This window comes from Watersipora subatra, chromosome 1, assembly GCF_963576615.1.
Source record: "Watersipora subatra chromosome 1, tzWatSuba1.1, whole genome shotgun sequence".
Classification (NCBI taxonomy): Eukaryota; Metazoa; Bryozoa; class Gymnolaemata; order Cheilostomatida; family Watersiporidae; genus Watersipora; species Watersipora subatra.
The window spans coordinates 4,064,672-4,295,956 of record NC_088708.1 but is presented as its reverse complement, the minus strand read 5'-3'; the positions used below and the strand labels follow the sequence as shown (position 1 = coordinate 4,295,956).

The 231,285-nt window shown below is 37.5% G+C and overlaps 10 protein-coding genes and 1 long non-coding RNA gene across 17 annotated transcripts in view; 6 read left to right on the top strand and 5 right to left on the bottom strand.

The window, feature by feature from the left end:
* Positions 1–16,269: 16,269 nt before the first annotated feature.
* On the top strand, positions 16,270–32,628 carry LOC137405293 (uncharacterized). The gene is made up of 4 exons (XR_010979749.1): positions 16,270–16,331; positions 17,317–17,447; positions 22,066–22,224; positions 32,553–32,628. It is a non-coding gene; the product is annotated as an uncharacterized lncRNA (long non-coding RNA).
* Positions 32,623–50,782, top strand: LOC137405285 (uncharacterized). The gene is made up of 9 exons (XM_068091516.1): positions 32,623–32,820; positions 33,044–33,238; positions 39,787–39,970; positions 40,175–40,387; positions 42,009–42,315; positions 45,054–45,221; positions 48,760–48,893; positions 48,983–49,137; positions 49,218–50,782. Exons 3-9 carry the CDS (start codon positions 39,877–39,879, stop codon positions 50,388–50,390), a joined length of 2,244 nt encoding a protein of 747 aa, XP_067947617.1. The 5' UTR covers positions 32,623–32,820; positions 33,044–33,238; positions 39,787–39,876; the 3' UTR covers positions 50,391–50,782.
* A 9,168-nt stretch (positions 50,783–59,950) lies between these two features.
* On the bottom strand, positions 59,951–80,798 carry LOC137404733 (uncharacterized). 3 transcript variants are annotated; one of them, XR_010979742.1, is made up of 6 exons: positions 79,984–80,798; positions 79,607–79,790; positions 79,326–79,497; positions 79,043–79,061; positions 77,565–77,702; positions 76,234–77,383 (listed from the first exon to the last, which is right to left on the bottom strand). XR_010979742.1 is itself a non-coding variant. In XM_068090967.1 (5 exons), exons 1-5 carry the CDS (start codon positions 80,260–80,262, stop codon positions 59,984–59,986), a joined length of 819 nt encoding a protein of 272 aa, XP_067947068.1. In that variant the 5' UTR covers positions 80,263–80,798; the 3' UTR covers positions 59,951–59,983. The 3 variants fall into 3 exon arrangements, 2 of the variants coding, with proteins under 2 accessions (XP_067947068.1, XP_067947073.1); XM_068090967.1 differs by lacking the exons at positions 76,234–77,383; positions 79,043–79,061 and adding an exon at positions 59,951–60,029; XM_068090972.1 differs by lacking the exon at positions 79,043–79,061.
* Positions 60,780–64,779, top strand: LOC137410590 (uncharacterized). The gene is made up of 2 exons (XM_068096034.1): positions 60,780–61,651; positions 62,751–64,779. Exons 1-2 carry the CDS (start codon positions 60,780–60,782, stop codon positions 64,777–64,779), a joined length of 2,901 nt encoding a protein of 966 aa, XP_067952135.1.
* A 490-nt stretch (positions 80,799–81,288) lies between the features above and the next one.
* On the bottom strand, positions 81,289–84,848 carry LOC137406571 (uncharacterized). Of its 2 annotated transcripts, none has more exons than XM_068093175.1 (5): positions 84,580–84,848; positions 84,076–84,240; positions 83,174–83,227; positions 82,737–82,900; positions 81,289–81,921 (listed from the first exon to the last, which is right to left on the bottom strand). In XM_068093175.1, exons 1-4 carry the CDS (start codon positions 84,655–84,657, stop codon positions 82,781–82,783), a joined length of 417 nt encoding a protein of 138 aa, XP_067949276.1. In that variant the 5' UTR covers positions 84,658–84,848; the 3' UTR covers positions 81,289–81,921; positions 82,737–82,780. The 2 variants fall into 2 exon arrangements, with proteins under 2 accessions (XP_067949276.1, XP_067949268.1); XM_068093167.1 differs by having other exon boundaries at positions 83,174–83,233; positions 84,580–84,841.
* A 10,308-nt stretch (positions 84,849–95,156) lies between these two features.
* Positions 95,157–115,819, top strand: LOC137385756 (protein EFR3 homolog B-like). 3 transcript variants are annotated; one of them, XM_068072295.1, is made up of 19 exons: positions 95,157–95,299; positions 95,396–95,472; positions 95,686–95,813; positions 95,992–96,142; positions 98,035–98,150; positions 99,687–99,827; positions 101,157–101,273; positions 101,434–101,512; positions 102,755–102,890; positions 103,412–103,540; positions 105,282–105,372; positions 106,313–106,543; positions 106,718–106,955; positions 109,511–109,639; positions 110,515–110,588; positions 112,089–112,261; positions 112,770–112,864; positions 114,092–114,256; positions 115,674–115,819. In XM_068072295.1, the coding sequence occupies exons 1-19, from the start codon at positions 95,287–95,289 to the stop codon at positions 115,788–115,790; spliced, it is 2,400 nt and encodes a 799-aa protein (XP_067928396.1). In that variant the 5' UTR covers positions 95,157–95,286; the 3' UTR covers positions 115,791–115,819. The 3 variants fall into 3 exon arrangements, with proteins under 3 accessions (XP_067928396.1, XP_067928397.1, XP_067928395.1); XM_068072296.1 differs by having other exon boundaries at positions 101,154–101,273; positions 112,089–112,201; XM_068072294.1 differs by having other exon boundaries at positions 101,154–101,273.
* A 485-nt stretch (positions 115,820–116,304) lies between these two features.
* LOC137385757 (uncharacterized) lies at positions 116,305–126,015 on the bottom strand. The gene is made up of 8 exons (XM_068072297.1): positions 125,584–126,015; positions 125,279–125,367; positions 124,773–124,936; positions 124,083–124,139; positions 123,625–123,803; positions 118,921–119,062; positions 117,033–117,092; positions 116,305–116,742 (listed from the first exon to the last, which is right to left on the bottom strand). The coding sequence occupies exons 1-8, from the start codon at positions 126,013–126,015 to the stop codon at positions 116,312–116,314; spliced, it is 1,554 nt and encodes a 517-aa protein (XP_067928398.1). The 3' UTR covers positions 116,305–116,311.
* Positions 126,016–133,252: 7,237 nt separating this feature from the next.
* On the top strand, positions 133,253–157,251 carry LOC137385996 (ATP-dependent translocase ABCB1-like). Its single transcript, XM_068072638.1, has 22 exons — positions 133,253–133,311; positions 133,589–133,760; positions 135,153–135,324; positions 135,590–135,714; positions 137,343–137,535; positions 137,902–138,015; positions 140,079–140,189; positions 140,305–140,430; positions 146,430–146,633; positions 147,416–147,586; positions 148,127–148,346; positions 149,751–149,896; positions 151,774–151,920; positions 152,059–152,325; positions 152,929–153,132; positions 153,402–153,502; positions 154,531–154,689; positions 154,772–154,928; positions 155,029–155,226; positions 155,493–155,699; positions 156,104–156,250; positions 156,377–157,251. The coding sequence occupies exons 1-22, from the start codon at positions 133,272–133,274 to the stop codon at positions 156,575–156,577; spliced, it is 3,582 nt and encodes a 1,193-aa protein (XP_067928739.1). The 5' UTR covers positions 133,253–133,271; the 3' UTR covers positions 156,578–157,251.
* A 156-nt stretch (positions 157,252–157,407) lies between these two features.
* On the bottom strand, positions 157,408–187,446 carry LOC137385994 (cGMP-dependent protein kinase 1-like). The gene is made up of 14 exons (XM_068072637.1): positions 187,175–187,446; positions 177,277–177,443; positions 176,559–176,672; positions 173,906–174,011; positions 171,482–171,623; positions 166,637–166,731; positions 165,121–165,264; positions 164,780–164,873; positions 163,172–163,311; positions 161,462–161,693; positions 161,094–161,257; positions 160,769–160,891; positions 159,571–159,700; positions 157,408–157,650 (listed from the first exon to the last, which is right to left on the bottom strand). The coding sequence occupies exons 1-14, from the start codon at positions 187,444–187,446 to the stop codon at positions 157,552–157,554; spliced, it is 2,022 nt and encodes a 673-aa protein (XP_067928738.1). The 3' UTR covers positions 157,408–157,551.
* Positions 187,447–210,916: 23,470 nt separating this feature from the next.
* On the top strand, positions 210,917–229,843 carry LOC137393579 (ras-related protein Rab-37-like). Of its 2 annotated transcripts, XR_010978304.1 has the most exons (9): positions 210,917–211,191; positions 213,064–213,174; positions 213,288–213,329; positions 215,550–215,616; positions 217,638–217,690; positions 218,860–218,982; positions 220,666–220,742; positions 228,486–229,440; positions 229,684–229,843. XR_010978304.1 is itself a non-coding variant. In XM_068080205.1 (8 exons), exons 1-8 carry the CDS (start codon positions 211,081–211,083, stop codon positions 228,595–228,597), a joined length of 696 nt encoding a protein of 231 aa, XP_067936306.1. In that variant the 5' UTR covers positions 210,917–211,080; the 3' UTR covers positions 228,598–229,649. The 2 variants fall into 2 exon arrangements, 1 of the variants encoding a protein (XP_067936306.1); XM_068080205.1 differs by lacking the exon at positions 229,684–229,843 and having other exon boundaries at positions 228,486–229,649.
* A 905-nt stretch (positions 229,844–230,748) lies between these two features.
* Positions 230,749–231,285, bottom strand: part of LOC137406869 (uncharacterized) — a 3,976-nt gene continuing 3,439 nt past the window's right edge. Inside the window, exon 2 of the mRNA XM_068093475.1 lies at positions 230,749–231,285. This exon is cut by the window's right edge and continues 1,015 nt beyond it. Within this exon, the coding sequence (XP_067949576.1) occupies positions 231,222–231,285 (64 nt within the window). The 3' untranslated portion in view covers positions 230,749–231,221.

The window sequence follows — 231,285 nt, the reverse complement described above, 5'->3', positions numbered from 1 at the left end:
TTTTAACTACCTCTCATATTAAGCTTGTGACATCTTCCTATAACTTAAAGATCACCTATACCGAAATGACAGCAATGCTCATAGACTAGTGATTAGTGAACACAAAAATTCCCTAGCCATCTGGAAGATCATGAGCAAACCTAACATCACCTGAATATTTGTTTGTTTCAGCCACCTTAATGGTGATGTCAAGCACAATGCTGGTTACTATCTGAGCAGATGATTCATGTTTTGACTAATAACTGAGTTGACAAATACCATATCATCATTGTAATAAGGAGTTGCAATGCCTAGTTTTTAGTAAGGGTGAATTTGCTAGTTTGGGGAGTTGTTACATCAATGAGCCATTTTTTGCAAATGTTTTTCAATCCTTGACAACACCCTTTTGAGGTTGCTAAAGTGGCTCTCAATTACACCAATGCCTGTAGAACAACACGTTCTTTTACAGAATTGTATTACTTAGCGTGGGTCCTGCTAGCTCCACTGGTCTTCTAAGCATGGCAACTTAAGATCTGCTGCTAGTCATCAAATAATATGTTAAAAAATATTATCTCATCTCTCTTCGCTTGAAAGGATTTTTATTGTGAACAATCCGATGAACCTTACCCACACCATATATATTTTTTCAAACACTAGAATGATGGAACAAAATGAACAATTTTTGCTTCACCACTTAATAAATTGAGTATTAAACTGTACGTTGTATTCGCATTTATAATGGTTTCCCATTTTTGTGTTGCTAGAGACAGTCAAAACAGAGGCCACTATTTATACGTGAATTGGAAATACTGGGATATTAGTCAAGTGAATGTACGAAACTAGTTCAACAATAATTATGATATGTATTTGGTAAAACGATTATAAAATTACACGATATCCACTCGGCGAAGAAGATATCAAAATTAAGAATTATACTGAAACTCCTACGATACCCATTCGAATAGTCGCCAAGTTGCTTTAAAGTTTAGATGAGTTTTGTCGCATGGCAGAGAACGCATTAGGCTGCTATTTTTCGACCAACAACTAGGGAAGGTATAAACATGGGCGCCACAACAGTTGTGAGAATCCCGTGTACTAATGTGGCCATGACTTCAGATTAAGGATTGCTGCAGTTTTATTTGAAAATTATTTGCATGTGCAGTACATGTAGTTTAACATCTTGTAGGCGCAAAGTCGAAGGAACTGAGGCTGATAAACTCCGAACCTCGAACGGGCGGCTACCAAATACCGCGTGCATTTGTTTGTTGGAGGCTACAGTACAAGTGTGCGCTTATTAGAGGAGTGTTTTTTGGTACTATATATACGTACATATATTTGTGTGTAGCTTAATTTCTGGTATCGCCTTTCGCTTATGCTATAACTAGCAGAAATAAATGACATTTATTAAATGTATATGTCAAAGTGAAAAGAGAAAGCCAAAAACGTGGTATGCTGATGATTACATTGTAAAAGTGAGCTTCTGAAAATCGGTTGATAATCCATTGCGGAGACGTTGTGGTTTTTTGTTGTACGTACTTGAGCACATACTTAAACTGGTCTAGTTTTAATCGGGATTTGTCCCATGTATATTTTAGGTCATGAAACGTCAAGCCAAATAGAGTACTATTTTTTTTAGTTGGAAGGCTAGGGTCGTGTGAGATATTAGCTAGATGTTGAAAAGTTATTTCATAATGTTAGTGTCCTAATGAAGCATGAGTGTAAGTGATAATGAGTGTTTCATTGGTGGATTGCATGTTTGTATGGGTGTTGACGATTTGTTGTGGAAAAAGCTGGTTTCGATCACTGACTCATGGTGGTATTTACTGAACAGCTTAGACATGCGTCTTGGCGATGCTGTGAAAGAGGTAGCAGGTTTAGGATTTTTGTGATACTGCTAGTGCTAATCTTTTGATCCGTGCGTGTTATACCGCATATTAGACAGTGCAACACATCTCTGCACTGTCTTAGAGTATTGCATCTGTTTTTTTTGCTGAGTTTCAGCACAGAAATTAATTGTAGCACTGGTCTAATAAGCTGTTGCTAATCTCCGGCTTAACTGTGACATACACATGCGTGTATCACTGGTCTTGTCACAAAGTCTATCCCAGAATAGACTGCTTTCCTTGCAATATTCTGAATGGGGTCAAACCATGTTAGTTTCCTGCTAAGTGCAACTCCCAATTACTCAGTTGCCTTAATTTTAGATATTTCTGTATTTTGTATGGTGTATGTATTTTCAGTGCTGCATAGCTTCTGACTGAGCATGAGATGCTGACATTTGACTTGGTAGAATTTCATGTCCCATTTTTATTTCTAGTTTTTCAGTTTGTTAATATCGCTTTGCAGTTAGATGGTGTTATTGGCTGTATATAATAGTGTCAGCAGTAAACAGATGTACATTAAATGGTTGGTGTGCTGGAAAATCATTTATGTAGAAGAGGCAAAGAGCAGGGCCAATGATAGGTTCTGTTCTGGCTTATTATTAGGGCCATTCCATGGGGACTGGTCCAATGTGTGTGCTGACCCGTCACAGATATGATTAAAACTAATCCTATGTGAAAGAGCATGTTCAACTTGGTGGGAATCCAAATTTTTTAGTCTCTAAACATTTCGTGGCGCTGCCAGCATCACCCCAAAGTTTGTCGTTCAGGAGGGGCGACTCCGAATCTGATTATTTTATGTTTTTCGATAACAAATATCTCGAAAACTTTATCTTCTAAAGATCTGAATTTTTAGTTATGTCTTCTTCCACATGTGATCTATCATTTTCATTTAAAAACTTGTCTGTCGGAGGCTGTCATTTGGGGTCAGAGGTCGCTAAAGTAGGTCAGCGGGCCCTATTTTTGGCCGTTTTTTAGATTTAAGTTATTTTAGCGTCACGTAAAACTCGCATTTGTTTTTATTTTTTGGCAATGTAACTTTTGATATATGCTTATTAATGTATTTTCTACATAAAAATAATTTATATTTGTCAGATTTCATCCTCGTGTGGGTGTGGACGGGACAAATCCAACATGGCTGTCGTCGGCAGCGATGGAAAAGGGTGACGGAAACCACTGAAAATCACAGAGATAGCGTGAAAAATTATATAATAAAATAATGTTTTATACATATTTCACATGCGCTGATTCCAAATCTTGTCTCAAAATCTATGATATTCTGCTAGAAAATAGGTTGATAGCACAATGAATTGAAGACACTTATATATAAAAAAAAACATTTTCAGTCAAAACACACATTGATCGTAAAATATGCAGAAACTGTATTTCTAGTTTAGATATTTGCAAAGACAACGTCGAAGAAGAGTATTGCTCTCAAAACTCAAAGGAACTGATAGAATCTAATGTCGGAGAACTAAATACATCTTTAGAATCTTTAACAACACCCATTAAAACGAGTCAAGTTTTAAAGTTACCTCTGAAAAGAAAGGCAGAATATGCTGAAAGGAAAGCAGAAAAAATTAGAAAAAATCTAGAGAGTGTAATAAAAAGATCTATTGGTGTAGCGGCTGCCAGCGAAAAACCTAAAGAAGATCCTTTTGCGGACCTTATGGAGGATATCAGAGAGAAGTTGAAAATAAGCACACGTAGGGAGCAAGTTTCTTTGTTAACACTTTTGCCCCTTTCCTGGCCAAGAGATCAGATTAGCAAAGATTTCAATGTGTCCGAAAGGCAAGTCAAAGAAGCAAGAGAGCTAAACCGAACCAAAGGCATCTTAGCCACACCCCAATCCACCAAAAAAGGTAATAAAGGTTTAGCGGCTAACATAAAAGCTGATGTAGAAAACTTCTACAAAAACAGTGAATTTGTTCGTTTGATGCCTGGAGCAAAACAGGTCTCAACACATACAAGCTCTGATGGTACTAGAGAATATGAACCGCAACGCCTGATTTTATGCAATCTTACTGAGTTGTATAACCATTTCTGCCAACAAAACCCCATCAGTGGTAACCAGATAAAGCTTTCAAAATTTTGCGAACTTAGGCCAAAGTTTTACAAAACTGCCAGTACAAATGGTACTCATTCCGTTTGTGTGTGTACCATTCACCAAAACTTTCGTTTCATGGTTGAAAAGGTGCCGGAACTGAATCACTACACGGATGTTTTTGATATGCTGGTTTGTGATCGTAAGCAGGCAAACTGTATGTTGAGAAAGTGTGAGAATTGTCCAGGTCAAGCAAACATTGAAAATCGCCTTTCTGAGCTGTTTGACAAAGCTGACTATGAAGGAGACGATGAAATCACATATAGCCAGTGGGTTACTACTGACCGGTCAAACATTGTGAAACACTGTCCAACTGTCTCCGAATTTATCGACACAATGTGCCAAAAAATTGTTGAACTAAGTGCCCACCATTACATAAAAGAGGAGCAGTCTGCATTTCTCCAGAACCTGAAACAAAATCTTCAGACTACGGAAATCATCATACAGATGGATTTCGCGGAGAATTACTCCTTTATTGTACAAGACGCCTCCCAATCGTTCCACTGGAACAATCTCCAGGCCACACTACATCCTATAGTAGTATATTACAAATCAACCGAGAGAAAACTTTTACACATATCTTACTGTTATGTAAGTGATTATTTGCATCACAACCATTTAGCTGTCTATACGATGCTCAAAGATTTCCTTCCTCGACTGAGACGTATACTGCCAAATCTTATGATGATACACTACTTCACAGATGGCTGCACAGGCCAATATAAGTCATACAAAGCCTTTTGTAATTTGATGTTTCACACCGAGGATTTTCAGGTGCTGGCCAAATGGCACTACTATGCAACATCGCATGGAAAGTCTGCCTGCGATGGTGTAGGGGTCGTCATTAAATACCAGGCATGTCGAGCAAGCGTGCAGCGAACTTCGGAACATTTTATTACTACGCCTCAAGATCTATATAACTTTGCGAAATCAAACATTACGAAAGTGCTAACTTTATGGTTTGATGAGACAGATATCGACAAAGTGCGTTTACTCCAAGAACAACGATTTGAAACAGATGGCGTCCCTGTACCTGGATCCCGTAGCCATCATCGTTTCGACAGAACAGAGAGAACCCTTATAGGCAGGCGTACATCTAATGGTGAAGTATCTATCAGTATAGATTATGGCAAAACCTTTACAGGAAATTTGCTGACAGGGCTAATTCAGACTCGGCTAATTGCATTGGCGGAAATTAAACCAGGGGATTACCTTGCCTACAAATATGAAAAGGACTGGTACATTGGATCTGTGATAGATATAGACATGAAAGAAGAGGATGTAAAAATTAACTCTCTCTTACCTCATGGACCAGCCAAGGTATTCAAATACCCATTACGACCAGATGAACTGTATGTTCCAGTTCAACATATCTTGATGCGGGTAAATCTTGAGACAGCTAACCACCGCCAATACACCTTGAGTCAACATTTATGGGAAGAAATCGCTCAGCTATTAGCATGATGTCATTGTGAGTTAAAACTGGTATATGTTCAAGCAGTTACTAACTATGCTCCAAATGTGATGACTGTCACATAAATAGTAATTGTGAATTCAATGTCTATGCAGATACACTGGACCGGACAGGGCAGCCTTATTGTGTTGAAATCGGCCTTGAATGTTTTTTTTTATATAAAAGTGTCTTCAATTCATTGTGCTATTAACCTATTTTCTAGCAGAATATCATAGATTTTGAGACAAGATTTGGAATCAGCGCATGTGAAATATGTATAAAACATTATTTTAATATATAATTTTTCATGCTATCTCTGTGATTTTTAGTGGTTTCCGTCACCCTTTTCCATCGCTGCCGATGACAGCCATGTTGGATTTGTCTCGCCCACACCCACACGAGGATGAAATCTGACAAATATAAATTATTTTTATGTAGAAAATACATTAATAAGCATATATCAAAAGTTACATTGCCAAAAAATGAAAAAAAATTCGGGTTTTACGTGACGCTAAAATAGCTTAAATCTACAAAACTTGCCAAAAATAGGGCCATCTGACCTATTTTAGCGACCTCTGACCCCAAATGACAGCCTCCGACAGACAAGTTTTTAAATGATAATGATAGATCACATGTGTAAGAAGACATAACTAAAAATTCAGACTTTTAGAAGATATAGTTTTCGAGATATTTGTTATCAAAAACCTAAAAAAGTTCGATTTGGAGTTGCCCCTCCTGAACGGCAAACTTTGGGGTGATACCGGCAGCGCCATGAAATGTTTAGAGACTAAAAAATTTGGATTCCCACCAAGTTTGACATGCTCTTTCACATAGGATTAGTTTTAATCATATCTGTGACGGGTCAGCACACACATTGGACCAGTCCCCATGAAATGGCCCATTATTGATTATTTTTGTTATTCATTTTTCATTATCACTACTGAGTGATAAATACTGTTGAATAAATCTTGAAAATCTTTCCCGAGAACGTGAAAGAAGGGGAGGCGAAACAGCTGGAAACCTTGCTATGTCAATTTATTAAAACGCAGAAATTACATGAAACGTATTCTGTACACTGTGCTAACTAAATATCTCCTTATTGTGCTGTGCTGTCTAATATCACAAAAAATATTGTCTATTGGCTTCACATAATTATTTTTGCTAGGTAATGGTAAAAAGGTTGTGTTTTATGGAGGCCCACAAAAATAAGTACTTAAATTGCGTATCAATATCACGCAACCACATATATGGTACCTTATCTCTATTGTGCTATAAAATGAACCAGCTTAATCAGCCAGAGGGTACCTGTACCTGTTGTTGCCAAAAATGCGAGAACATCAAGTTAACCCTTTCACAGGCAAGTTTTTGGGCTATTTGAGACGCCCGGGGCAAATTAATTTTTCAAAAATCAATTTAAAAAAATCCTTGATACACTCTTATTTATATTGTAAACGTGTATTATGTGTTTATGATACAGGTAAATACAAATAAACGTGTTTCAAGTCACTTCTTCTCATAATTATTTCTCTAGCTATGGTACTTTTGGAAGCATTTGCCCTTACAGAAGCCTGATTAGTATATAAATTTCTGATAGTAGTCCAGGCACTAGCATCATTGCTACCTCCATGAGTATGAAAACTGTTACTAGCTTCTTCATCACTTTCACTCTCAGATTCCGACGCAAAATCACTCCAGTCACAATCTGAACCAGATTCACTGTCACTATTAGTTCTGGCTACTAACTCTAAAGAGCTATCGCAATCAGCTGATATCATCTTATTACTGCTAGCACTAACACTACTACTCCTTGCAGCATCGTAATCTGATCATGTGACCCATACTTCCTGATAAATGGCACGAACAGTTTCTGCAGCATTTTTCGATTATCACAGGTGACCAACAGACCCGTCATGTTTATCAGACAATGATATGTACTCATTCGAGCTAAAGTTAAAAATTAAACGAATTTTCACGGTAGATTACAAGATATCAGTGCTGAAAGTGACAGCATTACAATGACAATAAAATAGACTCGTAAGAACAATAGATATGGTTTTATTGAGTGCGTGAAGTATATTTGTGAAAATATTTTGCGAAATATTAAAGGTTGACTTGCAGCAATATTCACATTACAGTTATTTGGTACCAAAAGATTCACCATGTCTTAGTCTGCTGTGTTGTAGATGCAAAGTATGTGGAAATGTGATTACAAGCTATTAAAAGCTCAAAAACGAAAAGTTAATCGCAGCCATCATGAAAACGTCGTAGATCGGAATCTCTTTCCAAAACGGCTTAGATGGGGTGTAGTTGAACACGAATGCTTCTGTTTACACTTTCGTACAACCTCATTCGTCGAAATATTTTCACAAATATACTTCACGCATTCAATAAAACTATGTCTATTGTCCTTATGCGTCGATTTCATCATCATTGTAATGCTGTCACTTTGAGCGCTGATATCTCAAAACCTACCGTAAAAATTTGTTTAATTTTTTAACCTTGGCTCGAAGGATTGCATATCATCCTCTGATAAACATGTCGAACCTGTTGGTCTCTTGTGTTAGTAGAAAAATGCTGCAAAAATTATTCAGGCTCTTTGGCAGGAAGTATGGGTCACATGATCAGATTTGGACTAGACGATTAGACCAAGCCAAAACAAAACTGTAAAGTAGCGAGCATCTATATTAGATACAGGCTTTTCGGTTAAACCCGAAGTGTTTGTCATAAACTAGTGCTACAAGACGTCTTACATCGAGTCTTTTCTTGGCCTTTCAATTCATGTGATAACATCACGTGTCAAAACAATAACCAAAATGTTTGAGAAAGTTGTCAAAATAAGGAGCTTCCACACTACGCGTTTTCGTGATGGCTGCGATTAACTGTTCATTTTTATGCTTTTAAGAGCTTGTAATCACATTTCCACATACTTTGCATCTACAACACAGCAGGGTAAGACATGGTGAATCTTTTGATACCAAATAACTGTAATGTGAATTTTGTTGCAAGTAAACCTTTAAATATTACCAAATTTTTTTTTGCAAATTTCATGGAAAACAACACCTTCACTCAAAAGGATCAAACCTTGTACCTTCAATAGCAACAATTATCATTGTTAATTGCTCCCTGATCTCAAATCAAAAAGAAACTTTGGAACTCAAGCCAGTAATTAATACATATTGCTTCCGAGCACTAAATGTCTTGCCCGTACTAATATTAAAGGTTCTGTTGTGATTGTGCCTGTAACATTTAGTTTCGGGCCCTAAAACAGTTGTTTTGATGTACGAGCGAGTGTCAATTTGTTGCATCACCATGCAGATTTTTTGTCCTATTCACAACTAAAAATGGTTTCTTGCTCAACTATGTTGAGCCAAACAAGCACAGTTTTTTTAGCAAATGTACGAATCGCTTGACGTAATATTCAGGTCAGGCTGTATGAACCAGCTATTGGTCAGGGGCGGATCTAGGAAAAAGTGTGTAGAGCAAAATTTGTGTAATATATCTAGGGTGGGAGGGGGTGCGCGGGGCCACCCCTTGCCTGGCCCGCACTAGTGGAACTTTTTGAAATTTAGGCATCTTAGAATGAAGGAGAGGTGTGTTTGAGCCCAAAAAGTGTAATCATTTGTTTGCAGCAAACAACAAGTTTAGAAATATAAATTGACATTAGATATGATTAATTAAATTGGTGTTTCATAATGTTTATTATACTATGTATATCGAAATTACATGTAGACGGAAAGTTAACAAACAATTGTGCAATAAAATAAAATCAAGACAAAATCAATCACGAAACCTCAAAAGCTATTTGGTTGGGCTTTGCAGAAATAAGCCATAACTTCTGCAAACTACCATGAAAAATGTTTTGTAGTATTAGCTACACAACGATGTTCTTATAAAACAGACTTAGTAGGGCATACTTTTTGGAATTGTGGTTTTATTGTTGAAAGAAATAATCCAAAGTTCGTTTTTGGCCTTTCTTCTGAGACATTTTGCTTTTAAAATTGCTTATAGCACTTCTTTAAAAAAATTGTGGTTCAATTGGGGATGTCTATTAGGACCACCCTCATTTGTTTATAAGCTAAACAAATTCAGGTCAAGGTTATTTAAACTTGATCGTTATAACGAGGCCTACTAGGCCGTTTTTGTTTGTTTCTTCCTGAAGCAAGTTCTCAGTGAAATGTAATTCACTCAATTCTTGATGGATTTTAAATCTTTTTTTAATTTTTTTTGCCATATTCAGGGTGGTGCATTTGCACCATAAGCATCACCCTGTTGGTAATATATCTAATCCAGTACCACCTGTCCATGGGTCAGGCCGACGACGATTAAACTGTCAACCCCCGTATAAATGGGGAGGTTGAACTGGACACCCTTACAGAAGCAAAAACAACCCCTGTAGAAGTCATGCGTTATACCAGTGATGCACTGTGGCGGCATTAAAGAACGAGGATAAACAAACCTATAAATCAGTTAGCCGCTGCATCAGGATGGAAATGCTAGCATATCTCGATCTGTTTTTGTCCACTGGATACCATATACTTCCTGTCGAGAGAGTGAATCTGTTCTAGCGAAAGACAGAAATTCCTTGAACATTCGCATGCAGTTCTATAGTGTAAAAGGTAAATGTAACAATATCTGCAAGCCACAACTATAGACAGTCTTAATTGCCATGACTGATTGAGAGAAACGAATTGCTTCCAACCTGCCTCAATCCAGCTGGTCGTAGGTCAAAAAAGAGAGCTTTACACGCAGACGGTGGAACTCTACATTACCCTGCAGCTCTAAATTGCAGCTGATCGAGTGAGTCATTAGGGTCTGCAAAAAAGCAAAAATGTGATGCCCTTTTACTCGAGCATGTAAAAGTTTTCTCCATCAGTCCTGCAAATTTTGTTGAGATTCGTCAAGCGATGAGACTTAATTGCTTACCTTCTCATTGACGCGCTGACACAGCCCTGTGCGAAACTGCAGTGATGAGAAATTTATGGCGTTAGGCTCTGCTTGTGCCTTTAGAAAAGCTTTGCTGTGTGATTATAGTTGGCTTACCACTCCATTTTGCTCATGAACGCATGTTCATTGCATTCAGATGCCATGTTATGTCAACTGAAATTTTAAAATCAGCCAGCTAAGTAACCAGATAGCTTCATCTGGCATTGGTTATCCCCTTTTTGCCAAGAATCATCCATGTTTTTCTATAACGCAGTAGAAGTGCCACAGCATTGTGACCCCTTGCTGATTTGTCATAAATTGTTGCACTGTTGAAACCGGCGGTGGCACAGGGCTTCGGAACAAATATAATCATAACCTTTATCACTGCTTTCATTACATGATCATATTTCAGATTTTTTGCACAAAGCATCTCTTTATGAACAATACAGTGGAGTCAGTACAGTGGAGTTTGATAGCTTAGCTTCTCTTTTCACTAACTTTATTATAGACAATGGTCAATAATCCCCTTCTCCTACCTCTCATGACAGTGTGCCATCCGTAATCATCTCAGTGAATTCATTCCACTGTTTTTCATCTCATTTATTGTAGAACAATTAGATCTGTTCTTCTTGTTTGATCCTTCATACTCTGAAGATTGAAAAGCTCTGCATTCGCTTTCATGGCATTGTTCATTCCCCTTAAATGTCTGTAGCTGATCTGTGTCATATGTGTCTATGCTCTTATGCAGGCCAATGAAAAACAAGTCACATTTTGCTAATTTTGTGTCAGACTTTTAATATCTAATGAAATTTCTTGAATTCTTCATAGTATTACAAGCTAGACAAACATTAGCAAAATCTTCCTTGTTCTCAAGACCAAGTTTCTCCACAATTTTCGTACACAGTCTTTAAAAATTTCACCCTTAGTAAAAGGTTTGCTGTGTTTGCTGATCGTCATAGCTATCTTGTTGCTCACTTTTCTGGCCTTTTTAGTTGATTCAGAGGCTCTTGTAAAAATGGCTGATGTGCTATTAAAGCGGTTTCCTGTTGGTTTAATTTTTCACTGCGATCATCCCAAGTTAGCTTGTTGTAATTAGCAGATTTTGCCATGTAGTGCCTCTTAATATGTAATTCCTTAAAGGTTGACTTGCAACAAAATTTTCATTACAGTTATTTGGTGTCAAAAGGTTAATCATGTCTTACTCTGCTGTGTTACGCGGCCGGCCGTATGTTGGAATCCCTTCATTTTGATGATACAGTTATTGTTTTGACATGTGATGTCATTTAGTGAAATGAAAGGCCAATAATAGTTTAGGACCAAACACTTGGGTTCTAACTTCTACCGGAAGACTCTTATCAAACATAGATGTTCGCTATTTTACAGGTTTGTTTCAGCTTGGTATGATCATCTAGTCATAATCTGATCATGTGACCCATCTTTTCCGTCAAATGGGGCGAACAGTTTCTGCAGCATTTTCCGACCATCACAGGTGACCAACAGACTCGTCATGTTTATTAGAGGATGATATGCACTAATTCGAGCTAAAGTTAAAAAATTATACAAATTTTCACAGAGGTATTTTGAGATATCAGTGCTCAAAATGACAGCATTACGATGATAATGAAATAGACGCGTAAGGACAATAGACATGGTTTAATGAATACGTGAAGTTTATTTGTGAAAATATTTCGATGAATGAGGTTGCATGAAAGCGTAAACAGAAGCACATCGTGTTCAACTACGTCACATTTGAGCCATTTTGGAAAGGGATTCCAACCTATGAGGTTTTTGTGATGGCTGCGATTAACTGTTCATTTTTGAGCTTTTAAGAGCTTGTAATCAGATTTCCACATATTTTGAACTTACAACACAGCAGAGTAAAACATGGTAAACCTTTTGATACCAAATAACCAATGTAAATTTTGATGCCAGTCAACCTTTAAAAACAGCTAGTCTCTTGGCACATTTAACCGACACCATTTGTTGCGTATTTCAATGGAAAGATAACTTCATGTTTTGTTCTGGAAACGGCGGCCCTCCTGTCAAATTCCCCTTTTTCTCAGCTGGTTGGAAATAATATCATAAGGCTATAGATCATTGCAGTCACAGAGCTTCTGCCATCTAGTGGTGAAATGTACACATTTCTTATTCTGTGTGGTTAACAATGTTGTTGGCGTGCATGTTGTTAATGTCTTATTAGAAATTTGAATCAAGCTGGCTTTTACGTAATGATTATGTAATGATTATGTAATGATTATGTAATGATTATGTAATGATTACGTAATGGTTACGTAATGGTTACGTAATGGCTGTGTAGCAGTTATATAACAATGATCATCCATTCTGGTGAACACAGTTGCTGCTAAAAGCTGGTTCACACTATTGCGGTGTTGATGCCACAATACTTTGGGGATTGTCGATGATAACTATGTTCACACTATCTCAAACCCATCCGCGTTGGCATCCGGAAATACTCCAAGGCGTAGTGTTATTATTTATCTTTTTATATGTTCGCAAAGAAACCTCTTTGTTTTCGCGCGCTGGAATAAAAAACTAGTCTCGCCGTGACTATCATGAACGGATATGAATGAATCACGCTATCCTCGACCGCGAATTACCATCGCCGAAATGGTTCATATTAAAAAGGCAGTCGTCGATGCTCGGCGAAGTGTCGGGAAAGTTTGACAGCTGCAAACATTCCCGATGGGTCTGCGATGCTCTGTTGATGCCCTTGGTTCACAGTTCACATATTCGACGATAAACGCCGAAAGGAAAACGCTCACTAATGGCGATATGGCGTGAACCAGCCTTACCTGATGTTTAAACATTTATAATAAACTTTTTCTGTATGACAGCTACATATCTGACTTGACACTGATGGAATAATCACATAACATTGTGTCATAGGCAAGATCAAATACTAATTATATTATTACTAAACAATGACTAATTATACAACAGAAATTGCAGGCTCCAACCTCAAATATCCAAAGCATTAGATCATGAAAAATATGCATGAGGGATAGTCTCAATGGATATCAAATTTTGAGAGGTTTCGTTTAGCATCTGGCTTCAAGTCAACTCATTAACCTATAAATTTGGTGAAGTAGCTAAAAAACTTTATTCTCAACTAATTATTGCCAAACCTACAATTAATGAAGCCAAAGAAAAACCTCAACTGCCGTATGAATGAACAGTTCAGGCTTTACAGAATTATTTCAATCCGACTAGCAATACATTATATTACATTGCACCGCTGTTCTGCTAAACAGTTGTGGACAGAAAATTAAGTATTCGGCTGAGGAGCTTAAAGCACATAAATTACATAATTTTTTTATTGTATATTTCAATACATCAGTCTTGGCTTTCGAATGAGCTATTGTTTGCTATGGTGAGACAGACATTGGTTGGTGTTTATAAGATTTCCCCAGAGCTCTACCGCAAAAATGTTTTTTGGCATAGGCTCGGAAATTGTGACGTCACAATTTTCTTATGCGGTGTTGTGTGCTCTTACCGCCTATTTTATTGCTTACCGCTTATATTTATCAACTTCGATAATGACGCTAGTGTCAGGCGAAGATAGGACAACTCCAGAGAACCAATGAAGATGACGAAGGAATCAGCGTCATTAGTTCTCTATGTACAGATTATTTCTATGATAAATAACTCGGATTCCAAGCACCATACTATGTTTTCCCGATGATATTATGCACTAGCCCTCTCATTTTATTGTGATGTTGAGGGTCGCGCCTGAGACTAATTAGTTTCAAGCATTGCGTGATCTCGCGAAAATGCGATTGACATGTAGTCCTAGGGCCACGAAAGCGCAGGTCACAATTTAATCGATGTGATTTCATTACCTTTATCAACGACAGTACATTTATTGAAGTATAATTAATTAACCCAGAACATGTGTTTGTATTGGTCGGGCGTTAGCACGATCCCCGGCATTGTTGATTATCTAAAATCCTAGTTTATTATTAGCACTCTCTTGGTTTAACAGCACCGATTGTCACAGAAAAGCGCAGCCTCAATAGCAGCGAAAGGGATCGACTACCTAAGGCTAAATAATAATTGTGACATCACATTTTGAAAACCTGAACCAAGTGTCTTTTTTTGCAGGACATACTTTTGACACCCTGTTTTTCATAGTTCTATTATTCTTTGTCTATTGAATATAGTCTCATTCGAAAGCCAAGACTCTGATGTATTGAAATATATAATAAAAAATTATGTAATTTATGTGCTTTAAAAAAACTATGAGTTAGCAGGAAAATGTGAATTTTCGAACGAGTTATTTAAAACTATGATAAAGATGTGTCTGTTGGCATCTAAGTCAGACAAGAGCTACAACTCGATCCCATTGCTACTGTCGACTACATTAAGACAAAGTTAAGAATGAAAGAGACTATCTTGAATCATCTATGTAAGAAATAAATGGAAAAAAGTTTATTGGTGCTGTAGCAAACGATTAACGAACTGCAAGTTTTATGGAAAATCTCATACCTTGCGATGATTTGGAGCATATGACAAATGATGCGCAGTATGCAAATAATTCAATCATTTCACAAAAAGCAAAATGTGTTATGCCAGAAAAGCCCGTGACATTGAAAGTGAAGATGCTTCTCGGCAATGGTCAAATGTTTATGCAGGTGACCTGAGTTTTTTGCGTTTAGATTCATTGCATGTTTGTGATAATGAAGCTTTTGCTGTTGGGTCAAAGTGGTTGGCTGATCTGCAACTGAACAACCAAAGTTTCAAAGGCTCATACTAGGCCTATCATCTCAGCAATGTGTAAATCGCAAACAGAATGTTGACCAAATAAATGGACCAACCTTTTACCCAACACTCTTTCTGCTCTTTCAGTTGGAATTGCAGTTTCATTGAGGATTTTTTGGCATTAGTAACTCCTGAATGCCACCCTGTCAATTTCTTAGCACATTACCTGAATTGCTATTCAATATAACATTTGCTTCACTAACATTGTCTTTTGTTAACAGAGGCTATGAACGGATGAAAATTTAAATATGGACCACAAATGGACTCCTTACCAGATTTAGGTCATACTTTTGCTAGTGTGTATGCATTCCATTAATCAAATGAATCATGTTTTGCAACCAATCATCTATACAGAACAGTAAATAGATGTGTATTCTGAAATCAGATGTCTGAAAATCTTAAATAGCCAGTTAATCAATGTATTCTTTGCGCAATGCACAATAACAGCGATCTAAAATGGTATACCCGACAGTTCACAAAATCTAGTACATGTAGTCATGGGGCATTTTGCATTCATCTACACAATCTATTTGCCAACATTTGACTGCTTCATGAATTTTTAATTGGATTGTTTTGAGGAGGTAATCAAAAAACTTAAGAGATATTTGCCAGATACCAAATTACTGCTGTTGCATCGTCCAATTCACTTTCCAAAGGTTTTGTTTTTTGGTGAAGAATAAAGTTTTCAATACACAATTAGCTTTACTAGTCACTATTTGTGTAATGAGAAGACAAATAAACCCTTCAAATGGTAAAACTATATTAAGGGTATCCAAATAAATCTTTGTCCTGGAATTAGCACACAGAAGCACACCGATATGTAGGAAAGAGTATTTTTGAGAAAACCCTGTATAAGTACATCAAACAAAAATAGGGAGGCAGGAGGGAAGGAGAGGGAAAAGTAACAAGCCTGCACCAATAGCGATGAACTATCAAAGTAGGGAGGCGGGAGGGAAGGAGAGAGAAAAGTAACAAGCCTACACCAATAGCGATGAACAAAAAGTGACTAGTAAAACTTCGCATAAACATCACATGCTTAATCCATCATCTAGCATTTTCGCTTTTAGTTTTCTCATGGGCATTAATAGTGAAGGTTGAGGCCTTACCATCGGTTCATCTATTTGTCATTTTTGATTTTCATTCACGTTTGTTTTGTAGGCTGTTACGGTAGAGTCAGGCTAGAACTGTTAGTTCACTTCAAAGTTAAAGTGAGGTAAATTTCTCGCCTCCGATATTGCTTAGCTTGGCCTTACTCTGTATTCTCAAGGGTTGTTTAACTCAGTCTAGCCCTGGTTGACAAAATAATTTTATTTCTTCAAGTGTTTTTTTTCAGAATTTTTGGTGAGTGTTATGCACTTATAATGTGTCTGCCTAGCTTGCAGGCAAATAAGTCAGTCAGGAAAACGTTTTGAAACCCAACTCAAAAATTCATTTTGAAGCATTCCTGCCTTGATTTGAATTAAGCACTGAAAATTTTTTGCAATTTACTTCCACATTGGCACTCCCAATTTTTTTGGTTCTGATATCTGTATCAGAACAACGATCTGTATCACCAATGTGATTTCGCAATCGTTCAATTTGGTGAAACACGTAAGTTATTGAATGACTTCCTTTTTTAAACTTAGCATTAACCTCGAGAGTGTATCTGGTTATATACATGTATATAGTGCACAAGTTGCAGAAGATTCAACTGTATACTTATTATCTCCTGGTTTGAATCGGCCACTAAATACACTGATTTTTTAGTTAAAGATGAATACACTACATTGTAGAAAACCTCCCAAGGGAATTCACATTCATCATCTCTTTTATATGATAAAAAGTGGTTCACAGGCTTTCTCAACAATGATCAAATGGTGTCCTTCTCTGACATTTTTTGTGGTTGACCACAACATGCGTAGCCTTTGCTCAGTCAGCAAATTTACCACATTATGATATTTATTGTTTATATAGGTCTGGAGAAAGTTTTACACTAAATGTTCAATAGTCTGTGAGAGTGACATGAGGTTACGTAGCCAATCATGGTGGATGGGTATAAAGCCACCAGAGATGTATGATCGATCATTTGCTAATTTGTTGGATGGATAAATGTTTTCATGGCCCACAACTATTCATGGCCACTAACAATTCACCACAACTACCTTTTTCTTTAACCTCACAAACTATCAAAGTAAAATACAATTATAAATTTCTTTTAGTCTAGAGAACATAACCAAGTTCACGCAAACACAGCAGAGTATTAGAACAGTAACAACAAGTTCCCTCTATTAAATACTTTCTGTGAGCAACCTCATTGGCATTGATATGCATCTTCTACTTCGGCATTCAGGTATGTATCCACAAAAGTTAACTGATCAGTTCTATTGGTAAAAGTTTAATCTACTTCACTCAAACTTCTATATCAATTAGCCCTGTTGCAACCTCGTTGTAGCTGATTGCTGCTCTCACTAAATAAAGTACGAGTATAATGGATTTAAATAGTGACGCCCAAGTAATGACTATCATCCATGTAGTCAATACGAATCTAATTGTTGTTAACAAACTGCATAAAAGGTGTTGCAGTTAACTGGAGAACAACCGCAAGAAAAATTTGCTTTGTCACTCAGGGAGAAATTCACTTTATTTTGGCCACATTGTGTAAAGAATGTTACATATTAGTTTTGAAAATTTTCTAGAAATCAAATAGTTGGAAACATTGTTCCCAATGCCAAAGGAGACATCTCTCTTTGTATATATTTGTCAATGTTTGTCGTCTGTCTGTCCAGCTATAGCTATTAAAATCTTGGACATAACATTTTGCATTCCACTGGACTTGAACTCACGAAGAATGCAACCACAGGTTTACAATCCAATTCTCTATCCACAAGACTACAAAAGCTCTTACAATTTATTGCTCTTACTATACCTATATGCTATACACCCTTTCCTCGATTGCAAATGACGTATGATTGAAATTCTTTCAACTCTATGAAAAGCGATGCTGTTTCGAGTTATCGTGAACTTCTATTTCCGGTTTTTTGTAAGGTTCAATTGCTAAAACGCGGTCAAGGCTGATTCTTTTCACGCGGACAATTGTATTATCTCAATAGGATTAGCCTCTACATTCTCTCTCGGTTCGGTCAGACAAAGACAGTACGATATCTCATTTTTACATTTGTACCAGTATCGAGAGGTACTAGTATCGTCGTATTCAAAGTATTGATGGATAGCTTCTGCTGAAACAGTGACCTTTTTTATATACACACACAAACATTTCAATGCACGAATTGTTATTATTAATTCAACATAATCAGAATTTTTATTTTGTTTTCTCAGTGCATATTAATTGTATCATTACTAAATCATCTTTTATTGTGATCGCAGCAAAACAGACCTAATTTAGCTATTACTTGCTAATTATTTCACATTTACATTCAATCACTTTTATAGTTTTATTGTTTCTTAATTTATTTGATTTGCACAAAACATTTTTCTCATGATATGAAGTTTGAAAGTTATAGTTATTTGAAAACCTTCACAGTTGTTTTATTTTTTTCAAATTCAACTGCACCAAACACTTTTCTCATGATATGAATTTGGAAAGTCAGAATGGTAACTGTTGTTATATGTTGAATAAAAATAAATTTTTTGTGCAAAGACTTTTTTATTACCCGGGCACCGCCGATCATTCAACTAGTATGTGCTAAAGGTGAGTCAGAATTGCTCGGACGACTACTACCTCTACCTAGGACGACTACTACCTCTACCTAGTACGACTACTACCTCTACCTAGTACGACTACTACCTCTACCTAGGACGACTACTACCTCTACCTAGGACGACTACTACCTCTACCTAGTACGACTACTACCTCTACCTAGTACGACTACTACCTCTATCTAGTACGACTACTACCTCTACCTAGTACGACTACTACTGGCATAACGATGCCTCATCATCACACTCCAAAAGCCATCTCCAACTTCTAAAATTTGGTCAATGTCTTAACAGCATTTTTCAAGTACAATCAAACCTCGTCTCATGCCCAATCATATCCACATACAAATATTTTAACATATAGCATGAAATTTGACCAAATGTTGTGTTCGCGTGTAAAACAATTGGCAACATGTGACATTCAAATATTCTTGAAACTACAAACTCTTGGAAGAGACATTAAAAATCTTGTAAAAGTTTAAGAGTTTAAATTTTTAGTGTCACCTTTAGTTTCTTATATAGTTTGTATAATGCAATTATTTTAAGGTTTTACGTGATTACTTGGTATTATCTTTGTTGCCTCCAGAATGAATTGAACAAAATAACAATACAGTGAATCCCGAGCCATACAACATTAATTCATTCCGGCGTTGGCATCGTAAGACGAGAATGTCGTATAGAGAGGTTTAGAAACCCATAGTAATTATCTAATGTAAACATCTCTTGGTAAAAAACATAAAAAATTTTACATAAATACTCTACTTTAAATACTCTACTAAAAATTAGTAATAAAGTAGTATACTAACCTTATTAATTTTAATTAACTTTTAGTTAACCTAGTAACTCTAACTTAGTTGCAATGGTAATCATTTCTTCTTCCTTTAAAGTCGTTATCAAACTTATGGCCCATGGCTAACGGATTGAAGTTATATATGTAGTTATACAGTTATAAACGTATAATGAATTAAAGTTCATAGGAAATATTACACATATATATTAAACGCTAAAACGCGCAATGAGTAAACTTCCACTTACGCTTCCTTTTCACCAGTTCTTGTTTCCCTCACGCGATATCATTTAATAAACACGAAGAATGCCGAACTGAGAGGAAGGGTGAGGATCGTATCTACTTTATGCGTTGCGGGAGGGATTTCAGTGAATAGCCTGTCAGCATCTTAGTCATTTTGAAGTATTCGGCACACCGACTGCCAAATTTGAATTTCAAGAGAATATTTTGTTGATATCACATGGCAAAAAAATGTCATTTGGTGGAGACATTGTGTTCCGTATCAAAAGGCCAAAAACACCATATATCAGGAACATAGTAATTGGGGCGAACTGTATAAGCTTATAGGAATATTGACTGTATCATATATGGTGTCGACATACAAAGGCAATATTTTAACAGATTGGTATTTATGTAAAATTTGACTGTGCATAGGCTATTCACTTTACAATTAAAATTATACCGTGATCATGCCAAAACAGAGTGTGCTTCATTAAAGTAAACTTGCATTAGTGTTGAAAGGTCTGCATGATACTACTTTGCTAGATTTTTAAAGATATCAGTTTTTATACAATGTAATAGATTTCATCTGCAGCTAGGAGGCCAACGCTATGAAAAGTTGTTTTTGAATTTTACACTTGATTGGTTAGCTTGTCAGCGTATTGAAATGTAATTATTTCTGTTTTTCCTTGTTGCGTTTGCTAGGCTTATTCTTATTTTTAAAAAGGCGATACAAATGGCCATATCTGCGCCATTATCTTGTGCACAACTATGAAACTTCTTATGCCATTTTTCATGGCTAAACTTCACAATTATTTCAAATCCCAAGAAAAAACTAAAATCTTCAGTTGTTGAGCAATGATTAACATGTGTAAATAAGTTCTCATTATTTATAGCGACTATACAGTGCCTCAAGGGAATAACCAAAGTAAAAGTTGGTAGGCACAGAAATTAGCTAAAATCTTTGAGCCGACTATCACTAACCCACACATTCCCATACTCATTGTCTTCTTAGGTCAATCTCTAGCAGGCGTATAGATTTCGGAACGCCGATCTTTTGTCTCATGAGAGACAGCCTGACTAATAATTTATTAGAAGATGTATACTGCAGATGTTTGACACCCAAACTTGTTTGGTAATGGTATAAAAGTATGTTGAATGCATCAAACACACATAATGATTATGTAGTTTAATCTAGTTTCCTGATATTAATGCAAATCAATCTGTTGCCTTCATGCCTTACTGATAACCTCATGATTTGTCCCGCTATTTTGGTTGAACCGCAAAGCTACCAATTTCAACAAGCTTTTTTACTGTGACAGTTTTTTATCAGCGAATTTCTGTTTACTACTGTATTAAATTTTGTTTTATGCAAATTTTTAGATAGTTGACAAATCTAGCAACCATATAAAACTGCTAACTGTAATGTTGGTAACATTTGGGATTTTTTATGAACTTTATAGAAGGCATTTTAAAGATGCGTCAGAGATGTTTGGAATAAACCCACTGCAAGCTTTCTTATAAAAATCTTGCCCATAGTGAATTCCGCCTCATTTTGTTACGTGAATTTTTGTGGCTTGAATGAGACTAAAACTACTCTTAACTGTTTGATTTTTTTCTCCAGTAGGATAGTTTACTAGACAGGCTTTTTATGTATGTTTTCATCGCCATTACAAACAAGTAACGCACATTTGGCAACTTTTAAGCATGCCACAGAGACAACAGTATTTTCAATAATACAAGCCTACAGATATATATCGGCTTTGTCTTTACATTTTATTGAGTTTTTCACTACAGAAATAAGAGCTTTTTCATTATATATTCTTATTTTGTAACTTAAGACTACACGGCGTGCCATACGCCACAACCAAACATCAAATATCTCTGGGGCATGACAGCCATAACTAAAGCAAGCACCAAATGTTAGTATTTATTATGTTTAAAGCTAAACGCTAAGTTACATTCAAAAGCATTCTGTTTTTGTCATCAACTGTCTTGGTATGAGCATTCATAGTTTGACTGCCTCAGGCTACGCATTTGTTATACACATACAATATGTAATTCCAGTGAAGACTGACATGAACTGGTGAGTAGTGGGTAAATTGAATGCCTCAAAACCGCTCATCAGATTGGCTAATGTTCTCTCTTTGTATTTTTCACTTTATGCTAACCCGAGTAAACAAATTCGTTACAGCATTTTTGTTTCCAATACAGGACTATCATCAAATGTTTTTACTAACTGTAGAGTGACTCGGCGCGCTATGCCTCCCAAAAGACGTAAATTGATAGGAGAGAGGGTGGAGTTTGATTGGGAGTTGCTTGATGATATTTATCTACCTGCAATATTTCGCAACGAAACAAAGTATATCTCTGTTCGAATAGTGGAACTCAAGCTATTATCTAGGTATGTGCTGTAAAGTTGCTTTAGTCTTTCAGTACTTATATTGCTATAATATATTCAATCATTAGTAATATTATTATACCATCAATCATTACACATATTGCTATTATACCATCGATCATTACTAATATAACTATTATTATGTCTTCAATCATTACTAATATTATTATATCAACAATCATTACTAATATTACTATTATATCTTCAATCAGTAGTGATATTAATGTTATATTTTCATTCATCACTAATATTACTATTATATATTTAATCATTACTTATATTACTATTATATCTTCAATCATTACTAATATTATTATATCTTCAATCATTATTAATAATCCTATTATAATAAAATGTATAATAATTTTAATAATACATAAATTTATGGTACCATACATAGATACCATAAAACCTCTAATTGAACGCCACCTTCAATTGACCGCCACCCTGAGAGAAGAGTTGTAAAATAGACCGCCACTCTCCAATTGAACGCCACCTCCATTTGACTGCCACTTTGACTTTATTTGATCCTTACGACTCCATAATATCAACTGATTAGTAGAGAAGTGTCCACAAAATCGTATTAATAATGAATCTATATATATATTTCTCAAAGTATGTTTTATGTCGTATGTCTGTCTGCATTCTGGCTATAGCTATTATTAGAATAGCCTAGCTGAGCAACAATGCTGGCGCAATGTCATTTCCTACCGGCATTTGAAGCTTACTAACTAGGTTAGTGGAATTTTCCATTGGCAATGTGCCAGGCCACTTGGCAATGGCCTGCCACTTGCTGGAGAGTTGCCTGCCAGCAAGTGGTAAGCAAATCTCATCACTTCTCATTGTTTATAAGCTGATTTTTAATACCCGGGCAATGTTGAGAGGCACAGCTAGTAGGATCATACATGTCAATAACAATTCTCGTTGTCCAATTCCGAAGATTTTCGTTTTTCTCGTTAAAACTTTGAAAGCAACACCATAGAAATAATCAATAACTTTCTTAGGCTAGTGGTAGCTCTCTGTCTAACACGGCCTTTTTAATTCAAAGTAGCTTACATATATGAAAAACGGCTTAAATTTGCGATGAAATAAAATAGAAATAACTACTAACTCGATGCTCATAACTCCGCTTCTATTGCACATATAAAGCTAGTTTTAGCTGCAAACTGTAGCAAACATATCAATGAGTGCAATGAGCTTTTATTCAAGAACGTTAAATAAAGTTATAAAATAAAAATATGTTTTCAAATTTAGAAAGAAATAAAAATTGAAAATGCCAGCAAATTGCAAAGAAGGACACAGGCTATAAGTTAGACAGGACATTGAGACAATGACTCCAAACACTGCAATTCTTATTCGCTGTCAAGCATGTGCTAAAAAAATGAAACTACATCCCAAATCTCCTATCAAGACAGCCATGTTGCAAACCTGATAATGAAGATAATCGATTTGTACATGAGATAGAAATCATTATTACATCTACTAGTATATCATTTTTAGCTAGTGAATTTCGTTTATAATAGGTCAAAACTCAACAATCAGAAAGCATTACCTTCAGACAAGTTAAACACCTCATCATCCTTGCTATCTGGTGCGAGACAAACCTCAAACCCTACTGACAAGCCAAGACCAATTTTATAGTTGGTAATGACATTGTCTCACAGACAGAAAATCGTGATACCAATCAGGGAAACGAACCAAATTCTAAAACGCATACACACTAGACATCTTGAAATTCAAAAGTGTTGCAAACGATCTCGCTAATCTGTTTGGTGGACGAGAATTACTCAAGATATCATGGAGAAAATAAAGAGCTGCAGAATCTGCCAAACTAACCTAAAGAGCGACGCAAACTCCTGAAATCTACAGCATTTCCTAATAGACCATGGCAGCCACTGGGACCTAGGCAGTAAGTAGGAACTGATCTCTTCAACTGCAATAATAGATACTACATCATCATTGTGGATTGCCCACTTCTCAAAATACATGAAATTCTCTATTCTCCACCATATGCCCAGTTTTGCAATTGTCAATTCTCTCATCTATATTCACATTACGAGCCATTCCAGAGACTGTAATATTAGACAATGGACTTTGTTACACAAGACAGGATTTGTTAAAAAATACTGTTTTCAGAGTTCAAGACAAGCTCTACATAACAACCACATGCTAACAGAGAGAAGTGTACAGATTGTAAAAAATCTTACCGATAAGTCACCCAAAACTTTACAGAACTTTATCTTGTACTCTCCTACCACAAACCTCCCATACATAATAGATACTCTCATCAAACTAGCCATGGGAAGACTACTTCGAACTAATTTACTTGCAGATCCACAGACTCTAATATCATACATCCCAAATAAAGATCTCATCAGTCATCACTGAACATGAACATAGAATGAAAGCTGCATTCCATAACCGCCATGAAACTTAGGAGTTACCTGACATGAACAGAAAACCTCCTAGGCTGATCACGTATCATCAACACTAATAATGGAACCTTATGGATAAACTTGCATTTATTAACTGTAATGCCTAGCCCTACGAAAAAGTGAGACACTTTTCCACAGCTGGTAATAGTCAAATCTTTCGCAAATTCAACTCCAGTAAGTGGTCTAACGAAAACACCAACCGACAGCTATCAATTGTCTCGTGTTCCCCACCCTCGTATAAGACTGAACTATGGCTATCTGACATCAGTATCAGATGTCATGGATTGTTATTTCTTAATAAGCAAGACATGCTACATTATGCTTAATATTTAAACTTTTATCTTTGATAATAGTGAACATGTAATAACTTGTTTATGTTTTATAGTTGCATATGTGCAAGCTCTCGTTCGTTTGATTTGGATCACTCACTCTTTGCTCAGTTATGCTACAGACAGTACATTAATGGGAAAACAGTCCGAACCTACACAAGTCCCAATCTCGACAGAGGTTGGTTCGAATGTAAACCAAGGTTGGTCTGAATATCGACAATTTATGCTATACTGTACACCACCAATATCACGGTGATAAAAAATTTTTACACCACCAAACTAGAAATAGCCTCCAGTGGTTATCTGATGAAGTATACAGGCATAAGCTAAACGACTTGGCATCTGATGAAAGGCATAGCATGCCTTTGCATAATCATTATCATTATGGTGATACTAAAATTGTAAATGAACTGCTCAAAATCGGAAATTGAGAAAATCGAATACAAGAAAATAATACAACTATAGACTAAGACTATAAACTTCCATAAATAAAATAATAATTCAAAAATATAATAATTCAAAAATATAATAATTCAAAAATGTAATAATTATAATATTAGTAAATTTACTTATTATGATAAGATTGGGACCAACCGCTGTCGAGATTGGACCAACCGTTGTCGATATACAAACTCGTCGAGCTTCAAACCCGTCGAGGCTCGGACTATAATCCCATGAATAAACTTCTATCTTAATAATCCATGTTATCTTCAAAATACATATGGCATCAAATAAAGATTTCATTGTTCCCACAGAATACTAACAGTTGCTAATATTTCTGTGTGTCAATCAAAAATCTCTACAAGATGGAAGAGAATGACCAACAACAGATTCAGCAGAAAGTATTTATCCAAAAATTTTATCCTCCCAAGATGCCATTTGTGATAGATAATCCAACCAAATCATACACACCTTAAAACCTCTAATTGAACGCCATGACGCTTTATTTTTCAAACCTTCCTCTACAGTGGCGGTCAATTGGAGGCGGCGTTCAAATAGAGGCTGGCGGTCTTATTTTTGAACTGGCTCATCAGAATTTTTGGAAAATAAGTTTAGCCCTATTACGGGCTAAGCAAATGTCGCCTATATTCGGCCCTCTTTTTCCGGTGGAGCGATGTTAAACATTTTGAATGCAATAAATCTGCTAATTTACCTCTAACTTGTCGAACATCTCTTAATAAATGTGTATCAGGAAACCAAGAAATATCTTTACCAGTTAATATCTATTGCTTGCAATTGACCTGCGATGACATTATTGACTGTCTCCCAGTTGAAGATGGTTATTAGCAGTTTGTGGTCTGTTTCAATGGTCACATCTATGTGGTCCAGAATATGCATATCAAAATTAGAGCATGCCCACACAATAGTTAGTGTTTCTAGCTCAATGGGTGACCACCTGTATTCTTTGTCAGTGGTGCTCTTCAACCTACCCGCAATCAAATGAACTGATCCATCCTCCTATACTTGTAACAAGGCTCTTCCTAGTCTCTCATTAAATGCATCAGTCATTATTATGATTTGTTTTATATGCCATACCATCCTAAGCAAGAAGTTTCAGAGAGTTCAGACTTGATATCATGTTTAGCTGTAGGTGTTACAGAGATGTGATATAGAGATGCTAGCAGAATAGAGGGCTAGGCAGGAAGAGAACGAACATACAGATACACTCATTTATTTCCTCGGTAAAAAGATTGAAGACAGTTTTAAAAAATGGTACTCTTACATTCCATATTATTGTCTAATTGCTTCTTGACGATCGGTAGCCGAAGCTGGAACATCTCGTACAGTCCATTTAACGTGATGGGCTGCGCACCATCCCGAGGCTGAATCGTATACAGCTCAGCAACATTTGACAGAAAACAACAAAAAGCTCATTACGGAACTTGAAAAACTTGACAATACTGCATTCTAAGCCATGCACTTATTTAGTGTTAAAATAAAAATAATAACTACAGATAACAACTAGAGATACTGTGAAGGACCCCACACAACCGGCCTTTTGGCTGGACACCCGGCTGGACACTCGACAGGCTGGTCTCAGCCCCACCTGGCCGGCAAGAAGACAGCTTGGCCCTACCGTGTCGAGGGGAAAGATAATCGACCGAACTGGGAGAACGATTGGCCAGGCACCGACCGGCACCAGCGAAACCAGCTGGCTTCCGGGAAGAAGAGGACGAAGCTACTGCTATAAAAGAGAGCTGTCCAGACTCAAGAGAGCAAAGCACAGAAAAGTCTTAACTCGGACAGTTGTGTGTACTTGCTGCATGCTGTATACTGTACTCACATATTTGCTCAAATATATTTATTTCATTACTCGGCCAATCGTCTGGTTTCAAGTGGGAAAGTAACAGGTCTCTGGGGTTCCTTTACAACCCCATAGGCATGTTTACTTAACAGGTTTGATTTCTGATTGTCAACTACATAGATTTTCTTATGTATGGTTTGGTTGATGACTGAGTCTAACTTTTGTCTGGCATTTCACTGGTAATATCATGCCACTTGGACCATTCAGTTTCTTGTCTGATGGTTGTAACTGCTCCACATTACTTGAGTAGGACTGTCTATCACAAATGGCAACCTCTGTGCCAATGCCTGGTTGGAAGATAATATGATCAGAATAATCATTGAATCTGACATTTAGCTTGGCTTCCCATACCTTGTTTTTTTGGTTGAGACTTCACTCAAGATTATGTTGCCAGCATTCATATCATCATCATATGAGATCTTCATACCATTCGCAGAAACATCAATATACTTTTTTCGTAATGCTCTTTTTTTTACGTGATCCGCATTTAGATGGTCTGCACAATTCACTTAGTGTGTTTGTGCCTTCATATCTACTGCATTTGGAGTGTGGTTTGCTCTTTGGCTTAGATGATGTTTTTCACTTTTAGGTTTTAGTTGGCTGTGTTGTGACACCACGTGTTTCACCATTCCTTTGGTCGGACATACAATCGTCTTTTTAGCTGCCTTGTACCATCTGCTGATCTAGGCTGCGTTGTCACGAATTGAATCTGTTTCTTGTTGCTTAGTTGATCATCATCTACCCTAACTACAGTTTGGTCCCAAATTAGGTTTTCGCGTAGTGCACCATCATCACGCTACATATGTTCACCCTATCTGTAGATATTGTTGATGAAGATATCCATACTTTTGCCATTCTGTATCAGTCTGTTAACTTTGCTATCTCAATTATGATGTTTGTACAAATGCCAAAGTGTGCATCAAATGTTTGCAACATGTGGGAATTTGAAAGGATATTTTTAGATAGTATATTTTTAACCTAACCTGTTCACTGAGGGCGCCTGTGAATTTATTTATCTGTTCTCATTTTGGCAGTTCACCTATTTTGTTAGCGTCCTCACATCTTGCCCGTCGTGCTCGTAATCTGGTTAATTTGCCTTTATCTGAAAATTTAAAGTTATTGGGAGGATCAGTTTTGGAATAAGTGCTCTGTGTTGAATCTGTTGCTGGTCATTCTCTTCCATCTTGTAGAGTTATTTGACTGACACATAGAAAGATTAGCAAACTGGTAGTGTTAGCTTTCTGTGGAAATTGTGCAACTTTCAGCTGACACCATATGCATGCATTTTAACAATAATCTGGATGATTGTGATAGAAGTTTATTCACGTGCTGTATGTAGCGCAACTGAACAAAGAGTGAGTGATCTAAAACAAACAAAAGAGGCTTTTTCATATGCAACTATAAAGCATAAACAAGTTATTACATGTTCACTCTTATCACAGATAGAAGGACAAATATAAAGCGTAATAGCACTACTAATATTATATTACTATCATACCTGTCTTCAATTTTTTATTAATATTATGTCTGTAATCATTACTAGTATTATAATAATAATATTAGTAATGATTGAAGATTGTAGTAATATTAATAATGGTTGAAGATGTAATAGTAATAATTGTTTAAGATATTATATTAATATTAGTGTTGATTGAAAATATGATACTAAATACTATTATATTTTCAATCATTATTAATATTAGTAATTATTGAAGATAAAGTAATATAAGTAGTGATTGAAGGTATAATAATATTAGTAATGGTATAAATATATAATAGTAATATTACTAATGATGGAACATTTAAATCATTACTAGCATCACTATTATGTCTTCAATTGCTACTCTCACCATATCGTCAACTGTTTTTAATCATGGTATGATCCAACTTGCCTGCTATTAACACTGTTTTCTTTCAATGCTCTCTCTATTTTACATGTGTTACTTATATTTACTCTTATTATTACTCTTTTTAAACTCTCTCTTTTATTTCTACCTTTTTTTCTATTTTTAGTTCTTTCTCTATTTTCCTATATTTCTCTCTGTTTCTCACTTTCTCCTGATATTGCTATTGTATGTTATACATGTATATCTATTTGTATAGCTACTGAATGGTTATCTCTCTTATGTAGATTCAATTTGAATATTTTTAAAGTAAGATGTTCTCCTTATTGTATTAAGAGTTTGAGCATTGAATCCCTAAATATTGTAGTGTCACAGTTTTAATGTATAATCATTGAACAGATCACAAATAAATCCCTTTATCGCTAAGCGCTGTGAGTTGTTTTCAGGTTTTCTAGAACACAGTTAACTCATCGCTAGGCAGCTATTTAAGTATCATATGACACGCTGGTGTTTGGTTATCTATTAATCAGCATGATCATTTTAGCAGAATGACTGCTCGTTTTATTGCTTTCAAAGTAGGCAGTAAACAATAGGCTTTCAAAACATCCTAGTGTCAAGCTCCCTGTACAGATGATCGTATTGTCATTAGGTTTGATTGGAGCATGAAAGTATAAACATTTATATACTTGGTTAGTAGTGATCAATAATGAGCAGGTTTACCCATCTCCATCATTACCACCCCATCATAGCATCATTAGGTCATAGTAAAAATCAACAGCAAGACTCTAAGCTCAGGATAATGCAGCGAACTGAACAACCAGATGTTCAACATACTGAGCTGGTTGATGACCTTAGTAGCAGTTGGTCTGTTTGAGTGTCATCATTCCTAGTGACTCGTATAGAATGTTTAAAGGTTGACTTGCAACAAAATTCACATTACAGTTATTTGGTATCAAAAAATTCACCATGTCTTACTCTGTTGTAGGTGCCATATATGTGGAAATGTGATTACAAGCTCTTAAAAGCTCAAAGACGAAAAGCCGCCGTAGATTGGAATCCGTTTATTTCTCTGACGTAGTCATCACAGTTTGATTATCGTCTTGTCACAAGATGTTCTCACGTGATTTGAAAGGCCAATAAAAGGCTCAATATAAAACTTATCGTAGCGCTAGTTTATGACAAACACTTCGGGTTTTACCGAAGACCACGTATCAAATATAGATGCTCGCTACTTTACAGTTTGGTTTCGGCTTGATCAAATCGTCAAGTCGTAATCTGATCATGTGACCCAATACTTCGCAAATAATTTTTGCAGCACTTTTCGATTATTACAGGTGATCAACAGGCTCGTCATGATTGTCAGACAATGATATGTACTCCTTCGAGCTAAGGTTAAAAATTTAAATGAATTTTTACGGTAAGTTATAAGATATCAGTGCTAAAAGTGACAGCATTACAATGACGATAAAACAAACGCGTAAAAACAATACAGTCATACTTCAACTTACGAGCTTAATGCGTTCCGAGACTGAGCTCGTATGTCAATTTACTCGCATGTTGGTGCAATTTATTTATATATAGAACAATTAAATATATATTGATTGGTTTCCATACTCTAAAAAAAGGCAAATAAAACACTCAAAACAAGATGTTGTAACAGAAAGAACATGTTGGCTATTGTCCTTACGTACTACATGCTTTCAAAAAGCAACAAATAAAAAATAATGCAAGGAAATGTGATTAATTAAAATGTAAAATTAAATACATACAATAGCAGTTAACACTCGCATTTGCCAGGGAGGGAGATATAAGTTATCCTTCGTTACAACAGTTGACTTTGATAAATTTAGATTTTATCAAAGTGTTAAAAGACAAACTTAGAAGCAAACCTAAAAGCAAACTTTCATTTTCAACTAAACGTAATTAAAATTTCTTCGGCGCTCATAGTTTGAAATTTCTCACTGGTTAGCGAGAAATCTTTCCTTTTTTTCGCTTTCACGACTAGCCGGCCGTTTTAAGATAAACCTATCTAAGGACGTTTGCCTTTGTCGCCCTTGCAACATGTTGCGATTAGGACGAACACAGGTGTCGTCACAAATGGTTAACACACGATCACTAGCCAACTTGTCCGAATGTCTATTAAACAGTTTGGATAGATAGCGCCGGCCTTTTCACATTGCATCGTTTCAGTTACGCTGTCACCGGCCAATTGTTTGTCCAATGCCATCAGCGGTCGTGAAGATCGCTGCACCGTTTAGAAACTATGGCTAGTCCTTTTGCGAACTAAATGCCCTGAATATAATCCTTCTGTTTGATAATTATGAATGTATTTTTGTCATATTGCCGAGCTATCTGAATCACGCATACACATTTCGCATATTTTTCAATACTTTTCCGTTTAATATCGACTGTTATCATTTGCTTTTTCTTTGTATTATCTTTCATTTTACTGGCAAACTTTCGGTCTACGCACAGTACTTTTAATTCACATAATTCTGCACAGAAAATCGTGCACAAAAAAACACGGTACAACAGTATAACCTGAGCAGTTGAAAAATACAGAGTGATGCTGTTCTAATAAAACACCTCCGACATACTTGGCAACTCACTCAAGTGCTCGTATCTCAAACATGGCTCGTATGTTAGTGCTAAAACTTGCTAGAAAGCTGGCTCGTATCTTAAGTTTCTCGTACGTTGGAGCACTCGTAAGTTGAAGTATTACTGTAGACATGGTTTTATCGAATGTGTGAAGTATATTTGTGAAAATATTTCGACGAATAAGGTTGCATGAAAGTGTAAACAGAAACCATCTACCACAACTACGTCACATTTGAGCCGTTTTGGAAAGAGAATCCAAACTACGGCGGTCTAGTGTGGCTGCGATTAACTGTTCGTTTTTTAGCTTTTAAGAGCTTGTAATCACATTCCCACATAATTTGCACCTACAACACAACAGAGTAAGACATGGTGAATCTTTTGATATCAAATAACTGCAATATGAATTTTGTTGCAAGTCAACCTTTATTAAGGTACATGATATTAAGATTACCGGTTTTATGGTTTTGGATGTCAAACAAGTCCAGACAGTTATTATTATGACGACAATGATCTCCAACAAGATATCAATAGGTTGTGCGTTTCTTTTTACTCAACAATGAATTATAGAAACCAAGTCTAGTCTTCATCTATTCAAATAGCCAGTAGTGATGCTTAAAGACTTGTTGACTAACAACCACCAGCTATTTATATCGTATGTATTATATCATTATTTACTATTTTTAATGCTACATGCAATTTGTCTTGGGGAAAAACAGCAGTTTACTCCCTTTACTGTTTACATCTGTTATGTAGAAAGCAGCTGCAGTGCAATTAAATTCTTCAATCTTGTGGACAAGATGAACTTGAAGTTGTTTTTCAGGTTTCCTAAAACCATTCCTAGTGAACTCAAAGCTATCAAGAAATGTGTCAGTCTTTATCTCACTGCGAAAGAAGCCGCAGTTTTAAATGAAATCAATCTAAAGCTGTGCAAAGGTGAATATGGAAAAGATCATTTTACCACTGATGATATTATCGTACAGCTGGATGAGTTCAGACAATTCTTTGAGCTCGTTAGCGACACCATCATCTCTAAAACTGCCACCGAACTGGGACTAACCAAAGGAGGATGGCTACAAATCAACAATACTGTAAGCTAGGTCATATATACACATGTACATTTTTCAACTTATTAAGTTTGTGTATCGGAGTTGTGATGTCTCATTGTACCAGTGTATACTGTTGACAAACTAATTGTACAGTTATGTCTCATTGTGTTAGTGCACATTGTGTACAGTTTAAGTGTGTGGTGATGTCTCATGGTGCCAGTATACAGGTACACCATCTCATAAACACAATAAGGCAACATTGCAGGTTTGCCCGTATGTGTGGGTCAACGATATTAAGCACCTGCCCCACGAAGTCGTCTGTCTTGCTGCTGAACTTGTTGAGGAAGATGATACACTATCGAAGTCAACAGTTACAAAATCTCAGTTAGCGGACCTAAATGATTTATGTAAGGACATTTCTAAAGCCTTTACCTTTGATGAAGATACTAAATTACTATCGGTAAGAACCCTGTTTATTTAAGACATATTTAGGTGTGTGTGACGATTGGCTAGCGTTTTTTAGGGTTCAAGTTATTAATAATGGTGACAATTTTGTGAATAGGTCTATTATGACAGTTTTTTACAAATGTGAAAGAGCATGCTTGATGGAGGTTCTAGGCCACTTTAAAAATTTAAATTAAATCTGCCAATCAGAACATATCTGGTTAGTCCAAGCTTCAGAGAATCAGCAGCCTGACTGTGTGACTTTTCGATACTACTAACTGATAGTGATAGCATTATCAGTTACTGTAGTAACAACTCTCACTCATTGATAGTGATAGCATTATCAGTTACTGTAGTAACAACTCTCACTGATTGATAGTGATAGCGTTATCAGATACTGTAGTAACAACTGTCAACTCAGTGATACTCTCACTCAGTGATACTCTCACTCATTGATAGTGATAGCATTATCAGTTACTGTAGTAACAACTCTCACTCATTGATAGTGATAGCGTTATCAGATACTTTAGTAACAACTGTCAACTCAGTGATACTCTCACTCAGTGATAGTGATAGCGGTATCAGATACTGTAGTAACAACTATCAACTCATTGATAGTGATAGCAATATCAGGTACTGTAGTAACAACTATCAACTCATTGATAGCGGTATCTGATACTGTAGTAACAACTCTCACTCATTGATAGTGATAGCGGTATCAGATACTGTTGTAACAACTCTCACTCATTGATAGTGATAGCAATATCAGGTACTGTAGTAACAACTCTCACTCATTGATAGTGATAGCAATATCAGGTACTGTAGTAACAACTATCAACTCATTGATAGTGATAGCGGTATCAGATACTGTAGTAACAACTGTCAACTCATTGATAGTGATAGCATTATTAGATACTGTAGTAACAACTCTCACTCATTGACAGTGATAGCAATATCAGGTACTGTAGTAACAACTATCAACTCATTGATAGCGGTATCAGATACTGTAGTAACAACTGTCAACTCATTGATAGTGATAGCGGTATCAGATACTGTAGTAACAACTTTCACTCATTGATAGTGATAGCAATATCAGGTACTGTAGTAACAACTCTCACTCATTGATAGTGATAGCAATATCAGGTACTGTAGTAACAACTATCAACTCATTGATAGCGGTATCAGATACTGTAGTAACAACTCTCGCTCATTGATAGTGATAGCGGTATCATATACTGTAGTAACAACTATCAACTCATTGATAGTAATAGCAATATCAGGTACTGTAGTAACAACTGTCAACTCAGTGATAGCAGTATCAGATACTGTAGTAACAACTATCAACTCATTGATAGTAATAGCAATATCAGGTACTGTAGTAACCACTGTCACTCATTGATAGTGATAGTGTGGTGGATTTTACCGTGCCATTTTCACTGTTTCCCACAAGCCGAGTAATCACGAAGACCGAGTTGTTATCTGAGCATACAATGTATATTTACATAATAAATATAGTTGTATTGATATAACAATGTCATGCATACATAAATATTACACACTATAAAGATAAAGTGTCTCTCGTATGCAGGGAGCTGCGCTGCTGTGCCTGCCTCTCCATCGTGTCTGTTCTTTTATCTGCTTCGTTCTTGTTGGCTCCGCCCACTTGGGGTTTCGTTTCCCGCCGTATGTTTGGTGGCTACGTGACCCGCGTTACTCCTGCCTTATTGCCAGTCTAGCCTTCGGGCGAGAGGAGAAGGCCTGGCCCGGCCTGTCACTTGGCCATCACGCTGGCACCGGCTCTGCTTGCGATGCGTTTCCCTCACACTCTCCCCCCAAGGACTGGCCATGGGGCCATCCAACCGACGCCGGAGGGAGAGAGTATTTGGGCCCAGAGCCGGTGCTGTCGAGCCTCTTCTTCCCACTGGGAGATCGTGTCCTCCAGGAACAGGGCATCCTGGCCTCGATGTCGGGCACCCCTAACGAGGCCTCGAGCCCATATGGCCATCCGATGCCAACGGCGACCATCCTCTTGTAACCGGTCGCAGTCGCCCTCTCGCAGTCGCCGGAGCTCCTCCTCGAACCGCTCTCCCAACAGGTTCCGAAGTCGGTCCGCTCTGGTGGGTAGGGTTGGCACCGGCGGAGAGTTCTCCTTTTCCTTATAGAGGCGGGAAGGCCATCTGTCTGTGGGTCCAACCTTCTCTTCCCTAGGTGCGGGCCGCTTTCGTCCTGGCTTCTTTCGTCATGGCTCCTCCCGGGGGTAGTTGTTTTCTGCCCGAATGGTCGAGGCCTTGGCCGGCCTTTCGGGTGGGGTGAGTGTGGGCCAACACTCCCACATGGGCAGGTCTGCCGGCCATCCGCGGAGGGGCAAGAAAGGGTGCCAGCGGGGTCTGTCCACCAGGTAGATGGTGCTTCGGCATTCACCGCCTCCGGAGGTCCTCCTGTGTGACATCAGCTGGTCGCGTGACACATGCTGACGTCGGCAGGGGCACACAAAAACAGTGAAGTGTTGCATGACATGCTGCTGAATCCTCTGCGTGCTTGTCTCGACCTGGCAGAGGTTACAGGTCCCAGGTGCCGAAATGGCGGCCCGTGTCTTCTCCCAAGTGGTCCCATCCACGAAAAATTCGGTCCTTACAATTGGCTTCCTGCTGGGCTTGGGCGATGCCTGCGATTGATTAGACTTGGTCTCTAAAATGTAAGAGACCCAAGCCGTCTCGGCCGCCTCAATCTCGGCCACCCAATCCAGTCTCTCGAGTACATCCTTGGTAGACGCTGTCGAGTCGGTCATGGCCGAGTTACCGGTGTCATCCCGGCCGTTGGAGATAGATTTGAAACCAACTAGCCCCGCGAGTCGAGATTGGCCGATGACTGACAGAGTGTCAACCAGGTGTGACTCAACTCGAGCAGAGCTCGAGGAGGCAGCCTGGCCAGAGCACTCCGTCATTCGGTCGCTGGTGGCACCTACTTCTCAGAGGCAGTTTGGCTCGAGAGTGCAAACTCTTTTTCCTCTGGGGCCAGCAAGTCCACCAGCCTCGCTTCCTTGTCGCTTTCCATGAGTTTGGCTAGGTAAGGCTCGGTAGATAGCAAACTAGCGAGCTCACCTGTTCCAGCCATGTCGATAAGAGTGTTCGTAGTGGTAGTAGTGCAGAGATCCTGGAGACTGTCTGTGTAGCTGCAGGGTGTAAGCGTAACTGACCCGTTTTACTCTCCTCCTGGCTCCTCTACACGCCTGTTTGCTGTCTGAAGGCAGGCTCGGATTGACTACTAATCAGCCACGCCCACTCGCCATACCTGTCCGGTGGCCCAGTAGCTCGTGCCGGTCGGGGGTTATGTCGTACGGGCTCCCTAGACTCCTCCCCATGGTGAGCTGGGGAAGGGCTCTCAGTCTGGGCTGGGTTGGTTGGCAGATCTGCTAACTCCTCACTAATCGACTCTTCTGTGGTCAGCTCCCTTTGTTCCGAGTTACCATCAGCTATTATCCCTTGAATGGTTTGGAGTAGCCTGCTTCCGAGCCAACTCTGACTGGCTTTCCTTTTTACTGCCTTTTGTCCTTTGCTGTGCGATTTCTTCTGCTTGCCTTTTTGCCAGCTCTAGCTGGCAGTCCCTTTCCTGCCTTTTTGCACGAGCCCCTTTCATGTTTGGGACGCGTCGCGGCTCTAGTGTAGCTGGTGCTTGGCCTAGCTTTTCCTCGCAGGCATAGTAAGGCTTGAGCCGGCCCTCATTTTGGATAGAGGACTGGCCCTGTCTCTCGGTCAAATAGGTATGGTTTGCCCAAGCCTTTATGATTTTAAAAGGGCCCACGTATTTGGCCTGTAATTTGGGGTTTTCTACCCTTCGTCGGCGCTTGTTCCGAAGCCACACCCACTCTCCTGGTGCGTATAGGGGTGGCTCTTCCTGGTCCTGTCTCACCGCCTGTTGGGCCTCCTTCAGTATCTCATGAGCCGCTTCTAACCTCTTCTTTGTTTCCTGCACGTACTGGTGGGAAGGCCGCTCCTCCAGCGGAGGCAGGTTGATTTCCAACTGGTCAGGGAGGCGGAACTCTCGGCCGAACATCAGTAGGTTTGCTGTTTCGCCTGTAACAGAGTGTGACGTACTCCTGTAGGCCCGCATCAGCTGGGGCAGCAGTCTGTCCCACTCCTGTCCTTGTGTTAGCAGAAGCGCTCGTAGCGAGTCTCCCAGTTGCCGGTTGTTTCTCTCCACAATGCCGTTAGCTTGAGGGTGGTACGGTGTGGTGCCTATTTTTTCCACTCGCCATAGCAGGCACAGTTCTTCCATCAGTTGGCTCTCGAACTGTGCCCCTTGGTCCGTATGTATTTGCTCTGGCAAGCCCATGTAGCAAAATACTCGCTCGTCCAGCGCATTGGCAACTACAGGCGCCATGGCATCCGGGAGGGCCAGTGCATCCTGCCACCAAGTGAAATGGTCTGTTAGCACCAGGATCCACTGGTTCCCTTTCGGTGTCTCCGGGATTGGTCCAACCAGGTCAACTGTCACCTTTTGCCAGGGGCGACCTGCGTATAATCTCTGCCGGGTACCTGCTCCCTTGTTGCCACTGTGCTTAGCCGCCTAGCAGACCTCACAGCACCTGACCATTCTCACCATAGCCGTCATACTTGGCCAATACCAGGCCAGTTGGAGCCGGCTGACCGTTCTTCCCACCCTAGAGTGGGCCAGGGTGTGAGTCTGCCAAACGGCTGTTTCTCGGATCGGTGGGGGTCAGACCGAGCACCACCTTGGCTGGCTGTGTGGAGCAGTACGTGTCTCCAGTACCTCGTTCTGCAGCCGGAGGAATGGGCGAATGCGGTGTAGCTGCAGCAGTTCGAATCTGCTCGATTCCAATTGCTCGGGAGTTATTCCGTCGCCTGCTGCATAGAGAGGTACATGGAGGCCACTGGTCCACGTCCGGCAGCCTGCATGCGTGTCAATTTTCCTGTGGCGGTTTCTCTGGTGCTTATCCGAGCCGCCCCACAATGTTTCGGGGGGCCTCGAGCTGGACCTCGATGCCTTTAGGGGCAGAGGCGGGCTCGAACGACTGGCCGTTTCACACGCGCGGTCCCGGCGACTCTCGGGTCAAGACTTGGGTTCTTTCCTGGTTGGTTCTCCAAGGCCAACTCCCTGTGGGTTGGTCCTCCATCCCGTAACTCAATCAGCTCGCACTGTCAACAATCTTTGCAGGTCTGTTGGCTGAGCCCATCTGCGTTGTCGTGTCGAAGGCCGGCCCTGTGTTCCAGAGTAAACTGGAATTCAGCAAAGATCTCCAACCATCTGGCCACCTGGTTGGAAGGCTCCTTGCGTCGCCAGAGCCATTGGAGGGATGCATGATCTGTACGGAGGAAAAACTGGCGCCCATAGAGTTAAAACCGGAAGTGCTTTACGGCCCTCACTACGGCGAGCAGTTCCCTTCGAGTCACACAGTAATTCCGCTCCGCCGGATTCAGTGTCTTGCTGAAATATGCGATGACTCGCTCAACTCCCCCCTTGTACCTGGGACAACACTGCACCTACTCCGCAATTACTAGCGTCCGTGTCCAGTATATACGGCTGCGTTGGGTCTGAGTAACCAAGTACGGGGGCTGAGGACAGCGCCTCCTTCAGCTTGTCGAAGGCCTCTTGCTCCTTCTGGCCTCAAGACCAGGCCTCCCCCTTGCTGGTGAGTTGGTTCAACAGACGGGCTGTGTCAGTGAAGTCGGGCACGTACTGCCGGTAGTACCCCACGGTACCCAGGAAGCCTTGTAGCTCACGGAGACCCCTGGGAATGGCCCAAGAGTATGCCTGTTGTTGGGAATCGGCTGCGTGTATCAGCACGGTCGGCCAAGAGCAGGGAATAACCTCTCGGTAATTTCTTCTTATTTCGAGGTCTTCACCAATCCGGTGTGTCCGAGCGATGCTACAGTAAAGTCGGCAGCCGGATCCGGTGTGCTTTTTCCGTTCGAGTGCTAGCTAACCCCGGTGTGCTCGATCGATGCTTATAAGCCAGGTCGGCAGCCGAGATCAGGTTTGCTCCTCGTAGTGCTTACTCGGTTGTTGTGGATTTGGGCTAAGTATCCTACCGCTGCCACCAGTGTGGGGGATTTTACCATGCCACTTTCACTGTTTCCCACAAGCCGAGTAATCACGAAGACCGAGTTGTTATTTGAGCATACAATGTATATTTACATAATAAATATAGTTGTATTAATATAACAACGTCATGCATACATAAATATTACACAGTATAAGGATAAAGTGTCTCTCGTATGCAGGGAGCTGCGCTGCTCTGCCTGCCTCTCCATCGCGTCTGTTCTTTTATCTGCTTCGTTCTTGTTGGCTTCGCCCACTTGCGGTTTCGCTTCCCGCCGTATGTTTGGTGGCTACGTGACCCGCGTTACTCCTGCCTTATCGCTGGCCCAGCCTCCGTGCAAGAGGGGGAGGCCTGGCCCGGCCTGTCACTTGGCCGTCACGCTGGCACCGGCTCTGCTCGCGATGTGTTTCCCTCACAATAGCAATATCAGGTACTGCACTAACTACTATCAACTCATTGTAAAGGAACTATGGTTATCAACAGGTATTATTGACTCATTTCAGCTTGTTCAGCTGAAGCTAGAAGCAGACCCTGTGTTAATTGAGTTGCCTCCAGACAAGCCATTTGATCACGCCACTTATGTAGATCTGACAATGGACAAGGCTAGCATATACCAGCTCAAGGCTCGCTCCAAGCAGCTCATGTCGGAGTACTACAATTCAGTCGCTATGGAAAAAATCATCAACGGTGATGTCATATATTTATTCATTTTTTGTGTTATACTTTATGTTCTGTGTTCTTGCAACTCTTTAGACCTTTTTCGCAGCTCTATTAGATAAGGTTTTGCTAGTACTTCAGTTATTAGTATTTATTACTCGTTATACTTGCAAAGTGCGGTTATGCATAAAGATTCAATCATGATTCAGTCAATACATTTCTCATGTTTTACAGAGAGGCCCCCTTCAGCTAATTCGTTGACTCCGAAGAAAAGCAAGAAGAAGTCTAGCCCACGTGTTACTGCCTCAGCTAAGCAATCGCTATCTACTGATAAAGAGGTTTTGTATAGCTGTCCCAGTTCATCTGCCTCCACCATAAAGGTTTCAGATTTGGAGTCACAACCTCCATGTTCAACGAGGCTGCCTGTGGCTGAACAGACTTTTTGTGGTATGTTTGCTATTAGAAGTCTCATCATTTGTCATCTTCTCTGTAACAAATCTTGTTTGTAGTGGATTACGCAGCTAGTATGACACCTTCATAGCTATATGTTAAGGCCTGGCTACACCCATAGAGTAGGCCCCTTATGGGTCATATTACATGCCGCTATGTGAGAAATAAATTACATGTTACTATGCAGCGAACGCATTACATGCAGCTATGTAAAAATGAATTGCATGCAGCTATGTAACAAATGCATTACATGTTGCTATGTAACAAATGCATTACATGCAGCTATGTAACAAATGCATTACATGTTGCTACGTAACAAATGTATTACATGCCGCTATGTGAGAAATGCCTTACATGTTGCTGTGTAGCGAACGCATTACATGCTGCTATGTAACAAATATATTACATGCTGCTATGTAACAAATATATTACATGCTGCTATGTAACAAATATATTACATGCTGTTATGTAACAAATATATTACATGCTGCTATGTAACAAATATATTACATGCTGCTATGTAACAAATATATTACATGCTGCTATGTAACAAATATATTACATGCTGCTATGTAACAAATATATTACATGCTGCTATGTAACAAATATATTACATGCTGCTATGTAACAATTATATTACATGCTGCTATGTAACAATTATATTACATGCTGCTATGTAACAAATATAAAATCTTAATCAATAAAGTAATAATTGTGGATAAGATTGTTATCATTATCTTTAAGTTGGAAAGAGTAAAGTAAAAATAAAGAGCATATGCTCAGATAAGAATAGGAAGAGGTGATACAGATATTTGGTATGTTTTATTCTTAGATTAGTGGAAGTTTGAAATAACTTGGCTTATATAAAAAAATTTCATTCATCTTGAAACTTGTGAAATGGCAACATTTTATGAAAATTCGAATGCCTTTTCTTGAAAGTTACTTTAGTTGTATAGTCACATTTTGGCTGGAATTTTACTCTGCTAAAGAAAGAGTAAGTAGAAGAGTTACTTGAAAGAGGTACTTGAAAGAGGTGCTTGAAAGAGGTGCTTGAAAGAGGTACTTGAAAGAGGTGCTTGAAAGAGGTACTTGAAAGAGGTGCTTGAAAGAGGTGCTTGAAAGAGGTACTTGAAAGAGGTACTTGAAAGAGGTACTTGAAAGAGGTGCTTGAAAGAGGTACTTGAAAGAGGTGCTTGAAAGAGGTATTTGAAAGAGGTACTTGAAAGAGGTACTTGAAAGAGGTGCTTGAAAGAGGTACTTGAAAGAGGTGCTTGAAAGACTTCATTATAGCTAAATGACTAGTTTATATGACATCTATTTTATGACTCTTGAATGAAGCTATCGTGCTTCGATTCTCAGGCATACTTGTCTAGCTCTTTGATCCAAAGTTTTTAGCTGAAAGTGTATGAAAACAACCTGAAATATTTTTCTATCACATTCAGTCGGGTATTTGACTCAATCGCGGTGAAAGAATAGATCATTAACATGTATTTTATAAAGCAAATGTCCTTTGGTGCCAGACAATCAATTGAATGTATTCTACAGTTATTGCATGAATTATGGGTAAACTAATATATAGGTGAAACTTGCAGCTAGTTGAATACTTTCTGTCACTTAGCATCCGACCTCCCAGTCACAGAGTCTCGCGACAGTGACAGCTGCACAACAGTATCAGCTGTTTCCACAGAGCCATCAGAGCCAGTCATACCCGCTGTGCCAGTCATACCCGCTGAGCCAGTCATACCCGCTGAGCAAGTCATACCCGCTGAGCCAGTCAGACCCGCTGTGCCAGTCATACCCGCTGTGCCAGTCATACCCGCTGTGCCAGCTCGTGTTGACCACAGACGCGATGATGCCACAAGAAACAAGCATAATCAAGACTCAAGGAAAGCAAAGAAAAGCTGCTATACATTTAGTTCTGATAAGTAAGCCAAATATCTACTATCACTGCTCAGTCTTTGAAATTAGCTTAATGCTGTCCGACACGAGAAATAGAAATTTACAAATTTTACATCAACAATTCTTTCCTATTTTTATTGTCATAAGAAGTTTAATTAATTTAAAGTTCATTCAAATGCTGTCAACTTCATACTTTGTTGCTTTTTACACATTACTTCCCAGAATCAAAATATGTAGCGAAAAATTTCAACAAATGAGCTGTTTTCATAATTATAATGCAACGACAAATTGAGTTTTCAAAATAGTTGAATACAGCAAGGTAAAGCAGCAAACTAAAAGTTAATTAGTCATCAACTTTGCTGGCTTTGAAAAAAATTTAATTGCAGTATCATATTGACTGTAATTATACTTAGCACAAAATGATTTTATTTTCGTAAGTAATGCAAACCTAAAAATAATAACTCATGTCATACACATGCATACACCTGTCATACACCTTTCATACACCTGCCCAGCTTTTCATGGGCAAGCATTCAGCTAATATTAATTTTTCAGTAAAAAGGTTCGCGATTAAAATAAAGTTGTTTTATTTTGGCATAGATTTTGGTGCTGCTACACTTCCTGTAAATCCTGGAAACGATCTCAAATTAGTGTCTGCTTTGGCAGGTTGTGTGATAGTGTGACAATAATTACAGGTATCTTGTAAGTTTAGCCAGAATAAATCTCAAACTCCGTTTATCAGATACGACACAAAGCTCCATCCGATAAACATTTCATAAAATTAAACAGTTGCCAGTTAATTACAGAATAAATACAATATTAGTAGATAGTTGTTATATAATGCGCATCTCACACCAACAACGGATTAAAAATACTATATAATATATGTGTGGATACGAGTGGATAGGTTACGCGTTCCAGAATACGTTGCCTTTTTAATGTCTTAATGTTTAATTCATCAGATGATATCCTCGTAGTCTTTATATCTGGACAAAGCAACACTCTTTAGATAAATACGTAATTACTTTTATTTTCACAACACAGAATTTTCTTGCCAATGATCTTCTTTTGCTTTGTGACCACTTCTGTTGCTTGCCTTATTGGTGCAGAACATTTGCTCCATGAATGATTTTGGCCGTGTAGCGCCTCTTCTTATGCGGAATGGGACTTTTCGGCGCAGAAAATTTGGTGCATGACATTCTGGAGTAACGATTTCTGGCGCTGGTCGTTTTGGTGCAGAAATTTAGACGCTGGTTAAAACTGCAGAATTTAACAATATTTCGTTGTGAGTTATTACAACAAATTTTAAGCAAAGGAAAAAAGAAAAACTTTTACATACTTGACAGATGTAGTTCATGAGATCCTTCAATCGAATTGGGTGATGTGAACGTAAGCACTCACATAATTAACAAAATACTGATTTTATGTGAACAGATAGATTAATGAAATAAACCAACATGGCCACGAATCACCAGCTGCATCATATGAAGCTGCCCACATTAAATGTGCAATAAAACACCTATTGAAATACTGAACGAGTAAAATACGCCGAACGGTTCGGCATATTTTACTGTTCTATGCTATTTCTAAATGCTATACGGTTCGGTCTGAACCAAAATAAAATTTTAGTTTATTTTTTTATTATGTATTTTTTATGTATGTCTATTCGTATGTATGAAGTTTCATGAATAAAATAATGATTTATGCATTTTCATGTTATTATCATCGTGTTATTTACATGTATTTACTTGATATAAGCATAAATAATTTCTTCAGAATAAAAATAGCTAATGCTAAAAAGTTTGGAGCCTACAAGGCCTGCACCAGAATGTCAGCCCTAATAAATCTCGCGCCAGAAAGTCCTTGACCGCTACTTATGACACACGGACTCCACCTGTTTGGACTCTAATGAGCCCAAACAGGTGGAGTCTGTTGCTGCGTTTGCTGTTGTTGCTGTTGTTGCTTTCTAGTTGCTGCGTCAGCAACTAGAAAGGGATTAAGCTCAGAGCTCGTGAGGAGTTTTGCTATAGCCGTATACCATCGTTTGGCAAACTTCACATTCTTGCAAATGCTGCGATGATGATGATGATGATGATATGGAGACAATATAATTGTCCGCGTGAGAAAAATTGGCATTGACCCTAGATATAGTAATTGACGCTTACGACAAATATTTCTTAACAGGGGCATTGTAGCACTTGGCCACATTGGTAAAATAATCAGCGTGCGCTATAGCTATATCTATAGCCGGAATGACAGACAGATCCACAAACATACTTTGAGAAATATATAATGTAGATTATTGAAAATGTTTATCATTGTTTCAGCTCTGAAATAAATTGAACATTAGATTGCGTTGTTATAAGAGTGCAGTTGAGCTTTTACTGTGTTACTATTTCTATATCCATATGGTACTATCATTATCATACAACAAGAACAATAAATCTTGAAGTAATTGTACTCAAGTTACTCATTCGATGATATTAGTTTCATTATTTGGCATTGACACACCTCAGTATAGATACACTTCAGTATAGACACTTCAGTGTAGACACACTTCAGAATAGACACACTTCAGTATTTCAGCCGGTTTCAGGCAAATAGAACACAACCGGGCTTCTGATGATTCTACTAGAATAATTTTCTCAGGTGTCAGGAATATGAATTATAAATCTTTTATTAAGTAGTCATAGTTTCTAGTCATGTATGTAATACCCTGCATACTTGTTTCTATTTTATAAGCCTGATGTCTTTTTCTTGATAGGAGCGATATCTGCATCGTAGATAAAAAAATATTGGATGCAACCTACTGGCATAAGCTTATGCTGCCATTTTGCCAGTCGCTGCCACTAGGATCAAAAGTTGACCTGGCTGTCATGAGTCTAATCGATGCATGCATGAGAATACAGAAAAAAGTCAAGGCGCTTTTTCAGTAAGTTGAACCAGAGAGCCTAACTATCGTACATCTTGATCTCCATACGGTTGATTGGTGGAGCTGGTTAACCTTTGTTTGTAGTGCTGTCTGGTAACTTATTTCATGCTGGCTTTATCTGTTCATCTACTATCAAATGTATGGTTATGATTAGAGTTGCCCCGATTTTAGTATCCGGTATTTGTGCCGATACGGGTATTAAGTATCTGAATCGGCCGATCTTTTCTTAAAAAATCTGAAACTTCAAATACTTTTTACATATCAACTATTTAGCAGAAAATAGTATGTTAGCCTGTAACACTAATGAAGATCATCAGCCGCAAATTCCTTATTCTTACCTAATGAATTCCGGGTCTGCCACACTATTTATTTCATGTCTATAGCCTGATCAACATCAACACAGCTGAGGAACCTTTTTGCTTTAGTCAGTATATGATCACCAAGTGTGGCATTTCTCAATTACAACGATTGGCTTTATTGCAGCTAATCACGAACAAGATAACAAAGAAGGAAAACAAAAATGCAGTGTAATATTTCTATTTACTAACATTAAGAAAGTAATTTAAAGGTTATCTACCTCTCTCTTGATCCTGTGATACATAGCTTGTTTTTTGGGTTCTCATTTGGTTGTGTTGTGAATGTAATTTGTTTCTCTTGTCTTATATTTATTTATTTACACATTAACTTTCGAAGTTTGTCTAAATAATTATGGTCCTACAAATCATTTTATGAGCTAGTTCTGCTGTGTTGACTGAAAATGGACTGTTTTGTTACGACATGCGCGGTATGTCAGTATGTGAATATATGTCTCTTTTCCATAAATAAATACAAACAAATAAATACATTAATATTTATATTTTCTATAATAAAATGAACAATTACCGTAAAACCTCTAATTTAATGCCATGGCGCTTTATTTTTCAATCCTTCACCTATGGTGGCAGGCAATTGGAGGTGGCGTTCAAATAGAGGTGGCGTTCAATTAGAGGTTTTACTGTATCTATGCAACACAAAAGATCTGAATCGGATTATTTTTCAATAAAAAATGGTATCTGAATCGGCTGGTGAGTTTAGAATTGGGTCATCTCTAGTTATGATGTTAACAGATTTTGACACGTCACTGTTGTCATCTATTCGCCTATCTTAGTCTTCATTGACTCTGGTATTTTTTGAAAGGTGCATTTAGTCAAGTTTTAAGTTACAGCATCAAATCGTCTTCCAAAACACTAGCATGACATTCTTTGTTGGAAGGCAAAACCCTTTCAATGGAGAATATGTCTAATATTTATACATTCCTTCGTGTTATAAATATATGCACGATATGGGGCAATTTATGCGAAATTTTGAAAAGAGATCACTACACAGGTAGAATTATTCTGTATACAGGCGTGAAAATTGAGGACAGGTATATTGTGTCATTAACACTAATAATAATTTGTTATATGTAGTACTCCTTTACAGGTAGTTCTTGCCTTAGAACTGTTGGCATCATCTGCTGAGTTTCGGTAGATTATGAAATACTAGGTAAACAAATTAGTAAAGTATTAGCTGTTCGTAAATGTATTTTAAAACAGTTGAAATGTTTTGTATTCATTCTAAGTTGGCGGCACGATTTAACCCGGTGTTCACATTTGTTAAGTGGGTCAATCAAAACATTCTTTGCTGGCATTGTAGGACAGGCGTGCACGTAACATGCTGAGTTTTATACGCGAGTCGAGTCGCTATTTGCTATCCCGTCTTGCATTGAGACTGCTCAAAAAAGACTTCTAAATCTTGTTGTTATGCAATGCGTAGGAAGCAGTCAACTGTGATTCTTATTTTGAAAATGGAATAATTATGTGGCGTTGAAAATAGTAGTGCATAGCCTCATTGTAGATCTCATGCGATCTCTAGAACTTTTATATGAAAACACAGATTTTGAGATTTAGACTTCAAATAATTCAAATCTGACAATGATTTTGAAGAGAAATTTCATAATGCAGGTGACAGCTCTAATGCTGAATATGTTCCAATTCGGTTGATAAAAAGCTGATTAAGAATGAAGTGAAAATCTCAGCAATTTTGTTTAAAAAAGTCTAGTTTCAAGAAATATTTTGTAGAAATTATTGTGGTATTTTTAGCTGTGATTGTTATAAGGGTCCAAGTAATCCTAGATGTGTGCAAATATTTTCTCCACCTCGTGAATTTTATCTGTCGACTCTTTGAGTATAGAACTTGGAAATTTGCCAGCTTTGGACTGTTTTGTGTGGCTACCAGAATTCAATCGCTACAGTTGGTCTAAAAGACAGCAAGTTTAACTTTCTGTTGTTGAAGTTTTTTAAACGTCTAAAGGTTTATGGTATGGGAGCATCTCTCAGCCATTAGTTTTTATAGCTCTTCACTATTCTACTGATGCTCATGACTTCAGTCTGATGTGCACTATGTCGGCGGCCATTGTGAACCAATCATCTCTTCTAAGTAATTAACATCAAGTTTAGTTGCTATTCTGGTACTCAGCTTGCTACTTACCATGTACTGTGTATATATACAGTAAGTAATATTTGACTCTCTTAAGGTTGTTACTTATCATGTATATACAATTGTCTTTGACTCTCATAAGGTTGTTAGTTATCATGTATATACAAATGGTTTTTGACTCTCATAAGGTTGTTACTTAAATACGACGTACTTAAAAATGTTCAAATACAAAGCTATTTGGACATTTCTAATGGTGCAAAAATCCTTTTCTTACAAAACTAGAAATTTTTGCAATAGCTGATGTCCTGAATCAAGCAAAGACAAAGCTCAAATATACAGCAATAAGAAAGTGTTTTATTTGTTTTGTACAGCTAATATGTTTCATTTGAAATAATTAGAGCAATACAAGAAAATTCTTATGAAAGAAATGGATGATGTTTCAGTTTTTGAGAGGCCAATTGAACGCAGGTTTGAGGAGCAGCTTGTAGTGAAATGGGTTAGCAATCGTGGTTTTACTCCGCATAAAACTAACTGTTAGTTTGTAAAAAGACGAACTCAGTTACAATACACCGTTAAATACAGTTAACACCTTATCGAGGTCATTTTACATGAATAAACCAAGATTAGTTTGTTGCAATTGTCTCTTTTTATTTGGCTTTTTAATCTTGTTAAGACGGCATTGAAATATGTGACAGTTTGATGTTGATATGGTTTTTACATTTCTATCACTGCTATAGTAATTATGTACAAAGATGTCCCAGCTTCCGCGGCAAACTGTGCTAATCTGTTTTGGGCTCAGGCACTGGAGGGCAGTAGGGTAGCCAGTTCAGTCAGTTGATCACCCCATAGATAACAAGTCATTCTCTCAGATAGGTCTCTCTCAGCTACACCAAGCTTTCTCTGTTGGTACTTTATTACTATGAGACAAAGTCATCTTTATGGGTTCACAGTTAGAAGCGTAGAGATACGAGCGTAGAGTATTAGAGTGTAGAGTACGAGAATAATTCTCTCTGCCCCTGGAACAAGTAAACAAGTATAGACATTACTAGACTCGGTGGTAAATTGTCCTGGTTCTTTACAGATGCAGCCAGGATATGATGAACAGAGACCTATTACACTCTAAGCCTGGTTTTAAAGAAGCCTTGGTTATTGTTTTTGACGCAACTTCATCAAGTTTCCAATTCTGGAATGCAGATGCACATAAAGTTTCTCTGTGTGAGTGATTTTTCATCATCCCACTGCATATGGTTTTTTACAACTATTTGTGTAACCATATGTTAGTCAGCAAACTTGTCATTTTTTAGTGGCGGCCGATATTATCAACACGGCACTGGTTAAGGCTGTCTGTTCAGACCACCCTCAATCATTTAAGAATTCACCAGATGTAGTCCATTACATAATCTCTGGAGTATTCGGTGCCCGTACCCAGAGTGGTGCTGCCAACTTCAGGTTTTTGCAGGTAGTGTATCCACACCTTCTTAACTGCCACTCTAACATCGCATCATCCTACATATCAATGTCTGGCATTACTTTTTGCAGGAGATAATGTCAATCGCCTGCATAGCTGCTGGAAAATCAGATCACCGTGTGCTTACTGCATATGATCTGGCTAGTGCACGATTCCAGTCACTAACTCAAACACTGACAAAATGGAGCGAAGTTGTCTCTGTTGAACCAAAGGAGATATCAGAAGAGGAATTTGTGTTTACTACTTATCAACTTTATGACAAAGTCTACAATGTTGCACCATTTCGGGCATTTGGCCCACAATTCCATGGTTTTATAAGGAAATCAAACATACAAAACTCAGGCGCAGCAAATCAGGCACAGGCTACCTCTGCGTCGCAATTGGTACAAGGCGAAGTTCAACAAGTGTCATCCGCTCAATCGCAATACCTCCCGCCAGTTACTCATTCTATCCATAGGTCGGCGACTCCACCGGTTCGAGCCATGTCTCCTCTAAGACAGCCCAATGTAACAACCGCTCTGTCCATTGTTTCTGCTCCAACTATACAGCCAGTCGTTTTACCTACAATGCAGCTGTTGACAGTTCCTTCTCCCATGGTTTTCGCTCCAGCTGTACAGCAACCTTCTGTTGTAGCTAGCGCATACGCTAATCTACCATCCTATGCAACTCTTCCTCAATATCAAACTGTGGCCTCTGAGGTCACTAGACCTAGTCAGCCTGTTTATCATTCATTGCCAAACGCTAACTGGCAGGGTCAGACAGCGTTACAGCAAGCGCCTTTACAAACAAGTTCTAACTGGCAGGGTCAGACAGCGTTACAGCAAGCACCTTTACAAACAAGTTCTATGCATCATGTTACACACGACAGTCAAACATTTCCATTAAGAACGATGAATACTGGAGCTGAAGTTGCCCTTCCAGCTCAGCGAGTCAGCTCATCAGTTTTTTGTGATGGCGTCACTCTTACGCGGCTCTTTGGTAAAAAAATACCTGCTTATAAAAATTGTTTGGATACTTGGGTACTTGTGGAAGATGTTCAAAAGACATACTTTCCAAGAATTAGTATCGGTCATTTTGTGGAAACTCTTATACGAATGTGTGTAAGCAGTTGTTTTCTCACTGAAGATGTGAGCAGAGCATTCAAACAGCATTACAACATGACTTACGAGGAAGAGTTTGAGGTGAACAAGATGATGTCCATCGCTGCTGCAACACAGATTTGCAACTCATTGCTTCAGCAATGAGTTTTTTTAGATGTTGTATTTAATTTTTGTATAAAATCATTACTTGGCTCTTTGTAAACATGTACAGTTATCTAGTCATATCCAGGATATAGATTTTGTCTCAAAGGTTCTTACACTGATAGCTGCTTATTTAATAGCTATTACCAACCCTGCATAGTTGTAATTAATAACGCAACTGCTCCGTATTAAACCTAGTTTTATATATTTCACAGCCTGATTTATAGGGCCTGCATATTTTTCAGCCGGTGTTCACATTTTCCTAAGATCTGCACTTCTGAGACTAAGGTAAGACTACTATATCGAACAGATCAACAAACTTAATAAGCCTCAAGAAGTTTAGAGCGCTGGTTTTACTCAATTGATTGAAGCTAGTTATGAAAATAGATCAAATTCCTGCTGCTTCAAGTGTTTTTTGAACCTTTGTATTGCGCCGTTGGAGAGACAGAAAGTTGGAATATCCTCTTGTTGCAGCTGACTTGGGTTAACTCTGTGTATGCTTTATGTAAGAGCAGTCTACCTTCTCTGGTGCTACAAATTTCAGCTAGCTCTTTAGATCTTGCTCTAATCCATATCATTTGTACAAGTCTATTTTTTCTTCCATACCAGAAGGATGTTAAAGTTACCAAGTTGAACAGCTCTACATTTAAATCAACACGAGACTTATTAGTCTTGGCCCGTAACCACATGCTTTTTACATTTTTAAGAGTTATTTAGATACAAGGAGTTTAGGGATTAGGTTGTAGATTACCAATATAGTGGACAAGAATGGTATAAGATGAAGTAGTCTGACTTCCCAGACACAAGTGTGAGATGTAGGCTGTAACAAATATTCAAAAAGAAAAGTGGTGCGAACAGGTTATAGAATACAAATTGGTTGGCAATGGAGTAGCGGATTCAGGTCAGAGCTAGTGGGTTTGCAAAGCAATTGCTGGATCATATTGGCTGCCATCAAACTGGGTTTCTAACATCATTGAAAAACTTACTCTTAAAAAGCACATGGGGAGTCGGTATGAATGCTATGTGTCCAATATATAACGAAAGAGCTTCACATTTTTTTCTGATTTCATATTTACATAACATGCAATTTATGTTAAAATAAAATTCAAGGATGTCAAAATTACATTAAGCTGGTTACGGTATCTTGACAGTTATTCTGAATATGATTGAACATTGGCTAAAGGATTTTACACACTAACTTAGCTCAAACTTAGCTAACTGTCTCAAAAACTGCAGGCGTAAGATGGTTTGAAACTGCATTCACACGTTTAAAGAATTGCAAATACCGAAATATAATGAGATAGCTCGCAGCATTTGTATCATAACTGAAATAAAGTGTTTGTCGTAATGTAGGCTATCATTAATATCATCGCTGAAATGGAATGTTTCTAGTAATGTATCGTAGCTAAAATAGAGTGTTTCTAGTAATGCAGACTGCCCCAACTGTGTATGTGCTAGCTGAAATGATTGATAAGCGAAACATTTTTGTGTTGCCACAAAAACATCTTCAAACTTAAGCCATTATTCACATACTTTAGAGAATAGAGAAACATCTCAGAAATGCTTGAAAATGGAGGCACTCCAACTGTGCCTTAAAATGTCTGCTTGTGAATTATAGGTCTCGATCAAGCTACTACATAAAAAGTAATTACAAAGATAAAATTTGTGACCTCCGTGTGAGCTGCGATTCTCAGGAAATAGTTTTGACAGAATACCGTAATGTGTATCATAAAGACTACCAACAGAGCCAGCTGCATCAGAAGAGGTGGGACAACAGCAAAGCCTACACACTGAGAAGATGGCCACAAGATGGCCTTCTTGTAATTCTTAACAGACATCTTTTGAAACAAGTTTAGTCGCTCCGCATGAGTGTGTACAATCAGTAGCTGCAAATATGAACAAATGTGGATTTTTATCATTGCTGTGTAGAAGGCAACGCTTGCCTACATTTCGTGTATTTACAAGTGGTACCAACACATTAAGGTTGCTACAAGTGCTCCAACTTGGCCAACGATAAGTTTTCTATCAGTCTTGTTTAGCAATAAACCTGCCAAGTTTTACAGGCAGAAGTACTTATATAGAATAGATTGATAAAATTTAAAACTCCATAGCAACCATATTTTATAGATTTTGAAGACATCTTTCATTTCAACATGTTACTTATCAGGTATATACAAGCCTTTTCCATGTCTCAGAAATGCAAAGGTAACTCTGCCATCTAAACAACGTTTTGCAATAAGGCTTTCTTCTGAAACATTTCTACCTAATTGCAACATGTATGTAGAAAACTAACATTTATTGATACCACCAACTTACTCTAATAAAGCTACAAAAAATATTGCTGGCTTTCATCTTTATCTGCTAGACAAATGTGAAAACAGCCTATTTTGTTACTCCTAATAGCAGTAAAAATGCGTAGCCGTTAGTGTTAGCTACTCATATAAGGTCTGGCCTAGTTTCGCTGTCTGTTTTAGATCTGCATATACAAATGTCAGGGAATCAGATATTATAATCTATGTACGCAGCGAGCTAAAATTTTACATCACAACTGCAGCTAGCACAAAAACATCGAACTATAATATAACTAAGCACTACAGCTATTTTACAAACCAATAAGCAACTTCCTACCACCTCTTTGTAATGCCAACAATAGACACAAATGTTTGTATCAAGTTTGTGTCAAACTTGATACAAATAAAAAAACTGGCAAAGTTTTGCAACCTTTATAGCAGGTAGCATTGAAACCTACCCTTGCACAATAAGCAGACCAAAAAAGGCAAGTCTATAACTAGATTTTAAATGAATCAGAATACAATAAAGTCATTACTGCTCAAGTTTTATAAAATACTTTAAACAGCCAGCACTGGTCAAAAATAGTTTACAAAGTTGAGAAACATTGCTTTGCACAATCATTGTTTGATTTCTTTTTGCATAAATTCATAAAGCTTTAGGACTTATTGCTTAAAACTAAAATCTTTAGCTTTTACTTGGAAGAGCATGAAATGACATGCTTTTTGAAAGAAGAGTTGATGTGGGAACATCAATTAATTTATCATTAACATTACATGGTTATCATATAAAAGTAATAACCCTTTATTGGCAATAAAATAATAAAGCAATATTACTTTATTGCCAATAAAGTAATATATATAAAGTATATTAATAACTAATTACTATATCTTTTTAGAAAAGGCATCATTGTACTGTTATGTACTTTTTAAGGATTGTAGCAAAATGATAGTGTTATAATATCTTTTCTTGTGCTAATCGGGTATAGTCCTATACACAAGCTAAGCTTGTAGACTTATTCATCAGCGTAGTTGTAGAATCGATTGCATACATGTATGTGTAGGTTGTACTAAACCTCTGATAGTTTAGGATTTAGGCTTTTTGAATGTTATAAGTTTACAGTGTAGCGCATGGATATCTTTGGGAACCTACCAGCTTCTGTAATATTTGTTAACCTAATGTTGAGATTCAACTCTAAATTTTGTAGATTAACTTTACAGTAGGAGCATTCAAAAGTTAATAAAATTTGTTTCCTAAATAGCTTATTCAGTAAGGACCTGTTAAATTTAATGTACATGTATGGCATAATTTGTAATATTATTAAAAAGCTTTAATAATATGATAAAAATAGCTAAAATGGCAACTACATGTATATTGCCATTATACGTCATTACATTCTGTGCTAGAAAAATAAAAATAAATAGAATAAGTATAGTGCATTCAAAATCTATCAAATGTTGGTGTTTGCTTTTTTGATAGTGAAGTTGATTTCTCCTACCAGCTGCTCCATTAATTTCGTTTTTCTCTATTTATGTTTTTTGTTTTGTCTGCTTCCCAGTTGTTGTTCAATTTTTAACATGTTTGTTATTTAGTTTATGTTTTCTGCATCACTATGTAAGACAGACAAAAACAACCACATGTTAGGGTGTAAATGTGGTAGCAGCCCATTTAGTTTCCTGTGCCACCCTTCTAAACCATTGTTAGTTCTGATGTCTAAACAATAAACACACCAGTTTTCTATACCCTTAGTTGTCACTTGACCTCAATCTCTCAAAGTAGTCCAATAGACTAAACACTCTATAGTCCTGTTCTTTTATGTCCTTTTTCTCAAATATAATTCAGTATTTGATTCACACTGTTGGCTAGTCTAGTACAAGTGCTAACGCAGACAATATAATTCAGTATTTGATTCACACTGTTGGCTAGTCTAGTACAAGTGCTAACGCAGACAATATAATTCAGTATTTGATTCACACTGTTGGCTAGTCTAGTACAAGTGCTAACGCAGACAATATAATTCAGTATTTGATTCACACTGTTGGCTAGTCTAGTACAAGTGCTAACGCAGACAATATAATTCAGTATTTGATTCACACTGTTGGCTAGTCTAGTACAAGTGCTAACGCAGACAATATAATTCAGTATTTGATTCACACTGTTGGCTAGTCTAGTACAAGTGCTAACGCAGACAATATAATTCAGTATTTGATTCAGACTGTTGGCTAGTCTAGTACAAGTGCTAACGCAGACAATATAATTCAGTATTTGATTCACACTGTTGGCTAGTCTAGTACAAGTGCTAACGCAGACAATATAATTCAGTATTTGATTCAGACTGTTGGCTAGTCTAGTACAAGTGCTAACGCAGACAATATAATTCAGTATTTGATTCACACTGTTGGCTAGTCTAGTACAAGTGCTAACGCAGACAATATAATTCAGTATTTGATTCAGACTGTTGGCTAGTCTAGTACAAGTGCTAACGCAGACAATATAATTCAGTATCTGATTCAGACTGTTGGCTAGTCTAGTACAAGTGCTAACGCAGACAATATAATTCAGTATTTGATTCACACTGTTGGCTAGTCTAGTACAAGTGCTAACGCAGACAATATAATTCAGTATTTGATTCACACTGTTGGCTAGTCTAGTACAAGTGCTAACGCAGACAATATAATTCAGTATTTGATTCACACTGTTGGCTAGTCTAGTACAAGTGCTAACGCAGACAATATAATTCAGTATTTGATTCAGACTGTTGGCTAGTCTAGTACAAGTGCTAACGCAGACAATATAATTCAGTATTTGATTCACACTGTTGGCTAGTCTAGTACAAGTGCTAACGCAGACAATATAATTCAGTATTTGATTCAGACTGTTGGCTAGTCTAGTACAAGTGCTAACGCAGACAATATAATTCAGTATTTGATTCAGACTGTTGGCTAGTCTAGTACAAGTGCTAACGCAGACAATATAATTCAGTATTTGATTCAGACTGTTGGCTAGTCTAGTACAAGTGCTAACGCAGACAACATTGTTACCAGTTCTCTCACTTTGCCAATTTTATTGCAATAACTTCTTGGCATAAGTGTTAACCTTTTGTCGCTAGGTTTGTATTAAATACTTCTCAGGCTGCTTTCCAACTTGGCTGAAAAAAGAACATATTATTCTGTTTAATAATTATCATAACTGTTGAGTTGACTCAAATCGATGGGTCCAGTTATGGCGATACGGAGGCAGCTGAATGTTTCACAAAATTTTATGCTCTTTACTATTTGAAAACATTTTCATAATATTTTAAAGTAAGTCACTTCATTTCTGCAACAAAATTAATTTGGACATAGTAAACCTATTCTATATAATAAAACTTATTACAATGTAAATGCTCGTGCAATTAAATATGCAGTCTTAATATGGGTTTTTTAAAAATACTTTCTTACCCAACTCATAGACAGCCATCACATAGGTTGCATTCATACCAGCTGCTAGCGTTCTTTAATGTCTTGTAATACCAGTAAATAAATTATGATAATGATAACACAATTGGACAATGTATAATGATGTCGTGTTGTCTGAAAAAATTCTCTTGTGATGCAAATAATATGTAAAAATGTATACCTGAACATGATATATTTTTCTTCTTTTTGACATTGATACATATAACAGTGGCTCTCGTTTGTTGAAACATCTTTTTTTTATATTAACAGCTGCTCAAATGGTCTTTTCAAACACACAAATGTTCCCTCCAAATGCAGTGTTCTTGATTTCTTTAGTAGACACAGCTGAGGATCAGTGCAAAACATCCAACGCCTCTCACCGTCAATTCAGATATTCGCTTGCAAGAAGTTGTTTGATATAATAATAATAATATAATATAAGCATCAAATATAAGCTGAAAATTTTTTGTATATATTAATATAGCGTCACAGTTGAGATTTAAATTAGCAGATCAGACCTTCAGATTACCTTCATTTGCAAAATTAAAGCACAAATTGTTAGTTTTTTTTAATATACACAATAAGATTATAATCAGTTTTTTAATTATGGCTGGTTATCGTAGTGTTCCATTATAATTATAGATGATATAATACCGGTTTGACATGCCTTGAAATCTTTGGAATTTGGATGTTTTGGTCTGCATCTTTCTTTTAATTTATTTGAAATTTTAATTAAATTCTGTCTTTAAAAAATGCTTGCGGTGGTGCATTTTGTCACAAATTCTTTTAAACTACTAAAAGTAGCAGTCAAGAAAGATTGCAGTTTTGTTTATTTTTTATTAATCTATAATAGCAGTCAAAGCCAGTTATAACATATTCATAAGCTATTTTTAGTATGAATGTACTAAAATGTGCGAATGTTTGTCTCCAACCAAACATTATATTACATACATTTGGAGAATTGCTATTGAGACTAATACCCTGGCCTGGCAGTTCGGTTTACCATGGAGATTCACAAATGTAATAACTAATTGTGCAATTATTCCATAGTGTGACAAGGTGGCTGATTTGAGCAGGTGGTAGAGTGTCAGCCTATTAAGTCAAAAGTTGTGGGTTTGATTCCTATTGGAAGCATTCTTTTTTCCTAGCGTGGCTTCGAACTGAAAAATGGAGGGATGTGGCTCTTATTAGAGTAAAAAAATGAGCGCCTTCAAAGTAACTTACCTCGAAAATAATTCACCTCTAAAGTAACTTACCTTTAAAGTAACTTACCTCTAAAGTAACTAACCTCTAAAGTAACTTACCTCTAGAGTAACTTACCTCTAAAGTAACTTACCTCTAACGTAACTTACCTCTAAAGTAACTTACCTCTGAAGTAACTTACCTCTGAAGTAACTTACCTTTAAAGTAACTTACCTCTAAAGTAACTTACCTTTAAAGTAACTTACCTCTGAAGTAACTTACCTCTAAAGTAACCTAGTACCTTACCTTAGTTATTAAAGAGGTTCATTCTTATAAGTATTCTTGTGACAGACATGACTTGTATGTAGGTTAGAACTTGTCACTCAGGGTAACCTTGGCTCTACATTCTTTCTGTTTCCTACTACTCTATTTGATTGTCTCTCTACCATCCATTTTCTTGTAAGTTTTATTGGTGACATACCTGTACCCATTTGATGACAGAAGTATATATCCTGGCTGTTTGTTACTAGCTGAATAAATCTCATATTTCACCGCACCACAAAGATAAATTTTAGTTACAGCTATCTCTCTATAAAGCAACACCAGATTCTCTAAAAGGTTGTGAAATGCGACTGCTATAGTAAATTCCAGTCATGAGCATATGACACATGCACGTGATATGTAGTGTTTTTATTTTTGTTGCAGTTCTTCTCTCCATCGATTTCTCACTGATGTTGTTGGTACCACCTGATAACCTGGCTACATACATGGAGACGTTCATCGATACTGGTTGATAACTACATAGTTTGAATAGATCTAGAAGTTTTGTGCCTTTACACATCAAATTTGTATTTTCTCATATCCCACGACCAAACAAGAGCGAAGCGATTGGTTGGGAGATTTATGATAAATGCACATGTGCACACAACTCATAAAAATTATTCATTAACGGTCATCGCAAACCCTTGTCCTGAAATCTCATCAACAAATTTAACCATTTTTGTGTAGAGTCTTTTAAATATAATAATGATACAAAACACATACAAACCTTTTTAAATATGTTACCAAGTCTTTGAAAGGTTACCGCAAAACCCTAAAACTAACCCATCTGATCGGATTATACATAAATAGACAGATTAATTCTGCCAAAAAATCACCACAAAACGCTTGAACAGCTTGGTTTATTAAAAGTTTCGACCGACCTATGCTACGCCAATAAAGCCGTGCGACAGATAGTAGAACTATTTGGCAGTGCGCAATTCAGCACGAGAAAAACATGCTCATTTCACCAGTCTATGGCATTGTTTAATTGCCAAGAAGGTTTGTGTACTGTTTGAGACTGTTTGAGACTGTTTGAGGCGTAGACCGATTTACAGGTACGAAAATGTGGTACACAATTTATCAGCCTACGTTTTTGTCCAATTACCGAAGGTTTTTCAAATTATCTAAAACATCAGCCAGATTTCTTTACATCTTATCTACAAGGTAGGGCGTTACTACAACGCCCCTTTATGACAACAATATTTCTTTATTTCACTCCAGTTTGCATAAAACTTCCAGACGTGTAAATGCCAACGCTTGCTTTCTGTTACATATTTCTGTCAAAACCATTCTACATTCACAACACAACCAACTTTCAAACTGTATATTACACGTGTCAGGGTTGGAAAGGTTGAAAGTTTGCAGAAAACAGCAATCACGGTAAAATTGGCATTGTGGATATTGTAATGCTAAAACAAAAGCGTGATAATCTGCCAAGTTAGGACTGCATCAGCATAGGAAGCTCTGACAGGTCAGCGTGTCAGACTGCCAAGACAAGACTGCATCCATGTTGGAAGCCTTGCTACGACAGCTCGTTGCTTGTCAAAACAATTTATAAGTAAATTGTTTGACGGGTAATGCCGGCATAGGAAACTTTGAAAAACTAGAGACTAACGGCAATCTCTCCCCACTGCTACAAACAGTGTAATAATTGATGTATTACCCCTATGCTCTCATTATCAAGCATATTAGCCGTCTAACCATTACAGTTGATGAAGAGATATTAACAAGCCTGACTATACTATATATGATGTCACCACTACACATGAAGAAGATGTATAGCCATACGCTAATCAATTACAGGGACAAGCACAAGCAAGGACATACATACATCAACCGTCGACCAGTCATAAATGAAATCAAATATTTACAACACTTTTATAGATATAGTTTATAACATCATTTATTATAGATAGCATGACTTTGTAAAATCATATTATAACTATGCATGAATTTTAATGTTTTGAAAAATAGAATTGATGTAATGAATATAGAAAAGCATGAAATATGAATATCTCTTTTTCTTTATGTAAGATAAATTATTATAGCTGTCGCAGAATGAATATTATAGCAAAATCCATTTTATATGAATCAGCTATTGACGGTTTTCAGGTTATGGCCAATCTTGTAAAAATTATTGAGTTAGTTTAATTCACGAGTGTATCGCATCGTCATGGAATCCCATAAGGTGTCAGCTGTCAAGGCATCAGCTATCAAATGTCAGAAAACTGTCGAGGCATCAGATATCAAGTGTCAGAAAAACAGAATGTTGGCTGACATAGAAGACAAGCCTTGTACAAATTATTAATTTAATTCACCGCGTATCACATCATCATGGAATCCCATAAGATGTCAACTGTCAAGGTGTCAGATATCAAATGTCAGAAAGGACCGCTGGTTGACATCGAAGACACTAGAAATAGACATTACGAAAATGTAAGAATCCAGTGACATTTGACACTAATCCAAGAATAAGTATATAAGGAAGAGCTGGCAGCAAGCCAAATGAGACAGTAGCTGGCAGTGAGCCAGAGCGCATCTGGCAGCGAGTCAGAGACAGTTACTTGGCAGCAAGCCAAGCAGCAAAAGAGGGCGCAAAGAGAGGCTAATATAAGCCATAGGAGCCTGCAGCAGACAGCCTGCAGAGGATCAACCCACTGAGGAGGAAACATACAGCAGATACAATCAACCCAAAGAGCCAGGAAACTACAAAGCCCTGAGAAAATAGAATTTGTTCAGCCCCCTGCCAGCAGAAGGAGCCGTCATTACACGCCTCGTCACTACACGCCTAGCAGACACACGTAACTATTACACCTAGAAAGGCCATAACTAATAGGGCTAATTATACAAGCGTATTGTTATTTTTGCTTCGGCTAGTTAGAATTGACAGAATTACTGTTATTTTTGTTCTTCTAAAGAAAATAGAGTTACAGACTGTTATATGTGTACTAAGTATGTGTGACCTTGAAGCAATGTTATGGGTGGTCTAGCTGATGTTATCTTTATGACTCATCAGTAGTGATCAAGCAGCCTAGCTAAGCAGTCGTCTTGAATTATCCTTGTCAACATTCATACAATAAAACCACCTTGAGGAAACTCCACATTATAATATGGTGTCAGGACGTCTATAGTATATAGTGTGGATTATCGCTTCTGGATAGTAATGGCAGAGGGTGGTTTGCGAGCTCCAGGTTGCTTTATATCTAATGCTGGCAACCCCAGTGAGACTAGCAGAAGCTGGCACGAATGGCTTGAACAATTTAACTTTTATATGCTAGCAACAGAGAAGTCAACAAAAGGGGGAGAAATCCAAGTAGCCATACTGTTAACCCTACTTGGACCACAGGGTCAGGAGATATTCCGAACTTTCAATCTTCCTGAAGAAGACCGCAAGGATATTGAAAAGGTTAAGGAGGCATTCACCCGGCACTTTACACCACAAGTGAAAATTATCTATGAACGGTACAAGTTTCATAACAGAACACAGCTTCCAGGTGAATCATTCGACAATTTTTTAACTGCACTACGCGGACTCTTGTCTACTTGCAATATACATGCTGATGAACAAAATAGTGCTCTGATAGACAGAATTGTATGTGGCATTAACTCACCAGAAGTCAGAGAGGACATATTCAATTTAGATGGCAATCCGGATTTGAACAAAATTATACAGCTGTGTCGTCGGGCGGAAGCCACCAAACATTATCTTACAGATATGAAGATCGACAAAGAGAATGCTAATATTAATACAGTACAACAACCGAACCATCTAGCTCACAAGAATAAGAACGGCGCCAGAGTAAATAACTGTAAATACTGTAAGTCGAGTCACCCTAAAGGAGCATGCCCTGCATACGGCAAAGAGTGCCGAAATTGCCACAAGATGAATCATTTCAGCATAGCTTGTATGGCATCACAGCGTAAGTCTGCTGCCAAAGCTGCATATGAGCTAGTAGAGACCAGTGGAGAACAGAATGACATAACTTTTACTGTGAACAACGACAAGAGCCGAAGAGAATGGTGCATCACCACAAGGTGCAATGAAAAGCCGCTACATCTCAAAGTTGACACTGAAGCTTCATGCAATGTCATGCCTAAAGGGATATTTGACTCTTTATCGGTGCATACACCTCTACAAAAGTATGGCAAGTCATTAGTTTCATTTAGCAACCATGAACTAGATGTACTAGGGGCCACTAGGTAAAGTAACATTGTTGGTGGATGTTAGCGCTCGTTTTGTACCACTAGATTTTGTAATAGTGTCATCAAGTGCAGGTCAGAAGACCTTGTTAGGATTACCAAGTGCAATGGAATTGGGTTTGGTCAATGTCTCAAATACAGTCAGCGATGACCTTGCTAAAGCTTACCCAGATGTGTTCAGTGGTTTGGGGTGCCTCCCATGCAAACATGCTCTGCAACTGAAAGAAAATGCTAAACCAGTAATTCAAAGTGCCAGAAGGGTTCCCTTTAGATTGCGCAATAAGTTGAAGGACACTCTTCAAAAAATGGAATCTCAGGGCACTATAGCCAAAGTGAAACAGGCCACAGATTGGGTTCACCCTATTGTAAATGTATTAAAACCAAATGGCTCACTTAGAATTTGTCTAGATCCTACTCAGTTGAATAAATGTTTACGGCGTGAACATTTTGCACTACCCACGGCATCAGAAATATTTGCTAAACTATCTAAATCGCGGGTATTCACAACGTTAGACGCTACATCTGGCTTCTTACAGTTGGAGCTAGACGAAGATAGTAGCCTACTCACCACATTTGCCACTCCCTTCGGTAGATACAGGTTTTTAAGGTTGCCATATGGTATTTCTTCAAGCCCAGAGATATTTTGTCGCACAGTTTCTGAACTATTTGAGGATATAAAAGGCGTTGAGTGCTATGTCGATGACCTCTTGATTCATGCACCCACAATGGCTGAACATGACGCAATCCTCAAATCAGTGCTAGAGAGGTGCCGAGAAAAGAACCTCCGGTTAAATGAGTCAAAGTGTACATTCAGACAAAAGCACATCAAATATCTAGGTCACATAATTGGGGATGGAGTCATCAAGCCTGATCCAGCTAAGATCAAAGCAGTCATTGACATGCCTCAACCACAAAATGTGGAAGATGTTCGTAGATTGCTTGGAATGGCAACTTATCTCTCAAAGTTTTGCCCTAATTTGTCAGACATAACCACCCCGCTGAGAGAACTAACAAAAAAAAATGCGACTTGGTCGTGGTCAGGCACACATGATGAGTCCTTGGCACAACTGAAGGCTGTGGTGACATCCACTCCAGCATTGCGAATGTTTGATCCAGACCTGCCTATTGTATTATCTGTGGACTCCAGTCAGTTTGGCATGGGTGCAGTGATAATGCATAACGGGCAGCCAATTGAGTTTGCTAGCTGCACACTGACAGACACTCAAAAAAAGTATGCTCAAATCGAAAAAGAATATCTAGCAGTTCAGTTTGGCTTACGGAGATTCCATCAATATATATATGGTCAACATGTAGTGGTAGAAACGGATCATCTTCCACTCATAGGAATCATGAATAAGGGTCTTAATGATATCAGTCCCAGGCTATTGAGAATGAGACTACGCAATCAATTATATGATTACACACTTGTGCATAAACCAGGTAAAGCTCTAGTTCTTGCAGACACACTATCGCGTGCCTTTTTGGCAGATTTATGTGAAGATGCAGAAGCTCTAAGCTCACTAGATACAGAACAAATCCATTCAGTCACTAGCGGTGTCCTTAGAAACCCAACCTTCAAAGACCGGCTCCTTAGCACAGTGCAATCAGACAGCACTCTACAAATCCTTAGCAGCTACATACGAAATGGCTGGCCAGCTAAGAGGAGAATGTGCATTGAACCACTGAAACCATTTTGGGCAGCGAGATATGATTTGACGACACACGATGGTCTGATACTTAAAAACAGTCAAATAGTTATCCCAGTGTCTATGCGCAAGCAGGTAATAGATATCATTCACATAGGACATTTAGGGGTTAGTAAGTGCATAGAGAAAGCCAAAAATTCCGTGTACTGGCCAGGTTATCAGGGGCAGATACAGGATGTGGTGTTGAGTTGTGCAACATGCCAGGAGAATGTGAGGGCAAATTCACAATGTGCTTGCGAACCATATGACATACCGCAGTATCCAATGCAATCAGTAAGCATAGATGTTTTTCACTTAGCTGGCAAGGAGTATCTAGTCACGGTAGACAGATATTCCAAATGGCCTACCTGCTGTGAGCTGAAGAATGCAAACTCAAGTAGCATTGTCGAGATACTGCGTAGGCAGTTCCTTGACTTTGGTAGACCTGAGATCCTAGTTTCTGATAATGCTTCGTATTTTACATCATTTGAATTTGAACAGTTTCTAAAAGAACTTGAGATACAGCATATCACATCTAGTCCGTATTATTCTCGTTCTAACGGCCTTGCTGAAAGGATGAATCAAACTATCAAAAGCAGCCTGAAAAAGGCCCATGAGTCAAATCAAACATTGTTTGATGTCTTAGCCTCCCTTCGATCTACACCACTGGGGGGTAAATTACCATCGCCTTCAGTTCTATTACAGTCAAGAAATCTAAGAAACAATCTTCAGTTCATGCCTCAACAGCTCAAACTTCAAAAAGTAGACATTAACCTGATTGAGAAAGCTTTCAGAGAGCGCCAGTCGCAAGATATGTTCAACACAAGCCCAGCTAGGCGACCTATTGAGATGTGTGTGGGCATGAGAGTTTGGTGCCAACTAGGCCATCGGCGTTGGGTAGATGGTGTGATCATTCGGAGAGCAGAGACACCCAGGAGTTTTTATGTGAATATCGGCAAGGGTAGAGTTTTTAGAAGGAACATAAAATTCTTGAGGCCATACAAGGAAGCCCCAACAACCCTGCAATCTTTGCAATTAGAGAATATAACCATGCGTAATTTTATGGCAGTGGAACATAGACCGGCACAAGGTGTAGACCACAATGACACAAGGTCAGAGGCCACACAGCCTTTAACCTCATCAGATACCTCACAGTCTTCACACACCACCCACCAGCCTAGTAGTAATTATCAGTCACTTCCATCTGCGCAAACGCACACAACTAGGTCAGGGCGCATATCCAAACCACCAGTGAGGTACCCCCAGCCAGAAAACTAATTTTAAAAATTGAGCATGTAACATTAACCTCGCTTAGTAAGCTGCATCCACCGACATACATTTTAGTTAACTCAGCTCCAAACTCTATTATAAACATTTTCTATTTTTATGCTTTTGTATTCACTGACATTTTAAGTTTTGTTTTACTGTCCTCCCAAAAAGGAGCGTGTTATATGTGTACTAAGTATGTGTGACCTTGAAGCAATGTTATGGGTGGTCTAGCTGATGTTATCTTTATGACTCATCAGTAGTGATCAAGCAGCCTAGCTAAGCAGTCGTCTTGAATTATCCTTGTCAACATTCATACAATAAAACCACCTTGAGGAAACTCCACATTATAATACAGACACTTGAAAACAAACCACTGGTGCATTATTGCTGTCTATTACAATTAATTGCCTACAAGTAGTAGTAGGCCTTGCAATATTCATACTACTTGTTGTGAACTTGATACTTGGGCTCATCAATGCAATAGCGTTATTGTCAAAACAAGTTGCAAGGAGAACTATTAGGAGTGCCCATCTCCAATTGATTGATTTGTTATTTCAATTTGGCCTTATATCAGCAGTCTGATTTTTGTGGGGCAGAAGTGCCACTTTGTCTGCGGTCAAAATTTGTCTTGGGAGAAATTGAACTCAAGGTCCACTGTCCAGAGGCTAACTATTACACATAGAACCATAGAACCATAATATTATTACACTCAGAAGAAACACACAAAAACAATACACTTTTCATTATTATTCCTAAAATTCTAAATTTAACATTCTTATTTAAATATCAAATTATTATTATTATTACTTTTCGCTTAAATATCAAAATAAATAATATATTAAATATTAAATAATTAATTAAATATAAAATTTAAATATTAACAAATTTCTCCCTTGACACACGGCAGCTTGCCGTTTTACTTTTAATATTACATTTTAGAGATATAATAAACATATTTCTTTATTGTTGTTGCTAGTTAAATTACGTACAGAAGTTAGGTCTACAGCTTGAATTAATCTTTATTTTATCATTGTAAAACATAAGTTTGAGATAGTTAAATATTTGTTTTATTAATATTTGTTTCTGTTACATATCGCTGTCAAAACCGTTCTACATTCAACACAACCAACTTTCAAACTGTATATTACAATATATTTTACTTTCAATATTGCATTTCAGAGATATAATAAACATATTTCATTATTGCTGTTGTTATTTAAATTACGTACAGTAGTTTAGGTCTACAGCTTGAATTAATATTTATTTTATTGTTGTAAAAAAGTTTGAGATAGTAGTAGATTAGGTCTGCTTTTATACAACCTTTTGTTTTGCATAATTGACCTTTTGAACTTCATTTCAAAACTATTTGACAACTATCATGGACATACAACCTCCCAGAACATTACGTCGTCGCCGTGGCCGTCCACGTGTCTCCCAATTATTACGTAGGAGGAGAAATAGAAGGTCCTCACAGCAACCATCAACATCAAATGCTAATGTTCAACAACACGCTACTCAAAATAATAACAACAACTCATCTGATTCAGAGAATTCTTTAGTAGATGTTGTAGGCGATGTAAATGACATGGACTTGGCAGCCCCTTTGTTTCCAGATGATGATCATGATTTTATGGACATCGTTGACCGTGAAAATATTGCACACAACAATATTGCTCCACCCAATGCTGCTCCCCTCCATCACATTCATCATTTTCAATCTTTAGATTTCCAGATTTTCAAGAACTGTGTAACAACTTTCTAGGCAGACTTGACAACAACATATCACAGCTCACATGTATTGGATGTAATGAAAAACATTTTATTACATACAATGCTCAAATACAACTATGTCATACGTGCCAACAAGTTAGACCTGACGCTTAAATTCAGTGCAGCCAACAATATGGACCCAGGTCCATCTGTTGAATTGTTATCTTCTCTTACACTTCTAGAACAGTTACTCATTGCTCAGGTTAATCCTACAATGTCTACATTCCGTCTTCCGCGTGGTGGCCAATTTGGGTTCAAAGGTCATGTCATCAATTTCCCTCAGAACGTAAATGACTTTGTTATAAATTTACCTCGCAAACTACAACAAATTGACATCATTGTTCTTCGTCGACGCGTTGACCAAACTGCCTTGCCAGCCAATCTCTTTACAGTTCGTCGTCAAAGAGTTCTTGCCGCGGTTGTATTCTTGTAAAGAATTGAAGCCTGAAGTAGTGTAGATTGTAGCGTAGTTTATTCACTGACGGAAACACACAACGTGAACTGAAAATGTTGTGGGTATTTATATGAAACCAAAAGTAGCTTTATAAATATTAGCTTAGTATATGGTAAAAATACAACAGAGCGCTATATGGCTATCTTGCTTCAGATGTAAACAGAATTGTTATAAGCAGAAGGATTACTATAGCCATAAACTATTATCTCATAATTGTCACAATCCCTTATAGCTCAATAGCCATAACACCTCCTTCCTAGCCATTGGTACATCTATGTAGTCTGGCGTTCTGCTAGTCTTTTAGATCGTCGGGGGTTTTTCTGGTCCCTATTCTTCTCCTGTTGGTATCCTGGGGTCTTTCCATGGTTGACGGCTATTGGTAACCTCTGAATGGCTTGGTGATACATTGGCTCAGCCCCAGTACCATCTTGTTGCTTTTCCCCGTCTGCTGGCTCCGAATCTTCCTCTACTCCATAGCGGGGTAGCAGCTGCTCAATGTGTCGCCTCCATGTTGGTCCTCGGGGAATCACCATGACATTCACACTTCGGGCTCCGAACACTTTGGTGACAATGGCTGGAACTCATTAAGGTTCTTTATCCCGTCGAGGCCCGCAATAGAGAGCATAGCAAGGGCTGTCAATTGTGTAGGTGTAGGTAGATCTTTGCAATAGTAGTTTTAGGTTCAGCCTCCTTGTTCTTGTCAGTTTCTTTGCTTTGTCGTCCTTGGGCCTGATGTGCCGATGAGGGCAGAAGAACATCGATTTTGCAGCGTATTTGCCGTCCATTCAGTAGCTCACTCGGTGAATATCCTCCTGTCAGTGGCGTACGCCGGTAATGCATGAGGAATTCTGTTAGTGCGAGCTTGGGTGGTAACTCCGATTTCTTCAGAGCTTGTTTGAATGACTGCACCAGCCGTTCTGCCGCTCCGTTTGTCGCGGGGTGGTAAGGTGCTCCGGTTAGGTGGACTATTCCACGGTCTCTGCACCAACTCTGAAACTTTTCTGACTTAAAGGCGGTGGCATTGTCCGACACTATAGTGTGAGGATAGCCAAAATGTGCAAAGTCTTGTTCCAGTAGCTCTGTGGTTATCTTAGTGGATGTTAATGTGGTTGGGTGAATGCATGGATATTTAGAATAAGCATCCACCACTACCAGCCAGTTTGATCCCAGAAAGTTGATTGCGGGGTCGATATGTATACGACTCCATGGTTTTTCTGGTAGCATCCACGGATGGTTAGGAGGCTTAGCTGGTTGGTTCTGATGTTCGACGCAGGAGGTGCATTGCTTACATGCTTCCATGATGTCAGCCTCAATTCTCGGCCAATACACAGCAGATCGTGCAAGCTGCTTCATGCCTTGCATGCCAAAATTTCCTAGATGAAGTATCTGTAGAACTTGTGGTTGAAGGGTGAGAGGTATGACAACTCTCGATCCGTATAATAGACAACCATCGAAAATGGAGAGTGATCCAGCAATCTTCTTGAAGCATGGTACCTTGTAATCCGCGTGGTGAACTTGGTCTTCCGCTTCGGTGTTTGTTTCTTCGATTGCTTTAGGCTATCCCTCTCTGGTGTAGCGAATGATAGTAGACAGAATAGGATCTTTCAAAGTCTCTTTATGTAGCACTCCTGGATCTGTCGGTTTTGGTTGCTGACCAATGGTGCATATCGTGCAGACTGTGTCCATATCTTCACCATCTTCCTTCTCATCAAAATGGCTATCAGGTCTGACATGGAGACGACTAAGCGCATCTGCATTGCCGTGTTTGTTGGTCTTCCTGTATTCGATGGTGTATTTGTATTGACTAAGCTGTAGAGCCCATCGAGCTAATCTGTTGGCCGCTAATGCTGGCGTTTCTTTAGTCGGCCCAAACAATGCTGACAATGGTCGATGATCATTGACTAATATGAAACGTCTGCCATATAGATACTGGTGAAACTTTTTGAGTGCAAAAACGATAGCAAGTGCTTCTTTCTGTATCTGTTGTACTTTTTCTGTGTGCTTTTCAGCGTATTTGATATTGAAAACTGGTCGCTCTGAACCATTCGAGTATCGATAGAAAAGAACAGCACCCACTCCTACTGATGAAGCATCGCAGGAAATTCCAATTTCTAGTTATGGATCAAAATGAGCTAGTACAGTCTCTGAGCATAGCATCTCTTTGAGTGGTTGAAAACTGGCTTCTTCTTCAGATCCCCATATCCAAAGCACATTTTTTCGAGTGAGTCAATGGAGTGGTTCTGCAACTGTTGACAAATTCGGAAGAAATTTGCTGTAGAACACCACGGATCCAAGAAATGAGCTAAGCGATGAGATATCTGTGGGTTTGGGCATGGCTTTGACTGCATCTGCCTTTTCACCCTTGGCTATGCCTCGGTGAGAAAGTAGATGTCCGAGGTAGTTGACTGCAGGTTTTGCAAATTCACACTTCTCCCTTCGACAGCATAGGCCTTTCACATCTAAGCGTTGCATTAGTTTTCTTAGGTTGCTTAAATGCTCCTCCGCCGTAGATCCGCTGACTAGAATATCGTCCAGATACACTGCAACACCTTTTAAGTCACTAGTGAGCTGCTCCAGGATTTCTTGGAAATAGCCTGGTGCCGAACTTATTCCAAAAGGAAATCTCTGCTGTAGAAGAACTCTTGTGCGTATTCAACGCCAGGAGTCTTTGGCTCTCAGGAGCTAGTGCAATTTGGTTGTATGCATCAGCCAAATCTATCTTTGTGAATCCGTAACCACCTTTTAGCTTCTGCATCAAGTCTCCTGGGAGTGGCGTGGGTTGACGATGTGTTTCTAGTTGGCTGTTAATAGAAACTGAGTAGTCCCCACATACTCACAGCTTTCTTTTTTGTTGACCTGGCAGAAAAGCTTTCCTGATAGGCACAACTGGCGTTCCATAATTGTTGAACTGCACCGGTTTCCAAATCCCTCGTTTGATTCCTGCTTCATATGCCTGGACTAGATCCGATTGCATGGCGAATGGGACTGGTTGGGCTTTGCAGAAAACAGGTTTAGCGTCAGGTTGGAATCTGACTTCCAATTCGAAGTCCTTGAGACATCCAAGCTCTGGTTGAAAAAGGTTTGGAAACTCCTGGCAGAGTTGCTCACAGGCTTGCTGCAAAGATCGGTCAGGTTGGAGAATGCTTTGATGCCGATTCATATTGTGCTTCGGTAGGCTTCAGAGTTGGTTTATCAAGCTTCTTCCAAACGTCTGTTGTGATGAAGTTTTCACAAGCTCCGGTATCCAGCTCCATAGTGAATTCCGTATCTTTAATCTTCAACTGTTGCTGTAGTTGGGGTAGAGATGCAATTCTTTTTACCGTCTTGATTTCAGTTATAGATTTGATTATCTTGGCAGGTTGAGTTAAAGTTGCATTCTTCTTCTTGGTTCGGCAGGCAGGTTCAATGTGACCAAGCTTTTTACAAAAATTGCATTTGGAATTCTTGTACACACAGGTGTGAGCCAAGTGGTTCTTTCCACATCGATAACAGTTTGTAGGTGGTCGGTTTCCCTGGCTGGCGCTGGATGAAGAACTGCTAAGCCTGTTGAATGCTGGTTTCTTCTCAGACTGAACTTTGTTAACACCTGTAGCCTTGGATCCATGTGCAGTCTCCTTAGCTACTTTAGCGGCGTCCTCAGTCTCTGTAGCTAATTCTACTGCTCGGGTGAAAAACAGCTCATCGACTTTAACTTTGAACAGGGCTTTCAGAACCGCTTCATTGCTTACAGAGCAAATGAACTTGGTCCGCATAGCTTCATCAACTGGGTTGGTGATGGAGGCGAAGTCACGTGGTGGCATCCTGACAAATACATGCAGCCAGATCTTAAATGGTCTCTCCTGGTTTGCGCCGCATTTCACTCCGAAACTTTTCTTGGATGAATTTCTTCGGATCGTACTGTTTCATAAAGCCAGTCATTTCTGCCATGGTCAGCTGGTTGATGTCTTTTGGTGGGGTCATCTGAGCCAAAAGATTGGTTAGAATCTTGTATGCTATTGCTGACTGTGACGTGAGAAATATTTTAGACTGTCGATCCTCTGCTATAGTGTGAGCCGCTGCAAAAGTATTGAATCTAGCCCAGTAATCTGTCCACAACTCAGATTTTGAATCAAAGGCAGGAAAATTAGGTATAGAAACTGCATGGTGTGTTTTCGGTTCTTTAAATGCGCCCTCTACCAACATTTGCATTAACTTTTTATTTTCAAATTGTTATTCCTTAAGCATTGCAACTAGTTCTGCTACTTCGCTCATTTTAACAACTGTTAAGTTTAGAAATACAAATGTATTAACTCACAAACTGCAGTGTCAGTGTTGTAGGTAGAGGGTGGTGTGTTTCCTCAGGGGAATAATGTGAGTCTTTTGCTGTAGGTAGCTCTCTGACTGTATACGTAGCTGATATATACTTTGAGAACTCTCTTGGTATCAATGTCCACTCAAGAAGATCCCATCTTTGTCGCCAATTTAACCTGTTGTATTCTTGTGAAGAATTGAAGCCTGAAGTAGTGTAGATTGTAATGTAGTTTATTCACTGACGGAAACACACAACTTGAACTGAAAATGTTGTAGGTATTTATATGGAACCAAAAGTAGCTTTATAAATATTAGCTTAGTATATGGTAAAAATACAATAGAGCGCTATATGGCTATCTTGCTTCAGATGTAAACAGAATTGTTATAAACAAACGGATTACTATAGCCATAAACTATCATCTCATAATTGTCATAATCCCTTATAGCTCAATAGCCATAACAGCCGAGCTCATTTGGCTTAAAGCTAACAATGAATTTTATCGTAGCATAAACATTATCCAGGAAAAAGTAGATGCTTTGCCACTTGATGACATTGTGGAATTCCCTGACCATCATACCTATAGTACAAGAGTTAGATGCTGACCTACCTCCAGCACCTATTCCAGATAATGGCGCCAACAACCCAAATGAAGCCAACAACAATGAACCATACTTGCAACGTCACCCAAATATTTCAAATGACCATGTCATTCCAAATACATTTGCACCTGCACAAAGGCCCGCACCAAATGAACATCAAGCAATTCAGGCTGCAATTGATAACAATGATGTAATTGACTGGCCTGCAAGACAAGGTGAACCTATCAACGAGTTCAACACTGTTGGCTACATAGCAAGAGAATTTCCTGTTTTGTTCCCGACAGGTGTCGCGGATTTACGTGCACCCCGTGCTAAACCTGTTTCCGCGCGTGACTACTTCAAACATCTTCTTTACTACAAAGATGGTCGATTTCAAGCTGGTCCTAGATTTGTTTTCCTTGCTTATAATAGTACACTCCGCTGGCAATCTATTCAAGTAGGTCAAGTCTTCGTACAGAATAACCCAAATAAACATGAAATGTCTGTTGCTGATATTTGCCAACTTGTCAATGAAAATCAACAAAACTTGAGCAACAAAATTTTTAGGTTCGGTTCCCAAATCAGGGGTACTGCTCAATACTGGTATAGCCGACGCAATGAACTTCTGGCAATGAACAAACAAATCGGAAATGCTACTGTTTTTTTCACATTTTCAGTTGCTGACATGCAGTGGCCCGATCTAGCACATTTCTTTGACACTGACAACAAAACCATTGCTCAAGCAATTGCGCACTCACCTCTTACTGTTGACTCATACCTAGGTGTTAGATTTGACACGTTCTTCAAACATTTCCTTACACCTTACTTTCTATTTGATGACTACTGGTACAGATTTGAATGGCAACATTGATGCAGCTTGCATGTACATGGCCTAGTTAGGTTACAAAATGCTCCAAACACACAAACTTATACACAACATCAACTAATATCCTATTGGGATATATATGTATGCACTTGGAACCCTGCCAGTGAACATAACCAAAATCCAGCTAACTTTTATTGAGATGTTCAAAACCACCCATGCTCAGTATAGGGTCAAGATGTAGATAACTTAGAAAACTACTTGAAAGACCTCGTCAACATTTGTCAAAAACATACACGTTGCAATCCGGGGTACTGCTTGCGAACACAGCCAGATGGCACTCAAAAGTGCCGATTTGGCTTTCCAAAAGAACTCCAAGCACAAACATCTGTTGATTTTGTTCTAGATGAACAAGGTCATAGAACATCTATGGCTATAAAATCTGCTACTAATGACCCTCTCTTGAACAACTATAATCGCAGATGCATGGTTACATGGACTGCAAATCATGACATTTCATTGACTTTTGACATGGTAACCGATGCAGCCAAATACATTGCCAAATATAATTCAAAAGCTGAAACCGCAAGTACTGACTACACACAGGTTTATCATCAAACTATCACACAACAGCTTCCGCCTGAAACCAACATACAATGCACTGCAACTGCTTTACACCTCAACGCTATTGCTAAAGATGTTTGCGCACAAAAAGCAGTTCATGTCGTTGCTAGCTTACCTCTGTATCACTCCTCACGCAGCTTTGTCACTCTTAAAGTTGATGGTCAAACAATACAGGACAACTTACCTGGTCAAGGAAACTCTGATATGCGAAAATACATGGCCCGTCCTGCCTTCCACGCCATGTCTTTCTTTGCATTCACAAAATCATTCAGACTTATCCAACACCGTAATGCAAACTTCCTTACAGCTCATGCCCATAGCGGTGGTGATGTCATCATGCAAATCTTCCCCAAATACAGCTCAGATCCAGTAAGTGACACATTTGCCAAGTACTGCATGCAGTTTTTAGTTCTACATAAACCTTTCAGCCAGTGGAACCAATTGCTCGCAGGCTTTGAGAACCCAGTCGATGCTTACACACAATTCATTCATGAAAACCCTCTACTCGTTGACCAAGATCAACCACTTGAAAATGCAGTGAAACAAGCGGCGGCCCAACTGGCTCAAGATGCAGAAAACATTCCTGAAAATCCTCCCCATGAACGTGAGCCCTGGATGGGCCTACTTGACCAAGAAGACGACTTGTCTTTTGCTCAACCTGTTTTACAAGCTAATCCGGATTTTGACTAGGTTGCCGATAGCCAAGATCTTCTACACCTTGTCCCACACGCTCTTTTTCCTACACGCGACTTTTCTAATTGATGCTCAAAACAATTACAACCCACCTCCCATTGAAATATTGAAACCCACCTCCCTTGTTGATATTGCCCAACTAAACGATGAGCAAAGGCAAGTCTATGACTGCATAGAGAACCATTCCCAACTTCCCAATCCTCCTCCCTTCAGAGCACTTGTTCTTGGTTTTGCTGGAACAGGTAAAAGCTTCCTAATTCAAGCATTGCATCAACTACTCGGTCAACGTTGCAAACCTTTGGCTCCTACTGGTGTTGTGGCATTGAACATCTCTGGTTTGATCATTCATTCTTTCCTACACTTTGCTAAACCTACTGACACTCGGCAGCTAAATGGCCCTGCTTTGCAAATTCTTCAAGCTAAGTGTCTGCAAATTAAATACATCATAATTGACAAACTTTCAATGATTGGCTGCCGCCTGATAAATGCAATTGATAAACGTTTGCGACAAGCCTTCCCTGAAAAATCTGACCAGTTTTTTGATGGCTGCTCCATAATCATGTTTGACGATTTTGGTCAACTACCGCCTGTTTTAGATGCCAGAATGTTTCAGCCCAACGTCAGGAGTACTGTTTGTTTGCATGGCCACTCAGCTTACCAAACCTTTGATACTGCGTTCTTCTTAGCCTAATGTATGCGTCAAGCAAATGATCTAATCTTCCGTGACTCCGTGATGGAGAGTCGACCGAGCAAGACTATGAACTCTTGTCGCACCGATTTCCTGGCATTGCTGATCATGAACCCGTCTTTGATACTGCTACTCGTCTATTTCCAACATGTGAATTGGTCCGCGACTACAACTCAAACAGACTTTTACTACTTGGCAATCCCATTGCACAGATTAACTCAAAACACGTTGGCCGCAATGCTCAGTTGGCATCTTCTAATCTTGCATGCAGTCTTCAATGCACTGTATTTCTATCAGTCGGTTCGCGAGTTATGCTTAGAGCAAATCTTTGGGTTGAGAAGGGATTAGTCAAGGGTTCAATTGGTACTGTCTTGCGTATCATATACTGTGCGAATCAAGGCCCACCTGCATTACCTGCTTTCGTTGTCTGCATATTTCCAGATTATACTGGTCCAACATTTCTTCCTGAACACCCCAAAAGTTTTCCAGTTATACCTATCAAACGTACTTGGACTGCTGGCCATGCCACTCTAAGCCATACAGGCATTCCTCTCGATCTAGCATGGGGTTTGACAATACACAAGAGTCAAGGTCTTACCATGGCTAAAGCTGTCATTGATATAGGCCACCACGAAATGACCGCTGGAATATTGTTTGTTGCTCCCTCTCGAGTTTAATAAATCAATGACTTACTTGTTAACAACTTTGCTAGGGAGCGCATCACTCGATTAGCTATCAATGACCAAATCTTACAACGTAAAAGAGAGGAGACTAGACTGCGCGACCTTTAACACATACTGTATACTTATAACAGATATTGTAATATCAACAATTTACCAAATAATTACTCGTATACCTGGTTTCAACCCAACTTTACCTCCAAAATAAATTGTTAGTGTTTAGAGTTGTGCTCCCTCACATTTATTTTATATCATCTCAAACAAGTTTCATTTACATTATACTCTGTCAATTCCTGCTGAGAACTACTTTTTCATCAACCAACAGTACCCTTTCTTTTTTCCATTATTACTTTGGTCGTGGGCTGTATGACAGTGGAATTTCTAGTATATATATAATTGGCAAGTGATTTTTACAGACATTATGTAATCAGTGTATTGAAAACATTCGTTATTGTTATGATGATTGCCTAAAAGACCACTAAAGATTTTGCGATATTTAGTAATGTATGGTAATTGGTAATAATAATTAAACTTATTGAGACTTATCATCAATGTCACTGTTATTGAAGTTATCAGCTCCTAGATTAAGATGCATAATTGATGACAAGCGACTTGACTTGTTGTAAACCAGATGATATTACGATATTGTATGTTGTGCTATATATATTAATAATTCTGAAAGAGGCAAGCTTAATAACCTTAATAACACATATTTATCTTCAATTTGAAAACTAATACATGTATGTAACATATGCTACAAGTGCTATGTTCTCATACAACGTGTTTACATTTCTATAGCTCAACTCTATGTGATGTGTCATCAAGAAATAAAGAAACATGAGGGTGTACTTATATATATGAGCAATCTTTATTGTGATAATCAATAGTCATATTTCGCAACACATTTTCCACAAGGTACCACAGCAAGTAAACTAACTAAAAAGCAGTGTACAAAAAAAACAAATACAAAAAAAACTAAAGTCTAACTAAAAAACTAATGAATAGTTTAACTAATATAATAATATTGGAACTGAAAGCATAAAATATGTAAAAAACAAGCTTGAGTATTGTTATGAGTATTGTTTATACAAAGAGTGGACAAATAAAAGCTCTGTGAAAATAGTTATGCATATCTATAAATTTATAGTTATGAAAACAACAGTATGATATAAAAATGCTAAAATAGGTAAGGCTAGATGGTGAATGGTATTATTAGTCAGAGGATAGTAGGTGTAGTTTGAGTTTTGTTTTAAAAGATTGTAGAGGAAGATGAGTGCAGAGGTTATTCAACGAATTTATTAGATTACTATTGTAGTCAGTAAGCCACTATCTAAAAAGTGGCCTAAAAATTGAGTTCCGCTCCAGTTACATGGATATACACAATTTACCTGGTTTCTGGGTCAAAAAAAACTAAATTTTTCAAATCTGGGTAGTAACTCGCTTCAAACTGGCACGATAGCCGGGTAAAACAGGGGTGTATAAAAAATATGAACAAACCCACTTCATTACATATGGGAATCATTTAAAATCAAACTGAGCATTAAGTTTTCATAAATTTATTGACTGAACACTCATATCTTTTAAATGAAAGTATAACTAAACATTTTGATTGTGAAAAATCACAGGGGTAGATAGAAATGCCCCTTGCTGGCATACGCCTTGCGAATTATCAAAAAAGTTAAAAACATTGGTAGTTGATTTGTTTGATTATCTACTGGTCTATAGAAAAGTTAAAACTAGATTATATTGGAACAAATGAAGAAAATAATGAATTCAACTACACCAGAACTGAAATTAGCCATCAAAGTCGTCGTCCTCTTGGATTTCTCCTTTGTCGTTGTCATCTCCTCCAGCTTTATTCTCACAGTGACAACACCGACAGAACTCGGTGCATTTCAGGTTCTGCTTATAGCAGCCACATTGTCCAGACTGACATTTACTAGCCTTACATGAGCAAAAAGCATCTTTGAGTACTTCCTCACTCTGTGTGAGATGCCATCTTTGCAGAGCACCTAGACAAAAAGTATGATGATCAGCTTGTAAACTATTATTGGCAGACCAACAGTTCTTTGAGCAGTTTAAGATATTCTTGGCTGCAAGTCAAATCATGTTTGGTTTTTTCAAAAAGGGAACATCTTTCCAAATAAACTAATGAACAATCCATTACTGGCGCTATGTACTGATCATGCATACCTCTCGATATCAGGGGCATCATCATACTTATTGTGTAGCTCTCTTAACTGAGTCATTGATAAGATCTGCTTCATGGTGACTAATCGATAAGTGATCACTTCCCGGCAAAAGATAGGGCTGAATCGTGTCTCCAGGTTACTAAAAAAAATAAGTAAAACATTATTACAAATGCATATGGTACTGTTTGTCGCAATAGATTCCCATGTACAGTACCATTATGTTCAGATAGCATGTACTGTAATTCATAAAAAGTTGCTCCCTCACCAAGGAAACAGTCATCAATTTTTTTATTGTTTAGAAGGACACCAGTCCAGCATAGGCCATGTTAAGAAGTTTTTCCAATTTCACATACACAGACAGGATGAAAGTGTATTAGGTGTTAGATTATGCATCCTGTTTTGTAGAGTTGCCCCGATTTCGCTATCAGAATTGGAATCAGTGCCGATATGGGTGTTAAGTATCTGAATCGGTATCGGCCGATTTTTTCTGAAACTATCAGAAACTTCCAATACTTTTTACAGATCAACTATTTTGCAGAAAATCGTAGTTTAGCCTGCTACACTAATAAAAAAATCATCAGCTGCAAGCTCCTTACTTTTACCTAATGAATTTTAGGCCTGTCATACAATTTATTTCATGTCTACAGCCTGATCAACACAGCTAAGGAACCTTTTTGCTTTAGTCAGGACGTAATCACAAAGTGTGGTATTTCCCAATTACACCGATAAGATTTATTGCAGCCAATCCCGAGCAAGATAATTAATATGGAGACAAAAACGCAGTGTAATATTTCTATTTACTAGCATTACGAAAGTAATTTAAACAGTCGGTGCATAAAGTTATCTTGATCCTGATGATACAATGTATTGTTTGTACCATACAAAAAACTGTAACCCCAGTGGCATATCGGTATTTAGCCTGTCCTTCATCATCTGTGGCATCGCTCTTCAATACGAGTTATACATTGATAGTGATAGAAGATACTTCTTACTGAGAGAATTGAATCACTAACGGTGATTAAGACAAACGCTGATTTGCTCTAAACTTGTACAGTAGCAGCAGTTTATCCAGCAATAGAAGAGAGACTTTGTTATCACAGAGAGAACTGTACCACTAACAGTAATTACCTTTATTTACAAATTACAAGAAACATGGACTGTTTTGTTACTACATGCACAGTATGGCAGCATGGGAATATGTATATACATGTATATTTTTTCCATAAATACAAACAAATAAATACATTAATATTATATTTTCTCTGCATTATGTTTGTATATGCATAATAAAATGAACAACTATCTGTGCAACACAAAAGATCTGAATCAGATTATTTTTCAATGAGAACCGGTATATCGGATCGGTATCTGAATCGGCTGGTGAATTTAGAATCGTGCATCTCTACTGTTTTGCAAAAAAAATAGCCACATTTCACACAATCTACATATTGTGCAGTATTACATGTATTAGGTTTTTACCTGATTGAGTAAAGATTCACTGAAAAGAAACAGAGTATAGCTGAGCTATGGCATGTTATAAATAATTTAAATTTTACATATTAAGTACTGATGTAAATCACAATTTACACACTTTTCATATTTCATTTGGTGCCTTGCTAAAATCTAAGTATATGGTGGACATGTCATATTAGTTTGTACTCTAGTTTTGGTTGATATTGGACGATGGGAGTAGTTATGTACAGAACATCCAGCAATAATGTTCATATTCACACAAATAACAATGAACAGTGATTACACCAACCTGGATGACGCGCCCGTGTCTTGTGTGTGGGAGTTATACAATGATTTCAGCCCTGGGTATTGGTAGTAACACTGTCTGAGGTAACACATCACCTGAGCGACGGTGTCAGCAGAGAGAAAATGTACCTGGAGGCTATGATCAGCTCTTAGCTCAGCAGCTTGTTTTAATTTTCCTTGTAAAAACAAATATAACAATTCAACAAACATCACAAATGCTAGATTAATTAGTCTTTAGGTAGACCACGGTTGTGATAAACATAATGCCAAGGTTACCTAACTTACCCGCATTTTTGGTCTCTGCCCTTAGTAGACCATCTCTGATGCGCATACCAGCTTTCTTAGTCCACCGCTCCTTTTTTCCACAAATAACACATAGTTTGGGTAGTATAGTTTGAGCTCTTATTGAAGATGAGGAGCGAAGTTGTTTAATAGTTGGCTCAGGATCTTCATTCTCATGAGTTACAATCTTGAAAGAAACATTTACCAATACAATTTAACCAGATGCAGGCATTCATATATTTCATTCATCATTCAGAGTTGTCTAGACAACAGTGAAAGCCTAGCTCAAAATTTGTAATTTTAATTTAATAAATGCAATTTAAAATTTTTAAAACATCATTAGGTACTGCAGGTTAGTTCAGAATTATAGGATTACTTACATTTGACTGTTGTGCTGATTTGAGCTTTGCTAAGCTGGTTACCCTTACATAACAGGTTTGGTGAATTAAAGGCAGCTCAGCTTTGTTACCAGTGGCCGTATCAACAACATCATCATAAGTATAAGAATGTATAAATTCCTTGCACAAAGTTCTTTCTGGATCTTTATTAGTAACTACCCAGTCTTTGGCATACTTCAGCAACTTATTATAGCATTGCTGACTCAGTTGTTTGGGTAGATTTCTTTGACTAGTGCTTTGAAAGTGGCAGCAACAAATCATAATGCTGATTATCTTGGTCAGGTATAATTGCAGTGGCTCAACACCTGGTCAGTTTCTGGGTCGTTTTGTAGAGGTGGAGCTTAATCCGGAAATACAAATGTTTTGTCGGCACTAAGCGACGAGGTTTTAAGCAAGTGCCAATGTTTAGTCGGTTAGAAATTGAGTCTGTAATCTTTTTATTTTTTGTAACAAAATAAAGCATAAACATCGTTTTAGGCAAATCTTTAATCAAAAATATGAGCTCTTTCATCAAACTAGCATAACGTATTCACATAGTTGTTTATCGTAGTTTTGTCGTGTTAAGACGAAATAGTAACATGCTCACGAAATGGGAAAAAAATCTTCTCAAAAATACATCATTAATTATTCTGTATTCGTTTATACAGTGTGTATGAAAGTTATCTTACATACGTTGCAATATGATTGCACTTACATGTATGTAACGTGGTATTACATATGTTATTGAATATTTGTGATTATGTTCTAACCAAATAAAATGCACATTGAAACAATTGTCTACTTTGCTACCATTCTGAGAGCTAAAGAAGATTCTATTTCATTTTAGTGTAACTATGTTAGCGTATCGTAAGACAAAGATTGTGAAAGGGCAACAGAAGACATTAGTCTATCTTATTTTTACTGCAAACACCAACTTCTCCAACAACTAACTTTATTTAGATTTTGAACATGACCGCACTCTGTAGGTATTCAATTGTCAATTTGCTTATATATTTATTATTTATGTGCAGCATTGTGTGACCAAAAAAATTTTCTTGATTTGTTGGGCAAAAAATATTTTCTTACGGTTGGCATGATGATGTATTTTTTTGCTCCAATGTAAATAATGCATGTGGCAATTGTTGTGCATCATTGTTAGCAGCTTTTCCGTTACCTCCACAAGCACAATGTAGCCAATTCTGGAAAATCAGAGGGCAGCACACAAAACCTTTAGCATGATGTATGTCTATTGGCATTGCTGACATTGTACAACATACATTGTTTGAAAAGCCGATGCGCTATGACAAAATGTCTGGTGATGGACCACTGGAACAATGATGGGAAGTAGGTTGTTTCAGTTATCGGACGAATCTATCATGATAAATTGTAAAGTTTAATAATTTTACTTTATTTGATATAAAAAGAAAATGTTGCACATAACTTAATTACTACCACATCAGCACCAAAGCCATAAAAGGCCTTTAACAAGCACAAATGAGAACAGAATAACACAGTAGAAAAGGGCTACATATACTACATGTAGATATGTGAAAATAAGTGAATATAAGTCTGGGTTATTTAAAAAAAAATCAGTGTTGAAAATCCTGAATGTTTTATGTATGCAGGTATGTTTTTATTTGATCAATATATTTACTCGAAATTGAGCACAGTACAAGCTGAAACAGTTCGAGTTTTTGCATATAAAAGTATTCCTATCTAGAACAAGTTTGTTCTCTATGGCTGCAGATGAATTGGCAATGAAGGGAGGGCACGCCAGATGCCCTCTGGCGTGCCCTCCACCTCATTGCCAGTTCACCCACAGCTATAGGGAACAAACTTGTTCTATGCCTATCTAGATATTGCATGTATTAGAAAGCCTCAGGAAGCATTTTTGCTCTGTCATTTCTTACTCCCTGCAAACTCCTCTTGGAGATCCTTGATCTAAAATAAAAACAGTCATAGCATGTGTATTTACATCTCCTTGAACTTGTAAAGTACTGTGAATGCAGTATTCAAGTGGCATTATTTGCGACGATTTTTGACTTTGACAGGAATATTATTTGTTAATTTAATGAAGTAGATTGGAAAGTTACATTGGACATTGTGATTAGCTGGAAGTTAATTTGGCGATCTCAAAGAACCGGGCAAATCTGCTTTTGCTAGTTCCTGACTTTATTACTGTTTTTACAGTAGTTTTATTTCACAATTATTTCCTGGCTTCATATATCTTCTCCGATCCTACATTGCTCAACCGACTTAGCCCATAGAGTTGACTTGTAGAAGACAACAGCGACATTAGCCCAAGTACTCAGTCTATGAATCGGATGGTGTTGTGGCACCTTGTAATCAATTTCTCAAAGAGTTGGTAACAACTCCAGAGATGCTCCCAAATCCTGATTAGATATTTGCAAATCACATCAAATCACCAATCATGAAATTGGCATCAAAGCACCATAAAAATGGATTACCCAGCTTGTTAAATTAAATCAAATTAAAACCATCAATTACATAGTGGATGATGGTTTTAATTTCATTTTATTTGAAAGCTGAGCAGTCACCCTTCTAAGTGATTTGATTTGGAGCAAAAAGCATGCCAGCGATTTGATATGCTTTACAAATCTGGAATCAAAGATTTAGGGGCATCGCTACACAACTCTCTCCAATTCAGACACTGAGCACTTACACTAAAGTGACACGAAAGCATCATGCAACAGGGTTCTAATTTTAAAACTGAGTTACTGAATATTACCACTCACCAGACTGTTAGGTATGAAAGTAACATCAGGTGTCTGAGTTACATCTATAATGCTGTCGTTTGTGGCGTTTCGTAGATGCTCCCCACATCTATGGAAGCTCGCATAGCCTCTGCTCTTACTCCTACCCGTCCTGAGCAAGCACTGCATTTCCTCCTTATCTTGAGCTATAAATCAGAATGCTCGAGGCATTGAACGTTTGGCTGGGTGTGAACAGGCAACTTAACAGATATCGCAGTTGGCAGCAAATAATTTGTTTCTAAAACCTAATCCTGCCTACACAAGGGGTGCTTCTGCATTATCCTACTATAACTTCACGTTTTTCTAGCTACTAATCTAGGGCTATAAATGGCTTGAAGATCCGCCTACCAATGAAATTCCACATAATTAATATTGCACGATTTGCCTAAAATTTTATTGCTGGTTATGTGAGTGAGTACCTCCGTGTTACTATCAGATGTATTGTCTTGAGGATGCGGTCTCTTTGTTGGATTCTGTGACTAAAAATGTAAACAATACGTAAATTATGTATATCGACACCATGTGACAACATATATGAATTTATGCACATGTATAGCATATTTATATTTGTGGGCACAATCTAACTAAATTCAAATTGGCAAAAGAGTCCAAACAAAGGCCTTGTTGACAGGGCTCCAAAATAAGCATTCATTTTATCTTGCTTTTAATGATTGTTTTTGCAAATTTTAGGTGTGAAATATTAAATGTAAAATAAAATATTACGTCCAAGTTTAACCAAAGGTGTGAACTGCGATATAATACTATCTGGCGCATGTGTGAGGCCTCGGGATGAGAAATTCTCAAGAAAAATTAGACAGATTGCCGTAAACTTCACTGGCTATTGGGTCAAGGATATGGTATCTGAGCATTCCAATCAAGTCCTTGTTTCTTTGCAATTCTACCAAATTTCTATGAGAGTGTAGATGAATTAAAATAAGAGAAAACGTTTTTGAACTTTGATGTACTGTGAGACCGAAAGCAAAGTATCGAATACAGCTTAGACATGTCGCAACCCTCACAGTAGTGTAGACTTAGATTTACTGCATTCTCTGATTTCGGGCTTACAAGAATATAAATGTGCACGCGTGCTTTTGTTACAAGATAGCTATTTTAGAAATAAGACAAATTAAAATCCATAAAAGTAATAAATATTATTTATCATCTCTATGTAAAATCCATACTATACTATCTGTGCATTTGCAAAGACATGGAAGGATAGCCCTGTCTAAATATATTGGACATACAATGACCGAGTTTTGCTGTCCAAAAATATCCCTTATAATAGGCTGAGTAAAATATGCTTGGTGTACCGGTAACTTACCCTCCGCTGTTCTTTGTACTTTTCCTTCTGGGTTTGCTGTCTTTCAGGGCCGTACATGCAGCCATACTCTTTTTCTTCGCCATACTCTTTTTCTTCGCCATACATACATAAATAGCCTTGACTGTCATGAATGACGTTCTCACCTCTCCAAATATCTTCACCTTGCTAAATTAGAGCAGATAAAATTTTAAAATTAAGAAACATGGTACAGATTTTTTAGATTCATTGGCTGAAGACGTTGTAGGTTTTTAGCCTTACTTGATTGCTAACACTCAATTGAGAACTATCTGCTGCATGTATATGATGCTTGATACATTTATTGCTTGCTACTATTGACATGTACTTCTATTGCACAACAACCAAGCATAGGCCTACATTTTACAATCAAGGCTACACTTCACAATGAAGGTTACACTAAAATATCCGAGAAATAAAATGTTCATTTTCAACACAAGATCACAAATTAGGCAGTGGAGAAAAAGTGCTTTAAGGATATGAGATTACCTTCAAAAAGTCTTTCACGCTTGTTGAATAGGCCGTCCTCATGGTATGTGTAAAACTTGTTGCCATATTCGATTTCATGGGCTTTGATGGCTTGCTCAGCCTCGTCTAACAATGAGGCAAGAAGGAGCGGCATAATGCTTAAATGCACTGCAATTAAAAAATATATTTGGTAGGCCCTCAGGCTCCTCGTAAAAGTTGACTGTCGTCAGCGATCATGTCATTCAGCTATCGAGGCTTCGATAACCTACCGACACGATTGCCGACTACAGGCACGGGAGGCCTGTAAGTAGGCCAATATAGAAGATGAAATGACGAATACAAAAAGTCAGTTATGAATACATGATGACCCGCTGAGGTTTTCTTTTAGGGTTGAAGCAATATGAATATGCAGTGCATTTCAATTAATTTTTTAAGACAAATCGCAAGCAGTAAGCGACTCTGACTACTGAGGACTACTGATCACAGGCAGGCTGTCTAGTCCGAAAATATAACTGCCCTGCATTGCAGGAGACTACAAAAACTTGCTTTACCTTGCCTCCTCTCCTACACTTTTTGTGAACCAAACAGATGAGATACAGTCTAGGCCTCGCGGTGCTACTGACAACGCACCATTGAAGTAACAAGTTCAAATAAAATTTGAGATACACAATTAAATGGTTGTTCCTTAGGTAGCTACATACTGTCGTTGTTTCAAAATGTGCTACAGTTGAGACTTGGTAGTAATATAAAGTTAGTAGTTAAAAAAATGTGTGCTTGCAGCAAATACAGTATAGATAAGAAACTTGCACTAAAGTACAAGTAAAGGCAACAGAAAGTCTTCTATTGCCTTCATTTTTACAATCAATGCCTAACGAGATGCTAATACTAATATTTACAGTGAAATAAAATAGAATCATTTTAGGCTCTCAGAATGGTAACAAAGTGGACAACCGTTTTAATGTGCATTTTATTTGTTCAGAACATAATCTTAACTTTTCAATATTTTATGTAATACCGCTTTACAAACGTGTATTCATATTAAAAAATATAAAACTATTTTTCAAATATAAACGAATACAGAATAATTAATGGTGTATTTTTGAGAAGATTTTTCCGTTTCGTGAGCGTGTTACTATTTACTCTTAACAAAAAAAACTACGATAAACAGCTATGCAAATACTTTGTTATTTTGCTAAAAGAACTCATACTTGTAATTAAAAATTTGCTTGGAAAAGATGCTTACGTGACATTTAGTTAAACAAAAAGATAACTACTCGATTTCTCAACAACTAAACGTTTGCAGTGGTTCGACTAACTTTGAAGCTTTTGTATTTCCACTCCTACAAAACGACCCAGAAACTGACCAGGTTTTGAGCCACTGCAATTATACCTGACCGATTATCTTACTCAGAAATCAAAAACCTGTCGATTGGAACTCAATTTCTCAATATAAATAAATGCTAGAACTCCACACACTGTATCCACTCTTAAACGACCTTGCGCTTTAAACCAATCAAATGGCCGAAATTTGTTTGGCAAGAGAGGGCAACTCCTTAATTTTAGTTCTCAAAACATCATTAATTCTGAGTGAATGTGTCGGTTTGCAGTGAGTTACTACCTGCCATGTTGTTCAGCACCTTCAACTCTATAACCCACAACCCACACAGTGTATATCCATGCAACTGGAGCGAAACTGAACAATAATTGGAGGTGGCTTACTGACTATTGAGTTTGTTGTGGTTTATGGCACTAGGTAATTTAAATCTGGTCCTGATCATGGTTTACAGGTTGAAAGCTATAGCTGAGATATTTAGGGCAGTTATTGTGGAGTATTGAATGAGCAGTGAGGTAGGTAAAGTACTGCGATAGCTTAGATAAGGGAAGAACAGCATTAGCGCTTGTTATTAAATTGGCATGTGGTAAGTGATGTATTATTCTATATAATTACCTTAGTAGTCTTTAGTAGGGAATGAAGCTGTTGACTATTATATATTCATAAGTAATTATATTATAGCTTGGGATGGCTGGCCAGCCTGAAGAACCTGTTTATTCGGTAGATGTTTAGAGATTAACATATCAGTTTTTAGTTTGAAACTTTACTCTGTCATCTCCATGTCTCGTCTCTCGTTTCCGGTTTTTCGCGAGTTCCTTATATCACCTTTTGTTCAAGGTCATTTAAATGTTTCTTTGAGGTTATAATATAAATGTTCAAACCATGAACAATGCAACATCTTTCTTTTCTTATAGTAGAGAAACAAAAGTGATTAGACATATGATAATAGCAGCGTAGATATAGTGTCTATGTAAATATAGTGTTGATGATGAAGTATTTAATTACTTCATCTCGTAATCTCCATATTTTGGGTGTGGGATGCCACGCGAGGCAGGTGGAGCCCGAGGCGATCTAACATCAGGAAGGACGCTTGGGCCCGACGTAGCTTCTGCAGAGGAGTGAAGATTTGATGCCGGATCTACAGGGACAGCGGCACCAGTAGGTTGACGAGAAGGTATCGCTGGTTCCTCTGGCCGTTCGAGTAAGGGACGAGATTTAATGTGTGCCCGATTGCGTCTCACTACATTCTTTCCGTTATCGACGAGATAAGACCTAGGCGTGTTATGTTCAGCAACAATCGTGCCGGGTCTGCACTCTTTTTGTTCGTCTGTGCGCAGATAAGCACTGTCACCAGGTTAAAGACTCGACAGTGGTCTGGTTCCTTTATCGTAATACTCTTTCTGTTTCACTTGTTTTTGCAATAACGACTGATGTCCAGCTCTTACAGCCGGTTTTGAGCGATTCTGTCATCCTTGGAAGCCCACTTCGAATACCCCTATTGAACAACATTTCGGCCGGGCTGTAGGGACACCCAGACACCGGAGTTTCTCTGTAGGCTAGCAAAGATCTGTAGACATCTTCACCAGTGACATCACATTTCTTTAGAAATTGCTTTACTGTTTGGACGTGCCGCTCCGCGAAACCATTGGAGCGGTGATAGTGAGGGCTTGACGTTACTATAGTAAAATTCCCATCATCGCTAAACTCTCTCATTATATGACTGTTAAAAGGCATGTTATCCGCCATGATTTGTACAGGAATACCATGCACTGAGAAGACGGTCTTGAGGGCCATGACAACATCTTCAGCCCTCTTGTGTTTTAAGATTCTGAGTTCAGGGAAATGAGAGTAACAATCTACCACTACTAGATAACTGCAAGATTTATATTCAAGAATGTTCATGGCCACCTTGCTCCATGGCAGTTCGGGAATATCCTGTGGTATGAGAGGTTCCCGTAGCTGTCGATTGCTGAATTTCGTACAAGCATTGCAGTTGGAGACTTCAACCTGAATGTCGTTAAATAAACCCAGCCAGTAAACGGAACTCTTGGCTCGGTTACAACATTTCTGGATGCCAAGATGACCAGCATGTAGCATGTTGAGGACATATCTACGCTCTTTGTGAGGAATCACTAACCTTTCACCGAGATATATGAAGCCATCTTGTTGATACAGCTCGTCTTTTACATTCCAGTAGGGATGAATCACTGATGGAGCCTCGCTCCTTGCACTCCAAGGCCATCCTGACTGTATAGCTTGAGACACTTGGTGCATTGCATAATCTTCATTGTAAGCCGAAACGAGTTTCTCTTCAAATCCACAGTTGATTTCCAAGGTATGAATCATTACTACTTCAGTTTCCAAATCTCTTTGATCACTGGTTATCTTTTGGAGGTACGCTCGCGTTAGAGTGTCGGCAATGTGAAAATATTTGCTTGGTACATAGATTACGGTTGCTATCTGATACCTCTGGAGTCGCAATAGTAGTCGCTGAAGTCTAGGTGAAGCTTTTTGGAGTGGCTTATTGACAATACTCACCAGAGGCCTATGATCTGTTTGCACGTTAACTAGGCGACCGTAAAGGTAGCTGTGGAATCTTTCGCATCCGAAGACAATGGCCAATAACTCCTTATCGATTTGTGGCCAATTACGCTCAGCATCAGTGAGTGCTCTCGAGGCATAGGTTACGGGTTGGCTACCTTGAAGCAATACAGCCCCAAGCCCACTTTGTGAGGCATCTACTTGTAGTTGTACATCTGCCTTTACGTCAAAGCACTTCAAAATTGGCTCACTGGTCAATAACCGCTTGATCATTTTCATCGATTCTTCCTGGGCAGGCCCCCAAGACCACTCATCTGTTTTCATGAGCGCTCGTAGGTGCTCGGTAAGAGCAGACATGTTGGGGATGTATGAGCGCAGGAAATTTAGAGTGCCCAATATCCGCTGAATGCCCAGCTTGTCTGTGGGATTGGGCATTTCGCTTATCGCCTCCAGCTTGTCAGGATCTGGTTTCAGTCCTTCACCAGACACAATATGACCCAGATACTTGACTTGAGACTGATTGAGTTTGATTTTGCTTCTGTTGAATTTTACATTTTTCTCTCTGGCTCTTTGTAGGACCATCTCCAGATTTTCATCATGTTCGATCTGAGTGTGACCTGCCACAATCAAGTCATCAAAATAGATAGCCATGGGGATTCCTTCGAAGCATTGCTCTACTTTCTTTTCAAAAACTTCAGCTGCTGAATGAAGGCCAAATGGTAATCGACGATAACAGTATCGCCCAAACGGGGTGTTGAATGTCGTCAACAGACTGCTCTTCTTTGATAAAGGTATGTGTCAATACCCATGCTTCATGTCCAGTATTGTAAAGTACCTCATGCCTGTGAACTTAAAGGCTATGTCTTCCATTGTAGGTATTTGATGGTGCTCTCTCATGACAGCTTTGTTCAAATCTTTCGGATCTAGACATATTCTCAAGCTTTTGTCCTTTTTTTCAACACACACAAGACTGTTTACCCATGGTGTAGGTTCTTCGACTTTAGCAATAATGTTCGATTTCTCCATGCTCTCGAGTTCACTCTTGAGTTTATCTGTCACACTGATAGGTACTCTCTGTGGAGCATGAATGACAGGTTTCACTGTGGAATCCACAGAGATTTCATGTTCACCTGACAAACAACCAATACCTTCAAACACATCTGCATATTTCTCCAGTAGATCAGAGGTGGTTACTTCATTGACACGCTTCACAATGCCTAACATTTCGGATGCTTCTAGGCCTAAAATAGGACACAGTCCATTATCGACTACTTCAAACCTTTGCACACTCTGTTCTTGTCTGTGTTTGACCTTCAGCTCCACATATCCATGATTTGTTATGTCGACATTGTTGTAGCCTTTCAGTTTCATGTTGCTGGGTTTCATTTCGGCATTCAGTTTGTTGAGGATCTCTTTGGTAACAGCATTGGTCGGAGCACCAGTATCAATTTTAAAATTTACCGAACTGTGATCATTACAGCTTGAAAGAACTAGAGTCTCATACCAAGATTTAAAAACCGTGTCCGGAGCATTAACCATACCAATGAATAACGTTTCCATCTGCTTCTCATTATTAGTTTCTTTGGCTTTCACAGACTGCCTTGGCCTTGCGGCATTGCATGCTTTCTCAAAGTGATTGGCACCTCCACATTTTCGGCACTGCTTCCCATATGCCGGGCATCTACCTCTCGGGTAAGAGTATGTGCAAAACTTGCAGTTTGTTATATAACTTTTATTGGCAGTCGCTGGCTTGTCCACTACAACAGCAGCTATAGAGGATTTATCACCTTCAGCCATTTTGGTCAATTGCTGTTTAGTTATCTCAGCGGCTCTTATTATATCCATAGCCCCAACAAGTCTTGGTCTTGGTCAATCGAACCCTAAGACCTCGATCCCCGAGGAAAAAAAGGGCCATCATGTACGTATCTAGATCTAGTTCAAATGTTTTCAATAAAAGTCAAGTAATATTCGAAGTAAGTAAAATCATGACTATAAAAAGTGCGTTAAAAAGTTCCTCGTAGGTCGCGAGAAGTTCTCGGTAAAAAACTGTTATGATAAAATGTTTTGCTGGCTGGAACAGCCCTAGGTTCGCCATTGGATACCGATCTGGTATGATGTGAGTCATATCAAGTGTGATATCACCATCGCGAAGTTTTAGCTTGGATGGCATGCAGTCATTTTCAGATAGAGAAAATGAGGTATCGTTAGCATAAGTATGAGAAACTTTACTTCAACTCCTAGATGAAGTAAAATATCACATATGTAATAGCAGCAACTAGCTTTTACAGTACAATAATCAGAAAATAGTACTTGAGAGTTATGTTCTCTTGAAGAATTAACCTTTTGTAAGTGTTCAAATACAGTACAGCAACCAACCGATCGGCAACAATGGTTTCGACGATAATCTTTTCGACAAAACTTACATTTTCTTTTTTGGGTTGTTGTGACAATTTTAATTAACAATATCGTTGTTGAAAGCTCCTTCACAATCATAAAAACAATTGATTCTAACACAGCATTGTTATTTGGTCAGCATTGTCAGATTGTTTTCCTTTTTTTTCTCTGCAGCCCACTAGGGCACAGAGGTTGATATGAGTGAAGGGCGCAACTCGTTCTTCTCTTTTACTCTGTTTATCGGAGTTTCTTGAAAACTAGCTTGAAAACTTGTAACCAACTTGAAAACTAAAAAGAAAATACTTGAACAGTATTAGCAGAATGATAAAACTAAGGCTGGATTGGGTGAATCCATCATAGTGTGCTGCGAAACGTAGCGCAAATAGACGGGCTTCTGCTGGACGTCCTCATCCTGTATGTGGGAGACCATGAGAAGACAACCTCATGCTGAGGCAAATATATAGCCCGTGCGATGTCAGCTTTATAGAAGTTCGAAAGCTAGGACAGCCGTATGCGAATCCGTTATAGATCTACGCTGTTCTCAATATTATAGATACATGTATAATGGGTGTTTTGTGGTATTCGGATTTTCGTTTTTACTTGAGTATAAGTATACGTACTAGGAATAAAAGCCAACGTCGACATGTTCTTACACCAAACTCACAGCGTAGTTCTATGTTCCGTCTTCAAAATGTTTTGTCTATATATCTAGTATGTTATTTTTGACGAGATAAATTACTTCCCATATTTCCAATATTTTGACTACTCCATAAAACCTATAGATATGGCCAGATATTACAACATTTTGTGATTCTCGATTGGAGTGACTAACTATGAAAGCTAATCGTTTTTAAATTGATCAAAACAAATTGTATTATTAACATTATAAACGAAAAAATTGCAAATAGAAAGTTACATATCATTTTTTGATCCTTGATGTTGTCACATAAAATGAAGAGGTGTTTTGATATGTCATTGCTAAAGTGTGTAGTTTCGGTTGAATGAGAGTGGCTTGTTTAGCTTGTAATTTTTTATTCATATATTTGGGGGTTGAGCAATTGTGACACCATAAAAACGTTGACTAGTTGTATGGTTGTTTGAACTATTTTTTGTGTATTTTACCAAGGCCTCTGATGTAATTAACATGGTATCCAATATGTTAATAGTTTGGACCTTGGATATGTGTTAATACCATTGCACTGTTGTGCTTACAATTACTGAAATAGGTGTAAACCAATTACGTTTTGAAAACAATTGGTTGTTTAGGGGCTTTTCGCACCTTGCTTGTAGTAGTAATTTGTTAGAATGCCTATGTTACTTATAATTAGCCAACACGACCTTTGATTAATGCTAGTAGTTTTGTAAGCTCATTCAGCTTGTTAATATCAGCACTAAAAGTGAACAATTTGCACCGAGCTACTTGCATAAAAGCAGTAAACATGAGCATTCAGTGATGTTAGATTTTACTGATATGATATGCAGGCGCAGTAAAGCATTCAATGTTTTGCTCAACACAGTTTTAGTAATTACAGTTGTGATGTCAATAATTTATTCCAACATAAAGTCAGGACTGATGGTGAATGGCATGTGCAAAAAGCTGTGTTGTTTTTGCTGATTTCTCGCACTTTTTAGAAACTAAATAAGATTTGTAAAGCTATGTTAAAAATTTATGATAGCAAAACATTGGGGGAAAATTTAATGATCATTTGGTAAGAGACTATATTCTCCTAAGAATTGATTGCTGATTACTTCTGTAATGTACTAATCCAATCTGCGAAAGTTCTCATAAGCTGTTTAAATCACAGGCTAGCCACTACAAGCTTTTTTACTTTGAATGTTGCAAAACTAAGTTTTGCGACTGTTGAAAAAAGATACATTTATCTTTTTTCATTGCATTGCCTCTGTAGTAGTTTGTCTACTGTGGCAGCACTGTAGTAGTATTGTAGTGATACTGTAGTACTGCTACAGATAATCCCATTAAAATTAATTTTCATTGTCTGTGACTTTTCTATTTCACTAAAAATTGATCGCAACTAATAATTCATAGAGTATTATTTATGCTAAAAAAAGGCAAAGTTATTATCCACCATCCCAACTGTAATACTAGCCTTCATGCTAGTATTACAGTTTCTTTTCTTCTTTTTTAAATGAACCATTTTTTAAAGGCATTGCAAGCTTTGAAATTCATTGCTAGCTTCATCTGGAGCATTATCAAGAGTAGGGCATCAATGTATTATATATTATTCAAAGAATTGAATCAAAGACATGCTGAACTAAATTTGTTAATGCTGATAATAGTACTAGTGTTGATGCTACTTTCTCCTTGCAAAGCAATCTGTAATATACGAGTATTCCTATGTACTTCTTAATTGTTACAATCTTTTGTTTCATACTGATACTTGATGTTGTTGCAATGCCATAAACGCCACGGAAACAGATGTTTAAGAGAAATTAATGAGAAGTTTATATTTTACATAACTTAGATTATATCTCAACTTATTCTCTTACATCACTTTTTGTCATAAAAACCATGTTAGTCTAACATATGTACATGTATAAACCTAATTATTTTTTAGATATGTTTCACATGGTTAAATTATGGTATGTTAGAGCAGATATTCTCATACACTGCAAATATTCTCATATTGCAGATACTTACACAGAGAGCTTTAAAACAAATGCATTATGTAAAACTGCAGAAAAAATATATGAAAAAAACTGTTGTATGTGAAAAAAAATTAATACGCAATAATCAATCAAAAGCAATTTTTATTGTTACAGTATTTTAAGATATGCTCAGCAACGCAAAGTTTTGTAACATAGTCTAACTAGGTAAAGTTTAAACTAACAGTTTCTCTTCCATTATTATAGTCACCAGTTTCTTTTCTTTTTCTTATAAAACTGATATGTTTTGACAACTTCTGAGCATTGAACGTAAGAATAACGTTGGGTAGGGAGCCCAACATTTGCTAGAATCTCATGTTGTTTGAAAAAAATGCATGTCAAGGCAATAATAAGCAGAGGTTTGACTGCATGTGCAAGGACCACAGGGTTATCTGAATGGTTTTTTAAATTCTCAAAAATATTTTCTATTTTAAGAAGGCCTATTCATAATTCAACTATTAATGTTTATGCTGTATGTTGGGCTGTTGTTGCCAAGCTGCATGTGTATTTTCCAACTGTTCAAACAACAAGCACTCACGTTTTACCGCCTTTTTCTTCACTTTTAGGCTAAAGACTTGCAAATATATTTCTCGTTTCTCCGATTTGCTTGCCCACCAATACGAGGATACCAGCATGTGCATAGGTGTTATTGTAACATTCTTGTTGTCTCTGCAGCAACGTTGATAATGTAACTTGCAACATTTGAATAACTACTGTAATAGCTCAGTAGCGGTACTGTAGTAATGCTTTAGTCGTACTGTAGCAGTATTGTAGCAGTAGAGTGTTAGTAGTGTAGTAGTATTCATGGAGCGTCATAGTAGTACTGTAATAGTACTGCAGCAGTTTAATAGTTATAGTATTTAATAGTACTTCAAGTAGTACGGTAGTAATACGGCAGTTGTGCTCAGAGGCATTATAGTAGAGCTGCAGTAGTACTGTAGTAGTTTGTCTACTGTGGCAGCACTGTAGTAGTATTGTAGTGATACTGTAGTATTGCTAGAGTAGTACTGTAGCAGTAGGGGTGTTGGAGTAGTACTGTAATAGTACTATGATAGTACTATATTAGTAGTGTAGTAGTATTGCCGTAGTACTGAGGTAGTATTGTAGTAACAATAGTAGTAAGGGTAATGCAGTAGCAGTAGGGGTGTGGAAGAAACAAGTTAGTTGATTGAGTTTGTTGGGATTCACATGACCAAGTTCATTGCTGCGTCTGTGAAGACTGTTATTCAGTTATGGCCTTTACTCACACTTGATGCACAAGTTTTAGAGTTCTGACTGAACGTCTGAACTAAGTCATTTATCCAACTCAGATTCCACACTACAATCCTACTGTTGTGTTTAACATACATAGTAATGTGATGTTGTTTAGATGTTTGCATTGGCAAGATATATTGCCTAGCAGTGAGGAAGATTATATATAGTTCATGGCCCTTGTTTTCTAGTCGCAATCACAAAGACTCCTTCCTCTTTGCCGAGTCGTTTCATTTTAGGTGGACATCCGCAGCCGGTTAAGGCATTATTAGTCACTGTCAACTTTTAATGTTTATCACAATGAGTACAGATCATTTCAATCTAATAGTGTGTCACATCTGGCACACTTGGTCATGTTACTACATGTATATACTGAAGACAAACCTCTCTTTGGTTTGTTCTTCAAATAGGCACCAATCCTAAACTGAGACTATAGTGGAACTAGTGCTTCAGGCTTCGCTTGTATATGCACTCCAGCAGCAGTCTTATCCTAATATTGACCTGTTGACCCGCGTCCTAATTTGAGGTTGTTAAGGTCGCTCGGCATGCCATCGCTAGGTGAGCTGTTTTCTTTCACCATTCTATTGTATATTTTTAGAATGTTTTTCCTCATTTTTGCCAATCTTTTTATTACTCCTTACTGTTGCTATTTAGACTGCATGGGATGTTGCCCTGGCTGCAAACCTCGGTGGAAGATCCTAGTTGACAGTGTCTATCCAACTAATCCACAGGTTTGAAAATCACACATTCATTAGCTAGTAACAACTTTAGTATTTGCATATGTCTGTACAGAAGCTGAGCAATCTATTCATAATGAAACTCTTGTAATTGGCTACTATTTGTGTTGTTATGTAAACATGTAATCTCATTTTCTTTTATTCATTGCATTGATTTTGTTATACACGTACATGTAATTTAAACTTATTTTTTTGACCCTTTTTTAGGATGGTATAGTCAAAGCGAACATGCCTAAGTTGACCTACTACGCTCTTTCACAGCCTCAGAAGCTGGATAGAATTGGGGAGTATTTATCTAAAAGACTAACCCGTGACCTCAATAGAAACAGAATGATGTATGCCTACATACATATTATAATATCCCACATTTACTAATAGCATATTATACTCACTATACTACGTATGTTCTGGCTATCTACCATTAAGACGAAACTATATTTAAACATCTTTGATTGACGGTTTTTGATGAGATGTTGCTGAGTTCATTTTGGCATGTATTTGTCTCTTATGCAGGCTAGCGAGGGTTGCTATGGAGTCAATGGACACTCTTCTTGTTGCTTGTCATTCGCAGTCTCTCAACCTCTTTGTCGAGAGTTTTCTCAAGATGGTACAGAAATTGCTAGAATGTTCTGACCCTGACATGCAATGTCTGGCCACAGCTTCGGTAGGTACACATTTGTAAATAACTGTAAGAATGCAAACCGCTTCAAAAATGAGGTTTGTCATTTCTTCTGACTGAAAAAATATTTTGCCTAAATGGTTTGTTCCGTTCTACTTAGTGTTAATATTAAAACTGTCCATATACAGCTTTATGCTGCTAGTTCTTGTTATGGTAACTCTATGGAGTTGCTTCTATTTGTTACCTTTACAGAACCATTTTCACCTTTGCTCTGATGGTCTCAACCCAGCTAGTGATGATTGTCTATTTCTCTCTTTCATTCTCTGATACACATATCCTCAATAGAATCAGATATACATGTACTTGCTAGCTAGTAATATATAATTGGTGTCAATAATTAGGTAACTGTACTTGTATTATTGGCATGAGTGTCGAAAGATTTAGACTATCAGGATGAGACAGTGCCGATGCTTATATGAAGAGTCTCATAAACGATATAGACAGGGTAATCCAAATCCTTGTGTATGTTTATATACAGGATAATCAAATCTCTTGTAAGCTACCCTAGGACACATGTATTCGCGTCATCCTCTCGCGAAAATTTCATGAGCGAAACTAAACTATCATAACGAACGAGCGAAAACGCGAAGTTAAATAGCTTTATTCATTGATATCCACAATAAAATCGTCATAATAAAAATGCAGGTAATTATTGTGTGTTGTTGGGCTCAATGGGAAATTTCTGGTAAACTCATAGCTAATACACCGACTGAGCAGCATGGCAAAGCAAATTATGATGATATTAGTTTAGTCATATTAGTTTAGTTTAGAATTTGGAACTGATGAGGATGAAAGTCTGGTAGGTGAAGTTATAAAATTGAATAATAATTATTGTAGTGATGAATTTTATTACCAACCAAAAACCATATCAACCCTCACCAGGTCCAACCACGTTATACAGTTTTGGTTGTGAAGTTGGTTGTTATCTATTTTCTTCTTCTTGGGACTCGAGTGTGAAAGTCACGGCAGGAGAGACCTAGACGTCATTGATAGTCCAAGAAACAAATGGCAGCAAGTGATCAAATAGAATTATCGATCTCACCCACACATTTCAACCTGCGGTTTACAAATACGAACTAGTCCCAAATTAAAAAATTTTTCTTATTAGCGAACTGGATCCGAGGAATGTAATCTGTTTGTTCCACTGCATTTATTTTCACATTACTATATTTTCGCACTCATCAGAGCCGCGAAATTTAGTTGCAGCAAAATTTTACTCTGTGTGCTACTTACGAAACTAAATACTAGCGAAATAAAAGTGTCCTAGGGTATATACATGCCTGTAGGAGAGTACAATCTCCTATAGGTGTTACACTTAGGTTAACGAAGTTTCTTATAAGTGGTACATACAGGATAGTACAGTTATAAGCAGTGCACATGGGGTAGTACAGCTCCTCGTAAGTGCTACACATAAGATAGTACAGTTCCTTGTAAGTGCTACACTCAGGTTAATGAAGCTCTTTATATGTGGTACACATAGAACAGTACAGTTGTAAGCAGTGTGCATGGGGTAATACAGTTCCTCGTAAGTGCTACACATAGGATAGCACAGTTCCTTGTAAGTGCTACACATAGGATAGTACAGTTCTTTGTAAGTGCTACACATAGGGCAGTACAGTTCCTTGTAGGTGCTACACATGGGTAGTACAGTTTCTTGTAAGTGCTTCACATAGGATAGTACAGTTCCTTGTATGTGATACACATAGGATAGTACAGCTCCTTGTAAGTAATATATAGTCTATGCCAACTTATCCAATATAGCCTATTCAGAAAAAGCTTGTTTATTCTGAGAGAATCTTGGTTCAACTCTGTCTTGGCAAGAAATGAATCATTATTAAATTATACAAACGCATTAAAATTTAAAAGTTTGGTTACAGTTTGTGAAGTTTTCAAACGTAGAAGAAGACACACCATCTTATCACAGACGGTATGATTTTTTCGTATCACAGTTTAGTGCCATGTGCCATAGCAATCATCCGACTGCCAAGCAAAGGTGAGCTTTTACCTTGCTGCTTATTATCAGCTGCCTTATTGTTAGTACACTACAGACTTTTATCAAGTTCTACTACATGAAAGTCTTCGATAAATGAAACTACACTGTATGTATTGTAAAATCTTTATTTGAATGCCATGGCGCTCTATTTTTCAACCCTTCCTCTATAGTGGCGCTTTATTAGAGGTGTCATTCAAATGGAGGGTGGCGTTGTATTTTTCAAACATCTCGGCAGGATTTTGGGAAGATAAATTTAACCCTTCTATGGGCGAAGTTATATTTTGCACTCTCCTTGGGGCGAAGTAATCTGATAACTTACCTCCAACTTATCTCGTAGATATCTAAATAAATATGCATTTGGAAACGGAGAAATATTTCTACCACTTGATATCCATTGCTTGCAATTAACTTGCAATGTTATTATAATAGCCTGTGCCCTGCGTTGCAATTCGTTGGAGCTTTTAATTTTTTATTTTATTCTAAATTTGAAGGCACATTTTTATTTTATATATACATTTAACAATACACTTATTGCACTCACTGTCGCAAAACTGGCTTTTTATGCGCAATAGAAGAGGAGTTATGAGTGTTGATCCATTGTAAGCCGAGTTTAGATAACCGAAATGATGCTTTCAAATAATTTGCTGTAAATCTGTAAATTTGTAAGTTATATGATATTAATTTATCGAATGTTACAAATATACGTATATTCAAGAACAAATGTCTCAAACAAACAATACTTACATTACATGCAGAAACAAAAATTAAAATTATTGAAACAAAAATATTTGCATCGTTTGCTCGTGCTCGATCAGTTGCGTTCTGATTGCTGCTTTTGTTTGGAACAATGTCATTTTCTGGGTGTTCAATACCTTCCACAATGTCTTCTAACCTCAACTCCTTTTCTGCACTGCTGAACTAGTTGATGTTAGCGTCGAAATTAATTTTTAGCAGAGCAAAACATTTGCGAGTTGCTTTTTGCGAAAATTATGAGACTTAGCCGTATGCGCGCTAAGCACAACCTTTAGCCTAAAACTAGTAGTACAGATTCCATTATAAATTTAAACTGGTTTTCACATATCTCGAAATATTAAAACCACGTTAAATGAAGAGCTACTGTTAACCTATTAAAATTATTAACTATTTCTTTATTGTTGCTTTCAAAGTTTTAACGAAATAACTAAAAAGCTTTGGAATTGGAAAACGGACTTCAATACGAACAGAAACGACGAAAGAATTAATCGTTATTGATGTAACCGAGTCACTATTAGTACGATTTTGTGGACACTTTTTTACCGATCACTTGCTATTATGGGTTTGCAAATATCAAAAAATGTCAAAGCGGCGGTCAAGAAGAGGGGGTGTTCAATTGAAAGGTGGCGCTCTATTTTTCAACCCCTTTCCTATTATAGCGACGGTCAAAGGGTGGTGGCGTTCAAATAGAGGCGGCGTTTAAATACAGGTTTTATGGTTGATGCCAATTTTTTTGCAAAAGGTCGCATTTGCTGCTGTGAATCTTTGCTTTTATTTCCGTAGGATTCGGATGGCTGGAGTGCAAGGAATTCAGGGTGTCATCAGGAAGACTGTATGCGATGAACTGCAGCCTGACATATGGGAGCAACATCATATGGACAAGATTGTACCTTCCCTTCTCTACAACATGCACAGCATTGATGAGTAAGCTTCACTCCCATCAGATAAATTGGTATAGGGCTTGGCTGGTATAAGTTGTGGAGGCTAGTACAAGATAAAGATACTGCCATTTCAGTGACAGTTTACCTATTATATAATTGATGGTGATGCAGTGGGACCCAGGCATTTACGGTAAATGCTACCATTGTTGGGTTCATATGGTTTAAACAAAGGTGATGTTGCAACCAATGGCTTTAACATTCTCATTTGCTAATGTCATTGTATTTGAAGACTTCATTACATCAAAAACTTAAATGATTTAATTTCAAAGTGTTTGACTTACATTTAACTTGACTCTGTAATGAACTTGACCATGTAATGAACTTGACCCTGTAATGAACTTGACCATGTAATGAACTTGACCGTGTAATGAACTTGACTGTGTAATGAACTTGACCGTGTAATGAACTTGACCGTGTAATGAACTTGACTGTGTAATGAACTTGACCGTGTAATGAACTTGACCGTGTAATGAACTTGATCGTGTATTCAACTTAACCATGTAATGAACTTGACCCTGTAATGAACTTGACCGTGTAATGAACTTGACCATGTAATGAACTTGACCATGTAATGAACTTGACCATGTAATGAACTTGACCATGTAATGAACTTGACCATGTAATGAACTTGATCGTGTATTGAACTTGACCATTTAATGAACTTGACCATGTAATGAACTTGATCGTGTATTGAACTTGACCCTGTAATGAACTTGACCATGTAATGAACTTGATCGTGTATTGAACTTGACCCTGTAATGAACTTGACCATGTAATGAACTTGACCATGTAATGAACTTGACCATGTAATGAACTTGACCATGTAATTAACTTGACAATGTAATGAACTTGACAATGTAATGAACTCGACCGTGTAATGAACTCGACCGTGTAATGAACTCGACCGTGTAATGAACTCGACCGTGTAATGAACTTGACCATGTAATGAACTTGACCAAGTAATGAACTTGACCAAGTAATGAACTTGATCGTGTATTGAACTTGACCGTGTAATGAACTTGACTGTGTCACGAGTACAATGATTTCTCTATTCAGTAACATACCAAAGTAAAAAGGTAAACTGCATGTCAGCCTCTTTATTGTTTATTGGTTTCATTTTAAACTGATTAAGGTCAATGTAATAAATTTACTATCAACCCTTTCAACAGATTCCTGTTCAGGGTAGCCATAGCAAACTTCTGCATTGTTGATTGTTCAGGTCAAGAGTCTTTTCTGTCGCCATTAGACCTGCAGTGTACGTTGTACAACCGCTTCTAGTGAAATAAACCTGTATAAACAATATTTATAGAAGCAGTCCTTCTGAAGATGCTGCAGAGTCAGCAGATACTGCTGCTGAGAAAGTATTCAGGGACTTGGTCTGCAGGGCAGCGTATAATAACCTTAAGTCGGTCCTTCTTCCTGTCTTGTCGTGAGTATAGTTTAAGCACCTTGATTGCTTCTCTAATACCTGTATGACCTCTATTCAAAATTCGATTACTTTACTGTGATCTCTAAGCTATTCTCTTAATGAGCAAACCATGAAGGTTATGTTTGTCTTTGCTTGATGTGAAATTATTTGTTTTTTTTAGACACATGGATAGCCACCTTCTCTGGACTAAAACCAACTTTCCATCAGCATGTTTCAAGATCATCATGTATTCTGTTCAGGTAGGTCATCATGTATTCCGCTTGGGTACGTCATCATGTATTCTGTTCGGGTAGATCATCATGTTTTCTGTTCGGGTAGATCATCATATATTCTGTTCAGGTAGATCATCATGTATTCTGTTCGGGTAGATCATCATGTATTCCGCTTGGGTACGTCATCATGTATTCCGCTTGGGTACGTCATCATGTATTCCGCTTGGCTACGTCATCATGTATTCTGTTCAGGTAGGTCATCATGTATTCCGCTTGGGTACGTCATCATGTATTCTGTTCAGGTAGGTCATCATGTATTTCGCTTGGGTACGTCATCATGTATTCCGCTTGGGTACGTCATCATGTATTCCGCTTGGGTACGTCATCATGTATTCTGTTCGGGTAGGTCATCATGTATTCCGCTTGGGTACGTCATCATGTATTCTGTTCGGGTAGATCATCATGTTTTCTGTTCGGGTAGATCATCATATATTCTGTTCAGGTAGATCATCATGTATTCTGTTCGGGTAGATCATCATGTATTCCGCTTGGGTACGTCATCATGTATTCCGCTTGGGTACGTCATCATGTATTCCGCTTGGCTACGTCATCATGTATTCTGTTCAGGTAGGTCATCATGTATTCCGCTTGGGTACGTCATCATGTATTCTGTTCAGGTAGGTCATCATGTATTTCGCTTGGGTACGTCATCATGTATTCCGCTTGGGTACGTCATCATGTATTCCGCTTGGGTAGATCATCATGTATTCTGTTCAGGCAATTCTATACAAGATGAGGCAGCGCAAGTGCTTATTGCACCTATCAAGCCAGATAAATTGATCTAGATTGTAGTTTATCAGATGTGTTATGCTAGCAGCTGCAAATTCACAGCGAACATGCAGCCATTCTGCAGAAGATAGAACGAATCCGTATTTTTTTCAAAAGACTGCTCTTGTGTTTACAAGTAATTCAGAGAAGGACCTCAATTTGTACATACCTGACATAACCACAACTGGTAACAGTTTTAACAGCTTTGCTGGTTTGGAACAATGGCATATGCCATCTTTCGAAGTTCACCGCATAAAAGCTATTGCTACTAGCAACAGTTGTACCAGATGGCAGACAACAGCAACTCCACAACAGCTACAGTTCTGATAACTGAAGCTGTTATATGAAACAAGTATGATGTCAGCGGTTTTGGTTAGCCACAAACCTTTAACTGTAAAATGGTTGTATAATCCTGTGCTTATCATGAGTGGCCGATTACAGGCGCAATATGGCTACATGGTTGTACAGATGCTCATGTCTCACCTTGACTCACTCCAGAGTAGCCCAGCTGAGCTCAAGGCAAGCATAACTGATGTCTTATCAGAGGCTGTCATCATATCTGCTGGAGGATCCATCGGTAGGTACAGTACATTCACTGCTCTAGTTTATCTAGTTGGCTTACTTGTTGTTTTCTGTTTCCACGAGTGCATCAGCAATAAAGCAATAGATTTCATATTATATTAAAATATGGGACTTGTACAGCGCCTCATGAATACTGTAAATTCTCAACCATTGTTTTTGACTTAGCTGTTGTTATCAGCTAAAAATCTCATGCATTTGAGAATCTGTAAGCTGATAGTTGTTGATATCAATTTTTCTATGAAGACTGAAGCTATCACCAAGCAAAACATTCTGCCAGTTTATAGCAGCACCTAAAGCTCATAACTCTGTAACTGACTCAGTAAAAAACCCAAGTAGGTAGTTGGGATTGGGGTTTGTGTTGATGCTGTAGAACAGGCAGAGTGCTTTTTGTAGCTTGTAATTACATGTAGATGTATGCATTCCTCATTTAAACAGTAGCTGATGAACATGTGAGTGATGTTTGCTTGAGAACACAGATAATATTACCCTTCTTCTATGTCGCTATTCTTTCTACAGGCCCTTCTGTTCTTGACTTGTTCAATAGTCTTCTCAAGCACTTGAGGGGGTCCGTAGAGTACACCTCAAACTCACAAACTGAAAAAATTAACAACACTCGCTTCCAGGACTCCATCATAAACACTATTGGTAAGTCTACTATACCCTATTACTAAGCGGCCTTTAGACGCCCGAACATTCCCTCTTTGAGAAGTTCAAACTGTGATTAGCTTTTAAGTTATATGTCAGCGTAAGTGCACGATCACTTGATATTATCAAATTCATAGAAGCCACTGCCATTACAAAATGTACTACTGGCTAATAGAAGACCTTTTTGAAGATTGCTCTATCGCACCTGCTTAATGTTTGTCAATCTTTCACACTTGGGCTAACGAAAGTTTAAACCATCATAGTTTTGCTCACCATATAAATAGAACAACTTTTAGGTTTCTGACAATTCTCATTGTCCAAGTTTACAATCAGAGGCATTATAGTCCACATCACAGGAGATTTTGCTGATCAAAGTGCATAAACATGTTATGAAGCATGTCATTAGCCTGATTAGGTACGGCGTTAGCTGTAAAGATGACCATCAAGATAAGACATGATATCTGACAAGCGACGGTATATGACATATGCCAAAGATATGATAGGTGACATATATGTCAAAGGGATAGTAGATGATATATATATATATAAATACAAAGATGGAAAAAATTTTAGCAACAGTTTATTACTTAAAGTTTCATGATGCAAAAAGGATGTTAAGTTTACACCAATCGTCAGGTAAAAAATTGCATGACACAAACACAGAACCAAGAGTACACTAAGAACACCAAAATGAAGAGTTACCTGTATAACTTGGTTCTGTGTTTGTGTCATGCAATTTTTTATCTGACGATTGGTGTAAACTTAACATCCTTTTGCATCATGAAACTTTAAGTAATAAACTGTTGCTAAAATTTTTTCCATCTTTGTATTTATACAGGCTCGGTGGACAACTTTGAGCACTATATCAGTGAATTCTCAACTATTATCTGTATATATATGTCAAGGAGATGGTAGATGATATATATATATATATCTCAAAGAGATGATAGATGATATATATGTCAAAGAGATGGTAGATGATTTATGTCAAAGAGATAATATATATGTCAAAGAGATGATATATATGTCAAATAGATGATAGATGATATATATGTCAAAGAGATGATAGATGATATATGTGTCAAAGAGATGGTAGGTGATATGTATATATATATATATGTCAAAGAGATGGTAGGTGATATATTTTTCAAAGAAATGATAAGTGATATATGCCAAAAAAACAATAGCTTGTTCTAAAAAGAATACACTCAAGTACAAGCTTGTCAGCTACTCATGAGAATAACACGGATAAAACATAGAGGTACTCTCATAAAACCCTTATAAAACCTTGTATGAGTGAAGAGCCAAGTGAACTGATAGAATGATGAATATTCTTACTTTTGGCAAACTGATTTAGTTAGCTAAATAGATGTGATGGTTGCAGTCTTAGCAAGTGCTTTTTAATCAAGTTAACAAAGTGACTAATTGGATTCAGTAGATCATTAATAAATTTTAAATCCTTTTCACCCAAGATTGACATTGCGCAGCTATTTTCTATGCCTTTTAAGAATTTGTTCTCTAAGGCCGAAGTATTAGTGTCAGAACAGTAAAATATTTTGAGCATTTCTAATATCAATAATAGGCTTTTGCACTTTCTTATTAGTTCCAGAATAGATTATGTTTTACTCTGGCACTGCCACGAATACTTAAGTTTTGGAGTATTATCATCTATATCAACAGCGGACAAGATGTGTTTTACACTTATAAGTGATGTAATATTAATACATTAATATTTTCACAGGAGAATTTGCCAATCATTTACCTGATTTTCAAAAGATAGAAATATTAACTTTTGTGATCAGCAAGATGCCATCCACTTCGCAACAGCAAACGTGAGTTACATAGCCGCCTTTGTACCATTCTTATGCTTTATCAATATGTATCTGCAGTTTTTCACTTCAAAACTTGACCGAGCATTCAAACAACCAGGTTAAATCAATTTTTATGCTAAAACTTTACGATTGATAATATGCAAACTGTTGCATGCATTATTAAACGTGTGATCATTCATTTTTTCTGTTGTGGCTTGCAACTTGAGGGGATCAAGGGAGAAAATGCACAGGTATAGCTAAGAATAAGAATGTTTACTATTAACACCATAATGCAGACCATGGTTCCATAGTAGGAATCTACTACTTATACCATAGTTACAGTAGGACTCTGTACTACTCACACCATAATGCAGACCATAGTTCCATAGTAGGAATCTACTACTCACACCATAGTTCCAGTAGAAATGTGTACTACTCACACCATAGTTACAGTAGAAATGTGTACTACTCACACCATAGTTACAGTAGGAATCTGTACTACTCACACCATAGTTACAGTAGGAATCTGTACTACTCACACCATAGTTCCAGTAGAAATGTGTACTACTCACACCATAGTTCCAGTAGGAATCTGTACTACTCACACCATAGTTCCAGTAGAAATGTGTACTACTCATACCAGAGTTCCAGTAGGAATCTGTACTACTTACACCATAGTTACAGTAGGAATCTGTTCTATTTACACGATAGTTCCAGTAGGAGTTTGTAGTACTCATGCTATAGCTGTCATAAAAATCTGTGATACTTGCACCGTAGTCTTAGAGCATATAAGTTCACTTTTGCTGCTGAAGGTTTCACATTTTTAATTCTGTTTTACCTTTGTACACACCTACCTTTTACCTTCTGTACATACCTTTGTGCTCCTACAAAAATTATAAATATTTTTTAATTTGTGTTTTCCCAAATTGTGAAGCTTACAGCATGAACATTTCTATCACAGCTCAGAAAAGACCAGTAACTCCCAGATACAAATGATGCTCTTAAAGACTATCCTCAAAGTCGCTACAACCTACAGGACTGTTCTCATGGCCAATGCATTTCCCTCCAGTTTCAAGAATCCCCTCTTGCAGATGTCGGTTATGAATAAACCTGAAACGAGGCTAGTCTCACACCAGATACTACATACCCTTATAGACAGACATGATAACGTTCCCAAGTTCTCCAAGATCTGGTAAGTGTTCAGGCCATGGCTGTGTAGTCTCTGGGTCTCCGCCTTTTTTGCTCATTTTAAACTTGCCTGTCTTACTAAGTACTCTTCATCTATCTTTGATCTAAATTCTAAAGCATAAAACCCTGTATGAATCTCATCTGCTGGCTTGTACATACAATTTGTCCCTGTTTATAGGGTACCAGAAGATATTGCTCAACTGGATTTGGTCGTAGAAAAGCCTTCGAGACAAGATGTGCACTTCATGGCCCACGGAGGGCAGCACATACTCTGGCATGCGCTCGAATGTTTAAGACTTGCCAACAATGACCTTGCTAACCTCGAAGCTGTGTACTGTACGATGTGCCTGTTGCTTGTTGAATTGCTCACAGATGAGACATGTGTTGACTTTGCCTCTTTCATCCTAAACCTTCAGGTAACTATCATGGTCCACTAGAGGTGCATACCACTATCTACCAGAGATATGTATCACTATCTACCAGAGATACGTATCACTGTCCACCAGTGATACATATTACTGTCCACCAGTAATATGTATCACTGTCCACCAGTGATACATATTACTGTCCACCAGTAATATGTATCACTGTCCACCAGTGATACATATTACTGTCCACCAGTAATATGTATCACTGTCCACCAGTGATACATATTACTGTCCACCAGTAATATGTATCACTGTCCACCAGTGATACATATTACTGTCCACCAGTAATATGTATCACTGTCCACCAGTGATACATATTACTGTCCACCAGTAATATGTATCACTGTCCACCAGTGATACATATTACTGTCCACCAGTAATATGTATCACTGTCCACCAGTGATACATATTACTGTCCACTAGAGATAAGTATTACTGGTGAACAGCAATATGTATCTAAAATATATTTACATGTATATATATCTATATATATATATATATCTATATATTTGATTATTAGCTATGATCAGGTTGCCCAGCTGTTATCCATTATGGATAGATATTGTACTGCATCTGTTACTAAATCTGTGACTTGCAATAAAATTCACATTACAGTTATTTGGTATCAAAAGATTCACCATGTCTTACTCTGTTGTGTTGTAGGTGCCAAATATGTGGAAATGTGATTACAAACTCTTAAAAGCTCAAAAACGAACAGTTAACGTTAGTTAGCAGCCACGCGAGACCGCCATAGTTTGGATTCTCTTTCCAAAACGGCTCAAATGTGACGCAGTTGTGAGAGATGGTTTCTGTTTACACTTTCATGCAACCTTATTCGTCGAAATCTTTTCACAAATATCCTTCACGCATTCAATAAAACCATGTCTATTGTTCTTACGCGTCTGTTTTATCGTCATTGTAATGCTGTCACTTTGAGCACTGATATTTTAAAACCTGTCATAAAAAATCCGTTTAATTTTTTAACCTTTGCTTGAATGAGTGCATATCACCCTCTGACAAACATGAGGAGCCTGTTGGTCACCTGTGATAATCGAAAAGTGCTGCAAAAATTATTTGCGAAGTATTGGGTCACATGATCAGATTACGACTTGCCGATTAAACCAGGCCGAAACAAAACTGTAAAGTAGCAAGCATCTATATTTGATGCGGGGTTTTCGGTGAAACCCGAAGTGTTTGTCATAAACTAGTACTACGATAAGTTTTATATTGAGCTTTGTATTGGCCTTTCAATTCACATGAGAACATACGTGACAAGACAATAACCAAATTTCATGGTTACGTCATCGAAATAAAGAGATTCCAATCTACGGCGGCGTTTCGTTTTTGAGCTTTTAAGAGTTTGTAATCACATTTCCACATATTTTGTACCTACAACACAGCAGAATAAGACATGGTGAATTTTTTGATACCAAATAACTGTAATGTGAATTTTGTTGCAAGTCAACCTTTAACTAGCGTGTTGTGTGAAATATTATTTCAATACTCAAAGGTAATGTGTGTATATTCCGTTTTAACTGGAAAATTATCAGGAGTTTTTAGTTCTCGGTCTTTGCAATTTAAAAAAATTTATAACTCATAGTTGCATCTATAACTGGTAGTTGCATTTATAACTGGTAGTTGCATCTATAACAGATAGTTGCATCTGTAACTGGTAGTTGCATCTATAACTGATAGTTGCATCTATAACCAATAGTTGCACCTATAACTGATAGATGCATCTATAACTGATAGTTGCATCTATAACTGATAGTTGCATCTATAACCGATAGTTGCACCTATAACTGATAGTTGCATCTATAACTGATAGTTGCATCCAGTTTTAAGAAAATCTCGCTGATCAGCTTCAGGTAGAGAGGTATAATTTTCTGCTTTACACTTACCAATAACAACGAGGAGGAATAATAAAGCAAATTATATAAGGTGGTCAATTTTTAACTGTGCTTGATTAAAAGGCTGGTTTACTCAGGAAACTGTTCAACTGAAGGATTGTGGATGCAAACATTTTCTTAACCTGTATAGAGCAGTTATATGATATAAACAAAGGTGTTTGGCATAATCAAATTATTTCGTCCAGGCTGATATGACCTTACAACCTCCCCCAGAGCAAGGTTGCATTGTGTTTGCTAGATTAAAATGAATGTTAAATATTCAAACTGTTCTGAAATATATTTATAAACAAATACCAATATTTTAGCAATTTAATTTTTCCTGTACTTCATGTATCTCACCACTCAACTGATTATGCGAACAGTTCAAAGCTTCATCCTTTTGCTGTATGTCTCACAGCCTTCACCACGCTGGTCTTTATAGGTAGAGTGTAGATTTCGCTAAGAAGAGGCAGCCATAAACAGCTGTATGTGTAGACAACTTCTCGAGCAGGTCTGTAGTAGAATCTGGCAGGAACCAATAGTTCACACCATTCTTCTGAATTTTGGGGTTGTCTGGCTATCTCTACATCTTCAGGAACCCAGAAGACAGAACAAAAAAGAAAGAGCGTATGATAGCTGCATTATGTGTTATAGGATACAGCTGTTACAGATGAGAAACTCAAGTCACAGGCGTGCTATCAGATACACGCTCTAGCTGTTGCCTTTGCTAACATCTACTGTGAGTTAATGGGTCTAGAAGAGCTCCAGCAGCATGTCAATCAGGTGGATAATCTCTAATCCATAATAGTTCATCTTATAGTTTCATCAATTCCACGTTCAGAGCTGTAGCTGGCTCCGTCAGTCCTAATTGGCTTTGCTACACGCACTGACTTAGATAATAGCTTAGATAATTACTGTAACTACACACCTAACGCCACTAAACAGTGTCACATTGAATATAGATTAACCAATGAGAAGTGGCGTCAGTTGTGTAAAGGCCATGACATCCTTGCTGGATTTTCCATTTCCATTGCTAGTGTATCACTAGTATATTTTACTGTCTAAAATGGATCATCAACAATTTATGATAGCAATGTTTATGCGGCTATATTCAATGCTCCAATTTTGTGCGAGGCAAAAAGAATACACATTAATGATGAGAATCAGTGAATTACAAAAGTAATTAAGTTTATGAAATAGTCAAACTAGGGAAAACCTTCTGGTTTTAACTGATTTAGTTTGAACAGAAATGTTTTATGAAGTTCTCCAATTTATACCACTAGTCTTGACGTTTCTGTTACAGGTGAAAATATCTTTATTCATATATAAATAGTTGTTTGTGTAAAACCCTGTCTTCATTTGAAAGCTAATCTTACGCGAAATATGCCTGCATCGAAAATGAATAAAATGGAATCGAGATTATTTTAAATGGAAATCAACTCTTTTGGTTAATCATTGGTCTATAGATGTCTTTTTTATCAATGTAGATGTAGACATGTTCATTTCGATACGAAGCATCAACAATGCTTTGCCGACACATTGGCTACACAAATGTCGTATTTCGCGCATGTGTAGCCACCGGTCTTTCAGTCTGGGATTTCAGCACTGACTTAACCCCCCTTCAGGCTACTGATGCTTTGGGGCTAATCTTCTTGTAGGTTCTGCAGTATCGCAGGACGGCTTCTCCTCAACTCCTCCCTGAGAGGGCGATATATCAGACAGAAACTGCTGGGTAAGACACAGTAAAAACTGTATTTGAATGCCACCTCTATTTGAGCGCCACCCCTATTTCAGCGCCACCTCTATTTGAGCGCCACATCTATTTGAGCTCCACTGTGGGAGAAGAATAGTAAAATAGAGCGTCACCCTTTAATTGAACTTCTATTTGACCGCCCCTATTTGACATTCTTTATCATTTCGAAACCATAATAGCAAGTGATCAGTAGAAAAATGTCTACAAAACTGTACTATTGATGACTCAATTACATCAATAACAATTAATTCGTTGGTTGTTTCAGTTCATATCAAAGTCTATTTTCCAACTCCAATGCTTGTTGGTTTTTTCGCTAAAACTCTGAAAACAATAATTAATAACTGTATTAGGCTAATAGTTCTTTTTTTAACGTGGTCTTGATACTTTGATGTGTGTGAAAAAGGTTTCGCACTCATGACAGAATTTGTGTTACTACGTATTTTGAGGCTAAAATTCGGAGGCTATTTTGATTACACGTGGTTTCCCTTTATTTGCGCGAGAAGTGTATACATGTATTTTATAGTGCATCACATTAATGTTTTGCTCTGCTAAAAAAATGTTTGGACGCTAAAATCAACTAGCTCAGCTGTGCAGAAGAGTAGTTGAGATCAGAAGACACTGTGGAAAGTATTGAATAGCCAGCAGAATATAGAATGGCTCCAAATGAAAACACCAATCAAAAAGCAACTGGCTGAGCAAACGATGCTAATATTTTTGTTTTAAAATATTAACTTTTGTTTCTGAATGTATTATAAATATGGTTTGTTTATGTCACTCGTTCTATATATATTGTTAGCATTTGATAAATTATTATTATATAACATTTAAATTTGCAGATTTATAGCATATTATTTGATAGCATCATTGTGATAATATGAACTCGGCTTACAATGAATCGAGGCTCGTAATTCCTCTTCCATTGCACATAAAAAGCCAGTTTTGGCTGCAAAATGTAGCAAACATATTAGTGAGTGCAATGAGCTTTTATGCAACATTGTTAAATGTAGTTACAAAATGAAAGTATGCCTTCAAATTTAAAATTAAATAAAAGATACTGTAATACAAGATCATCGTAGACTAATTACAAGCAATAATTATCAAACGGTAGAGACATGTATCAACTCCTCCATATATATTTATTCAAATATCGACAACAAGTTTAAGGTAACTAGAAAATTTCTTACACATAAAGGCTCAATGTCGCTCCACCTGAAGGGGAGTACAAAATATAGACCTGTGACATTTGATTCGCTCATGAAAGGGTTAAATTTGTTTTCTCAATATTTTGCTGGAGTGTATAAAAAATACAATGCTACCCTTTATTTGAACGCCCCCTTTAATGAAGAGCGCCGAAATAATATAGAGCGCCATGGTGTTCAAATAAAGGTTTTTGCGGTAGATAACATCCTATGCTATGCTGTATTCGAGTCTGGATAATGTGTGACATTAGACTGCATGACTTATTCTTTTGTTTTATAGTAGCTTGAGTGACATTGAGAAGGCATGTTTGCTGGACAAGAATGTTTTCAACACCGCTCTCAGCACTCACGGCCATGACATTAGCAATCTCGGCATGCCAATGACCAAGCCAGGTAGCAGCCATAGCGCATCGACTAAAAAACTGTTTGTTTATAAGTCATCACTGAACATAGGTCAGTAACTTACATTAGCCAACATTGGCTTTGCATGGACTGATTGCGGCTAGATGCATCCAACCCGCTGACTAATAGCGAGGGCTATGATTAGCCTGAGATCCAGCCTCGCACTCGCTCTTCTAACCCACTGGCTATGGGTAACTGGACGTATCCAAACACGTAGTTAAAGATTATTGTCTTTGCAGCCCTTATTATTTTTTGCTAGTTTACTATTGCTAGTAATTATCTCCCTCACTGATCTTCTCTTCATGCCTGCTCTTCTTTATTTTCTCTCTCCAACTCTTCAACTCTCCTACCGCCTTTAAATAGTTCGCTGTCTTGCATTGTGGTTCATGGCATGCATCACGAGTCAAACGTAATTTATTAATAGTTGTTGATAAGCATCTATGACGATGAGTTGCATGTTTTTATTATACACTATCGGAATTGAGAGACTAATTATCTTGAATGTAAAACCTTAAAATAGACGTTAGTAAATGGCCTATCCAAATATTCAATGTTCTAGACACCATGGACATAGGCAACTCTATCGACCAAGACACAACATCCGTTGGCAACTTAGAGATCGACAGTCTAGAGTCGTCACCTTTAATGAGAAGGGTATGTTGGTTGGTTTGTTATTGTGTATTAGTCATTTCTCAGGTTTTTACTGCATAAGAATGATAGAATAGGGATAGTGAGTAGATGCGTTGGTTTTTGGAAAGATCAAAAATAACTTTTGATGAAGTTTCACTAGCAACTTGCTGATTCAAGCGAATATGCCATGTTATGCGTATTTTATCAACTGTGTCGTTACATGCATTCAAGTAAGTTAGCAATATTACAAATTTTTATTGAGTGTCATGTTAAATGCGTTCAACTAAGCCTGCAATATTACTCACGTAAACCAATTGTAGTTTCACAATCAATGTGGGACACAAATTAAGTTGCTGAACACTGGTATTGGTAAAAATACAATTGATAGAAAAGGTTTATAGCTATCGGTTGAACACACAGTTATGGAAATGATTCAATTTCCAAGAACTATTCACTTTATGTGTCAGCAGATAGAATAATCACAAATACTAATCAACAATAAGATATTCCTATCATTGCTCTGTAAGGCCTTACATTAATCCCACACTTTTCGTAGTTAATGTGTACCGGGCGTACCCCGCAATAAGTGAAAATCTGTGAAAATAGAAACTATTTTTTAAAGTATACATATGAGCCAAATTTTAACACCAGAACACTTAAACTGCTTTCTAAACATATTATATTTATTTCCTATATAATAAGTGAATAGATTGAAGTTATCTTTATTGACTTTTAGTTCATATTTCAACTTCAGTCCCAGTATTTTAAGCCAGAGAATGCATTTACTGTAGTCTGAATATTCCTACTTGTGATTAACTGGGTTCGTTGTGAGAAGGAAGTCACATGTTTCTAAATGTATTTTATGTATGTATATTTATTTGTTTTAATTTTTTTAATGTCGTTTTATTAATTTTGTTTTATTTGTAATTTCTTTGACAAACATTTTTAATCCGCAAAGTACTGAAACTATGAAGTACTGAAACCATGAAGTACTAAAACCATGAAATACAGAAACTGAGCAGTACTAAAACCGTAAAGGGTGAATTGCGAAGTAGCAAGGTATTGCTGTATACCACATGGTTGCTATCACTAGGTTAACTCATCCTGTCTGCAGTTCACCGTTTTTATAATGAAGTGTTTTTGTAGCTGTCTAGTATGCCGCCCAGCGCTTTCTAAAAAGCTTGCTTCAGGCTGTTACTCGAAACAATTATTTGGCATGCTGATTTAAAGTAAGTTGTCTCTTTCGTATAGAGCAGCGTATTCATGCCTTCCGCTAACCAACTCAGTGTTAGCCAGTTAAAGGCAGTCTTGGAGTCCGTAGACGACCCAGTTTCCCAAGAAGCCCTGCGAAAGCAAGCTCACAAGGAGTTTGAGACGGCACCTCTCACAACCATTATGGACAGAGCCCATAGCCTGGTATGGTTCAAGAAGGCTTGTCTATTGCCATTTGATGTCTAGTCGATCTAGAGAAACTCTTCAGCTCTTGCACTCGTGTCTACCTTTAAATATCAGCTTCTCAAACAAGTTTGAGAACAGGTTTATGAAGTACAGTAGCCGCTACTCCGATGTAAATAATCTATGGCAAAAACATTTACTTTACAGGGATTTTACATCCTTCGAACAGCAAATACATGCAAAATACCTAATCCATTCCAAAATCATCCCAAACTTACCTCTTCGGCCCTTCAAATAGGGACAAAAACTAAACTGAACTTTTTTTAATTTAATGATTTTACAGTAACTGTGGTATTATTGGTTTGGATTAACAATTTTTTTTCATCATTTTTGCTTGGTTCAGGGTTCATGATTATGGTAAATTTACGTCAAGGAGAACACACACATTAAATGTCAACCTAAATCGAATTTTGTGCACTTTTTGCTAGACAGCATGGTCTATAGTGAAAAAACAAGAATAATAAACATTATATATGTCTAAAATAAAGTAAAACAAAGTATATATTTACCATTGTAAGAGCGGTGTCTGTATGCCTGTCCATTTTTCCAAAGCCACAGGTAGAGATTAGCAAGAAATATTGATTTTAACGAAACTGATTTGTGAAATTCAGATTGCGAGACTGTCTAATACCTGAACCAATTAACTGCCTTTAAATATTTCTGAATAATTGTGTAGCTACTTACTAATCTTTGCTTTATCGCCACACCTGAAGATCTCTCACAGCGCACTAGACTGTGAGGGTACTAGTATATGATCTCTCACAGCACACTAGACTGTGAGGGTACTAGTATATGATCTCTCACAGCACACTAGACTGAGGGTATTAGCATATGATCTCTCACAGCACGCTAGACTGTGAGGGTACTAGTATATGATCTCTCACAGCACGTTAGACTGTGAGGGTACTAGTATATGATCTCTCACAGCACACTAGACTGTGAGGGCACTAGTATATGATCTCTCACAGCACACTAGACTGTGAGAGTACTAGTATATGATCTCTCACAGCACGCTAGACTGTGAGAGTACTAGTATATGTAATCGAAAGACATTGATATTCTTAAGATTATGAGACGCTGTTATTCAAATTAAATTTGAGAACCTGCTTCGACTTCACACTTTCTGTTGTATAGAATTTCTTACATAAGAAGCAAAAACTTTACGTATGTTCTTTACGTTAAGTGGATTTGACATTGACTGTCAGTCAATTGAATGTGCCCAACATAAGCTGCATTAGGCACTCTTCAGAAAAAGAACCAGTGTTTTTCTTGGCGACTATTTTTAGACATTGCATGCACCACTCCCGCTTTGAGATAATCATGAGTGGCAGAACTGCATTCATGGCTCTCAGTCTACAGACTACCCATTATGTTGTAGAATGAGCTGCATGATCGACTATTTGAAATCCTTGGCGACGGGTCTGATGGTCAAATAGGAAGCAACCAAGCTGTGGCTCTAGAGAGTATAAAGTATCCTGCCATGTTTGTTTATTAATAAGATCTATTGTTCTGTTCCAAGTATAGTGCCACTCTCGGCAGTAACGCTATTATCTCCTCTGCTATGTATTTGCCATTTTATATTCAAGATTGAAGCTTTGAATATATTTATTAAAAGTATTTAGACAGTAATAAACATATGGCTGTGGTAATATCGTATAGTCATTGTGCCATTAAAAATAAAATTCTGTAGTTGGATAACAATTTATATAAAAAACCAGAAAGGTTGCAATAGAACATTGGCTCTTGTCACAGATCATAGGTCACAGATCATAGGTCACAGATCATAGGTCAAATGCGTCGTTTGGCGTGCCTTGGTAGGTGTGGATGAACTAGGTGGGGTTCAGATGTACTTGTTCGTTAAAGCTTTGAATATATTTGTTAAAAGCATTTTGACAGTAATAAACATATGGCTGTGGTAATATCGTATAGTCCTTGTGCCATTGAAAATAAAATTCTGTAGTTAGATAACAATTAATATAAAAAATCAGAAAGGTTGCAATAGAACAGTGGTTCTCATCACAGGTCATAGGTCAAATGTGTCGTTTGGGGTGCCTTGGTAGGTGTGGATGAACTGGGTGGGGTCCAGGTGGACTTGTTTGATTTTGATGCTCTTTCCATATCTACTCCTTCGCCATGAAGATCTTCTTTTACAGTTTCGCGAATGGTGGAAACATCCATATAACATCTGCTGGCTGACTGACTTTGGTAGCCTGTGTCACATACACTTGGCATGTGTAGTGAATGACTGATCATGTCTGTAGTGAGGTGAGCAGGGAAGTTGTCAATAGCAGGTCGTAGGTTAGTCGTGTCAACTAGAGGTGGAGACTTTGTCAGCATGTCCGCATCATCAGCAGTCATTAACGAAGGCTGGTTAATGCTCATGTTTTGTAAGAAGCTCTCGGCCTTGCACTTTGTCTCTACGTTGTCATCAGGCAAGCACATGTGTCCTACAAAAGGTCAATAACTCTAATCAAGAAGTGGGAGTCACAAAAAACTGCAATCGATTGCAATGGCTAACTAGGCGGGCCATAGACCCAGATGAAAATAGAAATTGCGACAACCACAGTAAAGTAATAAACAGTATAAACAGAGAATGGTGGATTAGAGCTTTTGCAATAAAATGGTAAATGTTTTTAGAGAGTTGTTTTGTTTGGCGATTTGTTTACTGATGTATGAGTAAATACACTGCTCTGAAAGGAAACTGCTCATTATGTTATGTCCGAGTGCTGTTACCTACCCGGTGAGTTGAGAGTGGGTATGTTGTGAATGTCAAAGTTGGATGATGATGACTTGCGCTCTACAAATATGGAATGATAGAACAACCTCGAGTCTCATGATGGTTATGGCATGAGCATAAAATATGCGCTATCATATAAAAAATTAGAGCTCATGCGTCAAACTATTTATACAATTGTCTGAGCATAACATACAGATCATGTAATCTTTAAGACAGTCCTAGTTTATACCCCTTGAAGGCCGATTCACACTATGTCGCCGTTTGTCAGCGTTCATCGTTGATTATGTAAACCGTGACTTGATAGCATCGACGGAGCATCGCGGACACGTCAGGAAAGTTTGCAGCTGTCAAACTTTCTGACACTTCGCCAAGCATCGACGACCGCCTTCCGAATGTGAACTATTTCGGTGATGCTAATTTGCGGTCGCGGATAGCGTGATTCATTCATATCCGTTCATGATAGTGGCTGCGAGACTAGTTTTTGATTCCTGCATGCAAAAACAAAGAGGTTTCTTCACAAAAATTTAAAAAGATAAATATCACTGAGTGTTTCCTGATGCAAATGTGGATGGGTTTGTGATAGTGTGAACATGGTTATAATCGACGATCACCGAAGTATAGTGGCATCAACCCCGAAATACGGCGATATAGTGTGAACCAGCCTTTAGCTGCATTCACACCAGCCGATTTGCAAACCAAAGTTTTTGTGGTGGACTTCCGAACGAATGACTGTTTCCTACGTTTCTTGTGAACGTTTGTAGCCAAGTTAACTGATTACTTTGGACTGATCAGCTCATCACTAATAATGGATAGATATGGGGGGGCCATTGCAATAATAATTGAACCTGAGCGATAATTCTGTTAATAGCACCCTTCAGTGGTGCTAGCGATGGAATTATTACTCACGAGTGAAGATATGACAAAAACATGGACGAATGTGAAGAGAAATATGGAGTTCACTTTAAATGCCAATATGTGACTAGCTGTGAAAGTGATTTCATTGGCTACTCAAATTGAAAATCAGACTAGAATCGGTCATCAATCAGGCACAGGACAGTAAAATTTCTCTCTGGACTAAATCGGTCTCGGGCTCATTTGCTTTGTTCACTAGCCTGTCTTGACAAGCTGTTGTTTTTGCGTAGTTGTCCCCTCGTCGAGCGGCGAGCAACAACAGCTTGTCACAAGACGTACTGCACCTGATGCATCAGCTGCACTTATAAGGAGTTGTTCTCTTCCGTCTACGCGGCTTGGCCGCGATGTTATGTCGGTCGCTCCATTGGTAATCATAACGGATTTCACGCAAAAATTTATATAGAAAAAAAAGATTACAACGTTTAACCAAAGACCAGTTTCTGTGATAAACTTTAGTAGAACTTAAGAATAAAATAAACTTAAAATAAAATCCATAAGAACAAATAAAACTGACTGAGCGCACAAATAACGACATGCTTAGTCGCTGTTGTTGCCTAAGTTCTCAATTTCTAATAAAGTTTACTGCAGAGAGGGGTCGCCAGTTAAACGTTCTTATCTTTATTTTTCTACATAAGTTTTTGCGTGAAATCCGTTATGATTACCAATGGAGCGACCGGAATAACATCGCAGCCAAGCCGCGTAGACGGAAGAGAACAACTCCTTATAAGTGCAGCTGATGCATCAGGTGCAGTACGTCTTGTGACAAGCTGTTGTTGCTCGCCGCTCAACGAGGGAACAACTACGCAAAAACAACAGCTTGTCAAGACAGGCTATTTGTTCACATGATGCGATTCTCAGTCTGGGAAAATCGGCCAGAGACTCGGACTGAAGTCGGCTGGTGTAAACGCAGCTTTACAAACACGAGAGATCATAGCAACTGTCCAATTGAGTAACCATCCTCAAGTAAACTACTTACCATGCAAGACTTCACATGGCGATGGAGAAGCAATAGGTGAAATATCAGGAGACAAATCTATGTCTACTCCCTGAGTTAATGAGCACCTCTTCGGATTTGTGTGAGTCGTGTCTGCCTTGTTAAAGACTGGACTTGAAGCGGACTACAAAAGCCCAGTGATAATGAGGAAAAGGAATTTGTTGCTGGTACACCGTGTTGCGATATACACCAAGCTGCGCATGAGTTAATCTAGTGGAGACAACTATAGGCTAAATTAGGTAGAGCATCATCAAAATGCCTTTTATCACTGCACTAAACATTACAGAGGCTTGTTAGAGATGGAGATTTTACTCCCTTGTTCAACCAAAAGAATGACCATAATTTTGCAAACATGATAGCCTCCATACATGTCAGGGGTGATGACTGTTGAGAGCGCAGAAACCGAGTTGAATGAGGGCACCTGTTCAAAATAGCGAAGTTTTACATCAACTGATTTACATTTATTGTATAGTCTATATTGGCAGCACTTTTATATTAAACTCAACATATCACTATTACTCATCAGGTTTATATTAAACACAACATACCGCTATTAATCATCAGGTTTATATTAAACACAACATATCACTATTACTCATCAGGTTTATATTAAACACAACATACCGCTATTAATCATCAGGTTTATATTAAACACAACATATCACTATTAATCATCAGGATTATATTAACCACAACATATCACTATTACTCATCAGGTTTATATTAACCACAACATACCGCTATTAATCATCAGGTTTATATTAACCACAACATATCACTATTAATCATCAGGTTTATATTAAACACAACATATCACTATTAATCATCAGGTTTATATTAAACTCAACATATCACTATTACTCATCAGGTTTATATTAAACACAACATACCGCTATTAATCATCAGGTTTATATTAAACACAACATATCACTATTAATCATCAGGTTTATATTAAACACAACATATCACTATTAATCGTCAGGTTTATATTAAGCACAGCATATCACTATTAATCATCAGGTTTATATTAAACACAACATATCACTATTACTCATCAGGTTTATATTAAACACAACATATCACTATTAATCATCAGGATTATATTAAACACAACATATCACTATTAATCATCAGGTTTATATTAAACACAACATATCACTATTAATCGTCAGGTTTATATTAAGCACAGCATATCACTATTAATCATCAGGTTTATATTAAACACAACATATCACTATTAATCATCAGGTTTATATTAAACACAGCATATCACTATTAATCATCAGGTTTATATTAAACACAGCATATCACTATTAATCATCAGGTTTATATTAAACACAACATATCACTATTAATCATCAGGTTTATATTAAACACAACATACCGCTATTAATTATCAGGTTTATATTAAACACAACATATCACTATTAATCATCAGGTTTATATTAAACACAACATAGTACTAGTAATAAACTCCATGATTGATATTTGATGGATACAGCAAGATGAGCATATGTATAGTGACAAGACAGAAATGCATGTAAAATACAAATTATCGAGAAATGGCAATCCTATGTTTAATGATAACTTTATTCTCTATGTAAGCTTATGTATAATAGCATAATGTATGAATACTTTGATAATTCTATTTTAAATTATGGCCTTGCGGTTGAAGCGCCTTGCTAGCGCAAATATGGATAATTATTCAGAGCATGCTCAAAGGTCCCATCAGGTCATGTTCAGATGAAACAATCTGTTAGCACTATGTTATTGAGCGGTTTGGTTGTTAATATAAAATCATTAATGTTTTGGTCACTTGAAGCATCTGTTTTCTTGTAACTGGCTAGAATGTACACGCTTATTAGGTCACAGCTTGATGATCTACTATGATCTATAATCTACTATGATCTCAACCAGCTATGATGGATATTGTACAATTGTGCTTTGCTTTTTCAATAAATTGACAGCATTCAGACCTTCCATATAACATAATCACGCGAAAATTGATAGCATGATTTATCAGTTATGCTATTGAATAAAGTTTAATCATTGCCGAGGCAGTTTAAGGACCTCCGCTTGCATCTCATTGATCTTTTCTAATAACATAATTTTTACAAAGAGTTTGTAAACTCCTAAAAAATGAAATGTTCTAGCGATGTGAGGACAAAGTTCATCGTTCAAGATCAATTCTCTAGCTGTTCCACTAAATGTTATCGGTACCCGCACGAATGTACAATTGAAATGTTCTAAACACACTGTTTTTAAACCATGGCGAAATACGCGTGTGCACTGATATTTCAAATTACTTGAAATTTGGTCAATTTACAAAAGAGGCCTTACTTGATAACATGATGTTAACGGATTGTGTTAACGGAACACGACCTAAACAGACCATTTATACAGATGAGATATTAGCAATGGTGACCTTGTTGGAGTATCCGCTATACTAATACTATAAACACTAAACAGATAGTCATCCTTTAATAGTTCAAGTTTAATGGCTAACAATACTCATGAATCAGATTGTTATGTCATTATTCTCACTTAAACCTTGAAAAGGTTAACTCAAGACTTATCATACCTTATTTCTTAGTTTGGCCGAGTGGTCGGAACATACCATAAACAAATCATAGTATCACATAGCACTCACGGCCTATTTAGAAGTTGACAAGGGCTTAAACCATAACTACCACATACAACTTTTATCGTTTTTCCTAGATAAATCAGACACGCTGATTCCGATTTCGTACTCAAAATAAAGATTGGTCCACTAACTTTTAGAGTAATTAAGACTTCTTTACAGCGTTTTAAGATCGGTCTCGAAAATAACATGATTGGCACAACAAGCTCCTCCCATAAATATGTGACGTACGCTAGCTTTTTAGGAACGGAAATTGGGAATGTTTATTCCGATTTAGAATAATAGAGATGGGTGTCTTAAAATCCATTATTATCTAAATTCAGCCTTCAAAATAATCTCAGTCTTTTCTGAAAGGTAGATAAGCTATTTAACATTGCATATTTAAAAATAAGCTCAAAAAAGCGCAATAACAACGGCAGCTTGTGATAAAATCGCACTTTTCTGAACTCATTTTTCTCTCGGCGTTCAGCCTATTAAGCCTTCTGTAACAAGCTAAGAGCGATTTTAAATAATTCATCTACCTTTCATAAAAGACAGATTATTTTACAGGCTGATTTCAGATAAGAATGGGTTTTGAGACATCCATATTTATCCAGGCCTGTATTACTGGTTGCAAGTTGGGGAGGCTAATGTTAGGCGACTACTTATGAACACCTGGGGATGTTGTGGGGGCGGTGTAAGCCCCCAACAGGTTTTTCTTATGTAGGGCCTCAGCCGGGCCTCTCGTGTGAAGTTTTAAAAAATTTTTATCGGAAAGTATCAACATTTTTCTATTTTTTGAATATCGTTTTGTTAAAAATTTGATTTGATTGAGATTTAGTGATGTGACTGACGAGATGTTTTTAAATTAAAATAGGCAAAACTTGACCACAGTTAAAACGCTCAGAAAAAAGACATCTTTTTCTTTTGAGCGTTTTAACAAAGATCAATTTTGCCGATTTTATTTTAAGTTCATACGGAGGTTTCCACGCTTTCGATGGGACATGGCCAAGCTGATGTTTGGTAAAACTTGATATTTTGCAAACCTTTATAAAGGTCTTTAACAAGAATATTCTGCCACTGATGATGATAATAATGATGCCCAAGAACTACTAAAAGTTGATGTTTGTCTCTATGGCTTCGAATAAAGTGATATTCTACAGCGATAAAAACCGTCTCCATAGCCCTTGGGCAAATAACTTTTCGAATAAATGATGTTGAGGTCGAGTTATATGAAGCAATTTATCATTGTGTGGAAACGGACCGAACAAATCCGTTCGAGTTAATCTTGTGTTTGAGATGAAATGTTACATTTTATCCGAGGGCGAGTTATCCGAGTCTGACTGTACTTCGCCGCGGAAAGTTCCTAAAAAGTTGGGACGACTCAGCCGACCAGCCGCCCCAAGGAATACGAGCCTGTATTTATTATTTTAAATCGGACTTAACAGCCCTAACTTCCGTTCCTAAAAAGCTAGGCTACATCACATATGTATGGGTGGAGCTTGTTCTGCCGATCGTGTTGTTTTCGAGATGGATATTGAAATACTCTGAAAAGCTTTCATGGCTTTGAAAGTTAGTGGACCAACCTTTATTTTGAGTACAAAGTCGGAACCAGCATGTCTGGTTTACCTAGAAAAGAAAACGATTAAAGTTGTACGTGGTAGTTATGGTTTGAAGGCAAAGTGGCTCTGTAGGGTAGAGGGAAAGTAAACGCTTGGTTCTTTCAATTAAAATAACAGAAATTTCTTAATAGAGATTTTCATATCAGGAGTGTATAACTTCTTATTTATCTTTTAACCAATAGTTTGTATTTTATTTAGAAAGCAAGCTACCACTCAACACCCGCATGCAATACCGCCTAGTTCGTGACCTCATAGTGAGTGTAAACTGGCCACATAGTGGCTTGAGACTCACCGCTTTCTAGCTCTACCTTAGACTACCTCTCAAGTTAAGATGAACTCAGCCGTAGTTTAAAAGATCTTAGATTTTAGTTACGTCTAAAGAATAGCATAAGCAAGTAACTGGACTGTTCACAAGCATTGCTGCCTATGAGAATGACAACTGACTAGCGCGGGTGAGAGTAGGAAGTCAGCAGCGAGAGCTGGATGATCCTTTTCAGGAGTTGAAGTGGCTGAGTCCAAGGAGTCTTCATCATTACCAAAGAGCTTGCGACGGAGGCTGGAGTTACTCAATAACTCTCCCTTGTTTACTTCTTCAAACTGCGATGCTGAGAGAACATAGTCTTCTACAAACAGTAAGCTAGTCTTGTCTACTGAATGCACGCAGTTTATTCAAATGTCAGGTAAACTAACAGGCATACTAGAAATTAGTCTTGTTTATTTACAGAACATTACACATTAGAATAACTCCAGAGGAGATACTCATCTATATATAACATAAATTCCAAAATAGGACAACTAGCATGTTTTGTTTGAGACAGGTCAAGCAAGGTCAACAAGGTCAACTCCTTATTATGGAGCTCTAGAATTATTTTAAAGCAGCTTTAGAAATACAAGTTACTCACTGAGCAGTTCTTGAACATCGAGGGAGGCAGGAAAATGGATTTCCGTCTGACAAGACACTGAATATAAAAAAACACATGTACACGTCAAAGCATTCGTAGGCAAACCACAGACTTTTCAGTTTTTTTATTCATTTAATAGCTGCTTGGAGTTGTTAAACCCTGGCAAAAAATGCAACAAGAGGTGTTGCAATGTCAGAGTGAAGCTTAGAAATTAGGACAAAGAGAATAAATACATAATTGAATTGTAACCACTGCTGAAGTGAGTTATGTCCCACATTACTTCTTATTCTCTATGCAGAAATGCTGAACACGAGATGACATTCCGGACGTCATACCACAAAATTGTATTATAATTTTTTCCATTCTGCAACACCTATTGGGCACATTCTGATCACTAGCTTAGATAGCTCAACTTCAACTTCCATTGAAAAGCCATAAAGAGATTCGGAGGCAGTTAGTAGCCCTCGCATCAATTTCATCATGCTGGGTGTTGCACCTTATCCTGAATTCTCAGACCAATTTTTCTATACAAACCGAATAACTGCAGGTGCGCATTATAAATAATGGTGAACCCGCTACCTCTCAATTTCACATTTTCTTATCAAATCAGCAATTCGCAAAACTACCACACGATAACAAACTGTTTCCCTAGAAGAAAATGCACGGTTTTTGTTCTAACTAAATACTGACCTGTGCAAGCTGGTCTCTGTTCTTCATCTATCTTTGCCAAATGATTAACACGCTTCTGTGAAAGAGGACATAGAGATGGAGACGGAGAAGCAGCTATTACAGGATTTTTCTTCCAAAACTCATTGCTCGCATCTTCTAATCGTCTCTCATACTTTCGATTTTGCCTATAGTTATTATTATAGTTATTATTATTATTATAGTTATTATTATTATTATAGTTATTGTAACATTTTCTTTACAGTCAGGATGATAGCGGGTAAAATAGATATCTAATATTATTAACTGAATTTTTATGTCCAAACAAGGAGTGGCTGTTTGTATAGACGAGTAAACTGCTTACAAATAGTAAACATTTAAACACATCCGTTATATTAATACTAAAAAATCCCAAAGCAGTAAAAAAAGCATTCACAACAAATAATTATTTTTTAAGATATTGATAGGCAATATTGACATGTGCTCATGAAATGATGCTAATCAAATGAAAAAGTTAAGTAAAGCAATACTTTTCCTGCTGATCCATTTTCTTCATTACATCTCCCAAGTCTGCAGGATTTAAAAGTGCCTTGTGTTCGATATCCCAATGAAATTGTTCCTAAAATACAATAATACATCTAATAAAGTATCAATAAATCGGAGCTGGCGACAAACTGTGTCTTTGCCACCATAGGGTTAACTCAAAACAATTTGGGACAAACCAAGATGCTAACAAGACATTCCTGGGGAAACAAGATTAGACACTTGTTGCATTTGAAACAACTTGGGCCTAAAATAAGGCAAATTTAGCAGTGTTCGGATAATTCGGACATACCTTGACCATTGCCGGTGAAGACCGAATCTGAAAAAGACCTGGAGTCATGATACTGTATTGCAAATGTTCAGCAGGGCATTCTAAAGGATGGATGTAGCCCGGAGAAGGTGTGCTCTGAAAACCAGCAGCCTCTTTTCTCTGAACAGATGTTGCAAATGGACTATGTAAATTTGTTTGACTAGAAGTGCTTGCAGCCAAACCCGCAGCCACTCTACTCTGATAGGATGGAGTAGTAGTATGTCTATCATCCGTGCGAGCCTTCTGACTGGAAGGAGTAGCTTGCCTGCCACCACTATGGGTTTGTTGATTCGAGCCCAACGTTTGCCGAGTGTCTGAATAAGCTTGCTGATTGTACGTACTCGATGAAGAACAGACACTGACAGGAGAACACAATAAGGCTTCCTTGGTTTGCTGACTTTCTGGATTCTGCATTTCCCTATCATAAAAATGAGCAGTGATCTAAACCTATTAATAAATTAGTGGTAGTAAACAGATGGGGAGAAGGAAAGTTTTTGAGCTATTTAGCAGATGTGGCTAGTTTTAGACCAGATATCATTCAGTTTACTTGCATTTTAGCTTTCAACTCTGGTCAAGTGGTAGCCAGTGAAGTTAGAAAAAACCAGAACAGAGCATGTCTACGTAACTTTTCAAGATAGTTGATAAATTGATATATATATATATATATATATATATATATATATATACATATATATATATATATGTGTGTGTGTGTGTAGATACTATATTTGTGCACACACTCTCTGAGAGCATCAAAAATGTATTTTATTATTGTAATAGACATAAATTAAATGTCAACCAAAATTGATAGCCTATAAACAGTCCTTTGCAATCAGCTTTTACCTACAATACTTGCAAACAATTCCATTTATATAAATTTACTATCAACTAGTGCATTCCTTTATGTCATGAAACTCAAAGAACTATATTTAGTAGAAAATTTGCATTTTATGTATTTTGTATTTGAAGATTTTCAATATTGGAAGACCACTTGTACATGAAAACTCAACTGAGTTTAAGAAACATCAAAAAAATATTAAAACCATCACAAATTATAGGCTGCACTACACGAGTAGCTTTAAAACGTTTATTTGAAGATACTTTAGACGAAATAAAAAAAATTAAAGCTCATAATTTGTAATTTGATTCAACGGACTGGGTTTGCTAGTCATGCAACAGTTCAAAACGAGATCATATGTAACACCTTGCAGTCTATCTAAGCACATTGCTATCAAATGGCACCCAGTGAAACGCGTTAGTTTGCTTATTACTGTATCAAAATAAAAATATGTATAAATCAGTGATGGCAAGACTGTCAAGCTTCTTGGATACCACATAATTAGCAATCATTATTTTTGTGCAGGTCTGTGGCTAAATTCATAAACAAATACGCAGCTACAAAACTTCCAACAAACTATAGTCAATAAACTCCTGAAACTAATGAAATACTTATAAATCGACGTAGATTGTTCAAGGAAAGGGTGGATCGGTTGCATCTATTATCTCTCAACATAGAGCTTTTGAATTATGATAAGGGGTGTGTTTATAATATTTATATAAGTATATACTCCGAACATAAAAAACGTAATGTTTTAAGCACTACAATATGAATACTCAATGTTGTTAACACAAACCGATAGACTAGCACTGTTACTACTAGGTTCATACATCACAAGTTTAAAAAAGTGGCTAAAAATGCCGCAAGTGTGAGCTCGTTGTCGTTTTGAGTTTGGGTTTTAGCACTCTAATTTAGAGGCCGTCGTTGAGGCGTGTTAATCAACACGAAAGTATGTACCTAAATTCTTACGCTAAGATAGGCGTGTTCTGTTTAAAGAACAATAGGGTAGTAGGCGGAGACAATGCTCCTGTTGAAGTACAAAACACGTGAAGTTGTGCTCGGAGACGAGCCAAACTGAAATAACCGTTACTAACTAGACCAGACCAACAACCATAACATTTCGTTCGATATTCATTACACCAGATTCATATCAAATTTTAAGCGCAATATCGGTAAGTTTACTCAGTTTGCATTTACTAAAACTGCTTTAAGATTTTATGTTTGTGTATTTTATACATGTGACTCCATGAAGGAGAGACAGAGACTTTGGAGGGAGCGAACGAACAAGTGCACTCGCTCAGGGCACCTAAACTTTCCTTTTAATGTAATACAGAAATCGAATAGTTTGCTATAAATATTTTTTTAGAATAACAAAAATGGTCATGCCACCGATTATCACACAGAACATTTAGTTCTGTTCTGCAAGAATTTCAATCAACTACAAGTAATGTTTTGCAATGAATACAAATAAAACATACTTTTCGTTACACTGATCTTCTGAAAATATTTAAAAGATATCACTTTTTGTAATCAAGATCAAATCATTTAACATAATAAAATAATGCAAGGCTAAAAAGTGTGTTAAAACTCTTGTCAGTTTGGAAAAGGAGCTACTGTTATATTCAAAGCAAGTGATTCTCTGGGATCACAATTGCCAATTTTTGCTTAGTATGTTTACATAAAATATATCTCGTGTAGATATTTTAAAGGGCATTTTTTATCTTAACTTGACTAATGTCAGAGCGCAAAATATCACTGATTACACAAAAATCTAAATAAAATTAGAAGACATGGAATATGGAGAGCAAAAACACAATTGCTCTTAGTTACCAAAATGGTATGAAAATATTTCTGGAATGCATAAATTTTTCATTTTTATTTTCGTAGTTTTTTGTCATTTGCCGAATTATGAATTGATACCATGGCAAGCACATACAACACATGCTCTTCTCTTTTTTGGTTCAATTTTATAAAGGAGAAACTGAAAGAATTTCTATTGTCGTTTGATAAGAAATAGCATTCTTCAAAATTTCAGCAACCTATCCATGGACTGATGATGCTCCCCTCCTGTAAATGCATTATCTGCTGATGCACTTTTATTATGTTCAAAAATGTTGTGGTACCATTGGTTTCAACTAATTGTATCAAATAGGTGCATCATTTTATATTATCTGTAAAATTATGCAGTGTAAATGTATCTGTGTATAGCTTGGTGTTTGCACCCTGTGAGTGATGATAACTGAAACTCCTATTGCCATGAGAGGGAAAGCAGGCAATTTTTCTTCAAATCGCATGCAGTAGAATTTCATCAATATTCAAAAATTTCACCCATAGCTTTAACTGGAGGCAACGAGCTCTGTATATGCAGAAGGTTTGATAGTATAACAAAGCTGACTAGTGGCCATTGTGACTATTGGCTGACAGTGGCCACTAGTGTCAACTGATATGAAATGTCTCTTTCATCATCAAGCCAAATGCATGGTGCTTCTGACAAGACATTTTTGGCAAGGTCTGTGCAGACGCAATGCATTCAACTGCCATAAAGTGGTAAAAGGCAGGCATTTGTGTTTACATTGGTGAGATTAACACTGGTCTAGAGACAATAGAAACACATGAAATAAATGAATAGCGCTATGCCTATCATTGAGGCATTATGCAGGGCATACAGTGCACTGCCCCTAATAACCTCCAACACTCCAATCACTGACTCTACAATCAGTTAACTGTATTTAGAACTTTTAAACGATTATACTAACGGTTTAAGAGGTTGCATTTCCTATTGAATAACAGGTTTCTTTATTTCAATGGCCGACTTGTAAGAACTGACTGCCCCAATATTTAATATTAGTTAGTCTAACTGGTCAGGCCCACTCACTCCTATTGAGTTGTTTTAGATTTAGTGTTATATAATCTAATATAAATACATTAAATTCGTATTATGTTTAAATAAGCGAAGATCGGTAGAGATTTTTAAGCAAGTCTGACTAAATATGTATGTAAATAACGTATGGTCATTGATGTGTCGTACATGCTCGGAGACTGTCTATTGTCAGAATACCAGGTTGCTGATGGGAATTGTATGCTATGGAGACAGCAGTTGACGATTCGATTGATAAGCCTACATCAAATGGACACCAGCAGAATGGCCTGGCCGCAACTGATCACGAACTAAATGGAAATGTTGTAAAGGGTGATCCAAATAGAGAAGTTGCCATTGAAATGACATCAGGTTAGTGTGGCAGCAAGTGCTGACTTTAATTAGCGGATCAGCTTAAAGTGATCAGTAGATTTTTGTATTTCCTGGTACTGCTGGCCAACACTCTTACCTGTGAGTCTCGTATCAAGTTGTGAATGCATGATGATTGGTTGATTTCTCAATATCACTAAATCAGTGATGATAATTCCTCTGTACTTTGCACCCGCTGTTTTAAGTACAAGTCTCCAAGCTATTTGCAAACATTGGTAAGCAGAATATTCAAACATTTGTTCAGCTCAAGGAAACTTTGTCTTTACTCCAAATAGGCCTACTCATCTCTGTCATGTTTCTGTCTTATGTCTTAGTGTTGATTCTAGCTTAGCTTATCAACTGTTGTTACACGAGATGCTCCGGTGTGTGCCTCTAAGTTTATCAAGTGAGAAGAACTAATTGACAGCCCAGTCTTGGCATACCATCCATCGCTCCATAATGGCCAGACTAAAAAGAATCATGAATGATTTATACCATGCATGGAGAAGAGTTAGCACGCCTTATTACTCTTCTCATTCACATTCTTAGTTGTAAGCACAAACTCATGGTCATTGGAAAAAACTTTGGAAAAATGACAAAATACAATTAGGGTAAACCAAAGTGCCACTCCTAATGTTCGCAATGAGAATAGTCCTCTCCCTGGCAATGTCTGGTCATTTACTAGACGTACTTGACATGTAATAAAACTAAAGGGGTTATGGGTGATTTTCACGGTCATTCTAGCCCAAGTAGGTGGGATGGTCATCTTTCTGGCTTGTGATGAGCAATAGATCCGGAGGCCAGCCACAATATTTGCTTCTTGTGTCTAACCTTTGTGCGTAGAAGCAAACCGTGGCATCTGATGCTTGATAGCGGCTGTTGAACGGAGCCTACTCGGCCTATTCCTCTGCACGATTAGTATTTATCAAGCCTTAGTAAAAGCATTGTGTGGACTAGTGATTATACAATCTATTGATTAGCTCTCTTGCTCAATATCTCAGCTAATGCAAGCAAACGAACAATCGCATGCTTTGTTTTTTAGAAAAATCACTCAATGGTGTGAAATTGAAAGAGAATGGCCACTCACCTGATTCTACTAAAGAATCGGATGACAAAAAGGAGGAGGAGAAAAAGGAGGAGCCTATGGTCAGCGTCGGTGAAGTGGTACGTATCCTTTCTGTCTACTAGTACCGTAGATTATGTTTTTGTATGATCTCCCTTCCTTCATATCACTTTGGTTTTGTTTTAGTTTCGGTATGCGACTGGTGTCGACCGGTTGCTGATGTTTATTGGCATAATCGGCGCAGTCGCTCATGGAGCCTCCTTGCCCTGCATGATCATCGTGTTCGGTGACATGCTTGACTCTTTCCTCAGCACTGGCGACGTCTGTGATGCCTGCGCTAATCTCACCTCGGCCATTGATGTCTTCAACACGAATAAATCAGAGAATTTATTTACTTGCGATATAATTCTCAGTCAGAAGAAAGCTGACACGATGATTGTACAGCAAGTATCATTTTCTCTTCCATATACAGATGTTGTGAGACAGCGGCTATAGTTAGAATGTCGCCTTTAATAACAGCCGTTTGCTGTTAAGTTTGCATATAAACTCGGTTTCCATTAGTTTGCTGTACCATTGATTGCTGAATTTTACAATAGTGAGCATTTTGGTAATCTATTGAAAGCTTTTAAAAGATTTATTAAAAATTTACTGAAAACTACAAACTTATCTATTATAATATGCCTAAGTATAGACATACAATTTAACTGCAACAATAAGATTTGAATGATAAATTCTTCCGCGTATCACAAAAACTGAACGATTAAGAGTTGGAAAGAGACAGTGTAATGTTTAAACTATCGAATACAGTAAAAATATCAGCTATAAGTTGTCAGTATGATTATTTTCATGTCATAATTAAAACTCTGACAAACCTCTTTGGTAGGTTTTAATTTTTCATCTCAAGGCAAATTTGTCTCAGTGATTTTTTTATTGTGGTAGAGTTTTTAACAAAAACCTCTGAGAAAAAGTTAGCATACTAAACTATTATTTTGAAGTAGCGAGAGACATGTCTGTATCAACACCCTAACTGACCACCGGAGTAGTCTGGTTTACTTTGTAGGGTGAAGTAGCAGTAGTTGACACTAGTGAGCTCCATTGACAATTTCATGTGTATTCTCTGAAATTGTCAATGTGTACAATTTCATGTGTACCTCTCTGAAATTGTCAATATGTACAATTTCATGTGTACCTCTCTGAAATTGTCAATGTGTACAGTTTCATGTGTGCCTCTCTGAAGTTGTCAATGTGTACAATTTCATGTGTACCTCTCTAAAATTGTCAATGTGTATAATTTCATGTGTACCTCTCTGAAATTGTCAATATGTACAATTTCATGTGTACCTCTCTGAAATTGTCAATGTGTACAGTTTCATGTGTGCCTCTCTGAAGTTGTTAATGTGTACAATTTCATGTGTACCTCTCTAAAATTGTCAATGTGTACAATTTCATGTGTGCCTCTCTGAAGTTGTCAATGTGTGCAGTTTCATGTGAACCTCTCTGATATTGTCGATGTGTACAATTTCATGTGTACAATTTCATGTGTGCCTCTCTGAAATTGTCAATGTGTACAACTTCATGTGTACCTCTCTGAAATTGTCATTGTGTATAATTTCATGTGTACCTCTCTGAAATTGTCAAGGTGGACAATTTCATGTGTACCTCTCTGAAATTGTCAATAAGTACAATTTTATGTGTACCTCTCTGAAATTGTCAATGTGTACAATATCAAATACCAGTTGCTCATACCTACTCATCCTGAACCAGCCTTTGCGTATAGCACAGGTTTTCATGAGTCTTATGACCAGCTGTATTGCCTCCAACTTTGGCAGCTGTTCGGTCTGCCGCTGAATTCATTCAGAATTCGAATTTCTATGCATTCAAACAGAGTGTATCCTTGAGTTGAAAGCAGAATGGTCTGGGAGCATTAGTTTGGTTTGCTCTTTTCTTCATAGATAGTTTCATAACATAAGGAACAAATCATAACAACAATCACAACAAAACGCTAAAATGCTCCACAATAAATAGAGATAACCAAAAACTTTTGGGTATCTCTATTTGTTTTTATTTTTAGCCAGTTGCAATATTCTATATGTGAATATAGAATATCTAATATATAATAATATGTGGAAAATCTGAACATTATTTAAGAAATCTATGGAGAACATTCAAATCTGTATTATTTCTTTTACATCCGTAATCAATAGATCAATAATCAGGAATATTTGATCAGACCTTTTGTGGAACATAGGAAATTGGTGAGACTATTCGCTTTGCAACAATTGCATAGTGATAAAATGAGAGCAGTACATACAGAGTTTCAACAGATAATTTGCTATAGTTAACAAATGTTACCTTTGAAGACAATGATACGCATAAAACAAAGATATTTTTCAGTTATTTGATTCTTCTTTTCTAACATCAGACTTTGACTCTGATGACTGGTCATTCTCAAACTCTCAATGAATATTGTTTATTGCAGGGAGTTTGTTGATTTTTGGAACATATCTAGTCTGGCAGGCGATATGGATGCGATACAGGATAAGATGCTTGAAGATATGAAACGATTTGCCATCTATTACATAAGTAAGTGGCTGATCAGGTAACAGGAGTACAGTTTAGCAGTATTTTGTTGAAAGGAAAGACTTGTTATAAGCTATTGTTATAAGAGGATGTTAGCCTTAGAGTGCTAGCTTGGTCAGAGTCAGTGTCTCGCTAAACTAATAAATAATGAGCTCATACTAAATAACTCCTCTGTTATATTGTTGACACGCGTACAGCATGCAACAAGTGCCAAAATCATTAGCTGAGACCAGCTAGACACAGGCTAATCTACACGCTTATTCTGTTATCCTTTCTTTAGTCATTGGTGTTGGGGTTCTCGTGTGCTCGTATCTGCAAGTAACATTCTGGACTCTCGCTGCAAAGAGGCAGGCAAGAAGAATTCGGCTCCTCTTTTTTAAAGCGTCTCTGAGGCAGAATATCGGTTGGTTTGATGTTAACCCTGCTGGAGAATTGAGCACTCGTCTCGCGGAGTATGTTCAAGTCTCTTATTATTATGCTAGATTAAAGAATCAGATAATTAACTGTTTTACAAGTGTAGAGATGTTTGTAACATGTTAGAGTTAGTGTAGGGCTGTTTGTAACATGTTAGAGTTAGTGTAGAGATGTTTGTAACATGTTAGAGTTAGTGTAAGGCTGTTTGTAACATGTTAGAGTTAGTGTAGGGCTGTTTGTAACATGTTAGAGTTAGTGTAGGGCTGTTTGTAACATGTTAGAGTTAGTGTAGGGCTGTTTGTAACATGTTAGAGTTAGTGTAGGGCTGTTTGTAACATGTTAGAGTTAGTGTAGAGATGTTTGTAACATGTTAGAGTTAGTGTAGGGCTGTTTGTAACATGTTAGAGTTAGTGTAGGGCTGTTTGTAACATGTTAGAGTTAGTGTAGGGCTGTTTGTAACATGTTAGAGTTAGTGTAGGGCTGTTTGTAACATGTCAGAGTTAGTGTAGGGCTGTTTGTAACATGTTAGAGTTAGTGTAGGGCCGTTTGTAACAAGTTAGCTAAAGTGAGTCTTGGGCTACGCGGCTCAGATCAATTACCTTAAGCCACTCTTAGAAAGTATAAAAGACCCATAAAAGATATGATCAATTTTGTATGTAGCCATTCCTGTAATGTATACATTGGTATGTCAGTCTGACTATCTCATCCAACATAAGATTTCAGCTGCATTACATTTCATGAGTCTGTAAGATTATACAATCCCTTGTAAATTCATTCATCCCTTTCAATTGGAAATGTTGCAGTTTTGCAATGTTAATGTCGGGGTACACCTGTATGAAATTGAAGTGTTGAAAAATGCTACAACTAGGACCGACCTTGCAGCGAACATTTGATGTTTTCTATAATTCGTACATAGATATTTTGTCTACAAGCTTATCATGAAATTAAGACATTTTAAAGCAGTTTGTACTTACTTTATATTAGTATAGAATGACTACTTACTTACTTAAATCGAATTACTGTTTTCTTGTGCTGTTTCGATTTTGCTTAAGACAACTACTTTAGATTATTATGACAAAAAAGTAACTGGAAGTATAAAGTGCCATTATCACCCATGATATCACTGCTGCTAAAGTCTGCCTCCTTAGTTTGCATGAACAACCTACCAAATTTGTGTATAATTACATCAGTAAGCTATGGTCTCTGGCCATTCAATGAGTATTGACAACATATTGCATGCTCTGAAGGACTTAAGACTACTGGTTGTTGTCTTTGGAACTAATACAACTACTACCACCACTACTATAACAGTTACTACTACTATTACTGCAACAACTACTACTTCTACTACAGCCGATAAATGTTCATGCAAAATAATCAAATTTAGCCATTACGAGACACCTTAGTGCAAGCTTCTGGGCCTGTTACAGCGATGTTGATAAAATTGAAAATGGAATCGGGGACAAGGTAGGCATACTGTTTCAACTGACCGCCCAAACCATAGCCTGTATAGTGATAGGATTCTATTATGGTTGGCTTCTCACTCTCGTCATCCTCGCTACTAGCCCTCTCATAGCCATCGCTGCCGCTGCCATGGACTGGGTACGTAACGTCTTCTCTAACAAATTGTTTGCTGTTCAGCGGATTGCATTAGATTCAACTATTGCGTGTTAATAAGCACAAATAGAACTGAGGATAAATGTTGCAAAGTTATACTAGGTGAAGGCTTTGAATGCAGGAAGGGTATGTTGTGAACTAAATCTGCCCTGCCCGTTTTCTGATAAGCCGCTAAAAGGCATTGCGCAACAGTATACAAAAAGTATCTGTGAAATGGTGGGTTACAGGTATCTTGCGTTACTGTGTACAGGTGTCCAAGGAATCAACAGTGCAGGAGCAAGCGGCGTATGCAGAAGCTGGAGGAGTGGCGGAAGAGGTTCTGTCAGCCATAAGGACTGTCATAGCCTTTGGTGGCCAGTCAAAAGAGTGCGAAAGGTAGGCGGGTCTTTCGTCACAGCCCCTTCTAACAAATAACTATTCTGTCTGTTTTCACTGGTGGTAGCGTGGATAAGTAAGTGTATAGCCATAGGCAGCATGAGTCAGTGGTTAGACAGTTGGTTAGCATTAGGCTTCAACTAGTCAGTATGTGTGTATACACATGTCCATACAGAGTTGTTACTCCAATTAGTCAATATGTGTATACACATGTCCATACAGAGTTGTTACTTCAACTAGTCAGTATGTGTGTATACACATGCCCATACAGAGTTGTTACTCCAATTAGTCAATATGTGTATACACATGTCCATACAGAGTTGTTACTCCAACTAGTCAATATGTGTGTATACACATGTCCATACAGAGTTGTTACTCCAATTAGTCAATATGTGTGTATACACATGTCCATACAGAGTTGTTACTCCAACTAGTCAATATGTGTGTATACACATGTCCATACAGAGTTGTTACTCCAATTAGTCAATATGTGTATACACATGTCCATACAGAGTTGTTACTCCAACTAGTCAATGTGTGTGTATACACATGTCCATACAGAGTTGTTACTCCAATTAGTCAATATGTGTATACACATGTCCATGCAGAGTTGTTACTCCAACTAGTCAATATGTGTGTATACACATGTCCATACAGAGTTGTTACTCCAATTAGTCAATATGTGTGTATACACATGTCCATACAGAGTTGTTACTCCAATTAGTCAATATGTGTGTATACACATGTCCATACAGAGTTGTTACTCCAATTAGTCAATATGTGTATACACATGTCCATACAGAGTTGTTACTCCAACTAGTCAATATGTGTGTATACACATGTCCATACAGAGTTGTTACTTCAACTAGTCAATATGTGTGTATACACATGTCCATACAGAGTTGTTACTCCAATTAGTCAATATGTGTGTATACACATGTTCATACAGAGTTGTTACTCCAATTAGTCAATATGTGTATACACATGTCCATACAGAGTTGTTACTCCAACTAGTCAATATGTGTGTATACACATGTCCATACAGAGTTGTTACTTCAACTAGTCAATATGTGTGTATACACATGTCCATGCAGAGTTGTCACTCCAATTAGTCAATATGTGTGTACACACATGTCTATACAGAGTTGTTACTCCAATTAGTCAATATGTGTATACACATGTCCATACAGAGTTGTTACTCCAACTAGTCAATATGTGTGTATTCACATGTCCATACAGAGTTGTTACTTCAACTAGTCAATATGTGTGTATACACATGTCCAAACAGAGTTGTTACTCCAACTAGTCAATATGTGTGTATACACATGTCCATACAGAGTTGTTACTCCAATTAGTCAATATGTGTGTATACATATGTCCATACAGAGTTGTTACTCCAACTAGTCAGTATGTGTGTATACATATGTCCATACAGAGTTGTTACTCCAATTAGTCAATATGTGTGTATACATATGTCCATACAGAGTTTTTACTCCAACTAGTCAGTTTGTGTGTATACATATGTCCATACAGAGTTGTTACTCCAATTAGTCAATATGTGTGTATGCATATGTCCATACAGAGTTTTTACTCCAACTAGTCAGTATGTGTGTATACTTATTGTCTAGATACAACTCGAAGTTGGAGAAGGCCAAAAAACATGGTATCAAAAAAGGAACAATATCTGGTCTTGCCATGGGCTCTGTCATGCTCGTTATTTTCCTTTCATACGCTCTTGGTTTCTGGTTCGGCTCGGGAATCGTTCTAAAACAGTATCTACCTGAATTGCACCAGGACTTTACCACAGGCAGGATGTTGATAGTGAGTCAACTTATAACATTTCTACCGCTTGTTGTAGGCCGTCATCACAGAGCTGCCTTTTCTCGTTGCTTAGAACTTTCAATTCACAGGCTCCTGCAGTGCAGTCTATTGTAATGCGTTGCTCGTATAACAAAAAACCAAACAGTGAGCTCAAATTACCATGCTAATTTTCATTCCCTTCTTCAGAAAATATTTCATGTTATTTGCCCTTGTAAGCAAAACTAGAAAGGCTGGTTACACTCTGGATTGCTTGCAGTCAATGTTACACCGTGAGGACCCGTTGAGGATTTAAGCCAATTGAGTGTAAGTAAGACACCGGATACAAGGCTTCAGAGCCATCATTCTCACCACCTCAAATTTTTACAGGTCTTTTTCTCAATTCTCATTGCCTCTTTCTCATTTGGACAAGCTGGTCCCGCAGTGAATGACCTTGCCACAGCCAGAGGTGCGGCTCACTTTGTCTTCAATCTCATCGAACGGGTGAGTTGCGCCTCTATGGGTTGCTAAGCAACCAGACTAGGTTGACTGTTTGCTGATATTTAGTGGTATATCGAGGCTCTCACCTTACTGTGTGCCTGCATGTGGGCAGCCAGTCTTACATCATCATTACCTTCACCGCTTGTTTGCCCGCAGTCAATAAATAGTGAGCGTAACTATCACAGCAGCGAGTAACCATCACAGAGGCGAATGTTATCTCTAGAGTGTTAGGCATGAACTGATAGCTGTATAAAGCCATAGTTGTATTGCCTTCTGCTTTATCTAATAGAATTTACTAGTGCTATGGCTAGATGTCAAGAAGTAGGTTGCATTATTATGCGTCTATAAGCTTGAAAGCTTTCTTTTATTTTGTAAAAGAGAAAATAAATATTGTCAAAGCGCCAGCTCAGCTGACTTTAGACAAGAGTTTTTGATGGTCTTGAATATTGCGGCAATCGCTGCCGCCATGCGCTGCCGCCATGCGCTGCCGCCATGCGCTGCCGAGTGTCTGTCGATGGTTGACTGAACATTGCTACCATCAGTGAGCAGTAGCTCTTAACTCTTTCTCTACCATAAGCCGATGTATTGGCTTATCAATAGGATTTCACTTTTTTTCATTACGAAGCCCACACATTAGCTAGGCTAATCAAATTTTGTCTCTAGCGAAACAACCTTGTTGCCAATCGCGTGCGACCAATAGAAAATTTTTTGGCTTGGATTCCATTTCTAATTATTTTTCAAAACAGGAAAACCAGATCGTTATCGTCACCGCAATAAGAAACACACCGCATTCAATCCACGCAAAGAAAGCGTCAGAAATTTTGCGAGAGTCTGATTCACTAAACAATATTATAGTTATCTTGCAAAGAATTTTGTTCTGAATAAAATGCATTTTACAGTAAAACGATATGTGTCTTAATTCTCGAAATATTGCCTAAAAATAATAGCAGTATATCAATTTTTCGAAAATCCGTTTGAATTAATTCGGGCAGAAGAATCATTCGGTCAGAATTTAATGCGGCAGCAAAAGAGTTAGAGGATTCATCACTGTTCCGGCATAGCAGTTCGTAGAAATGCTCCTGCTTCATACATTTTATGCTATTTTCACATGTAGTTGTCATACTAACCTAGTTTTTAATTTACAATTTTTATACATAGTCAAAGATGAACTTACACAAAATCTTAATAGATTTCACCAGAGAGTATCTGTATTTATCTATCATTTGCTTTTGGTGTTTAAGGTGATCTGACTGCCAGAGCGTTTCAAGATTAAAATTGACAACACTTGATCGCTTTTAAAAAGCTCAGATCAAGCGAACGTTTGAATGCGGGAAACATCTATTTATAGTTGCAAAGAGACCAACAGAATAGAGGCGCGCAACGCTGCAACTTCAACACAATAGCTGATATCAACTATCACGATGATAACAGCTAGTGACATCGTTCCGCACATATATTTTTTCTGAGCAATTTAAACCCAATCAAGTTTGTGGAATTCAATTTTAAAACGTCCTGGCAGTCAGATCACCTCAAACAAAGAATAATCTCAAATTATAGACAAATATCAATATTTTTTGATAAAACCTACTGAAATTTTGGGCAAGTTCATTTTTAATGGTTGGTTAGTGACCGATCTTCTTGAATTATAACAACAATTTACCTATTTTTGTTACACGAGTCAAGATATATGTATTTATCAGACTTGCAACCATTTCTTTCTTAGAAGCTCAAAAGTTGATATAGTTGCGTGTTTCTCTATGAAACAGTTTAGAATCTCTGGTTATGAATGTCACATTATGTTATACTCGGTAATGGTTTAAGCTTAGCCAGTGAGTAAGACTCCTGCTAGGTGTGTGCCTTTAATGATTTGTGCCTCTCTCTTATCAGTGCTTAAGCTCCATTCTTAAAAGATGGTGGGGCTTTAACCAGCAGCCCTCTTACTGATTCATAATAGATAATACAACTCTCGGTCTGACACTCACACTATTTTAGAAATGTCAGGCGTAGTTTTTACTTCTGAGACTTTTCTACCTGGCTGTTTTCACGTAACTGTGCTCCCGCTTTAGGTACCTGAAATAGACATCGAGTCTGAGGAGGGGGAGAAACCAAGCCATGTTACTGGAAAAATAGAGTTTAAAGATGTCCACTTTCAGTACCCTTCAAGGCCAGATGTTAAGGTATGCTCTTAAAGGCATCAGTGTAGCGACCTAAATGCCAGAACATTCTAATGTGTTCTGCCCGGCTGTATGTCAGCCAGAACTAGTCAACCTTGACAGATATTGTCAATTACAGGTTCTACAAGGATTAAACCTTGAGGTAGACGTTGGCAAGACAGTTGCGCTGGTCGGATCGAGTGGATGTGGAAAGAGTACAACGGTGCAATTAATCCAGAGATTTTATGATGCTGTTTCGGGTTCTGTGAGTAATTTATATTTTTATTTGTTCCGCACTTCTCTACAATCTCACACTCTCATTTTCCTCTCGCCTCTTTCTCCTACTCTTTTTTTCATCCATAATGCGTGCCGTTTGTCTTGAGGCTGAGACCTAGTGCTCCCGCACTCACCACAATTTACCCCTCACTGGCTATAGAATAATCTCAATTGATTGTAAAAAAGCAATCGATGCGATATGTTAGAGCGGATGAAAGGCATGCATCCACTTACACATAGACTCCAATGTTAGCTTAGCTAGTCCTAATTACTGCTCCCGCTGTGGGTCGCCAATTCAGTGCACAGAGAAATTGCCCGGACATTGCTTTACAATGAGATCGCATGTACAAATTCTCACTCAATCATAAAGCTTCAATAAATGTCATCATGCTCAAACTTGATGAGCAAGACATTATTTTTTCTTATTTTTGTCATTATTTAGTTATCAAGTTCGACCATATGATCTAATTCTTTGTTGCTCTCACAGAAAGCCAGATAAGCAACTGTAAGCCAGATAAGCAACTGTACATCGCCATTAGACCTTTCCTGTGAAACTTGTGATTAGTGGCATTCTGAAAGAGGAGAGGGCAAATGTGTGCATCCTTACTTGCCATCGTACAAGTTGCTAATTGCTTTGAAATTCATTGATTAACCTTGAACAATTGGGGATTATTCTGGACTTCATAATGTGAATTGTTTGCAATTATGCTTGAGGTCACAAATATGTCACCAAATCGGAGAATAGTCAGTGGAGATAACACTATGCGCATTTAGAGCAGGATGTGGTTAGATATAAGACTTATGATGCCTAAATTGATCGTTGGCCTTGCAAGCGCTTTTTATAAGTCTGGTATTTAGCAAAATACCAAATGGCTGTTTTAAATGTTCTGTACATTTGGCACCTACCGCAGGTGAGAAATACATCACAGGCGTGATGTATTATGATTTTGGATTGATTGATAGTAATGCTATATGGTTATGCGTAGTGCTGATGCAACCGCTTCCTGTTCTCATGTATTACTATTGCTGATGCAAGGTATTGACTCAATATGTTGACCTATGATACTAATCCTATGAAGTCAGCCAGGGCATGCTCACAGCCGGTGTCGTTTCTTAAATTTCTATTGCTAAGATTTAATGTAGAAACTTGTGCACTTGTATATTGAGACAGTTATATTCAACATGTAGTTTATTACTTGTATATTGAGACAGCTATATTCAACATGTAGTTTATCACTTGTATATTGAGACAATTATATTCAACATGTAGTTTATTACTTGTATATTGAGACAGCTATATTCAACATGTAGTTTATCACTTGTATATTGAGACAGTTATATTCAACATGTAGTTTATCACTTGTATATTGAGACAGTTATATTCAACATGTAGTTTATTACTTGTATATTGAGACAGTTATATTCAACATGTAGTTTATCACTTGTATATTGAGACAGTTATATTCAACATGTAGTTTATCACTTGTATATTGAGACAGCTATATTCAACATGTAGTTTATTACTTGTATATTGAGACAGTTATATTCAACATGTAGTTTATTACTTGTATATTGAGACAGCTATATTCAACATGTAGTTTATCACTTGTATATTGAGACAATTATATTCAACATGTAGTTTATTACTTGTATATTGAGACAGCTATATTCAACATGTAGTTTATCACTTGTATATTGAGACAGTTATATTCAACATGTAGTTTATCACTTGTATATTGAGACAGTTATATTCAACATGTAGTTTATTACTTGTATATTGAGACAGTTATATTCAACATGTAGTTTATCACTTGTATATTGAGACAGTTATATTCAACATGTAGTTTATCACTTGTATATTGAGACAGCTATATTCAACATGTAGTTTATTACTTGTATATTGAGACAGTTATATTCAACATGTAGTTTATTACTTGTATATTGAGACAGCTATATTCAACATGTAGTTTATCACTTGTATATTGAGACAGCTATATTCAGCATGTAGTCTATCACTTGTATATTGAGACAGTTATATTCAACATGTAGTTTATTACTTGTATATTGAGACAGCTATATTCAACATGTAGTTTATCACTTGTATATTGAGACAATTATATTCAACATGTAGTTTATTACTTGTATATTGAGACAGCTATATTCAACATGTAGTTTATCACTTGTATATTGAGACAGTTATATTCAACATGTAGTTTATCACTTGTATATTGAGACAGTTATATTCAACATGTAGTTTATTACTTGTATATTGAGACAGTTATATTCAACATGTAGTTTATCACTTGTATATTGAGACAGTTATATTCAACATGTAGTTTATCACTTGTATATTGAGACAGCTATATTCAACATGTAGTTTATTACTTGTATATTGAGACAGTTATATTCAACATGTAGTTTATTACTTGTATATTGAGACAGCTATATTCAACATGTAGTTTATCACTTGTATATTGAGACAGCTATATTCAGCATGTAGTCTATCACTTGTATATTGAGACAGTTATATTCAACATGTAGTTTATCACTTGTATATTGAGACAGTTATATTCAACATGTAGTTTATCACTTGTATATTGAGACAGCTATATTCAACATGTAGTTTATTACTTGTATATTGAGACAGTTATATTCAACATGTAGTTTATCAGCTGTTAGCATTCCTAGTAGCTGCTAATATAACAGAACGCAGCTGTAACATCAGAAGCTACACCAATCTTAGTTTTGACAAAACTACCCTCAGAACGTCTGTCTACGATAAAATTTAGAGTGAACCTACGCAAACACAGTTTTAGATCTAAGTCTATATCTTAATCACATTTTTACCAAGTAATATGATTTTTATGGTTTTACATTTTTATTTATGTGTTTTTCAGTCAGCATCAGTTTTTATGAGCATATATACAAACATTTTTATTTTTCTTACTGAGACAAATACACATACACTTTATTTAATATAAATTTGATCAGTTTCTTTGCAGCGTGGTTACAGTATAACTTGGCCCTAATTCTACAGCTGCACGCAAGACTCTCTTTTTTTTCACTCGCAGCTGTTTAACCATGCATAATATGAAAGTATTCCTTTGTTAAAATTGACTAAAAATTCTCAGATGAATACACTCTGATTCGTTCAATTTATTCATAGTCTAAAGTGTAAGGTAACATAACAAAGAGCGTAGCCTTTTAATAAATACTGCAGGTCACTATGTGAATTTCTTTATAATTCATTTTTATTATGGAACGTAACAAACTTAATTACCTGTAAAAACCTAAATCGCTAGAGTAACAGTAACAATAAAAATAAGTTTTTATTGTTACTTTAAATTATTAGAGAACAGAAGTAGGATTTGGCAATGTCTATGTGACTATGTCTATGTGACTCGGTGCGTATGTACTTGCTCTAAAGTTGGACCAGCTGACATGCAACTAAACTAATCGACGTTTTATTATCTTTATATTTTTAAGTATTATTTTTAATTTTTACTCGCTTTCCACATTTGCCCATGAAAATGCAGTGTTTCAAGAAACTTCAAACAAGGTTGTAAAGTGTGTCAGGTGTATAGTTGAAAACTTGTTCGAATTTTACATCATATGTTAATAAAATCTTACATTGAGACGATCGTAAGTAGAGGTTTGACTGTATGATGAGGTGATCGTAAGTAGAGGTTTGACTGTATGATGAGGTGATCGTAAGTAGAGGTTTGACTGTACAAAGCTTTTGCAAACTCTCCCTCTTTGTGATTCAAATTAGACAAACATAAAAACTGTCGCAACCATATTACTCATGGTTCACTCAAGCGTGCGCTCATTCACTACTCCCATATAAGGACACGTGTCTTGTTTACCATATCCATTCCATTCATTCTTTAGCAGTCCAGCTTGCAAACTCGCTGATTGATGTTCACTATAATTACCAAATCTTGGCTTATTCTCACATGCTCGTTAGAGATGGTCACGTATCTCCACCTCATTATCTCACACTCCTTAGCTCTAATCTGCCAGCTCAGCCTTTGCATCTAACTAATGTGTGGTTCATTTTTAAGAAACCTCAATCTGGAAAGTATTCTCAAAATTGCATCAGTGTGGTAAATCAGGTCTCCTGACCTAAGAGAAAGGATGGAAGTTATCACACCTTGTCTCTCTGTATTTAAATTTTATTGATGGTAACTAATAGTGCAGTACGGTACTGTAGGTACTGTAAGTACTGTAGGTACTGTAAGTACTGTAGGTACTGTAGGTACTGTAAGTACTGTAGGTACTGTAAGTACTGTAGGTACTGTAGGTACTGTAAGTACTGTAGGTACTGTAGGTACTGTAAGTACTGTAGGTACTGTAAGTACTGTAGGTACTGTAAATAAATAATGTAGTTGTTTAATGAATAAATCAACTGATTTAATTGCAGTGTAATTTTAAATAGTTCAATAATTTTATTTAGGTGCTAAAGATTTTTTTTGACGAATCTTTTATGTCATTTGCTGTTGTTTACTTTTGATGAACTCCTCGATAGTCCATTATCAGCAAACTGCCTGGGTGTCTGAATGAACTCCGTGAGCATTCACTCTCTCGGTGAATTCTCAGGTGTCCACTCTCATTGAACTCTCTGGGTATCTACTCTCAACCAAATCTCTAGGTTTCCACTCTTGGCAAACTTTTAGAGTAACTCCTCAGATTGAACTCTCTAGTTGTCCACCTTCCATGAACTTTTTGGGGATTTACTATGAGCGAACCCTGTGTCTACTCATGGTAAACCCTCCAGATTTTCATTGCATGTGATTTCTTTGAGTATCACTATCATTCACCAATCAAGTGACCACTAAGAGCCATCTATGGTTCCCTGGAAGATAAGAATGAAATAATGATGTGCATAATCTGTACATAGTGTCATGCTACGTGCAAGGCTACAAGTTTTGTCTTACAGGTATTTTGTCTGTCATAATATGGCTCTCGTTAGGCAACACATTATAGTAAAAAACAAACAGCGCAATGTATTTTGTTGCCACCATTGCGACACATCATATGGCAAAGTCAGCAGGGATGGCTAGCAATTGCTTGAGAGAAACTATTCTTGTGTATGTGAACTGTTTGAGAGACACGTCTACGTTGCATGAGGGGCTGTAATATCACCATTTTACCAGCCCTAATGAGTAGTCGTGGCTCATGTAGGCACTACTACTACTATACCTTCAGAAATGAGCCCAGCCAGAAGTCTGCAAGTCTATATGTATAAATCTCTGTGTTTGCTTTTTTTACTTTTTGTGCACCTCATGTCCAGTTATAGCGATGTATGTCTGTATGTCCAGTTATAGCGATGTATGTCTGTATGTCCAGTTATAGCGATGTATGTCTGTATGTCCAGTTATAGCGATTAAATACCAGTAATGAAAAATCTGTATCGCAGAAGACTTTATCTCAACCTCCCGTCCACAACGTGACAAGCTAACTCATTCAGCTACACATGATACAATGGATTTATAGGGCAGATAGTTATTATCTGTGTTAAAATACGCATAGATACTCTGTGTTATGTGTGACCTCACTAAAACTTGCTCTCACGGCTTTTGTTAGTATGTTTAGCAATATGTATGCTAGCTTACTCAAATCAGCCAATGGCAACTGCATTCACTGCCACTGTTCATAAGCTGTTTTTGATACCCGTGCAATGCTGGGCATGCGGCTAGTCTTATATGAAATCTGGTAGGAATAACAGACATGTAATTACAAAATTCGGGCTTTTAAGGTTTTTTGTACCGTGGCCTTGACCGTTTCATTGACCATTTGCTGCAGCTTTCTCAATTAGACCTGTCAAGTGGTAGTTATTCTCGTAGCTTTAAGATAAACATCGACAAAAGTTATTTTCATTAACAAGTTTTTGCTGGAATTTATGAATCAATTATATTGTAGCATGCCTCCTGTATATTGAGTAGAGAAACAAAGCATGCAATTCTAGTCATCTGCTTTTGTCTTCAGGTGTTACTGGATGGAAGGAACCTCACAAGTTTAAATGTCCGCTGGCTGAGAAGCCAGGTTGGTATTGTCAGCCAAGAACCTGTACTGTTCGCTACAACGATTGCAGAAAACATCCGCTATGGTAGAGACGGTGTAACTGACGAAGAAATAGAGAAGGCGGCAAAAGAGGCCAATGCTCACTCATTTATAGACAATTTACCAGACGTAAGTATACACACAAGTATATACAAGTATAGCCTCAGTAGTTGATCTGTTTGTCACAACAAAGCTTGGGCAAAGAGACAGTCAACAGCCCAGATTCACGAGGAGTCGAATATGATACACATCGAGTGTTAATAGCCATTTGACCATTCAATCATTCAGCCATTCGGTTTGCTGATCTTTACCATATCTACATTGCTTTACCTTTACCATATTGTCCTACATTGCTCACGCGCCTTCCCTTACACGCTGTAGTAACCAATAGGACAGACTTTCTCTCAAAATTAGTGTGAGGACTTTTTGAGTGTTAACCAACTCTACTGAACAAATACCCACCAGACTGCAGACAGCTACAGCATCTTAAAACATGGAGGCTATGATGTTTGGTCATGAAGAGTTAGGTCCTGAGAATAATTATTACGCAGCAAATAGCTTTCTTGCTTGCATTGAGGGCTATTTGTGGTAGCAGTTTGGGATTGACTCACTGTTGCTGGTGTAACTTGATAGGCCCATTGTTACATGTAACATTATTGGTCCGTTGTTACCTGTAATATGAATAGTCCATTGGTACATGCTCCACTTGTGATCAGTTTTTCGTCAGGGAATCTGTTTGTAATTGGTTCACTCTAACTTGTGAATAGTCCATTTTTATCGGTATTGCTTGTGATTAGTTCATTTTTATAGAAGCGATCATAATGGGCTCACTGTCACTAGTACAGCTTATGATTGGTAAGATAGCATGAAATGGTTAGCCACTTTGCCTATAATACTGGCTTATCTTGCAGAAATATGAAACTTTAGTTGGATCAAGAGGTGCCCAGCTGAGTGGTGGCCAAAAGCAGCGCATAGCTATAGCTCGAGCACTTGTGCACTCACCCAAAGTTCTCCTGCTGGATGAGGCTACCTCTGCCTTGGATACGGAAAGTGAGCAGAGTGTTCAAGATGCCCTTGAAAAGGTATGGCATATATAGATATTGGGATCAGCCTCTAGGCATGACCTTCAGCCTTTACATAGTCTCATATCATGCCATGATAGGTTCAGTCTCGCCCTATCTATGAAAGGTATGTTTTTTGGGTGCTGAGGCTGGATGGTATGTCATTACATTTGCATTTTTATTTGCTCATACCTAAGAGCTACTGCAATGACAGTGAATATTTATTACAACAGCTTTTGTATGTAATCAGACATTTTTACGAAGCATAACAGAAATTGACATAGGTATGCACATGTAAAACTGTCAAACTAGTTTTTTTTAACAGTGGTTTTGAACGGTTCAATTAATAAGACAGCAGCACACACATTTCTTAGAGCAGATGTAAAACACACAGCAATGTAAGAACTCTGATTACATCTATTTCAGTGGTGAATATGATTAGAAGTTGTCAGCTCTTTTTGTTACGAGGAGCTACAACTCCGTTATTGCAAACAAAGTCAAATTCAGAAAGCGACTACCGTATATGTGATCAGATGTAACACGTTATTTATTGGGTTACAGGCGAGCCATGGGAGGACAACTATCGTTATAGCTCATCGTCTCACAACGGTCCAAAATGCCGATTTAATAGTTGCCATCAAGGATGGTCAGGCGTCAGAGCAAGGAACACATGGAGAACTGATGAAGTTGGATGGCTTGTACGCTTCTCTTGTCAAAAAGCAGATGAAGAAAGAGTCCAAGCACAACACAAACGCTGCGGCTGACTCAGAGTCTGACGATGGTAAGCTCCGAGACCTGAATTGTTTCTTCATTAATACTCAATCCTCTTTTATTCTGGATGCATTCTGTCGCGTGCATCTGCTTATCTTGTACATTCAAAGCAACCTAATTATAATCTGTTTGTTTGATTATTTAGATGGAAACGGTAAGTCTCATCTACATTTGTTTGCAATCACATTATAGGTAGTTACTTCTTTGTCAAAGAGCTAGCTCACTCTCATCAGTTGCTTGCCATCACGTATGCTCGTTGTCGCTCTCTGTTTTACTGTTGTACTGTTAATTCTGTACGATGTCTCTCCTATAAATGCACATCTCCACGCCTTTAAAGCAGACGCATTGATCATTCACTATGTTGAGTGTTTTGAAATTGATTACATTTGGTCTGTGCTAATAAATTTAAAGGTTGACTTGCAACAAAATTCACATTACAGTTATTTGGTATCATAAGATTCATCATGTCTTACTCTGTTGTGTTGTAGGTGCAAAATATATGGGAATGCGATTACAAGCTCTTAAAAGCTAAAAAAAACGAACAGTTAATCACAGCCACACGAGATCGCCGTAGTTTGGATTCTCTTTCCAAAACGGCTCAAATGGGATGTAGTTGTTACAGGATGGTTTCTGTTTACACTTTCATGCAATCTCATTCGTCGAAATATTTTCACAAATATACTTCACGCATTCAATAAAACCATGTCTATTGTTCTTACGCGTATGTTTTATCGTTATTGTAATGCTGTCACTTTTAGCACGGATATCTTTTAACTTACCGTAAAAAATTGTTAAACTTTTCAACCTTAGCTCAAAGGAGTACATATCATTGTCTGATAATCATGACAAGCCTGTTGGTTACCTGGGATAATCGAAAAGTGCTGCAAAAATTATTTTCGAAGTATTGGGTCACATAATCAGATTACGACTTGACGATTAGTCCAAGTCGAAAGAAAACTGTAAAGTAGCGAGCATCTATATTTGATACGGGGTCTTCGGTAAAACCCGAAGTGTTTGTCATAAACTAGTGTTACGATAAGTTTATATTGAGCTTTTTATTGGCCTTTCAATTCACGTGAGAACATCACGTGACAAGACGATAACCAAACTAATGAATTCGTCAAATAAATAAAGAGATTCCAATCTACGGCGGCTTTTCGTTTTTGAGCTTTTAAGAGCTTGTAATCACATTTCTACATATGTTGCACCTACAACACAGCAAAGTAAGACATGGTGAATCTTTTGATACCAAATAACTGTAATGTGAATTTTGTTGCTAATCAACCTGTAAGGCTACTTTTTTGTTTTTATCTCTGCAGCCCATTTTAAAAAGATGTTAATTTGTTCAAATGGCACTTCCAGAGAAAAGTTTGATAAAAAGCATGTGAATTATGGTTAATTGTTATGCCTGTAGATGAGGAGGAAGAACTAGAGAAGGAGATGCAGCTGCAGCGCACTATGTCGCAGAAAAAAAGTGACATGTCTCGCAGGGTTCTCTCGGTATCTTCTACTCAGAATGAAACGGTGAATGTAGAAGCAAATGGGGACAAGAAAGAAGAGGTTTGTTTTTAAAGCTATTTTGAGTTGATTATAAGAAAATTTATATTATTAACATCAAAGGAGCTCCATACTCACTTGAGTCACATAGTATTATCGATCAAACTTACCAAAATTAATAATTAGATATTAACAATTAGATATTAACGATAAGGTATTGACAATTAGATATTAACAATTAGATATTAACAATTAGATATTAACAATTAGATATTAATAATTAGATATTAATAGTTAGATATTAACAGTTAGGTATTAACAATTAGATATTAACAATTAGATATTAACAATTAGATATTAACAATTAGATATTAACAATTAGATATTAACAATTAGATATTGACAATTAGATATTAACAATTAGATATTGACAATTAGATATTAACAATTAGATATTAACAATTAGATATTAACAATTAGATATTAACAATTAGATATTAACAATTAGATATTAACAATTAGATATTAACAATTAGATATTAACAATTAGATATTAACAATTAGATATTAACAATTAGATATTAACAATTAGATACTAACAATTAGATATTAACAATTAGATATTAACAATTAGATATTAACAATTAGATATTAATAATTAGATATTAATAATTAGATATTAATAATTAGATATTAATAGTTAGATATTAACAATTAGATATTAACAATTAGGTATTAACAATTAGATATTAACAATTAGATATTAACAATTAGATATTAACAATTAGATATTAACAATTAGATATTGACAATTAGATATTGACAATTAGATATTAACAATTAGATATTAACAATTAGATATTAACAATTAGATATTAACAATTAGATAATAATTAGATAATAATTAGATATTAACAATTAGATATTAACAATTAGATATTAACAATTAGATATTAATAGTTAGATATTAACAATTAGATACTAACAATTAGATATTAACAATTAGATATTAACAATTAGATATTAACAATTAGATATTAACAATTAGATATTAACAATTAGATATTAACAATTAGATATCAATAGTTAGATATTAACAATTAGATATTAACAATTAGATATTAATAGTTAGATATTAACAATTAGATACTAACAATTAGATATTAACAATTAGATATTAACAATTAGATATTAACAATTAGATATTAACAATTAGATATTAACAATTAGATAGATTATTAATAAAAAGTATAGCAACAACAAGAGAATTACTTTAATTGTTATTTATGTAACAGAGGCATTATTAATACCATTTTGTGAACACTTTTCTACTGATCACTTTTTACTATGGATTCGTGAAGGTTAAAGAATGTCATAGTGGCAACCAAATAGAGGGTGGAGCCATATTTTTTAACTCATCTCCTAATTGTGGCATTCTATTAGAGGTGGCGTTCAAATAAAAATGGCATTCAAATAAAAGTTTTTACAGTATTCTACAATAGAACACATATTTAAGCTCATTTGCTACTTGAAATCTTGTCATTTCATTAGATTTCATTTCAGGCAGATTTCAGGTAGTTAACAACAGAATGCGTATAAAATCAAATTATGTTGAAGCACTTCGCTGATGCCTCGTCTTTCTTATTCTAAAGATATATTTATTGCTGCTAGTAAGAGGTAGCAGTAGTCCAACTTCTTTGACGAATGTTTAGATTACTAAAGTTCAAATGTTTAATATTTTTGATGGTTTTTGTTAATGAAGTGTTAATAAAGTTTATCATGATTGTTATCGTAGTACTTGAGCATTAAATACAAGCGCATAAAATATAATATTCAATGAATGTCTTCCTTATTGTAAAAGACTGTGTATGTGAGCTGTAACTGGTAAAGGGAATCCTAAGCGTTACACGATCTGTGTTTATCTTCTGTGTATGTTGTAGTCTGAAAAGGCCGACTCCGTTGGTTTTCTTGAGCTGCTCAGCTGGAACAGTCAGGAGTGGTATCTGATAATGTTTGGCTGCTTCGGCTCCCTCATCGTCGGTGGATCTCAGCCTGCATTCGCCGTCGTCTTTAGTAAAATTCTTAGTGTGAGTTAACTCTTTATTATTTCACTATTTCATGAACATCTTGTTTATTAGTGTGTCTTCGCTCACACTTTACGTTGTCTTTTACTGCATCTTACTAGGTTTTTGTATTTTCTTCATTTGATACTCCAACATTTACAGACTTTCATCTCCTGCAATGAAGAAACGATGAGGACAAATGCTAACTTTTGGTCGGGCATGTTTGTCGTTATTGCTGTGGGTATGTTCTTTGCTACAACACTTGAACGCCTCATGTTTTCTATCGCCGGCGAACGGTTAACTGAGCGCGTGAGGATGAATGCCTTCAAGGCCTATCTCAGGCAAGACATACATTTCTTTGATGATCCCAAAAACGGCACCGGAGCCCTCACCACCAGGCTTTCCGTTGATGCAAATGCAATTCAAGGGGTGAGTTTGTTTCTACGAGATATTAACAATGTTTGTAGACACTCGCGCAGCAGAGGTGGATAGGAATTTTGGAAGTGTGATCCTATAAAAATCATTTTGTACGCATCACCATTGCCTAGCTGCTGTTTGTTCTTTTGTTTTTGTTACACTGCAGGAGTTCTGGTTGTTCATTCTGTTGGGCTATCCAACCATGCTAAGGTTCCAAAGCTTCACTCAATATTTCGTTATACATGTAGTTTGTCGGACTTATGTAGTTTATCTCTAACCAGCAGTATTAGTGCACCTCCCCACTGGTATGACTTGTGTAAACTTCTGCTTTGGCTTTATCTAAGCTGAAAGCTTCTTCATGAGTGCTGCACTCCTTTGGTTTTTGAGCAATACATCTAGTTTGGTTGAAGTCTGATTAGCTACGACTGCGCGTACCAAGAGGGAGTGAATGCTCAATTAAATAACTTGCTACATACATGTACAAGAAGAAACTACTGTAGGCTATAGAGTGAGATTAGAGTGAATAAAGTTTGTTCGAATAGAGTGAGAATGCTCTTCTGTGTCTATTCACCTGATAGTAATATGCATAGCATCTCATTCTCTTATATACTGTAGGCTACCGGACCACAGCTTGGAGGGCTATTTAATGCCTTAGCTAACCTTGGCGTTGGAATCGTTATTGCCTTCGTGTATAGTTGGGTGCTCACCTTGGCTATCCTAGCCTTTGCTCCATTCATCGGCATTGCCGGTTTCATTGAGATGAAAGTTTTTCGAGGAGGTGGCACAAAGGATAAAGAGTCTTTTGAAGAATCCGGAAAGGTTCGTTAGTGATTCTTGTGGAATAGTTTTGTTACTAGTGACTTAATTAGTTTGTCACATATGACCAGTCTAGGTTATATATGGTCACCTATATATAACCTGCTTGGCTTGTCACCTTTCACTTGCATAGGTTGTCACCTATGGTTTGCTTAGCTTGCCATATGTGATTTTCTTTTCTTGTGGTCAAGTTTTGTTTGGACTTGACTGAGTTTTTTCAAGTGTTATCTGCCGTCCGTCTTTCAACTAATGACTAGTATCTGTAACGACAGATCGCTGCGGAGTCCATATCAAACATTAGAACTGTACAAGGTCTTGGCAAGGAAAAGCTTTTCTATGAACTTTATGCTAAGACGTCTGATGCTCCATACCAGTGAGTGTGTATTGTTAGTTTTACTGTTTGCCATAGCTATATCCTGTTTAGTTGTTGGATTTGCATTTTGTATTTTTGTGTTAATCATGACAAGGACAAACTTTTGTCAATAGAGTCAATTTTTTTGACATGTTTGGATCACTTTAAAATACAAAAATACCACATATGAGCACCCTAGGTACATTAATAGCCAAGTTATAAGGTCAATAAATTGTCAATTTTGATCTTTTAGGTCAATTTTTATTTTTTAGGTCAATTTTTATATTTTTGAGTCAATTTTCACTCATTATGCATACTGGGAATTCAGAATTTCCCCTTACTAAGGTAATTTGGGTATTTCCCTTTCCTAATGGAAATTTGGTGGGTTTTTGCTCTTGCTTTATTCGTTATGTATAGGATGAGTCAGCATGGCATGATAAAATCTGCTCAAGACACTGATTGATTTTTATAGCATACGCTGCCCAATTATATGACTAGTATGCAGTCAGTTTTACACTAGCAAAGATGCCAAAAGCTAAGCAATCAGCTCATGGGAAGGTTCTTCAGATTATAAAAAAGTTTCCTATCGAGTTCACCAAAACACCAGGCAATGAGCTGTATTGTAAAGTTTGCAGTTGTGTGGTAAAGTCTTCTAAATGATTTTTTGTGGAAAGCCATCAGAAAACTGCCAAGTGCAAGAAACGATTGGAACAGCCAAACCAGTCAATGCAAAAGTTCTTACCAGCAGCATGCAATGCATTCAATATGTAGCTACATGTATTAATGTTGTTTTCAAACTACACTTGCACAGCTCGATTTGTTAATTAATTAGAAAACTATGTATTTTAAATTTAAAGTCAATAAAGTCAATTTCCCAAAACAAGAAGGTCAATTTTTTCTGATTTTGAGGTCAATAAAAAGTTTGCCCTAATCATGACACTAAAATTGGTTTATTAGAGAACAGGGAAACTGTTGGACTTTATTTGGCTGACTGAGTAGTCATCTGTTGTCTTGATGTCATCATTTGCTTGACACTTGTATGTCTGTAGGAAAGAGGTTAAGATGACCCAGGGACTTGGCATCACCTTCGGATTGTCACAGGGAATCATTTTTTTTGCCTACGCTGCACTGTTTTACCTCGGCGCCTACTTGATTGCCTCACCTGACAGGCCAGAAGCTCTTGCTCTCGATTTTGAAGGAATGATGATGTGAGTGGTATTTGTCTCTTTTGCTAACGATTCTTTGCCCGGAGCTCGGCCTTGAAATAATATGACTTTTTTTGCTTTATAGAACCTTCTCGGCTGTCATTTTTGGGGCCATGTCTCTCGGTCAAGCTACTTCATTTGCACCCAACTACCAGAAGGGTTCAGCTGCGGCCGCAATGATCAAGAAGCTAATAGAAACGGAACCTCTCATCGATGCTTACTCTAATGACGGTACGACACTGGTGAGTCATGCGCATGTATATATTAGAACATTCCTGCTCATCGCATCGTGTACGTTAGACTTTGTACATTGGTCTCTGATCGTTTTTGTTCTGTGTGCAGGCGAAATACGAGGCGAACATTGAATTTAAGGACACAGTTTTCCATTATCCGACAAGGCCATCCGTGAGAGTGCTGAAGCACTTGTCAGTCAGTGTTGAACCTGGCCAGACATTGGCCCTGGTTGGCAGCAGTGGCTGCGGAAAGAGTACAACTGTTCAGCTGATAGAGAGGTTTTATGATGTTGATGAGGGTGTTGTGGTGAGTCTTTCCGATCTTTAAGAAATGCCTGTCAAACCTTGCACTGGGGCCCGTGAGTTGCCTTGTCAGATAGGTTTTGCATACACATTCAAACCGAGCGCTTCACTTCCTAGTTCTTCTATTTCATGTTTTTGTAAAACTTCTGGTTGAAATGACATTTAGTTGGTAGCCTGTCTTTCACACGTGTGTGAATTAGTTGAATATATCATTTGTATAAATATTAAATTATATATTTGTGCAGTTTATGCAAGCTCTTTGTTATTTAGAATGTGGCTGGGCATGATGTCAAGTCACTTAACGTTGCCTGGCTCAGGACACAGATTGGCCTTGTATCTCAAGAGCCGATTCTCTTTGATCGGAGTATAGAAGAAAATATAAAGTACGGAGCTAATCACCGCGAAGTCAGCATGGAAGAGGTCAAGGAGGCGGCTGTCAAAGCTAACATTCATGAATTTATAACTTCTCTGCCTGACGTAAGAAAATAAGAGATTGCTTCTGTTCCTACCACTTGTCTATATATAGATATAGTTTTAGATCTCTGCTTTTCACTTCTACCTATAAACTCCTGCTTATATTAGCCTTTATATGAAAAGATAGCTCCGGCTTTCTGGTGAATGCTGTTATTAATTGCTGGGCCCTCTTTGCTCAGCCGTTTTATGCTTTACCCTTATTCCTTTGTTAATAAAGGTTTTTCATTATAATTGGTTGTGTATCAGTGTTTACTCAGTGTGTGTAGCTCTTACACATTCCAGAAGCTTCCAGAAGGCAGTAGGCTGGCTCTAAAACTCTGGAATAACATTATTGCTGCCATTTATCCCATTTATTCTTGTTACTAAATGTTTCAAATGCTCTATAATGTTTAACGGTTTTTTCTCAGGGCTATGCGACTCGTGTTGGTGATAAGGGAACACAACTGAGTGGTGGACAAAAGCAAAGGGTCGCTATAGCTCGAGCTATGGTTAGAAATCCTCAAATCTTGCTTTTAGATGAAGCTACATCTGCACTCGATTCAGAGAGTGAATCTGTAAGTCAGTGTGAATTATTCTGATTTTCACTAGCATATCTCTACTTACTCTATTGTCTTCAGCGAAACCTTCAGCTCAGTGATGGGAGATCTAGCAAATAATTGTATTTAATCGTGTGACTGTAGGTGGTGCAGCAAGCCCTAGACAATGCTAGCAAAGGAAGGACTACAGTGGTCATTGCTCATCGTCTATCTACCGTAAGAAATGCGGATAAAATAGCCGTCATAAGGCATGGGCATGTCACAGAGGAAGGAACCCATGACAACCTGATGGCTCAGAAGGGATTCTATTACAAACTACAGAATATCCAGAAGCTTCAGGAATGATCAGTCTTTAGTGACCTTGTCATTAGTTGGAGATAATTATTTTGTGAATACCGTACCATAACATTTCACTATTATGTCTGTGATAGTTGTGTGATAGGAATACCATATGTTTTACTATAACTGTTGTGTTATTTATCTCTCCATAGTTTTATGTGATTTCTTAATCTTGGGGAACCGCCATAACTTTTGTTGACTAGCTTCTAAACTGACTATTGCTCACGCTCTATATTACATTTATTCTAGTTTGAAGTCTTTGATGTATTCTTTTAATTGCGCATCATCAACAACGCATTCATTTCTTCTCTATAGCCAATGAATGTTTCACCGAATATTTCCGGTAATAACTTTGCTGCCAGTTTCAATCATGTGCCATTGTTTTGCTCATGCTGACTTTAGCAAATATCAACCAAAGTAATACATTGAATGACATTTTTATTTTTTTCTCTACTCTGATGTTTGCCTATGTAAAAAAGCTGTCCAGGCGTGGTATACGGGTTATATTGAGTCAGCAAATGGGAGTTCTGTCTGGCGTACTTGCTGTGCTGTGATAAAAACTTATTTCATTCACATATCTAATATAAAAATACAAATTTAAGAATGTCTGATTTGATGACTAAAATCAACATACAACTACCAAGTAGATAAAAGAATATAAAAATAGTCTGAGTGGAGTATCTTGCATGACGAACCTTATAGTCATACCAGATGATACCTAACAATCTGCTCCTAGTAATGCTATCACTTACTTGGCTATTTGCAACAATATTAAACCGCATGGAACAAACTAGCATCATAAAAATGATAACCTTAAAAACCTTTAAATATAACAAAAACTACAATCCAGCTAAGGTTCAGACACGTAGTTTGAAGGCACCATTGTTTGAAGAAATGGTTGGTAAGTAGTCACAAGTGCTATAGCTATGTGCCAGTCTGAGCTAGCGACTATCATCTGTTTAGCGAGACTGAGCCAGCATTCAAAAGTCTTTATCCCAGCCGGACATGTCATCAGGAGGCTCCTCGCTATCATCCTCAGGATAGTCATCAAAATTGCTCATGTCTGTATTTGACTCAACCTGGTTACAAACAGTGCATGGTGTCAGCGTGTAGCTGGTTGCGTTATAGCAAATGCAGTGAGATTGCAGAGTGGAAAGTAAATGTAGGCATAATATAGATCACTGTTGCCATATGATGGCTGATAGATAGGTACTGTAATTATACTAACTAGTAATTCCCTTGTCATACAGCCCACGACCAACGGGATATTGGAAAAAAGAAAGGGTACTGCTGGTTGAGAAATGCAATATTAGCAGTCAAATGGCACTGCAGTGCAATAGAAGAACTACAATGGTAGCTGTAATGTACTGGGTGTTATTATGTGCAACAAAAAGCAATAATGAAAGAAAAATATATGTTTATATCTCTAACCTGCAATAAGAGAAATGCAATATTAGAAGTAAAATGGCAAGCTGCTGTGTAATATACACAGTTTGAAAGTAGGTTGTGTTGAATGTAGAATGGTTTTGACAGCGATCCGTAACCAAAGTGAAGAAATGGGTCATGATCACAGAAATCATGGTTAAGTCAGGTGTGTGAGATTTAGAGTTATCTACATTAGCAGAAGGAGAAAATTCTCAGTTATTTTGCAAAAAAAATTTGATTCCAGCAGATTGATTACAGCAGATTTTATGGTCAATAAACTGAATGCATGTTTACCATTAGTGTGAAAACATAGTTCTGAGAAAACTGGTGTTAAAGTTTGAGAAACAAAAACCAATGCGCAATCTTGTTTACATTTCAAAACGTCATAGCAACCAATATCAAGAAGTGATATTTAGATTTTTGTATCTATATGCAAAATTTATGCTGAATTTAAAAATGTAAACAGATTTTAGTTGGTTGTCATAGAAATAGCTGTATATCTATAAAAAAAATGTAGGCCTGTTACTTATTTTTGCAGATATTAAAAACGGCTTGACAGCACAGCGATATTGGGCACAGCAGTAGTATCATCAACAAAATCTTTAGAAAAATAATAACAGTAACATATTGCCCAACATCGGTCACTATATACTTTGATCTTGTAAATTCGAATGATTATTCTTATAATTAAATCTTATAATAATCTTATAAAATCGAATAACTATTCTTATAATTAAATATTGTAATAATCTTATAAAAATCGTTAGAAAAATACCATCGTCATTTTTTTTACTTTCACTGCTTTGAACATCAGTTGGAATACCAAAGTACTCATTATAAGTGTTCAAAATGTCAGTTAACTTTAAAATTGGCAAAAAATAAACAATTACTTTTCGGTACTTCTATGTTAATTACAGAAACCTTTTGCAATGGGACAGCACCATAGACTGGTGAAATGTGCACGTTTTTCTTGAGAAATGTGCACAACTTAGCGGTTCTACTCTCTGTTGCACGGCTTTATCGGCGTTTCGATGGCTGGTCTTAATTTTGATTAAAAAAGGCTTGTCAGGTTTTAATGGCGATTTTAGGCCAAATTAATCTGTCTAGTTATGTATTATCCAATCAGGTCGGTAAGATTTAGAATATCGTCTACAAATTTCTAAGACTTGGTAGCGTATTTAAATAGGTTTATATGTGTTTTGCATCTTTATTATACTTAAACGACTCCATAGAAAAATGGTTAAATCTGTTGATGATATTTCGGGACAAGGGTTTGGGACAGCAGATGATGAATAATTTTCGTGTATTGTGTGCACATATGCATTTATCATAAAGCTCTCAAACACTCGCTTCGCTCGTCTTTGGTCTTAGGATTAGTATTATACAGTCTATGGTGGTACACACTGAATGATGTCATACACCCGATACTATAGCTGTCCTAATGTGGTTGCCGGTATATTAAAGCATGTCATACGCATGTAAAAGGTTTTTTGTATAAACTCCACTAAGAGTATACAGAAAACTTGCAAAGCACTTCCAAAATAATGGTAGGCCTTTCAGACTCCAGCCTGTACCTTGGGTGTGTAAGGGGTAGCCAATGTCCTCGCAAACAGTCCATTCCAGTTGAAGCCCTCAAACCATTTGTGCCTCTGCACATCTTTGACGCCAGCACCACCATAGCCAAGCCTCTCACTAGGTATTTCTCTGCAATTGATAGTCAATGACAAACTATGAACTCGTGTCTAAGACCTCTGAGATGAGGCCATTCCTAGCTGCTACAAACTACTTGCTAGTAGAAGTAACAGGTTTTCATTTCTACTTCGCAGGCTTGGAGGAGCAAGAGATTTCAGTAACAGTGACCTCCTTACCATCCTGAAACTGATCTCAAGTGGTTCTAAGCGGAGGGACCCACAAGTGAGCTCAAGAAAAACTTGGCGACTAATCGCTAGCAGAAGTCATGCGCTCTCGTTTCATCTAAAGAGCGAGCTTGGCAAGGCTACCAAACGGCAGATTAGCGGTTAAACATTCCTCATTAGTTGTAGCTTCTGTTCTTGCCAAATTACCTCGCTGGGCCATAGAAATGCTCCAAATACTTTGACTGATTAGCTGGTGCAGTAGCCAATCTGACGGTGCCACCAGCTGCGCACACATTTGGCAATTTGCTTGTTGATTTAGGCTGGCTAGAAACTGAGTGCGTAACTACAGAACTTAAAACGGTTTTGGAATGCGGAGGTTGAGGAGAAAGAACCTTATGCTCTTGAATTGTTGGAATTAAAGGTTGTTGGTATTTCCATGACACAGTCATGCGCTCAGCTGGGTTCAGCCTGGAAGTCAAAATGTGAGATGAAATAGTGAGATCAAAGAGTCTAGTGAACCATAAAAACTCTTAGCCATTCATGGATGTCAAACCTGTTCGCATGCATATCTCAGTAACTGCACACCAGCAAATAACAATTACTAAATTTTTAGTAAAATGTACAAAAGTCACTTAAATAAAAGTGTGTGTGCGTAAAGTATACAGTATACTGTATACAGTATAATGTATAATCAGTGTAATTCATACTAATTAATAACAAACTTTTTATATTTTATGTTTCTACACCAAAGCTCTTTTTATAATAAAATTCTAAAAATAAAAATAGTAGCATTATTAGCATGCTGGAAGGGTGTCAAATACATCAGCTAAATGTTGTCTTGTACTACTTTGTACAACAGCAAGGGTGTCAAATGCAACAGCTACATATTGTCTCTTGCTGCTTTGCATTAGCTCACCTGCATAGTCTTCTGATGAGGCTGACAGCATTTCTAGAAATCTTTCTTGGAAATTCTATGGAGTCAATTCCTCTGAGTATCATATTGTATGTTCTCATTGGATCCGTCCCAGTGAAGGGCGGGCTAGTTAAAATACAGCAAAGGTTGAATAACTCACGAAGCCGCTGGGTTGAGCCGACTCGCTATGGCCTTTGCTACTGTGAATCACATAACTTTTAGCAAAATTAAAAAATCAGCTCATGGCACAAGGGGCAGCAGCTCCACACCTATTTTGCTGACAGCCAACTTCACTTGAGCTGTACCATAGTTCCTCCTTTCTACTCACCTTCCAGTCAGCAACTCAAACATGAGGATGCCAAGAGACCAGTAATCAGCAGCAAAGTCATGACCCTTGTTGAGAATAATCTCTGGTGCGACATACTCAGGTGTGCCACAGAATGTCCAGGTCTTTTTGCCGTATCCTATTCTCTTCGCAAAACCAAAGTCTACCTAAAAAGTCGATTTCGCACATAGGCATTTGATTTGTTCTAGAAAATTTCCAAAAGCCAACTGTTAAACAAGCGCACATCTAAGTATTATGCATTTGCAAAAATGTGACACAACCTACATGTAGATTACAAGAGATAAAGGGGTTCAACATGGTTAAAAAGTCAATTGAAAGGAGTTACATGTAACTTCTCTTGTAACTTATACCAGCTTGATATAGCCTCGTGTGTCCATAAGGAGGTTCTCAGGTTTGAGATCTCGATACACAATTCCTTTACTGTGAAGATAGGAAAATGCTTCTACCACGCATGCCGTGTAGAATCTAGCACTCTGGTCATCAAATGCCTCTTTGTCTCGAAGTAGAGTCCATAGTTCCCCACCAAGACACGGCTCAAGAAGCATATAAAGGTATTTCCTGTCTTTGAATGTTCTATGACACCTGGAGGTCACAAGTCATTAGGTAGTAACTCAATGGCAAACAAAAGCATATTTCTAAGAAGTTATGACACCCGATATAATTCATGAAAGCTGTAAAAAAGGTGGACAAGATTTAAAAATGCATCATTGTGTGCTCACCAACAGGAAATAGATTTAGTATGAAGAATTACTTTCTTTTTTAACTGGCTGCCTTGTGCTCGTTGTGCACAAGACCCTTGTGCAAGCTCGCTCAGTTGAGAAGAGCAAACCTTGGAGCATCATCTTTTTTTATAAATCCTCATTGAGTATCAAAAAGTCAGAGATCAGAAAGAAATATGCGTGCAGACGACATGAATCAGAGGAAAGGTTGAGGGAAATGGAAGAAGTATAGGAAACCATAAAATTTTACAACCACTATACAATAATTACAATACACAGTATTATTTTTATTTGTCAAAGCCTATTTTGGATTTGTCTCCCTTGGTCTACCTTTTAAATACCTTTGACCACACATTCCTACTGCTACCCCACAATACTTCATATAACCGTGCAAAGGTTTAGGTAGTCTAGAGAATGCGGTGTTTTAACTTTTCTAGAGTAGCAAAAATATACGCTTCTGTGTTTGCTGCTTAGGAAACATTTGCCGTTTTTTAATACATTATTTAAACAAGTTCAATAAAAACAAATTAAAAACTAAGTAGAAATCAACTGCCAAGTTTACCACTACTATAATAGCATTGTATGTAATATTATGTAATATTATGCAATATTATATAATATTATGTAATATTAACTAACATACTATTATGTAGTAGTTATCGTACTGAGAAACAGCTGCAAGTACTAGACATTAATACCATAGCAATTCGTATCTTATAAAATGGTTTGATAATAACCCACTCACAATTTATTGGTAGTACGATTCATTATTGGGTTATCATAAATATTTGGCTATTTTAAACCATGTTTTACTAATGATAAAAGAAACCTTTTTTTGAAAATGAGTAGTTTAAACCGACTTGACTATGAAGTTGAAAATGAGTAGCTTGAACTGACTTGATTATGAAGTTGAAAATGAGTAGCTTAAACTGACTTGACTATGAAGTTGAAAATGAGTAGCTTGAACTGACTTGATTATGAAGTTGAAAATGAGTAGCTTGAACTGACTTGACTATGGAGTTGAAAATGAGCAGCTTAAACTGACTTGACTATGGAGTTGAAAATGAGTAGCTTGAACTGACTTGACTATGAAGTTGAAAATGAGTAGCTTGAAATGACTTGACTATGAAGTTGAAAATGAGTAGCTTGAACTGACTTGACTATGAAGTTGAAAATAAGTAGCTTGAACTGACTTGACTATGAAGTTGAAAATGAGTAGCTCGAACTGACTTGACTATGAAGTTGACAATGAGTAGCTTGAACTGACTTGACTATGAAGTTGAAAATGAGTAGCTTGAACTGACTTGAGTATGAAGTTGAAAATGAGTAGCTTGAACTGACTTGACTATGAAGTCGCAGGTCATCTCAGTCATGATCCGCTTCTCATTCATGATGTGCTCCTCCTGCTTTGTCTCCACTATGTGCGCCTTTTTCAGACATTTTAGAGCGTAAGTCTTTGTAGCATCCTCATTCATTTGTATCTGCAGCAAATGTCAGCCATTTGCATTTATTTGTTTTGTACTGAGCTGAGTCATGGTACACACAGGAGCTGAGTCATGGTACACTCAGGGGCTGAGTCCCGGTACACACAGGAGCTGAGTGTGATGACACCCTCAGATATGTGAAATAGTGACAATGCAAAATGAAACTGAGTTTAGCGTGGACATCATGCATACATGTACATGTACATGTATATGTACATGTACATATACATGTATATGTATATACATGTACGTGTACGTGTATATACATTTACCTTGTCTTACATTTACATAGTAGGACCAGTTTTTGTACTAACACGACCTCAGATTAATTCAATACGAGAGAGCGCAATATGCCTGGGATTGATCGTTGCCTAAACCATGCTTTCTCTATTTATAAACAAAATCTGTTTGAAGGCATTAATAATGCCACTACATCCATTATCCACAGGCATGCTGCCGCTGCTGCTGCCGCCGCTGCCTTCATTACCTCACGTTATGTTTGTCGATCACTGAAAGGCAATTACATTATCTTTACATTCACAGAATTAAACTAAATGTAGATGTCTCTACCTCTCTTTACCTTCTCTACCTCTCTTTACCTTCTCTACCTACTCTTTACTTCTCTACCTCTCTTTACCTTCTCTACCTACTCTTTACCTTCTCTACCTACTCTTTACCTTCCTACCTACTCTTTACCTTCCCTACCTCTCTTTACTTTCCCTACCTACTCTTTACCTTCCCTACCTACTCTTTACCTCCTCTACCTCTCTTTACTTTCCCTACCTACTCTTTACCTTCCCTACCTACTCTTTACCTTCCCTACCTACTCTTTACCTTCCCTACCTACTCTTTACCTTCCCTACCTACTCTTTACCTTTTCTACCTCTCTTTACCTTCCCTACCTCTCTTTACCTTCTCTACCTACTCTTTACCTTCTCTACCTCTCTTTACCTTGCCTACCTCTCTTTACCTTCTCTACCTCTCTATACCTTCTCTACCTACTCTTTACCTGCCCTACCTACTCTTTACCTTCCCTACCTACTCTTTACCTTCCCTACCTACTCTTTACCTTCTCTACCTCTCTTTACTTTCCCTACCTACTCTTTACCTTCCCTACCTACTCTTTACCTTCCCTACCTACTCTTTACTTTTCTACCTCTTTCCCTTCTTTTCTCTCATTTCAACTATTCTCTATCTCTACATCTACCTCTTTTTCTTTTCCTGTTTACATTCATCTATACATGTTCTTGAAAGCTTTGTGAATTTGATTTGGCAATCGGCAACTAACTACCCAAGAAACGACCCAACAAAATACCTCTTTTCACTTTGTATGGGTTTTTATCAGTGTAGAAGAATACTTGACATTGGGAGATTATTGGTCGACCAATAGGAAGTTTCAATGAAGCACTCGTACAGTACCATGCAATTCGTGACATAGCAAGGTTTAGTGCACAAATTTACTTACCAACTCGACACGACCAAATCCTCCCACACCAAGAGTAGCCACTACTGTAAAGTCACTAAGTTTTAGTGAAACGTACTCCTTCGAGACCTCTTGCCTACAAAATAAACAAGAAGTTTAAGGATGTCGTCGATGCGGGTGTTTCTAGCTTTCACTTTAAACAGAAAGGTAAAAGAGTGTGGCAGAGCAAAAAGATAGTTGATCACAGTCGCAATATATGATAACATAAATACTTCAGAAGCTCTCGTTTGAAAAAGGCTAAAATTATTTGACCTAGCCAAACTTGCTGCTGAGCTGCTTGATTTATTTTGAATAGTCAACAAAGGCGAGTGACAGATACTAACGTCTGCTCACTGATGTCATCGGCATACGGTGTCCGGAGGTCTTCTATATTGCTGATTAGTTGTGTGTAGGACTCTCGGTCTATCATGAGGCAGTCGACACCCTCTGGTTCATCCACCACTATGTTGGCTGTCCTCACATCCACCCTGCAGATTCAGGACTTGTATGAATATGTACCACAAGATCAAGCATCTAGTTGAAAGTGACCTAGCTAAAGGACAGATGTCAACCACTCTTACTACGCAGGTGCTAACAGGTGCTTTAAAAAAACATATCATGTTCAATCTCTAGTGTCATAATTCTATTTCTAGCATGTGATAAGCCTAGAATTAGCAATTTGAGACTTACAAACAAAGACATGGCTGGCTACAGTGGGTAGCATGGACTATCCTCCTGTATACAGAGAGAGACTACGACAGTCTGCCAACTGTATTCATCTATTTCCTCTCACCTTACCCTCAACCTTGAGTTGATTCCTGAGTGGTTGGCATCTATTTCCTATCACCTTACCCTCAACCTTGAGTTGATTTCTGAGTGGTTGGTATCCATTTCCTATCACCTTACCCTCAACCTTGAGTTGGTTCCTGAGTGGTTGGTATCTAATTCCTATCACCTTACCCTCAACCTAGTGTTCATTCCTGAGTGGTTGGCCAGCAAGAACAAAGAGCCTATAGATCTATAAGTTGTGCTTACTAGGAATCTACATGAATGTGTCATACATATCAATTCTAAGTAATTATATACATGTATATGCATTGTAATGGATAAGTAGTGAGGCCTACTGCTGACAGCACTCTATGCTCTGAAAAGTGTGAAGTGTTATAACTAACTAGGGTGTTGGAATAGATTTACATGCACTTATCCTTTTCCAGCTTGGTGTTCTTCGCTGGAGTCACTGCAGTTCTGATGAGTGCAGAAGAGTTCTGGAGAGTACAGAAGCAGAAAACAGAACTGTAACGACTCCAGAGAAGAACATCCAGCCAAAAAAAGATAAGTACAGTTAACCTAATCCAACACTCTAGTTATGTACACACATTGTATATATTTTGAAAGTGAAATGCGTGACACACGTGTTTAACATGCCAAACCTGTTCTGCAAGTCACTTGCCACACCTGTTCACATGTCATACATGTTCTACAAGTCACTTGTCACACCTGTCCACATGCCATACCTGTTCTACAAGTCACTTGCCACACCTGTCCATATGTCATACATGTTCTACAAGTCACTTGCCACACCTGTCCACATGCCGTACCTGCTCTACAAGTCACTTGCCACACCTGTTCACATGTCATACATGTCCAGTTTGTCGCACTAGTTATACATTTACACCGATGTCATATGAGCTGCTCAAGACAAGCTTGTTGTGTGTATCATATCACAGGTATAAATAAAAAAGCTCGCTGGGCTGTTTTTTAGGATTTAATAAAGCACTTACAGTATATGTATATCGCTGTAATAGCAGCGCCTCCACTTGCTTTTTCGAGCTTAAACCCACAGCCTCCAAATCAACTTACCCTTGCAATGCTTTTTCACCAAAGAAGTCTCCACGCTTCAGGTGCCGAATGAAGGACGGCTCGCCTCCATCTGATTTCTTTTTTGTCACTTTTACCTGAAAACTCATAAAATACCTTCTATCATAGCACGATCATGGCTGGTCTATGAACTTGGCCACAACTACACTATTACCAGTATTAAATATATAGAGTAATTTTAGACCAGAATTTGTACAAAAGTCTACATATTTATAAGGAGTATGTAGTGTACACTTTCATCTAGTGTGCATGTCACGTGAATGGTCATAATACGAACATGAGAATAGTGGCTGATAAGGCAAGCGTGTGGTGTACAAATTTAGAAGGTATGAATTTGGTGTTAAGGTTTATAAAAAAGTGATGTATGTGTTCATAAAGTATGCAGGCAGTGAAGATTTTCACAGGGTGTGCTAGTTGTGTACATGTTTGCTAGGTATGCGTTTGGCACAGATATTTATAAGGTATGTTTTAAATGTATCTGCGTAAGCCAGACATCTATTCAAGATAAGAACAAACATAGACTCAGAAGTTCAGCAGTTGTCAAGTGAAATATAAAATTTTGCTTTTGTACGTAAATCGTTTTAACAAAAAACAAAAATTTCAATTCGAATTAAAAATTCTTGACCTGGTACAAAAGTTATTATCATCCTAAATTTTTGGTAACATTTTCTAAAAAATTAACATTGGCTCCAATGTGCATCCAGAATGTGTAAAATAAATTGAGCAATATTTGTACAATGTACTTCAGCTCTGCCATCTAGCCAAACGTCCATTATGCTGCCAGAAAAGGCCTGTAATTCACTGAAAGGTTTGTGTCAGGTCGACTTTATCTAGGAAGGTATAATAATTAAAGCGCTGGATATGATAAACCAATCAGCATTGAGCATTACAACTATGCTAAGACGGGTACAACAATCTATATATACATGTATATAAAGGTCTAAAGTGTCCAACAGAATAAGATTAGTGTCTGTTTGCATCCTGGTAACACAGACTCAACTGGTGTAATATACAGTCAGTTGTGTTATATTTAATGAGTGTGACCTCTATGTTATACACAGGTAGTACCTCTATGTCATACACAGGTAGTATCTCTATGTCATACACAGGTAGTACCTCTATGTCATACACAGGTAGTTACTATATGTCATACACTGGTAGTACCTCTATGTCATACCCAAGTAGTACCTCTATATCATACACAGGTAGTTACTCTATGTCATACACAGGTAGTACTTCTATGTCATACACAGGTAGTACCGCTATGTTATACACAGGTAGTACCTCTATGTCAAACACAGGTAGTATCTCTATGTCATACACAAGTAGTACCTCTATGTCATACACAGGTAGTTACTATATGTCATACACTGGTAGTACCTCTATGTCATACACAGGTAGTACCTCTATGTCATACACAGGTAGTTACTCTATGTTATACACTGGTAGTTACTCTATGTCATACACAGGTAGTTACTCTATGTCATACATAGGTAGTTACTCTATGTCATACACGTAGTACGTCTATGTCATACACTGGTAGTACCTCTATGTCATACACAGGTAGTTACTCTATGTCATACACTGGCATCCTCATACTCTATGAGGAACTGCCAGTTTGTCTGGCAATTCCTCTTACTCGCAAATGAGCCAAACCACCATCTTCCAGATAAATGTATTTTTGACTCGCCTTGTTCCATTCTGCCAAATCACTGACATCTAACTATATGTTAAGCTATATTTTAAGAGAAATCTATAGGTGTTTAGTTTTATCACTTTCCTTAACACAGCATGGTGTTATTCATTCGTTATCAGAACGGTAATTCAAATCCACCACAGGCATCTACATCCGACCTCATCACGGTTTTAACTTACACATGAGTTTTCTTCAAAAATGCCATAATTGTTCATCAGACCTGCTTGAGTCCATCTGTGCTAACTAGAGACATATTTATCTATTAGACTATAGATTGTTAAAAACATCAGCATTGCATTATGGGTAGTTTCTGTGCATAGCAGTGATCAGCTCTATTTTTTAAAATTTCAATTCAGCCTCTGTTGCTGCTAACTTTACACCAAGAATTGCCTAGAATTACTGACAGCGACTTATGGCCACTTACAGCCACCAAGGGTTACTGATTGCTAGGAGGGCTACTGGTAGCCACTAACAGCCACTAACAGCCACTAACAGCCACTGACAGTGACAGCTATTGACTACTGGTGACAGCTATTCACAGCACCTGACAGACATTCACAGCCATTGACAGTCACCTGATAGCTACTGACAGCCACTGACGGCCACTGACAGCTACTGACAGCCTCTGACAGCCACTGACAGCTACTGACATCTACTGACAGCCACTGACAGCCACTGACAGCTGCTGACAGCTTCTGACAGCTTCTGACAGCCTCTGACAGCCCCTGACAGCTGCTGAAAGCCACTGACAGCTGCTGACAGCTTCTGACAGCTTCTGACAGCCTCTGACAGTCTCTGACAGCTGCTGAAAGCCACTGACAGCTGCTGACAGCCCCTGACAGCTGCTTACAATCACTGACAGCTACTGACAGCCACTGACAGCCACTGACAGTCTCTGAAAAAGCTGTTTTACAATCTGAGGTCAAAATGTAGGGATAAAATTGGAAGGGCAATGAAAGGGAGTGATAGGAAAATAAGGAATGGAAAAAGATGGTGTCAAGTTTTTTGTTGCAGCCCGGTTCTCACGCCATCGTAAGCAGCGGTGGTGATGCAACCAGCGGCTGCCGGCGGTTGCTGAGAACAGCAGGCTAGCGGGAGCTGGCGACAATCTTTCTGCCGATGATAGCCGCCAGCAAGGCTTGGTAAGTAGAACTTTTTTATGGTTCCCGTCATAGGTTGGAAGATGTCGCCAGTAATGCGAACCATACAAATTGAACATACATGTTTTCCTTTTACCCAGGAGTAAAGGAATTCATACGACCTTGACCCGGAAACATACATTATATCTTCACTCTATGTGTAAAAAATACCGTTATCTAGGAGCAGCCAGTTCCTTTATTGCATGATCACCGCCGGTATCATAGGGGCTGAGAACATGCAGCCTACCCTGGTACTTCAGGCTCACTGCTAGCTGTTTACGGTGGGGTGAGAACCGGGGGTTAAGTTTACCCAAAAGAGTGATAATAAGTCCAAGTTTACTGGAATTGAAACGGATATGTAGATTTGTCTCTGGTTACTTTATGGAATGGGTACTAAGGCTTCCCTACACCTTATTCAGTAGATTGGTTAGTTGGCAGTTTTCAACAGAACTCCCAGAGGTCACATCAGGAAATAGGGAACGTAAATGAGCTGCCACAGCCAAGCTTCACGCGCTGCCTTCCCGACATACCGACTTACCCAACAAGAATTTGCTTGACCTGAGAGCGCATTGCCTTTGCAAGCTTGCCATTAATTTGAAGCAGCCTACTATCCTACTGAGCTAAGAACCTACCGAACTAGCAGCATGGCCTTGACCCGATTATTTATAGATATAAGCCTGTACTCAATCGGCAAACAGGTATCTACCGGTAGTTGATTAGTAACATACTATCAAAATAATTTCTGACTGACACAAGCGATAAGCATCGACATTATCACTGTACAGCTATTGAAATTTTCACTGTACAGCATTTGACATTGCCACTGTACAGCTATTGACATTGTCACTGTACAGCTATTGCCATTTTCGCTGTACAGCTATTGCCATTGTCACTGTACAGTTATTGCCATTGTCACTGTACAGTTATTGCCATTGTCACTGTACAGCTATTGACATTGTCACTGTACAGCTATTGACACTGTCACTGTACAGTTATTGCCATTGTCACTGTACAACTATTGACATTATCACTGTACAGCTATTGATATTGTCACTGTACACCTATTGCCATTGTCACTGTACAGCTATTGACATTGTCACTGTACAGCTATTGCCATTGTCACTGTACAGCTATTGCCATTGTCACTGTACAGCTATTGACATTGTCACTGTACAGCTATTGACATTGTCACTGTACAGCTATTGACATTGTCACTGTACAGCTATTGACATTGTCAGTTTGTCACTGCACAGCTAGCAAACTTTACGAGTTGAACTCAAATTAAATCACCACCAAAAAAAGAGGCTTGCTTAAAATGTGCTCAACATCATATTGCAAGAGTTGTCTACCTATAGTTCACATGCAAGGAAATCTTTCCTATCATGCATGTTTACATTACAAGATGGAGTTAGTGTTCGATTAGCTCATATACATTCAACGCTAGCTGCAAATCTTTGTAGATGTGCTAGGTCACCCAGAGGTCATCCAAAGCACTAAGCAGAGCTGGTACTAGGAGGATAAAGAGGAATAGTGTACGTTCAAACGTTGGCTACACACCGTACACTGCAGCACTCTGATGCCACAACTAATGAACAGATGTCTCTTAGTGCAGATGTACTGCACTAAGAAAATGGATAAATGGAAGTTGTATCCTGTTTTTTAAGCACACATCGACAACTGCACTTGCCAAAGTGTTCAACGTAACTCTGAACAGGATGTTTTATTTTATTCTGTTAGCAGGGGCTTTTAAATAATACGTAACATTATGGAGTGTCACTTTTTCAAACATAAGTCAAATTTTATTAAATTTTGTTTAGATTGGTCAAGTATTGTTGCACAAACTGCAATGTAGATGTATATTGGATATGCTGAAAACAAACTTATTTGCTAAAAGCTCTTCCAGTAAATCCCAATGTTACTGAGCATTTCCTAGATCACTCTAGATCTAAAACATATGATTCTCTGGTATATTAGTCAGCGCTCTTTGCTTACCTGACCCTTGGCTATTATGTAGAATGTGTCTCCCCTTGCATCTTGTCTGCAGATGTATTCCCCATTAATGTAATGAGCCTCTTCCAGTACATCAGCAAGTTTGTGGATTGTGTCGTTGCTCAGATCAGTAAAAATTGGTACGCTGCAAACAGGTCGAGAAGAACTCATAGAGCGATCTGCTAATTATATATATCTCACCACTCTAATATATTTTATTGTTGTTTTAATAATACAGTTTATTTTAGAAGTGATGACACCATTATTCTTAGAATACTGAAACCTACACTAAAGTGTTAGTCACTAAAATAATCCATCACTGACTTTTTGCTCTTGCAAACCCAATTTTTTAAAAGTTCGGTTCTACCATTTCTCTATTATTCCATTGATGAGCGTGTGAACTCAGGCTATATGTGACTTGTTGACAAACAAGAACAAAATGTGATACATGCGCAGGTCAACCAGAGTCTGGCAGTTAGTGTAGGTTCTCACTATACACCCATTCTGGTGGGCCGCTCTGCGCCATTCTAAGAATGTAGAAGCCGCTACCTGCTGCAGCTGTGCTCTATAAGTGTGAACCTTGTTGTGTGAGGCACCTGGTTCTTAGCGCTGATCAACAGCGCCAACTCGTTTTCCTTGTCAGGATGCAACTGGTCGTAGCGCTCAAGTAAATCTATGCTGTCACGTTCGTATCGCTTGTGATGACTGCCGACATCGCGGGCTATCTCTTTTTCATCCACGACTGTAATCGCCCCATTGATATCATTTACGTCAAAACAAGCGTGGATGTCAACAACAGGCTGTTTTCTTGAGCGGTACTTTTTTCGATGAGCGTGTGAGGCGAGAGCGAGGGTGTACTCAGCATGCTGTGTTGGCGATACTGGAACGTGTTGAATGCATACATCAAGGCTGATATCCGAGTCATTCCTTTGCAAGTACGTGGTCTGAGGAGTCTTTAGCTTGGCTAGCTCAACCTTTTGACAATTGTCTTTCCTCTGTTTACTGTTTGTTGAAGCATCAGAACGTGCCGGCATCTTATCCTTCTGTACTAGTCTTATGAGCTGCTGCCGTTGAAACCTAGAGGCCTTCTATCGCTGCCTTCTTTGGGGGAGAGCTCTTTGCTAAATGCCACCATTGAGAGAAATCCTTTCTCATTATGTAGGAAATTTATTGTGCAGATGCGTTCGATTCTAATTTTAGCGTTGCTATGTAAGCCTTTAGAGTTGATTAGACACAAGTTAATTAATGACCACGTGTGTATATATACTTTACATATAATATACTGCAAAACTAATGTTTTCATGGGCAACAAATTTAGAGACCAGGTTTCACTACGATATCCACATGCAGTCTAGATATGAGGGCGCTGTATAGCTGCTAATTACGTTACGATTGGTTAAAATTCATAAATGAGATACAAGGTGCGTCTATTTCGTCTGGAATTGCCGACTGACATTTCCTCAACACGAGAACAGAGCACCAGTAATTCTACTCAAATGATTTAAGGGATGTGCCCTTCGGTCAATATCAATTCATATAAACACTGTATAAACCAGCAAATGTCCATAATAGCAATGATGTAACCTCCCACAACAACACCTCCTTACTTTTAGCCCTAGCAACTTCCATTGTATATGCATCATAGTAAAAGGTTACTGTTACTTTGTGACCCAACTAACTCTGAAATTAACTATACAGGAAGCCAGACTTACATAAAGCACACAAATAGCTTCGTTGTTGCATTTAAAAAGCTTTATAGAGTCTACACACAAAAAAATAATATGTTGTTTTGTTAATTGGTTCCCAAGGTTATCCAAAGCTGTTTCTCTTCATATAACCAATCAAAACAATGTAAGTATCACCATACTATTAATTGTCTCCCCTTGTCAGTACAAATTCATCATTTCACCAGGCTGGCCAAGAGCTAAAAATAATGTCATTGCTATCAATTTGCCAGAAGCGTTTTTAAAAAGATCAGCTGAAATGCATTGAGGATCTCTGTATATATGCATGCAAAGGTTTTCCTACAATTCTTGGTTGGCTTTATAATGTCAGAACTTGTTTCTGTGATGAAAACAGATTTGAAGCATAATGAAATCAAAGCCAACACACGGATGGTAAATAGAAAAAATTGCGCTTCTTTTGAAATGTTAAATCTACGGAATAGAATTTCAAGAAACTTTCAACAGAAATATAACTGGCCTGATTGGTTGCACGAGGCCTGACCCAATGATGCAAACAGCGTGTATCGAGTTAGCGTGTATAGAGTTAGCATGTATAGAGTTAGCGTGTATAGAGTTAGCGTGCATAGAGTTAGCGTGTATAGAGTTAGCGTGTATAGAGTTAGCGTGTATGCTCAAATAGTCAGCTGTATTCAACTTCTAATTCAATAGAAAGAAGGAAGACAACTTCCAAAACAGATTATACCTAGTGAGGAACTCATGATATTCCTTCTGTTTCCTCATTCCAGTCTTCATCATGATACTTTGAAAGCATGGCCTATCTATGGCCCAGAGTTTGCATGGTGTCAGAGCTACAAACATACACATACCATACTTCGGTACTCTCCACACACTCACAAACATTTTAGCATATTTTATCTCAAGTTATTTGATGACAAACCCTATAAATGCCACCTTATCACTATTTGCTAGTGTTCATCACGGATAAGTCAAGTCTTTTGACAATATTTACAGTATTTCAATTAGTTTGATATCTAATTGAACTCAGGTGCTCGAGAGATAACTTAAGGCTTTTGTGCTACTCCAACAAATGGGAGTTTGTGCGAGCAGATTCGTACGCATGCATAGAAACAAATACTATATTACTTTGGGGTACTGGCTTTAAAGTACCTGTAGTTGGGGTCATTGTTTTCTATGACCTCTGTTCCTACCATACAGGTCGTTCCTTGCGTAAACAGAAAACAGTATAAATATTGTATGACACTCATAAAACAATTTTTATCACTATCTTACAGGAACAAATTCATTTTAGCTAGTAAAATTATATTGTGAGCTGAAAACAAGAACTGAAATTGTGGGTATAAAAATTTGTTTAAACTTCTGGTTGCCATTGCGTCAGATGCCCTTTACAACTAGCAAAAAGTCAGTGAAGCAGTCTTGTGTTTCCCTTCAGTTACAATATGCCTATAACAGTTATGGGTTACAAGAGAAGATAAATCAATGACTGTAGTGGCAGCCCATGTTACGTCGACGGTCATTAGGTGCCTATTTTTCATCAACCTCTGGAGAGTTGTTCCCTATCCTACATATTGAACAGTTTAAGGACACGCCGATGCACGAACACACCCAGAAGCCATGTGAGTCCACATGTGTAAATGAGAGTGGGCAGACTTTTGAAAGTTAAAGTCTGCAGATGATAATTAGCTGCTAAGTGACCTTGCCAAGTGACCTTGCTTCCTAGCTTTGTTCACAACTCCTAGTTTTTCTGTGCTAAATCATGTTCGTATTGGTCAAATGTCATGTCTAAGCATATGAGAGATTTTGCGCACTGCTAAATCTCTTCTCCAGCTATACAACTAGTGTGCGTTGGACCTCGCTAAAAAAACTAATGTGAATGCGTAGTTCGAGTAAAAAAGTACTTATTTAAAGCATTGACACGGTTCCATTATTATCTTTTTTATCAACTTTCCATCACTGTTTGATGTTCAGCAAATCGGTATGTTAATGAGCCTTCAAGTTAGAAGAAGTAATATAAAATGGAATATTCACATAAATTTCACCTTTCAAGACATTAATTAATTCACTGACCACTTGTGTTTACCTATTAGAGAAGACAATTGGTAAATGAGATTGGCCTCTGATATCTTATAAAACTAGTTGTTGCGCAAAATTTTCTAGAACGAAAATTTGAAGTCAAACTGAAATAGACTTTGCGTACAATTCATGAACAACTCTGAATCCTTAATGGCTATAGGAGACAGCTGTATAAAGCTGAAAAAGAATACCGCTTTACTGACAAATAAGCCTTTTGTTGATGTCTTTGTTCTACAAATGAAACTAGTAGTTATAAGAGTTGTCCATCCTTGCTCTATATGGAGTTGTAAACCGATACTATTTTTACTAGCAGCCTGTGTATTCTCTATAGTTGCTAGTCCCAATGACAAAATAACGTATCAAAGAAGAGCACAAACAGTTTATTAGCTACATTCTGTAGTATTTCAGCATTCATCTATTATAACTGCCTTTTGTTCTCTTCACGTGTTGCTATATGTGTGTTGCTGACGCTCACAAATACCAGCTTCAATGCCTGCTGATTAAACTTACTATCAGTAATTATACACCTCTTCTTTAATAAATGTCATCAGTAGATTCTGGCGTTAGTTATCTTCTCCTGACTATACCTAGGTAATCACACACTCCGTAATTTTATTTACGATATGCATTTCCCTTTGCGCCTTGCCTGAGGCTGGCACATGCATCAAGAGTTTAATATGTAGGTGCAATAGCTGAGGCGGTAGATCGGGTGTTTGCCAGGCAGATAAAATCAGCTGTATGGCTGATGCATTTATATCCAGCTTCAAGAGCTTCAAATGACCTCTTGTGAGATACAAGGTGGACCAAGTGCACTCGGGTAGGTTTAGCTAATGTCAATAAGTACCACTCATCTAATGATCACCTAAGGCCTGTTATGAGACTCGGTTACCGAGGTACAGCTAGACTGACCGTCACAAATCCCTTGCCATCTGTATTTCTTACTTCAACTCATGAAGCTAAAAACATCTCACAACCATGGATAGACACCAAATAAATGTTTTTAGACTCATTGATATTCCCCAGCTGATAGAGCTGCAATAGCCTGTGCGCCCAACATGCATCAGCAGAAAGTGCTGCATTAGAGTCTTGTCCAACACAGGCCAAAATGCTTAAATATTTTATGCCAATCAACCCAGGTGGCACCTGCTAGGAAAGGTTCAATTAAGCAAGCTTTACCCATTCAAACCAGCATGGCAGGTGAATTCATCTACTCGATAATGGTAAACTATTCTGATTAGGAACACATGACCTTGTGACCTTGTGTCAGTGTACCGATATGAACGATATGAACGGTGGAGGCTTACCTCTAATAGATGCAGTCCTTGTACAGTTGTACAGGATAGCCAACTCTCCAAACACCTTTCCTGGTGTCATATTGCATAGCTTCTGCCCCCCTTTAGTGACCTCTACCTTGCCCTCTGCAAACAATCACACAACCAGGGCATTCAGAGAGCTTCTTAGGATTTAAAACTGCAGTCCTCATGCTTTCAGTGTAAGAGCTGTAGTGCTAAGGCTAATCTCTAGTATGACAGCTACATACGGGAACGAGTTTGCTAGCTGAGCATTATCCAAGTTTCTTGAGACATTTCGAGCATTTTGCTAACTCATATACTTTGTATGATTTGACATCGCTAGAAATAACCGCAATATGCAATTGGCCAATGGCTTCGATTCACTTTTTATCTATATATTTTGTGTGTAGGCATGCAACTTTGGTCATACATGTTTCAAAGTTGATGAATTTCTGACAAAACCTTTTAGCATTAACTAACCGCCTTATAAGAAAATATATGTTATTATTTGTAATAAAATATATGTTATTATTTGTAATAAAATATATGTTATTATTTGCAGATCATAAAATACTTAACAAAAATCATCTGTTTTACGATCACCAATTTTTCAAGGCAGAAATGTTTTAAAAATGAATCTAATTGAAACTGAGCATTTTAGGCACATTTTGTTCTTACCAGCACATCAGACCATGGGTGATGCTATGATATGCTAACAAGAGCGACTTGCCTTCCATAACATATACTAGGGAGCCCACTGCCCCTTCCTGTATTATGACCTCATCGCGTGGACATTCCACTGGGTACATACATTCCACGATAGCCAGAATCTGACCAGTGTCAAGGTTTTTCATGAAGTCATTGTCTAGTATGGCTTGCTTGATTAGATCTCTGGTGCTATAAATAAATAGTAATTTATCACTTAGCCAGATTCTAGTGACAAGTAGAATCTCACACCTACAATGCCATACCGATTGATCAAGAACCTGCTATTTAAACAAGTTTCACACAATGTAATGTAAATGAGCCTCTAAAGAGAGGCTAGGTATTCATTAGTTTGGCAATTAATCCTAAAAATGAAATAATAAAAATGAAATAAGTGTGCCTGTAAACAGGGAGCACAGCCTATTAATATCACCATGGTCGGTTGTCGGGTGTCTGGTTTGCTAATCGGGTTCAACATTTTTTAGGGTGCCGGAAAAGCTAGTCGAAAATGTAGGTGGTGCTAAGACAGTCTCTAATACAGTCTCTAATACATACAAAGGCAGTTTGGCATAAGAGGCGTTGTCAGCGGTGCTATCCACGTCTACCGGTGCTGCTGATATGGCTATTCTTTGTTTCGGTTGGAGATTCTGGTGTTGCCTGGTTTCTGAAAGCGGATTATCCAGAACAGATTTCAACATGTCCAGTTCTCTAGTTAAATCAAAAATAATCTGGTCTCTCTCGGCGACTGCCTCCTTCAGCTGCTCAATTGTTTCGCTACGCGCCTTCACTTCTTCCAGAGCTTGCAGCATTCCTGCCTGAAGGTCTCGTAAAGTCGTCATCTTGCCTAAGCCTGACTCGACCATAAGTCGCTGCAGGTTGTCGGAATGTTCCGAAGCACTCTTGGACATTATATTCCCACGAGTGAAGACTCGCGTCACTATCGATCGAGATGGGCAGCAACTGCTGCAACTGCTGACATTAGGTGATTACGGCGACTCCTCTGGTAATTATGTACTCTCTCTGTCGTTATTAGCAGGTGCCGCACCAGCCAGCCTAAGAGTGCTATGGTGTGCGATGCAGCAGGGGCAATTAGAGGCCATACACAGGCTGCTCCTAGTCTACACTCAGAGTTTCTATGTTTAATGTTGCCGCAATTATCATAGATACGCCAGCCAGTACATCGCAGCTCACGCCGTGCCTCTTGTTTATCTAGAATAAATTTATTGCCTTTAATCAGTGTCAACCTCGGACGAATAGGAGAGATTTTCCTCGGCTTCTTAAATTGATTTTAGCTCGAAAGCTATAATAAGCTTCGTCGGTAAATAAATCATTTAGAGCTGAGGCCGGGTATGACAAACAATATACCTTGAATTATTGTTACAATCGAGCTTTTCGTGTGTAATATTTAATTAGATAATTCAATAACATTACAAATATCACTCGCGGCCTTTTGAGAAGACAAATGCAACAAGTAAAAAAAGTATTTGCTTAGCGTGGCCAGCACATAAAATTTGTAAGGCTGTTTTGATAAGCAACGAAACTTTTTAACTTATATTTGTTGGTCTTCTAACGGCAGGAAAGAGCTCTCTCTCTCTCTCCCTCTCTCCCTCTCTCCCTCTCTCTCCCTCTCTCTCCCTCTCTCTCCCTCTCCCTCTCTCTCTCCCTCTCTCTCTCCCTCTCTCTCTCCCTCTCTCTCTCCCTCTCCCTCTCCCTCTCTCTCTCCCTCTCTCTCTCCCTCTCCCTCTCCCTCTCTCTCTCCCTCTCCCTCTCCCTCTCTCTCTCCCTCTCTCTCTCCCTCTCCCTCTCCCTCTCCCTCTCCCTCTCCCTCTCCCTCTCCCTCTCCCTCTCCCTCTCCCTCTCCCTCTCCCTCTCCCTCTCCCTCTCCCTCTCCCTCTCCCTCTCCCTCTCCCTCTCCCTCTCCCTCTCCCTCTCCCTCTCCCTCTCCCTCTCCCTCTCCCTCTCCCTCTCCCTCTCCCTCTCCCTCTCTCTCTCTCTCTCTCTCTCTCTCTCGCACAGAGTTATCAAAGTTGAAGTGGCAACATGTCTCATATGATTGGCCAGTGTAAAATACTTGTAAAATGTGCATTACAACACGCCTACACTTTTCCTGTTAACACAAATAAAATGTCATGTAACCTTTATAATGTTGAAGTCATAAAACCTTTGAAATACTATTATACGCTATAATAAGCACTTTGAGGAAACTAGCTACAGCGTTTCCTTGTTTCACATAAATGTTAGTCATATATGAGCACATCTATAAGATTATCACAATTACGTGAATAGTTTGGACAATTTGAAAAAATGTTATCTAAAGGTAATTCTTACGCATAGGACTTTCATGTATTTAATATTCATATAGCCGGTGCATACATAGACTGTGTGGTGTTAGTGTGTGCGCATAGTCTGAGATGATCTGGATGTATATGTACTGTGTAGTGTTAATGTGTGCGTATAGTCTGAGATGATCTGGATGTATATGTACTGTGTAGTGTTAGTATGCATATAGTTTGAGACGATCTGAATGTATATGTACTGTGTAGTGTTAGTGTGTGCGTATAGTCTGAGACGATCTGGATATATATGTTCTGTGTAGTGTTAGTGTGCGTATAGTCTGAGATGATCTGGATGAATATGTACTGTGTAATGTTAGTGTGCGTATAGTCTGAGACGATCTGGAAGTATATGTACTGTTTGTGAACAGCCTGTATATACATATTTAGCCTGCATGAAGCTAGTACTTGCATACATTTAGAGGGAGCATGAACTATACATATGTAGCTGATACATACATATACATACCCTGCTCAAAACTGAGATATACATAAAAGCAACATATACAGCTGGTTTTATACATATATACGTCTAGCATGCAACTGGTCTACACATGAAAGCCCAGCATACAATGGGTATGCACACGGCAGCGCACCATTACTGTGACTGTTTACCGTACAACTGATAACACTAATTCTTGTTCAGCGAATCTCGTTAGCTAATTAAATATGACAGAGAATCAGTATTCGCCTGTCAAGTGCCAATCAAAAAACACTAAAAATAATACCTACTTCAAGTCCGAAATATTCCTTTGCCGAGGATACCTGTGGAAATTGTACAATGTATGCTAACCATCGATATTACCACTAGAATACCTAGGCTGTAGAAAAGGCTGATGTTGTTTCAGCTGTATGGACTTGTGGTCCCAATTGCCTTGGATCCTTAAATTTGTGTGACGTGTTACATAGCTATAGTTTCTCAAAACACAAAAAGTTTGAAATTGAAATTATGATGAGTTTGCTTGCCAGCAACTCAAATCTCTGAGCTCAAACTTTCTAGGCTTTGTGAAAGCTGTGATTGCAATGGTTTTTCTTACAGAAAGTCAATCTTTTTAGGTGAATGTCAGTATAGACAGGCCGCAATTTGGAAAAAATAATTGTTGTAAACAGGAAAAAACGTGTAAAAGTAACATAAAGAGGCAGATAGACAGTCAAAGGTGAAAAGAGTTGCTGCTAATACGAACAGTGAAATACAATCAAGTTTTTGCAAAGAATTTGGCTAAGGCAGAAATTCGCTGAAATACTATTTACCAAGCACCATGGCTTTATATAGGTTGTCAGCCTAAATTTTGGGACCAGCCATTCAACAACTTAGACCATACAAACGTAGGCTACTTTCAACTAGCAGCATTCTAAGAAAGCATAATGCATACAGTGCTCTTGGTTCATGACATTCAAATGATCCCTGCATGCAACTTCTATGGAATGCCATTCAGGATATCCACTGAAGATGCCCATATACAATCAGAGTTACCAGTTTTATAACAGTGCTAGTACGAGGGCAACAGCAAATGAGGTCCTCTAGAGGATAGATGACACGCAGCCTGAGTTTTATAACAGTGCTAGTACGAGGGCAACAGCAAATGAGGTCCTCTAGAGGATAGACGACCCGCAGCCTGAGCTTTATTTAAATGAAGATACAGTCTAATTAAAACTAAAGTTCATTAAATGTAACGGAATAAACAATATTTCCTCTGAGGATTTTTAGCCAGCTAAATAGATAGATAGGCTTGTAAAAGCAAAGATGTTGTAAGATTATTTTGAGTATGTTGGCAATAAATGATAAAATTTTTGAGTTACACGTTGATAAATATTTTTCTCTATCAATAACACTAGCCAGCTTTCAGTTGTAAGCTTTAAGAATATCACATAAAACTCTTTACAAACACTACAAGCATTTTATAGTTTAGTCAAATGCGAGATTGCAGTTGTCCTTCCTTTCCAAGCTAGCAACTGAGGAATTATCAAAAAAGATTAATTATCAAGCGCCAAATTACAAGATGGCAGGTAAATACTTGTAATAAAATATGAAAAGAAAACTGATAACCTAAAAGAGGAATTCTTACAAAGTTGCTTTCTCCTAAAGAACATGTATCAAAGGAGATCACAACTCCAACAAACGTTTGTTCCTCTATATATATATATATATATATATAATATACATGTATATATACATGTATATAATTATTGAGAATCAAATGTCTGTTGGAGTTGTGATCTCCTTTGATCTCTTTAATATATTATACACATTGCGAGGGTATTAAAAACCAGCTTATAATGCAGTTGCCTGCCACTTGCCATTAGCCTGGCACATTGCCAATGGCTAATACATGTATAAGTAAACTAGTTATCTACGTGCGACTTTTACTAATACATAAAATGATGAGGTGCCATAACGGAGAGCGGCAGCGTATTTTCACCCACATACCGACATATATTGAATCTGTCAATCTTGGGTAACTAAATTGGTAAAGCATTTGCCAGGTCAACGGGTGGTTTTGAGATCAAATATTTTGCGATACAGATTCTTCATTCTAATATTTTAAAAGTTATAGCTGGACAAACTGAACTACAGATTTTGAGATATATACATGTATATATATATATATATATATATATATATATATATATATATATATATATATATATATATATATATATATTATATATATATACATTGTATGTATATATGAGCAATCTTTATTGGGGTAAGCTATAATAGTCTTATTTTATGAAAAAGTTTTTCACAAAGTACGACAGCAAGTAAAATAAATAGCAGTATACATACTAAACAACCAAAAAAACAGCTAATATGGGGTCTAACTAATATAATGTTGAAATTAAAAGCATAAAATATGTAAAAAGCAAGCTTTGAGGACTGATATGAGCACTGTATTGTGGTAACTGAAAATGTGATAAACAATTTGGGCAGCTTTTAATTTCAACATTAAAGACTTCAGAGTTGCTAATAGCTACATGTAATTTATAAACTTATTATTGACTGTAAAAGTATGCAGTATATACTGAAGTCTCTGCTAATCCCTGATGTTTGTACATACGTACTTTATTTGTAGCTATTGTCGCATGAAATATAGTATGACTAGTTATTGAAAGCTAAAAGAAATCACGCGCAAGACTAATATCTGGTCAGAAAGAACCAAGCTAAACAAATAATGAGCGCCAATGGCCAGGATAATGGCAGATATTCAACAATAAAAAACATGATTTTGGTGCCAAAGTAAAAGTACTAACAATGGAGAGTCAATCTGTTGCCTATCACACTATGCAAACATTTGATTACAAGCTACACTAGCTATATAATAACATTTATGTAATTCCTTGCATAATTATAAGTAAGATGTAATAAAGTATGTAAGCATTTCTGTACATTTGCTGCTTGGTTCACCTTGTTGCATTTTCCTGGTCCGTATTGTGACCTTGATATGAGACAAAAAACAATAAGTTAATAAAACTTTTAGCATAAAATCAGTGCTTTGTTGGTAAAAATCCTTTGTCTGAGAGCTTTAAGATATATATCACTTAGTAATGAGCAATGTACTTAATGACATTGTGAAATACTAAGGAATAATTTTCAATGCATTTGGACCGACGACTCCGAATACGCGCACACCAACAACTACTAGTACTTGTACATTGACTAATAATACTGATATACTGACCACTCCTAGTACTTATGTTTTAAGGTTTGCACATTAGAACAAGTTGATAATTAGACAGATGAAGATTCTAGAAAAAAAAACAGTCTTTGATAAACCTTTTAGCGATGTGCTCATACAGCCTACACTGTTTAACAGATGGCTTGGTTCAGCCAATACACACTTCTGTAACAGATCAGCTTTAGTCAACATTTACAATTGTTTTTTTTTATCAACAAATATTAATACTTACTATTCTTTTGACAAAATAAAAATCTTTTTATTTTTATTTAGTTTTTAATGGTGTATACCGTATGTATTTGCGATAAATATTTTCAAATGTTGTTGAATTATAGCTTTTTACAAAATACCCACCCAAATTAATTAATTATTTTTTATAGTTTGTGTTGGCATTTTTATTTAAGTTTAGTTTTACCCATTTTTGTTGTTTTCCACATAGTAGAAGTCATAAAAAAACAAACTAAAATTTTTGCCGGATAAGCATACCGTTTAATAAAACTAGGCTATAGGACTCTTAATTACACATTCTCTAACTAGCCTCAGCAATTCACAAAGATATTAGCGCTCTCTCACTGAGGCTATGTAGCTGAGGCTATGGTGCTATCACATATGACTATATTAGAGACTATGGCTTTATATGACCAGCCTTTGAAATGAGTAATCACAGAGCTAATTGCAACAGCATTCATATAGCTGAGCTTACACCATGAAGATTTATCAGAGTTGCTTCCACGCTGACAAAGTCTGTTCGGCGTCAAACGAAAATCAGTTGTAAAAACGGCTTTGTTCCAGTCACCAACACAAGATCAGTGAAATGCTGTATACCATGTTTGCCTATTTTTGATGGCTGTCATTGATAGAAAACAACATGGAATTGACCTATCTTATTTCGCAATGTTGATGGCGCCAAAAATTCAAGCAAGCGAAATAGATATTGATGCTGTATTTTATTGGCTAAAAAAGATAACCATTTTGTGTAGACGGAGACTGAGTTGCTTTGATGTAAAGTCTTTGCATAAACATCCTGCTGTTAGTCTTGAACTACCGGACAGTCTCTTTTGCTTTATGTTTGTACTCTTTGTTATTCTTTATGCTTTACTTATAAATTATGCGCATTAAAACATAACACCCACACACTCACACAAACACACACACATGCACACATTTACATGCACCCACACACTCACACTCACTCACATACATGCACTCACACGCATGCACACACGCACACACACATGCACGCACACACACACGCGCACACACTCACAGTTCAAACTGTAAACAGACTAGAAGCCATTCCAACAACTCACTCAGTGGAAACACAACTCCAACAAGCTTTCAGGTGTAAACGCACCTTAAATAGCAATACTTATTTCAAACCTGAATTGTTTTACTAAGATGAATGCTCAGCCTTGTGTTGGGGCAACTCCAACTCCTTCTATATCAGTAACACAACTCCAACTCCTTCTATATCAGTAACACAACTACAACTCTTTCTATACCAGTAACACAACTCCAACTCTTTCTATATCAGTAACACAACTCCAACTCCTTCTATATCAGTAACACAACTACAACTCTTTCTATATCAGTAACACAACTCCAACTCCTTCTATATCAGTAACACAACTACAACTCCTTCTATATCAGTAACACAACTCCAACTCCTTCTATATCAGTAACACAACACCAACTCCTTCTATATCAGTAACACAACTCCAACTCCTTCTATATCAGTAACACAACTCCAACTCCTTCTATATCAGTAACACAACTACAACTCCTTCTATATCAGTAACACAACTACAACTCCTTCTATATCAGTAACACAACTACAACTCCTTCTATATCAGTAACACAACTACAACTCTTTCTATATCAGTAACACAACTACAACTCCTTCTATATCAGTAACACAACTACAACTCCTTCTATATCAGTAACACAACTACAACTCTTTCTATACCAGTAACACAACTCCAACTCTTTCTATATCAGTAACACAACTCCAACTCCTTCTATATCAGTAACACAACTCCAACTCCTTCTATATCAGTAACACAACTACAACTCCTTCTATATCAGTAACACAACTCCAACTCCTTCTATATCAGTAACACAACTACAACTCCTTCTATATCAGTAACACAACTCCAACTCCTATATCAGTAACACAACTACAACTCCTTCTATATCAGTAACACAACTACAACTCTTTCTATATCAGTAACACAACTCCAACTCCTTCTATATCAGTAACACAACTCCAACTCCTTCTATATCAGTAACACTTATTTCATTGCTTTCACATATTCATCTGAGACCGAACAATGTGCTTCAGTGAAACACCTAGTGAAACCTACATCAGTAGTTTGGAGTGTGAACAAGAATGTCACATTCCAAATATATATTGGATTATACAGCTCATACAAAGCATGAAGGCGATTGAACAAGAGCAGACAGAACTATTTAGGATTTAATAAGCAATGACTCAAACCTTCAACAATGATATGACCATCTAAAAGTAACCCGGAAGTGAAACCAGATCAAACCAAAAGTTATAAACTGGAAAGTTGGTAAAGTTTAATAAAAAGATAAAATATTATTGAATTTTAACCTATAAACTTTAGGCTGTTCCCTGACACGCATCATCAGGTCCTCTTGTACGTATTCACATAAGCATGGAAGTTGTTTCCTTTGAATAATGCTAAACATTGTTTCTTAGATTTATTAATTTATGACGGATAGTGTACAACACTTCACAAAACAACTTATTAATTGCTGCACATTTAGCTCAATGCATTATAAACCTTGATGCATTTGTAATTACCTGTATTATGAATTTTATTTTAATGACTTGTCATAAATTCTTTATTCAGGTTTATGAGCAGTTTGATCATTGATGACACACTTTATTTGCACTAAAACCATTTGAATCTGTTAAATTGGGGCATACATATGATTAGCAATCAAGTTTATTACCTACGGCATATTTGTCAAGTTTAAATACAGTAGACATTTCCTCACAAGTCCAACTCTTCTACATTTAGTCTGAGAGTTAGACCGAGTCAGATGGATTTATTAATTCAACTTGGAGTACTTGCTGGCAGAATGAAGCCTCCTAAAGGCGCTTAAATGGCCTGCTATTAAATGGCCTGCTATTGAAATGGCCTGTTATTGAAATGGCCTGCTATTAAATGGCCTGCTAGTGAAATAGGTCGGCAAAAAGACAAGGAGAGATATTATGTGGATGATGCAAAAAACTTTGTGATGAAAATTTTTTCTCAGCTTCTACCACAGATCGCAAAACATTTAATATTTGACGTGATTTAAAGTGATGAGGGAGCTGTTATAACTATAGCTTTAGTCAATCAAATGTGGGAATATAGGATGAGATTTTGAACAGGTTTGAATTGCAAAATTTTTTATTTTAAAAGCCACACTTTACATGACAATATAGAGTAAAACACCATCTGATGTTGTCTAAAAATTCTATTTTCTAGGCTTATTGCTCCTACCATTTGATTCCACCCGCTATTGTGTGCTACCTGTTGCCACTGGTCGCTGTTCGCTACCATCAGTCAATGACTCGTTCACAGCCACTTTTTACAAAAAAGTTGTTTGTTACATTTACTTAGACTAGCGGAACTAGAAAAAGATACATTAATTGGCAAAGGCATAAATTCTAGCAAGTTCGCTTGCTTTCTCTGGGTAGCGTTCCATATGTTTCAAACTAATGTGTACAGAGTTTATCTTTGTATCATTTTAGTTACATACAACAAGAAGAGCGCGTCCATCGAAGTAATAGGAGAGATAAAACAAGTACCGTGTACTACACGCATACCTCTGTCAACTTGAATACTAACTAAATCTGCATAATCAAACCCGAGGGCGTACTTTAGTCTTGCCTCACCTGTGTGGCTTAGAATACTTCTTCAGTTGCTGTAGATTGAGATTACTAACTTCCTGCGGGGCTGCGGATATACCCTGAGCTCGTTGCTTGCGAGGAACAGAGCCATTGGAAAGTGTGGCAGTCAGGCTTGTCGGTATTATACTTTGGTACTTATCCAACTGGCTTTTCATGCACTCTATCAACTCTTCCTTCTGTCCGAGCTCCTCCTCTAACCTCCGGATTGTCTCCTCTTTGTTTTTGAGTAGCCTCTGCAGCTCCTGGAGGCTTCCCATTACTGAGTGGAGCAAATCAATGGCTGCAAAATAAAGGTCATAAGCGTATGAATGACATCAGGTTAAGATAAGACCCGCCCACATTTTTCCAAAGTCTTGCTTTGCTGACGACGAGTGCTGTGCATAATTTACACCTGCTTTCGTGTGTCATTATACTTTCAGCCTATAATGACATTTTGGAAATGCTTGAAGGGCAAAGAGCTTGGTCTATACTATGTGTCTAACATCACACCGCTCTACAATCTATTCATCATAGGAATAAACAACTTCTCAAATATCTGAAAATAACTCCAGCTTAAAAACAGACATTCGATCAAAGGGAGCCGATGTTGCTTTGTACCTCTCATCTAAGATGCTTTAGCACAGAACTAAGGAAATACAGAAAGAAGTGAAGTGTCAAAATCATAATGGCAGTGATATAAGATCATTAAAAATAAGTTGTTAACTCAAGACAGTAGACTAGGCGATCAACAAAACAAAATCAATGCAAAAAGTTAACAGTTAATAGTTAACAGTTAAATAGTCAACAGTTAATAATTATGAACCTTGCTCTCCAACTCAAGTATGAAAATACCAAAGAGGTGGAGACAAACCAATTACCTCAACTGCGCAAAGAGTTTATCTACGACAATACCTAACCGTAGGGCTAAAGTAGCATATCTCTAAAGTGTTCTTATCCACAATCTTAAACAAATATAGAGTTGTTTAAATTCTTGTGTTGTCTTTTGATATGGAATGCAGGTGTACGACAATTACCTATCTCCCTCATTGCATAGATATTAGCGTGAAGTAGGGAGAGCGTGGTAAAGCCTACCAGCTGTCGTTGTGGACAAGTAACTGATAAAACCAAAGACACCGGTGTTTGCTCTATAGAGTCATAAAAAACAACACCTCCATCCGTTCACTCCATTTATATACTTCAACATGAAGCTTGGTTTACCTGTTCAGGAATACACCTGATTATACAGTTCCGAGTCAAATCGTACAGTTATATACATGTACTTGCTGCTGTCAGTTATATACATGTGCTTGCTGCTGTCAGTTATATACATGTACTTGCTGCTGTCAGTTATATACATGTGCTTGCTGCTGTCAGTTATATACATGTACTTGCTGCTGTGTTCGCAATCGCCATGGTTAAAAAGATTGCGACATCAAAATAGCAGGCAGATATAGAAGTTGGCCTTATGGACAGAAACTAGCCCCAAAAAGAATTGTTTGTTTCTGCAAGTCTTCCAAGCACGTAGCAAGTCTTGCGAGCTAGAAAGCATTACGTAGAAAGGTAGTGATACATTGTCCTGTTAAAGGGTTGCATATGACGCAAACTAGCAAATCAGGATGCCAGGAGCTGTAAGGAGAAGGGAATAAACAGCTGATCAATACATTGGTAATTGGAGTAAATGAGCTGTAATCGCATTGCTAAAGATGACTGTCAGTTCTCTCGAGCCTACTTGACATGTCGGGGAGAGTCAGCATAAGATTATGCTCTAGAATGTCTTACAAACTGTGGGCCGGTTATTTTATTGACTAGAAACTGAAATTACCTTGAAACAGTTTGTAATTTTTCAGCTTTGCTGAGCAAATTAAAAGTAGATTGTGAACAGCAAGTAAAAAGACAACCGCATGCTAAGGTGACAGGTCATGGATCATCGCTGCCAGTTATCTTGCCTCATATGGTAGTTTACAGTTAGTTGATTTAATCAATTTATTTTTTCACGAGATTTTATGGTTGAAACATCTGAGAATGCTAATAATAAAGAACCAGTATGTAATAACATTAATTCTAGATACTCAATGTACTTATTTCAAACTATAGCATTAACCATGGCAGCGTGTTTGCTGGCAAAGCGATACCAGCTAGTAGCAAACAAACAGAATAAACAGAAGAGACTATAAAATGTGACGCAATTAGGACTGTGTATAGCCATAGTTGACAATAGGAAACATAAAAATCAAAATTGGACTACTGTAAAGAGCCATGCATGTGACAATTACAATATGTACATCTATCATTCATTATGCTCAGTACTGATGACCAGTAAGAACTCTCTGTCTGGAGCAGCAAGTCCATAAATTGTGTAGCAAGTGGCGCAAGGACAGAAATGGTGCCGTCGGCTGTGTCAACTGTTGAACAAATGCATGATTTATGAAAAGCTGAGCCAATAGCAGGCTAGTGACATGCAAAGGCAGAGTGTCGAACAAGAATAGTATCTAGCGAGTAAGCTACAGTTCTGTAGCCAAAAAATAGATTGTGCATAACTTTACAACCACACAGTTATCACTTATGTAGAGAGCAATGTCTTCAGGTGTAGTGAGGGTTTCCACAAGTCATATTGTGGAGGTTTCTGACTGCATTTATCCCCAAGATGGCTTTATATATCGCTAGATGCCATGAGTAATTGTGGATAATCAAACTAACCAATAAAAAACTTGTTTTATAAGTAACAGAGATGATAGAGCCAGTGAGGAGAGAGTTGTGGTGAAGTTGCCAGAGTTAATCGACTAAATTTATTTGCGCTGTTCACTAGGGCATAACCTTAACAGTAGTCATATTTCGTCACTTCCCCTTATAATGTACATTTGTTGTACAGCGTATGTACGTACACTGTACATACAGTGTATAGGCCTATGTGCTGTTCGTGTGCTATAAGCTAGATGCTAGTATCTCATAGTCTAGCAGTACCTGCAACGTGGAGTATAAACATGTGTCGAGTTTCTCCACTGTTTTCTCACACTATTTATATTTATAGCGTTTAGAATGCTGATGAATGTTGAGCAGTTGTCTCTAGCAGCGTGTATACAGGTCGCCAGAAAACAATTGTTTCAACCAAACCAAAGCTTCTGACAGCTCCCGGTAGCTTCAGTTAGAAAAAGCAGTCCATGTGACTCTAACAAAAAACATGTAACCAAAAAGTTCAACTTGGTTCGATCAGGCAAAACCGACACTGGCATTTGGTTGGATGACATACTATTAGAGAATGCAATATTTGCTTTATTATTTTCAAAAACGCTTGATTCAATGATGATTCAGACAAATGAAATCGCTCAATCAAATGGCAGGATAAAGGATGTTAATTTTTCAAGTTGAATTCTGAATCTTTTAGCTTCTTTTCACAAATTTCTGTTTGTTCAGCTGAGATATGATCACTTTATAAACTTATGTCCGGTGCTCTTCTCCTGTCCGTCATATAGAGTAATGTAGTTAATCTATCAGAGCATATCGAATACCGACGTGCATCCTTTGATTTAATGCGGTGATTTCTGAAGCTAGGCAAATCTCTTCCGACATTAAGTTGAATCACAAAAAGTGTGTTCGTTAGGCATTTACCAGGTTGAATGTATTATTTCCGTAGTGTATGGCCACACGCCGCACCAACTCCTAGTATAAAACTCAGTTAGTCTATGCTGAGCAGCTCACAACTTATAGCAAAGATCTCTACAAGCAGGATTACTTCCTCCAACACAGTTGTACTTACAGTTGAAGAAGATCGTCTATGATCTGTCAGCCTAGACAACTACGTGACGAGCGCTGTGACTTATCGTATCAGATGTGCTCATGAAGAGGAGAGTTAGAACAACGCAGGCTTATCACTTAATACGGGCTCCTATCAGTAATCCGCAGATGATGCCACTCAGCCATACTAATGAAGAATGAAACCTTTGCTGCCAAAGCTGATGTGTATAGTATTTCCGGTGCGATGATTGCAGATGTACTGAGACCAGCTTCTTGTCTTTTCAAGCGCTTTGCAAAAATGGCCTGTAACGGTCGACGGCATTTGCTGATTCCCATGCAGCAGACCAAAGTTCCTTTGTAAAAATTTATAATTGTTTTGATTTACTCTTACAATGACGAGACTAAAAAAGAGAGCAGGAAATGGTTGTTTTACCTAAACTGGTCGTACTGTTTTATGGTGAACTATAGACTTGCAGCTATAGTAACTGCAATAGCTGCGATGCAGTATTAGTAGTGACAACAACTTTTGTAATGTGGAATTGCCAGGTCTCTATCCAAATGTGCTCCGATTTGTAGCCTTTGGTCACTTATTATTTATTTAAAGCAGGAGTGTTCAAACTTTTTCGAGTGAAGGCCATATGAAACAATGAGTCGATTCCAAAGGGCAAAGCGTTGGGATATAGCTGCAGAATAATTTCAGAGCAAACCAACAAGAGAGATATATTACTGAAGACAACCTGTTTGCTTGGTGCTTGTTTTTATATTATGTATGCGTGTACTTATGTATGAATGTATGTATATATGTATGCATGTACGTACGTACGTATGTATGTATGTACGAATGTATGTATGTACATATGTACATACGTATGTACGTACACACGTACGTATGTACGTACGTATGTACATATGTAAGTATGTATTTATATTATGTACATATGTATGCATGTACATATGTGTGTATGTGCATATATAAGTGTGTGTGTATGTATGTATATTATGTACCTATGTACGTACATGTATGTATGTATGTACGTACGTACATACAGACATACATATGTACGTATGCATGACGCAACAACTCAGAGTTGCATCATCAGCAACAAAACCTGACATTGAACGAGTTGGGAGAGAAAATTAGTAGCAGGTTTCTAGCTGAAATCCGTAAATAGCTCTGTATACAGATTTCTAGTGCAAGAACATGGCAGGCCTCCAATAAAACAGGACAGTTTATTTCCTTGCTGAATAATTCTTCTGTTCGCTATTTTTGTATACGCGTGAACATACGCGTGAACACGTATGTACATACGTATGTACATACGTACATACATATACATGTATGTATGTATGTACGTACGTATGTACATACATACATGTATGTACGTACATAAATACATGCATGTACATATGTGTATACATACGTGTATACATGTATGTACGTACATAAATGTATATATGTATGTATGTACATATGTACATACGTACGTACATACATACATAATATAAATACTTACACACATACGTATATACATACATACATAATGTAAACACATACGTACATACACAATTACATACATATGTACGTAGGTACATACATACATACGTACATACATATATACATGTATGTACGTACATACATGTATACACGTATGTATACACATATGTACATACATGTATTTATGCACGTACATACATACATGTATGTATGTACATACGTACGTACATACATACGTACATACGTACATACGTACATACATACATGTATGTACATGTATGTATATATGTATGTACATACGTATGTACATACGTATGTACGTGTATACATGTGTATGTGTGTACCCGTGTATGTATGTACGTACTTATGTACATACATATGTACGTATGTACCTATGTATGTATGTTTGTACTTAAGTGAACATGCATGTATGAAATACTGTATCAAAGAATTAAGTGTGCATACAATGTACACATTTTCACGCGTATACAAAAATAGCGAACAGAAGAATTATTCAGCAAGGAAATAAACTGTCCTGTTTTATTGGAGGCCTGCCATGTTCTTGCACTAGAAATCTGTATACGGAGCTATTTACAGATTTCAGCAAGAAACCTGCTATTACTTTTCTCTCCCAACTGGTTCAATGTCAGGTTTTGTTGCTGATGATGCAACTCTGAGTTGTTGCGTCAGGTGTTTATCTGTAAGACAAATGCGATTCTTGTCTTTTGTGTGTTTCATTTAACTGAAAAACTGCACTGGGAGATATGCTGAGCAAATTGCACTCACCATTCTCAAGGCATCTTTATATTTACTGGAATATGTGGTCTGAGGCAAGAAATCCTGATAAAACTCAATAAGTCTGTGACGTTCACGGTGTCGCTTTGAGACGGTCAACATATTGGAACTCTATAAGTTCAAGCTGTATATCAACTGGTGCATGTTCTGGGTCAAGACTGAAGAGATCAGAGAAGAGTTGTACTGAGATCCTTGAATTATCTCAAAGACCTGTGACTATTTGAACATACGAAGCGAGATCAACAAGATTGTTTGCATCCTGCATTCGCTCTAGAAGGTTTTTTAAATGTTGACAGATTTCATTTTTGAGTTGTCTACTCCAAAGTTGAAGCTCACTTCTGAATGCAATGACATGCTGCCAGAGTAAAGAAATGTGCTGCAGTTTTCCCTAAAGCTGCTTGTTTAACGTTGACATCTGGTCAGTGATGTTTGCTAGGAATGGCAGATCATTTATCCAATTCACATTAGAGATCTCTCCATGCTTCCGCCCTTTACTTTTGGTGAATGAGTCAATCTCATTCAGATGACTAGCAAATCGACGTACAGTTTTGGCACTGCTGAACCATCTCACTTTGCAGTAAAATGTTACATAAGTGAACTCAGAATCAATCGCCTCAAGCATTGTCTGGATTGGTGGTGGTGGTTTGGTGCTCTAGGCCTTATGAAATTGACCGTTGACACCGCTAGTTTCATCACATGGTCCATCTTCAAAGATTGAGCTGCCAGATTCTCTTGATGTGTTATGCAATGATAAATGATTGTGGAATCTCCCCACGACCTTGATTGCAAGAGAAGACCGATCAGGCCAGTCTGCGTGCCACTCATTGCTGGTGCTCCATCTGTACACACGTACACACGTACACACGTACACACGTACACACGTACACACGTACACACGTACACACGTACACACGTACACACATATGTCTGTAAATTAAACTCAGCTATATGTTTCAACGGATTCTTAAACACACCTCTGCCGGTTGTCATGCCATGAATGCTGGCCAGGGGGAGACAATCCTCTGTTATATTAAATATTCACCAAACCTCTTACCATAATATGGAGCTGAGGCGTGTCTGAGTTGTCTATACTTTTATCCAGGCCGACACTAAAATAAGCGAAGTTAGATGCAACCAATTTAGCTGTGCATTCAATGTCATGATCTCAATCTTTCTAGCTACCGTATATCTTGAGAGAGAGATATGCTTTTCAGGGCTTCTTTTTTGAACAAAATTTTTCCACAAATGCTGTAAGAACCTACAAAAGAAAGCTTCAAGTCTGTCGCATGATTTAAAAAGTGACAGTAATTCCAGACACCATTGAATGAAATTATGTATATATATGTTTAAAGCCTCATCCTACTCTATTGCATGTTCTTTTTACTACCCAATTAGCAATAATAACAAATAATTTCATCACATTATAAATGATAACAAATTAACAAATATTCATTTTATAAGGCATAAAGATACATCTATGATATGATACATCTATGATATGCATATTACTTTGACATCCAATGTACGCACCTCCTTTGAAAAATTTCCATGCTGAAATGGTAACTGTCCCTCTTCAATTTTTTTGTGATATAACAAGGCTACTACATATGGTAGTTTTCTCACTCAGCTCTCTGTAGCGAGTGAAATGTTGTTGCTGGCTCGCCAGGTGTTGAAACATTGAATCATATTTCTCCTTTCTCACCCTTGGTACTGATCGTAATCAGCATAACAAGTCGTAAAGCGACGGCGCATGTTATACTTTTTGATAACAGATGTTGTGTCACTATGGATCACATAGATAACTTTTTCTGCTTGTCACTTCACAAAATATTTGCGTTTCAATTCTTTGTTAAAAATTCGTCCTTCAAGATAAACCTTCCTACGACCGTAGCTATGCCTAACACTGATATAAAACAGAGTTTACTTATTATCACATATGAGTATTGTTTAGAACTTCCTTTTCTACCTACCTAAAACCTGAATAGTGATGACAGAGAAATCAGAATATGGTAAAACCCCCAACTTCATTTACCTCCATCCGTTAAAAAGGGCTCATTGCAAATACTGTTGTTGCTTGTATAAAGTATTGGTCAGAAGCTTGGCATACATTTATACAGTACATGTACTCCGTTGATATTTCGTAAAAGGATGCTCATTGATTGAGCAGTGCATATTTAACATATTACGAAAAATTATCAGAAGGTGGCCGAGGGTTGCATAAAAGATAGCCAAGGGCCGCATGCGGCCCAGAGGTGCCTGTTGCACAGCACTGATCGAAAGGTACTGTTGAATGGAGAAATCTGTCTATGGCCAAGAACCACCATTTCTCACGGGCTATCTGCATGTATACGTGTATACGTATATACATATCTATATGTATACGTATATACGTATATACATATCTAAATGTATACTATGAGCTGCCTATATTACAGGCTGCCTATACTACCCCATGCTTGCACAAAAAGTTATCATACACACCCTTCTCATCAAGTAAACTACCAAATATTTCTTGTTGGTACACTTACATGCCTAGCCTACAGTAACTATGTAAAACATGTATATGATCCTCTGGTAAACTAGTCCAGATTTAAACTGCTATCAATAATGACTTTGTTACTGTAGAGACAACACTAAACAGAGTCATAACAACAAGGTACATACCTACTGACTTACTCCTCAAGTTGAGCAGTTACCCAGATGAAAGTCAAGAGAAAACTGAGTTGACGAGCAACACAACCTCTGGCTCTGGCTCCTCATTACAATTCATTGAAGCCGAATAGAGAGCAGAGTTGAGGTGTTTACAATGCGCTTGAGAGTTGATTGACATTTGCTATTTCCATAGTTGAAGGTACTACTATACGTTATAAACTTTCTTTTGACCTGGCAGCAAGTTTTATTCTATATCATTGAAACAATCAGCTTTCTACCCCCCCCCTTTAGCTCTCATGATTTCTAAATCATGGCAGACCATAGCATTGGCATATTTAAATTGGCTCAGCTAACTACTGTAACAGCCTGACCTCTTTCACGTCGGCAGGCTAACAGTAAAGATGCTGAGCTCCGGTTTAACAAACTAGTCAAGCACATTCTGCTGACAAATGGGCACATTTATTAGAAATAATTTATTTACTAGAAATAATTTATTTAATCACAAGGAAAGCGACTTAGAACTAATATATAAAGTTGCTTGGCAATAATGGAATAATGCTATTTCTGCAATTGCTCATTTACTATATCGGAGTTCTGAGCATGAGCCTTCGACTAGCGGATAGCAGGAGAACTGCTTTTCTTTTTTATTAGTCGATAAACGTACCAAACTCCGAACATCTGTTGAGTACTACATCTCTATACAACACATTACCCAAATGTTACTGTTCTGTAGAATACACTTATCAAATGCTAGATTTCCATGCAACATATCTGCCAGACACAATATCTGTACAGCACCAACTACTAAGTGCTACATTTCTGTATTGCACATCTATCAAACACTACATCTCTGCGCAACACACCTATCAAAGGTCGCAGCTCTGTACAACACACCTGCCAAAGACCACACCTCTGTACAACACACCTATCAAATATTACATTAGTGCATGGTACACCTGCCAAACATTACATGCCTGCCATATGGAACTTGTTATACACCTCAGATCGAGGTATGTACTGTGTGTATGATTTGCTATGATGTATATTCCTACTAGGACGCCTTCAATAGATTAATGAAAATGGCATTACTCTGACATCATAACAAAACTGTGCTGGTTTCCAGATTACACTACTAATAATACACAGCTGCTACTCTAGAAATACACAGTTGCTACTCTAAGAATACACAGTTGCTACTCTAAGAATACACAGCTGTTACTCTAAGAACACACAGCTGCTACTCTAGAAATACACAGATGCTACTCTAAGAGTACACAGCTGCTGCTTTAAGAACACACAGTTGCTACTCTAAGAATACACAGCTGCTACTCTAAGAATACACAGCTGCTACTCTAAGAATACACAGCTGCTACTCTAGAAATACACAGCTGCTACTCTAAGAATACACCGCTGCTGCTTTAAGAATACACAGCTACTACCCTAAGAATACACAGCTGTTACTCTAAGAATACACAGCTGCTACTCTAAGAATACATAGCTGCTGCTCTAAGAATACACAGCTGCTACACTAAGGATACACAGTTGCTACTCTAAGAATACACAGCTGCTGATCTAAGAATACACAGTTGCTACTACAAGGATACACAGCTGCTACTTTAAGAATACACAGCTGCTACTTTAAGAATACACAGCTGCTGCTCTAGAAATACACAGCCGCTACTCTAAGAATACACAGCTGCTGCTCTAGAAATACACAGCTGTTACTCTAAGAATACACAGCTGCTGCTCTCGAAATACACAGATGCTACTCTAAGAGTACACAGCTGCTGTTTTGAGAACACACAGTTGCTACTCTAAGAATACACAGCTGCTGCTCTAGAAATACACAGCCGCTACTCTAAGAATACACAGCTGCTGCTCTAGAAATACACAGCTGTTACTCTAAGAATACACAGCTGCTGCTCTAGAAATACACAGCTGCTACTCTAAGAATACACAGCTGCTGCTCTAAGAATACACAGCTGCTACTCTAAGAATACACAGCTGTTACTCTAAGAATACACAGCTGCTGCTCTAGAAATACACAGCTGCTACTCTAAGAGTACACAGCTGCTACTCTAAGAATACACAGCTGCTACTCTAAGAATACAAGTCTTCTGATCTAAGAATACATAGTTGCTGTTCTGAGAATACGCGGTCGCTGTTAGGTACAATAAACAAGTTATAAAGACTCCATATGAAATGGCTACATAAATTAAAGACAGCTCCTTCTAATACATATTTGTTCACTCAGATGCTGAACAGATTTCAAAGCAAAATCAGCATGGCTAAATAGCTGACCATCATGAACAGCACCCTCTCTCACCACCATAAATACCACGATTCATTTAGGCATATGTAGAAATAGTGGCACATAAATTATTTAACGCAAAATATATATTTGGTATTTTATGTAAGAACTTATGATGGTGTAGGATTTGATATCATGTACATGTAGGTCATCCTAAATATATCTAAATAAACAGACATATTTGACATACAATGCAGATGGTGGACACTTCCATGAATAGGCGAACTTTGTAAGCCTTCTATAGCGACTAAGCCATACAGCTAATCTATTTCAAGGGTTGCTTTCTGAAGCTTTTGTCAGAGCCATTTGCAAGCAGCTCCCTGCCTTCAGCACACTCATGATAGGAGGCAATTATATTGCCAAGATTATAGGCACTTGTAGCTCCACGATTTCCCATGCTACTGCATCAATTAGGGAGGGAGTCAATATCAAACCACTTAAAATGTCTCCATATTTCTTTAAATTAGCGACTAGTGCATTCCTCAACAAAATACTGTCTTTTTCTATCAGCTCTGCACATATTATATCTATGTATGGATGATGCTATTTTTAAGTGGTTTAAAGAAATGCGCTGCGCTGTCATGACTGCTATAGCAGAGAGAGGGAGATACTACTATGACACCATGAGTGAGGGACAGGGAACAGTTGATACAAATTATTACCACATGTGTTATTAGAATAATTTTGATGTTACTTCAGTAAGTAACTCAACTCATAAAGCTGAACATTGTCAATCAAAAACAAGTTGTTTATATAACGTAAAATTAAAAGAAACTTGAATGCATAGCTATTGGAAGGGTTAGCAAACCTAATTGGTGTAAGGCCTTGAGAGGGAGCTATTGATTGGTCCCCTAGTCTTAGAGGCACGTAATTACCTCTGATGGGCTTAAAGACATTTCTGATGTTTTTACCAAGCTTGAGAATATTTGATGTAAGACACTGCGCAAAACCAAAAATGAAATTGCTATCATGTGAAAAATGAATGGCGTCATACTATCTCAAAATCTGAAAGCTGGAAGAAGCCGATGTTGGCGGAAGTATCTAGAACAAGATGCAAAAAGATGAGTTTATAAAAGGGCCAAACATTATCATTATTATTATCATTATCATTATTATTATCATTATTATCGTTCAATGAAGGAAAGAAGGACACAATGAATCTAATAGGAGTAGAAGGCATTCTTTGTATCTGGTTTTGTGAATATTTCAAGGGAAGCAGAAATCATTTAGGTTTTGGACAACACTTTCTCTGAAGTCAATCATATAAAAAGAATATTTGATATTTTCATTGGTGCAAATATTTTTTCTACAGAAAGTATAGAGTTTCGTGTTTTGTTAATGTTTTGTTACAATAGATGCCCCGCGTACACATCTACAATAAATGCTCGCGTACACATCTACAATAGATGCCCCAGCATACACATCTACAATAGGTGCCCCCTCGTACACATCTACAATAAATGCCCGTGTACACGTCTACAATAGATGCTCCGTGTACACATCTACAATAAGGTCACCGCGTACACATCTACAATAAATGCCCTGCGTACACATCTACAATAGATGCCCCGCGTACAGGGGTGATTTACTGCGTGTAATTTACTATTCCTAACTCACTACTCACTATTGTACACTTTTTTATATCAGATACAAGAATGTATTATAAAGCAGCCAATTTTATCGACGACTTAATTAATGTGTGCAAAATAGTTTATCAAATGGTGATGTATCTAGAGGGAAATGAGTAAGCAGTTATTGACACGCAATTGCTATCTGTTACTGGTCAAAGACAAGCCATTGCTATCTGTTATTGGTCAATGATAAGCAGTTGCTATCTGATATTGGTGAATAACAAGCAATTTCTATCTGTTATTGGTCAATGACAAGCAATTGCTATCTGTTATTGGTCAATGATAAGCAGTTGCTATCTGTTATTGGCCAATGACAAGCAATTGCTATCTGTTATTGGTCAATGATAAGCAGTTGCTATCTGATATTGGTGAATAACTAGCAATTACTATCTGTTCTTGGTCAATGACGAGCAATTGCTATCTGTTATTGGCCAATGACAAGCAATTGCTATCTGTTATTGGTCAATGATAAGCAGTTGCTATCTGATATTGGTGAATAAACAAGCAATTTCTATCTGTTATTGGCTAACGACAAGCAGTTGCTATCTATTATTGGCCAATGACAAGCATTCGCTATGTGCTATTGGTCAATCGCTGTTGTAAAAAACTTTTAGCCAGTACAGGTGGATTTCTAACAAGTGCTACAGGTGGTTTGCTGACAGTTGATGCAGCATGGAATTTGTTGTCCACATATGCGACTTTTGTCCTAGACCAATTTCAAATGTAAAAACTAAAGAAGACTTCTTGTAATGTTTAGCTACTAGCCCGCACTCAGTACTTATGATGCAGTCTCCAAGGGTGATTGATTAGCTCTCATTGCAGGTCCACTTTGAGTGCGTTCAGAGGCGTGTTTGCGTATCTCATAAGTGGTAGGTATGATAACCTCTTGCTTTGATCACGTAAAATAGTTCATTATGGTAGAATAATAGATCTACATGTATTTGCAATAGTTGGCTGAGCTGAATAAAACTCAACTTTAAAAGACTTATATGATCATGTTTTAGAAGATGAAACATGTTTGAGATGAACTACTCATTTTTAAGCATCAAAGTTTGACAAGGATTATTCTTGCTGTTACTTATTGCCTGTAGGTCGATATCATATCTTTCCTTCTAAGATGAAAACTCTATGATGCAATACACTAAATCAAGTAATATGTTCTTTTTTATAAACGCTCTTCAATATTTTGTTTGTTTGTTTCTCACATACACTGTCTTCTCAGCTATATTGCTGCCTTATAAGGTCCGCTGTCCATCCTTTTAAAGCAAATCTTTTAAAATGGAATCATCAGTAATCTAAACAGATAAGTTCGTTGAAAAAGGAAACAACCGAATGCTAAGCCCACTGTTTACTGAAACTTGAGCCTCAGGCTAGGATCAATAGTAACAAAACAACCGAATGCTAAGCCCACTGTTTACTGAAACTTGAGCCTCAGGCTAGGATCAATAGTAACAAAAAATATTATAGTATCAAAAACCCTTTAGTAAAAAAGTTGGACAGAAAAGTGGGAAAAAGGAAGAACATATTGATGAGAAACTAATACAATTCCAGTAAGTCAAGAGAATATAGCAAGAAAATAGTAAGTCAAGAGAATATAGCGAGAAAGTAGTAAGTTAAAAAAATATAGCGAGCAAACAGTAAGTCGAGAATATAGCGAGCAAACAGTAAGTCAAGAAAATATAGCGAGCAAACAGCAAGTCAAGAGAATATAGCGAGCAAACAGTAAGTCAAGGGAATATAGCAAGCCAACAGTAAGTCAAAGGAATAATATCACTTATTTAATACACTTGACATGAAAGTGTCAGGTATGAAGTATTTCATCAAATGATCCCTGTGGGAAATTACGCGATTGAGAGAAGATAACTTCTACTAGTGTAAATCTAACCTGTAAGCCATGTTTACCTTCTATAGTTTCAAGCATTAATAGGCTGATAGTTTCAAATCTTTTTGATGTGAAATATCAACACAGAATGCAAATGTATTTAAGAGCAGCCTATAATCAACAGAATTTTTATAATTGCTGTGCAAATATTTAATTAGATAAGATATATTTGCCAACTTTATCTTTTGTGGTATTTATCAATAAGTATGAAGATTGTACTTGCTACACATAGCTCACTGAAAAAACTACGTTTGAGTAACATGTACTCATAATAACTAACATTCCTATTGCATAATTCCAGCATGGCAAACTAGAAAAACTACTAGTATGCCATTTTGAGAACACACAAACATGTAAACTTGAGAAACCACTAATATGTCATTTTGTGAAATGACAAACATGTCATTTTGTGGTACCTCATACATGCTATCTGGAACAACTGCTAACACTCTATATGAAAAACTACTAACATGTCGACACGAAAAAACGCTAAAGCATTTAAGTAAATAGCTGCCAATGATCTTTTGCTCATGATGCGTAGTAGTAACCAACTAGTAGTAATAAATGTATGGGCATATCTGTCTAATCTAAACAACATACTAATTTTTTTGCAGTATTTTAAGTTAATAGCTCATTGTTAGACGCTGCTGAGTCTGTCAAGCAGCAGCTGTGAGACAACTTCTACACCTGATAACGTAAATAATTGTTCAACTGAATTGTTGAGCAGTAAATTGCTTTATTACTATGCCTTTAAATATCTGATAAACTATATCTTTTGCTGTCGATCTCTGTTAAAGACAAAATCCTTACAAAAATAATTTCTTTCAACTACTGTACAAGCTTTTATTCAAAGCAGGCACAGATTCACATAATGGGGGCATATCAAGTTGTCTTCTCTTGATGTAGACTAAAATTATGCCTCTGTCATTATTCTATAATCTATTATACCATTTAAAAGGAACAAGCTTTATTTGGATAAACAGAAGTACCACACAGATCGATTATGTCGCTGAAGTAGCACAAAATTACCTTGCTTTGCTTCCATGACAGAGTTTTTTCGATGTAACTTTTCTTCAAAATTCAAAACCCCTGCTCCTTTCAGCTCTTCAAAGCATTTGTCAATCTTTTTCCGCTCATCCTGTTCTTTTTTCTCAACATTGCTGATGCAAAAAATACCAGTAATATGCAAAGATTCATGATCAGGTATCCATACACACGCGCATACACAAGCACAAACACCCCACACAAGCTATACCAATTTTTTGTATATTATAAAAGTACTGACCGGCATTATACAGTACATTTAAATTAATCTATTTGCTGGAAACAAATGATTGCAAAAGCAATGAAAAGCATGCAATATTAGTAAAGTATCACATGCTTGTACAACAGAGCTAGCAGGGTGACATCGTTTTATTGACAGTTAATGGGTTATCATTTTTGTCAGTAATTGCTTAAACAAGAATATATCACTTGATCAACATCTAGGTAACTTTGTCTGTAAAATGATAGTAGCAGTGTATAGAAAGGCATGTTGTTATTTCATCAATCTTTAAGATGGTGATTGAATGATTAAAGGTATATACTACATTTACCACACAAACATATACTATTAAGAAAGAAAACCTGTAAGCAGGCTATGACTTACTCAGACTCCATTTCGGCACACTATAATCGCTGACCAAACTGTGAATGATCCGTCTGGTAAATGAATGTTATATATCAAGATTAATATATTTATTTATCCATCTGATAGGAATGCGCCTTGGCAACGTTCAAGGGCTTTTATTGCTGTTCACCATTAGAGATGAAGTGAAACAAGTGCACTGTATCACCGACACTCAATACACACTGATTCATTGTATTATCTTAGCACAATTAGACTTTCCCATGACTATTATTGCTTGTTGAATAAGACTAAACAAATATTTTGGCTCACAATCTGGATACAAGGAAACCTGCTTGTTGTCATAATGACAAGTTTGCTAAACAGTATAGCATTGGGAGAAAAATATATCAGGCAAATAGATCCAAGTTGATTAAGCTATCTATTTATTACACTGGCTGGTTTAGGAATTCTGGCATCTTTAACGTATGATGCTGCTGAAGACGATAACCGTCCAAGTTTGAAGTTTCCACCGTACGACTGGAGATCAGCTCGAGAACTTAGCTTATTGCGATGAATTTGTTGTCCTCTTGTTGAGGGAAACACATTGATGGCACGTGCAATGGCACTGGCTTCATTAGAGTTTGGTTTTATAGGTTTATATCGACGGACTCGAACAGTTTGCCATTTGTTGTCTTGTTCGTCATCGGAAGACTCTGGCGAATGACCTTCTACTAAGAACTTGTCTCCACCTTCAGATCGGATTAATCCTTGAGGAGAGGCTGGCTCAGGCAAAGTTGGCTGCTGTGGTGCTGTGTGATATTCCCTAGCAGTTTTCTGTGGTGCAGAATCTTTATGTGGAGTAGAAACAGATACTTTATGTACGACATTTACCGAAGGGGTTGACTCTTTTCGTAAACTCTTCACATTTTCACATATCTTTTGTCTTTTTTTGTACCTACGAGATTTACTTTTATTAGCACTCGTTGAAGATGAAGCTAATGAGCTTTTGCTAGACTGAGCAGCTACCCTCCTCGTCGGCATCGGTCTCTCAAATAAACTCAAAGATTCAATGCTACAATTTTTGCCGCGAGAAACAAGATTTTGTAGTTTAGACTGTAACCTGTCTGTCCTAGAAATGAGCTCATCCACTTCTGCCTCTTCCTTATCATATTCTGAACCAAACTCACATTCCAAAGTTGTGTTAGTAGCTTTCTCAGCAGTAGTCGGTAGAGAAGGAGTTAGCTCCACCTGCACACTCTGACACTTGGTAGAGTTTCTTGAGCTTGCAGGCTGCTGATTTCTTAGTCGATATTCTTGTACAAAATACAGCAGACTCTTTTGATAATCATTCGAAATTTCTTCTAGTTCCTCTTCGTACAGACTATGTAGTTTCCGTTCACGAATCTTTGCACACCTCCTTTGCTTATCCAACCGAGTAGACAAACTCTTTACTTGATTCTGTAAAGATTCGACTGTGCAGTCTGAATCGCAATCTCGTGGATTGGAACTATTTGCATCCTGCTTTGCAAGATCTCTATAATCATCTCCATGACTCAGATATGGCAGATCTTCACTGTAATGTGTGTCATTTGCTGGACCACTTGTCAACTCATCCGCACTCTGAAGATGGTTTGCATCTTGTACCAAGTCATCATAGTCTCCCGTCAGATGTATCAACGGACTCTCCAACACAATGCAATCCATTTTAAAGCAAATCAGACGCTACGTCATTTCGTTGTGTTATGCGCTTGACAATGCTTTGCATGGCTACATGAAATAACTTCATTTTTTACTAGTTAGGAGGAAAGATGAGACAACTCAGCAACTCGCTAAGATTTCCTGTACTGCTTTCAAAAACTTGTTACAAATAATCTGTTCTTGTGATGATGCCTTTGTGGTTTCTGTACTGACCAAGTTTTCTACAGCCAGTCGTCAGGCCTCAGATAAAGTAGAGAAGATAATTCATTTGATTTCTAAGAAGTTGTCTACTATCGGTTGTCGATGACTAGTAACTTATGATCTTTGCAGAGTTATTACTTATCCCAGAAGTTTGGAGACTACATTATTAGATTCATAATCGCAGCTCCTTTTTTCTGCTCAATTAAACTATCGCATCATTTCCTGTCTATCAGTGTTACCTTTAGAATCGATGAAGAAAAGGCGGTGATGACAGAAAACTATTCTTGCATCGCGAGATCAACAACCTTTTTCTGTGATAGCATCGGCAAAAATATTGATTTCTAACGAATTTGCAGAATGTCTATTATTTTAACATTTTGCATTTTCATAAACACTATCCGAGGATAGCGCTTCAAATATAATGTTATTTAACTGGTTCTGTTTGATTAAATGCATAAAAAGTAATAGTTTATTGGCATGTATTTAATGAACTGGTGTGAGTTGTACTTTAGCTGTTATAGTTATGCGCTGATGAATGTACAAATATCGCACATTATTCTGTCCAATTTAGCCACATTCAGTTTGGTTATATAATTATAATTTGATTAGCTAGCTACAGTCTTTGTATTCACTGATCTCCTATTCTGATACTGTGCACTCTGTACTTAATTCATGAGCACTGAGCGCATTGCACTTACATATCTTGTATGGTGTAACTTAGATAACTTATAACTTATAGAGCAGTTCTGTTTACGCTCGCCTTTCTTTAACTAATAACAGGAAGTTCACGATCTCTTCACCCGATGCTTGATGAAGATTGCTTTGAAAAATTTAGTTGATAGTTTGGTGAATAGAATACGTCAATACAAATGTATAAAGAACTACTGTATGTCAGAAGTTATACAACGCAAAATCAAGAATTTTCTCCACTTGCATTGTAGCCATCATTAAAAATGTGTAGACATAGATCTTATTCCACTGACATACAAGCAAAATATAGTTTCCTAATGTGTTACAGTTATCAACACTTGCTATAATAGTAAAACAACTTGGCTATTTAGACAGGAGTAGAGCTCCGCAGCAAGCGATGAGTGAAGACCGGTAGTTTGTTTATACCTAGAGAGTGCTCATGGCGTAACCATCCATAGCATACTTAACTGATTATCAAGCTGTTTAGGTACCTCTTGAGAAGCTAACTCATTTGATAGTAAATCTACTATTAAATTTACTAACCCATGAAGCTATAGACCAATGAGCAATTGCCTAAAGCAAGAGGAGATTACTACCAATTTGTAACTACTTGTACTATCCTATAAAACTATAGACTAATGAGCCAGTGATCAATGCAAGAGGAGATTACTACCAATTTGTAACTACTTGTACTATCCTATAAAACTATAGACTAATGAGCCAGTGATCAATGCAAGAGGAGATTACTACCAACATATTACTACTTGCTCATAGTTAAGTCATAAAATGTACTTTTAAATATTCTATAATATTGAGCTCAACTAATGAAAGAATAATGATGAATAGAGATTCTGACTCACTAGTGTAATGAAAGGAATCGTATTTGTGTCCAAGATGAGCTAACAGTAAAGCTATCGTTTCCAATAGCTTTATTGTTTGCTCATTCACAAGATATTGCTCTGACAACTATAAAATTTGCGCAATTGAAGCATTTACCAAAATGCAGCGATCTCCTGTGTATTTCTTCAGACATAAACAAAGTTGGATCTTTACAAAAAAGTCAATAAGATGCTGAGAGCAAACGTATTTTATAGCAAACAATGGACAGCTGTTAGCAGTCTTGTAGGTTTAAGGTTACTGACGGATTATAGTTAGTAATTATTAGTAAATAAAGCTCATAGATTGGCCTCATGGTAACACTTTTTAAAGCAAAATGGTGCCAGTGTTTAAATGTCTTGAAGTAAGTACAGTCTCTGATAAAAGTAATTAACATGTACATTAATCATGCGGATATTGCCCTTTATATAGTCAATGATAAACTAACCTGTTGGATTAAACTTGTTTTATATGCCAGAAATCAAACCAGCGTTAATTTGACAAAAAAATTGTGAGACTTTCCAAAAAAAACTAGTGTAATAATTACGCTGACTGTTTGCAGGTACACCAACTGTTTATGAATAAAGAAGTCTTGTCGGAATCGTCCTCCCGTTTTGAGCGCTGATGCATCAATCTTTACTATAGTAAGAGACGTAACTATCCGTCTGTCCGAGCCACGCTTAGAGGTTAGGAAAAAATGCATCACATAAGAGTTGAACTCTGACATCTGGCTTTGCATACATGTGCACTATCATCTGCACCACTCAGTCATCTTGCAGCGTTATGGAATAATTGTACACATAGTTATTACACATGACGATCTCTCATGCCACACGGGACTGCCAGCTTACTAGTATTGAAGTATTACTATAATGGAAGTTACTGCCAGCTTACTCGTAGGCTATAACATCAGATATAATAACAATCAGATATTATTAAAGTACTTCTAAAATATTATCACAGTGAAAGTTGAAAAGCTGATCTGTATTGGCTCAAAACTGTTTCACCCACACAGAGCTGTGTAATTTATAAACAGCTTATAGTGTTATTACTGTTAAATAGTTGTTTGTTTATAAAGATGCTCGACAGTTATTATTAATAAGAGATAAAATTATAGCAAGTCATATTTTCGAACAGGTAAAAGTTTCTTAAAAGATCTTAAAACTTACCATGCTGTCGTTTGTACAAGGGCCAACACTAACAAACCGTGTGATGCACTACCCCTACTATTATAAATGAAAATCAAACTAAAGCAGTGATGTTGTACCCAAAACATCATGTTTAGTCTTCAACATTGTATATCAAGCATTGGAATTTTGATTGATCCGTTCTATAGTTGTTCTACTAAAACATAAATATTGCAAATAAAAACTATATCTTATTAATTATTAACATATCTTATTAATGACATACAAATTTTTTGGCCGTTACTGCGCATTCATTGGATCATTTAAGAGTTATTTACACTTTTTATATTGAAAAGATAACTTCAAAGTTGCGACTCAGCTCCTTACTCCTTCAGTAGCAATAGATAAGCTTGGCGGCTACTACGGTAATTGTAGAGATAGCATAAAGAGAACCTAGCTTTCTATTTCTAGCAACAAGAGCGCATAACTTCAAAATATTTAGTAGAGGGCATGATTGGGAATGAATCTCACAGCATCTACATGTATCTAGGCCTCCAGGGTTGGGCTACCTGCTGCTCCTAAAATTGCTTACATTTTGGCAGTGGCCGGTTATAGTATGAGCAAGCTAGGATTGAAAACAGTAGGCTTGAATTTTTTCACTTTGGTTACCTCTACTAAATACCCTTAAACTCTATACAAATAATGCTACTCCCAGCATAGCAGTTCCATTTTTATCTGATTGATTAGTAGCTAGTAGAATAGAGTAAAGTAAGAGTAAAGGGTAGAAGGAGCAAGCAAGCTGACCCACTTCTTACAAATTTAACCTTTTGCAGCATCCTTTGGAGGGCGTGTAAAGTTTAAATTAGTAAGAACTGATTTAAAGTTTAAGCGGACCTTTGTTGATACCGCTGTCACAAGACATGCAGTCTATCATGCTACCTGAGGATGGGTTTCACATTGAGTGCTGGTAGTAATTGTGTTTGGCTCTTTATTATTTCCTATTTAAACTTGAGCTATTATGATACAGAGGAGAGTAACAACAGAACCTTAAACTCATCTATTCACCCCTGGGATATAAAATGAAACAACTGGATAGACATTTTTATTCTAGTTCATTGCAAGCATGGTAGCAATGCTGTTCACAAATCTGTAACTACACTAATAAAATACATTGATCTCTTACTCATCGCTGTTCAAGGTGATCAGAACTACCGAAGGTGGCAAGCCATGAAGCCGCTTCACCTCCGCTTTATATATATATATATATATATATATATATATATATATATATATATACTAGCTAAATAACCGGCATTGCACTAGTAATTGAATAATTACCTAATGAATTTCAGTAACTTACCTGGATAGCTAGATCTTTGCTAAAATCTTTACTAAAACAATACCCGAGTTTTGGGCCAGCTTAACAATCGTGACATGTAACGGCAACAGCGCTAGTTATTAACCCCAAGCAAGTGCTTCAGGTGTGAGTATCTTGACCAATGTAATAACTATTTGCCCATTAATCCAATTTTGAGTAGCTTAATGGATAAACATGCCGCCTCTAGAGCTGGAGGCCCGATATCAAATCCACTGCTGTGTGGATTTTTCGTTGCTAGATATTAATTACTATATCTGGACACAAAGGTAACGAAAAGGCAAACACTGAGATTTATAGAATAGATCCACTGCAGCTCAAAACCGAGAACCAGTTTATGTAAAAACGCAAGCATATCATAAAAAACATTTGGTTTACCCTGTCACTTCATCTAAAAAAATGGTCTGGACTGATTTAACAGTATATTTTTGCAATGGTAAAGAATGTCTGCAGCAAAGTTGCAACAATTTTTGAAAATGACTTTCATCCATAAGCTTTAAAAAAGCAATGAGCTAGTCCAGTTGTTGTAAATTTAGTTTTTAGTTTAGCTAGCTGACCCTCATGTTTAAACCATTGTCAAAAATATGTTGGTTCCTCTCTCTCTCTCTCTCTCTCTCTCTCTCTCTCTCTCTCTCTCTCTCTCTCTCTCTCTCTCCTTTTCTTTCTCTGCCCCTCCCTTGTCTCTCTCCCCCTCTCTCTCTGTCGCCTACTCTAGCTCTCGCCCCTCTCCCCCTCTTTCTCTCTTTCTTCTCACCTCTTTCTTCCCCTCTCACTCATTCCCTCTCTCACTTTCCCTATTTTTCTCTCCTCTTTCCCCCTTTCTCCCTCTCTCTTTCCTCCTTTTTTTACCTCTCTCCTCCTTCTCTCCCTCTCTCTTTATCTTCAGGCAATTTTTATGAACTGCCTGAAGATACCTTTAAGGAGCTTACACCTGTTTGACACTGAAGGAGATAGAAACGATCAGATTACTTTATGATTACAACTATTCTTTTAAACAGATCCAGCAAGCAACATGTGCTTGGTCAACGCGGCTAGGTCATTCTTGTATGGTGAGTCCCTGATGTACTATTACGAAACTTAAAATCACATATGCTTTGAACATGACAATTGAGCTTGTTAAACGGTGGAGTAAGTTTATGCATCACAGTAAATGTGTTTTTAATAGTGGTTTCTAAATTAGGTTAGAAGTAATGTTGTTTTGAGGTTAGTAAGCATAGGCCAGCCTAATAGTATCAAATGCTTCACTCGAACGCTCCTACAGGAAAAACAATGCACATAATTTACAGCACTGTAAATAATAATAATATTGAATTATTTGATGTTTGGCAAACTTACTAGACTTTGTTAACTTTATCAATCTATCTGCAACCATGTGAAAAATAAACTTCAACTATTTCAGGAATTAGTTTTCTGAATGTGATAACTGTACGTAACCAGTTTTACCTAAGCGAAGTTATTTGCTCTTTCAATATGAGCTACAGCTGGTTGTAGTCGCTATGTTGGTGGTTACTTTTGGCAAGAAACATTGTGATCTGCTTGTGGAACGAGCTTCAACGGCCCGTTACCACTTATTTATGAAATTTAGTTTAATTTAGTCTAAACTCATGCATGATTTCGCCTTAGTTGGAAAAAGAACGCTACGCAATCACTTTAACGGTTAGCATTTACCGACGGCGTCCAAACTTTCTGCACAATTGAAGGTTTTAATGTGTCTATAAAAAGTCATGTACAGTATTTGGTTCTGAGGCTGGTGCAAAGACGCTGCCAGTTAGCTTTCGTTGATACAAAACTTGCGGTTTAGCTGACCATAGGCTCTTGAGTAATACATAAAAAAGGCGATGAATGGAGGATCTGGTGCCGTGAAAAATGGTATTACTGACGCAGCAATTAGCGCAAAGTTGGCTACAAGAAAGCACGTTTCGCTTCCCGAATTTGACATTACAGCAAAGGTTGTTGCATTAATATAGTCGTTTATAGTTTATATATTATGATGAGACGACTTTGTAATAATAACACCTTACTGTCGTTGTATCATGCAGATAGATAATTGCTGAAAAGATTTAAGTTTATGAAATGTAAGAGACTGTATGTTGTTTTAAAAAATCGTTTTAATGTTTCATATAGACCAAACAATCTGGTGATCTTAGCCTATATGACTGCATAGAGAACACGAGCTGGCCTGCCAACCCAAGAGTGGGGCAATGCTTGAGATTTGGTTTTGGGACAATTGATGTATCAATGATAATGTATATAAAATTGTGGAAATTGGGACAAAAATCTCACGCATTTCTCACTCATTTTCATTTTTTTTGTGATTGTGTGAGTCTCACGCCCAATGCGTGAGAGTTGGCAGGCCTATGGCGCCTTACAGTGCCTCGCGATCCGTGTTCTCAACTCGAGTTGGTGTTCAAAGAACTCGGCCTGGTTTTTTTATGAACTCGAGTTGTGTTACGCAAAACTAACCTGGGTTTGTAAAAAAAATCAAAGTGAGTAATTGGGGTGTCTCATTTACAGAACTTCATTTGCGCATATTATATAAAATTTAATAATTGATTAATAATAATTTAAATATATATACATACTTAAATTATATATATTGGCGATATTTGCGCATATTTATTTATATAAGTATAAAGAGACAAAAACAATTGTAGAATGTAAACAGCAAACTAAAAAACCATCTATGTGGGGGCCGGGCCACTTCTTTTTCAAATGAAAAAAAGAGTTATCTTTCTAGAACCTGACAAGAAACTGAATGAACACCAAAAATGAACAATCATAGAAATTATGTCAATGACGTTTAATGATGCACCAAAAAAATTCCATATAAAAAATATAGCTAGAAAAAATAAAATGATGAGTAGGCCCTAGTTTAGCATGGCGCCTTACAGTGTTTCGCGTTCCATGTTCTCAAGCCGAATTGTTGAACTCGAGTTGCTGTTGAAAGAACTCGGCCTGGGTTTTTGATGAACTTGAGTTGTGTAACTCGAGTTATATTTACAAACTCGAGTTTGTAAATATAACTCGAGTTGTACAACTTGAGTTGAAACTCGGGACACTCTAATTCGCCAATAGCTCTAGTTTTACAGTACATACATAGCTTAATTTCTATTAGCTGACGGGTGCCTATTGATGTACCATTGATAATATAACCAGATCTACGGTTATGCTACCCTAATACCAATATATTGCACTTTACTTTTGCAAACTCGAGTTTGTAAATACAACTCGAGTTACACAACTCGAGTTGAGAACACGGAATGCGAGGCACTGTAAGGCGCCATACAGGCCTGAACACGAGTCTTCAGTAAAAAATGTGTGTGTAGCAATATGATTAATGTTCATTTTAAATCGAGCTATAGTCCGATTTGATGCATTGTTTCGTTTTGCGATCTTAATCTTCCATTCACAGATCAAGAGATTTTTTGGCAATTGTGTCATTATCCTTGTGATCCACTTTATCTCACCTTACCTCGTTATCCGTGCAACGCATTTGGCTGCAATTTCTTCAACAATGCAAATGCTTTTCATCGATCATACAACGTTATATTGTAAGTTGAAAGTGTAGTGCCATAAGGCAGTTTCAGTTTTGAACGAAAATTTCAGCTTCAGCACTCAAAGTTTGTAATTGCACTCAATAATATAAAACGGTATTGATAGCTGGCTACACCTTCGAAACCACAAACTTATTCATAAACGACGCACAGATTTTTCAGAGCTTAATAAATATCATACAATTGTGCTTTCTATTTGTTTTCCTTATTATTTACTATGCAGATGGGTAGTGCTGTTTACATATCATGGTAGCCTTATATTTTTAGGTGATGTTGGTGGGAGATTCTTCTGTTGGAAAAACTTGTTTGCTCACAAAGTTCCGAGATGGTACCTTTCTTTCCGGGAGTTTTATTTGCACAGTTGGCATTGATTTTAGAGTAAGGCTTTTATTATTACCAATGCTACAGACCTTTTATATTCTTATTCCAGTGTATTTATGTGAATTATGCAATATTGCATAATTATACAAAGCTTGACTCCTTTTCTTTAGAACAAGGTGGTAGAAGTGGATGATGTCAAAGTAAAGATGCAGGTGTGTACGAACTATTCTTAAAATTAAAAGGTTGACTTGCAACCAAATTCACATCACAGTTATTTAGTACCAACAAAACAGATTCACCATGTCTTACTCTCCTGTGTTGTAGGTGCAAAGTATGTGGAAATGTGATTACAAGCTTTTAAAAGCTCAAAAATGAACAGCTAATCGCAGCCATCACAAAACCGCCGTAGATCGGAATCAGTTTATTTCTCTGACATAGTCATTACATTTGGTTATTGTTTTGTCGCGTGATGTTCTCACGTAAATTGAAAGGCCAATAAAAGGCTCAATATAAAACTTCTCGTAGCACTAGTGTATGACAAACACTTCGGGTTTTACCAAAGACTCCGTATCAAATATAGATGCTCGCTACTTTACAGTTTGTTTCTTGGTTTAATCGATTAGGCTTGGTCTAATCGTCTAGTCGTCATCTGATCATGTGACCCATAATTCACACGAATAATTTCTGCCGCATTTTTCGATTATCACAGGTGACCAACAGACTCATCATGTTTATCAGACCATGATATGTACTCCTTCGAGCTAAGGTTAAAAAAATTAAACAAATTTTTACAGTAGGTTATAGGATATCAGTGCTGAAAGTGACAACATTGCAATGACGATAAAATAGACGCGTAAGAACAGTAGACATGGTTTTATTGAATGCGTGAAGTATATTTGCGAAAATATTTTGGCGAATGAGGTTGCATGAAAGTGTAAACAGAAGCCATCTTGTACAACTATGTCCCATTTGAGCCGTTTTGGAAAGAGATTCCTAATCAACGGCGGTTTTGTGATGGCTGCGAATAACTGTTCGTTTTTGAGCTTTTAAGAGCTTGTAATCACATTTCCACATATTTTGCACCTACAACACAGCAGAGTAAGACATGGTGAATCTTTTGATATCAAATAACTGTAATGTGAATTTTGTTGCACGTCAACCTTTAACAAGTCGTATAATTCGCTGGTCTGCTGTTTTACAGAGTGATCCCTTCTGGTGGTAGTAATAATAAATTGGTAGGCAACGGCTAAATAGACAGCTCATTGCATTCGAAAAGTTAACCAGTGTCATAGCAAACTATAGGTGCAAGACTTCTTCGTTATGGCCATGGTTTGGTGCAGCAGACAAGCACAGCTATTTATATAGCTTTTTGCGGATTAATGGAATTTTTTTAGCTTGAAATGTTTGGAAAGAGTTAGTTGTCCTCGCTTTTGTTCTTTGAAATCATTGTCTTCATAACTGTTATGAGTTGAAATATCATTGAGGGTAGTATTGATCAGTATTGAGGGTAGTATTGATCAGTATTGAGGGTAGTATTGATCAGTATTGAGGGTAGTATTGATCAGTATTGAGGGTAGTATTGATCAGTATTGAGGGTAGTATTGATCAGTATTGAGGGTAGTATTGATCAGTATTGAGGGTAGTATTGATCAGTATTGAGGGTAGTATTGATCAGTATTGAGGGTAGTATTGATCAGTATTGAGGGTAGTATTGATCAGTATTGAGGGTAGTATTGATCAGTATTGAGGGTAGTATTGATCAGTATTGAGGGTAGTATTGATCAGTATTGAGGGTAGTATTGATCAGTATTGAGGGTAGTATTGATCAGTATTGAGGGTAGTATTGATCAGTATTGAGGGTAGTATTGATCAGTATTGAGGGTAGTATTGATCAGTATTGAGGATATCATTGGTTTAGTATTGGTTAGAGTCTTTATTTCAATAGTTTGTTTTAACCAGGGAATTGTATGACAGCAATTTTGCTTACATTCTCATCAGGAAGTGCCCAAGTATTGCAATATAGCAGTGTATAAATAACAAAAGTTTCGAATCATTCATGGAGAGCCGCACACTATCAGCGTGTACATGTATATATTTAGAAACCTGTAAAATAATTCTTTGTTATCACTTAAGAACTACTCCTTAAAAAGCTCAATTTTTAAAGAAAGGTCAATGTGTATTTATGATAAAACCTTTTTCTTTTCGTTTTACATATGTGCCTACTTAGGTTATGCTGCTCCAAGGGAATAGCACTTCTGTGTTGTAACCTGCCCCACCCCTCTTCAGCGGTTCTGATTTAGTTGCGGCCTCCGCTGCTTGCCTCCGCTGCTTGCCTCCGCTGCTTTCTTGGTCAGATGTTCAAACATGAGTTGTCTCCCTTGTATTCATAGCTGCAGTAGTACAGAAATATTTTGCTTGATATATACTTGTAGATCTGGGATACTGCTGGTCAAGAAAGGTTCAGGAGCATTACACGAGCGTACTATCGAGAGGCGGAAGGTCAGTTTTAGTTATCATTTAATATTGTTTGCATGCCGAGTAGTCTTGGCCCCTCTCACATATTCTGCACTCAATAGTTTGACCTTCCTCTGTATACTCGATAGTTTGCACCTTCTCCGTATGCTCGATAGTTTGCACCTCCTCTGTATGCTCGATAGTTTGCATCTCCTCTGTATGCTCGATAGTTTGCACCTCCTCCATATACTTGATAGTTTGCACCTTCTCCGTATGTTCGATAGTTTGCACCTCCTCTGTATGCTCGATAGTTTGCACCTCCTCCGTATGCTCGATAGTTTGCACCTTCTCCGTATACTCGATAGTTTGCACCTCCTCTGTATACTCGATAGTTTGCACCTCTGTATGCTCGATAGTTTGCACCTCCTCTGTATACTCGATAGTTTGCACCTTCTCCGTATACTCGATAGTTTGCACCTCCTCTGTATACTTGATAGTTTGCACCTCCTCCGTATGCTCGATAGTTCGCATCTCCTCTGTATGCTTGATAGTTTGCATCTTCTCTGTATGCTCGATAGTTTGCACCTCCTCCGTATGCTCGATAGTTTGCACCTCCTCCGTATGCTCAATAGTTTGCACCACCTCCGTATGCTGGATAGTTTGCACCTCTGTATGCTCGATAGTTTGCATCTCTGTATGCTCGATAGTTTGCATCTTCTTTGTATGCTCGATAGTTTGCACCCCCTCTGTATGCTCGATAGTTTGAACTTTCTCTGTATGCTCATTTTTTGTTGGAATATCGGACAGACAATTGCAGCTAAGCCCTGGTTCACGTCTGTATGGTCAACATCTTCTTTTAGACTTTGGAAGCTGATGCAAGGTATTTATATTGCTTGATTTTGTTTCTTTTCAAAGTTTAATAGTGTTTCTGGTAGAGTGGTTTTGTTTAATATACTTATAATTGTATTATGGTGAGGAGCTCAGCTGACGTGTTGGTTGCGCAGCTATGCCCGAATGAATATCTCTACCTGCCTGGCCATAGGTTCAAAACCTGTGATATATATTTTATTGATGATTGCAAACCTGCTTTGAAAAGTTGCAGCAACTTTTCTGCTTACATTGTTATGCTTACCTTTAATTTGGGTCATAAGCTGCTTGGCTTGATTTCAGTAGCTTATATACTGACAACTTGTCTGTCTCATTGTATCTAGTCGTGTAGAGTAGTTGATTTCAGTAGCTTATATACTGACAACTTGTCTATCTCATTGTATCGAGTCGTGTAGAGTAGTTGATTTCAGTAGCTTATATACTGACAACTTGTCTATCTCATTGTATCTAGTCGTGAAGAGTAGTTGATTTCAGTAGCTTATATACTGACAACTTGTCTATCTCCTTGTATCTAGTCATGTAGAGTAGTTGATTTCAGCAGCTTATATACTGACAACTTGTCTATCTCATTGTATCTAGTCGTGTAGAGTAGTTGATTTCAGTAGCTTATATACTGACAACTTGTCTATCTCATTGTATCTAGTCGTGTAGAGTAGTTGATTTCAGTAGCTTATATACTGACAACTTGTCTATCTCATTGTATCTAGTCGTGTAGAGTAGTTGATTTCAGCAGCTTATATACTGACAACTTGTCTATCTCATTGTATCTAGTCGTGTAGAGTAGTTGATTTCAGTAGCTTATATACTGACAACTTGTCTATCTCATTGTATCTAGTCGTGTAGAGTAGTTGATTTCATTAGCTTATATATTGACAACTTGTCTATCTCCTTGTATCTAGTCATGTAGAGTAGTTGTCGTGAGCATCTATATACATGTAGTTGATTATTGGCATTTCTCTTGCTTGTTCATGATTGTTTTTTATTTTTTTTCATTTCGGGCCCACACATGATTTGCCTACATACACCCATATGCCTACACCTTGAGCCTTGCTGTGTAGTTACTGCTGAACAACTGTTGCACAGTAATTCCTGAACTTCAGCTCTAGTTTCCATGCAATTGGTGTTAGCTTAAGGCAATTGTCTCACCATGCTTATGATGGAACTCAGTTGTTTTTTAGCTCTCCTCTTGGTATATGATGTGACCAACCCTACGAGTTTCCATAATGTCCGGGTGAGTAGTGCATGACGGTCTTTAGTTATAATATGTTTACCTTTAGTAAAAGTGTGTTTATCTTTAATTATATCATGTTTATCTTTAGTTATACCATGTTTATCTTTAGTTATAGCATGTTTATCTTTAGTCATAGCATGTTTATCTTTAGTTATAGCATGTTTATCTTTAGTTATAGCATGTTTATCTTTAGTTATAGCATGTTTATCTTTAGTTATAGCATGTTTATCTTTAGTTATAGCATGTTTATCTTTAATTATAGCAAGTTTATCTTTAGTTATACCATGTTTATCTTTAGTCATAGCAAGTTTATCTTTAGTTATACCATGTTTATCTTTAGTTATATCATGTTTATCTTTAGTTATAGCATGTTTATCTTTAGTTATAGCATGTTTATCTTTAGTTATATCATGTTTATCTTTAGTTATAGTGTGTTTATCTAGTGTGTTTACCTAGTGTGTTTATCTTTAGTTATATCATGTTTATCTTTAGTTATAGTGTGTTTATCTAGTGTGTTTACCTAGTGTGTTTATCTTTAGTTATATCATGTTTATCTTTAGTTATAGCATGTTTATCTTTAGTTATAGCATGTTTATCTTTAGTTATATCATGTTTATCTTTAATTATATCATGTTTATCTTTAGTCATAGCAAGTTTATCTTTAGTCATAGCAAGTTTATCTTTAGTTATAGCATGTTTATCTTTAGTTATACCATGTTTATCTTTAGTTATATCATGTTTATCTTTAGTTATATCATGTTTATCTTTAGTTATAGCATGTTTATCTTTAGTTGTAGCATGTTTATCTTTAGTTATAGCATGTTTATCTTTAGTTATTTTTATCTTTAGCGTGTTTATCCTCAGTTAAAGCATGTTTATTTCTAGTTATCGCATGTTTGTCTTTAGTTATATCATGTTTTTTTTAAATTTATAGTGTTTATTTGCAGTTATAGTGTGTTTATCTTTAGTTGAAGCATGGTAGAACAATGTAAATGTCATTGGTCTATTTTTACCACAAGTGTAGTGTGTATCTATATCTGTTTCATAGAGTTATTCATATTCACAGTGTACACTCTCCTACATTGAGGTTCTAATGAGACTTTCATCTATGATGTACATAAACACCCGATGCACCCGATATAAGGTTCATACAAAATGCTATATTTTAGGACTGGGTCACTGAAATACAAGAGTCAGCTAAAACTGATGCTATAATCATGCTGCTGGGCAACAAGGCCGACTTAGTAGCTAGTCGAGTTATAACTACTGAGCAGGGCCAGAACCTTGCAGAGGTAAGAATGGGGTCGAGCAGAGGTTAAGTCAGCACCTAATAAAGGTGAAGGAATCACCTATCATAAACGAGTCTTGCACTAAGTAGAGTATGGTAAGCGCCTGGCTAAGTCACTTGGAGGTTAGGGAAGGTCAGCACAGAGCATGGGTAAGGTCAGCATTGGGGTAGAGTCATCATTTAAGGCGAGGTAAGAGCTTAGCAGAGTTATGCCCTTTGCTTATAATGTGAACTAAGAGAGATAAATTGAGCCCTTGCAGCATAGTAACCATTTGCTTAAAACTTATGTTGCATTGGCAGGTAATAACAGGTTCTTATGTTGCATTGGCAGGTAATAGCAGGTCTTTATGTTGCATTGGCAGGTAATAACAGGTCCACTTATAACAACAAATTTATCTATCTCCATGTTTCCATGAAGCAGGTAATTCGCAAGTTTGTGTCATCTGCAAGGTTTTGTTTTTTGCAAATTTCTGACCAAATGTTTCATGCTTGCGAAAGATAGAAACTGCTTTTGCAAATGATACGCAAACAAATGTCAGGCAAGCTATTCCATTTGAAACATTTTTCACGCTTCAGTTTTTACCATTTCGATTTCAGAAGTTCCATGCGCTTCATTCAACTTGAAAGATAAATTTTTATATCAATAGTTATACTTGTGAACAATGCCTGACACCTGCCTGCCACAACAACTGCCTGACAACCGATTCAGGGGTGAAGAGACCTTTATGGTATTATCTCTGATAGAACGACATAGTGTGCAACAAATGACATTAGTGTGCAACAGCAGATTGATAAAAAGGTTCCAAGGAACCAAGAGATTTTTAGAAGCTTACTAGAGCAGCTCAGTGACACTTGAAGCTACGAGCAGCTGAAAAACAAATGGAAAATGTTAAAGATCACAAATCTGATCTGTGCTGCTAAGCAAGACAGGAGTGTGCCGCTGTTGATTCCTGGCATAATATTCCTTGTCTTTTTTAACAAAGCATCCGCATTAATCCACGTTAATCCACGTTAATCCGCGACACGCGAATGTCCATTGAAACCCTTACCGCATGGTAAATAAACATGTGCACACAATTCCGCATCATCAGCATCATTAGCGTCATAAAAATATAGTATATGAAACATCACAAAACTGTCTGAAACTTTGTTTTTGTAACTGTGGCCTTGACAAACATAGCATATACTCAGCAATATTCAATCTATGTTTGACTACTATTATTACATAGATCACCTGCTCAATCTATGTTTGACTACTATTATTACATAGATCACCTGCTCAATCTATGTTTGACTACTATTATTACATAGATCACCTGCAGTTCAATCTATGTTTGACTATTATTATTACATAGATCACCTGCAGTTCAATCTATGTTTGACTACTATTATTACATAGATCACCTGTTCAATCTATGTTTGACTACTATTATTATATAGATCACCTGCAGTTCAATTTATGTTTGACTACTATTTTTACATAGATCATCTGCAGTTCAATCCATGTTTGACTACTATTATTACATAGATCACCTGTTCAATCTATGTTTGACTACTATTATTACATAGATCACCTGCAGTTGTTTTTGCTTATTATTTTAGGATACCTGCAAAAGTTTTTTTGATGGGCTCCACATACTTTTACTGAGATTCCATTGTTTTTATGCTTGCTTCATTTGTTGTGCAGGAATCTGGCCTGGCATTTATGGAGACAAGCGCAAAATCTGGTTTTAATGTGGAGTTATGTTTCACTGCTCTTGCGAGGTATGTGCATTGCTGTTAAATGAATATCTATTAAGGTGTCTCTCAAAGATGGCGACAAGTACTCTACCACTGCATCACAAATATAATCTGGGTGTCAGAAGTGTCTACGCAAGGCGGTTGCATACCATACCCATGTTTACGAAATTATGGTGCACTGGAGTGTGCAACAACTTTGAGAGCAATGTGCATTCGATCCATACTCAGTAAATTTGCTCGATCAAAATCAGTTATTAGAACAAATCATTTCTGTTAGTTATTGCACCTTAACATTTAGGCACAGCTTTCATAGCTCAGGCTTTTTCCTGACAGTATTAACTACACAGCTGTATGACTTGTCTCCTGACAGTATTAACTACACAACTGTATGACTTGTTTCCTGAGGGTATTAACTACACAACTGTAGTACTTGTTTTCTGAGAGTATTAACTACACAGCTGTTTGAATTGTTTCCTGAGAGTATTAACTACACAGCTGTTTGAATTGTTTCCTGAGAGTATTAACTACACAGCTGTTTGAATTGTTTCCTGAGAGTATTAACTACACAGCTGTATGCCTTGTCTCCTGGCAGTATTAACTACACAACTGTATGACCTGTTTCCTGAGAGTATTAACTACACAACTGTAGTACTTGTTTCCTGAGAGTATTAACTACACAACTGTATGACTTGTTTCCTGAGAGTATTAACTACACAACTGTATGACTTGTTTCCTGAGAGTATTAACTACACAACTGTATGACTTGTTTCCTGAGAGTATTAACTACACAACTGTATGACCTGCTTCCTGAGAGTATTAACTACACAACTGTAGTACTTGTTTCCTGAGAGTATTAACTACACAACTGTATGACTTGTTTCCTGAGAGTATTAACTACACAACTGTATGACTTGTTTCCTGACAGTACTAACCAAACAACTATGGCGTTTACTTCCTTACAGTTCTCAGTTCCAAGGGTTAGAAGTAATAAAAGCACATATAGTTTTAGTAACGTATACCGGAGTAGTCTGAAGATTCAACCCCCGAACAAATAGGCTATAAAATGTAGTTTCAACACACTTTAAACCATTGGCTAAGCATACTAAAAGTACTATGGCGCAACCAGAATGCAGAAACTATGGCTTTCAGTATTGTTCCAGATATGCTACACAATATTACTCCAAATATATGTATAGAGTGGAACCTCGGTTCTCGAACGCTATGGTTTTCGACTAACTCGGTTTTCAACCAAAAACTTTGAGATATATTCGTCTCGGATCTCGAACATAAATTCGGTTCTCGACCAAATTAGAGCATGCGCATTGGAATTAAACATCCCGAACAGCTCCGGGAACAGCATGGAAACATTCGTTTTCATAGAAAACATGGAAACATACGGTTCATAAATTCTTTACAAAAAAAGGAAGGAATGATTTCTGGGATGACGTTTCCTCTATCGAAAAGATTTTCTAGGGAGACAACTTCTCCAATTGAGTTACCCTAAATTGTTTTGGAGGAGGATTTTCCTTCAAAGATGCGAAGTAAACAGGCTATTGCTGTTTATATTTTCTTTTTCACACAATTTTTGATGTAACTGATCTGTTGCATTTTTTTCTGTTTCCTTATCAATTTCTGCAATTTTTGGTATTGTATCTTAAAGCACATCAATTACATAAGTACTTTTATCATATATTTCAGTACATCAGGGATTCAGAGTCTTGACTTTCGAATGAGCTTATATTCAATACACAAAGAATAATAGAACTATGAAAAACAGGGTGTCAAAAGTATGTCCTGCAATAAAAAAAACACTTGGTTGTGGTTCCCACAATGTGATTTCATAATTATCATTTAGCCTTAAATCGTCGATCCCTTTCGCTGCCATTGAGGGTGCACTTTTCTGTGACAATCGGTGCTGTTAAACCCAGAGAGCGCTAATAATAAACTACATAGCATTATAGATAATCAACAATGCCCGGGGATCGTGCTAACGCCCGACCAATACAAACACATGTTCTGAGTTAATAGATTTCGGGTGATTGTTAAAGTTTACTTTTTCATCCTTTCGTTCATTTTAAGCATTTATAGTAATTGTTATCACATCGTTTTATATGATGGCATTGTTTGTCCCATACAGAAATGATTAATAATTTGATTAAAAACTAATTAGTAATTGAATATAAAAAAAATATAAAAATTACAATATTTATATTACCGTATATTCGAATAAATTACAGTATATGGAAAATAGAAAACAGGTGTATTGGACAGTTAAATTAATCATTCTGTATATGATACTAGCTTATAGGCAGATAAAGTTATTTACACTAGGCTTCTCTACTTTGAACAAACCCGGAGTGCAGGGAGCCAACCCCAACGATTGATTTATTTCAATTGGCTTCTACAACAAAATTAAACAAAAACGGAAATGACCACTAACAACATACCTGGTTGTCAACCACCCATGGTGGTACCCTAGGACACTTATGTATTCGCGGCATCTAACTTTCGCGTTTTCGCGGTGTCATCCTGTCGCGAAAGTTTCATGTGCAAAACTAAACTATCATAATAAACGAGCGAAAAAGCGAAACTAAATAGCTTTGTTCATTGATACTGTAGAATGGAATTTTATAACGACATTTATTTTAACGTTTTTAACGACCACTATAGCATCGTTAAAATATAAACCAACAAAATAATTTGACTATCAAAATTTATTACGTTATTATTTTGCAATTAATTATGATTATTTTCCCATTAAGAATGATTTATAATGATAGGAATTTGATGTCAATGCACACGAATTAGTAGATTATCGTTTGCTGGGGACATCAATCAATGCAGTGAGCACCGTGTGTTGAAAGAAAATAAGACACATGCACTGACACTCGCAGTACTACACAAGCAGCATGGCTCTGGAAAGGTTTGGATTCACCACTGACACCTCTTCAATAACTTGTAATTTTTTGAGATTTGTTTTGTTTTAAGTGATGTGACTGACGAGACGTTTTTAAATTAAAATAGGCAAAACATGACCGCAGTTAAAACGCTCAGAAAAAAGACATCTTTTCCTTTTGAGCGTTTTAACAAATATCAATTTTGCGGATTTTATTTTAAGTTCATTCGGAGACTTTTACGTTTTCGATGGGACATGGCCAAGCGGGTGTTTGATAAAACTTAATCTTCTGCAAACCTTTATAAAAGTCATTAACAAAAATATTTTGCCTCTGATGATGATAATAATGATGCCTAAGAACTACTAGAAGTTGAGGTTTGTCTCTATGGCTTGGAATGAAGTGATATTCCACAGCGATAAAAACCGCGTCCATGGCCGCTGGGCAAATAACTTTTCGAATAAATGATGTTGAGGTCGAGTTATCTGAAGGAATTTATCATTGCGTTGAAATTGACCAAACAAATCCGTTTGAGTTGACCTTGTGTTTGAGATGAAATGTTACATTTTATCCGAGGGCGAGTTATCCGAGTTGGACTGCACTTACCGTAAAAAGTTCCCAAAAAGTTGGGGCGGCTCAGCCGGCCAGCTAGCTGCCCCAGTGAAAACGGGCCTGTTGATAGTCCAAGAAACAAATGGCAGCAAGCGATCAAATTGCATTATCGACCTTGCCCACACCATTCTACCTGCGGTTCACAATTACAACCTAGTCGCAAATTGAAATTTTTTTTTATCGGTGAACTGAACCTGAGGAATCTAATTATGTTTGTTCCACTGCATTTATTTCCACATCACTATATTTTCGCACTCATCAGAGCTGCGAAATTAAGTTGCTCCGAAATTTTAGTCTGCGAGCTACTCACGAAACTAAATACTAGCGAAATATAAGTGTCCTAGGGTAATGTAATCACATCGATTAAATTGTGACCTGCAGTGGTGTGGCCCTAGGACTATATGTAAATTGCACTCTTGCGAGATCACGCAATGCTTGAAACTAATTAGCCTCAGTCGTGCCCCTCAACATCACAATAAAAAGAGTGGGCTAGTGCATAATATCATCGGGAAAGCATAGTATGGTGCTTGGAATCTGAGTTAATTATCATAAAATTAATCTGTACGTAAAAAGCTAATAACACTGATTCCTTTGTCATCTTCATTGGTTCTCTGGAGTTGTCCTACCTTCGCATGCCACTAGCGTCATTATCGTAGTTGATAAATATAAGCGGTAAGCGATAAAATAAGCGGTAAGAGCACACAACACCAAATATGAAAATTGTGACGGCACAATTTCCGAGCCTATACCATTGAAGGTTTCTGCGGTAGAGCTCTGGGGAAATCCTATAAACACCAACCAATGTCTGTCCCACCATGTCCAACAATGGCTCATTTGAAAGCCAAGATATTGAAGACCTTGAATAAGCTGAAACAGTACTTATGTAATTTATGTGCTTTAACTTTTAATGTTTTTGATGTTTTAAAAGCAAAACTTATGAAATGTTTACTTTTTGTGTTTTTTTTCATCGTCATAGATAGAAAATGTTTTATTAAAATTAAACACGATCTACAGTATATCTACCCATTTTTATTTATAGTATACAGTACAGTTTATTGTGTAAAATGTTAAAAAAAATACTTTACCAAAGTTGTTTTCTCAACTTGTAACGGATTAAGATATATAAATATTAATTCTAATGGAAAAATTTGTTTTGGATCTCAAAAAACTCAGTTTTCGAACAACCTTCTGGAACGGATTATGTCCGAGAACCGAGGTTCCACTGTCTTAGCAATATTTGTAGAGTGAAGGGTATAGAGTAAGACTGAATTACACAAGTCATGTATAAAGTATTCACCTGTGACTGACTATAACTATTCGGGTGTGTTTATACCGGGACGATTAGTCTGAGTTGCTTCAACGCCATTAAAGTCAGTTTAGTGTGAAACGCAAATCGGTTGTAAAAACTGTTTTGTTTTAGTCACCGACACAAGAGCGGTGAAAGGCTGCATAGTATGTTTATTCATTTTTTACGTTCGTCATTGACGGAGCACAACAAGAAATTGACCAACCATATCTCATGATAACACCAAAAATGTGATCGTAAAAAAATGGGGGTGTATCCTGTTCTCCCAAAGGATCCGTTAAAAATGGCATTAAAATCGATAAATACTGAGCAACTAATTACCGAGTTGCCGTCACGAATGTATTCATCGGGAACCTCCCACATCCGGTTCATTTGTTTTGTTCAATCAACCAAAAACTTATCGTAGACGAACTAAATTATTCCTGTTAGTACGCTTGGCAGTTCCGTGCGTTGTGATAGATCATGAGGTCAGAGTATGTGCATAATTAATTCAAGAAGTAGGGAGGCGGCTGAGTGGTGGAGTGTGTGGAGCGGTGGAGTGTGTGGAGCGGCTGAGTGGTGGAGTGTGTGGAGCGGCTGAGTGGTGGAGTGTGTGGAGCTGCTAAGTGGTGGAGTGTGTGGAGCTGCTAAGTGGTGGAGTGTGTGGAGCGGCTGAGTGGTGGAGTGTGTGGAGCGGCTGAGTGGTGGAGTGTGTGGAGCGGCTGAGTGGTGGAGTGTGTGGAGCGGCCGAGTGGTGGAGTGTGTGGAGCGGCCGAGTGGTGGAGTGTGTGGAGCGGCCGAGTGGTGGAGTGTGTGGAGCGGCCGAGTGGTGGAGTGTGTGGAGCGGCTGAGTGGTGGAGTGTGTGGAGCGGCTGAGTGGTGAAGTGTGGGGAGGCGGCTGAGTGGTGGAGTGTGTGGAGCGGTGGAGTGTGTGGAGCGGCTGAGTGGTGGAGTGTGTGGAGCGGCTGAGTGGTGGAGTGTGTGGAGCGGCTGAGTGGTGAAGTGTGTGGAGTGGTGGAGTGTGTGGAGCTGCTAAGTGGTGGAGTGTGTGGAGCGGCTGAGTGGTGGAGTGTGTGGAGCGGCTGAGTGGTGGAGTGTGTGGAGCGGCTGAGTGGTGGAGTGTGTGGAGCGGCTGAGTGGTGGAGTGTGTGGAGCGGCCGAGTGGTGGAGTGTGTGGAGCGGCCGAGTGGTGGAGTGTGTGGAGCGGCCGAGTGGTGGAGTGTGTGGAGCGGCCGAGTGGTGGAGTGTGTGGAGCGGCTGAGTGGTGGAGTGTGGGGAGGCGGCTGAGTGGTGGAGTGTGTGGAGCGCCGATCTGTAAATTAGAGTATCTGGGTTCAATTCCTGTGCGTGGTAATTTTTTTCCTAACGCTCTTGGCGTGGCTACGCACGGACGGACGAACACTGCTCTTATTATAGTAAAGTTTATCACTATAAGAATTAGCATGTATATGATATGGGGCAACGGTGTGACTTGCTTTTGCATTTATGGGGATAGTGGTCAAAATTGAATGGATATCGATGTTGTATTTCATTAGTTAAAATGGTGACCCATTTTGTATAGTCGAAGTTTGAGCTGGTTTGGTGTGAAGTCTCTGTAAAATGTATTTCAAATCATAAACAGACTAGAAACCGTTCCAACTCCGATTTTCTCGAGGTTGAAGCAACGCCGATAAATCATTCTGGTACAAATGAGCCTTATAAACCTTTACACAACAGTTTGATATAAGCAGCTTCTTGCCATGTTTAACAACAGGTCGTTAATACTTCAACTCAAGAGTTACTAAGCTACGATGGATGAGGAAGCGTGCCGAGCTCTGTCAGGGTGATCGGCGTTTCAAATTGAATTTGTTGAAAGTTTTTTCCTAGTTTTTCTCCTAAAAGCTAGTTCCCTTTGGCATGCTGCATCGGCTGATATTTAGGGCATGAATGATATGATCATGGCTTGATTGATGATTTATCATCAGACTTGACCAACCGAGACTGACAGGCTGAGTACCTGAAAGGCTGACACTTTTTATTTTGTGTTCATACATACTCTTGGGTATACAGATATTACAGTATCCAGGTACTGCAGTATACAGATGTTGCAGCGTATATGACCCAGAGGTGCTGAAGGGTATTGGTACTGCAGGTTACAGGTGCTGCAGGGTATAGGTTCTGCAGTGTATAGGTGTTGCAGGGTATAGGTACTGCAGGCTACAGGTGTCATAGGGTATAGGTACTGCAGTGTACAGGTGTTGCAGTGTATAGATACTGCAGTGTACAGGTGCTGCAGGGTATAGGTACTGCAGTATACAGGTGCTGCAAGTTATAGGTACTGCAGGCTACAGGTGCTCTAGGGTATAGGTACTGCAGGCTACCGGTGCTGCAAGTTATAGGTACTGCAGGCTACAGGTGCTCCAGGGTATAGGTACTGCAGGGTATAAGTGTTGCAGGGTATAGGTACTGCAGTATGCAGGTGCTGCAAGTTATAGGTACTGCAGACTACAGGTGCTGCAGGGTATAGGTACTGCAGGCTACAAGTGCTGCAAGTTATACGTACTGCAGGGTATAGGTACTGCAGTGTACAGGTGCTGCAGGGTATAGGTACTGCAGGGTATAGGTACTGCAGGCTACAGGTGCTGCAGGGTATAGGTACTGCAGGCTACTGGTGCTCTAGGGTATAGGTACTGCAGGCTACTGGTGCTGCAAGTTATAGGTACTGCAGGCTACAGGTGCTCCAGGGTATAGGTACTGCAGGCTACAGGTGCTGCAAGGTATAGGTACTGTAGTATACAGGTGCTGCAAGTTATAGGTACTGCAGGCTACAGGTGATGCAGGGTATAGGTGCTGCTAGTTAGCTGGCTGCAACAGTGCCCAGCTACGCAGCTAGCACAGAGCTCAGGTGCTTGCTTGATGTTGCTCAGTGTACATGATTACTCATATATATATATATATTTGCTAAATAGTTCAGGACAGACTCTTGTTGTGCTGCAGGACACTTCGAGAATTAAAATGTGGTGACCATGCGCAAGGGAAACCAGATGGAAGGAAGAGTCTTCGTAGTTATATCTCTCAGAATACTTCTACTGGCGGTTGTAGTTGTTAATCCTCCGTTGTGTGAAGATTTCCTACAGTTGGTATAAAGTGGGAATAGCAAATGTGATATTATTTTTATGCTAGAACAGTATCATTTTGAGAACAGCTATAGGATATCGTAACATGCCTTTCGTAAGCAGACATAAAACTAATAAATTATTTAAAAATGCGAAAACCAACAATAGACACGAATAGTCAGTAACGAGTCTATATTTGCGCCAGCTTTTTGAAGTTGTTGTATTTTGTTGGTTTTGGTTTAGTATCTCCTTTGCATCAACATGTCATCACATTCCTTTAACTTTCAAGTATCTGTAACAAGTACTCGTTTCTTTAAAAAGGCATAATTTTGTGTTAATGCCTCCTGATCATCTCTTGCATTGTTCAGTGTTTTTTTTATTAGAATTAGCTTTTAAAGCATTTAGGCCTGTACTTTCACTAAAATAGAAAAGCTAATCTATTTTTTGACTACTTACTTTCAATATTTTATTGCTAGACTTTATTTCCATGTTGGCATGTTACATAGTGTGTACTTACTCATTGCATTTCCATGTTGTCATGTTATATAGTGTGTACTTACTCATTGCATTTCCATGTTGTCATGTTATATAGTGTGTACTTACTCATTGCATTTCCATGGCATGTTACATAGTGTGTACCTACTCATTGCATTTCCATGGCATGTTACATAGTGTGTACTTACTCATTGCATTTCCATGGCATGTTACATAGTGTGTACTTACTCATTGCATTTCCATGGCATGTTACATAGTGTGTACTTACTCATTGCATTTCCATGTTGTCATGTTATATAGTGTGTACTTACTCATTGCATTTCCATGGCATGTTACATAGTGTGTACTTACTCATTGCATTTCCATGGCATGTTACATAGTGTGTACTTACTCATTGCATTTCCATGGCATGTTACATAGTGTGTACTTACTCATTGCATTTTCACGTTGTCATGTTATATAGTGTGCGTACTTATTGCATTTTCATGGTATGCTATATAGTGCGTGTACTTACTCATTGCATTTTCACGTTGTCATGTTATATAGTGTGCGTACTTATTGCATTTTCATGGTATGCTATATAGTGCGTGTACTTACTCATTGCATTTTCATGTCGGCATGTTATATAGTACTTACTCATTGCAGAGCTGCCAGGTAACGCACAAGCTGCATATGAATGCCTTATTATTGTTGCGGTTTGATTTTGCACTTATGTTTGTGAAAAATACAGATATGTATCCTTTTTGTTTGTCTGAAGTATTTAGCAATCTAACAATCCTGGATTCTACCTAAAATATAGTTAAAATGTAGTCTACATAATTATGCCTCTATTTTGTTGCGTAATTTATTGGTTTATCTACTCCCTCCTTAGCTTTCAATACTACAATACATTTGTACAATTCTCTCATTCACCTGTGGATATGATACTCCATATTAGAATGCAGATGCACCCAAGTTTGTGTCGTAATGGTCATCAGTTCAAGGTAAGGTGACCCTTCATTAACCTTCAGTAAGGTAAGGTGACCCTCAAAGTAAAATGTAAATACATTCCCACTGAAGGTTTGCTAGAAGAGGTGATGCTTGACATGTGCTATGAGCTCGATTTCATAACAGGTAACATGGTGTTACACTTCAAGGCTATATATGAACTTGAAAACATGGCATGGTAAAGCAGGTAACTTCTACAGTTGCTGGGAAATGCTCAAAGTAAATGTGTAGGAGTGATCCATAGAAAACATGCAAGGAAAGAGTATTCTTGTTTTTTAATGGCGTTCTGTCTCAAGTTACCTAATGCTTATCGAACATGAATCCATTTGAGATGGCAACTGCTGTGAAGCCGTCCTAACTTATTAGACAGGTTAAAACGAGTAATTAATAGAGTATTTTGGAGCACAGTTGGCAGCAGGGCTAGCTGACAGACATGCCTATCAGCCATACAGTCAGACAGCATGAACATCAAACAGTCTTTCATATTCCAACTAAATGTATGTACTAAGCTGGCACCTTCGGTAGAAGTTCAATGGTGTGTTATGAGGATAACATTTATCCAAAGTTATGTCCTATGACACTAGTTAACCATGCTTGCTATACAATGCTACATCATTATAATCAATCTATACCATTTAGTCAGCCAGCCAAAATAATTGTTTAAATAACAAGCTTTTATTTGACTAATTTAGACTGTTCCAATCATTGGAATACAATTTACTTGTAGTAGTTCTGGTAAAGAAATGATTGTCTTACTAAGTAAAGGCAAGTCCTACAACCAAATCACTTTAATACACGATTTACTATTATATATAATATATTACATCATGCATAAAACAGGAATTGTCAACCAAGTAGTTGTAGAACTATTACCAGCAAAAACTATAAAAAGTGCATCAAGTATGGCACTCAAAATGTTTTAGTAAATTTAGCATATTTTAAAAGTTGGTAACTAACTGTAATGACACTCCTACCAAAGACAACTGCTAGGTCTGTGAAAACCAATGGATGGTAAATGATGAATAACATGTTATCAAAGCCAAGTTAGTAACACAAAGTAGCTTACTAGGTGTCATTCTTCCTGACTCCAGCTTTTGAACCCAGACACATGGATGAAGTCTCATATGATGATGCTCTAGGTGACCTTTAACCTTTGTGACTTGGTTTCTCTTTTAGTCCTGGATTTCCAAATTTCATTC

Excerpts from the sequence above, each read along its gene's own strand:
- LOC137385996 (XM_068072638.1), top strand. The coding sequence starts at position 133,272 with ATGCTTGAAGATATGAAACGATTTGCCATCTATTACATAA. Across the intron at positions 146,634-147,415 it reads TTATAGACAATTTACCAGAC|AAATATGAAACTTTAGTTGG; the intron begins GTAAGTATACAC and ends CTTATCTTGCAG. Across the intron at positions 155,700-156,103 it reads TTATAACTTCTCTGCCTGAC|GGCTATGCGACTCGTGTTGG; the intron begins GTAAGAAAATAA and ends GTTTTTTCTCAG.
- LOC137385757 (XM_068072297.1), bottom strand. The coding sequence starts at position 126,015 with ATGCAGAATCCAGAAAGTCAGCAAACCAAGGAAGCCTTATTGTGTTCT. Across the intron at positions 125,368-125,583 it reads CTTCACCGGCAATGGTCAAG|GAACAATTTCATTGGGATAT; the intron begins GTATGTCCGAAT and ends ATTGTATTTTAG. Across the intron at positions 119,063-123,624 it reads TCCTACTCTCACCCGCGCTA|TCCGCTTCAAGTCCAGTCTT; the intron begins GTCAGTTGTCAT and ends GGGCTTTTGTAG.
- LOC137406571 (XM_068093167.1), bottom strand. The coding sequence starts at position 84,657 with ATGAAATCGAATATGGCAACAAGTTTTACACATACCATGAGGACGGCC. Across the intron at positions 84,241-84,579 it reads GCGTGAAAGACTTTTTGAAG|CAAGGTGAAGATATTTGGAG; the intron begins GTAATCTCATAT and ends GCTCTAATTTAG. Across the intron at positions 83,234-84,075 it reads AGTACAAAGAACAGCGGAGG|TCACAGAATCCAACAAAGAG; the intron begins GTAAGTTACCGG and ends TTACATTTTTAG.
- LOC137404733 (XM_068090967.1), bottom strand. The coding sequence starts at position 80,262 with ATGATTTGTTGCTGCCACTTTCAAAGCACTAGTCAAAGAAATCTACCC. Across the intron at positions 79,791-79,983 it reads AATCAGCACAACAGTCAAAT|ATTGTAACTCATGAGAATGA; the intron begins GTAAGTAATCCT and ends GTTTCTTTCAAG. Across the intron at positions 60,030-77,564 it reads GATGCCCCTGATATCGAGAG|TGTCTTCGATGTCAACCAGC; the intron begins GTATGCATGATC and ends GTCTATTTCTAG.
- LOC137410590 (XM_068096034.1), top strand. The coding sequence starts at position 60,780 with ATGGCAGAGGGTGGTTTGCGAGCTCCAGGTTGCTTTATATCTAATGCT. Across the intron at positions 61,652-62,750 it reads GAATGGTGCATCACCACAAG|ATTGCTTGGAATGGCAACTT; the intron begins GTGCAATGAAAA and ends AGATGTTCGTAG.
- LOC137385756 (XM_068072294.1), top strand. Across the intron at positions 103,541-105,281 it reads CTCCATCATAAACACTATTG|GAGAATTTGCCAATCATTTA; the intron begins GTAAGTCTACTA and ends ATATTTTCACAG. Across the intron at positions 112,262-112,769 it reads TAAGTCATCACTGAACATAG|ACACCATGGACATAGGCAAC; the intron begins GTCAGTAACTTA and ends TCAATGTTCTAG.
- LOC137385994 (XM_068072637.1), bottom strand. The coding sequence starts at position 187,446 with ATGGGAAGCCTCCAGGAGCTGCAGAGGCTACTCAAAAACAAAGAGGAG. Across the intron at positions 176,673-177,276 it reads CCTAGTATATGTTATGGAAG|AGGGCAAGGTAGAGGTCACT; the intron begins GCAAGTCGCTCT and ends GATTGTTTGCAG. Across the intron at positions 161,258-161,461 it reads CACGAGGCTATATCAAGCTG|GTAGACTTTGGTTTTGCGAA; the intron begins GTATAAGTTACA and ends TCGACTTTTTAG.
- LOC137393579 (XM_068080205.1), top strand. The coding sequence starts at position 211,081 with ATGAATGGAGGATCTGGTGCCGTGAAAAATGGTATTACTGACGCAGCA. Across the intron at positions 211,192-213,063 it reads AATTTGACATTACAGCAAAG|GTGATGTTGGTGGGAGATTC; the intron begins GTTGTTGCATTA and ends TTATATTTTTAG. Across the intron at positions 218,983-220,665 it reads AGGGCCAGAACCTTGCAGAG|GAATCTGGCCTGGCATTTAT; the intron begins GTAAGAATGGGG and ends TTTGTTGTGCAG.
- LOC137405285 (XM_068091516.1), top strand. The coding sequence starts at position 39,877 with ATGGACAAGGCTAGCATATACCAGCTCAAGGCTCGCTCCAAGCAGCTC. Across the intron at positions 40,388-42,008 it reads GGCTGAACAGACTTTTTGTG|CATCCGACCTCCCAGTCACA; the intron begins GTATGTTTGCTA and ends TCTGTCACTTAG. Across the intron at positions 42,316-45,053 it reads TATACATTTAGTTCTGATAA|GAGCGATATCTGCATCGTAG; the intron begins GTAAGCCAAATA and ends TTTTCTTGATAG.